We start from the raw sequence: 250254 nt of genomic DNA on the forward strand, positions 1-250254 counted from the left end.
ATGGCGATTGGGGCTTTTTTGCGGAAAAGAGCATCTAGATTGGCCACGGACACTTGTAGCCAGAAAGGAACCCCCCCTGTAACATCCATTTTTGCTTGCCTGGAGCATACAGGCCACACAGAGCAGAAGGCCCAGGCTGTGTGACTGTGAATGGCTGTAAACAGAGATACACCAATTGCTGACCAAGAGGCTGCCAAGGAGTGCCCTTGACTTAACCCATATTGATACGAACACACATCCATCCGCGGGGGGAGGAATCTCTCGCCCAGTAAAAAAAAGTCTAGTACTCACAATTTAGTTATCTCTCTTGCAAGTGTAAATTAACTTGAAACTTGCTTGTAAGAACTGGCGCCACAAAACAGACCAGTACAATTTGGCCTCTTAGATAAGAAAGAGGATATGGGCCCCCAGGGGTATAAAGATGGGTCCAGCAGCACATTTACTTTGAGTGTCAATCTACCATCTATCTGCTGGTCAGGTTAGGTGTTTGATCTCCCGAGGTTCCTCGGGGACGCCCACCTCGTATTCATCTTTCCTAGGAATTGAGAGATGGGCCCTGGCCTGACACGCTGGAGTCGAGAGGCACAGAAAGGGGTAAAAATTGTACCTGGATGTGGTCCTTTGTTTAAGTATATATATATACATAGTGTTAGAGCTCTTTAAAGATTAAGCTGTCACTTGGTACAATTATTTCTATTTTCTGTCTTTATTTTCTTTGTAACCATTTTAAAAATCTGTATTTGTTAACAGTTAAGAAAGAGAGCAATAGCCATTGTAACCATATGCTTTTATAAGTCTTTTAATAAACCTGTAACTGTTTAAGCTTTAACCTGACTCCTTCAGTTGCTGTAATAGAACCAAGCACAATTTAAAAGAACTTCAGCTGGTCATAAAGGGACAGGCATAGGAAGAGCTTGGGCGTTTGGATCTGTGTCACTCCCAGGTGACAGATTCGTTGGGGTACCTTTCAGCCTTTCCCAGGCTGCCCGCTGCGAAGGAACCCTGTGTTCTAGCAGCTAAAATCTAAGGTGTAATAAGCTCTTCCTATATAAAGGGGCATCTGTTGGCCTGCTGGCCACCCTCTGCGATGGGACCCCAGTCCTAGTAGTAAAGACACGGATGTTAAACCTTTTCTCAGAAACACACACACACACACACACACACACACACTGCCCTGACCGTTGGCTGTCAACGCTTTTCTGCAAAAAGTGCTTTTGCGGAAAAGCATCTGTGCCAATCTAGATGCTCTGCTCCAAAAATGCTTTTATCGGAAAACTTTTCTGTTAAAAGCATTTCCAGAAAATCATGCCAGTCTAGACGTAGCCCTTGAAGCATGACCCTTGCCACTCTACTGCCTATAAAGTACCTAGCATGCTGCTGGTGCTACACACATAAAAAATACATTTTTTTAATGGGCACTCATAAAAGAGCTTTGAGGATTTTTCTCACTATATACTGGATCCAGACGTGTAGGCATTTAAGCCTAATACAGTGTTAGAATCCGATTCTTCAATACTCCAGGGACTAAGCAGTGTCAGTGATTTAAACGGCACTGCTGGTAGCATTGAACACCATTAATTTGTAAGCACAGAGAAGCTCTGCTAGCATTTTTTGATCAAACTATTATACTGGCTCTGCATGAGCAGAGATGCACTAAACTTTTACAAGCCCTCAACAATGAACTCTTGTTAAGCTAGTTCTACTCCAGAAGCCGTGACATTTCTAAGAGCATATAAAAAAACCTTTGAGAATGTCCATTAGCAATGAACCAGCAAAATGAGTGCATAATCTCAAGCAATATTATGTACACCAATAGGAAAGTAGATTAATGACTTGTTTCAGCCCAGAAATTCAAAATGGGGGTATGAAACTTCCATGGGGCTGGCAGAAATGCAGTTCTTTTCTCCATTATCCTAAACAACAGGTAGGTGTTATCCATCAGCACTTTGGTGACAAAGGTCAGAATAATGTTCCAAAATCACTGGTTTGTATCCCTATTGCATTCCAGTCAGTACAGAGCCTATATGAAAACAAGTTTCATTTTACATTTATTTTTCCAAATTTTATTTTGCTCAGGAGAAAATTATAGCAATAAACAAGGCCATATTTTCAAATATACATATTGAGTCCTGGTTGTAAAGGCCAATATGATAAGAATTTAGGTATTTTTAATAACTTCAATTGGATCACTTTTCTATCTCTTCCAGATAAAGCAAAGATCTTAGAATATTTTTTTTAAATTAGAGACTAACAGCCTAACATTGCATTATTTCAACATGATTGCATTGGGATGTGTGAAGACATGGCTATACAGTTCCAAGGTCGTGGTTGCCCCTGCTATTTAGCTTAAGAACAAGGTCTCAGATAGAAAAGTATGAAAACAAAGTTAAAACAACAAACTAGCTATCAGCCTGTCTGGCAAGGACCCACTTGTCAATACTTGGGAGTTGTGAAATCCACATTTCTTTAATGTTTTGTCATTATGGCTCCCACTTTTTATTACTTATCTGTATGGTCTCTGTCTGGTGCATTGATTGTTTCTGATTGTTTTGAGGACCCTTATGTTCACAAGGCTTGGATTCTGAAACATGGAACTTTCTCCCTCAGCGTGCCTCCTCTGATGACTGATCCCTTCTGTTCCCTTCTCCTGTCAAAACTTCCAGTGCGTCTCCCAGAACCTTCCTCAGTGAGTCCTCTTATAACTTTCTAGTCCCTTAGGGTGTGTCTACACAGTAGGGCTTAACTCAAAAGCTAAGCAAATTGAGATATGTCAATTGCGTAGCTTATTTCAAAATAGGGAGCATCTACATAGCACTTATTTTGAAATAGCACAATCTTCCTGTGACATGCCTTACTCCTCCTACAATGAGGGTTACAGGAGTTAGAGAAAGAAGTCCTCTGGCTTGACCATATTTCAATATTATTTTGAAATAACTGCTTGCTTTGTAGACATGGACTAAATTATTTTGAAATAACACCAGTTATTTAGAAATAATGTTGCTGTGTAGACGTACCCTTAGTCACGAGGCTCCCAGCTCAGCCTTAGCAGGTGATTACAGAGTTCTACCATTTGACACTGTCATCAGCTGTCCTCTTCCATGACAAACCAGTTCTCCTGGGTGGGAGTCAACCTATTATGCAGGGTCTTTAATTTTGGATGGTCTATTGTACAAAATCAGTGCCCCTCTATATTCAGTCCTCTGTGCTGCTACCAGGGGGAATTTCAGTGTGACATGGAGGTAAAATGACAATAGAGTGGACAAAGGGCAGCACACTCAAAATGGAGTTTGCAGAATGACACATGCAGAACATTCAGAATCTTTCACATCATTCTTAAATTATACAAATAGACTTCCCAAATGATCACAAGGTCAAATGGCCTTTGGTGTACCCAGGGTAGCACTCTTATCAAGACAATCCACAGTGTTGTTTTCCCTCAGCCTTGAGTTTGGAGTGGTCCATATGGTCCATGGAAGTGCTCCCACTCAGTAAACACACCAGTTAACACCTTTAGCAGAACATACAAGATTGTATTGCTCTTGAGGAGTATGTGATGCTAGAAGGGACTGCTGAAAGATTATGGAGAGTGGGGGCGAGAGGGGCAATGCATTAGAAGGTGGCAAAGGGGAAGGTAGAGACCATGCTGGGGGACCATCCCATCTCTAGCCTATCCTCCATCTCTCGGTCACAGAAATATTTAATGGAACTACTGCTGGAAAAGTTCATGTTTGAATGGAAATAGTAATAGAGAGGTAGCCGTGTTAGTCTGATCTTGGTAGAACAAAAGGAAAAAATACAAAGCACTTTAAAGACTAACAAGATAGTTTATGCTATCATGTGCCGAAAGTGTCCGTCTGCTTTGTACATTGGACAAACGTCTCAGACACTTCGCCAAAGAATCAGTGCCCACAAAACAGATATTAGACAGGATCACAAAGAAAAAACAGTTTCTTGCCATTTCAACCAGAAAGGACACCATCTCAACAACTTAATTACCTGCTTCCTGCTTCAGAAGCCTTTTAAATCTGCACTTGAAAGGGAATCCTCTGAACTGTTATTCATGCTAAAATTCGACACTCTACGCGTGGATCTCAACAAGGACTCTAGCTATCTTACCCATTACAAAGATAGCTTCCCCAATTATCACCTCTAATACCATTAGCTCACAGACATTTACCTTCACCCCGCACCCCCCTTCTGTTCTGAAATTTGATTTGTCATTTTCATATGTGTTCATTTTTTTAATTGTATCCTTTGGTATATATGGTTGTGACTATTTTCTTCCACTATTTGAGCTGAGGAAGTGGATCTGGCCCACGAAAGCTCATCATCTAATAAACCATCTTGTTAGTCTTTAAAGTGCTACATAGTCCTGTATTTTGTTACTTCAAAGAGACTTTAACACCAGATTAGAGAGAGAAACTTCAGAAGTTTCATTCATGCTTAAATTCCACACGTTATGAATGGGCCTTAATAAAGATGCTAATTACCTTACACATTACAAAGACAGCCTTCCCACCTATTGCTAGTCCTAGTAACTCCACATTAGCCACTCATTGACTTACAATAAGCTATTTCCTCCTTCCCTCTCCCTCGCACAACCTTCTGTTCTAAAATCTGATTTGTTAGTTTATAATGTGTTCACTTCATTGTATTCCTTTGTTATATATGGTCATGCCAATTATCTTTCAGAATATGATCTGAACAAGTGGGTCTGGCCCATGAAAGCTCATCACCTAATAAACTGTCTTGTTAGTCTTTAAAGTGCTACATATGTTTGAATGGAGTTTGTTGACAATAAGTTTTAGACAGGCAGCCAAAGGTAGGTAGATAGATACATACATACTGGTTTGGAAGCCTGGTTTCAGGCATCTAACAAACAGCAGGAGCAGAGACTACGTACATTCAATTGTACGCCAGGAAGCAAGCAAGATTCAGGTACAGAGCAATCTCAGACCATAGAAAAAGTCTATTTGAGAGCTGCTTTGTGCAAGAGACACAATTCTATGGATATAGAAATGCAGAACAAACCTGATTAGACAGGATACATGAGAGGCAGGCATCAAACAATTTGAGTCCTCAACTTGGGATGCTCTCCTTCACCTTCTTGTGGCATTCTGCTAAGTGGACATTTCTTCTTTTACCAGAAGCTGGGAATGGGCAACAGGATGTGTCACTTCATGATTGTCCGTTCTGTTCATTCTGTTCTGCCCTCTCGGGTACCCGGCATTGGCCACTGTCGGCAGACAGGATACTGGGCTAGGTGGACCTTTGGTCTGATCCAGTGTGGCCATTCTTATATTCTCCATGGCTACGTCTAGACTGCAAGCCCCTTTCGAAAGAGGCTTTTTCGAAAGATACTTTCAAAAAAGCCTCTTTCGAAAAAGAGCGTCTAGACTGCAAGTAGTTCTTTCGAAAAAGCAAGCCACTTTTTCGAAAGAGAGCACCCAGGCAGTCTGGATGCTCTCTTTCGAAGAAGAGCACTTTCGAAAAAAGGCGTTCTTCCTTGTGAAATGAGGTTTTCTGCCATCGAAAGAAAAGCCGCGTTCTTTTGATTTAATTTTGAAAGAACGCGGCTGTAGTCTAGACGCAGGGGAAGTTTTTTCAAAAAAAGTCTACTTTTTTCGAAAAAAAACCTCGAGTCTGGACACAGCCCATTTGATTTGTTAATTGACAAGACTGTGGCAGAGGATGCTGCAGTTTTTAATCACAAACTCTACTCACACATGATTTGTTTTATCTGTTGTGCTCTTTCTAAAAGATGTGATAGCTCAAACATAAATGATCAGCAGGGTGCGGTAATTACCTGGGGAGGGGTTTCTTTTTGGCATGTGTTATGCAGGAGGGGCTCTGCTGGCCTTAAAAATCTAAGAACCCCTCTTTCCTTTCTTTTTCCTAATGATTTCTCTTTGGAATTATGAGCTTTCTTCTAGAAGCAGTACACAGCCAGCTGGGGACGGAACCTTTCCTCTTCCAAAAGCAGGTCCTCTCTAGGCAGGGCAGACAGACTCAGAGAATCCCTAGCTTATTTGTGAGCCAGAGTGCGCTGGGTGGGGAGAAGGTAGTAGTGGCATAGCCAGGCTGTATGTGATGTATCATAAAGGGTTGGAGTCTGTCACCTTTGCTCTCACTGGTTTCATTGAGACTGCTCACTTTCTGAATGAACAAAACCAAACCACCTTGCTCTCCCCCCTTCTCCAAAGCCCCATCCCGCTCACTCCATTCCCCTTCCCTCTGTCGGTCGCTCTCTTCCATCCTCCCTGACCCCGCTCATTTTCCCCAGGCTGGGGAGGGCCTAATTTTCATTGGGTGTTCAGTTGAAAACTGGACCCCTGGAAATCCTCACAACAGAGAATACTCACTGCAGTAAAATGACCTTACTACACTCATTGTGAGCATGGGAGACTGAACTGGACCCCAACATACAGAGGGAAAGATCCCAGTAGCAGTCACAAATATTGGCTCTAGCAGAACTGGAATGTGAACCAATGACTGGAAACCACAAGACTAAGACGATACGTGAATCCAACCTAGGTTAAGTAAGGCCCAGCTCCAGTAACTTGGAAAAGAACAGGGAGGCATAATGTACTGAAACAGGGTTATTTTATTTCAGTGCAATACAAAGAAATAGTAGCTATTTTGCTTTGAATGGAAACATTTGATTCTAAAAAAAGCAGGTGAAATACATTCCATGTAATATGAGGAATCCTTGGATATCAAAGCAGTGAAAAATTGCTGGATATGATACCCCTGCGTTAAAAATTAATATTTACAATTATTTAAAGCAATGTGGATTTCTATTTGATTTAGTGTTATATCATTGGCAACTTAGTTTGCAGCATGGCCCGCTTTCAAACAATACCGTGGCCTGCTCAGTCACTTAGTAATGTCTTCGGGCTCCAAATGTACGCTGCAGCAGCAGAGTTCTTCTGTAAAAAAAAATCCTTTTTTTTCTTCCAAGTTAGCACATCAGCTCAAGTCAACCAGGTGTGCTGAACGTTGGTGACATTCAGTAATGATGTAAACAATGGGCCAAGTTCACAATTAGATAACACCAATTCATTGTATTAAGACTACAAACAAAATTGTAAAAAAAATAAAAAAAATGCTGCACTACCCTTCAGCCTGCTGAATCAAACATAACACTCCTCAGTTTTGGACTCTAAATAATAATGTTCTACTTTATGTTGTTCTGCTAAAACTGGGTTAGGATAGGTCTTGTCTACTACAGTAGAAATAATATCATTTTCTTAAACAAAACCAGTACTGACTGACATAGTGGTTTTCCACGAGTTGTTTTGCCCCATTGACAGATTCAATTGTGTTACAAATACAAACACTAATAACACAGGTATTGCTGTGAACCAAGCCCATTGTTTGAAGGAAGCACATTTCTTGCCAGGTTTAAAAATGTATACAATAATTGCTTAGATTCATTAAGAACATGTTCTTATGTATAATAAGTTATTAAAATCATGTGTTTTCTTGACTACACTTTATACAAACACAAAAATAACAATGGTTAAACCATGCAATAAGATGTAGCATTCTTAAAAAAACATTATGTTTTATTTTCTAAGTATTCTCATGTTAAAGCATTTACACTGCATAGGCATTTGTATAAGGGTATAGAATAATAAAACTTATTAAATATACAAGCATGCAGCAATTGCCGTGTGTTCATAGTTTCTAGAAATGACTACACATTAGTTTCCTCAAATATAAATTGGTAATCCAAAATAGACTTTGCAACTACTCTCTTTTGCAGTGGCAAAATTTTATATTCTCACGTGTATGTTGTAGATATTGACCTATACAACAGGCCTAAGCTATGCCACTATCTATATGTTATGTGTGTCTGTAAATATGTGCAATGGATATTAATTTTCGAGTAAGAGAGACAATGAGAAGTTATTCCTTCTCACAAGTAGAGCTTGGAGACTACAAAATGCTTCAATTAAGTAAATAAAATATTTAAGCATATTTACTGTATTCTCCTTAGAGATTAACATTGCAGCCTTGTCACATATCTAGCTACTGCATAAGCTAGCCATGCAGTTTTCAAAATAAGTTTAGACAAATTTACTATATGATATACTAGTCCATGGTAGCAGGTGGAGTAATAGGTTTATTTATACAGTACATATCATTATTGCCCAGTAAAATTCACAACGGATGCCTATTATTTTGAAGCTATATGTGTAGCAAAAGTAACACACATTGTCATTTAGCTGGGAGAATGCTGAGGAGGTACAACAGACACTGGTTGCTGTTCTCTCTCCAGTAAAAGAAATGTCAAATAGTATGTCTTCTATCAGCAATGTTTAGTTTATAGGGAGAATCACTGACCTTTGGCTTGAAAAACGTGAGATTTTGAGTGCTGGGGGGTAGATATGGCCTCGATCCCTGGCATCACTCTAGCGCCCAACAAATTTTTGTCTGGGCATGTTGAATATTTTTCCCATTGACTGGCTGATTTAATGACAAGGCAATTAGGCTGTAAGTCATTACTGATTGGTGGCATCCACATGTTAACCAATGGACAGGGATGTCCCTATTTTTCACACTTCCAGCATGCGCGTGTCTGCGCACGCACCACATTTGGAATCTCAGATAGGCACTTGGGCACATAAAACTTTCAGTACCATGACCAGCTTTGTACAACATACAGCAGCTTGCAGTTCACTCCCTGCCTCCTGCACCTCAATGACCTTACCAAGAAGCAGTTCATAGAATTTACGGTCAGAAAGAGTGACCAAGTCATCTAGTGTGTCCTTCTATGGGCCATCAGCACCACCTAGAACCCACACACTAAACCCAGCAACCAAAATTAAACCAAAGAATGACACCTCACAGGAGGCTAGACTGCTATTTGCCACAAGGAGAGACTACGAGGGACTGAAGTGCACCAGTGCTCGAGGCCCCTGCGGTGGCAGGGATATGATGAACACATAGTAAGAGGCTCTTGACAAGAAAATTGCACCCACACACTGAAAAGGAAGGTTAAAAACTCCCAGGTCATGGCCAACCTACCTGGGAGAAAGTCCTTTCCTGACTTCATATATGGCAATCAGACCTGAGCATATGAGCAAGAACAAGGCCCTGAGAGAGAACTTGCTGCCACTTCAGAGCCCTACCCTGTCCTGTCCAACGTCCCATCACCAGCTGAGATCATCTCTGATTGTTCAGAGGAAGGAGACCAAAAGAACCCCCTGACCACATTGTGTATAAGTGTGTGTGGAGGAGGGGGGAGGAGAGAAATCCCTTTCTGACCCCTACAACTGACTATTTTATGCCTTAAATTACTAAAGCTCGTGCTTCAAGACATAATCCAGAAGGAATTTCCAGGACTGCTGTGCCCTACCCTTACACTTTAAGTGGTTCATCATACCACCCCTCTCATAAATTTGTCCTGCTTGCTCTTAAAACTAGTTAGGTTGTTTTCCAAACACAATTGCTATTAGAAGACAGTTCCAGAATCTCACCCCTCTAATAGTTACAAACCTTCTTTAGGGTCAGACATCTTCCCCTATAGCTTTACAGATAAATGTTATAGCTGCCATTTCTACCTGAAAAATTAACATTTCGTTCACCTGCAAAAGTTAGCTGGTCTTCCCTCCCAAAACTCATTGTTTTAAATGATGATGCAAATGAGCACACAGATAGTCCTGAGCTTGATTTAAAATATATATTAATGTTAAATGATCTGGGAGCCCAGACTGCCCTCTGCATTACCTTCTTTTGGTCAGTAAAGGTAAACCTCATCTACTCTGGGAATTTCTTAAACCCAAAGAACCTAGGGCATCCTCGCAGACAAAGGAGACAACCATCTAGGGTGGGAAGGGGGGAAAAGAAGATCTGCAGAAGCTCTGCAGTTTAGCTTTGAGAATCTGGACTTCAGTGCTTAGGACCAGCTTCTTTTTAAGGTATTTATGCACCCACTGAAATCAACAGGAGTTAAGCCCAAATCCTCAAAGGTGTTTGGTGCCTGAGTTCTTTGCTCTCCTGCCCTCCTTCCCCCAGCAGAGATTCTGATCCATTTCCACCACTTCCTGCAGCACTTTGAGCCACCACTGGGAACCAAAAGGGAGTGCAGGGTCTGTGCACCTCCCATCTTGCTCTGTTCCTCACTAACCACCATCACCCTATTTCATACTGGAAAAAGGAATTATGGTGGCACCATACCTCTCAAAAACCCCTCCTTTTGTCCCAGAATTAACTACTCTTCACACATTTGGTGTGCTAATTTCTGATGTAAATCATTTTCTACAGTACAAGAAGAATCACAAGAGTCAGGTCCCAGGAAGACAAGAGATTTATACGAAAGGATGGGACATCACATGATTCCAATTCTTTGAATAATAAGTTGTCACCCCTCCCCACCAGTTTGGATCTCTGTCACGTGTTGGTGCCTTGGCAGGTAGAGAGGGTTGGGATGTCATGTGCTTTCTCTTCTCTTCTGACAGTAGATTATTAACTATGACATCAGGAGCCGGGAAGTGAGTTACAGAACCCTGAAGATCTCTAGGAGCTGAAGGGATGAGAGAGAATTTTGGTGGCAAGAAGTGGGAAGCACCCACTGGAAAAAAAAATGATATCTCTATGGGCACATTGATTTTCTGTCACATTTCTTAAAATCTGCAAAAGATCTTCAAGTACAATTGCATTTAAAAACAAAAGCTAGGTTATTTCCCACTTACAAAACTGATACCTAAGCATAGAAATGCATATTAAACTGTTTTATGATTTGTTAGTCAGTCACTGAAAGCAAGCCCCACAAAGTCAGCTGAGAAGTTGCCTCACATTCTGAATGCCTCAGAAAATGCCATCTTCAAAGTGAGCTTCATATTTTTTAATTTTTAGGATAAATACCAATTTCCCCTAACACCGGTTGGGGTAAAACTTACCTTCTGACAGCTTTTGACAGTCACTTAGGCCAACAATTAATTTTCAAATTGCACTTAACAGAACTGAATTCCATGGAGTATAATGAAGTTGCATTTGCTTAATCACAATCAAAAGTGTTTTGAACCAGATTCAAGATGGCATTGAAAAATAAACAACATTAAACTTTCCCTGCTATTTTTATTTTGAACGTTAGGCTAAATGTAACCCAAGTGTTTCAATGCATCTGTAGTCCATGTACCTGCAGGACAGAATGCATCTTACATCAAAATCTGAGCTAAGGGGTGGACTGAAATCCATTTTAGGGAACAACTGGCAGCCTCCCCCTGCATGTAGTCTTTAGATTGATCCAAAGATCATTTCAGTCAATGATAAAACTCCCACTGACTTTCATGGTCTTTGGATCACGCTCTAAATGATCTTGGAAGAAAATTTTTCTAAATTTTCTCTAAAACTCTGGGATACCGAATGTGGGCATTTAAGATAGGGGTTCATCTGCTGCAATTGACCATGGCACAAGTTTCATTGTATAGCATAATAGCATGTTGCCATTAGTTTGAAAAACATCAAACTTCCATGCAGCATAATTAAATACTATGAGATTTTTCTATACTTGTCTAAACTCTGTTTTGAAAAGTTTTTTTTTCTCATGCTAGTCTGGCAAGCTTGTAAGGCATATGTGCAAGGTGATGATGCAAAAGCAACCAGATCTGAGAGTGTAAAATCTGTATGTACTACACAGCAATAATTAACATACAACATAAAGTCAAATGTTAGAAACCACTGTACAATATCAGTGTAGGTACTGTAACAAAAACCATTCTAGGATGAAAAGTTGAATAAGGGTACTGAGGTACTCAGGAGGCCAGGCTCTGAATTTCAATTGTATCCAAGATTTGTTCAACTTTTACATAAATTCAAATGAACAGAGCAATAATGATTAAATAAATCAAAGTTATAGGCAAAGGTAAGGAAAGGAAGAAACAAAATACAGTGATAAAAATTAGCATCTGAAAATATATGTTTTTTATCAGTACATCTTAGGCTATAATGAAATAGCTGTATTAATTATAAAGTCCATGGGATTTAAGATAAATTATTCCCTACATAAGGCTATTGCAAGTCAGGAGCAGATAAAAGTAAATTAAACATTGCTCAAGAGGACATTTATCATGGACTTCAGTTTGAAGAACTAGAATAGCCAGCTGATGTCTTCCTACTGTATTGAGAAAGGCAGCTCTATTTGAGGAAGTATGCACTACAGTCACAAAAAAGTAGAAGTCTTAAGTCTGGATTCCTTCTTTAATTAGGGCTAAATGGCAAGAAAATTCCAATTAGTGCCAATTCCTGCAGTTTTTATGTATGCAAAAATCCCATTGACATTAACAGAGGTTATATGTACGTTAGGAATGCAGAAAATGGTTAGATTTCAAAATGAGGATTTTAAAATTTCCAACTTGTTTCTCAGACTCATACTTTGGGCCTGTCATACAGAAGGACTTTAATTGGAATGTGATTTTGGGAACGTGATTTTGGACCCTGTATTATTGATGATACTGGGCCCAAAAATGACCCTCTTTGAGGATAATATGGTCAAACATGCACTTCTTGTAAAACATTTCAGACAAACTTTGGGCCTGATCTTGGTAGGAAACAAGCAAGGATACCCATTGTAGCAGCATGGGACTTGTATAGAAGCAGGCACGAAGAGTAGCCATGGAAACTTCCTCATGTTCCACTGGATTCTTAAGATTTATGTGCACCCTGTCTCCCTCCTACATAATCCCATTTGCTTTAAGTAAAAAAACAGAAAACAGTGTGTACTGGAGACAGAAAAGGGCTGTGACCAGCCAGATCATTAAGTTCCAATGCAGGATGTTATAGAGACAAGATGGGTGAGGTATTATCTTTTATTGGACCAATTTCTATTGGTGAGAGAGAAGCTTTTGAGCCACAGAGCTCTTCCTCAGGTTTGGGAAAGGCACTCACAGCTAAATACCAGGGGGAACAGATCCTTTCACAGTTAACCCAAGTAACAAGAGATCATTCATGGAGGGATTCAGGGAAGACACTGGATTTATGGTTTATTACAACTATCTGTAATCCACTAACCTTTCTTTGTCCTATGATGGTAGAGGTATTAACTGCCCATTTCTTCTTTAATGGTCTCTTTCATCAATAGAAGTTGGTCTTTATCCACCATTTGTTTCTCTAATATCCTGGGACCAACATGGCTACACCACTGCAAACTAATGTGCAAAGTAGCTGTCTATGTGTGTGGATTTGCTTCTCCCACAAGCTTGAAGAAATTGTCCTGGTATTGTGGCTTCTGATTGGAGTCTAGTATTGGAGGAATACCCTAAAAGTCAGGAATATTTTGATTTGAGATTTGCATCATCATCTCATAACAAAGATGGGGCAATTTGTGAAATTTACATTCAAAGCTGAGTTGCCATTTCAAACACCCCAAAGTTGAAGTGTGTTAATATACAAGACTTTGATTTGGGTCCAGCTCTTGACGACAGTTTTGTCTTTTTGTGACTCTAGCACTATGTACTGAATTATAAACATTGACAATACATAGATCTTTCATCTTTTTTAGCAAGCTGTTTTTATGCTTCAGTATTAAGCACACAATTTTAGCAGGGCTTCACAAAAGAAACAATTAAATAAAACCTTGTCTATGAATAAGGCACTAGTAAATGTTTGCAGCAAACAACAATTACAGTCTATATTCTTTAAGAATAAAACTGTTCTCTTTAGAAAAGCCTTTGTAATATGACAGAGTTCAAGTGAGTTAGAGAAAGTGCATCTTTTGGACCGTGCTTATGAGGTCTGTGAGAAACTACTACCTGCAAATTCCTAAAACATGCTATGCAGTGATGGTGCTCTACAGAGCTAAAGCAAAAGGAAACAGTGGTCCTGATCTCGAATGAACCAGTGTAAATTAATATGGAGTTACTTCATATTTACTCTGGTGTAACTGATATCAGAACCCTGAACTATAATAATATTGACCCAGAAAGAATAATTAGTTATTATCCCCTTTGATGTGTTCTAAAACTATTAACATTTCTTTTAAACTCCTTGTTTCTTCTATTTAAAATCCAAGGATGCACTTTATCTTTTGGCTCACATACCATACTAAAGCTTTCTGCATTTCTTTGGAGAGGCTGTCATTTGAAACAGCTATATATTAAAATCATTAGTAGATGTTTTATACCAAATGAAATTTGTGCTTGCCAGTCCCATGGTAGAATGGCTGACCATTATTTACTGATTCAAATCATTTAAAAATAAACCCTTCTGTTCATAAATCAGACAGTTCATAAAAAATCCAGTGTATTTTTTTTAAAAAACAAAAACTTGTACTTTAATGTATTCATTCTACTCTGGATGACTGAAGCACACAAATTTGTTCTTCAAGCCCACAAGAATCGACTTATATCATAATGGGCCAGTATGTAACTGTGATTACTGCTCAAAAAAATCTATCAGATAAAATTACTGCTTCTCTGTCATTCATTTGGTATCAGAATTACAAGGTCAGTGGCAGTCTCCCCTCCCCCACTGTCATGAAATCATTCCCTCCTGCTTTGAAAACAAATGTCTTGGCTTTCTCATTTGACAAAGTTTTGCTCCATTGACATTTCCCATTATTTGAATAAAATGTCATACCAAAAGTTCAATATATTCCTAATGCAAGGGTGGAAATATATCAACAGTTAATGATTTTCATCTTTTTATGTGCTATTGCCAGCAGAAGCTATAAGTGCAAACTCTGGAATTTTCAGCTCTTCTGACCTTATGCAAGGACTTAATATGACATTTATTCCAAGATATATGATTGTCTGTAAGATATGCCTGCTCTTGGTCCCTCATTGAAATTCTGCAAATACACTGATTTGACTGTAAAAATGATCTTCAACTTTGAATATTCTGGATGAAATTAATTGCTGGTGTAATTTCTGAAGTCAGTGAGACATGGAGATACACCCAACCTTTTTTTTTTATAGTTAGTGTCTTAAAAAGTAAATGAAAATGAAGCGCTTGAGGAATTCTCCCACAAACTTTATACAGATATAAAGAAGAAAAGAAATACAGAAATTCTGTTCCACAAATGCCTCTCCTTCACAGCATTTTGGATTATTTCTCTTTGAAAGATTTTTTTCCCCCTACGCATCTTCTATAAAAGTCTGAATATGCAGTGTGCTGTAGCTTTAAGGCTTTGGGGAGCAAAATGCTGGTTCCTGAACTGCATGGCTTGATTTACTGTGTTGACCATGAGTGATTTGTTGTTCACTTTTAGGGCTGTGCAACATATTTTTCATGAGGCATAACCAGACAGATATTTGAAATGTTGGTATTTCATTACAACTTGCATAATACCTAAAAAATTGCCTCTCAAAAACACAGCCATTTCTGAGTAAAAATGAGACATGTTCCCTCAGAAATAGTTCTGTTTTTAAAGTGTGGCTTGACTCTGAAAGTGACTGCAAAAATGGTATAACTGGGTACTGCCTGTATTGTCTTCCATATCAAATGCGCTCACGTAAAATTCTGGGTTTTTTTCTGTCAACTCGCACATTCAAATTCAGATGCGAGTCAAGCTTGGCTTTTCATATAGCTTCTGCAAGGCATATTTAAAACCACCACCACCCACCCCTCCTCACAGTTATTTCTTTCAAAATATGTTCTCAGTGACACACAGGCACGTGAAATCAGATTGGATTTTAGGAAAGAATTCTGTTGATGCACAAGAATTGGATCACTTTCATAGTTCAATTTCATGTGAACTAGCTAAAAGACAATTTTTGGTCAATAATCAAAGCACATGCAATCTCTTGACTAAGAATGTACCATTTTTGCAGTCATTTTTTAGGACAGAATAATACATTAAAGCGTAGTTCCTCAGCTGGTGTAACTCAGTGTCACTTTCTTGAAGTCAACAGACCTATGCTGATTTGCACCTTCTGAAGATCTGCCCCCAAGTGACAGCATCGAATTTCATTTGAACAGAATTCAGTTAACCAATAAAAAAAAAAATCAAGAAATTGAATGACTTGTTATGACACAAAAACAGTTTCACAACAGGATAGTATTCTTGTTTGTTTGTTCACCTTGTTTCTAAATTAACAAAGCAAAATTTGTCAGGTGTGAAATCTAATACAGGTTGAACCTATCTACTCTGGCAATATTCGTGGTCCAGCATGATTTTAGTTAGTTGGTTGTCCATGTATCGTGAGTGTGGCCAAGTTTACAGTCATCTCATAAAGTTTGTTTACAGCCACCAGTGCTGGTCTCAGTGTTCTGTGCTGTTATTTAGCTCTAATTTACCCCTAATTGTCTTTTAAAAGCCCAGTAAGTAGTGGAAGTGTGGATAATGCTGCTAGGCAATACTGACCTCCCATGGTCCAGTAAACTCTCTTGTCCCAAGGGTGTCCAAACAAGAGAGGTTCAACCTGTAGAACAAAATTTTCACTAAACGATTGTATGGCTTTGCACAGCCCCTTTACCTTTTTCAGAAAGTAGCATTTATGGGTTTGGGAGGGGGAACTGCCTCACTCTTGAGAAATACTTCACTGGGAAAAATATTGTATAGCTGACAAGAAAAGACAGCCCTTGACCTTTATAATAAAACATCCTTAGAATCTAGGGATTTCATCATTAGAGACACATTGGTATAATAAGGAATAACCATGTGGGTAAATGGAATTATAATTAATACATTTCTTTAAATGTGTTAGGTAAGAGGTTTGGGTCAAGGGATTATAGTGAAAGTTTGTTTGGAGTAAAGAAAATTTATGGTATTATTAAGAGATGACAAGGAAGCAAATAGCTAGCTTCAATACATTTTGAGAATGGTGTGAAAATGTAATTTGATATTGATATCCAATTACCTGTTCAAAACTATCCAGATCGGCTTCGATGGCCATATACTTGGAAGGAATGATTTACATGAGAGAATACTTGCTTAAACTTGTGTCTTTTGGGTTATGGGGGATGTCTGTGCTCCATTATGTATCAATAGCAGCTGGTTTTAGAATGACATTTCTTAGCTCAACTTTCAGTTCTGCCTCAAGGTTCACACTAACCAGGACGGGAGGTAGGAAAAGTTCTAAAACTGAAGGAGAGGAATCAAAGTATGCTTTGAAATTCAAATGTGGAAAATCAATGCCGAAGCGTAAATGACATTCAATGTCAGAAGTAACAAGTTTAAAAGTTGTAAATAATTCAATATAGAGAATATAGTTTAGAGAACATTTTATATAAGTGTGCTTTTTTCTAAAAAAATTTTTTTGCTCCTTTTTTAGTCTCTTATCTGTAAATGTGAAACAGGGTTACAACCCCAATGTATTTCTTCATTCATCAGACAATAAAATAGTCTTTTTAATTCATGGCAGTCTTATTTGCCACTGCTTTGTTAAGTTTGTGGTTTAAGCAGGTTGGAATTTTTGTTGGTTGCAAACTTTTGGCATAATGTGAATACCAGTCCCTTTCAAACACGGCTTTAAGTTGCTTAATGATGCTTGTGTTGTTCCCCACCTCCGCTTGGTTGATAACAAGGCCAGCGCCAGCATTCTGAGTAAAATCATTTCCCACCCAGTCAAAATTACCTATAAATAAATGAAAAGAATACATAATGAGACTGTAACATAAAAAAAGCCAATTTCTCAAGGGCAATCCAACAAAACGCAGTATATCCTCCCACTTCCACCCCTCATTCTCCAATACATTTACAGGAATATGTATTTTCTATGATAGCTTAGGAAAAAGTTACTTATCTGAAGTATGCTGCAATTCACTTCTGTATTTTTGTCACCTTTGCTCAGTCTGAAACCAAAGCAGATATTTGGCGCTCCTCAAAACTGAAGTTCCTCTCTCCTGTTCCTAAATATCATATTATCTGCCTCCATTTCCCCACCATCACCGCCAAGGTTTGAAACGTTACAAGTTGAATAATCAGTTTATAGCAGACTGATGTAAACTGTGGCAGCTGCATAATTCTCAGATGAACTATGTGATCTTTTATGGATTCCCAGATGAGAGACATTATTTTAGGAAAAGAGCAACTCTACCCTCTCCGGGCAAATGGTATTGGGATAATCTGCTGCATGAATTTGAAAATAATAAATGTTTTAAACCTCGGTAATAACAAGGGCAACTGGATTAATGGGAAATAGATACAAGATATACAAAGAGACTGAAACTTTTGTATATTTTTATTCATGATTCACTGGAATTGCAATAATTCCGTACGTCTAAATTCATAAATTATATCCAGTATTTCGGAAAATACACTATTACCGCTGGTGGTCGTCTTTCAGTGCTGAATTCTCAAACATTCATAAAGAAGTTAGATATTCAATAGCAGACATCAGACAACACTGATCTCTGAGAAGATTAACATATGTATCCAACTCTACATGACCTGAGACACCTCTGTATGGAATACAACAGCAATCTCTGTAAGAGGATTGGGTTGAAAACATTTCTGTGTGCTCATAAATTTGTACAGATTACTTTAAAGTTTGTAAAACTTTAAAACAGGAAGCTAAGCCTTTTCCTCCTCCAAAATAATAAACATTTTCACACTATGCTCTGAATCAAATGTATCACTGAGCCTTTGACCTGCAGAAAATGGAAGAAAAGAATTATTGATTTAAATCCTGCTTTTGCATAAGAGTCCACTAGAGTGGATCCCTGAATCCTAATGGATTGCGTGGAGCCTGTGAGACTCTGTAAGGACTCAGAGATCCATGGCACTGAAGGTCAATTCAGGACTGGGGCCATAGCACTTCCCAGCAGAGTTCTCTGTAAGCTGAGCACTTGTGCAGCTACTTGGGGAGAGATTCCAATGTCGCCGAGCTGATTAGCAGAGCACCCACAGATAGGTTTTGTTTCAACTGGCGGTGCAGAGTCACACATGCCTTGGTGCACATACAAAATGTATTCCACAGATGGATGGGAAAAATCCCCCCATGGATGAAAAAGATTAGAGGGAACATCGCTTCCCAGCACTTCATAATTCCTTACACAAAGATACTCATTACCAAGCGTAGGGAAACAATTTGCATTTTTATTGAAACTGCTTTCCCACTTAGTGCTGGCCCTGGTCTCTGCTATGAACTTATGCCGGTAAAATGATGTCACTCAGAGGTGTGGAAAATTCACACCCCTGGGTGACGCAGATATACCAACAGTTTTCGTGGTGTAGAGATCTCTCTGTTGATAGGAGGGCTTCTCCCATTGACACAGTTATTGCCTCATGGGGAGGTGGAGAAAAAAAGCTCTCCTGCCAATTACCTATGCAGTGTTACTGCAGCGTTGTAAGGCGAGGCAAGTGCTTGCTTTCTTATTTAGACATATGCAATAGGTTATACCTGCTTACAAGTCAGCAGTCACAATCTTTTTCAAATGCTGTTAATGAAAGTACACTTGAACTATAATTCAAATCCCAAGTGGCTCCTCTAACAAACTATGCTGAGAATGAACAGGAAATTTATCCGAGGTTAAATGCGCAGCATTCGGCCTTTTGTGCACAGTCTCTAGTTTCATAGATGTTGTTTATGTTCCTCTTTATTAATAATTGCCCCTTTGATAGCTAAGATTCTCCCATTTAAACTTTTTCAAGTTGCAAATAGCTAGCCATACTCATAATAGCTTAAGAGTCTGATCCTGCAACACGTATGGGAGTTTTCCCATTGACTTCAACAGAAAAAGGATCAAGCTGTAAAATAGAAGTCCAGAGCAGACAGCAGTTTAAAGTAGCATGAGCTGCTCTGTGGTGTAAGGGTCCCAGTGAGGCAGCTGTGGGCTGGATCTGGCAGCTTGGAGGGCCAGATCTGACCTGCTGGCCACATCTTGCCCATGTCTGATCTAAACCCATGACTCACCATCAGATTGCATGATTGCCCCTTACAGAACCAACACGGGTGGGTCACGCAGAATTTATAGCTGAGGAGAGATTTCATTATGTCTCAATATATCATTACTGTTTTGTCCTCTTTATCGGAGTAGGTTTTTTAATTTGTAGGTGCCAGGTCTGAACACAACAACAGTACAATGGAAAGCTATTTCACTCCAAAGCACAAAGTAAACTTTCAGCTGCAGAGATTTTGTAACACAGCTCGTCTCAATTTTTTCATTTCTTTTTCCATTTGCCAGCAATCTACTTATACACTCTTTCTGTTCCCTGAAATCTTGATTGTTAGTAGCAGAGGCTTTGTAAAATGTTGTCAAATTGCATAGAAATGAGACAAAATTTCACAGAAGGGCCTTCGAATGGAACAAGTGTCCACCTCGCCCAATATCCTATCTTCTGACAAACAATAAGAAGTCCTATGGCACTGACAAAGTGGGTCTTTGCCCATGAAAGCTTATGCTCCAATAAATCTATTATTCTATAAGTTGCCACAGGACTTCTTGTTGTTTATGCAGATTCAGACTAACATGGCTACCCCTCTGATACTTGTCTTCTGACAGTGGCCAGTGCCAGCTGTATCACAGGGAATGAATAGGGCAATTTTCAGGTGATCCATCCTCTGTCTCCAGTCCTAGCATCTGACAGTCACAGGCCTTAGAGATATCCATTAGATAGGGTTGCATCCCTTACCATCTTAGATAACAGCCATCGATGGACCTATCATCCATGAACTTATCTAATTATTTATTTAATCCAATTATAATTTTGGCCTTCACAACATGTTCAGGCAATGAGTACCATAAGTTGACTGTGCTGTGTGTGAAGAAGTATTTCCCCCTCCCCCCGCCGCCTCATTTTGTTTGTTTTAAACCTGCCTATTAATTTCATTGGGTGACTCTTGGCTCTCATATTATGGCAAGGGGTAAATCATAGAGTCAAATAAATGTAGGACTGGAAGATTATTTAGTCCTGTCCAGCCATTTAGTCCCATCTACTACCCCACATCAGAGCACTGTTATCAAGAAGCAGCCCCGTGGGGCTGCTGGCTCCCAGGCTTTGAGGGCTGGAAGTTGACAGCATCACATGGGGCCAAAAGTGGCAGTGGGAGGGTGGGAAGGTTGCCAGCTCCCGGTCCACATGGACTCATGGGCTAGGAGTCGGCAGCCTCACATGGGGCTGGAACCCCTCCCCCTTCCAGCCCCATGTGAGGCTGCCGACTCCTAGCCCATGAGTCCACGTGGACCGGGAGCTGGCAGCCTCCTACTGCCACTTTTGGCCCCATGTGATGCTGTCAACTTCCAGCCCTCAAAGCCTGGGAGCCAGCAGCCCCACGGGGCTGCTTCTTGATAACAGTGCTCTGAGTGCTCTGTTAGCAACTTGATTATCCAGAGGTCCCACTGATTGGTTGGCAGGCTTTCTGCTACTGATGTGCTTAAAAAATCCTTTCATTGCACAGAAGAGTTAGTGATTAGAGCATTTATCTTTACTGTGTGTAAGTGCACATATGCTATGCCTGAATTTGGAGTAAATTAATATCCCACGATGCCAATATATCTAATCCTTAACTGCACAATCAACCTTCATTTGTTTAAAGTCAACATTAGAACAAAAGCAGCATGATCATCTCTGTGATTACGTGCTAATTGGTTCAAGTAAGATTTGATTTTATCACCATGGCTGACAATCCATGCTGTATTATTCATTCCAGGTGTAGAACAAAGTACAGACTAGGTTCTTTACAGATGGCTAGGAAGAAACAGTGTCCATACTTTACTAGCTTAAAATCTAAGAGGACAACAGGCACAAGTGGAGGATGAGGGGAAGGCAAACTCTTGAAAAGTAATGTAAGGATGTTAAAAAGTTTTGTTTTGTTTATCCTTTTCTATATGTTCTGTGAGGAGCGTGTGCATAAAGAGAAGAAGTGTGTTTTCAGGAGAGATGAAGGAATTTTGGATTGGGTCTGGGAGGAAGTTCCAGGTGTATGGAACAGCAGAGGAGGTCCAGAGAAGAAATACAATGATTCAGGAGCTGCTGTAGTGGATTATATCAGTGGTCTAGCTAGAATCCAGAGAAGTATCTTTTCCTCTGATAGTGGCCAGTCTGAGACACTTCAGAAGAAGATGCAAGAACGTAGAAGTGGGCAATTACGGAGTAACTTGCCCATAAAGGAAGATTTTTCCTTTTGGTTAGAGGATGGCTTGTGCCCTGAAGCATGAAGGTTTATATCCCTTCCACACTTCTGAATCCCCGGTCAGTTGTAACTGCAAATGGAGGCAATGGTGTAGTTAGTTGGCGGTGGGTGGGGGGACTGAGCAGAGCAGGGGTGGCGTATGGGTGGGGCCACATGCTGGGGATCTTGTTTTCCCAAGTAACAGCTTCACTCACCGCTCATGCATGACCCTAAGGCTTTTGTACAACAAGGTAGTGGCAACTGGCAATGACACTCACCCAAATGGAAGGGACTGAGGCAATGAGCTCCGGAAAGAAGAATAGTCTTAGTCACCCTTATTTACAATACAAGAACAAGGGGACAGCCAATGAAAGTGCAAGTCAGGTAACTGAAAACTTCTAAAAGGATACGCTTTATTCACAAAACACATGCATAGCCTATGGTAATCATTTTCACAAGATGCTACTGAGGTGAAAAGCTTAGCAGGGTTCAAAAAGCAGTAGATGCTTATATGAATAGAATAGCTTGAATTACAAGAGTAATGATATTAAAAATGAAAGTAAATAAACTTGTGTTTTATTAAGGGTATAAAACATCAAACAGAATGGGTATTAGGAAGAAACTTTCCTGAAAGGGCAGACTGTTTCATGAACATCTGTTGCAGAGTTTTCTGCTCCTTCCTCTTAAGCATGAACATCTGGTATTGGACGCTGCCAGAGTCTCTAGGATACTGGAGGAGACAGACTGCTGCTTGGTTTGGATCTGGCAATTTGAATGTTCTTATGACTCAGAGAGGCGTGTCCTTATGGAAGACCATGGCAAGACTCTGCATCAAGTTTGGCTCAGGCAAGATTTTGGATTTCAGGCTACACCAAATCAGTTGACATTGAGCTTCAAGAGGTAAGTCAACCACTAACTGAACGTGAAAGGAACTTCAGTGATCTACCGCTTTCTTAAGTCAGTTACTTGAGATGTGCCCTTCATTTTTAGGGAGAGGGGAAACTGCCTATGAATTAAAAAGTAACAGATTTTCACTCATGGGAGGTTAATAAATCCAAGAATGTAAATTTCCATCCTAAATAACTTATAGCACTTGCTTTTTCTTCAAGGATTATTTTACTAGTACATTTCACAAATATTTTGTTCAAAATAAATGTTTACACTTCGCTACATACATACATTGTTCAAATATTCACTTACCCTCTGGACAACTGTCCTGGATTGAAGTGTCATTAGAGGAGGTTTTGGAACAAATAGAAAAACTTAACGTGAACAAATCACCGGGACCAGATGGCATTCTCCCAAGGGTTCTAAAAGAACTCAAATGGGAAATTGCAGAACTGTTAACTGTGGTTTGTAATCTATCCCTTAAATTGGCTTCCGTACCTACTGACTGGAAGATAGCTAACATGACACCAATATTTAAAAAGGACTCTAGAGGTGATCCCGGCAATTACAGACCGGTAAGTCTAACATCGGTACCGGGCAAATTAGTCGAAACAATAGTTAAAAATAAAATTGTTAGGCACGTAGAAGAATTTGTTGGGCAAAAGTCAACATGGTTTCTGTAAAGGGAAATCATGTCTTACTAATCTATTAGAGTACTTTGAAGGGGTTAACAAACATGTGGACAAAAGGGATCCAGTAGATATAGTGTACTTAGATTTTCAGAAAGCCTTTGACAAAGTCCCTCCCCAAAGGCTCTTGTGTAAATTACATTGTCATGGGATAAGAGGGAAGGTCCTTTCATGGATTGAGAACTAGTTAAAAGACAGGAAACAAAGTGTAGGAATACATGGTAAATTTTCAGAATGGAGAGGGGTAACTAGTGGTGTCCCCCAAGGGTCAGTTTTGGGACCAATCCTATTCAACGTATTCATAAATGATCTAGAGAAAGGGGCAAGCAGTGAGGTAGTAAAGTTTGCGGATGATACTAAACTGTTTAAGATAGTCAAGACAGAAGCAGACTGTGAAGAACTTCAAAAAGATCTCATAAAACTGAGTGATTGGGCAACAAAATGGCAAATTAAATTTAATGTGGATAAGTGTAAAGTAATGCACGCTGGAAAAAGAAACCCCAACTATACATATAATATGATGGGGGCTAATTTGGCTACAACAAATCAGGAAAGAGATCTTGGAGTTATCATGTATAGTTCTCTGAAAATGTCCACACAGTGTGTTGCGGCGGTCAAAAAGGCAAATAGAATGTTAGGAATTATTAAGAAAGGGATAGAAAATAAGACCCAGAATATCTTACTGCCCCTGTATAAAATGATGGTATGCCCACATCTTGAGTACTGTGTACAGATGTGGTCTCATCACCTCAAAAAAAGATATCTTGGCCTTGGAAAGGGCTCAGAAAAGGGCAACTAAAATGATCAGGGGTTTGGAACAGGTCCCATATGAGGAGAGGCTAAAGCGACTGGGACTTTTCAGTTTGGAAAAGAGGAGACTGAGGGGGGATATAATAGAGGTCTATAAAATCATGAGTGGTAAGGAGAGGGTGAATAAAGAAAAGTTATTCATTAGTTCCCATAATGTAAGGACTAGAGGACACCAAATGAAATTACTGCGTAGGAGGTTTAAAACTAATAAGGAAAAGTTCTTCTTCACACAGCGCATAGTCAACCTGTAGAAATCCTTGCCAGAGGAGGCTGAGAAGGCTAGAACTATAACAGAGTTTAAAGAGAAGCTAGATAAATTCATGGAGGATAGGTCCATAAAAGGCTATTAGCCAGGGGGTAGGTATGGTGTCTCTGGCCTCTGTTTGTCAGAGGCTGGAGATGGATGGCACGAGACAAATCGCTTGATCATTGTCTTCGGTCCACCCCCTCCAGGGCACCTGGTGCTGGCCACTGTCAGCAGACAGGCTACTGGGTTAGATGGAGCTTTGGTCTGACCTAGTACGGCCATTCTTATATTATGTACAACAATTTCAGGTTATGAACAAAAACCATGCACAATACAATGCAAGAACTCTGAAATCAAGTATTACTGTATGCAGTATGTGTCCCTGGGGTAAATTACAATGGATGAGTAGAGAAACAGCTTGTCCTACACTTATGAAGATACCCCAAACACATTGATGATGAGGCAAATTGTGAGGTTAGTCTTTATAGAAACTAGAGAATGGATGACTTAATAGATCTTGTCAATTATTCCCATACCAAAGCAGGACTGTCCCATAAAATACATTTATAGTTGCTTTTTTAGTCTACATTTAATCATTCAAAATACTACCATGTCTCTTGGGAAACAATCAATTGGAAGGAAAGAATTCAATTCCCCTACCCCAGCATTCAGAAACAGCTTCTTACTGAAAATAGAATTTTTTCATTTTATGTCTGGTCTTCAAAGACTGATACTTTACCTGAATGGGGCTTTTAATTACTTAATACCTTGTTTACAATTAATGGTTAAATCAGACGTTGGGCCCCAAATCTATAATGTACTAATCAGAACTAACCAAGATGTGGGTTTGCTTACCAATATAAGCAGCTCCATCAGTCACCATATATTTGTTCCGATTTAATTTGGGAAGGGAAGTATTTTTTTGTTCTTTGAGAAAGCAAACATTCTCCTCTTCAAGATCAAAGAATTTCTGCAGTCAGGAAAACAATAACCAGGTTAATGAAAACTCCTCTCAGCAATTTTGCAAAAGGAAAAACAGAAAAATTACAACCCACCCCATATTTGAAACTGAGAATAAGTTAATACTACACAATTAATAACATAACTTTGGTATGTTTCATTCTTGTAAAACTCTACACTTCATTTTATACCCAAACTACTATTGTTCTCAATACCATATATGCCTGGATTGCCAATAAAATACTTATTGTATACAAAGTGTGTCAATATGGTATAATAGCAGCAATGCAATGTCATGTAAAAAGGCACTATGATGAACACAAAATCCATCCTTTTCTACGGGAGCTAGAAATTTGTTTAACTCTCATTTCCTCATTCACCCAGGGACAATGCAAGTTGAAGTCAGCCTCAGGATTCAGGTCGTCAAGCATGCCCAATGAACTGTATTAACATTCTTATCTTCTATGTTTTATAGTTTATAACAGGCAATGTGCCCATCTCAGTAACTTTTTGAGATTAAGTCTATAATCTGCAGAGTCAAACTTCCATACAAGGAGGAAAAAAACACACCATTAATTTTATAAAAAGGTGGAATGTCTGAAAAGGGTTAGTTTTATGGAAGTATCACAAATCTTTCTATTTTAATCTAGCTGAGATGAAATCTGCAATACTAAATTAGATGCATTATTTATGTTTCATAAAGTACATTGATAGCTGGCCCCAAACTCCAAAAGCAGCACAAGGGAAAAGGATCATTATACACAGGAAATACCTCCTGTTTTGGCTAGAAAGATTCAGTTCACACAGAGATAACTGCAGCTTTTACTATAAATGCTGACTCCTGGCATGCAGAGCTAGCTAAATTTGGTTATGGCCAAGACATTAGCGTTACTAGCCTTATATTGGCAAACGTGCTATGGCATTTTTATTGACTGCCTATAGTCAGGACCTTAGTTTTATGTTTCAGCCACCAGCAAAATATCAGTGATGGGTGCTTTAGAAATGCTTGTAAACAGACAGCAGGAAAGCGGAGCTGTTGCCACCAATGGAACAATCAGCATCTCATCTGGTAGTTTTCTGGGTTTTCCTTGAAGGTCTCTCATTCAGCTGTTGAATAAATTCATTCATGCTTAGTGTGTAAAAGCACAACTGAAGGGGATATGGTTGGGCATGTGTGTGAGAGTCCAGAGCATGTTGTGAGTTATTTATCTATGTTTTTATACAGTGTTGATGATTGTAGTAAATGTCATTCTTCCTTTTTTAAATTAAAAGTGAATGTAATGTTCACAAAAAGTGTTGGCCTTGAAGTCATTAATTTATCCACAGAAAAGTAACAGCACAGATAATGGCAGTGCAAGTTTTCCAGTACCATTCATCAAATAAGCCTTAACCTTTCTGTGCAGGTACTTTCTCTAGGGGTTGGGAGGTTAGTTAAGTCTCCATGAATATTCAGTCTATGCTCTATCACCCAACAAGCATTGCAGTATTGAAAGTGGTTTTTGTGAAGTAGACTCTTCATTCCTAGGTATTGAGTAAGGATCATCAACTCCACAGAGAACCTATCCTTCCCTGCACAAATAGATTATCATCAAGCTCACTCTCTTGCTTTTTTCACTAAATGCTTTAATACCTGCCTCTGAAAAGAAACCATGCTGTCAACTTCTAACCACTTTCACCGCTATATACCGCTCTGAGCTTTACAGACTCTTCAGTAATCCGTGCAACATTTTACAATTGGCCTTATGTTGCCATCACAACTATCCTGAAAGTGATCACTATCTCCTGTGACTTACTTACATGCAGGGCTCACTCATGGGTCCTGAGATAAGTCTATGCTCTGCTCATGTATATTTATTCAGTACAGTTTTATGATCCATACGGGTAAAAAAAGAAAAGATTTCCCTTTGCAGTCACATTTGATTTTCACATGTAAATGCATGTTCACTTACACTGTACATGTTACCTCTGACTTCCATGAAAACTCATTTTTTATGTTTAGTTCAAACATTGGCAAACTTCCTTTTGAAATGTTTGTATTACAAATCAAACAAACTAACTAGAACTCTACAATTAATTAGGTATGCTATATAAGTAGCAGAATATATTGCATATATGAAATTATTTTATGTATTGCTTTGGATAAGATGCACACTGTAAGTCTTATTGTAAAAGCCTGCCCATAGAATTAAAAAAAGAAGTAACAACTTATCAAAAAATTATAGGTGGAAATTTTCTAGCCTCTCTCCTAAATGATTATAGCATTTTGATTTTTTTTGAAATTAAACAAAATGTATCTTTTTATATCTATAAAGGACAACAACAAACCGTAGGGGCTAATTTTTAAAAAACCATGAGCTCTGAACTTGCTGTTCAGACTGTTGTGCTAGAGCAGCCCCTCAGCTGAGTGTATCAATTAGGTAAAAGCATCAGTTAATGCCTTGATGACTAGTCACTTGATTTGCATGCCTATTTACCTGATTTTCATGCACTGCCGCAGTAACTGCACTCATTTGCAGGAGTATTTTTGCATCAATATTTTTAACGTGCATGGAGGCTACAACCACTTGAAAATCAGGTCCTAATTGTCTGTTACCATGCCAGGGTACATCTAGACTACGCTCTTTTTTTGAAAGATATGCAAATTTGGTGCTAATTTGTATATCTTCTTCTGATTGTTTTTTCAAAAACATTTTTTCAAAAAAGAAAGCAGTTTAGATGCAGTTTTTTCGAAAAAACCCTTTTCTGAAAGAAACTTTCTTCCTCAAAAAATGAGGTGTGTGGGTTCTTTCAAAAAAGGGTTTTTTTTCCGAAAGAACCATGTCCAAACTGCTTTCTTTTTTGAAAAAAACGCTTTCAAAAAAGTGACTGGAAGAAGATATGCAAAATAGCACAGGATTTGCATATCTTCTTTTGAAAAAAGAACGTAGTCTAGATGTTCCCCAATGTGCCACAGAACCAATTACTCATGTGAACTAGCAACAATTCAGTCCTTAGGAGTTGGTTAATGGAGTGAAAGGCCTAAACAATTAATAGTCTTCATTACTTCAGAAAAAGGACAGGACCTCATAGCATGGTATCTAGAAGACCTCCCTGTAGACATATACTAAAACATTAATTTGAGACTCATATTACCAAATGTTATTACTCATAGTAGCAAGATTGCATCAACATGCTAAGTGTTTTAGAGACAGCTTGAAGACAAAGGTAACTATCTTAAATAATTTATATGTGGGTGGGATTTTTCAAAAGCGCTTAATACTGGCTTGAAATTAAGGTTATAACATCTAATGATTTTAAATGCCACCAGAGGAATGTTGCACTTATGCTAAGAAGCAGCAGTTAGCAGTTAAGTTAATGCTGAGTAATTTTGAAAATCCCAGGCTTAACGTGGCCACCATTAATTGCTAGTAAAAAGCATTTCTTTAAAAATGTGATGTCACTCTACCATAAAGTATCTGGGCAAATTTTATATTGATGTATATATGTAAATCAAGATAGATTTCTAATAAAACCAACATTATTAATGCAATATGTTAAAAGACAGAAAGATGAGGATAGGAAATAGAAAAAAAGTGAAAGGGGACAAGTGACAGGTTATATCACACTGTTTAGGCCCTCCAGACAGCCCTGTGGTCCTACCTGTCCTACAGACAAGAGAAGAGAAGTCCTCCTAACAGCCTAGAGTGGTTGCAGGCAAGCAATCAATGATCAGCCAATCAGGGCCCTGCAGCCTCACATAAAAGGAGCAGCAGTGCCAATGTCAGTTAAGGTCTTGCTAGATCTGGAAGAGGGTATGTGGTGTGCCTGGCTGGCTGGGGGAGCTACAAGACCTTGGACAGAGCAATGCTGACAAACAATGAGAAGACAGAGAAGAATGTATGGGCTAGGATGCTGAGACTCAACCAGAACAAAGCCCTTAGGAATGTGTGAAGAATGTGCTGAGGCAGCAATGCAGTGGAGTTAAAGTGATGTGGCAGATGGCTGCAATCTACAGGGTCCCTGGGTGGGATCTGGACCAATGAACAGGCTCGAGTCCTCCTCTTTTCTCTATTTGGTAATGGGGAAGCGATTTGAACCTTGATGCACATTAGAAGGGGGAATGAATTCTTTCAGCGGCCCAGCAGGAAAGCTGCAGCTCAACAGGCCCAGAGAGTCAAGGACACTATCTCAGGGGGAAAGGCCTGGAGTATGACTTGATACCAGGGCCAAGCCCATTTATACATGGTGGAACTAACAATAGAAAGATGCACTCTGTCAAAGGGTCACTTGTGAGAGGTGAGTGCCACTCTCAGAAAATGCATTTTAACATTATGAATAATAATTGTTTATCAGTGTGTTGGCATTGAAGTTGGTCTTCTTAGAATGTGTTTAATATCAGAAAAATAACACTGCAAAAAACTGTACTTTCATAATCCCTGTACATATTATTGTACATGCAGAAATATGAAATTTGTTCCAAGAGCTTCATGGTGGGGATGCTGTATCCCCAGTCTGCCTGGGAACTGCACTGAATTCATAGGAAGGCATGGTCTTCCCCCTAAAGAGTTTATATCTAAGAAAAGATGCAACAAGTGACCAGAAGTAACAACATTAGAAACACACAGTCATGGAGAGTTGGCATGTCCTCAGGTTTTTTTTTTAATTGTAGTAAATAAATGAAACTAGTATCAATGATACCTAGTTACCATTTCCTTAACCATGGTGGTGATTTTTATCTATCCAGTTTCATAGATGGCTCTCATCAGTATACAGGCAGTCCCCAGGTTACGTACAAGATAGGGACGGTAGGTTTGTTCTTAAGTTGAATTTGTATGTCAGTTGGAACTGGCGTCCAGATTCAGCCACTGCTGAAACTGACCAGCGGCTTACTACAGGAAGCCCAAGGCAGAGTTGCTCTGCCCTGGGCTTCCTGGAATCAGCCGCTGATCAGTTTCAACAGCAGCTGAATCTGGATGCCTGGGACAGAGCAGCTGGGGCGCTGCCGGGTAGGTCCCCGCGACGCCGCACCTCAGCGCTGCGGGGACCAACCCGGCAGCACCCCAGCAGCTCTACCCCAGGTGTCCCCAAGTCAGCCGCTGATGAAACTGATCAGCGGCTGATTCCAGGAAGCCCGGGGCAGAGCAACTCTGCCTTGGGCTTCCTGTAGTCAGCCGCTGATCAGTTTCAGCAGCGGCTGACTTGGGGACGCCTGGGGCAGAGCAGCTGGGGTGCAGCCGGATTGGTCCAGTAGCGCCGAGGAGCAGCGCTACTGGACCAACCCAGCAGCACCCCAGCTGCTCTGCCCCAGGCATTGGCGAGAAAAGCCTGGTCTGCTGGGGGGGGGGGCGCACTAGCAGCGTCCCCCCCCCCCCCCAGCAGACCAGGGAGACATGGGCGGCGGGACTGCCGAGACACGCCACGGTCCCGCCCGCATCCTCCCCGGCTTTGCAGCAGACCAGGGAGACGCGGAGCAGCTTTTCTTGCCCCGGAGGATGCGGGCGGCGGGACCACGGCGCGTCTGAGCGGTCCCACCGCCCGCATCCTCCGGGGCGAGAAAAGCCCCATTCGTAACTGCGGATCCGACATAAGTCAGATCCACGTAAGTCGGGGACTGCCTGTAATGTCTACACACCCCACTAGCATTAATGCAGTTTATGCTCTCAATACCTATGCAAAGTATCATCATCCCTAGTTTACAGATAGTGAATTGAGGCTTGGGACAGATTAAGCAATTTATACAAGTTCTGGTGTGTATGTAGCCAAATTGAGCCTCAAATTTGCATTTCCCAAGGCCCAGACCACTGCTTCATGAACTATACTATATTTCTTACTATTTCCTGTATGCCTGCCTTATGGTAGGAAACAGGCTTTCCAGAAGTCTCTGAAAGAGGTCAGGAAATTAACTCCATGGAATATTTAAGTCATATTTATTCAATTTTGGTAACTAAAATAACATTTTACTTTTATATACAATATTACAGAGGCAGCACCAAAGTGTGAAAATGAACTGGATTGTTTTTTGGCTAGCATACCAATAAAATAATTTTTAATTGTATGGTCCTGTTCTCATTTGCATGGTCTTGCTCTCATTTGCACCTGTTCAATACTATCATCAATGACCATGCAGAGGTACATATAATGCAGGAGAGGAATCAGCCTGCAGAATCTTTATTCCTTATGTTGGCCCTAAGAAGGGAACAGCCCAGTTTTTGACTCTCAAAATTTAGGTCTTAAACCTAGAAAAAGAACCCTTCTTACTTGTAAACTAGCAAAATATATGAGCCCAATGAGGAGTTTATAGAATCAGAGCCAAAGTCCACTGAAATCAACAGGTGTCTTTCCACTGATTAATGAATTTTGGATCAGGCCCATAGAGAGGGGATCTCATTTTACATTGATCTAGATGTAAAATATTGTATCTAGAACAGTTAAAGCCACTTTCATGGAAATCTTTTTCTTTAGGGTAACAAATACTGCAGAGTTTATTATGCAAACTGTAATGTAAACATCTCTTATAGATTAAAAACTGCAAGAACACATGCTGAAAAAGATAGACTTGGCTTAAATAAATATGCAGCCTTGGAGAGAGGCACATAGCTATTATTAGCATATGCAGCCATACAAAGTATTTTTCTATTCCCCCCTGCACACATGCACACACAGCTGCAAAATGTTGATTACATCTGTATGTCTTTCTTTGTGTTTCATAAAAATATGAAGGGTTTTTTTGTACTAAATGTAAAAAATGTGAAGGGTTTTTATATACTGTATTTGTTTACTGTGACTTACATCAAAATTACCCATTTAGCTAATGTGCACTCGCTGTTGAACATACAGTATCAGGTACACCTGGATGTACCGCCAGTAATGAATGAATGACCATGAGTTCTTTCATGGAAAAAAAAAGAGAATCAAGGCAGCAAAACAGTTCATTTGATGTACCATGTTGCTGTTCTGTAGTGTTTGTGTGTATGCTGAATTTATACAAAGAACCATCCCTCCATAAGGTTACAAATGGAATCAGTCTGTGTAGAATTATCATGGCAGGGTTCAAGCACAGAAGGGGTCGCCAGCACCACCAGACTCCCACATACTAAACTCACTAACCAAAATTAGATCAAAGTATTACAGCCTTCAGGAAATTAAACTATTATGTGCTACAGGGGGAGAAAATAGGAGGGGCCGTGGTACACAAACGCTTACAGTTCCTACAGCGACAAGGAAATAATGAGATATAATCAGAAAATCCTGGCAAATTATCATAAAGCCCTCTGCATTTTAAAGAATGTTGCAATTAGCTGCCAGACGAACCTTTAAAAATAACACCTGAAGCCTGGATCTGACCAGCTATAGCAGATAATTCAGCAATATTTGTACTGAACCAAGATCCTAGAAATTCATCTGCCATACTTCATTATAGCATGAAGTGTCATTTGTAGACATGTCAGTCCTAAGATATTAGAGAGCCAAAGAGGGTGAAGTAAAATCTTTAATTGAACCAACTTCATTTGGTGGGAGATAAGCTTTTAAGCCACAAAGGTCTGAGAAAGAAGTTGGTCCAATAAAAGATATTATCTCACCTGCTGTCTTTCTCTCATTCTTCAATATGACAATACTAGGGGATAATGAAGTAGTATCCAATATCTTTCAGTTCTGTCAAGGAGTCTTTTAGGTAGACAGCTTTGGGGACAAATCCAGGACACACTCTGTTACACTGGCCATGGCCTGATCTAGATCAAAACCTTAGTTTCTTCAAACCAAGAAAGGGGTCAGCTAACAGTAACTTTGGAGGTACACAGGCAGCAAAAGGGTTGAGGGGCAGAATTAGAATGACACACTCGCTGGGCCAAGTCCTACTCTGGCTGGAAGACCATGATATGATTCTGAACTGTTCTAAGATACTCTGAAGAGGAATCCACTAGAGAATGCCTTCTTACCCTCTAATGGAAAGGCTGCAGAGGTGATGCTTAGAAAATTTCATCCATCTTTGAGGGGCAGGCAAGGTCAATTTGGGATGAGATCACTTGGTATTCCCAAACCAAGAGAATAAAGGAGGGTTTGACGCTGAGACAGTCTGTCCTGGTGGAAATAGAGTTAATACTGAGCAGCCTGTGTCTGTACCGTGTGTTGCTACTTTATTACCTTCAAGAGAGGGGAATCCGCATCCTTGGAGTCCACAGGCTGATGGAACTGCTTTCAGCTTTTCAGGTACAAAGCAACCTCTCCCGCACCCCCCAAACAGGCTTGAGTTTTTCTTTGCACAACAAAGGAGGAACTGAGTGGGAAAGTAGACAGAGTGACTCTTTAGGACTACTCTAGACCAGGCAGGCTGGCTTAAGATACACCATCCAGCTACACAAAATGTGTAGCTGGATTCACCTTACCTTAAGCTGAGCCATTGCAGCGTCTATACTGTGGGAGGCAGACGGGAGCACATGCTCCCGTCAGCTTTCCTTACTCCCTGAAGATCAAGGAGTACTGGTCACTGGTGGGGGCTGCCCTCAGCTTTCAACTTGGGGTTCTACACTACACCCACTAAATCGAACACTAGAAGATTGACCTCCAGAGGGTTAATCTTTTCTGTAGTGTAGACGTGCCCTAATTGATACAACCTGTGTGAGTGTAAGTATGATTTCATAAAGAAGAGCAAATGGATATTTTATGACAAGGTATGACTGGAAACTGTGAACCAAATGACAAGGTATGAATGGAAACTGTGAACACATCAGGACTAATACAGTTGGCTTGAAAACGTAACTTGTATTTCAAGTAAAGCAGATAACTCATTAGCTCTTTGACATCCTGGCTTTTGTGCACACAATCTTCACAAAAGCAATAATGCAACTGGAACTTTGTTATTCAAACTAGTCAGTTATCCTAAATCATTTAGTACCAGACACTAAATCCTCCAATGTACACCTTCAGTTAAAGTACCGCATTAGTAATGCTCTATTTGTGGCTGAGAAGGCATTTCTCTTTTAAAGGCCTATTGCAAGAATGTGAAGCTTTAAAAACAGAAATGTTGGCACATAAGATTAAATCTTGTTGCTGCTCATCCAAAAGGTGAATTTTGTCTAAATTTTGGAAAATTATATTTGGCCATTTTTGAGTTTTTTGGAGATTAGGAAAAGGTTTTTATTATGCTTCACTTTGTTAGAACAATTGCCCTGGGCTAGCTGCATTAAAGGAGTTGGATGTGACAAGACATTTTTAGTCATCTTTCAGTGGAATTTAGAGAGATCTACATGGATATAAAATTTGTATTTTCATCCACAACTGTCCCTTTTGTTCCCCCTCCTCAATTGGCAATCCTATATGTGGGATTTAGTTTAAATTCCTTTATTTATTTAAATAGAATATATACCTCCGGGTAACGGACAGATGGGAAAACCATCAAAATAAAACCACCATTAAACTTAACCTTTACTTTACCCAAACTAACATTTGAGTGGAAACCAAATTTTTCCAGAGGTTCAAGTTTAATTGTTCTTCCCGTTTTTTATTTAATTTTTTTTCTACCGTGCTACCCTTTCTGATTCTGGCTAGAACCAAACATGTACAAAGAAAATAAGCTAGCTAGCAAGTAACCATTATTTAAGGAAGAATAAGCTCAAATAACTTTGGCTGACCTTTAGGATGTTAATCCCAGCAAAATAATCTCTGGAGGTTAGTCTGTCATTGGTTAAAATTCAGTAAGTAACGCAGCCCAATATGCAAAATTCTTTTTGATTGACAGCTTAAAGCTAATTGGAAATTCTTATCCCATCTCAGTAAATGGATATAAATCTGAGGGTTATAGTTACTTTGCTGAAAGTTACATACATGCGTTTCAGATTGAAAATTGTTTGTATGCAACACGTTTCGGGTAATGTTATCTCCAGGAACCAGGAACCAACAACATACAAAGAGCATATAACAGAAAATCACCTCTGCTTGTTGTATTTATAATTTTATATCTTACCATACGGGTATCATTCAGTATGTGAAACAAAAGACGTGCAATGTTGCTTAGTTTTCCTTTGGCTGTTACAGCAAATCCTCATTAGGCAAAGAGTGTAAGACTACATTAGCCTAAGAAAGAGAGGAAATATGCCAGCCCAGAAACCATACTAATTAAACACTATACATTATTCGGTACTCTGTTTAGAAAAAAAGTAATTATCCACATCTTGCCTCAAGTACTTACTCAATGGCTGAGTGCTGGAAGAGATAACATTTAAAAGAACAGTTTTAATAAGGTTCCATAACATTGGCTGATACTAATTGCATGTGTAATGGTCTGATAGACCTGTAGGCTGTTAATTAATATTAGCTCCTAGGAACTTACACTCTCCCAAAGGTTCAGCCTTTTTCTTAACTTTGCTGCTACAGTCAGGAGTGTTGCTATGACAGCAGGGAGTGGCTCAATAATGGAATTATTATGCGATTTAGTTTTAACACACTTTTTGAGGAGAGGATTGGCAATTGTACGTCCTGGGGAAGAAACATGTTTCAGGTGGGACCTGAAAGAAGAGGATGCATTAGAGATAGGAATAGGAATTGCAGCCATTGATAACTGAAGCCTGAACCAATCTAGGATAATTTTATTTACTTTTTTAAAAAACTGTTTTCTTTAGTTCTTATTTCATTTAAATTATTTGAGATCTTTACCCGAGGAACAGAAGGAAAGGATAGAACTAGAGCAAGGAGTGGAGAAAACTTAAGTTGTGGAAAGGTAAAGATGGGCAATAAAAAAGAGAAAGGAGAAAGATATAAGCAGAAAGATCCACCTCAACTGCCTGAGGCAGAGTCTATGCAAGTCGCTCAGAATCCATATGAACCCCATGCCAAATCCATCACAGAACTGAATACAGTCCTTGTGCCAAACTGCCAGAGCTGTCATTTGCTCCGGTCTCCTCCTTCCTGCTTAAAACTCCATGGTAACTTGTCCCTGTGGTCTAAGGGGAATTCAAACCCCCCTCACTCCCATGCTTTATGAAATTGACTTATGGACACAAATATGCATAACTAAAAGATGCAGTGGTTGGTCTGAGGAAGTTACATGTCAACCCTAACTGGTAGGAGCTGATCAAGCAATGGAAGGATGGAATGTAGAAAAAGAATTCCCGCCCGAAGTGGAATCTATAAAACAATAAGAAACTAACAAGTCTTTGTCTTTGTCTGATTGGTTCATTCTCTTTGGTGTGCTACGCCAAAGACCCCAGGGAGAGGGAGACTTTGGTTTGAAAGGATTAACTGGAAAAGGAACAGTTTTAGGGTGATACCTAGAGGAGCAACCGATGTGTACATTCTCCCTTTTCATTGTGAAAGGGGGCTGCCTAAATAATTCATTTGGGGTTCTGATCCCATCTGGGGAGGGGTATCCTAGGAAATTGGGCCCTAAACTCCATTTTCCTTGGACCTGAAGAGATTCAGTGTCTGTACTGCTTCTTGCAGGATGGGAGCGGGGAGGAAGGAGAAGTGATCTCAGCTCTGTGCCTTGGCTCGGGGGAGATCAGGGAGCTGGCCCAGCAGAACAGAGCAGTGAGAAGCCCCAGAGAGCAGGAAGGAGAGTGGCATTGGCTTTGTCAGCACCTGAGGAAGCACCCCCAAAGAGTCTTCTGTGACCACACTCTGCCACAGTACATTCAGACTTCACAGGGAAAATGGATCTAGCATTGGAAGGCTCTATTTACTGAGTGGAAAAGTACATACATTCAGTGATGGTTATAATCATGCTTTCATAGTACATGTTGAACCTCTAAAATCCAGGACTCTCTGGTCCAGCAACATCTGTGGTCCAGCAAGACCACAAATATTGTTGGACCAGAGATCCCCAGCTGGCCAGGTTCAGAAGCACAGCCTGGGCTGGGGGTGGAGAGTCTAGCTCCAGCAGGGCCAGTGCAGTGGAGAGCACAGCCTGGCCACGGCTGACAAGGAGTGCAGCCCCAGCCAGGGCTGTTGGTAGAGAGGTCAGCGGTGAGAAGCACAGCCCTGGCCAGGGCTGGCACAAAGGGGAGCACAGCCTCAGGCAGGGATCGCATGGTAGGAAGCAGAGCCTCACTCCTGGCAGGCACATTGCAGGGACACAGACCCCAACGGGGCTAGCGGCTAGGTGGGATTGGAGTCAACTAGGCACGCACCCCAAACCGGCGCCATGGCAGGGGCAGCCTCTGGTAGGCCTGAAGGCAGTGGACCAGCCCCTGTCTGGGGTAGGCGCAGTGGGGGACACAGCCCTGGCCTGGCTTGGCACGGTGGGGGACTGGAGGGAGTAGCAGGTAGCGCAGCCCCACCCAGAAGCAGAGCCTACAGCCAGGTAGAGAGTCTTGACAACCTCTCGTTCAGCAAACTCTGTTGTTTGGGACAGCTCAGGTCCTGAGGGTGCCGGACATAGGAGGTCTGACCTGTAGTTATTAATCTTATTAACAATAACCATCTTCGTGTATTACTGAAAAAAAAGTAACACTTCAGAAGATGATTTCTCTCAAAAGGAATGGGTGCTTCAGAGAGGACTATTTTTACTTCCAGTGTCTGTCACAGAATTTATAAATATCTTAATTAATGAACAACAGTCATATTAAATGCAACATCAATCTACCCACTATTGTGAAGTGCAGCACATGCAGCCCTAGTCTACCCTAGAGAGTTATTTTGAAATAACCCTCCTTATTTTGAAATAACAAGTGGAGAGTCCATACTACCAAGCCTGTTATTTTGAAATAAGGTGCTGGTTATTTCAAAACAATGATAATGTGGATGCTCCACTGCTCCTATTTCAAAATAACTACTGCTCAGAGTCACTCAAAGGCTGTGTCTATACTACATCCCTTTTCTCGAAAAAGGGATGTAAATTAGACACTTCGAAATTGCAAATGAAGCCGGGATTTAAATTTTCCATGCTTTATTTGCATAAGGGCAGCCGCAGGGTTTTTTTTTTCCAAATGGGGATTTTCAATAGAAAAATGGCAGTTTAGATGGGGATCTTTCAAAAATAAAATCCTTTTTCGAAGGATCCTGTAATCTTCATTTTTGTACAAACAAGTAGCAAATAGAGTCCTTCCTCCCAAGAACTTGCATGATAGTTATCATAGCCATTTCAGAACACAACTCTACATAATTGTTACCAAAACTGAATAGTACTCAGGGGTTAATACAGTAAAATGAAAAGAACTGTCACAAAAGAGGACCAAATTCAAACCTGAAAGGGTGAACCACCACTGAAATCTATCTAGTAACTTGCCCACATTGATCATAAATTAAAGTGAACACCGTACAGGAGAATACAAAATACTTCTCTTACAAAATAGGACTAAGTTGGGATTAATGATGCAGTTTCCTTTGCTACTAAGTCATTAAATTGTATTGTAATAGGAAAAAAGTTACGCTTACACCATGCCTAAATTTGCACAACACTGCAGATTTCAGGTAGTTTTCAATTAAATATTAAGATTTCATCAGTAATGCAGATAACATATTTATCATTAGTATTTTTTTGTGCACTGAAAACATCTTTGATTCATTCTGAACCAATATATGGTGAATACTTACAACTTTTAAACTACAGCTGGGGACCTCAGTGCAAATAGCTTTAAGAGATGAAACAAAGTTAAATGTAAGGGGATCTGTGTCTTTCGAAAAACTTATGAGGAGCCGGACTTTAATGTTTCGTAACACGAGTGCTTCTCTTATCTTCCCATCTAAATATGGCCAGTACCTGTGGAGAAAGTATGCAATACAGTCAGGTAAAAAGCAATCAATTTGATTTTAGCAAGGCATACATAGCCTCACCAGGAAAAACTAAACAAAACGTGGAAGCATTTGGCTGCAGTTTAGAGAACCAAACTGATGTAGCAGGAAGAGAGTAAGGAGTAGACTTTGACTACTGTGTCACTCTGCTTTGCACAAAATCAAAAAATCCTGGGGGCAGTGAGGCCCCATCGGCCTGTGAGTAAGTATGCACCACCTCTCCTGGGTGGGTACTTGAAGAGCTACTCCCGGGAATTCAAAGACTCGTGTAAAATGATCTTCTCTTTGTCCCACACCCAGCGGAGTAATGTACATGGAACCAACAGTGTTAAAATGGACTGGAAAAGGAAGGGCAGCTATCGTGGCTTCAAAGAAGAGGTGGAACTTTCAGCAAGTATTACTTACCCAAGCCAGGGAGAGGGTGAGACACTCCTCTCAATTATAAGCAGGAGATGCCAACTCCCTACTTTTTAAGCCTTGATTCTCAGCCTCTCTCTTTCCCCCTTTCTGGGACTGCAGGCTTAGGACTATAATAATGTCAAGAAGTTCTTGGTTCTGTTGTGGGTAGGCAGAGAGATACCCAGGATAGGGTCCCTACATTCCTTGGCCACGTGGAAGGGGAGTTTGCTGACATGATGGCTCTGTCTCTTCCCTACCACCACTCCATCACTGTCCAATTACTGGGCAATAGCAATGCAATACAAGATCTGTCTCTGTGGCACTATCTCTATTGCCCTTGGCTCAGAGCACTCAGCTCACGGGAATGACAAAAGTTTTGTTGGGCAAGTGCAAGTGTAGACACAGCCTTGGTAGTTCTCAATGTAACCACTTATTCAGTTCCAACTTGAAGTGGGGGTGGGGTAAGGAGCTGAATAATTTTAAGATTTGGCTCCAGGTATAGATCCTGAGCACTTTTGAAAATCTAGGCCCATAAATACATTGCACATAAACTTTTTTGACTTTTTGTTTGTTTGTTTTGCTATGAGCTACCTATAATGAAATATGGCTGAATGTGCAATCTGTGCTCAGTTCAAAAAGACCTATTTTAAAATAAAATGATGATAACTTCCATACTGTGTATTAGAACCTTCAATATGTTCCCTGTCTCTCTCTCTATCTATCTGGTATTCACAGAGTGCACCTAGCCATTGTATCTAGGTGTTGAATACAGTAACACAAGAAACAAAAGTGAGCTCTACTGATGTTTCCCTGGGTCTCACTCACTTGTAGATGGTCAACCGAGACACACTTTAATCTCCGTCAATAGGATCATCTACAATTTAGAACCTAGAACTTAGAAATTTCGTCTTAGGTCCCAATTCTGCTCGCAGTTAAGTCAATAGTAGAATTCAAACTGATGTGAATGAGAGCAGAAATGGGCCCTAAGAAATTGATCTATAACAATTAACTAAATGCCTACTGATTTATTTTGATCACCATGAGCTATCTTTCATTGCAGCAATGTGCTCATACACTGTGGACACTCACTAACCTTTTAGCATTTGCATCATTGACAATAGGGAGGTAATCCATGACAGCAATATAAACAAACTGCTTGGCGCCATCTATAACATTGTAGATAGCTTCAATATCCAAGACTCTGTCCTTTGGGCAAAAGAGTTTGGGAGAATTCTGTGAAGACAAAGCCAAATGTTATACTTCATATAAAAGGAGGGATGCTTCTTTGTCATCTTGAGGTGAGATTTTCAAATAAAATTACAAAACTTAGTGGGAAATATTAACCACTGGTATGTTAAATTATACAGCTGTGATTTCAAAGATACAAAGGTACTTAATTGCCGTTTGACCATTACACAGGATTATAGACGTACAGGAAGATTTTCAAAGAGGTCAATCATGAAAATAGCCTTTAACTTGCAAGGAAGGTGTCACACCATACATCAGAGGAATTTATTTTAAAGATTCACAGTACTGGTTATATTACATAGAAGCAGTGTTGTGGCAAGGATGCATCTAACAGAGCACTTCATTCATAAATATTATGAATTATTGTTCATTACCTTAACCTTAATTGCTGCTCCATGCACAGGAACACATTGCTAAGTAAATCACTGTTGTTACCTCATCTTCCTACCATCCTCCACTCTGTCTGTCTGCTTTGTCCACATGTTGCATCCTGACACCTAACCTATTGTGGGCTCTCTGGTACAGAGGCTTTCTTTTTTATTTGTCAGTACCAAGGACAATGGGACCCTGGTCTGTGATAGGTGATCTTAAGTGTTATTTAATAATACAATACATAACAGAGTAATTAAAGTCATGGGCAGTTCAGAGTATCCATGCTCTCCCAGGACTGAGCTCTGTATTACCAAAAAAAAGCAACTGCATTTTCTTTTGTCTCTCTCAGCCACTCAGGAAGGTCTGTAATGTTGCTAAGCAACTGTATCATAAGGATTCCTGAATGGAGAATCATTGATTTACTGTGATGTTCACATCTCACACATCAAGAAAGACTAGAAGAGAAGAATATTTTAAGATAATGAATTTAGATTCAGGAAACAAGGTACAAAATAAAAGATATAACTGAGGTAATTTATTTCTATTATCTGAATCTGTTTTCTCAGGATATTGTATACCAATTGATTTATTTCAAAGATAATACACTATTTCCTCAGTAGAAATGCTCAGGGTACAAGTTACGAGCAAAAAGACAAACTAGCTATAAAATCCAGAGCTGACCCAATCTTTCATGGAAGCATGTTGATAACTATCCATGCATTAGCTGTGCGACGGGCTGTCCCTTTAAAACACTACCTCAGCGCAATTCAAAGGAGCAGCCGTGGAGCTAGGGGTCAGCTGGGAACTCTGCAGCTGATCCCGGGCTCCCCACGGCATTTCCCCAGAACCCAGGATCAGCTGGGGAGTCCCCAGCTGATCCTGGGCTATGGGAAAATGCCATGTGGAGCTGGGGTCATCTGGGAATTCCCAGCTGACGCTGGGCTCTATGGCAGCTGCCCCTTTAAAACTCCACCTCTGTGCATTTCAAAAGGGGCAGCTGCCGTGGAGCTCGGGGTCAGCTGGTAGTCCCTAGCTGACCCCGGGCTCCTAGTGGCATGCAGCATAGCATGGAGCCAGGGGTCAGCAGGACTTCCCACTGGCCCCAGGCTGTATGTGGAGTTCCACATTCCTCCTTTGAAAGGCAGAAGAGCCCTAGAAGGGGCTCTTGTACATTTCAAAGGAGGAATGAGGAAGCACCTATTGACTAGTCAATGGAAATTCCATCGACTAGTCAATTAACCACATTTTAACATCCTTAGGCCCTACGCATGCTGTCTGTACCCAGGAGGAATGCTTGTTTGTTACAGCAGCTGGACACATTGAAGCTGATCTACCCCTGGGAGAGGGGAGACTCACTAGTAGGTTAAGGGCTATGGCACGAGGATGTTCTCTCTTCTCTTTCATGCATTAATTTATCATAAGAACTTGTTTGGAGATAGTTGGTGTCATTTTCATTTGTGATCATGGTAAATGTGGTAGAAAAGTATCGTTCCCTACACACAGTTTGCTCAGGCTGTACCATTATTTGCCCTATGAAAACCTAGTAATAACAACACTCCTTTGTGATTACTGGCTCATCACTGAATTTGCCTCCAAGAAAGAATTTCATCAGTACTCACCATTTGTTCAGAATAGGGCAGCAGGTTTGCAAATTGGTCTGAACAACTGAAATCATATTACACTCACACTGCTTATAAAGTCTTAGCCCTACTAACTTGGTGAGAACCTTTTAAAAAAAGTTTTTAATGGGGTAGGCCCTGGCTCTGTTTGAGATATTCCTTGAGCATCTTTTCAGTAGGTAGATGCACTCACACATCAGCTACCTTTCAGGAATTCAACCATGGTACATTTGGTAGACAGGTTTGGTTTGGCTTTGGTTTGCCATCTCAGTCCATTTCTCCCTATTAAAAAAAGGTTTTTTTGTATGCAGGGCCCTTTTACCTTCTCCTATGTCTACTCACCCTATTAGTACTGGACATTCTCAAGCAGTTTTAGTTGCTTCAGTTGTGGAAATGTCTAAATGATCTATAAATAAAAGCTTCTGGTTTTATATAGCTCTCTGGCTGCTTTGACGGGGTGGGTGGGGAAATGCTTAACAAGATGGTTATGATAATTAAGCAACCAAAGCCATATTGCAAAAAAACTGAGATTGAGCTCAAATTTTAGTAAAATGGTAACAAGATTTGGACTAGCGATAATTAAAATGTTAGATACACAATTAGTCCAGTCAACTAAATTCTTCACTAAGGCAAAATTTGCAGGTAATAAGTTAGCCACATGAGGGCTCTCCTGTTGTTCCTGACTATAAGAAAAATATTGCAAATTACAGTCCAAGGCAAGTGTAATAATGCAAACATTAATTTTCAACATGTTACATTTATAACAGTTCTCTAGATACAGTTACAATGTCAAGAAAATCAGACTGAACTTATTATTCTTTCCATCAATGCAATATGAAAAGTGAAAGGGGTAGGGGGGACTATGAATTTCACTGTATTTGGTTACAGATTTTCCCCACAAAAGTACACCTATTGAAATGGTTATTTTTCCTCCCATGAGAAAGTGATCCAATCTGTCAGCAACCACAGATTTCCCTTGTACTTCTGTCTTGTACAGCTTGTAACTGTTGAACTTTCTCACTTTGTCATGAATCTCATGCCATGAATCTCAATTTCAACAGCTTCTTTTGGTTAAGGAAAAGTAATGGTGCCTATATTCTTTTGTTCAGCCACATTTCAGAGGAGTACCCAAGCATGTCCTTAAGTTCCGTTATTTATCAAGGACTAAAGTGCTTTCCTGAACAAGAATGATTTCTGGGTGTTAAAAATCTAAAAGTGGAAAGGTTTTACACAGAGAATATTGGGTATACAAGAATGCTGGAACACACGTAGCAACCATTCTCTTGCTAGTGAGCTTTTGTCAGAGAGCAAGTTATTCATGTGCTTTGTTAACATGTGCGTCTGTGTCTGTGTGTGTAGAGATATGTTATTTTACATGAATAGTATTAAAACCTCAGACTGACCCAGTATCTCTATCTGCAGTAAATACTATGTTGTAACAGGAGGTTCAACTGAAGGTAAATTTCTGGCTCCCAATAAAATTCAGGTGTTAAATGATATTCCCCATCTTTTTAAACAGGCAAAAAGACATTCTCTTAAGAACTCACCGACACAAAGAGCTCTGATTTTGTCTCATTCAGCTGAAGCATCAGTTTATGTTGTGTATCATACACCCCATACAGTCTCTTAGACCAGCTTGGAGGCACTTTATTCTTGTATTTTAATGAGCTATACAAGGCAAATATCCTTTGTAAATCTAGGACGAGGCAGCTACAGTTGTACACGATGACACCGAGTTCTTTCATCTGTAAAATTAAAGTTCGTACCATTAACAGGGTATCTGGCTAGCACATTTTTTTTTAAATATACAGAATGCATACAAAAAACATTTCCACGTGTATATCCTGGCCATTCATTTTTAGGTGTTGTTTTAGATCTGCTCCTCTTTCAGGTGTTTTTGGTTTTGTTTGTTTTTTGTTAGTTTATAAGATTAGCATTCATTCTCGGTGGAGTGGCATGTTAGCGGGCTGTGGCACAAGCATCAGTGTTCACCTCCAGGAGCAGTTTTGGTTTTCTAGGCTACAGGTAAATGAGTTAATTCTTCATGGCAGAAAGGATAAGATGTTCATGTTTCATATATGGCAGACATGATGAGAACTTTGGTCACTATCAGTAGTCACATTTGCTGTGGCTTTGGGTAACAGAATGTTTCAGTGACTAGGACACTGCAGTTGGAGGCAGAAAAACTGGAATCTATCTGATTCTGCCATTGACAAGGTGTGAGACCTTAATTAAGTCACTTCACTGCGTAATGCTTTAGTTTCTCCATCTGAAAAATGAGGACAATTCTTTCTGTTCTCTTGAAAAGTATTTGAGATCTATGCACAAAAAGATCCATAGAAGGTGAAGTACTATTGTTATTTCTTGTTCTAAGTTAAAGAATATATAAAAAAAGGTAAATATTACACTGCAATAAATGTCTTTTTTTTCTTTGACTAGCATTAGCATCACACTAGTCAATGCATTTAACTGAAAGCAATTCTCCCAGTTATCTTCTGGTTTGACTTAGATTTTACTAAATATATCCAGGCCCAGCCATAGGGAGCTCACCAGACAGGTGTTAGAGGCATTCATGGAATGCAAGTACTTTCCTTTCACTCCCTGATAGTCCAGGCTGGGAGCTACCCAGCTGTGCGGCACAGCCAACCACAGCGTGCCACCTTGGACCCCATATACTCTTTGGCCAGGCCTGAATACTCCTCTCTAGTATTTAATATGTTCATATAAATTTCCTCTATCAATGGGTGACGCATATCCCTTCTGCAGTCACATCGTGTCAGTACACATAGTTTCTTTCTACTGAGTACAAAGAAGTTCCTCAGTACACATAGTTTCTTTGCCCTCTTTTGTTTTATAATGGCTCAAGAAACATTTTCACTGCTGTGGGTCATAGATACTGTCGACCTCCCGTTATCTGCATTCCACCCTCATTTAAACAGCTCCAAAAATACAGATGGATGCCATTCACATACCTAGCTGTGTCTTGGAAAACAGTATGTGCTTATTCCAGATTAATGCTTAATGGTTGCTTGCTGCCCTCTGACAAGTACAGGGTAGCATAACGCAGACAATGTGACATCGGGGTGGACGGAGCGCCAATTCTGCAGTATGCTTCATTTCCCCTGACATCAGAGAAGCCCCTTTGCCCTTTGTAGTGTCCTTGGGAGCAAGCCAGTTCTAACAGGTATTGATCTGGTTACAACATCTTTCCAATGGATCTGATCCTGCACCATGGAAGCCAGTGGGAACTTTGTCACTGAAAACAAGGTGCAGGATCCAGCCCTAAGGTTTTATGGCCCTCCCCAAAACCACAAAGCAAACTGCTCAAGTTAATGCTGACAGAATTAGCAATAGCCTCCTCTCCACACTGCAAGATCCCTGAGGAGAGAAGTAACTTGACAGAAACTTTTAGCAACGGGGTCTAGAGAAATGAGCCTGCTCATGGATGATATGTACATCAGGGCTGTGTGACTCAATCATCTCCTCATGGCTAATTCTTGCTTTGGTCTCTGTTATATGGTTACAATTTTCCTTTCTCTGTATTCTTGGTATTCATGTTCTTGGCTCTTAATGTTACCAAGACTCTCTTTACTATTCCATTCTGTGCCCTCTTCCCATTAATGGAAGGACATTGTTATATCCGAAGAGGCCACCTCAGTTTGCCACACTTGCATCCATTGTAATGATTTATCTGGCTGGGAAATAGCAGAGAGAAGTTCTGTTCCTTTCAATCCACCAGCAGAAGAACTACCACAGTGCGGGCTGACAGATTGTACATTATGCCTTGCCACAGTGACCAATTTTCTATACCTAGTTCTTCAAGATCCTCTTACATTGTGTAAGATTGAAAAAAAGGAATCCTAGTATATGCTAAGGGTATGTCTACATTGCAGAGTAAAGCTGTGACTGCAACAGTGGTGCACAGGTAACAATAGCAATGTCGATATGGCAGCATGGGCCACAGAGGGGGCTAGAAACCAGAGCCCATTTGGAGGCACCCCAGCAGAGTTGCCAGACCTTGGTAAACCCCATGTTGCCATGTCTATCATGCTAATGTTACCTAAACTTGCCAACTTCACTTGCAGTCTGGACATACTCTTGCTGACAAGAAAAAGCTGCTTTGTGATAAAGGGTATCTGCTAATTGCTCATCTGTTTTCAGATTGGTGGTGAACCATTTCAAAAGTGCATACTCATCACCTACCTTTATTGTTTGCTTTTTAACATTATTTAAGACACTTTGATTTGAAGACAAGTATCCCTGTTTGTATTCAATCAAGCAGTGAATCCTTTCCCATGACAGACCCATCTTCCTCTATGCTCTGTTGCTTTTTACAGCTATGTGCAGAATATTCGGTGGTGAGGAAAGGCTGCCCTTTCCCTAGTTAATTACAAAGCCCATGATACTGCAGGCATTTCAGGGCCTGGGCAGTGATGATATCTCTTTCAAGGATGGATTTTGCCTGAAGGAGTATGTTGCCCAGTTAAGATGAAAAGATTCCCTTGTTATAATGTGAGGACTCCTATTGTTATAGATATGACTTCTTGAAAATAGCTTCAGAGGAGAAATAGAAAGAGATGGCTTTAAACTAAGAGAATCAATATCTGAGGATTATCTGGCTGAAACATGCAACTAAGAATCATCTTAGAGATCTTATTACCCTGGTAAAATCCTCCAGGGTAAGAGCTAATAGGGTAAGCTGTGTTTCTTCACCCAGTGTTTTGGAAGTTACTTATACCCTAATGAAAACCCCACTAAAGAACAGACTAGAGAGAACTCACAGCCTGGAAAAAAAGTCTGGAGGAAGGAAATCTACGGAAGTGAAAACAAGAATAACCAGTGGTGGGTGTAGCAGGAATCTCTAGGGTTGTCCTTAAGTAATCACTTTAATAAAGAGCATTTAGATGCCAGCTTGCCCAAATACACAAATGGCCCAGGGTCCTGAAAGTGAAGCAAAGTGCACATTACTATTAGCTCCAAGCATCCTGGGCAGCTTCCAGGATAACACCTACAGCATCCATTTATTGCACTGAAGAAAACCTTTTAGCAAATTCATGTGACCTTTTAGACCCTGGCCTTTTAGACAACTGACCTTTTCAATACATTGCTGTGCATAATTTTCACTATGTTTGAAAACAGATCCCATTGCAAATGGATGACTGAAGCAGAAACAGTACTACACAGCAAGTTAATGCAAAAACAAAATACATGCTACACTGAGAGTAACACCAGCCATTAGAGCATGATAAATCAATTACTAGGGTCTATAACGACCTAAGCTCCTTGGCATCTTATAAATAAGAAATTACATAATTATAAAAATGTTTAAATGCCACTGTAGACTTGGCCATAGTTATATACAGCAGCAACTTTGCAGTCAATTAATAAGATGTGCCATCATTATTCACTTTGCTTATGTACCAAAACATCCCTTTCTATCACTTATCAGTATTCCTTGCCACTGACTGCTCACTTATAATATTATGTAGCACTTTTAATGTTGCATGAGTCTTCTCAAATCATACATCATCATCGACTTCTATGGGCATTTTCATCCAGTATTTAAAGGGACCTAGTATTTGCTTCAGCTTGAGCTAGTCAACATCCGGAGTTTAAACTGAACTAAATGGCTCCCTAGCCCCAGACTCATAATTCCACCCTTTTCTGACACACTGCGTAGGCATGAGTTCACTGCGCTGTTTCTGGGATTGGAATCTCAACCCGATGGGTGTGTCTAGACTACCTGGATCCGTCGATGGAGCCATGTAGATGAGGCAGAACGACAAAGGGAAATGAAGCGGCAATTTAAATAGTTGCCACTTCATTTAAATCAAAATGGCCACCGCGCTGTGCTGATCAGCTGTTTGTTGGCACAGCGCGGCAGTCTAGATGGGGATCTGCTGACCCCAGAACCCTTTGTTTCACGAGGCTTACAGGATATGCCGACAAAGGGGTTCTGGGGTCGGCAGATCCATGTCTAGACTGCCGTGCTGTGTGGACAAACAGCTGATCGTCACAGCGCGGCGGCCATTTTGATTTAAATGAAGCAGTGATTATTTAAATTGCTGCTTCATTTCCCTTTGTTGAGTAAACTAATCTACATGGCTCCGTCGATGGAGGCCCCCTCTACAATGCACCCAGTCCCCTTCTGGTCTTCTACAGACCCACCGTCAAGAGCCTTGAAAGAGCCCAGGATTCACGCCAGTCCCAGTTAGGGTGCTTTCACCTGTGGCAATGCTTGGCCTTGGTGTCACTGGTGTCATGGTCCCTAAGCATTCCCAGTACTGCCTCAGTAGTGTCCCCCACCACGGCCATGCCACACCCTATGAGGTGCTGCTTGCCCCACCTCAGTAACAATCCTTTACAAAGCTCCACCTCCTGTTACAGCTCACGAGTCCTCCCACCCCACCTCGACCTGCCATAAAATGTCTATGCCCAGATGTGGCCTTCAGACAAAAAAAGTTTGCTTACTCCTGGCTATTGCACACAATGCTGCTGCAAACTACTTTCTGAATCCTTCAACTGCTACCCCCACACTGCTTTGTGGGTGACCATTGCTTACCTGTCTGTTTACCTGTGTGACCTTCCTTGTTCTGGAGTTATGTCCCCGCCCCCCCAGTTTATAAACCTGCTATTGGCCAGTTTTTCTCTATTTGCTCCTGGATTTCAATTTTCCACAATATCTGTGACAGTGCTTCAGTTTCCCTACAAAATGCCTCCAGCAGGGAACATGTAACCTGTCCAGTTTTTGAGGAGCTCAACAGGATTTTAACAAACCATCTGAACCAGGCATCTTGTGAAAATTGGAGGCTGCTTTCTGCCTATTCCTCCCAACGGTGAGAAGAAAGACTCATCAAAGGATGAGCACGAGGAGAGAAAGTGATGTGATCTCCCCAGAAAGCCAGGATCTCTTTGGGGTTCAGGGTACTGAGGCTGACCAACTGAAATGTGAGCCTGATTCTGAGGCAGCAACCCAGCCCAGAGCTATAAAGGCTGATTCAACAGAGAGAAGCTTGGCATGTAAATTTTTAAATATATTTTTGGACTTATTTAATAATTATGTTTCATTGTATTATGATGACATTATGTTGCCATACTAGCTTCTGTTCCAAGTGCTCCATCGCTGCAGCTATTGTACTTGGATCTGAGCTAGAAACCTTCCTGAGTCTGAGTTCCCACCTCCCTCCATTTTTTCATACTGTACATTTGTGCACTTTTCCAATGTATACCTTTCCATAATGGCAGCTACTCTGGCCAAGCAATCAGCTTCATTTCAAGCTAAAACCACAACTACTAATTATTTTCAGGTTCATGCCATCGAGGGAACATGCGCGTCTATTTATTTTACTTTTTGCTTCCCTCAACATATGGGGCTCCCCCCAAAAAAGCCCTATGTGTCATCTCAGAATTGCTGTCAGCAGCACTACACAGCTGCAACCTCTATCCCACCAACTACCATGGCAAAATAAAATAAGGAAAACATTGTTCATGCAAAATGCAAAAGGAGTATCAAGACACTTGCTACAGAAAAATACATTTGCTTAGTGTTCTCATTTTACATGGGAGGGTAGACATAGGTTTACATACCCTTAAAGCTATAAAGAGCACAGCTCTTCTGTGAATGCGCTGTAACACACATGCTTACAGACTAATAAGAGCAAGTGCTTCAGGCAGAGGTGAAAGTAAGTGGGTGTGCCCTGGTGTGTAGCTCTGTCAAGAGCTGGCTGAGCAGTGGCAAAAGCCAGCAGGGAGCTATTTAAAGAGCTGGCAGGGACCTGGGTTGCAATAGGATGGTACCTGTAAAAAATTTTAAGTTACTTTCAGCCCTGGCTTCAGATTATCATTACACTCTCCTGTCTGGATTTTTATGCACTTTTAAAATATCTGCAGGGGAGATTAAATAATCTAAATCTGAAATTGCTCAATTTTAGTTCTGAGATTATGAGAAATAGCTGCACAGCTGTTCCCCCCTACCACAGCATAGCTTGTGACTCCCTTCCACTCCTGGAAGACTTCTAGAGAGAAGTTATTCTTAGGAATAACTTCACAAGGTATCTTGTTGATCTGTCCTTTGTCTTTTTCAAAACAAGGTCATTCTTTGTCTGCTAATCCCCTGCCCCAGAGTAACAACAGGGAGAGCCTAAAGGGGATATAGGAAGGATTAATAACCAGTTTATCCCCAGATTCACCCTGCTAATCCTGCTGACGCCAAATAAGCACCTCCAAGGCTCAAAAAAAGGGTGCAAAGCCAAACAGGGAACATAATTCCCATCCCCAGTCTGGGAACATAGTTAGAATTATAGAATTACAGGGCTGAGAGAGACCTCAGGAGGTCATCAAGCCTAGCCCCCTGCCCAAAGCAGGACCAATCCCAACTAGTTCCCAGTCTCTCACCTCTCTGCCTTTAGGATACAACTGCAGAGCCAAACAGCTTATACTGCACAGAGAGAAATCCCAGTTCCTCATGCACATGCCACTTACCATTTCCAAAGTTCTCATAAGACTCTGGGAAGAACCTCAGAGAGGTAAGGCTAGAAATGCATTTTTTAAAAAAATCCTAGCACAGGCTCTCTAGAAATTGAACAATAACTGCTCCTTATTTCTTTAATACCTCCACAGCTATGGAACCTACATTGGCCAGACCCTCAAGGAGAATCTGGCAAATTGGAAAGGGGTAAAATGGAAAACTCAGGGGCTGTGTCTACACTGGGCCACTTATTCCAGAAAAGCAGCTGCTTTTCCGGAATAAGCTGCGAGCTGTCTACACTTGCCCCTTGAATTTCCAGAAAAGCACTGACGATCTACTGTAAGAAATCAGCTGCTTTTCCGGAAAAACTATGCTGCTCCCGCTCAGGCAAAAGTCCTTTTTCCGGAAAACTGATCCGGAAAAGGGTCCGTGTAGACAGCCCAGTAGTGTTTTCTGGAAAAAAACCCCAATCGCGAAAATGATGATCGGGGCTTTTTTTCGGAAAAGCGCGTCTACATTGACCACGGACGCTTTTCCAGAAAAAGGGCTTTTCCGGAAAAGCCTCCTGCCAATGTAGACGCTCTTTTTCCGGAAATACTTATAACAGAAAACTGTTCTGTTTTAAGCATTTCCGGAAAAGGGTGCCGGTGTAGACGTAGCCAGGATGAAATATTGCCGACATCAGTACAGAGTCTAGAACACCCTCAAAAAATGCAAAGAGTCGGAGGCTGTCTCTGAGAGTGGAGGGGCAACCTGATCAGGAGATTCCTGGTGAGATTGTTCCATTGGCAAAGGAATGCCTGAGAGTTGCAAAGGAAAGCATTGCCATGGTCAAGAACAGTGATATACTGAGGCATACAAAAGCATATACCTGGAGGGCATACAAAGCCACAATGCCCTATTGCAATGCACATTACTATGAAGGCAGCAGACAATGTAGTACTGTAAACTAACACCTAGCCACATTCTGCAGCCCCTGCATAGTACAGTTACTGGCATAATGATCCACAGGTCTAGAAACTGGGGGGAAGGGTCCCTGGGCAACCAACACCTCCATTTTGAGCCAGAGGAAGCACTACCCATCCATTCCTGGAGGATTAGATATCACAGAAAGTCCTGCTCAGAGAGGCCACGGTGACAAAACCCTGCAGCAGCATGACTGGTTCACATCAACTATTTAAACCGGGAAGCTAGCCAACAGTGCTGGTCAATACGCTTGGGGTCTTCCTCTTTTTTTTCCACGTGTATTCTGGGTGGTTCCACCACTGCTGAAGACCCTGGTATTGCTCGACGAGCTGCTGCTACCGCCATATCATCTGTCCAGGGGTGTGGTAGGCAAAGTACCCAAGCTGAATTCATACACCTTTGAGTGCTGAAATACTGCACAGCAGCCACTGTGTATTTGAGATTGCCAGAATCATGGCATAGATGGTGCTGGGTATACACTGACCAACAGCAATTAGAAAATGCTGTTAGGAACCATAGGCCAGAGATGAACCATTGGATTTTTTAAAATCAGAACTATTCTCCCACAACACACAGTGAGGGAAAAAAACCCCAGAATGCACACTGCTCAGAAATGAAGCAAAGGAGCACAAAATAATGCTTCAAGACTGCTATGCTGACAGTTTGCAGCAAACCACCACTATGTGTATGCAATGATGTGTCTCATCAGAGTATGCTGTGCCATGTGCACTCTTTTACCGTGGTGGCGTGTGCGCTGCATGTTACCTATCACATAGCAAACACTTGAAGATTAACCCCCTTTCCCCCACACAATATAGACTAGGCATGTGTTTTTAACTATGGCTATTCAGAAGGGCTCCTACACAACAATTCGTTACAAAACATACTGAACACATAAGAAGCTAGTCCTTCCCACTGTGGGCTTGAATGCTATGCTAATAGGGGCCTGAAGCAATAATAAATAATAATGTGGGAGGAAAGGGAAGTTTGCATTAATAGGAATTACAGAACCTTCTTCACTCACCAACATATTGATAAGAGGATCGATTCCATAAAGCCAAATTTGTTTTCTTGAAAAATATTATTCTTAATAAGATTACTGTGGCAGTCTCTCCTATAACAGGATTACAGCAAAGAGTGGTTCTTATCACAAATCCAACTTGCCTAATATGTCTCACTCACAGAACCATCATTTTGAGGTAAAATACAAAAAGGTGTCAAGATTGTGATGAGGCAAAAAGAGCTCCAGCATAGCCTTTTCTTAGGTTTTACCTCAGATAATCTCTACGGATTTTAGTTTCCTGCAAACTATTAAAAATTATCTTAGCTAACACTTAGCTGGCATTTGAAAGCTCTGTCATTTTCGTGAGTTTAAAAAACAAACAAACAAACAAACAAACAAACAAACAAACATATATTCAACAACTGTCCCCAATGTGTGTGTGAGTATGCATGGGTGCAGAAAAGATCACCAATTTTTTTAGCTTAAATAAAGCAATGTATTTTTTCACTATTCTTGTTTTCTGAAATAGCAGATCCCCAACATGGTATTTGATTTAGTCCTGGTTTGATTGCAAGGAATCTAATCACTATGAACTCTAATTTCCCAGTGAAATTCAGTCTAAAGCAGACACCCACCACAAAAAATTTTAACTTGAACAGTTGAAGTTTAGCATGTTGATAAGCAGCTGAAATCAAGGCTTGATAATGGGAAGTGTCTGGCAACCTTAATAATAGGCAGTGCTACAAATCCCAGTTATAATAACCTGTTTCTTTAGAGAGCCCATGTACATTAAAGGACAAGAGTCTAGTGGCAGCACTTACAAGTGGGGAATGGCAATGGATCAGAAAATGTTCCCAGCTGGCTAGTTGTTTAGTTGCAGCTGTAAATTATGCTCTACCCCTTATAGTTATAACCATTTGCAAGCCAGTCTTCTAACGTATCACTCCTTATAAATTGCAATACTAAGATTTGTGATCCTGTTAGATTTCCACCATTTAAGTTGGAAGTTCTATAAAAACAGCTGACAAGATTTAGCTTCTGCTGGACTAGAACAGGAAAACAATTCCTTTGCAGTTTTGGATGATATCAAAATACATTTTGAGTCTGAGATTTGGACCAGGTCCCAGTGGTGTTGAATTTTGAAGATTATCGTTCAAGCCATTGAGCCGAAATTAAACCATGAGCACATGACTAGCGTGAGGTAGTACTTCCATACTCAATGCTCACAACATTAAAACAGAATGGGACATAACATTAAAGGGGTAATTAGTATAAAACCCATGACAGGTGGCAAGTGAAAGTCAGAGAATACAGGGGGCATATGATGCCACTGTAGAACTGGTCCATTACATGTGGAATGCCAACCAGAGTCAGCCCAGTGTTTTCAAGTCCTCATCTTCTGTATGTACATTAGACTCAGGCTGCATTACTGTAACCCCTGCACAGTTAAAGTCCTACAATAATCACAACTTAGTACTTTTACTTCCACTGTTTATTGAAGAAGAGCTGCCTCAACACAGTATGGTAGGACCTGAACTGAATGGCCCATTATACAACTTGTTTTCCTTACATTCAACACCTACTTGACATCAAAAGCTAAGTATAGAACACTTCCAGCCCCCTCAATTAGCCTCATTAGCACCAGTATGACAATTAACAGATACTCCCCCCTCCCTCCTTTTTCTGTTATAAATTGTGAGAGTCCCCCCTTTTCACTCCACTCTGTTCACCTAAGGAAGTGGGTTTTGCCCACGAAAGCTCGTGATACTATATATATGTATATATATATTTGTTAGTCCCTAAGGTGCTGCAGGACTACTAGTTGTTTAACAACATGGTAAGGTGGATGCTCTAGGGTGCTGACAATTCATTATATCCTGGAAGCTACTGCCTACATTTCTTTTCCTGGTGGTGCTATGGGGCAAGGGTAACAAACTGAAGAGTAGTGTGCTACCACTACCAATTCACAGCACACTATATAACAGATCAGATGGTTACTAGAAACCACCATATTTCACACAGCTAAAAGAAAAATACACTGAAAAAGAACATGATTCTGCACATCATCTGTACCCAAAGATACCTCAACACAGAGAGAATGGAAGTCAAACACAAGTAAAAAGGGAAAATTTTGTTTTAAAAGCTCATAAAATAATAATGAACAAAAATTAGGAGGAGGAGAAGTATTTGAGAGGAATGAACTAATCATGCATCTTTGATGTAGAAGAAATCATTTAAGTACTTAATACATTAGGATAAGTCCATCTTCCCTTCTCTCTCTGAACTACAGTATAGATTATTTCTTCAACAACCTGCCCTAGTAATATGAAAAAAATACTTCAATCAAACATCTTAAATCACTGGCATAGGAAAGCTGCACCACTGATATTCCTACACATTTCCATGCAATGAGGAGATAGAACATCCAAGTCCAGTTGCGGTTGCTGATAGTGCGGAATAATGAACAGAAGTGTGGTGCTGAGGGTGGAATTGATTCCGCTATATTCATTGCTATATACCTTAATTAATATCACTTAACACAAACACAGCTCACTTTTTCATAGACAAATGAGTCTTCAGTTTACATTTTCATCTGTCCCTAAAAGTGGGAACAATTGTTACTTCAATTTTCTTGACTAGGAAAAAAAATACTCACAACTATAAGAAAATCTTCCAAGATGGCTTTGGATTTAGTTCGTGTTTGACTGCAGGAAATGCAATCAGTATGAACACTAATTTGATTTTGTTTCCGTTTTCAAATTTGGTTTTTGTTACATATGTCAAAGACGACACTGTTCTGAAGAGTCAAACATTATACTGGCATCCATTTCATTGCTTGTGAGTATCTTCATCTTTCAAATTTCATTGTCACTCACAGGGCATTAAACAGTTTGCTACATCAGCAGATTCCTAGAAGAATAAATGTAGCTTCAAAATCCTATCAGCTTCCTTAAAAACCTGGAATCTCACACCCTCTCCTCCTCCCTACCCCATTCCACCCAGATACATGCTTTGTTCCTCTATTTCACTGTATAAAGTGTAATTCTATTTCACTGGCCTGTCAGAACACCTCACATCTTCCTTATTCAGTTGGAACTCACAGCATGAGCACTTAAATGCTTTTATTTTTTCCCCTTGGCATAAATAATGCCTGCAGTCCAAACTGTCCCAGCTGTACAACATAAAAACCACATCAGAATAAAGAAAATATTTTATGTACCCATTCTTTGTCAAAGAGGAAGGGCTGTTTTCTTTGTGCCTATAAACTGGAGATGTAACAGCATGTGATTGGCTAGTATGATGCATTATTAACAACACTACTGCCACACAACATGGTGGCATTTTCTTTTACATAATTGATTATGGATGAATAGCCAAGTGGTACTTCCCTAATGTTGATGAATCATAGAAAATAGGAAAATAACTAAATTTTCTTCTATACTGTCATTAGCTGGGTACTTCACAGTGTTCCTGAGACATAACATATGTTTTTTTTACATATTAAAAGAATGCTCTGCCTAGTTATAGTATTGTATAGGCCAAAAAAGGGACATACTGCAGGCTAAAGATGCCAGAGATTCGGCAAGTTAATGAAAAGTGGCCAAAACACATTTTATAGCTTTTACATGAATTCAACATTAAACACAAACAATTGGAAGGAACCAATTTAATTTTTTATCTCAGATATTGATAGGCTAAAATGGAGAATATCTCCTACCTTAATATCAGAATAAGTACAAACTAAAACTAAAATTTGAGTTGGAAAACTTCTGCTCAAATGGTTGAAGTTTGATACACTTTAAACAAATGAATTTTATAATGAGAATTGTCAGACAATCTTAAATATAGACGGTGCTCTTAGCTCCAAGAATAATACTAGATGATGAAATAAGGAGGGGATGGTCTAGAACCAGCAGAGGCAATCAGGAGCTGTTCAACGCCTGGGGTTAATTAGGGAAACCAGTTGAGACTGGCTATAAAAGGAGCTTCCCTGCAGTTGGTGGTGGGCCTGTGTAGCTGAGAGGACAGAGGAAAGCACTGCTAGGAGACAGAGAAAAACAGACAGCAAATGGACACTAGAAAGATGAACCGGAGAAAAGGAAGGTGCTGGGGAAAGTGTGGAGAAGTAGCCTAGGAGTCTTGAAGCTGTCTTGTAGCAGGGGTTGGGGGCTCAAATAGATGCCTAATATTGAAGGCTGCTGTGAGCCTCTGAGGCAAGAAAATTTGCCTGGAAGAGCAGGACCTGTGAGTTTAAGTAGGAGCTGTGTCACAATATGTAATTTTAAGATACTTGGGAAATGTTTCATTCAGTTTAGCATTCTACAGGTATACTCCAAATCTTAAGAACAGAGGAAAAAGCTTATTTCTCATAAGACCTCTGTTTCAGCTATGCTTGTTCTACTACAATATCAGAGTTGCAGACAAAGATGAAATGTTGAAAAGATTGCTAGATAGCTAAATTACCTCAGTACATAGTCACTATAAAATATAATTGGAACTAATTGCCAGAGGATGCTATAAAGGCCAAAAGTGTAACTGAATTTAATAAAGAGTTAGAGAAATTCACAGAGAATAAGTTCATCAATGGCTATTAGCCAAAATAGTCAGGGATACAACTCCATGCTCTGGATGTCCCTAAACCTCTGACTGCCAGAAGCTGAGACTGGATGACAGGAGATAGCTCACACAATAATTGTTCTGTTCATTTCATTCCTTCTGAATCATCCGGCAACAGCCACTGACTGTTGCAAGACAGGATACTGGCTTAGTCCGACCAACTATGCAAACTCTTATGCTAAGAGTACCACAGCATACTTTTGATAATCCTAGTGTATTCTATGATTATAAAAGAAACAAATTAAAGGAAGACTGACATTACATCTGTGTAATATCCACTGAGCTATTTGGTTTTTAAAAATATTGCTAATCATTTAGGAATGCTCCCAAAAGTAACAGCCTGATTCTCTAAACTCTTGCTCACGGGAATAATCTCTAAGGGTATGTCTACACTACAAAGTTAATTCAAACTAACGGACATTAGTTCCAATTAACTTTGATAGGCGCTACACTAGCGCTCCGCTAGTTCGAACTTAATTCGAACTAGCGGAGCGCTTAGTTGAACTAGGCAAACCTCATTCCACGAGGACTAAGCCTAGTTCGAACTTACTAGTTCGAATTAAGGGCTGTGTAGCCCCTTAATTCGAACTAGTGGGAGGCTAGCCCTCCCCAACTTTCCCTAGTGGCCACTCTGGGCACCACCAGGAAAACTCATATGCCCCCCTCCCGGCCCCAGAGCCCTTAAAGGGGCAAGCAGACCCTACACCTGGCACAGCTCGAGCCAGCCACCCGATGCCCCCCAGCCCTCCCCCTCTTCCCGGGACCAGGCTGGCGGCTCCCGGGAGCTTCCCCGGGACCGCAAGAGGCGGGCACCCGCCTGGGCTAGTGTGGACATCGTGGACCTTGTCCACGATCTCCGCACTAGGCACAGGAAAGTGGCCGGCTTGGGCAGGATAGCTGCCAGCCTGGCCACCCAGGAGCAGGTGTGCATGAAAATCAAGGGGGTCCACTGAGACCACCGACCCTGAGCCCTGAGCTTACAATGGCCATCCTGGGTCAGACCAAAGGTCCATCTAGCCCAGTAGCCTGTCTGCTGACAGCGGCCAACCCTAGGGATCCTGGAGGGGATGGACCGAAGACAGTGACCAAGGCATTTGTCTCATGCCATCCCTCTCCAGCCTTCCACAAACCTTGGGCAGGGACACCACTCCTACCCCCTGGCTAATACCACTCCATGGACCCAACCTCCATGAATTGATCTAATTTATCTTTAAACTCTGTTCTAGTTCTAGCCTTCACAGCCTCCTGAAGCAAGGAATTCCACAGGTTGACTATTTGCTTTGTGAAGATTAACTTTCTGTTACTAGTTTGAAGCCTGCTACCCATTCCTTTCCTTTGGTGTCCTCTAGTCCTTCTATTATGGGAACTAATGGAGAACTTTTCTTTATGCACCCTCTCCACACCACTCATACTTTTAGAGACCTCTATCATATCCCCCCTCTGTCTCCTCTTTTCTAAGCTGAGAAGTCCCAGTCTCTTTAGCCTCTCTTCATATGGGACCTGTTCCAAACCCCTGATCATTTTAGTTGCCCTCCCCTCTCCCAGCCTCTCTCTTCCCCTCTCCCACCTCCTTTTCCCAGTCTCCCCCAGTTTTGTTCAATAAAGAGAGATTCAATTTTTGAACACACGTGTCCTTTATTTTGTACATCAGGAAGGGGGGCAAGGGAGGGGTAAGTGGAAGGAGGTGAGGGAGGAATGGGGTATGAGCCCCCGATGGGGAGGACTGGGCTGGCTCTGCGGGCTGCTCAGGGTGGAAGTTCTCCTGCAGCCCCCCGATTGTCCCCTCTCCCCAGATGGCAGCCTGCGGCAAGTGCAGCCGGGCTGATGGCCGAGTGCTGTGATGTTCCGAGTGTGGGCACTCAGGGCACTCCAAGCCAGGACTGCTTTGCAGGTGGGGCACCCCTGAGAACTGTCTGTCCGGGGTGGGGGTCGGGTCCCTTTAAGCACAGCCCTCGGCTAGCCTGAGACAGCAGCTCCACACTCTAAGTCCTACTGTGATGACCTGCCGGCACTGCTTCCGGCCATCCTTAACCTCTGTTCAGGGTCCACTCAGTGTGGACATGCTAGTTCAAATTAGCAAAACGCTAATTCAAACTAGTTTTTAGGTCTAGCTGCGCTAATTCAAATTATCTTAGTTCGAATTAACTAAGTTAGTTCGAATTAGCGCTGTAGTGTAGACATACCCTAAGTGTGTGAAACCAATGGAATAACTGACATGAGTAACTTTTTAAAGGAGATAAGCAGATAACTGTGGGGTTTTTTGGACTTTTTAGATGTGGAATATTGCTGCAATATAAAAGCAATGTTGTTCTAATATAGATATATAAACATAACATGGGCTATGGGAATTACTATTAAGAGCACCCATTGCCCGTGGTAGCGCATTGCATCTGAATGATAATATTGACCTCTCTTGTTCTTGCTGAACCTAGCAGCAGAGTCAAGGTCAGCACTATTTTGTCCAGCTATGCAGGACACTTGAATGCTGCATTCATCTTCACTTTACCAAGAGTTCTAAATTACAAGGCTGCTCTGGGATAGGAAAAGAATTAAGGGTATAATTATTAGGACATGGCAAAGATTTGCAACTGTTTAAACAGAACATCGGGGACATAATTGTCACTCATTCTAGAACAACATTACACCCAGAAGAAATGTGAGAGAATGAATACTCTCAATCTAACTTTTGCTTGATGGAAAGAGAAAGAATTTAATTCCACTAAATGCCAGAGAGAAGTCTTATCATAAAAGGGCCAGATGCGCCATTTCATATCTTCAAAAGACTCATTTAGATATGAGAAGTCTCAGAAAACTGAGAGACTGATTACAGTGTTCTTTCATTCCGTTCTGTTCTGTAAAGATCAGATGCAACTGTCAGTAACAGAAAATGAACAGATCCTGTCTCAACTATCAATACCATTCTAGCTTCATCATAACAAAGTTATTAGAAAATTGGAAAGAAATATGATCATCACAATATATTTTCAATACTGCACACAAATGCACTATTTATATTACACTATGGGTGAGCATAATTTTAATTATGCAAATAAGTAGAAGGTTAATATTAAATGTCATATTAAGAAGGCATTTTTTACAAGAATATTTTTAGGAGTAAATGACTTGGTGCTACTGGGAATGGCATACATCTGCTCCTGCTAATGTGACCCCACCCCCACTGGTATGATCTTGCATGCACTGTGCATGTGAGGTCTCACAAGAGGGTACCATTTTAAGATCATGCCTCCCCAACTCTCCTGGTACAACGTCACACCGATAGAGACAAAGTGTTCTTCAAAAGGGCAACTACATACTTGTCAGTAGTCAGAAAGATAAACCAGCAAATTATTTAGCAATTTGCAAATACCTAGAAAATAATAAAGTGATAAATAATAAACAGCATGGATTTGTCAAGAACAACTCATGTCAAACCACACTAACAGCATTCTGTAGAAGGGGGCTTAAGCGTTATAGTGGACCACAGGCTAAATAGGAGTCATCAGTATAACACCGTTGCAAAACATACATTCTGGGCTGTATTAGCAGGAGCATTGTAAGCAAGACCTGAAAAGTTATTCTTCCATCCTACGCTGCACTGATTAGACCTCAGCTTTGTCTAGTTCTGGGCTCCTCGTTTCAGGAAAAAATCTAGAGAAGAGCAACAAAAACGATGAAAGGTTTGGAAAATATGACCTATATGGAAAGATTGAAAAAAAATGGGGTTGTTTAGGGTGGAGAAGAGAATATTGAGAGGGAACATGATAATAGTTTTCAAGTACATAAAAGATTGTTACAAGGAGGAGGGAGAAAAATTGTTCATGCTAATCTCTGAGGATAGGGCAAGAAGTAATGGGTTTACATGGCAGCAAGGGCCGTTTAGGTAGGACATTAGGAAAAACTTCCTAATTGTCAGGATAGTTAAATACGGGAATAAATTGCCTAGGGGTTGTGGAATCTCCATCTTTTGAGATTTTAAAGAGGAGGTTAGACAAATACCTGTCAGAGATGATCTAGATAATATTTAGTCCTGTCATGAGTGCAGGGGAATGGACTAGATGGCTTCTCAAGCAATGTTCCTCCTAATTTCCACCAATGTGCAGACTAAATGTTATGTGCACAAAGGCATGTGAGGATGTGCAGCATCAGTAGAAACAAATGCTGCCAGCTGTGGGCACTGTGGCCACACTGCTCATCAGCTGGGTGGCATTTGAATTTCTCCTGGGTGGCTACCCAAATGCTCAGCTTACAGGAAACACTGTTCTTGAGGTTCCTTCCAGTCCTATGATTTTATTATTTAGAAACAATTCAAGACAACCAGAAGAGAAACCATCTTAATTGAGATCAAATTGATACCGGTGGTCAAGAGCGACTTCAATTCAGTATAAAAACAAGGTTCAGAGAATGGAGAGCATTAGCTATCAAGAAAGCAAATTTTTAGGTGCTTTGTCTACATGGATGTTTTCTCCATTGTAACAATATCAGCTTAGAAACATGAATTTACCAAGCTGGGTAACAAAGATTTAGCTCTACCAATTCCTAAACCAATATAATTAAACTGCTACAAAAGCTGGATGTACAATGATCCTATGAAACCAAAAAAAGAAATGTGCAATAGAAAGTAGTATTACGATCTACTAATGTGAAAAGGCCCAGAAAACTCTGAAAGACACCATAATTAGAGTGTAAGAGGCTACAATTCCTCTCAAAAATAATAGAAGGAATTGCTTAAAGCAGTGAAGTCAAAAGAAAGAACACTTAACTGGAAATAGAAAAATGGGGGAGGCAACCAAACAAGAATTCATGGTCAATTAAGGTTTTTAAAAGAATAGATAATGGCACAAAGAACTGCAGAACGGGTTCTTTCCACCCAAAGCGGGTAACAGGAATAAGAAGGGACTTTACAAAAATAGCAGATGAAAAGAAATACTTGAGAAAAAGTAATAATAGAAGATCATTACAAAGGCCCTGCTTCAGCAAGGCTCTCAAGAAGTTTAAAGTTAAGCATGCCTTTAATTGTTTTATTTCAGACCCTGATTCAACAAAGAGGGGGGAGATGAAATAATTGATGATTCTCACATGGTTATAATTGCATACTTGTTTTTTTAAAATGTTTGACACCAAAAAATATATAGAGAAAAGTGAGGTACAGAAATACTATGATGTTTTACAATAATATGCACATCACTGCATCCAGATGACAAACATAAGAACATAAGAACATGAGAACGGCCATACTGGGTCAGACCAAAGGTCCATCTAGCCCAGTATCCTGTCTGCCAACAGTGGCCAGCACCAGGTGCCCCAGAGAGGGTGGACCGAAGACACTATCAAGCGATTTGTCCTCTGCCATCTCTCTCTAGCCTCTGACAAACAGAGGCCAAGGACACCATTTTATCCCTTGGCTAATAGCCTTTTATGGACCTAACCTCCATGAAATTATCTAGCTTCTCTTTAAACTCTGTTATAGTCCTAGCCTTCACAGCCTCCTCTGGCAAGGAGTTCCACAGGTTGACTACACGCTGTGTAAAGAAGAACTTTCTTTTATTAGTTTTAAATCTGCTACCCATTAATTTCATTTGGTTTCCTCTATTCTTCTATTTAGGGAACTAATAAATAACTTTTCTTTATCTGCCCTCTCCACACCACTCATGATTTTATATACCTCTATCATATCCCCCCTCAGTCTCCTCTTCTCTAAACTGAAAAGCCCCAGTCGCTTTAGCCTCTCCTCATATGGGACTCATTCCAAACCACTAATCATTTTAGTTGCCCTTTTCTGAACCCTTTCTAAGGCCAAAATATCTTTTTTGAGATGAGGAGACCACATCTGTACACAGTATTAAAGATGTGGGCGTACCATAGTTTTATACAGGGGCAGTAAAATATTCTGTGTCTTATTTTCCTAATAATTCCTAGCATCCTATTTGCCTTTTTGACTGCCGCTGCACACTGTGTGGAAGTTTTCAGAGAACTGTCCACGATAACTCCAAGATCTCTTTCCTGATTTGTCGTAGCCAAATTTGCCCCCATCATACTGTACGTACAGTTGGGGTTATTTTTCCCGATGTGCAGTACTTTACACTTATCCACATTAAATTTCATTTGCCATTTTGTTGCCCAATCACTCAGTTTGGTGAGATCTTCTTGGAGTCCCTCACAGTCTGCTACTGTCTTGACTATCCTAAACAGTTTGGTATCATCCGCAAACTTTACCACCTCACTGTTTACCCCTTTCTCCAGATCATTTATGAATAAGTTGAAAAGGATTGGTCCCAGGACTGACCCTTGGGGGACACCACTAGTTACCCCTCTCCAATCTGAAAATTTACCATTTATTCCTACCCTTTGTTTCCTGTCTTTTAACCAGTTCTCAATCCAAGAAAGGACCTTCCCTCTTATCCCATGGCCATGTAATTTACACAAGAGCCTTTGGTGAGGAACCTTGTCAAAGGCTTTCTGAAAATCTAAGTATACTATATCTACTGGATCCCCCTTATCTGCATGTTTGTTAACCCCTTCAAAGAACTCTAATAGATTAGTAAGACAGGATTTCCCTTTACAGAAACCATGTAAACATCTGAAGAAATTAAGAGAAACATCTTTAGGTATTAAGAGATTTAGCAAATCAATTTATCATAATACTGGCAATCATCTTTGAAATGTCGAGAGCAGGAAAAGGGGGGGGAGCTAACATACTAGCAGTTTTCAAATCAGGAAAGAAAAATGATCCTGACAATTACTACCCAGTAAATCTGAACTTACTCCCTATAAAAGTAATGGAGCAAATTAGAGAAAATATCTATTGCTAGATAAGAACAGACTCTTTAGCAATACGCAGAATGGATTTGTTTAAGAAGTTCACATTGTGGCAAACACCAATTGTTTATTCTGACAGAAAGGCAAAATTAGTATAATGTAACAGATATAATGTGTCTCTATTTGAGCAATGAATTTAATAGTTACTTATAAAATAAAAAATAAAATAAAATTGTATATAAATGATCTCAAATGACCTGAAAATTGTCACAGGACTACATGCAAAGGGTAACAAGAAATATACATAGAGTTGGAGAAAAGAATGGTGTGATGTCATGAGAACTGGTGATTGACCTGGATTTACAAAGACAGCCTCATGTATTGTTCAGGGAGTACACGGAGGCCTTGAAGTAGATAAGAGAACTTGTTCTGCATCTTGTTCTGTTGGGCTTTGGCCAGGCTTGTCGAACAATGGACGCCCCTCCTGCAAGTCTCTCACACACTCCACCAGACCATATCTGCTGCCAGATTCTTGGATGCACAGCCGGACTCCCCCTGCCACCAAGCTCCTGGCCTTGCCACTGGACCCTCCTGCCCTGAGGCTCTCTGATCCAGGCACTTTTTGTTGGACCAGAGAGTCCCAGTTTAGGGGGTTACAACCTGTAGTGCAGTGGTCTCCAACCTTTTTAAGCATGAGATCACTTTTTCAAATTAAGTGCAAGCTAGATGTACCTCAAACCCAAACACCCTTGCCCTGCTTCTTTCCTGACCCTTCTCCGAGGTCCCGCCCCTGCTCATTCCATCCTCCTTCCCTCCTCCATTCTCACTCACTTTTATCAGGCTCCAGCTGGGCACCGCTTACCACAGGTGGCTTCTGGGTGGTAGTGTAGGGGGCTATGGCAGGCTCACTTCTATCCTGGCCTTGCACCACTCCCAAAAGCAGCCAGTAAACTCTCTCCATCCTTGCTCCCCCTGCTCTGTGGAGATGGCGGAGGGTAGGAAGGAGGATCCTGAGATCAGCACTCCCTTCCTCTTTTTCCTGAATAGCAAGCAAGGGGGGGGGGGGCAGCTCCAAGGCAGAGGGCAGGAGCAGCAGGGCAGTGGGGGAGGGGCAGATGAAGTGCTGGCACTTGACAGCCTCCCAGCCAAGCCTGTCAGGATCACCTGTCAAAGGCTCCAAGATCTACCAGTAGATCCTGATCTACTGGTTGGTGATCACTGCTATAGTATATCATAATACATAAGCACAAGGACCATAATTTTGGCCTTAAATTATGTTCTTTTAACGTACTGTGTATGTAACATCCTGTTTCTAAAAAAACAAACGGACCCCCACCCACACAAATTTCATCATGCGGCACTATACTGACCCTTACACTACTCATCGGGAGGATTGGAATCTTTAAATCCATCACATAGACTTCTGACCCTGGAACTAGTAGAGTAGCTGACAGCAGCAGTAGGCAGTCATCCTCTATGTGGAGAGGGACTAGAAAGAGATGGGACACCTTGCCAGGGGATTTCACAGATATTTGCTGACAATAGAGAAATGCTGCAACTAGGGAATCCTGGGTTTTGTTCCAGGCTCTGGAGTGGTGTGTGCTCTGGTGGTCATTCTCCCCAAACATCATAGTCTGCCCTCCAAATTGTTTCTGTCCTAATCCAGTCTCTTTCCCACCACAGGTTCCTTCCTCATCACAGTTCTATTATCCTCATCTAGTCATTCACAGTCTCTACTCTGCAGGCTTCTCACGCCAGTCCTAATCTCCTTCCCCATCAATTACTGTCCTCTTTCTTCCAATTTTTCAGATGGTTATAACCTGGCCATATTTAGAATCAGGTTATATAGAAGATATATCCCTGATACAAAGTTGCAAGTACGTGACCAAAGGAAGACAGTACTGGATAAGTTCAAAGAAAAGGTCATCAGATTTTTTTAACATAGGAAAAACAATTTATTTACTCATATCTTCATTCTCAGAAATGGCTGAATCATTTTTTTCTATATTTAAAAAAATCTATTTGGTCTAAGGCAGGTACCTGACAGGGAAAATTTCAACCAATGAAGTACAAGCATTGTAAAGTTATGAGCAACTGAAAACTAAGCCATATAATGGGAGGTCCAGGCAACTTTAATATATGTGCCCTTCCCCAATTTCAGTTTATCAGGCAAATTTACCATTGTCATGAGTTTTAGAGAAAGTATAATTTAGTTTTAGGATAAGGGTTAAAAAATGAAGCTGAACCTGTGATTCAGACAAGAACATTTTCAAATTATGGCCCTGATGATAATAGAAGGCAGATTTCTGCTCAACAGCAGGAGACTAGGAAATGAAAGGATGTTCTTGTGGCCTCTGGGTAGTAACTGAATAAACAAGATGCATTTATTTGCTCAGGCTGCTATGGAGGGTAGTGTTAGTTTGGCGCTTCTCTATAAAAATATATATATTTGCCATTTGTGTCTGGGTGCCTATCCCTGTAGACAGCTGTCCTTTGTTATTATTGTAGAATTCGTAAACAACATAATTTTTTCTGAGTTTCAATTCCACACCTATAAAATAGGAGTAAACAACACTCTCACCCCTCACAAGAGTGATGTGAGGATAAATTAACAAATATTGATGGGGTGCTCAGATACTACAGTAATTAAGTAGGGTAGGCAGAGAAATAATTATTCCAACTTGGGAAGGCAGGCACAAGACTTCAAAAGAGTTCTTTTAACTTAGAAATAGAAATAAAACATATGAAGATATAACCATAGTAAATAACATTTTAATGGAATAACTACATTAAATACTCTAAATAGTCACAACAATTCTTGTATTCGTTACCATATTTCAGTCTTATTGATTTGTACTGTGCACAGTATTGAGGTGGAATAAGAATTAAATCCTCTTGGGCCTACCCTCAATTAAATTTAAAAAAATCCATATTCTGCAATCCACATCTTGCAAGGAAAATCCATGTCTGTAAGCAGAAGACTATAGGTCTCAGATCTACCACCTTCTAGATTGTTATGAAAGCTAATGTTTATCATTAATTGCTGCGTCATTAGAAACACATGACAGTTTTTCAGTGAAGATTTGTCCTCCGAACCAATTTCTTGTCCTAAGAGTGCAGGAGAATTCATTTTTAAGTCACTAACAGATATAACTCTGACTCTTTCCCAAAGCAGTTAAATCAGAAATTTACTACCAAATCTGTAGCAGATTAGAGACACAAAGTGGGATGAACTTCTGCTGGTGACAGAGACACACTTTCCAATTTTATATTCTGGATATTCTCTCTAGTATCTTGACACCAACAAAGCTACAACAACACTGCAAATAACATTTACAATGTAAACCAATGTCTGAGGACCAAAGTTCATTCTCATTTGCATTGCTGTTAATGTAAAGTAATGCTACTGTGTTCTATTGCGATGATCCAATTTTATACTTTATGTAGCTATGAGCACAATTTGTAATTTAATCTGTAGTGTCCATTAGGCAGAGGTAAGGAGAGCAAGCCTGACAGCCCCTAAAATGCACATGAAGTAACCTGCATATTCTCTCTGTGAAAGCACAGTGTAGTTCTACAGTATCTGTAACTACACTGCCAGATCAGTAAAATCAGCTGCTCCATCTATGCATTCTGCAGCATATGTGCCTGGGATAGGTAAAAATTTCAATGTGCAGAAGCTCTGTACAATCATCACATACACGGAATGGAATGGCAAGATGTGTTAATCAAGGGCAATTTGAGCCTTATGATTTTGTTGCTCGTTAGTTTTTATTTGACAATGAGATTTTCATACACACAAATAATTTATCTTGTACAGGAGACATTCAGTTGGATGGAAAAACATCACCTACCAAGGAAGCTCCTGACCCAGGCTGAATCTTTTATTTGGGCATGGAGGCAATTGCTCTGCTTTATGGATCATATGTACCTCATGCCCAAGAACCACAGACACCTTTCACTTGGCCCTTTGATTTGTTGGAAGGAGTGAAAGAGGCTAATTAAATTAGACAGCCTAAATACCTGCAGTAACCATATAGATGCTGCACAAAATTATGCTTGGATTTTTTAACTGTACAATTCCGATCTCATCCACTCTGCATAGTCAGGTCTCAACCTGCAGGTCTGTGAGAATATCCCAATATGGGGGGGGGGGAGGAGAAAGCAGCTGCTTTCGGCAGTCCTCTCCTTTCTACCATGAACAGATTTCCCAGTTAAACTTAATGCAGGAGGTAATACTAGTTAACATAAGTAACATAAGCATTATCTCATCTACGTATCCATGAGATAAGATGCAGGGGAAGGGGATTGACTCCCTGACCGGCAACTGCCCTGGGATCCATGTAGGATGCCAGATACCCTATAAAGGCCTCTGGCTCCTCCATAAATCTCCAAAGCCTTCTCCTTAAGGGAAACATGCAGAGAAATAGTTTTGCTCCTTTTCGACAATCATTGTTGTGACTGTTATTCATAAGGTTCATATTTGGATGGTCCTTCATCAGTAAAATAATGTAATTTACTATGTAACAATTTTACAGGATAATAGATGAGCTGTGAACAGAGCTGAATGATTTTCCTTGCGACAGAGGAATAACTTGTCCTATTACTTTATACCATGCTACAGTGCAGAAATGATAAAGATGAACAATTCAGAAAATATTCAGCTTCCTTACCTCATTTAGAACAGCTCAACAAAGTTACCCTTTCTTACGCAATTCACATAATCTCTCCTATCAACATTAGTCAAAAAACTAATCCTTTTTGATTCCAAAGAAGATTCCAGAAAAGATGATGGTCTTTGTTTGCTCCTAAATTCTTACTTTGTGTTTTTTAGAATACACAACAGGTGTGATCCAAAAGGATAGAGGGCCTGATTCTTGACCCAGACACAGCTTCTTTTTCACATTCCACATCTCATAGGCTATCCCTTTGTCTAGGCTCCCATTTGTATTTAGGCATGCTGGTAGCCTGGCCAACACATGACACACTTCAGTAATCTCAAGAAGTATGATAGCCCTTAGGAGCTGTTCCCAACTGGCATAATTTAAAACTGCCCCAAGGCCGGAATTTTTACTGGGTCACCAAAAGACAGATCTGCAATTTAGAAATTAAGTCTCTGGCAAGGTTTCTATCACAAACATGTGATGCACTATAATTGTTAAAAAAAGGGGGGGTTACAAACTTTTTTATAATGTCAAAAGTATATTTAAACTTCACTCTCTTGTGACTCAAGTGGCTGAGCTATTTTTGTTCAAACATTCAGCCCCTTAGATCAAAACAAGCCTGGAAAATTTCAGCATGAACTGTTTAGTCAATCTTACATACAAATATTGTCCCACATTATGCCCATAATTAGTAACATATTTCCAAAGCTCTCATATATTTAGAAAGCAAGTTATTTCATTGTAACTCATCTATGGCCATCTAGGACTTTGTGGTTTAGACCATGCTGTGCATCATGGTTATCTGTGGCTCCAGGATGACAGTGGGAATAAACTCAGACTGCATAGCTCCAAAAGAACAATCCCCTTTTTCTCGAGCTAAAGGAAAATCTCTATTAGCTTTCAAAGAAAGACAGATCCCTGTTTCCACAATTTCTGTTCTTCAAGATGTGTTGCTCATGTCTGTTCCATATTAGCTGGGTGTGGTTGCCACATACGAGTGCTGGAAGTTTTTCCCTTAGCAGTGTGCATAGGGGACCGGTTCTGGAGCAGTGTTTTAAGGGGCACCAGCCGCTCCCTCCACTCTTAATTCTTTCTTGCTGGAAACTCTGATAGTACGGCAGGTCATGGAATCAACATGAGCAACACATCTTGAAGAGCCCCAGTTACAGACAAGAGTCAGTGTATTTTCTTTTTTAAATGCTTGCTTATGTCCATTTCATATTAGGGGGAGCCCCAAGCAATACCAACAGAGGTGGGTAGGAGTTCATGGATGTGTAGATTGCAAGACAGCTCTGATGAAGGCAGCATTGTCTCTGACCTATTGAGTGATGCGAACAGAAGACCATGTCGTGGCTCTACAGATGTCCTGGATAGGGAGGTGTACCAGGAAGGCAGCAAAGAGCACCTGAGCTCTAGCCGAGTAGGCTCTGACAAACAGCAGCAGCAGGACCCTCCACTAGCTTGTAACAGGTCCTTATGAAAGAGGTGATCGATATGTGCCCTTCACCCAAGCACCTAAGACAGTTATTATGGGGATCACTGATGGGCAAGGGTCATTGACAATGATTACAGAGCTTAAAGCTTGGGGACCAAGGCATGCCGCCATCCCCAAGGCGGAGCCTCATTAGGGGACTAATGAAGACTTTAAAACTATACTAAGGATAACTAATTCAACTACTAACTAGAAATAACTAAATTATAGGTTCTGTAAAGTTCACGAGAATGAAGAACAAATATATTTTCCCCTTAGCAGTCTCCACAGAGGACTTAGCTGAAGCAGCAGACATTCCAGGACCATCACTGGCAGCAGGAAGGAACTGAGGGTGTGGGAAGCTGGCTTCACCCCTTATACCAGTATTTCTTAAACTTGTTTTTTCTTAAAAAAAAAAAAAAAAAAGTCAAGGGGAAGATCACCTGACCCTTTAAGGGTGGCCATTTTGAATTCTGTTGTTCTCCACGGCACACCAGTATGCCACGGAACACAGTTTAAGAAATACTGCCTTATAACATGACATATGGGCGTCACTCCAGAAGGCACCAGAGTTGGTCCCCTAAGGATACTGTTGAGGGGAAAACGTCTGGGACTGTTGCCTAGGGCAAGCACCCACACATAATATGAGCAAACACTTGAACTAGACATGAGCAAACACTTGAACTAGAACAAAACTAATGACACAGCTGATCAATTCGGGTTCCACCAATTGAAGGCAAATGTACACAATCAATATTGGCATTTTTGCTATTCTCAACACACAGGAATTTGCAAGCAAAACTCCCATTAACTATCTTTTTTATGATTTTAGCAGACAATTGCTGAAAAAAAGATGAACAGCTGGACTGTAAAAATAGTTTACTACAGATAACTTCAAGAAAACACATTGGCTATGCAACTAAAATGTTGCTCCTTCAAAATAATTTTGAAAAAGAGTCTCTCAAATTTAGGGAATTCACAACACTGATGTGCTGGAGTAGAGCTGCTTTTGTATAAGCTTTGTATTGTTCAACTCTAACAAACACAACTCTGGGTCTCATGCTACAAGTCCTCTATGCATGTAACTTCCACTGAAATCTTCAGCAACTCCACATACTGAATTCTTTCAGCTTTGGCCCACTACACTGAATTTTCAGCATCTAAGAAGTTCTCAGTTTCAGTTCTACACTAGCTAATTGGAAGAATGGAGACACGAACAAAACTGGTCATACTCCAGATGTTACAGAGGCACATCGGTTATGGATCAGCCCTAAAAGGAGATCCTAATGGGTGATCTTCCTATTTTTTATGAATAGGCCTGTATTTGCACTCTTTCCTGAGTCTAATTCAGCACTGAAATCAGTAGTTTTATCTGAGTAAGTACTGCCGGCTCAATATAATTGTAACTCCAAGATTTTAATTTACATCTGATTTGATTCCTCCTCTTCTAGAATGAACTGTTGCCTTTAAGTGACATTTAATGTTAGGTTTTACCATGCAAAGAAGTATGATTTACAGCAATAAAGACTCTCCTCCATATAGATAAAATAGCCATAATATTTCTTCTTATGGCAAAGAAGGTTATATATTTAAAATTACAGCAAGGCCTTCAGCAAGTTACATTTCTCTACTCTGTTTTTCTTTGATTTAGATTTACATTAAAAAAATGATTTTTCATTTATCAGTAGTTACCTGTCCCAATGACCTCCAGTCTAAGCTGGCACTTCCAATGTACACATGCTGTTTATCAACAATCCAGAATGATGACTGAAGGCGACCTTCATTATAAGCAGTCATATTCATATACAGCACTTCTGCACCTAGGAGTTGAATAAGATACAAGAATTAATCATTGTCCAAGAATGGAAGGCACCGGCAACAAGCAACAAAGAGGAAAATGCAACAGTTAAGCATTCCAAGTAACCAAATATTAGCTGATCTCAGTGAGACATATCATAGATTTAAAAACAATCTGCAAATGTTGTTATAAACAATATGACTAACCTACTATTTTAGACCTGCACCTGTACCTGTCAATAAGCATAGGTTCAACTTACCAAATGTTCCCAACAAACAAAAGCAAGTGACACCTCAACTAGGAATGTGAACGGGTAACTGGTTAACCATTACGCGGTAAGTATAACCCAGTAAGGATGAGCTGCTCTAGCCCGGGCAACCAGCCCCGTGTAGCTGCCAACCGGGATTAGGGGCCGGCAGCCAGCCCTAAACCAAGCACAGGGGCAGGGAGCTGGAGGCATCTCCAACCCCAGCATGTGAGCCAGGAGCTGGCAGCCAGCCCTAGCCCCAGTATGACGGAGTGGGAGCCCAGTGGGCTGGGAGCTGCTACAGTCAGGCTGGAACAGTCTCCCTCCTGGGATCCTGCTTAGTTATAACTAACTAAGCAGGATCCCAGGAGGGAGACTGTTCCAGCCTGACTGTGTTAAATGTTAGATTAACCTAGTATTTAACTAGTTAACTGATTAATTATGTGTTTACATCTCTGACTCCCATTATTATTGTTTACTTATTGTCTCCTGTTATAGATCCATAAATTTCCAACAATTGCTAGCACCCACTATGTGCGGCACACAGGCATTCATTCACTCTTAAAGATTGTGTTGGAGGTTGGGGGATGGAGACTAATTACTGGGCTTCTTTATATTATATTGTTTTTTCCAATACTGCTCTTGCAAAAACAGTTTGGGTTTTAATGTTTCATATAATACAGGTTAATATTAACATTTTTAAGCATCCAACAAAACCCACTTTATATTGTATCCCCTACCTCAACCCCTTCCCCTCCCCCCCCCCCCCCCCAGTTATTATTTTGTTTATGTACCTGCTTAGAAGTATGTGGAGCTTTGTAAAATACAAAGTGTTAGTGGAAAAAACTTGTCACCATGGATGAAAAATGCATTTCTAAAAAACAAAAGCTAAAAAGCCCTCAAGCAACACTTTTAAAAAAGCAACTTAAAAACTTATAACTAAAATCTGAATAAAACAAAAGGATCTATATACTTTTGACAAACTGCCAGCTAAACATCACGCAAAATTCAGGAAACTGAAGAAGACTCTTGGGTGTATAGTCTTATGTTCTGTTGGGGGAAGGACAATCCTATTCCTAACTTCAGCATACATATATACACTCCCAAACACATGGAAGGCCACTGGACACTGAAAGAGCTGGACACTAAAGGAGCTGTGTGTGTACATGTAGAATGAAAGGCGGGATCCCTGTATAGATGTGAAGGATTCATTTAATTAGACATTAAATTTAGATTTAGGTTCATTGGCCATTCCTCATACAGTAGTAGCCACAGAGATCTGCAGTGGAAGAAGTGCAGGTTTCCTTACCTTCACCCTAAGTCCTAGTAGAGAATTCCTGTCCTGGGCCATGTTCTTGGATTTTCAAGTATTACTAACCCCCAGACAATCAAAAATCATGTGTCAGGCCTCCCAAAGATTATTTTCAAAGAGAATGACTAGAGAGCAAGTATAAAACATTGGGACCATTGTGATGGTGGTATAATAAGGTCCTTTAAGACAAAACCCCTAATACTAGGGCATCTGGTCACTCCTTTCAAATCATGAGTTATTTTTAAATTAATAAATATTGGATTCATTCACTTAACTTCTGGTTTCTGACCTTTCAAGTGAACTTGTGTCATATTTCTAAACTTCTGTGCATTGGGGTTAGAAACTTACTTTTTAAAACAAGAGTTGAATTTTTTGTCTAATTAAATGGCCAAAGGAGCTGAAGGATCAAGAAAAACACAAAATATGACAAAACTCATGATGAAGTCACAAGAGCAAGCCACACTGGGCAATTTACAGGAATTGGCCCTCTAACCAGAAGTGCACTTTCTATAACCTTGGACGTCATCTGCAAAACTTCCAGGTAAGTTACCTTTCATCCTCGTCTATGCTTGGAATCAGTTATTTTGTGAGCACTTTATATATTGGAATGAGAGCTGCAACATGCTGCTGACTTTCAGTATGTGTGTTAAAAAGTAGAATTAATTCTGTGTATAAACCAGAGACCAAACAGCAAGCAATAGGGCAGATGTTTAATTGTTTCTGTCAAAACCAAACCAAACAAAACCACTGTCTTATATCTGGAATAGAGATTTACAATCAGCTAGCTAACAAGAAACACACTACTGCAAAATGCTAAAATGTAGGGAATTCTTCATTATAAATGGAGTTTTCATCTAATCAATTTTAACATAAGAAGTTTACAGTGAATCAGATTTTCTTCACATCTATCCAATTCCCTGCATTAAGCGGCAGTATAAACAGCTTAACACCCACACCACGGAGGTTATAAATGAAGTGTTGTTTGAGCTGGAGGAGGAAACACTGGTCTGGAGCAGCTACCTACTTATTCACAATTGATTTTTTCTTTCAAACTTGAAAAAATATTCTATCTTGAGCAGAAACTTTCCATGCCAAGTTTACAATAGGAAATTAAACCCCAGAAAATATTAGAAATCTGTAATGGTCTGAGCCAAACACCTGGATTTGAATCCCTTTGCATTTTGGAAGAAGATTAGATGGCATAGGCCCATCTCTTTAAAATATCATTTTTAATTGCAGCCACTGACTCATCAGTGATATAAGATGGGCTGTAATAAAACATCCTATTAAAAAATTGTAACCCACATTTTGCCAATGAGTCTTTCAGCTGAAAACAGCCAACTTATAATCAGAGCAGACAGTATCTCCAAGTACATTAAAAAAAAAGTAATCTCTTGAGAGCATTTATCATCAGTTGCTACACGGACTACTAATGAGACTTTAATTTTTGATGAAAAGAAACATTCATCAGTATTGATAATTGCCTGCTCTCTACAAGCCCTTGAGATGTTCTCTCAAAGTAGGCTGATCAGCTCTTCATGAAAATCCATCATTTCTAGCATGGTCTGCTTCCTCTGAGGAAATTAAATTGGACTGATCGATATGGGGATCCATAATAAATGTCAGGATTGCACCTCAGTCTCAATTATCAAAATCAGTGGGTCTACAAAGTTCAACCAGAAATCAGAATTTGTAAGTTTGATTGCCCACAGAGAATACTAGATTCTACTAAGCCTCAATCATAAAAGCCTTGGTTCACTGAACATACAGTATCCCTTTCAATCTAGAGTTACAACTACTTACAAAGCAGCACACGTGCCTAGCGCAGAGATGGACAAACCAAAGCTAACAGATGGGTCACATCAGTTGGTCACAAGTTTGAAATTAGGAATGTGAATGATTAACCGTTTAACCTTGCTAGGTGAGGCTTACAGGTTACAGTCAACTAGCAGGGGCTGGAGCAGCCACCCCCTCACCTGCCATGGGTATGGGGCTGCTCCAGCCCAGTGGGGCCCACTGCAAGCAGGCAGGGAGCCCTCCAGCTCAGCTCCAGTTCCTTCATCCATCCCCATTCAATTGGCTAACCAGTTAAACATAATGTTTAACCAATTAACTAATAAAATGGTATTTTTCATCCCTAATTGAAATTTGGCAAGTGCACTAAGCATGACCCCAAGAATACAATTAAATACACTGCTCTTGATTTTCCATCTTTATCATGTCTTTTCAACACAAAGTGTTCCATTATTAGGGGCAAATTAAATTGCCAGCAAAAGTAACATAAAGAAGCAGAGGATGCACACAGCTCTCATGTTGTGTGCAATCATCGTGTACCTCTCACATGTCCTTGCTTTAAATGTGTGCCACTTCTCATTTTTACTGGGGATTTTTGACCCGCCCTACCCCTCCTGCCCTCACACCACCCATTCCCTCAAACCACCATCCAGCCTCTTTTCTACATCCTCTCCCAAGCATGCCCCATCCCTGCTCCTCCTCCTCCCTCCCATATCTTGAACACCATGAATCAGATTATTCACAGAATTTAAGCTCTGGGGAGGGGGAGTAGTGGGGATAGGGTGCAAATCAGGTGATTCAAAGGGCTCCGGAAGTTTCCGGGGGGCGGGGGGGAGGGGAAGGGAATATATAAGTGCTGGGCCCCCAGTGCACAAAAGGCTCGGAGGAAGGGAGCAAAGGACTGGTTGCACAGGCCACACATAGAATCTCAATGATCTGTATACAGCCTACACCCTTCCCTCAAGAGGGAGAGGTTTTAGACCATGTAAAGGGGGGAAATGGTACAGGCTGGTAGCCCGGCAGTGCACACAGGGGAATTACGCTCCATCTCTGGAGACCCTGGATTTCTCTGCCTCATGGCAACACTGGACCTGGACTCAAGCCTCTCAGCTCTGGGTTTGTTAGAAGGGGTGGCACATACTATGGTTGCCACTCAAATTTTGCCCTTTTTTGCTGTCATGTGAGAGAGGGGAGCAATGGGTCAGTTCATAGTGGCCTCAGCAGGTGATGATGGACACTAATCCAGTCTCAAACACACACACACACACACACACACACACACACACACAAGTTCTGTGGTAACTTTTGCCAGACCTGATGCTGTGAGGGAGAATATTTCCACAATATCTGTTGCTATTTCATCACTTTATCTAGGCCAGCTGCCAGCTAAATTGTTTAAGTTAGCTATAAACCATAAGTTCACGATGGAATTCCAACCATTCATCCTGATCTGGGTCAATTGAGCAAATGAAAGCTCTGCATCACAGCTCAGTCGAGCAGACCAGAGAGGCTCTTACTGCAAGACTCATAGGAGTTCTAGAATCCCACCATGTTCATGAGAATACCACTCAGTGATATCACAACTTCTTTGAGCCACATCTTCCTGGTAGTAGATATAGCGCAGTCTTCCATGTCCAGAGGTGCTGGAGCAATAGTGGGGGTACTGAGAGCCATTGAATCAAACTGTAAACCCTGTATATGATGGAAACCACTTCAAGCCAGGAGGTGCACAAGCACCCCGCAGCAACCAGAGTTCCAGCACCTATGTCTATGTCTTGTTTGCAAGGAAGGTCCAGAAAGAGTTTCTTCCAAGGCTGCTGTTATCCTAGCTGCTTTGAGGATAAGTCTTTAAACTCAGCTTCAGATGCTTTCTGATACCAGCTAAAAGTGAAACTCAGCCCTGGCATAAGCAAAGGTAAACCGTATTGATTCAAATGAACGTTGCATTGGCTCATTCCACAGCTGAATTTGTTTCTCCATTTTTGCAGCAATGCTGTTGCCTTGCTTTAGGTGAGTGCAACCATAGTGTCTTGAGGGGCAACACTGAGAATGCTTATTCAGGGCAAACTGCAAGGAATAGGGAAGACAATCCCCCAAACTGGTTGCTTTTTTCTATAATTTGAATAATAAGCAAGTAGCCAAACAGCCTCTGTAATATCATACTGGGTACCAAGAAGCCAAAACAGAGTCCTCATTAAGCATTCCAGCCTTTGGCTCCCATTCAGACAACAAACTAATATCATGAGAGATTACTGGAAACCATATTTAGCATACTTAAAGTTTTACCAATCCCAAAAGACTAGATACACCAGATCAATGACTATTTCAGATTTCACCCAAATAAATCCTTACAGGAATCCTTATTAACTAAATCTAAGATTTAGTAATACAAGAAAAAAACAAATTATATATAGGTAAAAGAAATATATACCAATGTGTATAAAAGCTTAGTCTAGATTCATAGCAGAAGTAGTGAGCTATGGAAGCAATTTAAAAGCTTATAGTCCACTAGGCACTCCAGGGCAGAGTTTGTTAAAATCCTTCCAGAGAACTCCAAGATGGAGACCTCCATCTTGTAGGTTAGACTTTCTCTGTCAAAGCTCAGGCATAGCTGAGAGAAAAAAAGGATCAGGCACGATGCTTTCTTTATAGAGATCTAACAAGCTGATAGCTTCTTGACAGCAATTGCCCAAGAGGGCCTTCCTCAGATGGTAGAATTACAACTGGAAGGGACCTCAAGAGATCAAGTCCAGTCCCCTGCCCTCATGGCTGGACCAAGCATGGTCTAGATCTTCCCATCTAACCTGCTCTTAAATATCTCCAGAGATGGAGATTCCACCACCTCCCTAGGCAATTTATTGCCGTGTTTAACCACCCTGACCGTTAGGAAGTTTTTCCTAATGTCCAACCTCAATCTCCCTTGCTGCAGTTTAAGCCCATTACTTCTTGTTCTACCATCAGAGGCCAAGGAGAACAATTTCCCCCCCCCCCCTCCTCCATGTGACACCCTTTTAGATACCTGAAAACCGCTATCATGTCCCTTCTCAGTTTTCTCTTTTCAAAACTAAACAAGCCCAACTCCTTCAGCCTTGCCTCATAGCTCATATATTCTAGACCTTTAATCATTTTTGTTGCTCTTCCCTGGACCATCTCCAATTTCTCCACATCTTTGTTGAAATGTGGTGCTCAGAACTGGACACAATGCTCCAACTGAGGCCAATCAGTGTAGAGTAGAGCAGAAGCATGACTTCTTGTGTCTTGCTCACAACACTCTTTTAATGCATCCCAGAATCATGTTCGCTTTTTTTGCAACAGAGTCACACTTTGACTCATATTTAGTTCACTATGAACCCTAGATCCCTTTCTGCAGTACTCTTTCCTAGACAGTCACTTCCCATTTTGTGTGTGTGAAACAGATTGTTCCTTCGTAAGGGGAGTACTTTGCATTTGTCCTTGTTAAGCTTTGTCCTATTTACCTCAGAACATTTTTCTAGTTTGTCCAGATCATTTTGAATTATGACCCTATCCTCGAAAGCAGTTGCAACCCCACCCCGCTTGGTATCGTCTCCAAATCTAATAAGCGTACTCTATACCAATATTTAAATCATTAATGAAGATATTGAACAGAACCAGTCCAAAAACAGACCCCTGAAGAACCCCACTACTTATGCCTTTCCAGCATGACTGTGAACAATTAATAACTACTCTCTGAGAATGGCTTTCCAGACAGTTATGCACCCACCTTATAGTAGCCCATCTAAGTTGTATTTGCCTAGTTTATTGATAAGGTCATGCGAGACTGTATCAAATGTCTTACTAAAATCTAGGTATACTACGTCCACGACTTCTCCCTTGTCTACAAAACTTGTTATCCTATCAAAGAAATCTATCAGATTGGTTTGACATGATTTGTTCTTTACAAATCCATGCTGGCTATTACCTATTGCCTTGTTTTCTTCTAGATGTTTGCAGATGAATTCCTTAATTACCTTCTTCTCCATTCTCTTTCCTGGCACAGAAGGTAAACTGAGTGGTCTGTAGTTGCCTGGGTTGTTCTTATTTCCCTTTTTATAGATGGGCACTTTATTTGCCCTTCTCCAGTCTTCTGGAATCTCTCTTGACTTCCATGATTTGAAGAATAGGTAAAGTATATTATTGCTTTGAAGCTAAACTTCTATTTCCCACAGTAACATGAGGCAATTAACCAGTCAAATAATCAAGGCAGTTCAATAAAGGCTCAGCTGAAGACAATGTAAATAATATTGTTAGTCCCTGTGATATTTTACATCTTTGAGTTAATAGACTGCAGTAATGAGTCATTAAAAGAAAGGAACAGGATTTTTGCGTCTACATGTTAATTATATCACATTATTAAACTTCTAATATGATATAGGTCAGTGTTTCTCAAACTGTGCTCCGTGGAGCCCCAGGGCTCTGCAAGACATCTCCAGGAGCTCCACGAGGTTTACAAACTGGAAACATCAATAGGTACAACACATACAATCAGTGGACTGCTGGGGCTCCGTATAAATTTTTACGCATGTAAAGGGCTCCAGAGTCCAAAAAGTTTGAGAACTGCTGATATAGGTAAACACAGACAAATACAACTATCCTCTACTGTTGATTCTTTAATAATACAAGCAAACACATTCAGTATTCAAGTCTAGTATACTTCTTTGAAATTGTCATACAAGTAGATTGTCTTCATTGATTTCAATGCCTCCAGTTAAGTTATTATGGGTCACACTGACCTGTCTGTCAGTGTCACAATGAGACATTCTGCGCCATTGTAGGTTTAGATTAAAGAATTTCAACATTCCATCCCCAGTGCACCCCCACTGCCAGGGTTCCCTCTGAGAGCACACTAAGCATTATGAGGGCATGCTGTCTCATCCCCACTCCAGATTGGTTGGTGGCATTGTCCAGTAGCTAACTTCTCCCCACCCCACAAAAATGCCAACTTCTCCTTTTGGGTTTTCAGTAAATTATTGGCCAACCTTGCAAGGCCTTATTCAACTTGATGGGCTTTCTGTGTTTGGATGGAAGAACCAAGTGAGGGGGTACACACAAAGCTCCTGACCCGCAAGAGAATGGGGAGTCATATAGAGTCCCTAGCAAGGCAGATATTGGGCAATCCTGCCATGGAGTGGTAGGGGAAATGAGGGGATGCCTGCTGCCCCTGGAATGGAGGCAGAATGGGAGGAACAGTGATGCAAGACAGAGAGGCTGACACACAGGGCACTTGTGAGTGATAATAGAGGACTACAAGGCGCTCCTGGTACGTGTAATAAACTTGTCCACCAGTAACAAAGTGTGAAACACTTTAGTTCCATTTTCAGTTTCTTCTTAACTACTCCTGCTATGCATCCCACAACCACCCTTCTGTCATCTCTGACATGGTCATAATTTTTAAAGCATAGTTCTCCTCTGTGCTGCCTCTGGTTTTGCTCTTGTTCCCTCACTCTGCGGAACATTACTGTGTGTATTTGTATATCCCCTTGTTATTTCTAGAGTTGCTTCTCCCTCCCTCCCCATCTAGATGTTCACAATTTTCAAGTAATGTGACTTTTAGTCCCCTGAATCTTAGTAGCAGCCAGTTTGTCCATCCCTACCAATAACAGACATTGGTGCACAGCTATGCCAATGTATGCTAACTTGGGCAGAAGAACAAAGGATCTTCCAGAATGACCAAATGCATGACAACTTTTAATATAAACTGATCAAGAATTCTACCAGAACAATGTTACCTGAGAGAGAAAAGAAAATGAGTCTCCCGTGCACTGATTCACTTTAGGCAGAGTAGCCATCTCATATTGGACACAATTCAGTGACTCAGGCATGGGTTTATATTCTTAGTAATTTTCAAGTTTCCTTCTTATCTGTTTGTTAAAAATCTGGTCCTATTCCAGAACTTCCATTAGTATGACCTGCCACCAGCCAAAGCAGAAGTGCAAAAGCAGAGGAATGCATAACTGGAAAACACAAAGTTCTTTTAACTACAGTTCTGAGTGATAAAATGACAAACTTTAAACTACACTATTTACTATTTTATGGCCTCTTGCAGGAGTATTAGATTTGGAATGCAAATTCTTCAATGTCTTGTCTGGTGCCAAGCAGATTAGAAATTCAGACTTAGTTCAAACACAAAACAGTAAAGGACTTACAGGGAATCATCTGACTACACCACTTAAGAATTAGTTGCCATTTTCCTTTTTAACCCCGTTCCCTTTTAAAAACTATCTGGTCTAAAACTTGCTAGTCTGGAACCATATAGCCTTTATCAATTTGTTTGTAGCAAAAGAATGACAACAGACAAACAAAACTCGAAGTACATTTGCATTAGCAGTTTCTTACACAGTTGCCACGCAAAAATGTGTTCAGAGTTGAAGTTGAATAAATCGATTTCTTTTCATCACCAATACTGGCAATGTAGGAAGACGCTGGTTAAAACATTAACCTCCAGACCAGCTTCAACTGACATGTCTTACCATTTAAAAATCATTGCATCAAAATACGCTATGCCAGCTCCAAATCTGGAATTCTCTAGTCCGGCAATATCCGTGGTCTGGAAGGACCATGGATATTCCTGGCTCAGAGAATCCTGGTAGCCTGGTGGCAGGAGGACAATCCAGGAGAGGCCGAGCTGAAGCAGCGAGATAAGGTAGAGGCTGGGAAGAGCAGCAGCACCCAGAAGGCCACAGCAATGGGACTGGAGCTGACAGCAGTCCCTAATAGCTGCCCAACACCCTGTGGCACTGGGACCGGGGTTGGAGCAATGCCCAGCAGCGCAGGCTGAGGTCAGAGCCTCAGGTAGCCCACAAAAGTGGGGACAAAGACTACGGGCTGCCATGGGGCAGAAACTTGAGCTCTCAGCAGCCCATGGCCATGGGACTGGAGCCAGTGTTAGCCCCAATAGCCTACAATAGCATTGGGCCAGACCCTGGGACAGCCTGCGGAAGTGGGGTCAGAGCCTGTGGGCTGCAACAGGGTTGGGTCAAAGCCCAAACCCTTGGCAGCCCAACCAGGGCCAGAGCCAGCTTCTGGTAGCCCGTGGCAGTGTGGGGTCGGAGCCTGTGACAGCCTATGGAAGTACGTGCAGCTGAAGCATGGCAGGCAGTCCAGCCAGGGAAGCAGCGGCAGTGGGGTCAACAACCCAGCAGGTAGCCTGACAGAGGTTGGAGGTGGTCTTCCAGCTTCCCCACCACCACCTGGAGCTGGCAGAGTCGGTGCTGGGGACTGCGGCAGGGAATCTTCTCTAGTCTGGCAAATTCCCTGGTTCAGGACCAGTCAGATGTCGAGGGTGCAGGATAAGAGATGTCCAACCTCTACACAAACTTTGTGGTTCTGGAACCAATTTTATTTTGCTTCCAGTGTGCCCATCCACAATACCCACATCCAGTTCTTCAAAATTGCTCAGTTGCACAACCTTAACTCCGACTTCAGCAAGATCAGCAAGTTACTGATCCACACAGACATGCTTAGAAAATCTGTATTGCTATTTTATTTTAAAACTTCTGCAGTCAAAGATATGTTTGTACCTTTGAGTGTGATTTTTGAGGAATTTGATATATTGAAGGAATTCATGGCCATGGTGTGTTAGAATCTCCTAGGAGAGTCCCCTAGTTTGCCTGAGTGGGGACTCTAAGGCCAAAAAGAGTGAAGTCACAATGGAGTCTTCAGTTATTTGAGGCTGGATGAGGTGAAGATTCTGGTGCATATGAAGAAACAGGGTCTTAAAAGTAACTTATGCAGCACAGTTCCAGTCTCCATTGTCAGGCCACATTTCCCAGTTTCACTTACCAGAAAGTTAAGTTATAGTTTGAAAGCAGATACGAAGAAACCAGGCAAGGCCTAGTGTTTAAAAGTGTAAAAGCAGTATGATTTTATGTGTTATGAGTTGGCTGGCCTGCCCCTCCTCTGCTCTGCAGGCACTGAACTTGCTTCTTTCACTGGACTAGTTTCCCCAACCAGTCACTCCTTTCTAGCAGGTAATTGCAGAAGCAAACATTTGTTTAGTGGATGATGCATTTTCACCTATTTAGCCACTTCTTGAGGTAAATGAACAGGTTGGTTTGAATCTCTATCACCTTGAATGTTAAATTTGCCATCCACATTCCTGATTAATCTATAGAAACAAGTACCTCCAAATCAGTTACACCAAACCAGGGGATATGCCCTGTTTGCTTTAGATATTTAAACTACAAAACACCAGAGGACAGACTGTATGAAATAATCCTGCATGGGTACAGACATGTAATGGATAAGTTAAATGGGCTTTTCGATTGTAACTTAGAAATGCTGGCTATTGCTAGTTTTCACAGGCTCATAGAGAAAAGGTCTAAAGAAAGGGACAAAATGTGGCAATGGTCCTTTTTGTCTGGGAATCTATGATCTACAGTAGCAAATTTTGTAAAAAGATTTTCATATTTCAGAGTAACAAAGGGATGAAATTTTTGCAAAAATGTGGATCCATTTTTCCACCTGCTTTATACATTAGAAAAAACTTAAACTGAAACACCATTAACCCCACACATACTTTGGAGAAACTTGAAGTTGGATTTGATGTTTAAGACACAGGTTCACCTTTATGGCTAGATTGTGTAACACAGATATATATTTATACAAAGGGGAAGCCAACTGAAGTCAAAGAGACTACTCTTGTCAGTTAAGTAAATACCAACAGACGTAACAGTCACACAATCAAGACCTTAAAATACACATACCATGTATTTGTGCATTTGTCTTGAAAAGTGACTTGCCGATTGAGACTTCACTAACTCTGAAATCACTATGGGCCCAACTTTTTGAACATAGATGCCTGAAGTTAGATGCAGACATCAGTGTTTATATGCCTGATTATTGACACAGGTACTGAACTTTAGAGGTCATACATGACAACTTCCTCTGCTCCCTTACTAAATTCTGTAATTATAATGTCATCTCAAGACTACCTGCCAAATAAACACGTAGAGGTAATGGTGTCTCTTTTCCATTTCAGAAACAATCAATAGTTTTGGCTTCTTCATCCAGGTTAAGACAATTTGGCTGTTAAGCTACAAAACTCTTAAGATTCCAAAAGAATGTCCACAACATTGAAATCAGTCTCATTTATGTTATACAACATATTTACATGCAGTATTAGACACCAGGTCTCCTGTATCTCAGTCAAATGCAGGGTGGATAAATGTATTGATTTAAAAACCATTTTCATGTATATCATGATTTTTTACTCTGCTAATTCTTTACTTCACATTTTATTGTCTTAAATTAATAAAGCAGATGTTTTATACTTAAAAAATAATTTCCTAATTGTTAGCAGCATTTCAGTTTTTTTTCCCCTACCAAGAAGTTTCACATATAAACATTCATCTATTCTGCAAGAAACATGCCCATTTACTGATTGCTGTGAGAACATCACAAATTCAAATAAAAAATTGCTCAATAAATAGTCCAAACTCAATCTGCAGCCAAAACCAGCTTTTGACATATTGCACAAGTCAAGAATGCTGAAATGATTCTGTTATATTTTGCCGTTGGGATTTGCTGCTTAAATTCAGTAGCATTTCTATTCTCAAATTACTCATATACTTTTAAAAATCCTGTCTTTAGGCACTTACTCATGGAGTTTAGGAGCCTAATTTTAGGTTACTATTTTTGCAAATATTGGCCTGTTTGTATAAGAGTTCACAATGATTTAGTTAATGTACTGAAAATTTAGACTTTTTTTTGCTAATGTAGTACTATTGCTTTGAAATGACAAAATGATTTTATGCCTCTAAATTTTAATAAAACATATTGGCCCCGTGATTCAAACACATAAGCATAAGTAGGTACACTGAAATCAATGGGATTTATTCATGTGAATTAAGTTTATGCTTGATCAAATGTTTGTGATTGGATTTTAATTTTCAATACTTTGTTTTGTGTACAGCAGTTTTGTAAAATTCAGAAAATATATCCTATCCAGGAGTAGCATTTTTTTAATAAAACAATGGAACTTATAATTTAGTTCGTTATATGTTTTCATTTAAAATTCCAATAGCCCAAATTTTCATATTAGTTTTACAGTCTCATCCTGATTTAAATCAAACATTTTATTTTTTTTTAAATCAAGGGATTGAAAATTACTTCACCTTGCTCCAGTGCCTAATCTACTAAATCAGACTGACTGGCGCACAAGCAACTGAGTCTTCCTGTGTCTCATTTTTCCTACCTGTAAAATAGGGATAAAAATGCTAGCTTACCGACTGTGGTATATGTAGCTATATTATATAGCTGGCAGGTTATACCAAACTGTTTTGTGTACTTGATCTTAACTTATTCCAGAAGGTGAGAAGGAATGTTTGAAGTGACAATGCCTATGCTTTTCCATACTTTATTTTTAAGGTTAAGGATAAGGCTAATATTAAATTTTATGACTTGTTAATGATTGTTTCAGTTTCTTCTTAAAATTACAAAGTTATGAGGCATTTTCCTCCTTAAGTAACTGACATTATTTTCAAACTTAAAACAATTTTTCAGCAGATATGGATATAGGTATGACATCAGTGGCAAGTCATCAGAAATTTGAAATTGTGCTTAACGTTCTACAACTATTTTATAATAATGAAACCTGATGGGAACAAACTGTTTTCAAATGCAATTTTATGCAATGGAGTGCACTATTTGAAAATCTAATTTTATTTCTATCATACAACTTAGTAGCCTCTTACCACCAGTCATCATCTAAAGAAAGTTTCCTGAGTATAAAGCTATGCATTGTTGACTCCAATGAGACTGTAAATAATTACTGAACAACAGAAATCAGTGGAAAGACTTTTGTTTAATTTTTGCATTTTTTCTTGGTTATTATTTGAGGGAAGGCCTAACAGCAAATGCTACAAAAAGGTTGTACAGGTTGGAAAAATAATTTTTATCTTTAGATCATTTACAGGATAGGCATATTACTTCCTAAGGAAAGATTTGTTACACTGTCAGTAAAAACATGGCTACAGTAAGATTGTGTCTTATTGTCAGAAAAGAGAAATGTCCTCTTTGCTCCACTCTGTCACCCCACCAAAAAGGGGGTTCTGAAATTTTTGTTTTGGAAATATTGTAATTTTTTACTGAGACATCCCTGGAGTGATATGGCATGTTTTGATATTCTTGGATTAAAATGCTTCCTTTCAGTTCAACATTAACCTGTGTCCCCTTAGTTGCAGTGATGCTTCATGGAAGCTTGTATGTCATTAATTTGATCTTCTCTATGGGGTGGAGTTCCTGTCCGGATTGTATATCCCATGATGTACTGCAGGAGCTCAGGCATATACAGATGATCATCAAGATAATCTGAATTAAAAGTTTCCATTTGAATTGACAACTAAAAATACTTTTACCCAAGGAACCTGAAATTAAAAAAAATAAAAATTTCACTGGTCTATCAAAAAAATTGCAAATTTTTGGCAAAAATCAAAGTTTTCCAGTGAAACATATTCCATCAAAAATAATTTCAATGGAAATTCCAAAGCACCTCTAGGAAATATCTACAACAATCCTTTATTTCACATATTGCATAGCTATTTTTCTATTTGTATATTATATTTTAGCTTTTCACACTCTGTAAACTAAAATAACACTCTGAGCATCAGGCACAGAAAAGCTGATGATCAGTAGGCTACTGATTCCCTGAGAAGCATATTACATTCTGTAAGCCTGTGTCAAGGGGATTATGGAAGGGTTAAAGCTGGAGGAAAATTTGTGCCAAAAAACAATCACTGATTTTAGATGTCCAATTTGGTTCTGATTTTCACAAGTTCTCAGCACTCCAGTAGACGTTAATGGATAATATGGGTTCTTGCCATCTCTGAAAATTAGGGCTTAGATGTCTAACTCTGGGCATACAAAATCACTGGCCGCTATTGTAAATTGGAAGTGTCTCTTGTTCTCTCAGCCTGAACACTAACTGAAGATCAGCTTTTATTTCTTACCATGAGCCTCTGGATCTTAAAAGAACATGACGTTTTTATAGTAATTTCTATTTTAAAGTAACTGATGGAAGACAGACATCTGAACTTGGCAGTAGCAGAAAGAGTCTCATGCTTGATCTATCACTGCACAGATCAGTCTGTCACCTATTTTATGGGGCTTCAACATTTTGTTTTGACTCCATGGCTACAACACAGATTAAAATGGGAACTATAAAGAAGCACATAGACTCGTATGTTACAAGCAGGAAAACACATACAATACAGGGAAGAGATAAAGCACACAATTTTTTTAAACTCTGCTGTTTATATCCTTGAAAAAATACACAGGAGACACAAATCAACATAAGGCAATATATTGTCAATTACACGCTTTCTTAACGTAGCTTGACTTCCATCCCAACAATTTAACACAACATCAACAGCAAGAGGAAAGAAAACGAGTGATTTAAGATCTCTCTGTTTTTAAGCAGGCAAGGGCAACATGCAGAGAACAGTCAGTAGAAACAAAACCACCCCAAAACCACAGGTTAAATCCTACGGTTTGAGCCACGTAGTAACAAACAGAATGAAAGCACTGTATGGTAAGAACTCTATTTAAAAAAAAAGCTATACAAGGTCAAAGATACAGGCAGTCAGACCCTTGAGACAGAATCTGTACTGTTTGTCAGAAAATCTGTCACTTCAAAGAACTCTACACGATCCTAGTGCCCCAAATGGAACAGAGCCCAGTGATCACCTCACTCTGCCACAAAGTACAGACATCTTAGCTCAGAGCACCAGCAGCTGCATTAGGGGGCTGGTGAAGAAGGACCCAGTCAGGTTCCTCCCCAAAAAGACCATGGTCAGGCAGGGAAATGGCAGCATTTGGCCTTCAGCACCATTCCTATTTCTCCAACAGGATGTGATATGGAACCCTAGTAGCTACCTCTCCCAAGGGAGGAGTCAGATGCTTCCCAGTTCAGAGAATTAGTAGCTTCCCCATGGGTAATACCAGGGTCCCTTATGTTTGGACACAAAAGGCATGGAACTTCTGGGGCCCTAGGTTCTCATGAGGCACCATATCTCAGTGCCCATTTCCTGTGGATGGACCTTTATCCTCTAGAAACACTAGCTCTCTATCTACATGCCTTAGCAGCTGCATGAAAAAGCACTGTCACTTGATGTTAGCAGCATTCACCAGGCTATTTGCACAGGAAAGGAGACTTGCCTGTTGGGAGAGGAAGAGGAGACAGAGAGGGCCTGCAGTATCAGCATAGACAGGAGAAAAGGGAAGATTACATAGGGTATGTCTACACTACCACCCTAGTTCGAACGTCCACGAGGCGTACAGATAGTTCGGATTAGGCTTCCTATTCCGAACTATCTAGTTTGTGCCGCGTGTAGCCGCGGGCACGGAGCGACATTTAAAAATGGTGGCACCCAGCAACATGCAAATGAAGTCCGGGAAATTCAAATCCCGGGCTTCATTTGCAAGTTCGTATGACTACATTAACCACCCTAGTTCGAACTACGGTGGTAGTGTAGACATACCCCTAGGGCTTGGGGGACTACTAAGCTACATAGCAGGATGAGGTGGATGCTTAAATAGTACACACAGGTGAGAGATGACAAAAGGCACAGAAAGTTATGGGCAAGAGTACGGGAAAATACAGGTAGAAAAAAACAAAGGGAAATCAGACTGAAAATACTTATCGGTGAGCCTGGAAACACCACTTTTTTTTTTTAATTAAGGCTGCCCAACACATCCTAATCTGAAATTTTGTTTTTGGTTGCTTTCTTAACTTTTCCAAATTTTGTTTGGGCTGAGATTCCTTTATGACACGTTTTCTGCCTCAAGATGAATTCTGTTGGAAAATTTCAGCCAAAAGGGTTCAGCTATTTTTGAGAATGGGGCGAGACTAATATGCAATGGCAAAAGAACTTTTTGGCCAGTCTGAGTCTGCACTAAAGCTTTTGTTGGCATAACTACCTCAGTTGGGGATATAATTTTTTCACACTCCAAGTCCCAACTGACACAGCTTTGTCACCAAAACATTGCAGGGACCGCACCATTGAAAGACAGCATTACGTAGGCCCTAAAATATTTTTTGAAAATTGTACCCTGCCCCTCCAACAGCACAGTATTCCCTCACCACCATCATGCTGATGTTTTGGTGAATGGAAAATGTGAAGGAGTCATTCAGTTTCAAATAGCTTGCCACAGACTGAAAATCCTACCTTGAGACACCAGTAAAGAAAATATGTACAAAAACAATAACCCCCACCAGAAACTAATAAAAATAAATGGACAGTGCACATCTATTTTACTGTGGAATATGAAATATACTCAAACAGGCTCAATCCTGTGTTACAGTAAATCAAAATGGTGCATTCAAACTGACTGTCAAAAGCTTAGCAGCTTGTTTTCCCTTAGCCACTTTTTGGTAAACCCCAAAATGTCAACATTCAAAATATGGAAGCTTCATGGAGAAACTGGAGGGTTTTATTTTTCTTCTTTTATTTCTTTTTACAGTTTTCTGCAGCCCTGTGAAATAGCTCTTTATTTCATGCCCACATTTTTTCCTCTTTGCAGGATGACTTACCCCCAATTCTGTTGGCCACCTCAGCACAGGATCCTGTTTCACTCTTCCCTGTAAAGTGAATGAGAAAATGAGCCTGTTTTTGTGGCTGCTGCTGAATTTCAAAAGGGGAGAGGAGTGTGTCTTCAGAACATTGCACCCTCAACCACCCTTAAAGACCCTGCCATCTGATCCTGGGTTAGAGTGGAGAGGACGGACCAAGGTAAAGCACTGGAATTAAACTGGCCTCACAACAAGTGGACTCAGCTGTCAAAAACACTCATATTCCCACGGAGCATCCATAATTCTGAATGTTGACATTGTAATGGTTCTGCCCACTGCTCAAAGCTTCCCTTATTGAACGGGGGATGCATCATGCCCATGCAGCACATGCAAAGCCATGCATGATAATGAGATAAAAGGAAGGTAAATTAACTGAAAAAAACCCCAGCTCAATGATCAAACGGAAATACAGTTCCAAATAAATCAAACATGATCCTTGTCTTTTTTCTCTCACCTTCAAGATGGAGATACACCTTGTCTTCTCACTGGCCACCCCCTTTCATTGGAAAGTACAGATTGTGCTATTACAAACCAAAGCAACATAGTGTGGAAATGAAAATGCTATGCCATGCATTCCACTGATCCTTTTTATTCCTCTTTTATATCAAATGCCACACAGAAGCAATGGCTAGGGAAGAAAAATGCTGACTTTTCTGTTCTCAACATTTCTCCAGGCTGCGATAACTAAGAGGAAAGCTGGTCTTCTGTGACAATTCTCCTCTTCCCCACCATTTGCCCTTCCCCCACAAGCTAATGTAATCAACTCCTGTTCTTTATTCTTTATCACACCACCAGACAGAGGACACGCCTAAATTTAACTTACAGAGTGTGTGTGTGTGTGTGTGTGTGTGTGTGTGTGTGTGTGTGTGTGTGTGTGTGTGTGTCAGAGAGAGAAAATGTCTTTAGAACCTTCACTATAATTTCTTCCCTCAGGAGTCCCACTTATTGTTCCTTTCACGCTTGGAAGTAGGCTTACATGAGTTTTCCAGGCTCTTGGTACAAGCAGAGGAGTTGGAGGGTTACTTTAAAAAAAAACAAAAACAAATGAACAAACTGGAATTATCTTGTAATTTCTAATTCCCCCCAATGGAAGGGTTTATAGCCTTAGGTTTGGCACCACATAAGGGCCATCTCTTAGGAAAACCTTAAATCAAATCATATCCCCATGTACAGTGAGTTTAAAAGAAGGAACTGAAGTCCTTCTCCTCATCCCCCCTGCACAGATGTTTTCAACCTTTTCTATACCATGACTCTATGTTCACGATAGAAAGCCCACAGGTAAAGGTGAATAATGGAAGAGGGTGCATGTTCCCTCCCCATGCTCCTGCCAAAACTATCCCAATCCCAGTGCAAGCAGCCGTAGGTTTATGCTTGTTGCAGAGCTTCCTTCTTGTGCTGGGCCTGGAGCTGCTGTTGTAACTTCACCAGCTGGGGGCCGTGGGGAGAGATCAATGAGCATCGGATGCACCCACTACAGCCGAGTCCCCTCAGTGTGCAGTCGCTGGTTCTCTCTCCTAGCTGGACACTCCACTGTTACTTCCCCCACATTCCCAAGCACCACTTGGAGCACAGCCAGGCAAAACCCTTGAGGGGGGAGGGGCTGGATGTGCAAAGGTACGCAAAACTTCCTCAGGCATGTGACCATCAGCAAAGTACAATGACTACAGTGGACTCATGATGAGGACCTTCCCCTTCTATAATTACTGCCTAGCTGATTAGGGAAAGGAGCTATTAATAATAGACAACTCTGGCCCTGGATGCAAGTCCCTTCCCCCCATCTCCAAAGCTTTTCTGCTCTTGTTAATTCGGAGTACAGTTGAATCTCAACATACATATACACAGTATAACATTTTTTATCATTAACAATTTACCACCTCTGTGAACATTATCCTTCTTCTTGCAGTAAATACAGATTTCTTCTTGCAGAAAATTGCCTGTGCTCCCAAGTTTGGGAGGAACTTCATGCAAAGAAAGAAAGACAGATGTATAAATGAAGCGTGCACACAACCTACTAAAGCATAGCTGGAGTTGGGCAAGAAAAAAAAACTGAACAGAAAAGTGATACTCCAGCAAAAGCTGCATATAAAAGGTACTGATTAAACACTGAATTTTCTGTTAAGCACTACCTGTTTCATACAGCACACCACACAGCATGATATTTTTATGCAAAACAATAATCATAGCTCAGAAAAATGAAATCACCTGAGTGAGAATTGAACATCCCTAGCTCTATTTATTCCTGCCTTTGTTGGTCTCTCATCGTATATGTGCGAGAAGCACCTCAAACTTCATTCTCTGTCCCATGATTTTTTATATTTGTATTTCAGTAGCACTTAGCAGCTCACAGAAATTGGAGCCTCATTCTGTGCGGGCACTGTACAAAACTACACCACATCAAAGTCCTTGCTCCAAAAACCAACAAACAGGACAGATAAAGTATACATCACTACAGAGAGGTGAAACTGAGGGCATGGGCAGATGACCATTTTCACAGAATCATAGAATAATAGGACTGGAAGGGACCACAAGAGGTCATCGAGTCCAGCCCCCCGTCCTCAAGGCAGGACCAAGCTCCGTCTACACCATCCCTGACAGATGTCTATCTCACCTGTTCTTAAATATCTCCAGAGAGGGAGATTCCACCACCTCCCTTGGCAATTTATTCCAATATTTGACCACCCTGACAGTTAGGAATGTTTTGCGGGGCCCTGGGCAGCATAATTCCGCGGGGCCCCCTCTTTGCCACAGCACATGCACAGTGACGCCATGCGCATGCGCAGCGGCGCCACGGCGCATGCACGGGGCTTTCTGAAGCGCGGGGCCCGGGGCGGCCACCCCGTTCGCCCTGCCTTGTATCCGCCCCTGGCTGAGGGAGACTGAGTGACTCACTCAGGTTTACACAACTCTGTGATAGAGCTAGCAACTGAGCCTAGCTTTACTGTGTCCCAGGTGAGAGCATTGCGCATAAGACTGTTCTTTGTCTCATGGGAAAGGGCCTGTAGGTGTGTACATATGACAATCTTTTCACTGAGACAAGGAAGATGAGGTAATATCTTCTATTGAATCAACTTCTGTTCATAGAAAATAAACTTTTGAGCTACACAGAGCCTGTCTTCTTCAGATCTGGGAAAGGTATTTTTTCTAGGTACCTTTCTCAGACCTGCAGAAGAGTTCTGTATAAGTTGTGTAAGCTCTCATTCACCAATAGAAGTTGGCCCAAACAAAGATATTACCTCACCCACCTTTTCTCTCTAATAGTCTAGTACCAACATGGCTAGAACAACACTGCAAACAGCCTTTTCATGTGAGCAATAGTAAAGTTATTCTAGCAACAGTATATTTCAAGTAGAAATATCACTGATTACTTCAATGGCCATGACAGATATCAAGATGCCAGAGACATGAGTAAGTTTAGCTTTTCCTCATTCTTAATAACACGGTCATAGACAAATTCATACTGTGGATTTTGATTCTCATTCTTAGCATTCATGATCATTTCATATTCATGTTTGAGTTTCACATTCATTGCAGATTCCTAAGAAAAACAAGAACTAAACATACCTATCACCACACTTCTACTTTTACAGTACTTTTTAGTTTGTAGGCATTACCTGAATCATCTGTTTCAGAGGGAAATTATATTCAGGCTTTTGACTTTTATTTTAAACGTTCTTGCTTTACCTCACACTGTGATGGTACAAAAACCACCACTGCTAATATCAGGGGGCCCTAATCCTGCACCACTAAAATCAGTGTTGTCAAAGGGAGCTTTGCCATTGACTTCATTAGGCACCAGGTGTCAAACATGGAATTCCCTCTTTGCTATTGACCCTTGTTAGTGTTGAAACAGTGATGTCTAAAAAGGCAAATTCCGCAGTGTAAACAGAACCGTAGACAGGGTATTATTGATGTAGTCAACACTACAGCATAACAGTTGTAAACTATTCAGATACTAATGAAGTTGTAATTCAAGCATAGAACCAAGTCACATCATTCTCTTGTGCTCAACTCCAGCCTGGGGAATGATAGGAAATGGAGCATGCAGAAAGAAAGGCAAAAACAGTTGCACTCCTGTAGTATTGTCAATTAATTCCTCAGCTCAGATGTTCACAACCTCAATGTAAGGCAGTGGTCAGACCATGCACTTCCTGGAGAAGTCCTGCCATAGCTTCTTTATTAAGATCATTGAATGTGACTAGATATCTACAGCAGGATTTGCAAAGTGCTCACTACTAAACATTAATGACACCAGAGGTAAGCCAATGCTGAATACTTTTGCCCATTGACTTGAAAAGAGCAAAGCCAGTCCAATGCTGAAGAGAGTAAAGCTGATCAAGGTTTTACCAAAGAAATATTTGTGGGAAAATAACAATTCACCAAAACTACAACTTTTTGCAGGAGAGAGTCAGTTGCATTCAGGTGATTGCATTTTTCAAAATTGTTGAAATATCCTGTTTGATATTTTCAAAATGAAGGGTTTTCGGTTCAAAATGATTTTTTGTTTCTAAATGAAAGTTAATTTATAGTTAAAAATTATTAAAAAAAAGAGAAGAAAATGGTTGACATCTAAATAAAGATTTCTGACGTGATCAAAATGGACCATTGCAATTGGCCCAAAGTGAATTTTTTTTCCAGATATTTGGTTTACAGGGTATGTTTGGTTTTTGTTTTGCAGAAATTTTAGATTTTTGGCCTGATTTGGGATGAGGAAGTTGTTTCCTTCCCAGTTCTAGTGCTCAATACTATTGAAAATTCCATCCTTATTATTACATGTCATATCTTTTGACAACAACCATTCATTTACATATTTCAATAATATCTTAAATATTTGGGAGCCTTCACAAGCCTACAACACACATGGTCATTCGATGTCTGGCCAAACTATTCCTACAGATCTGGAAATATCTGTTTGTCAGAATATCTAGTGAATGTGTAGAGACCTATATATTTCTATATTAAGACAATGTTTATGTATCTTTCAGAGTAGAGACATGATTCATAGTCTCATGAAAGGGCTTGATTCTGCTTAGTGACAGCTGATAAACATGTCCAATAATTAAAACAAAAATGAAGAGTGATTAATAATAAATGTAAATGTTATTTGTGACTTCAAGTTCAATATAATTTAAGTACTATTAACAGTAGGTAAATTAAAAATAAGAGCTATACTTATTAAGCCCCTGGTTCCTACAAATGCAGAGGTCAAACTTCAACTATGCCTACAGGTATGATATCTGTAACCTAATGCAGCACTCCAGAAGTGTGCTAAGAAGTAGAAACAGATACTAACCTCATTTCCTTTGATCTGTAAGGGTATGTCTACACTACCCCGCTAGTTCGAACTAGCGGGGTAATGTATGCATACCGCACTTGCTAATGAAGCCCGGGATTTGAATTTCCCGGGCTTCATTAGCATAAGCGGGGAGCCGCCATTTTTAAATCCCCGCTGCTTCGAACCCCGTGTAGCGCGGCTACACGGGGCTCGAACTAGGTAGTTCGGACTAGGGTCCTATTCCGAACTACCGGTACTCCTCGTGAAACGAGGTGTACCGGTAGTTCGGAATAGGCACCCTAGTCCGAACTACCTAGTTCGAGCCCCGTGTAGCCGCGCTACACGGGGTTCGAAGCAGCGGGGATTTAAAAATGGCGGCTCCCCGCTTATGCTAATGAAGCCCGGGAAATTCAAATCCCGGGCTTCATTAGCAAGTGCGGTATGCATACATTACCCTCCTAGTTCGAACTAGGAGGGTAGTGTAGACATACCCAGAGACATTAAAGAATTCTTTATTGTCATTCTTGAGGTAACAGTTTTGGTTTGGTTTGGGTTTTTTTTTTTTTTTTTTTTTTTTTTGAAAGCCACAAACCTTATGGCAGCTTGAAATACCTGGATCTCTAACTGCACAAACAAGAAGCACAAACATCTCTTCCTACTGATCTAGACCTCTTCCATTTCTCCTCCTTCTTCCCCACCATTTCCTACAAAGGCATGAATCTGCTCCCTATGGCTATGTCTAGACTGCAGGCTTCTTTCGAAAGAGGCTCTTTCGAAAGATCGCGTCTAGACTGCAGGCGGATCATTCGAAAGAGCAATCCGCTTTTTCGAAAGAGAGCACCCAGCGAGTCTGGATGCTCTCTTTCGAGGAAGCCCTATTTACATGGAAGAACGCCTTCTTTTGAAAGAGGAACTTTCGAAAGAAGGCGTTCTTCCTCGTGAAACGAGGTTTACCGCCATCGAAAGAAAAGTCGCGTTCTTTCGAAATTATTTCGAAAGAACGCGGCTTGAGTCTGGACGCAGGGGAAGTTTTTTCGGGAAAAGGCTACTTTTCCCAAAAAAACCCCTGAGTCTGGACACAGCCTATGTGTTCCATTAGCGTGAGTTCAACATAGAGTGCACTCTTCCTTAATAGTTTAGTTCCCCATATCACATTGGGGTTATTCAGGTGAGCAGGGGGTACGGGACCTAACCTTATCTTGTAAGTTTCTTCGAACAGGGACTTTATCTTATTCCCAATTCTCAATAGTGTCATATGATACCTCACATACTATCTGTACTGGCTGTTGTAAGAAGTCAGCTGCTATTTACTTATTTTGGTTTTGTAATTCCTGTCAGTGCTGCCTATCCCTTTTTGTCCCTGCATCAGTCAAAATAAATAAGTACAATAAAATGAATATGTAAATAATAATAAACGAAAATGATATAGTAAGAAAGGGGGGGAATGGCAAATAAAATAGGGGGAAAATCAAGTAAGATTAATTAAGCAAGAAAATCCACTACTGTCCTCAAAAGAGTATTAACAGTCACTATCAGCTAAAATAAAATCATAATTAAAAAGGATTCAGATTCCATATACAAAGTAATTGACAAAACAAACTGCTAATTGGGAAACAATAAACCTGCACTGCTGAGAGACAAAGACTGGTACGGAATTACACATACAAGGAGTGGAAAATTTACAGGAAGAGAAATGTTTCAGTCAAGTCGACTGAAACCATAACATACTAGCCAAAAAAAGGCTAAAACCAAAACCTTGAAAATGAGCTGTAATAAGCTACTGACAGAAAGGAAAAAAGAAACAATAAGGAAGTATCTGTACAAACGGTGCACTAAACTCTGGCCCTGATACAGACGGGACCCAGAATAGCAGAGAAGAAATGCATATGCTGGGTGTATATGTACAAGGATATGAGAAACAAGGGGGTGAAATTCTGATTCCAATGAAGTAAATGATCCTGGATTTCAACCCAGGACTTTGTATTATGTAAAGTTTTGAAGTAACCTTACATAATATTTGCATAACCTTACAGGCAATAGTAATGGAGATATAGCCGTGTTAGTCTGGTCTAGCTGAAACAAAAGACAGGACTATGCAGCACTTTAAAGACTAACAAGATGGTTTATTAGGTGATGAGCTTTTGTGGGCCAGACCCACTTCCTCAGATCAAATTGTGGAAGAAAATTGCCATGACCATATATACCAAAGGGATACAAACAAACAAAAAGTGAACACATATAAAATAGACACATCAGATTTTAGAACAGAGGAAGGATGAAGAGGGGAGGTTAATGTCTATATCATTACCTCATAGACATTAACTTTCCTTCCCCACTCTCCCTCTGTTCTTAAATCTGATTTGTCTATTTTATGTGTGTTCACTTTTTGTTTGTTTGTATCCCTTTGGTATATATGGTTGTGCCAATTTTCCTCCACAATTTGATCTGAGGAAGTGGGTCTGGCCCACAAAAGCTCATCACCTAATAAACCATCTTGTTAGTCTTTAAAGTGCTGCATAGTCCTGTCTTTTGTTTCTTACAGGCAATATTTGCTATAGATATGTTTAGGATTATTTATTTTTTATTTGATGAATGAACATTTGTAATTAAGGCCCCTGGATCTGGCTTTCAGTTAACTGCTGAATTTGGATCTATCAATGATAATTTTCCTGTATCTTCTGACTTCAAAGGAGGTAGAACATGGAGGGAAGAAAATGGAGCATTAAATCAAAGCCATGGGAATTGAATAATCTTCTCCCTCAAAACTGGCATAATCTTCTATGGACAGAAGGACAGCCCACGGATGGGAAGACATATTTAAAGAGATTGCTGTCCAAACCCCTCTCCAGTATAACCCTACTGAAATCAACTGAATTACACCAGGATGATCTGGCCAAAGAAAGAACTTGTTCTCTCCCCATGATGCTCCCCCCACATATTAAGAACATGGCTGCTGCACACTTGGGTCTCTCCAGGAATGGAGAGCCAATGGTAGGCACTCTGCACCACTTTTGCCTTGCATCGAAGTTTTACAGGAGGATGACTGGCAGTGCAACTAAACAGGGGAACCTACAGCCTTCCTTCCCTTTATGCCTCCACTTCATCCCCTAAGTGCAGAAGAAATGTTCTCCAGGCTGACTTATGTGAGGATGGCACAAAAGGTCACTTGTGTGAGGAAAGAAGATTGTGGAGGACTGGGAATAGGTCACAGACCTACTTTTATGTGCATCTGGAAGCTCTGGTATCCAACACAATCAGCCTGAAAGGGCTTTCATTGCTCCAGTTACCCAACACTCTACTTACACACATGCTGAATGCTCAGGGTTTATGCTCACAGACTGAATTTGGCCCACAGTCCTCATTTCTCACTTTTTTTTGGCAGTGGGACAAAATCCATCTGACAGATAAAAGGAGTCTGTGATGCCAGGCACTTTCATAAACATCAGAGCCAACTGTCAGCTCATTTCACGTCACGGCCCAGCACTTCTCCAAGCCACACCACACTTGGGTTCTCTAGGTCTCTAGACAACCACAATAGAAGATTGAGTCCAAATGATGTTCATTCTTTCTATTGGCACTTCCTCAGTCATGGATTTTTCTCCACTCTCTCAATGATATTTGCTGCATCAGCAGTTGAACTAATAAGGGCTAACACCTTTGCTTAGGAGCTAATTTATAGAAATGCTGAGCACTCAGCTGCATCTGAAGTCAATGTGAGTTATGCTTTGAACATATAAAGTGCTATAAAAATGCTGTACTATGAAAAATCAGCATCTCAAGCCCAGCACCATCACTTTTGTCCTGAATTTTTTATGCTTCCATTCCCCACCTGCACAGTGTGGATAATAATCCTTTCCTACCTCACAGAGACATTATGAAGATGAATTCATTAACATTTGTGAAGCACTCTGAATCACAAATGATGAGCACCATAAAAATGCCCAGGAGAAAAATAATTCTGTTTTGGGTCGTATTTGATGATGATTGGTAAATAAAGTCGAGGGCCACACATTAAATGATTAAGATAAAAGGAAATATTAACCATTTCCTAAAGGGAAAAGTGGCTATTGAGAGAGCATTGTCCATTCTGTGCCCAGAGGGCTTAATCCTACTCTCACTCAAGTCAATAGAAAACTCTCATGCAAGGAGTGGTGCAGGATCAAGCCCTGAATGAAAAAGGTCTTCTGTAGAAAAGATAAAACTTGTTATTAAAGGCTGTATCATAATGCATATGCACAAAGAGGCTGAATGAAGGTTGCATGAAGAACTTTTAATGCAACATTTTCTAACTTTTGAGAACTTAACTTTGCAACCTATACCACGTTCTTTTAAAACATATTAATTAATGTAATTTATATTGCTATGGCATCCACAGACCCTACTCAGTATCAAAAAGCAAGAAGGCATAGACCCTCTCCTAAGGAAGGCATAGTCTAGGACGACACACAAAGGGTTGGGGGAGAGAAATGCAAACATTTTATTCTGTCTTCCTGACAATCAGTTCAATTCTGCTCTCCCATTCATGCATTCTCTATTTCTTATTGCCCAACCAATTCAATACTGTCCCCTGATTCCATCTCTTCCTCCCCTTCAGAACGTCATATGCTTACTTCCAAAGCCCAGGCAGCACATTCCCAAAATTCTCCTTAGCTGGCAGGGACTCAAGTAGATATGAGGGAAGGCTCTTAGGCACCATGGGCAGAGGTCAGTGCTGGCTCTCCTGCTTGCTTTGGGGTAAAGCTGCTGCTGGGTTGGGAGAGGGCTCAGAAAAGCCACTCTGACAGGCCTCATGAACTGAAAGCTGCCTGCTGTTCAACAGCTCTCTCTGTTTCTCATGGGTCTTTGCTGTGACAACAGCACTACTGGAGATGATGGGAGGCCCGAGCTGCAGCTTCTCCAACTGCTTCCAGTCAGCATATCAGCATGTGGTGCTGGGACAGGAGACAGTGTCCTCTACTGACCCCAGGCATCAGCCAGCATGGCATGACAGAATGGGGTAGCACCAGAAGAGAAAGGACAGCTCTCCCCCTTATTTTCTCTTGTACATCTGTTGTTTCCTATATTTGCCAACATGCCTAAACCTGCATGTTCCATGTCTCAGACCAGAAATATCAACCTGAATCTAGCTCATTATCTATTTGTAAAGAGACTTGACCCCTATTCTCTTATAATTCCCTTTGAACTTTTTTTCTATCACTTTCAGATATGAGCTATTGACAGACAATGTTTATCTGTTATGGTTCTGTCAGAAACTCATAATCTGGGCTGTCTGGACAACTTTGATAAACACAAAAACCTTTTAGTTGTGACCTACATATACACCATCATAAACAAACCATTTAATCTATATTATTAAAAAAAGTTTTTCCTTCAGGATGACAGAGTGACATTGCAGGGCAGTAGGGGTGGCAAAGAGGCCTGATGTAGTGAGGGTCTAAAAAAGCTCCAGTGGCAGGGCAGCGGTGAGGCCCATGGTGGGGGGTAGGGGACCCTCCCAAAGAGGCCCAATGCCTCTTGGGGTCACTCCAGCCCCTGAACTGGGTCTGGGAGGCACCCCAGGCCCTGAGCCAGGGTTGGATGTCCCTCCAGCAGCTGCCCACCCATTGTATGTTTTGTTTTTTTCAGTTATGGTATGTCTACCCTACAGAGAAGATCGACGCTGCCACTGTCAATCATCCAGGGTTCGAATTAGTGGGTCTAGTGAAGACATGTTAATTTGAACTGAGAGGGGCACTCTGGTTGATGGCAGTAGTCCTGCTTCAATGAGGAGTAAGGGAAGTTGAAGGAAGAGTGGTCTCCCTTAGACTTCCTGCAGTAGAGACAGCGCCAAAGTTGAGTTAAGGTACTTTGACTTCAGCCACGCGATTAAGAGACTCAACTTCAGCTACATTAATTTGATATTATCCCATAGTGTCAACATAACCTAAGGCATTGGGCAACATTAGAATTTAACATCAAAACTGGGACAATATGCTTTAAACAAGCAATTAAAAACTTCAGGAAGGAGGGGAATCACAATTTGCAATAAGGATTTCATCAAACGGTGTTAGAATCCTATCTGGCTTTTTCAAAGTGTAAGGATTTTGTAACTTTGCTAGTTTTAGTTTCCTGTGTCTTGCTCAGGTTTCTGGGACAGGAAATTTTAAAGTATTCAAATGAGTTCATGGATATGTCAGTTGAAACTGTTCTAAATTACAAAGATTCACATAAAATCTAAGTCTGTGGATGTTTCCCCAAATATGCTAATTGGCCATATAGATCTCTCTCTTGTGCCTGGGCTAAATTTTCTCTCCAGGAAGCAAGGGAAATCACTTCTCCCTAATTACTAGTACTGCTGTCTCCCCGGCTGTGTCCAGACTCAGGGGTTTTTTCGAAAAAAGTAGCCTTTTTTCGAAAAAACTTCCCCTGCGTCCAGACTCAAGCCGCGTTCTTTCGAAATTAATTAGAAAGAACGCGGCTTTTCTTTCGATGGCGGTAAACCTCAATTTACGAGGAAAAACGCCTTCTTTCGAAAGTTCCTCTTTCAAAAGAAGGCGTTCTTCAATGTAAATAGGGCTTCTTCGAAAGAGAGCATCCAGACTCACTGGATGCTTTCTTTTGAAAAAGCAAGCCGCTTTTTCGAAATTTCTCCGTGCAGTCTAGACGCTCTCTTTCGAAAGAGGCTCTTTCAAAAGATGCTTTCGAAAGAGCCTCTTTCGAAAGAGGCTTGCAATCTAGACATAGCCCCCAAGAAGCAGGTTCATTTCTAGTGTGCCATTGTTAGTTAAAATTGTCAGTTATGACAATTTTTATTGTCTTCATGAAATTAAAGGATCTCATTAGAACAGGAGATTCATTGTCCATATAATTCTACATATTACTTGCTTCTGTCAACTAGAAGCTAATTGCAACAGGAGCAGAAAGGGATATTTCCCCATGCTCTAATGCTATTAACAAAAGTGAAGGGAAAATATTTATTATATATTTCAGAGAGTTTGTAAGTGTGTCCGTCTGTGAGTCTGTCTGTTCAAGAACTTCCCCGAAATGTCTCAGAGGGGTAACCATGTTAATTTGTAAAGGTATGTCTACTCTACGGCACAAGGTCGCATTAAGTAATGTAGCTAAAGTTGCATATATCGCGTAGCTGAAGTCAAAGTAGCTTAACTCAACTTTTGGCATGGTCCACATTGCAGGAAGTCGAAGGGAGACCACTCTGCCTTCGACTTCCTTTACTCCTCATGGAAACAGGACTACTGGCATTGACCCTCTCAGTTCGAACTAGCTGTCTGTCTTAGACCCGCTAATTCGCACCCTCGATTATCGACAGCGGCAGTTTCAGTCTTCTCTGTAGTGTAGAGGTACCCTCAGAGAATAAACCAGCAGAACAATGTTTTCACTGTAGATTCCATTTAATTCCTTCAGAATGGATCAAAGGTGATCTCTTTCGCAGAGCAAGAATTTCATTAATATTTCTCTTGTTCCATATCTAATCATCAGAATAAAAGAAACTTCATGAGATACAAATTCAGTTTTCATTTAGAAAAAGAGTCTTCACTTCTTTTCTTCAGCAAGTATGCATTATTGGTGTTCTATCAGACACAGGGCTAGTCCATGCTTAAGTTAAGCATATGTTTAAGCACTTTACTGAACTAGTGCCTTGAACAACTGTTGATTTATGCATTTCAGGGATGGATCACAGGATTCATAGAGAGCTTGTTTGTCCATTTTAAACTATACCTACAAATTTTAAAAACACCACTTCTAGCAGATGTTTATATCACTTCTACTCTTACTTCAGGTAACACCTACAATTACTAAAACTGAAAGAGATTCTCTATTTTTCAGTTTATTTGTACATTTGACATTTTCTGTATAGTCAATTTCATTATTTTGCATGAATAGTCAGCAAGTTGCCCCTGCCTGGTTACATTTTTGAAAAATACAAAATGATGACTGTGAAAGCTCAAAGGTCAGCAGGGCCTCAGAAACAGGTGCAGCACTTGAAGCGACATTTAACTACCCTATTTTTTTTTTGAATGGTAGATTTCTGAAAGGACAATGTACTTTTCAGTTTCTCAAGTGCTTTAGAATGGATCTCAATGAAATGCATGATGCATATGTGAGAAATCATTGTAATAAACATTGCAGTTAACAAAATATCAAGTAACAAAACAGTCACTCATTACAGAATAGGTTTGCACCCTGCAATCAATTTCTTGGGGAACACCACTGAGGTCACTAGGGTTTTGCATCGAAATTGATCGCAGGATTTGGTAAAAGTTACGTCAATACCATTGACATGTTATTTTGTTTGACTCTTCCTCAAAAGAGAAGAATCTCTCATCCTGGGGTGCAATAATTCTTTCAGGTTGCATTGCCTACCTTTAGCAAGGTTATGTTGACTTTAAATTGTAATCACATGGCCATCTTTTTACCACTTACAAACTGCCAATATCTGCTCCATCTAAGGTGTTAAAAGATGACTGAAAACTGAGCCAAGGTAAGCAGAAGAATTATAAGATATCACTATTAAACAAATAGATTTCGTTTTATATATAGTTCATTTGTGCCTATGAAGTAACAACATTTTAAGTGGAAAAAAAAGGTGAGTTATACTACTATAGCAGTCAATGGTATAATAACGTAAAGACCTCGGTCTTACCCTTTGTTTTCAAGTCGTTTAATACCTTTGATTCGGTGGGGAGTATATCACTCACGAGTTTTATCTCAATATTTTGAGACGCCAGTTCTAGCAATTTTTCAAAAAGACGCTGGCCCTGGAAAGAATAGTAAAGGAAAGCAAGGTACATAAAGCAAAGAACTGTTCAAATCACACAGCACTAAACAAAAGACACATAAAAGCAAAATAATATTGGTCAGCAACTGGAGTACAGAGGAATTTGTACACAACTACGCAGAAACCTGTCTAAAGACTGCCTCAACCCCTTTCTTGAAATTTTTTTTTTTTAAAGATCAAATTTGCTTCTCATTTATTCCATATTGTGGTCAGTGATGTTGTACAGGTATAACTGAGAAAATTTGGCGTCTGTTCATAATACTGCATTAATAGTTTAGTATGTAATGCCATGGGCTTAAACAAAACAGAAGAAAGGATTAATTTTGTACTGAATAATTAGGAAGGTAGTCCACGTGTAGTATAAAGAGAGTCAATTTGAACATTGTCTTTTCTTTCTGCTGCTTTTGAATATACACAGTTAAACGCGTAATGAAAATGACAAGTTGTGCATGCTTAATGTGTCTTGCTTAAATATTAATAACTATTCCATGCCACATTTTTAAAATTTAGCAAAAAGAGTGAATCTTATCACTGAAGAAAAGATACAAGGTAACTCTGAAGCTATTTTGGAATTCTCTCTTTTTTAAAAATGCATTTTTATAAATATATATTTGAATAAGCTAAAGGATTCTGGCTAAACTTTTTAAAAAAGGAATCTTTGGACTGAGCACAAGGATAAAAAATGTAAATCCAAACAAAATATGCTGCTAAATTATAGATATATAAAATGAAAAGTCTGAAATACAATGCCTGGCTCACTATTAATTATGGTATGCTACCACAATGTAATAAGGATGTGTGTCTATTTGCTGCTATTTTAGCTCATTAAATACAGATTCTGTAAGTGATCTGCATAATTTTTATGTTCTTCCGAAGTCATGTTTTTTACTCAACTGACTTAGCCAAGCTCTTCCCCAAGTTACACCTACACATTTCCCATGAAAGCTAGTGGGAGCTGCGCATGCACATCTCAGAATAAAATCTACTACAAAAATTCAAAAGGAAAAAAAAAGCAAATAAGTTTTGAAGAATCATATCCTATTAACCTGTAATCATCAACCAAAACTGATACAAAAGTAACCATTCCATAAAACACCAGCAGGAGAGAAAAACATTTACAGGACCAAATCAAGTCTCTGCACAAAATGTGCACCGTTCCCAAGAACATCGAATACACTATGAACTTAATGGGGTCCATGCCAGGAAAATGATCCATGAAAAAAATAGTACGTGATCATGTAATTGAGTATCATAATGTGTATACACAAAGGGGTGGAATTAAAGGTATACAAGCAACCTTAATTCTGGAATTTCCTAACTTTGCTTGACTCTGCAACCTAAATAATGTTGTTTCAACATAGCTAAGGCTCCATTCAAGACCCTTCCTGTTCCTTTCCACCAGCTCAGGATTGAGTAGCAACCTCTGGCAGATGCTCTCCCTCTGACACAGAGAACAGTGGTGTAAGTAAACTGCACAAGGAAGTAAGGATCATTGTTACATTCCTTTATTCTACTGTTTGCACATGAATAGCAGCTCACTATTCATTCCCATGTCCCCATATATAAGTGAAGCACAGGAGGTCTTTTAACCTGTCTTTTAACCTGTGCGAACTCTGTGCTGCGCGGCTACACACGGCACGGACTAGGTAGCTCAGACTAGGCTTCCTAGTCCGAACTACCGTTACTTCTCGTTTCACGAGGAGTTTCACGTGAAACGAGGAGTAACGGTAGTTCGGACTAGGAAGCGTAGTCCAAACTACCTAGTCCGTGCCGCGTGTAGCCGCGCGGAACGGAGTCCGCACTAGCGGACATTTAAAAATGGCGGCGCCCGGCTTTATGCAAATGAAGCCCGGGAAATTCACATCCTGGGCTTCATTTGCAACTCCGGTTGCCTACATTACCACCCTAGTTCGAACTAGGGTGGTAGTGTAGACATACCCAGAGTAATTATTTTAAAATAGCATATCCACAATACAGGGAACACTCAAAATTAGTCCAAGGCAGGCTGCCTTAATGTGGATGCGCTTCCTTGGCTTAGAGCCCCAAGAAGCACTGGGAAGTAATTACTCTGAATGACTCTGGGGAGTAGTTATTTTGAAATAGCAGCAGTGGAGCGTCCACAATACTGTTATTCCAAAATAACTATTTCAAAATAAACGTTATTCCTCATGGAAAGCAGGAGTTATTATTTTGAAATAACCAGACCCTTATTTTGAAATGACAGGCTTGGTAGTGTGGACACTCCGCTTGTTATTTCAAAATAAGGGAAGTTATTTCGAAATAACTCCCTAGTGTAGACAAGGTAACTTCTAATGTTTATCTTCTTTCCAGAGCAGAAGTCACTGACCTGCTAGATGTAAAACGAGAATCAGAAAATTTTTTCATTCTAATTATAATCGCTCACTATAATCCTGCCCAGTCTTTCCTAAGATCACTTGATGGCTCTACACAATATCCTCCTCTCTTTATTCCTTATGGACTAAAAGCATGATCCCGCTCTGTCTTTCTGCTGTCTTCAGTGGGGAGTGGATCAGTACCTTCACCCTCGAGGGTTCAAAGATGTTTAAGAGATTGCATTTCTGTATTATGACTGATGACTGCTGATGTACAGTGAAAGCTGGTATCTACACTGAAAAGCCTGAGCAATATTTTTGCTATCAAAAAACACTCAGGCTACGTCTAGACTGGCATGATTTTCCACAAATGCCTTTAATGGAAAAGTTTTCCAAGCACTTTTTGCGGAAAAGCGTCCGTGCCAATCTAGACGCACTTTTCCGCAAAAAAGCCCCAATCGCCATTTTCACGATCGGGGCTTTTTTGCGGAAAACAAATCTGAGCTGTCTACACTGGCCCTTCTGCACAAAAGCTTTGCGCAAAAGGACTTTTGCCTGAATTGGAGCAGCATAGCATTTCCGCAAGAAGCACTGATTTCAGACAGTAGGAAGTCAGTGTTCTTGCGGAAATTCAAGCGGCCAGTGTAGACAGCTGGCAAGTTTTTCCACAAAAGCACCTGCTTTTGCAGAAAAACTTGCCAGTCTAGACACAGCCCCTATGTTATAACCCTAGAAAACCCATTTTTTTTTTTTTTGCCAAATATGGTATTTGTCTTTAGATTTTAAAACACTGAAAACCTCGATACATAAAACGCTAATAAATAAAAACAACCAAGGTCATGATGCTAAAGGCGGCTATATAGTGGCTAGAGAGAGCGGTAATATGTGCTCATTATGAGTAAGAGATCCGAGAATTGTTGGAGATACACAGATGAAAAGATTTGCCTTTTTTCTGTTTGTCACTGCATGGTCTACGCTCTTGGCAGCTGCTCAAACCCACACAATGCTGAATTTAGACTCTCAAAACAACTGTGGAAAAAAATGAACTTTTTGTATTTAAAGCCTCTTACATCCCTGTACGAGTAACTAGGGGAAATATTACAAATATTTCTTTATACAACTCAGGATTGAATCTCTTTAATGATGTACTGTACTGCTAACATTCTATTTCATATTTGGGAGCCAGCAGGTAATATTTTCTTGATATGTTTATTTGTAAATTTACTGTTATTGTTCTCTGCAAAAGAATGAGAAAATCCCAAGAGTTTTGTTGCTGCTGTCAGCACTCTTGAAATGTTTCTTTTAAGTAAGTGCCCTCATGCTGTAACTCTGGGATTTGTGAGATGATAGCAGACTGCTGCATGACTATACAACAGTCTACAAAATAATTTTTTTCATAGTCAGTATATGAGACATGAGAAAAAAAATCAGGTATCAGACTAAGTACCATGAAATTGCAGCACGCTATTATATAACCCTTATCAAACCATACCTTTTAGGAAGCAAGCTATATTCTCCTGCATTTCTCACAACCTAGTGAAAAAGGCAAAGTACAATATAATAAAGGTATCTCTCACATGAAGAAACTGTTACTCTCTAAATTTTTTGAATTCTCTAAATTTTGGATCTAAATTACCAGCAATCCACAATGTCAACCTCAGTTACAGATGCCACAGCAGATGGGTCTCACTGAATTAAAAGATAAAAGTCAAGGAACAAAACCAATTTCTTCACTCTCACCAGATAACCTGATGATAGACTGGCTGATTCCTCTAGCTGCTGTTATCTTTATAAGCACGCATGCCTCATTCAAAATAAAACAGGGCAACAACAAGCACAGAACACTGCATTTATTACGGAAGTACTGCAAACTGAATTATCTCTCCCTTCAATAACTTGGGCACCTAAATTTTTTGAAAATGTTTTTTCCAGTTTTATTTCTGCGAAAAAGAAGAGCATAATTCATGCTATTTTTATTCATTTATTGTGTTAGGCAATTATTAAAAATACTAATGGCTAACTCTCAGAGTACATTTACAGCTATCAAGCATCATAAAATATCATAACACACTGGTAGCAGCATATAGAAAAAAATCCTAAATTCAGCAACCAACTCTTATTATAAAACAGAGAAACTCTTTCAATCTTCCAGCCTACCTTCTAAAGAAAAAGGTGTGAATATCACTTCTTGTACATTCAGCTGGAGATTGGAAATATCTCCCCCAGCCTGACAGTTGTTGAGCTGGGGAAAGAACCCCTAAGAGAAAGAGGTAAGGAAGGAGCAAGTTTGGATACTCTGGGTTTTGAGCCTGGCCTGGCTGGGAAAGAGAGCTGGGAAGAGAACAAGATCTCTCCTGCCCCAAAAGCCGGTGGGCATGCATTAGCCAGTCTGCTGGGGTTTCTACCCTTCTCTTTAATTGAGGCATAGGTTGACTGTGTGTCCAAGAAGCTATAGGTCTCTCTAGAACTTGGGATCTCACTTTCTCCTGACGATCGATCGATAGATAGAAAGAAAAGAAGCCACCTGATATTGCCCTCTATGGGCATGGATGTTGAAGACACCAAGGACAATCACCTTCAAAGGCTTCAGAACAAGGCTACACAAACAGCTGTGGTAGGAAAGGTGATGTGCAATGGGGGAGTTCACACACCAAAATAATCGCATCCTGGGACTTGCACGTCAGCATGATAAATAGATCTAAATGGGGCCCTGGTCATTTCTTTCACTTGAGGATGGTTGCAAAAGAGATTTCCCTCCTTTCCTGGTTATTGTTATCTTTTCCTGGTTATTGTTAAACCAAGCATCAATCTAGGGAAAGAAATGGCTACACAGAGCCAGTTGATCATAATGCAACATTAGATGTTGCTAAATTAGCCTGGTATTGACCAGCATGATTACTTACTGGAATTTCAGAGTATCATTGGGGTGCAGATTTCTCGAGAACATGAGCTTTGTATAGTCACAAGTGTCATTTTACATCTAACTTGATTGTTGTGGTCTAGAACAATGGTCCCCAATTTAAGAATAAGTCCTCCTTGATGACACAAGATTAGTCCAAGGGGCAAGCAGGAGTGAGCAGCTGTGGGTGCTCTGCTAGTCAGGTGGGTGGCACCTGAATCTCTCCAGAGTGGCAGCCCAAACGCCCAGCTTACAGGGAGTGTTGATCAGAGGTACAAAAACATGCACAGCATTTTATCATGCTTGTTCACTTGAATTCCTACTCTGCAGAAATCTGTACCAGAGCCAAACATTGCAGAATCATATTTTGCAGCTGAACAGCTCCATCCTATCAGCATTATACTATTAGACCTCAGTGTGCAACTGGCTGTGACCTGAGGACTCAGTAGGAAATTATTATTTATCTAGATTTATAAAGGACAAAACAAAAAAGGTGCTTATCAGAGACACTAGGTGAATCACCACACATCAAAATAAAAGACATTCAACAGCAAACTCTACACTATGCATATTAAAGTAATAAATACTAACTGAACCTTGCAGCAGCAAAATGAGAAAAAGTACTCTACCTCCTCATATATTCTCCTCCAGGAAACAGAACCTTCTCAAAAAGTCCCTATAGCAAGATTTGCATTGCAACATGTTCTGAAGATCAACTAATATGGGCTATTTCAGAGCAGGGTGTCAGTAAGTTCTAACGCACAAGAGCCTTCATGGAGAAGGCTCATCTTCCCTTGGTTTCTAACAAAACAACTACCCATACAAGGAAGCATTAGTAATAATCAGAGCTGACATATGAAGCATATCTACTTGACAATATCTGATCTAATTGTTTTCTCCTAATTCTTCCTCATTACGGGCAAGTTTCAGTTTACCCAAACTTGCAAAGACTTGAAGATACCTCACTTTTACTTTTGTCATTATTAGTGTGACTGGTTCATTCACAGAGATCCCCTTGAGACTGTCACCTGATGTGCTGAAATACCAATGAGCATGCTTTCTGGGGCACCCCACCTACCCTGTCTAGCTGAGCCAGACCTTTTAGTCTCTTCTACAGATGGCACAGAGTTGAGGTCACAGCCCACAGCAAGGTAACACAGACACTGAGATCAGCTCCGTTCTGGGGAGGCTTAATCAAGGGATTTTACAAAGCACTGAGGTGCACAGTCCCAGAAGGACCAGAACCCAAGATGGATTTATCTTACTCCGAATAAAGTTTTATACAAAAGAAGCTCAAACTGCTTCCTCCATTCATCAATGAAAGAGAGATCGTCACAACTGCCGTTCTTCTAGATAACAATTATTTACACTGGTGTTATTAATAAACAAAAATTATTTGATTAAATATAAAAGGTAGGATTTAAGCGATTGCAAGTAATAGCAGACAACAAAAAGAAGTTACTAAGCAAAATAAAACAAAAACACATCAGCTAAGCCTAATACTCAGTCTCAAAGAAACTTGTTACATGCTATTTCTTACCCTAACAATAGCTCTAATAATCTTTTCTCACAAGCTGGGAAGACTTCCAACTTCGGCCTGATCCTTCCCCTCATTCAGTCTTAGATGTTTCCAGCACTCATTTTGGCTAGTAGGCATCTGGTGGTCGCCCCATTGTTTGGTTTCCCACCTTTATATTTCTTTTTGCCAAAAGCGGGAATCCTTTCTGTTCAGTATAAACTTTCCATACTTTCAGTGGAAAAGTATAGTTTCCAAAATGGATTCCAGCATCAGGAGTCCTAGCCACATGTCTTGGCAAGACCAACCATAGTTCAGACTTACAGAAAAAACAAGACTATTCACAGATCATTGTCTTGAGTACTGAGCAATTAAGTTCCTTGAATACTACTAGTAGCCCTCACTTAGCACAACTAGCTTATTAAACAGGTTTACACTTCATATTTCTAACTTCAAGTAAAGTAATGATATATGCACAAAAATAGAATACTGTATATCCATTCAGTAGAGTACAACTTTTTCTAATGATGGAAACACAAGATATATTTTGCAAAAAGCATCTTCAGGGTATGCATATTCATAACCACATTTATGTACAATATCGGGGTGCAACATCACAATTAGATTGCAATTATAAAAAATTCCCATCTCCTCTGTGATTAGTCTCCCATTTGACAAGGAACTTTGATTTTCCCAGATAAGAAAATGCAGAAGAACTCTTATTTAGCTAAGTAATTTTTTTTTCTTTTCTGCAATAACCTGGATGCATGTTTCGGGTGGAAGATACATTGTCATCATGCTTGGAATCCATCTCCAAAGATTTCTTCAGCACATAGACTAACATGGGTTTGTGAAGAACAAGTCATGCCAAACTAATCTGATAGCTTTCTTTGATAGGATAACGAGCCTTGTGGATAAGGGAGAAGCGGTGGATGTCATATACTTAGACTTTAGTAAGTCATTTGATACGATCTCGCATGATATTCTTATTGATAAACTAGGCAAATATAACTTGGATAGGGCCACAATAAGGTGGGTGCATAATTGGCTGGATAACCATAGTCAGAGAGTTGTTGTTAACTGTGCTAAATCCTACTGGAAAGGGATAACAAGTGGAGTTCCGCAAGGGTCTGTTTTGGGACCCGTACTGTTCAATATCTTCATCAATGACGTAGATATTGGGATAGAGAGTACACTTATTAAGTTTGCAGATGATACCAAACTGGGTGGGGTTGCAACTTCTTTGGAGGATAGGGACATAATTCAAAATGACCTTAGCAAGTTAGAGAAATGGTCAGAGGTAAACAGGATGAGGTTTAATAAAGAGAAATGCAAAGTGCTCCACTTAGGGTACGTCTAAACTACATGCCTCCATCGACGGAGGCATGTAGATTAGCCAGATCGGCAGAGGGAAATGAAGCTGCGATTAAAATAATCGCGGCTTCATTTAAATTTAAATGGCTGCCCTGCTCTGCCGATCAGCTGTTTGTCGGCAGATCGGGGCAGTCTGGACGCGCCGCGCCGACAAAGAAGCCTTTCTTGATCGGCACAGGTAAACCTGGTTTCACAAGGCATACCTGTGCCGATCAAGAAAGGCTTCTTTGTCGGCGCGGCGCGTCCAGACTGCCCCGATCTGCCGACAAACAGCTGATTGGCAGAGTGGGGCAGCCATTTAAATTTAAATGAAGCCGCGATTACTTTAATCGCGGCTTCATTTCCCTCTGCCGATCTGGCTAATCTACATGCCTCCGTCGACGGAGGCATGTAGTCTAGACACACCCTTTGGAAGGAACAATTTGTTCCATACATACAAGATGGGAAGCGACTGTCTAGGAAGGAGCATGGCGGAAAGGGATCTAAGGGTCATAGTGGACCACAAGTTGAATATGAGTCAACAGTGTGATGCTGTTGCAAAAAAAGCAAATATGATTCTAGGTTGTATCAACAGGTATGTTGTAAGCAAAACTCGTGAAGTCATTCTGCCGCTCTACTCTGCACTAGTTAGGCCTCAGCTGGAGTACTGTGTCCAGTTCTGGGCGCCACATTTCAAGAAAGATGTGGAGAAATTGGAAAGGGTACAGAGAAGAGCGACAAGAATGATTAAAGGTCTAGAGAACATGACCTATGAAGCCAGGCTTCATGAACTGGGCTTGTTTAGTTTGGAAAAAAGAAGATTAAGGGGGGAAATGATAGCAGTTTTCAAATATCTAAAAGGGTGTCACAAGGAGGAAGGAGAAAATTTGTTCCTTTTGGTTTCTGAGGACAGGACAAGGAGTAATGGGCTTAAAGTGCAGCAAGGGAGGTTTAGACTGGACATTAGGAAAAAATTCCTAACTGTCAGGGTGGTCAAATATTGGAATAAATTGCCAAGGGAGGTGGTGGAATCTCCCTCTCTGGAGATATTTAAGAACAGGTTAGATCCGTGGTCCCCAACACGGTGCCCGCGGGCGCCATGGCGCCCGCGGGGGCATTTGAATGCGCCAGCCAGGTGCTCGGGGCTGGCCTGGCCCCGGGCACATGGCGCACGGGCGCTTGCGGGGGGGAGGACGCGCTCGGTGGGGAGGGGCGCCGGCCCCGGGCGCGCGGCGCTCGGCGGGGGGGGCGCCGGCCCCGGGCGTGCGGAGCTTACGGGGGGAGTGCCAGCCCCGGGCGCGCGGCGCTTACGGGGGAGAGCGCCGGCCCTGGGCGCGTGGCGCTTGGTGGGGGGGAGCGCCGGCCCCGGGCACGTGGCGCTCGGCGAGGGGGGCGCTGGCCCCGGGCGCGCGGAGCTTACGGGGGGAGCACCGGCCCCGGGCGCGCAGTGCTTGAGGGTGGGGGCCCCGCCCCCGGGCGCGCACGTGTCCCCACCCCCAGGCGCCCGGCGGGCAAACGGCCACACCCCCTGGCACCTGACAACCTGAAAAGGTTGGGGACCACTGGGTTAGATAGACATCTGTCAGGGATGGTGTAGACAGAGCTTGGTCCTGCCTTGAGGGCGGGGGGCTGGACTCAATGACCTCTCGAGGTCCCTTCCAGTCCTATGATTCTATGATTTTAAGGGCAGTTATTAGCCTTTTGGGATGAACAAAATTGTTCTGATAAAAAAGACCTATCAACCACTATAGTATATTTTGCTGTTCAAGCGAAGGTAGGTTTACAGTTCTAGTTAAGCCAATCTAAGTTATGTCACTCAAGGATGTGAAAAAGCACCTCTACACAAGAGCATAAGAATATAACGTAAGAACATAAGAACGGCCGTATTGGGTCAGACCAAAGGTCCATCTAGCCCAGTATCCTGTCTGCAAACAGTGGCCAGCACCAGGTGCCCCAGAGAGGGTAGACCGAAGACAATGATCATGCGATTTGTCTCCTGCCATCCCTCTCCAGCCTCTGACAAACAGAGGCCAAGGACACCATTTTATCCCCTGGCTAATAGCCTTTTATGGACCTAACCTCCATGAAATTATCTAGCTTCTCTTTAAACTCTATTAAAGTCCTAGCCTTCACAGCCTCCTCTGGCAAGGAGTTCCACAGGTTGACTACATGCTGTGTGAAGAAGAGCTTTCTTTTATTAGTTTTAAACCTGCTACCCATTAATTTCATTTGGTGTCCTCTAGTTCTATTTAGGGAACTAAGAAATAACTTTTCTTTATCGGCCCTCTCCACACCACTCATGATTTTATATATCTCTATCATATCCCCCCTCAGTCTTCTCTTTTCTAAACTGAAAAGTCCCAGTCGCTTTAACATCTCCTCATATGGGACCTGTTCCAAACCCCTAATCTCAGAGATGCATGTTTTGCACTGTTCGCACCAGTGCTATGTCTGCATGAGATACTCTCCCACTGACAAAGCTGATGCTTCTGGCAGAGATGAAGTAATTATGTCAATGGGAGAATGCTCTCTTGACGGCACCGTGCATTTTCAACAGATATGCCACACCAGCCTAGCTGCATTGGTGTAGTTGTGTTCACGTAGCGCTGTAGTGTAAACTTCCCCCGAGAAAGCTGAAGTAGTCACTGTTATAAATCTATCAGCAGTCAGAAATAAACAGAGTTGCACATTATGAAAAATACATTTACTTTCGCTTATTTAAACTTTGCATTGAGCGAGAGGGAACAAATTCGCACACTTTCAATCTCACACCTTACCTAGTCTGCTAATGACACCCATAGTTATAATTTTTGTTTTACATCTGACTGCACCACAATGAATGAATTTGATGCTCAACTCCCAATTTTTCAGTTTGCTATTTCTGTTCTCTGTTTGGATTTGTTAGGCTCTGTTGGCTCAGAAGTAAGAGACATATTGAACTTTTTCTTTTTTTTTAAATTCATGCATATTCTAATACATATGAACATCTAAGACATTTTTTCTTCCAATTAACCTGCTTGAATGACAGTGCCTGGGTTTTAAATATCTTTAAAAGAATTTTAAATAAAGGTAGAAAAATAATTACATTGTAGAATGTCTCGCTGTTTTGACCTGTACTGAGTTTACTCTTAAAAGACCAGGATGGGATCAAGTGTCCCTTTGGCTGCCCACTTCAGTTTTTCACTCATTTAAATCAACATATAAATGCACATTTTAGGGTAGCATGTGTTCTATATGTTTGCAGGAAGGAATCGAATTATACACAAGTATATTGAGGTTATAAACCTCCTGTTTAAGAAGAAAGAGTTAATGACTAAAAAAATTGGCCATCCAAAACACCATATTTAGTTTAGAATACGGATCCTTGTTTGTCATACAGTAAATGGAATACTGACTATGTACTGTGAACAAGACTAGAAAGAAAAAGAATAGCAATTGACTCCTTTTTGTGCATGTAATTCTGTTCATCTATTTTTACTGGAAAAATAATCTAAATTATAGTTAAATCTGTGTTATCCAGCATGCCTGGGGATTAGGATGTGCTGGTAACCTAAAAATTCTGGTTATCGGGGGGAGAGGAGCCACCATGTGGGGCCCATGGGGGGCGCTATATGTTAAGCCCCTGGATAATCATGTGGCCCCAAGTTGGCCAAGATGCCTGCTGCTTGCTTCTGGCTGCCATTCGCCCCTCCCCCAGGTACATGCTGCACGCTCATCTGTGAGGCGGCCTGGCATTTAAAGAGTCAGTTTCCTTTTTTTTTTTTTGCTTTTTCCAGAAATTTGCCGGTTTCTACAGTTTTCTGGTTGCTTAAATTCTGGATAGTGCAAGTTTTACTGTACTTGCTCCTCTATTTGATTGCTAGGTAATAAAATCAAAAGGCCTAGCTTTGATATTGTTCTTTTTTATCATTAGGTATCAAAGAGCTTTACATCATTAACCCATTTTACATATGGGGTAACTGAGGCACAGAGCAAGGACGTGACTTAGTAAATGTCATCCAGAGGGCCACAAGCAGATCAAGAAATGGTCCTGGTATTTCCCCTCAGTCACAAAGTTGCTGTGTGATTCTTAAGTGTTCCTCCTCACTCTGTGTGATGGGCTGGTGCTCACTTCATGTAAGCGCCCCCCCCCCCCCCCTTGGTCAAGTGTATGTGCCTGCACTCGGTACTATCACAGCCCTCCTGTGATTCAGCCCTCCAGCTGAGTCTGCACCTCTTGAGCTCCAAAGAGGAACAGCCTCACTCTGGACCAGCAGATTCCTTTTCACGGTCTTGCTGACCGGCTGCTTCCTCTGCGGCCACTCTAGCTCCTTTGGAGGACCTTTCTACTGCCTTTTCTGGGCAGGGTGTGGCAGGGCCCTAAGGGGTCCTAGTCCACCCCTTCACACTTCTCTCCTTCTTAATGTAAGTGAGGTAGTAATTCTATAGAAGGCACTCCCCCATTGTACTCCATTTTTGCCTCACATCAGCAGTCTTCACTCTCCCAGACTCTTCTGTCTAGAAGGCCATTACTTATACTCTTTCAGTGCCCCCATCTACCAGAGTCTTTTTCTCTCAGGCTCCTGGATACAGAACCTGTAACTGTGTCTCACTGTATGAAGCAAACAGCCCTTTTCCTGCTTGGTGACCTGGAGTTCTTTACTCAACTGCTCATTGCTTTGTTCCTCTCTTGCTGCCTGTAGTTGTTTTATCGAGTCATTTTTTCCCAGGAGGGAGCTCATAAAGCTCTACCCTCTTCCCTATGCTAGAGTCCTGCTTTTTATTCTAGCCCGTTTTCTTCACTTCCCACAACTGAGGTGAATCTATCTGGGCCTTCCAACCCCTCTCATTCACCTCTCCTATCTGGAGTGAATCTGTCTGGAATTCTTTGCTAATCAGCCCACTGTGTATTTTAACCTACGCCCCCACAGCATTTTTCTGGATTTTTACTTTGATCTGGACTTCTTTGGTATCCTGCTGAGCCCTCTGACCCTTCTCCCTCCAGGCCTGCGCCAATGCTGCCTGCAGAGCCTAGTTTTGTCCCTTCTGCCCTCGACGTCCATCTGCACCCTGGCCAATTTCTGTTATACACAGATCAGCTGACCAATAACTCTTGTGTCTGGAGAGGTTAGTCTATTCCAGTTCCTATTGGCATTTTCTCAGCAGATCCCTCATATTGGGCCCCTTCTTGTCCTGTGTCTGAACTTTTTTTTGAGGTTTCCTCACTACAGCTCTCAGCTCCTCTGTTTTCTTTCCCAGATAGATCTGGACCCTTTCTGCCGTGGGTCATTATCCTGGGCCTTTCCACATGAGGGTTGAGTAGCCCACCCAGTCTCCTCCCAAGATTACAGGTCATGTCAGCTCCCTGACCACTCCGACCTGCAGTTAAGCTCTCTGGTCTTATACCTCTATTCCCACCCAATGCATACAAGAAACATGTACTCGGATGTGTCAGTCTAGGCCAGTTGTATAACCTGGTCTTCCTGAACGAGGGTGCATTCACATTCTGAGTCTACAAGTAGAATCTCACTGTCTAATCCCACTATAACAACAATTCAGGTAGTCACATTCCAGGACAGGATTGGCTGAAGTGCCTCAGCTTCCCACAGCAAAAGCACATCAACAAACCTGGTGTAGGGCCTAAATTACCCCCTTCTTCTTGGGGTTTCTGGAGTGCAATTCAGGGATGATGGGGAGTGGGAGCAGGCCCCTTTGGGGTACAGTACTCCAGCACCAAATCTAAAGGGACTTCCCGTTTGGTCAGTCTGGGTCTCTGGGGCATCCTTTCTTGGGCCCGGGGTGGATCTTCTGAGCCCTGGGCCTGCCAGGTGTTGGGCCATGGAAGGGTAGATTTGCTAGGCCTGGCAGCGAGTAGGAAATCCTTAGTAGTCTGTACTGCATTAATAAGTAAATTTGAATTGGTACTGGTAGTATCTCTAAATACTGGACTAGGACTATGGAATCAATAATCTCTGGGGTTGTACAGACCTCAGGGCATAGCCAACGGACATTCTAATCTTTAAAACACTGGGCTACCACTGGATCACCATATTTGGGGTGGGGAAGGAATTTTCCTCCAGGGTAGATTGGCAGAGGCCCTGGAGGTTTTTTGCCTTCCTCTGAAGCATGGGGAACGGGTCACTTGTGGGAGGATTTTCTGCATCTTGGGGTCTTTAAACCATCGTTTGAGGACTTCAGAATCTGAGATATAGGTGAGAGGAATATTCTAGCAGTGGGTGGGTGAGATTCTGTGGCCTGCATTGTGCAGGGGGTCAGACTAGATGATCATAATGGTCCCTTCTGACCTTAAAGTCTATGAGTCTAGGTAGAGCCACTGCAGGAAAACGTTCTGAGCAGAACCTGTGTCAATAGATCTCTGGGGATATTCCCAGGCAGTCAAGTATGGCAGCTTCCCCAGACAGGAACAGCATCAGGTAAGCGGCCCAGGTGATTTGTTCCCAACCAGCAGTCGTGGCTACCTGCTCAAAAGTATCTGAATAAGCCCCTGGATAATCATGTGGCCCCAAGTTGGACAGGGATATCCCCAACCCTGAGTTCAATGGTTAAGGGGCACTGAAACTGTTAACTGCTGCCCAAGTGCCTCCTGAAACTGCTGCTCCTGCTTTTGCCATTGCTGCTGCAGCTGAAGCAGCTCCAGGAGTACATCCTGCTGTTTTGGGGCAGCCTGCTGAGCCTCTTGCTGGACTTCAATCAGTGCTCTCTGGGTCTCAGCCATGCCAGACTGCTGCTGGGGCAGCAGCCCTACCAATTCTCCCAAAACCCATTTTCCCCCAGGGGTTGGTCCTATGTCCCACTCTGGTATCAGTGTGATGTGGTGGCAGCACAGCACTGTTAACAGTAGTGCAGACAGAGTAACTAATCATAGAATGCTAGAACTGGGATCTCGAGAGCTCATCAAGTCCAGTCCCCTAGCCTCACAGCAGCCTAAGCACTGGCTAAATCATCCCTGATAGAGGTCTGTCCAACCTGCTCTTAAATACCTCCAGAGATGGAGATTCCAACAACCTCCCTGGGCAATTTATTCCAGTGTTTAACCACCCTGACAGTTACGAAGTTTTTCCTAATGTCTAACTTAAACCTCCCTTCCTGTAGTTTAAGCCCATTGCTTCTTGTCTTATCATCAGAGGCAAAGGGGAACAATTTTTCTCCCTCGTCCTTGTAACACTCTTTTAGATACTTGAAACCTGCTATCATGTCCCCTCTCAGTCTTCTCTTTTCTAAACTAAACTAGCCCAGTTCTTTCAGTCTTCCTTCATAGGTCATGTTTTCTAGATCTTTAGTCATTTTTGTTGCTTTTCTCTGGACTTTTTCCAATTTATCCACATCTTTCTCGAAATGTGGTGCCCAGAATTGTACACAATACTCCAACTGCGGTCTAATCAGTGCAGAGTAGGGCGGAAGAATGACTTCTCGTGTCTTGTTCACAACACTCCTGTTAATGCATCCCAGAATCATGTTTGCTTTTTTTGCAATAGTGTCACACTGTTGACTGATATTTAGCTTGTGGGCCACTATGACCCTAAATCCCTTTCTGTGGTACAGTACTCTTTCCTAGACAGTCACTTCCCATTCTGTATGTGTCTCAGGGGTATATTTTTCCACATCCAAGTGACTTATATTATACTGACAAAAGAGCTAGTATAAATATAGCCTAAAGTACCTTTTACATTTTCATCAACCTTGCTCAAAAAGACGCAAAACCTTATAAATCATTGCTATATTACTAAAATACTACATTAAACATCCCCAAATGCAAATAGTGTTAATTAGCTTATAGTATACATTATCTATATTTAAAAATAAAGATTTTTAATGTAGATTTATAGGCAACCAATTTAATTTTAAGCCAAATTTATGTTAAAAGCAATTTGCTTTGTCTGTTTTTCTTTTTCCATACAGACTGCTAGGAAAGTTACTTCCCCTTTAGTATACAGCAATATATTGGCTTTTAGCCAAAGACTTTTAATTACTTTTTATTGGTTTCTATCAGTGTTTTTTAAAAAATGACGATTACCTAGGAATTATAAATTAAGACCACAGAATTAATATCTTTGATGTTATAATTCCTTGATAAATTATTGAGATGTATGCATGGATACTTAATGGAATCTTATAAAAAGTAATTTATTTCATATATACACTTTACATAATTTTTCTGCCTTTATTGCAGCTGGCAGTCATCCCCCATTAGATTACAAAATACTGTACATAGTTTTGAGGTCTGTAAGACCTGAGAGTAACTAAGCTTCCATTATTTTCTGATAAACAGATTTTATTCTTTTTGGTTTTTGAGACTCCAACTCACTGACCATTCTTTCACATAATTTTTATGTGTAGGGATTCCAACTAGTACTATAAGGATGTCCCTACTCAATAAAAATAATAATACCAGCACTTTAATGAAAAGAAGCTAACTAAAGTTATTATAGAGTCCAGCTCCAGGGCTTTTTGATATTCTCAGAAAGATGTCTCTTTCATATCCTTATTTGCTCTCTTAGTCAAGTGATTATTTTTAAGTGAAATCTCTTTAAAATACTCCACAATTCATTTCAGGGACTATCTACCATTTCCCCCCTTTCTCTACCCACAGCTAGGAAGAACTTGCAATGCCTTCTTTCTCTTCACCTACTAATGGCCAGAAATTCTTCCATTCAAGGTGGGCTGGTAATGTTTAACCACCACTTGGAGTGTTGTGACCAATGTGTCCCACAGAGCTTCCCTTAATCCTCTGTCAAGGCACAGCCCAGAGAAATCTCACATCTCAGGGACTCTCTGGTTTGTAAATAGCTGTGGGACCCCAACATTACTGCTTATTTGCTTAATATCTGGCACTGCTATTCATAAATCACAATATCTACCCATTAACATCTGCACATATAAAACAAAATAATTTCCTTCTGAAGACATCGTGAAATGACTAATTACAATTCACTTCTTGTTCACAGAAGACCCTCCCCACAACCATTTCTTAAGGAATTCCAACCTGTGTTTATCTTCTTGAGAAACAAGAGGATGCTCACACCCATTCCCTTAATTCTTATCTTTCACTTCTCTACTTTTTTTTTATTATGCTTTATTTTCTTTATTGGTTCATAATTTCACAATGACAACAGAAAAAGAGATAGAACTGCACAAGAACAAAACAGGAACTGAAAAGAAGTGCCATTCCAGTGTGATTACACAGCCACGTCAGTTTGCTCTGCTCTAAATCAGATTATGACAAGGATTTTATCCGTAAACTAACGCCAGTGATGATCTCCTTGACCTAGCCTTACTGAACTGCAAGGTGGTGGCTCTTTATGGTCCCATCTGGGGTAACAAATCTGTAACCTAACTGATGGATTTGTAAACTGATTACTCTCTTAGGGTATATCTACACAGCAGTGTTATTTTGGAATAACTTATGTTATTCCGAAATAACGTAGTGCATGTCTACACTACAAGCATGTCTACACTATATTTATTTTGAAATAGTGTCAAGCTGAAGGGCTTCCTACTCCTCCTCATGGTAACCCTCATTTCACGAGGAGTAAGGGAAGTCAAAGGAAGTATGTTCTTCCTTTGACTTCCTGCTGTGTAGACAGTGCCAAAAGCTGAATTAAGCTATTTCAATTTAAACAATGTAATTGACATAGCTGAAGTTGCGTAGCTTAATTCAACTTTTGCCCAGCTGTGTAGACTGCAGCGGTCAATAAGGATTCTGTCTCCAGAGTGTCTTCAGCATCCGGAAAATTATCATCTTACATGATTATCTTCCAAAATTTCCAGATCATTAGAATGAAAGGTCTGAGGAACACACAAAAAACAACTACAATTTTTCACAAGTTCCTTTATTTTCAGATACATTAAACAAATAAACAAATCACAGAACACTGAGGTTCAACAGCAGATAGAAAAACAGTGAAAAGTGGTTATCCCTATGACCATGGCTCACCGAACTGCGGTGAGCCCTGCTCGCCAGCCGTGCTGTCTGGTGATCTGCGCATGCGCAGATCGCCAGAACCAGGTTCTTCTGGGTTGCAATCTACTCGCCACGGGTGAGTAGACTGTATTATTTGTCGAGCCCTGCCTATGACTATCCTCACTCATATCTCTTACTGGGGAATCCTGGACTGTCAGTCATTATCTTCCTCCTCCTCCTCCGCCTCCTCCTCAGGAGAGAGTGTCAATCTGGTGTCTTCCAAGGCACACAGGCCCGGATACAGCCTTTATAATGTGTTGTTCTGACACCCACTTCAGTTTGTACATATTTATTGAAGGTTTTTAACTCCCTTTCTTTATCTATACTTCCACTGCCCACTCAGTATCAAGTGGCCACTTTTATAGACTAACTTGTTAGTTCTTGTACTTATTAATATTTATGTCACTCAGTCACCATAACAACTTGCTGTTAGCACATTGCTGACACCTTATGTTTGCAAAAATCCCAATAATATTCTATTGGGCTTTAGTTGGCACTTGCTATATATATTTCCTAAATAACAGCACTTAGCACAGCTAAATTTCATCTCATAACATAAACTTTAGTTTTCAGAATGGAGAGAGGTAACTAGTGGTATCCTCAAGTGGTCTGTACTGGGACCAATTCTATTCAGCATATTCATAAATGTTCTGGAGAAAGGGGCAAACAATGAGGTAGCAACATTTTCAGATGAAACAAAACTGCTTGGGATAGTTAAGTCCAAAGCAAACTGAGAAGAGCTTCAAAAGGATCTCATAAAAGTAGGTGACTGAGCAACAAAAATGACAGATGAAACTCAATGTTGATAAATTGAAAGTAATGCATACTGGCAAGCATAACCGTAACTATACATATAAAATGATAGGAACTAAATTAACTATTACGACTCCAGAATGAGATCTTGGAATCATTATGAATAGTTCTCTGAAAATATCCACTCAATGTGCAGCAACAGTTTTTTTTTAAAAAAGCAAACAATGTTAGGAATAATTAAGAAAGTGATAGAGAATAAGACACAGAAGATTTTATTGCCTCTGTTTAAATCCATGATACTCCCACATCTTGAATACCATACGCAGATGATGTTGTCCCCTCTAAAAAAAAGTTATTTTGGCATTGAAAAAAGTTCAGAAAGGAGAAACAAAAATGATGAGTGGTATGGAACAGCTGCCATATAAAGAGAGATTAATGAAACTGGGACTTTTTAGCTTGGAAAAGAGACAACTAACAGGGCATGATAGGGGACTATCAAATCATGACTGGTGAGGAGAAAGTGAATAAAGAAAAGTTATTTACTCCTTCCCATAACAAAAAACCTAGGGGTTACCAAAAGATATTAATCAGTACCAGGATTAAAAATTTAAAAAAAAAGGAAGTTCTTCACACAACACAACACAGTTGATCTGTGGAAATACTTGTAAGAGGGTGTTGTGAAGACCAAGACTATAACAAGGTTAAAAAAAAGACCTAGACAAATTTGTGGTCTATCAATGGCTATGAACCAATATGGGCAGGGATGGTTGTAGCCAGACAGGAACCCCCTTGTAACATCCATTTTTGCTTGCCTGGAGCATACAGGGCACACAGAGCAGAAGGCCCAGGCTGTGTGACCGTGAATGGCTGTAAACAGAGATACGCCAATTGCTGACCAAGAGGCTGCCAAGGAGTGCCCTTGACTGAAACCCATATTGATACGAACACACATCCATCCGCGGGGGGAGGAATCTCTCGCCCAGTAAAAAAAATGTCTAGTATTCACAATTTAGTTATCTCTCTTGCAAGTGTAAATTAACTTGAAACTTGCTTGTAAGAACTGGCGCCACAAAATGGACCAGTAGAATTCGGCATCTTAGATAAGAAAGAGGATACGGGCCCCCAGGGGTATATAGATGGGTCCAGCAGCATATTTTCTCTGAGTGTCAATCTACCATCTATCTGCTGGTCGGGTTAGGTGTTTGATCTCCCGAGGTTCCAAGGGGACGCCCACCTCGTATTCGTCTTTCCTAGGAATTGAGAGACCGGCCCTGGCCTGACACGCTGGAGTCGAGAGGCACAGAAAGGGGTAAAAATTGTACCTGGATGTGGTCCTTTGTTTAAGTATATATATACATAGACTTAGAGCTCTTTAAAGATTAAGCTGTCACTTGGTACCATTATTTCTATTTTCTATCTTTATTTTCTTTGTAACCATTTTTAAAATCTGTATTTGTTAGCATTTAAGAAATAGAGCAATAGCCATTGTAACCATATGCTTTTATAAGTCTTTTAATAAACCTGTAACTGTTTAAGCTTTAACCTGACTCCTTCAGTTGCTGTAACAGAACCAAGCACAATTTAAAAGAACTTCAGCCGGTCATAAAGGGACAGACATAGGGAGAGCTTGGGCGTTTGGATCTGTGTCGCTCCCAGGTGACAAGATCCATTGGGGCACCTTTCCAGCCTTTCCCAGGCTGCCCGCTGCAAAGGAACTTTGTGTTCTAGCAGTTAAAATCTAAGGTGTAATAAGCTCTTCCTATATAACGGGGCGTCTGTTGGCCTGCTGGCCACCCTCTACGATGGGACCCCGGTCCTAGCAGTAAAGACACAGACGTTAAACCTTTTCTCGGAAGCATATACACACACACTGCTCTGACCGTCGGCTGACAATGGTGTCCTTATTTACAGTTTGTCAGAAGCTGGGAATGGGCAACAGGGGATGGATCAATTGATGATTACTAGTTCTGTTCATTTCCTCTGGGGTACTTGGCATTGGCCACTGTCAGAAGACAGAACACTGGGCTAGATAGACCTTTGGTCTGACCTTGTATAGCCATTCTTATATTCTTAGGCTAGCATGAGTAACTAAATGATAAGTCATCTTATCATTAGATCTGAAGTTTTCACTGGCTAAGCTAAATGTTTTACAGGCTCGAGGCCTGCAGGTCCTGAATAACAACATTACTTAACATTTAAATTAATTAATATTTCTATATCCTAAACATACAGGATATATTTTATTATTGGATGCAACCCTCCTATAACACCCATATTACTCTGCTACTACACACATTCTCCAATATTGCCCATCATGTTCCTCCCACTCCCCTAATTGTTATCCCTTCCTACCTACCTGAGCCCTCCAGCTCCTCTTTGCTACCTTACCACCCATTCCATTCATCCCCTCTCATAATATCTCTAACCCTCAATAGACACAAATCTTTCTCCCTCATTCCCAGCTCAACACGCCTCCCCTCCCCAGTGAACATCTGCATATGTAATTAGCTTTTCAAGAATTTCAGCACCTTCTGAATATTCCATTGTGCTCAGATTTCTTTAAAAAAAAAACAGAAACACACACCACACAACTTGACAGTGACAGATTTTTCCTAAATGTTTACAGTTCATTCTCGGATGTCTCTCCAGATGGGTTACAAAGTTGCTAGAATCTATGAACTTGGTAAGATTTTTTTTCTAGGTGGCAGTAACTCAGGGGCCCCTTGTTCAAATGACCCCATGTTTGTATAACTAACCCGACCCTAGACTCCCATAAGGTGTAGCAAAGATGGGTATTCCTGCCCCCTCAGATCCTGGCACACAATATTCAACCTGCAGCTTTGTTAAACCAAGTAGCTCAAGAAAGAAAGGACATGAGCAGTTAAGACATAAAACTAGATTCTGAACAGAGGTGTGACAGTTTAGACTGAAACATACCTGGCATGCAGATGGATGATTGTGATGGAGGTCCCATTGGGAAGATACTATGTCAACAGACTTTTCTGCTATATTCAGCAAATTCATCCAGCCTTGAAAAAGAGACAAGTGGGATGGTGCACTGTCAGAATAGTTTACACCTTCGGGAATGTTTTCCACAAGAGCAACCCTAGGAAGAGAAGGGGGGGGGGGGGGAAGACATTTAATAAACCACTTAAAAAAATCTCTCATTCCATAAAAGTATTTTTAGTTTGGTGGACTGTTTATCACACTTGTGATTTTGAGTCATCACATGCGCTCCAAAAAACAAGTCTCAGGGTATGTCTACACAGCGGGGCTTAACTCAAAATAAGCTATGCAATTTGAGCTGCGTCAATTGCATAGGTTTTTTTGAAATAGCTTATTTTGTAGTTGGGAGCATCTACACAGAATTGATTTTGAAATAAAGCACTCTTCCTCCGACTTCCCTTATTCTTTGTACAATGAGGGTTACAGGAGTCGGAGTAAGAAGTCCTCCAGCTTGACAGTATTTGGACATTATTTTGAAATAACACTAATGTTGCTGTGTAGACATATCCTCAGTCAACTCACTAAAGGTTGGTCTAAACTACAGCTGGGAAAATGCTTCCCAGCACTAGTAGACTGACTTACAGCAGCTTTACTTGAGTTAGCACAGTAAAAATAGCTGTGTAGCCAGGGATTGCTCAGATGTCAACTTGGGCTAGTTGCCTGAGAGTGTACCCAGAGAATCTGGACATGTTTGTACTCAGGTGGCTAGCTCATGGCTCCCTGGCTACACTATAATATGTAGTGCACCACCTCAAGCAAAGTCAGCACATGTTTGTCTACCGACACAGGTGGGCAGTATGGACACACCCTAAGAATTGCTAGTGGTCAGTACTTCTCAAGATCAGTAAACATGGATGTGAACAGTATTTAATCCAATATAGTTAATGAGATTTCTGAAGTTGTTATTGTAAGCTTCAGAGGGGTACCTGAGTTAGTCTACAACAGGAAAAACTTAAAAAACAATAAACAGTCTAGTAGGATTTCAAAGACTAACAAAACATGTAGATGGTATCATGAGCTTTCGTGGTCACAACCCACTTCTTCAGATGACCAGAGTTTTGGAAGTTTCTTGGATCTGGACTTTCAACACTGAGGTCATCTGAAGAAGTGGGTTGTGCCCACGAAAGCTCATGATACCATCTACATATTTTGTTAGTCTTTGAAGTAATGTAATCCTACATACACAACTGGCTAATTAACTCTTAACACAGTAGGAATGAGTACATTCATCTTAAGGATATTAATCAATTAAACTCATCTCCCATCTCCATTTTACCCCACCACCAGTACCATCTCCCACCCTCTTACTTGAGCACTGCTTCTCTTATATGCTCCCCTGCTCCATTTGGAAGACACATACTCCCCAGCACCCTTACCTGCCCTTACAACTGTTCTTTTTTTCAGGTGCTAGGCTCAGATTAGTAAGTCTCCATTACTAGTTTCTGCTCTCAGCCACCCACCCTGCTTGTTTATCTACAGGATGCAGTGATCAGGATCCAGCAGCAAAGAAAGGCAAGTCAATACTTGTATCTCATCTTGTGTCTTTTCCTCTTTTTGCACCTACTTCTTTTGGGAAACTCCCTTGAAATTGTTTTCTATAGTCTGCCTGCCACTTGCAAATTACATGTCTCTGCATATCCAAAAGTGTGGCAATCACTGCTCTAAACAATTGTTCAAGACAGATCACTCTCTGTCAGGCAATTAATTCAGCGTACAGCTTCACTTTTTGATTTCCTCAGATTGAAAACTTTAGCAAATTATAAAGCCCTTCTTTTGAAAAAAATAGTTTATTTGAAACAGATCCAATTATGTTCTTTGATAAACAGCTGAGTTTTTTTAATTGGGACACAGAGGATATGAAAGTAGCTGAACAAGCCCTCTTGAGGGAAATCCCCAAAATAATTAATTCTTGGCAATTATGACTCTTTCCAATAAAAAACATAGAGCCTCAATCTTTGTTTCTGTTCCAAATCGTGATCCAACAGCATTCCAATGCAAGAGGACAAGGAACTCTTTGGTATCTGATTGTTTTAGATTCTTGACCAGTTCAAGGTACCCAACTCACTTATGTCATAACTGTATCTAAAAAGTGTCATGTAAGAGATCAATTGAAAGTGAACATATTAATTGTTAACATTATTTCAGGATATAATGTACAAAGGACAAATTCAAAATTACAAACATAATGGAAATCACGTTAGTAAAGCATGCCTGCCAGATGGGACTAAAAGTTACCCTTCCCTACACAAAGGAACAGGGTTCTGCCACCTCGAAGACATTTTCCAAGGTATTTAATTATATAGAAGGTAAACAAAACCATCAAGCCAAAAAAGAGAGAGGAAACAATCACTCAGCATCATTGCAAGGGAAAGAGATTGTAGTAAAAGAGCCATTTGCATTTTAGCAAATATCAGTTGGGGGGGGGGGTGGAGAAAACCTTCTATACCAGGAGACCCCATGTCACATTCCACATAGCTTGAATGAGCTTTATCTTGTGGGGAAGCAGCTAATCTTAAGCGAACTTTTGAAATGGATTTTTCTGGACTATAAAAGAAAGGGGGAAACCGCCAAGTGAACTTCCATCTAAGGCAACAAAGGAAGTGAACTTTGTCAGAGCTCCTCATCACAGGTGTGATCAGCCACCTTGCTGGAATGTAGTGTGATAAGACTCTTACCTTGAACTGTCACTGCAGTTTTGTTAAGCGTTAGTCTCTGGAAAGCATTTTCACTTTGAATTGCTCGTAAACCATTTCTAACTCTATCCATTTCTAACACTATTCTTTATATCTGAACTCATAAAATCCTATTAATGAACTTCTTTTACCTTTAATCTAAATTGACACAGTGCTGTGTTTGATTGTAAGTGTAGGTGAACTTCAGTCAATGTGATAAGCTTCTGGGTATTCTATCTTTAAAGGAACAAGCAAACCCAGATCGCTCTCTGAATGGTTCAAGAGAGGAATAGACATGGTTTTGGGAAACTTGGGATTGGCAGATTCAGCTGTCATCAACTAACTGAGATGCAAAAGAATGCTTCTGGACTCATGTAAGCCAGAACAAATGAACGAACGAACGCACTCACTCACTCACACTGCATGATATTGCTTGGAAGCACGCAGCACAGCAGAGCATTAAAAGCACCCAGAGTTGTAGAGCAGGCAGTGACGCAACCCCTTACTGATCTGAACCTCCCCTAAGAACATGACACAAAGAATGATGGGTTAATTCATGTAAAATTATGATCAGTTCATGTACCTTTTAAGGCAACTATTCAGGATTGGATTGGAAATAGGAACCATCACTATTTGAAAATTAATATTTAGTGTTTGGAAACACTACACCAACAGCCTAATCTACTTTTTCCCCCTAGGGGTTTTTTCTTTATAAGAATGATTTAGATTATGTGATTAATTTTTTTCAACGGGTTTGGTGGAATTTTAAATGGCTGAGTACTAAGGCCTGGATACTGCTCTCTGACCCTGATGATCATGTGGATCATATAGATGTCAAGGTAAAAGGAGATCTTTATGATCAGTTAGTCAAATATCTTGCATAGTACAGGACATAGAAACTTGCCTAATAATTAATTCATCAAGGCCATAACTTCTGTTTGAGTTATAGTATACAATTTAGAAAGACATCTCATTTAAGCTCTCATTTATGGGAACGGCAGATCGGTCATGATGAAACAATCAATCTTTCAATAACAGCATATTAAAAACAAAGCAAAGCAGAGCAGAGCACATCTAATCTTTTTGCTAAAATGAACCATTTCATGATCACAAAGTCACTAATAGGAGATGACAACATCTTGAAGGGACCACTTTTTCTATGTTTTGATACTCTCTAAGTTCTTGATCTGATTACCTTTCATAACATCTTTGTGAGAGATGTAGGACATTTTATAGAGATGAAGAACATGAACAGAAGATGTAAATGACTTTTCAAAAGTTGCAGAGGGAGTCAGTGCCAGAGTAAGGAGTCAAACTCCTGTTATATAGCAAAAATACAATAATCAATGCAGCCATATTTAAAACCCGATGAAAGAACAGAGCTAGATCTTGTTAATGAAATCTGTGAACTCTGCCATATGACTCATGCTAAATTAATTCCCAGGAACTTCTGCCCCAGTCTTCGGGCCATTCCTTTATCTTGGACATAATCATCTGGAAAGAAATCTCAAATGGCTGATTCTGATCTCACTTACCCCAATTTTATACTATGCATAAACAATGCAGATACTGTACTCCTAATTTACAATGGTGTTGTTGATGTCAAAATCAGCACTTGGATACTGCCTATGCTCCCAGATCATGTGTGTGTCCCTGCAAAGCTTTTTTTATTGGCTATTTATTTGTAATAAATACAGGAGTATGAAAGGCAAGCTTTCTTGGTATTCCAGTCTTCACTGTATTTGAAATTATCTGAAGAAGTGTGTAGTCCAGTTTATCGGAAGTCTTTTCTCAATTCAGACATCATCATCATCCTGGAGAACATCCAGTCCTGATGCACTTGAGGGTTGCTATGACATCTGAGTTCATTGATGGTTAAAATCCACAAACATGATATTAAACATCTTTCACTTCGGTATCTTGTTTTTGATATTGTATAAGAGAATAAAGAAAGGAAACATAACGAATGGGTCTCTTGTTTTTTATTTCTATTGAATTGCAAAGGTTTCTGTGATTATTCATGGTAGTTACCACTATGCAGTCTAACTTGATCATTTCTTGCATGAGTAAAATATATTTTCATATTTTTAATAACTGTATTATATCACGGATTGATTTTGAAGTGAATTTGGGATTTAAACCATATGTGGACTCTCAGTAAAAATAAAAAGGAAGCTATTTAATTACCATCAATTGGACACCAGCACAAGCTGTATTGCAGACCTGTATGTATAATCTCAGCCTTGGAATTCTCTACATCTCCTCCTCCTTTCTTCATTTCCCTTCTTTCTTACTTCCGGAAGTCACTTGATTTTCTGATCTCTGTATTTTGGGCCTGATGCCTTTGATCCACAGACAAAAATATATGAATGTGAACGGATTGTTTCAGCTAGTATTTTTAATTAGACCTTCAGTGACTGCAGGCAGGTATCTTCAGATTTCTGTAGCTAAATAGAGATCTTTCTGCTCAAACTTAGAATTGGGACCTGGGGATTCCTATTTGTACCTCTGGTTGTTTTTGAAGATTTGGATTATAGGTGGAATAGGACAATGCTATCTTTAAGCCATGAAGCTGCTTTTATTTTATTTTTTTTCAAATTTTGCTAAACAAGAGGTCATCCTAGAAAGTATTCTCAGGCCTTGTTATCGCTGACCCCAGTTTATAGTCTGAGGTCCCTATGCAAAGAAATACCTAATGATTAGCCCTCATTTTATATCTACCTAACTCTTTAGCCTTTATTTATATTAGTTATTTACACTAGTTATTATTTTATGTATTATTTGGACTCCCTTTTAGCTCCTGTCCACTCACTCCATGCTTGTTAACTTTTTCTACGGTCAAATTCAGTCGGTTTCTCATTGCCATTCCCACATAACTTGCAGCTCTGTCCATTCATCCAAGCAGCCACACTTAAAAGCTTACCACAATGTCTAGGCACCACATATAATGCTTAAGCTTGATAGAGTCTAAAGGTCTCAGAGCAGGTTCCCAGATGGTTTAAAAATGTTAATAATTTATTGTATTTATTGTAATGCACAGGCTCCACCCAGTACAGAAGGCGGCTGCCCACGTTATCAGTGACTTGGGCCACTATGGGCATGTGAGGCCCATGCTCAAGTCCCTACATAGGCTCTATCAACTTTCAATGCTAGCTAAAGGCTGTAGGCCTAATTTTCAAAGAAATCCATGAAAGACTGAATCTGTGAATCACCATACTGCACTCCTCTAGGAAAACACACATCATAAAGCCCAGATTAGTTCTATGCATAAAACATTCTTGGTCAGAGGGATTTGGCTAGAGAACAAACTTCTAAAGGCTATCAGGTGAGTGCACAGAATGAAAACCGCTAGGAAACATAGCCACCTCTTTGAACATGCTTTAAGAATGACAGTCACAATAGTGAAACAACCACCAATAAAAATGATTGAAAAAGTCAAAATTAAAAAACTTGTCCTGAGCAAACTTTTATTTCCCAATCAGGAAAAACAGTTCCCTATTACTATTGATTTTATGTGGAAGTTGCTCAGCTACCACACTGATGGGCTGTGGTATTAAAACCTGAAACATATTAGACAGATAGGAACACACAACGCCTAGTATTACTGTCCCATACATTCTAACTCAAGAGGAATATATGAAGTAGAATCCTCTGTATCTGAAGTATTTCACTGTATTTATTATTGCATGTTATTTACTTTATTATCCTTTCACATTTATAATTGTTTTAAATTAACATTAATTGATTGATACTGAACTATTTTTCATATATGAAATCACTTGCTCAGCATCAAACAAACAAATTAATATTGTACAAAGAGTAGCATTTTTTTTCTTTATTACTTTAGGGCCAAACTGTGCTCACCTTACTCACTTTGAATAACACCTTACTCCACAGATAGACTCCAACATGAACAGGACCCTTTTCATACTAAGGTGCCATTGTGGGTGAAAAGGAATGAAAGACTCTGACTGTTTTTTTATTATTATTTTTAAAGGTTTTAAAATGGAATAGATGGAGGGAAAACCAGATTGGAGAGCCAAACTGGAACCTAAAAAACTACCTTCAATTCACCATTTCTAAAGCTCCATATTCAATCTATGTAAATTAAGGCAAAATTTGGCCCCAGAAGACAAAGGACCTGAATCATGGTGTCAAAGAAGATTAGGGTTGGAAGAGACCTCAGGAGGTCTAGTCCAACTCCCTGTTCAAAGCAGGACCAACCCCCACTGACATCAATGGATGTTTTACTAGTGGATTCAATGGGAGCAGAGCTGGGCACAAATCCAATAAACTAGTCCCTACTAAAATTTATATTCCATGGCTGCACAAAACTGGAGCTATTCAACAGGACTCAGGGCAGTTGTAACTGTATTGGGAGTTATCATGAAATCCAAGTTTTACCTCCAGTAAAACCCAACTGCTTTTTGTTTAATCATTTATATTTAAGAGGAATCTTATAGAAAACATAACATGTAGAAGTGACAATGGCTTAATCTAGATTGTATTCAGGTCAATTCACTCATGTAGCTCAAAGTAATGGTTTGATGTGTGAGTGTGTGTTCAGATGAAGTCTGATGAAATTGGTTGCCAGTGTTATATTTAGTGTAAGATATGGAGTAATTATGGATCTGGGGTAGGTGGATGGTCTCTTATGACTTGGAGCAGACTGAGATGTAGTGATTTTAGGCTTGAATAATCTCGTATCACAAAGTCTAATTTGTTTGGGTGGCAATATAGACTGGAGAGTCTGACTCTATGGCAAGACTGGGACAGTGATCCAGGAGTTCACATTTGTTACTGAATTAGTGAAATCAAATTATAGACAATGCCACAAGTTTGGGTGTCCGTCCTTATTTTCTAACAATCTGCCTTGAGATAGGTGCTCTCAGTTGTGATTTATTCCATAGAGTAAATATGAAACAACCAGATTTCCGGCTTAGCGAACTAGGACGGAAAATAATTGCTGACACCTTCTGTAACTCCTATGTATCTGTTAAACTCATTCAAAGTTGTAATGCACTAAAGCTCTCAAACTGACCTAGGTTCAATGCCTAAATAAATTCATTCAGAACTCAACATAAAATGGAAGTATGCCTGGACTGACTGATAAGCCCCCTGGAGGTGTTAGCCAGGCAAAATGTGAACTAAATTCATAGATCACCATGCGATCTCTCCTAATGTGTTGATGGACAGCGACATTTCAAGATTACTAATCAATTAAAAGCCCATCATAATCTGAACACATGGGGCCTACTATTCCTTATCAAGCATCAAACCTTTGATTTTCAAAGGGTTTTGCTGAAGGATAGATATATTGTTACCTGAAACAAGTATTTGAAGGTTTAAAAATAACCTTGTCTCACTGAAAATCTTCCTGAAACACTCAAACTTTTTTCATACAAAGAGTAGAAGCACCACTATTGTAAAGAAAAGGGGTTATACTCAAGGATACGAAATCATCATTCATTGCAGAGTGGGTTAGAACATAAAGTCTCAAATATTAAAGACATAAGAATATAAAGGTCAAATGTTGCTCATGATGTTTTATGCTCACTGTTATCTTTGGGTACGTCTAGGCTACAAAGCCTCTGTCAACAAAGAGCGTCTAGACTACAGCCAGTTCTGTCGACAAAGCAAGCTGATTTTTCGACAGAGTCTAGATGCTCTCTTTTGAAAAAGCACAGTGTGAATGCAATAGCACCTTTTGTCGACAGAATTCTGTCGACAAAAGGCGTTATGCCTCGTAGAACATACCACCATCGACAAAACTGCCACGTTCTGTCAACTTATTGTCGACAGAACTCGGTGGTAGTGTAGATGCAGGTATAGTTTTGTCAACAAAAGTCCACTTTTGTTGACAAAACCCTTTAGTCTAGACATACCCTTAGTGTGTTACAGACAAAAGCCTGGGGGATATGCACAAAATCCATTCAATGGACAAAATATGAAAAAGAAAATGACCATCTGTTCCTGCCAAGCATTTTGGCTTTCTTTAAACATTTCCATGAGCCTCTTGGTATGGCACGGTCTGGGTATGATACAGAAGTGACAAAGCTGGTGTGTGAACATAGCTAGTACTTCTCTGTCATGCGTAAAACATCTGACTAAGTGCCACAGCTTACTGTCACAACTCAGAAGAACAATGCCATTTTAGACTGTCTTTTCTCATATACAGTATTAAAAAATAATATGGCAGAAGAAGCTATGCTTGAATACCGCAAAGACAAAGGATGTCGTCATATTAATTGTCACAGATATTGGTGTCTATCTGTGATCACAGCTCTTATAATTAAGAGCACATAACCACTGTGACAAATCATAGGTAGTTCAACACAGCACAGCCTGCCAGTCCAAGTTTTCTTTTTCCTTAGAGCATTCCCCATGCAAGTCCTTGCTTCTCTTCCCTTGCATTCATCCCCAATTCCCCCCTATTTTGTTGCTGGGTACTCACTCCTCCTCCCCCAAGTGCCCAATAGAGCTCCTGCACGAGTGGTGTCAGGGTCCCGGCTCTGGCTCCCGCCGCCTGCACGAAACTGCAGGCAGGGGCTGCTCCCAGGCACCAGTTAACCATTACCCGTTAAGGGTGATTCTTACTAGATAGCCAGTTATCTGCTCACATCCCTATTCCTGCCACCCTTCTTCCAGCCTCACTCCACCTGCTCTCCATGAGCCCTCATCGCTTTCTGATCCCTCCTTCCTCTTGCACCCCCCACCCATCTAGCTAATCACCCTCTCATTCTAAATCCATCCAAAGCACTCAAATAGCAAACATGCATACATCCTGGCACTAGCATAATATTTTCAAATCATCACTCTTCTTGTAGGTTCTTATCTCATCCTCTTCCCATATGTCTGTCTTCTGTGTTTAGACCGCAAGCTCTTCCAGGCAGGAACTGTCTGCTACTCTGTGTTTGGACAATGCTAGCATGGGGTCAGGTCACCAACGGGGGGAGGGGTGGAAGGGGGAGTGACAGTTGCCCTGCAGCCCAGTAATTTAAAAGGGCCCAGGACTCATGTCCCATTTAAATCACTGTCAGAGCCCCACACAGAGTGGCCCAGGCAGATCTGAGGGCTGGCTGGGGAAACAATGGGCAGTGCAGGTGGCACTGAGAGTTGGCTGTCCTTAGCCCCATCCCTTCCGCCTAAGGGATGCTCCTTTCGGGAGCCTGGAGCCAAGTCCCCCCCACACACATTGCCTAGGGCCCAGCAAAACCTGTTGCCTGTTTGGGGTCCATTCTCATCTGGACTCATTAACTACTGTAAAACAGAAGAGATGTGGATTCTATGCGATTCCAAGTTAGAGTATGGAAATATTCAAGAGACTGAAAAATAGAGTAATGCTTGCCCAGAGATGTGTGAAGAAAGTCTAATTTAGCTTTTTTTTTTTAAAATGAAAGTTTACAAATATGCTTGCTGCTTCCATATAATGAGCTCAAAACTAAGATGTACTACAAACGATCCACTACAAATCTCTGAAAGTTTGGCTCCAAACACAAGTACATGTTTGCAGGAGTTAGATCTTGGTGTCAACCTGTTCTCCTCTCACAGATGACCAGCATATCAGAAGACAGGACAAAAATGCAAACATAGAGGTCATGTTCTGGCAAGTCAGGAGAGCTAGTTTCAGTCCCCAGTTAAGCTGCTGACTTAGGCTACCTCTAGACTTCATCCCTCTGTCAACAGAGGGATACAAATCAAAGCACATCGAAATTGCTAATGAAGCTGGAATTTAAATATCACATGCCTCATTAGCATAAACATGGCCACCACTTTTTTTGAAATGGAGGTTTTTTGAAAAAACGGCAGTTTAGACATGGATCTGTCAAAAATAAAGCCTTTTGACAGATCCTGTAAACCTCATTTTTTGAGGAATACAGGATCTGTCGAAAAAGGCTTTATTTTCGACAGATCCACATCTAGACTGCCTTATTTTTTTCAAAAAAACTCAGTTTCGAAAAAAGCGGCGGCCATGTTTATACAATGAGGCGCGGGATATTTAAATCCCGGCTTCATTAGCAATTTCGATGGGCCTAATCTACATCTGTCTGCCGACAGAGAGGTGTAGTTTAGACACACCCTTACTGTGTAACCTTGAGCAAGGTGTTTCACCATTGTGAAGAACTATAGCTGCACAACTTTGTTGCTTGTTGCACCAAGCTGGAAGGGAAGACACACAAATCTGTAAGGTATTTGTACCATTTACATCTCAGCCAAAGTGGCAAAATAGCAGGACACTGGTACAAAAGCTACCTCTATATAATCCTATTGTTCCAGCTACTCCAACATATGCCCCATCTATCAAATACATAATCAATATCTATGATAATTGTCTACCATAATTATAGTCTTTACCTGTACTACATCCATAAAACCTCCACACAATTACTAAGACTACATATATTTCTCCATGCAAAACTACAGGCACAAACCACCCTTATATTTGAAGAGCATTTTTCAGCGAATACAAACTTATCCCAGCTTCCATTGTCCCAGTCTAAAGGAGGTTCATTTTTGGCTCACCTGGCTAAGTTGCTGTCTTCAGCTCACATGTATCCTGGTTCAAGACCCAGCTTTGGTAATGTCCAGGACACACAAGTCCAATCACAACTGTACCAATAACTAATAGTACTGTCATTGTAACTTCACAACTTAATCTCTTTTTGTCTTTGCTGCAGATATGTCATACACTACCTCACACTTTGTCAAGTGAATTTCAACAAACAGTTACACCTACAGTCATTACAACACACAGATTACGTCCTAGAGGGAGTTTATGCTCAACTGCATTATACATTATAAACTTGCCATTTATATAAAATAAAATTAGGGGCCAACTCTGCTTTCATTGAAAAGAATGATAGAATTCCCACTTTAACTAAAGAATTTAGCTGTAATTTTTTTATTTCAAATAAGCCTTCAAAAGCAAAACATAAAAGTTTCTACAGATGCCCTCTTCTATCATCTTATTAATGCTTGACGTATTCTTGTAGACTTTATGCTTGTTCTCATGTCCTATGAGAAATAAAATACACATGACATGGAAATCTCATGAATATTTTAACTTGTAAGACATTAAGATTACAAAGTGAGAATTTTCTATATCAATAATCATTTAATGGTTGACTAATCAAATTATGTGTAGGTGTCAATTTTAAGCAGCACCAAATACCTAACTATTATGTTCCTGGAGACAATATTTCCAAGTGCAAAGTCCATTTCTATACAAAACTATACCAATGTAAAAGGATCACACAATCTTCAAAAATAAATCTAAAGTTTAAAAAATGGTTAAAAACAATGCTGAACAGATAAATTAAATAAATAAATGTCAGGGTTAGCCATATTGGAAGAGGTCAATCTGCCATCTTGTCTACTAAGCCACCACCATTTTGTCTACTTCAGGGCTTAATCCTTCAGAAAAAAGTATAATGCAGTAGGTTAATATAGTTAATAATGCAATGATTAATTTCCTGACATCAGATGGTGATCTTATGTGCAGAATCAGGAGGATTATATTGCCTGATCTATCTGCTAAATTTTAGAATATTAATGGAGAATCAATTAGTGGAGTAATCAATGAATACACAAATCAATACATCAAGCAACAACTATTATCTCAAGCTCAAGCAGCTGCAGATTTTTTCCTATAGATGACTGGACTTGTTCCTGTGGCCATGGAAGTCAGTAGCAACACTAATTCTACAAATTTCAGGCCAACTTTCAGAAAAGCCTTTTCCGAAAAAACTATCAGAAAAATGTACGCAAATTGCGGGGCACAATTTGCATACCTTTTTCTAATAAATCCCTGTAGTGTAGACATAGCCGAAGAGCAGGGTCTGGATTTTAGTAAGTTTCTATTTTCAATAGCAAAATGGCCCATTGTTTTGATTCTCAAAACCAAAAAACTAACAAGCACAGTCAAAAAAATCCTAGGTAATCTCAGATTCACCAAATGTCACTTCACACAGGAGTTCACAGACACAAGATGATATCACCATATTGAACATCTGAATACATGATTATTATTGCATTGTTTTGCACAACTGGCATCAGAATTCTCTTCAGTTATGAAGCTAGAGTAAGTATGCTTGCATCTCATCAGAGATGGTTTTCCCCTTGAAAACATCTTCCACTGGTACTAACTACACTGATTACAATCTTCTGTAGCCAGAACTCCTTTGCCTTCCAAGACTTAGCTGCTGGTCCTATTCTGTGTAAGTAATACTGAAAGCAAAAATAAAAGAACCCCTGTATACACGTGAAATAAAATAAATATTTTTGTGAATATTGTACCATTGTAAAAACAATTAAGTATTTAACTGGAAAGAAAGAACCATAAATCAATATTAAATTCAGTAAGTTTTAACAAGTAACAAATCATTTCTAAGGCATAAGTGGAAAGAAAACTGCAAAATATTTAATACAAAAAAAGGGAGGAATGGATAAGATCATGGACAAAATAAGAATAGGCGAGTGTGTACAAACACAGTGCATTGCTACAAATTCCTTCAATATACACACAAATGTTCAAACATGGAACAGAGCTATTAACCACTGACAAGTGGAAGTGGATCCAATGTATCTACATCTTGCCAGTGGAAACAAGCACTGACAAATAAAATGAAAACAAAGGAATAGGAGATAGAGAGTGGAGCTGAGGAGCTGCAAGATAGTGCTTGCTTTATTTTAAAATTTAACTCTGTAGACATATTATATGTTAGTAGAGGAAACTATGTTCAATAATAGCAAATAAAAAAGAAAAATTCTTGCATCGCTTAACATAGCTTTAAAACTCACACAGCCCATACAGATGATTAGCTGGCAACCAAAAATCAAAAAGGAGTGTGGGAGAATGATTCTAGTTTATAGCAAGCTTAGTAGGGTGATTCTACCTAAAAGGCATCTCAGAAAACACACAGTTAACAATACCTTCATACAGAAGGATCTGAATAGATCATATATGTCTCAAGGGAAAAACAGGCTAAAACACAATTTAAGTTTGCTTTGTCATAAGTAAACCATAAACTGATTTGAATTTTATCCAGAGGACAGATTCACTTTGCTTAATACCCATGCCCAGAAAATCTACTAGTAGTTTGCCAATAAAATAAAGGAAAAACTAGGTAATTATATCCTACTAAACAAACCAAAATGTTGCAAGCATAGCTGGCAGTATTGCAGTCATGTTTCATGTGCCAAGTTAAAGCAGCACTTCTACATGACTCACTCAGATTAATTGTAAATATATTTAAAATGCTCAAAGGCCTTTATATCTCTCACTTATAATGATAGCCCAAAAGACAAACAAAGTAGTGGAAGAAAGGCGTTGAGTGAATGGCATGTCAAAATTAGATTAATAAACATATAAGCTTATCTTTTATTTACTCTTCCATAAAAATTGTTCCAATACAAAACAGTACCTTGCCATATGGGTAGGAATTTAGCCATGGTACTTTTCATGTATAGCATTTAAGTAATGATAATTGCTAAGTTCCTTGTAAACATTAAGTTTCTACACTTTTAGAGATGGGGCACAATGGAGGAATATTTTCCCTATATTACATTTGGGAGAAACGAAAGCTCAGAGAGGTTAGGCAACTTTTCCAACATCACACAAGACAGTGGTGCACCTAAGATTAGAATCTAGTAGCTATAAGAGGCATATCCTTGGGGTTTTCTTTTTACTAGTTCTGCTGCTTTGATCATTAAACTACAATAAAAATGAATATTATCCGTAATAAGTTATTGTATTTTAGTTATTGAGACCTTTGGTAGAAGGCATTTTACAAGCCACATTTGCATTATTTTAAATATAAAATACATTTATCTTGTATTTGTTACGATTTGGGAAGGAGACTTAACCAAATCACTATTTGAAGTACTTTAAAACTAGAGATAGAATAGATTTGGCAGTTTGAACCCATCTCTCTTAAAACTTGAAATGTTCCCCTGTTCATTAATCCAGTTCCCACTGAAGAAATAGAAGTGCCGTTTACATCACTGATCCAGAATTATATGGGTTCATGAAGCTGAAATTACTTCTGCTTTAAGGACCTTGCATGTTTAAAAAAAAAAAAAAAAAAAAAAGTCAGATCACTGCCTTCCTCTTAACCCCCAAAGGGCACATGAACTAAAGGTGTAATAAGTGCAAGACAAGCATTCTGCATGGCTTCACATTTTGTATCATTAATCTGATAATACAGAGAGGGCCTCAACACCTGAAATTAAGTTTAAAGAATTACAACTCAGCCACTTGAGGCTAACAACAAACCTGTAATGTCCCCAAACTGTTTTTCATGTTACAAGACAAATCACCTCTTTAAAAGCATCATTTAATTTATATTAATATAATGTTTCTCATCTACTGATCATAAACTTTAGTAAAGCCTCCATGCTGGTCTTAGCAGAGAAATATTTTTTCCATATTATATTTGCGGGAAAACGGAAACACACAGAGCTTAAGTGACTTCTCCAATGTCACACAAGACAGAACTTTTTTCTTCATTAGACTTCATCCTGACAGATGAAGAGGAACTGATCACACTAAAAATGAATGATGCTTAGGTACAAGCAATCATGACTTCATCACATTTATAATATGCAAGCACAATAAAGTCCAGAGCAGTCATATATATGCTTGGTGGCTTAAAAGGGCCAGCTTCACAAAGCTGAAAGAATTTAGGAGCCAAATCGGTTAGAAAGAATTTAATCAGTAAAATCTGAATGATTGGGAGTAATTTAAGAACACTTTACTATATGCGTAAAACCCCACAATCAAAGAAAGGTGTGCTGGTTAAAAAAAATTGACCTGGTTTGGGGGGGGGGAGGGAGTGAAGGTAATTCTAAAATAAAATAATATATATATATATATATATAAACAAATGGAAGAAGGGAGATTGGAAAGTACTGAACATAAAAACTGACTAAAAGACAATAAAAAGAGTATTTAATATTGGGGGGGGGGGAGCGCCAATAGTGTATCAATCAATTACTAGACAGAAATGATAGAATCATTAACAACATGCAGAAAAGAAAGCAGCATTCAATAAATATTTCTTTTCTGTATTTGAGGGAAAAAAGTCTTATCATATGGTGATGATTAACTTTCTTCAAACTCCGCAGGGTTTTAAATAGAAGCAATTAAAATCTGACATTTTAAAATCACCAAGTACAGATCATTTGCATCCAAGAGTTTTAGAAAAGGTAGCTGTGGAGTTCACTGGACCGTTAATTTTCAAAAAGCCTTATAGCTCTGAGGAAATTACATAAGTCTGGAAGAAAACTGATGTTGTGCCAAGTGTTAAAATTGGTAAATGAGATGACCTGAGTACTTATTATCAGCCTGTGAGCCTATTATTGGCCTTAGGCAAGACAATGGAGTATCTGATAAAGGACTTGACAAGAATTAAAGGAAAGTAAAATAATGCAAATCAACCTGGCTTTATGGAAAATAGATCATGTCAAACCAACTTGAGATCTATTTGATGAGACTGCAAGTTTAGTCAATATAGGTAAGTCCAATGGAAGCCTATGTTAGTGCCTTCTCAATCCTCCATCTCTGCTAGCACTGCTCTGTCTGAGCTCCTGTAGCTCCTTCAGCCAGCCTCAGGATATGTCTACATTGCATTCCTCTTTCAATTCCTTCTCCCACCCTAACCCTAACCCGGTTCGGCAGACTCAATGGGGCTACGTCTACACTGGCCCCTTTTCCGAAAGGGGCATGCTAATTTTAAACTTCAGAATAGGGAAATCCGTGGGGGATTTAAATATCCCCCGTGGGATTTAAATAAAGATGTCCGCCGCTTTTTTCCGGCTTGTAGATAAGCCGGAAAAAAGCGCCTAGACTGACCCGATCCTATGGAATAAAGCCCTATTCCAGAGGATCTCTTATTCCTATTTTGAAGAGATCCTCCAGAATAGGGCTTTATTCCGGAGGATCGGGCCAGTCTAGACGCTTTTTTCCGGCTTATCTACAAGCCGGAAAAAAGCGGCGGACATCTTTATTTAAATCCCGCAGGGGATATTTAAATCCCCCGTGGATTTCCCTATTCTGAAGTTTAAAATTAGCATGCCCCTTTCGGAAAAGGGGCCAGTGTAGACGTAGCCTGGGAGTTTAAAGTAACTCAGAATTTATTCTGTTAGCAGCTCTACTCTGCCCAAACACAAAAGGTAGGTTAGCTAAGATGGAGCTATTGTAAAAGCCAGTTTTAGAGCAGAACTCCACACTTCTGCTTTTAATGAAAATATCGGTGTCTTCTACTGCTATTATGTAACTCAGTACCTGTCCAGACGAAGACAAAAGATATGTCTACACTGCAATTAGACACCTGAGGCTGGCCCTCCCAGCTGAGGTGTGCTCACATCGCTCAGGCTAAGAGGCTGTTTAACTATGGTGTAAAATGTTTGGGTTCAGGCTGCAAACTAAGGAACCTTCCTGCCTCTGCAGAGTCCTACATCCTGCCTGGGCTGCAGCCTGAGCCCTAATATGTACACCTAAATTAAACAGTCCCGCAGCCCGAGCCCTGCAAGCCGGAGTCATTTGGCACAGAACACTCACGGGTTTTGAATTGCAATGTAACCATCCTTAGTGCACAGCAAAATGGAGTTTAAATCTACAAGATATTAGCATGCTGCACAGTAAGTGGCTAATTGGACCTTATTTCTGGACACTAAAAGTTCTGTAGTGCACTTTGACCTACAAACCACAATAGGCCAAAAGCACTCTCTGTAATTTACCATGCACGGCAACAGGGTCTAAACAGTGACTGAGCGCACAGCAGGCTACTGTGCTGTAGATTTACACCCCACATTGCTATGCACTGCATCTCCATGTGAACAACCCCGGAATTGTGCCTTTATTTTTATTTTTATTTTTTTGCCTTTTTTTTTTTTGCTTCTGTAAGTGAAAGGTTCAGAGATATATGGAAGGAGCAAAATAATGGAAGAGACATAGACTCTGTGGAGTAGGTGGAATAGAATGAGCAAGGAGAGATAAGGAGAAGACAGGGAATGATAGAGGATCAAAGGCCCAGGGAAGGGTAAATAAGGAAGAGAGAGAAAACTAGAGAAGGGGAATGGAGGAAGGAGAGTTTCAGGAAGCTATGAGAGGACTGATGGAAACTGATGGAATGGTTGTCGGCTGAGTTACTATTATTCAGTTGTATTTGGTCAAATGTAAGCTTGTTTTGAGTATTAAGTATTCAGTATTACCAGCCTCAAGAGATCTGAAATCATTAGTTGGACCCTTAAAGGTCACGAGACTGGCAATCATTTTGCCTGTAACAATGCCTTCAATCTCACTGAAAACAGTGAAAAAGTGCAGTCAACTTTATTAAGGGTAATCTCACTTCCATATAGAGTGCAGAGAAATGGCAGCCATCTTGCTGGCTTCCACTCCATTGACAGTAGTACCTCATTTGGAATTTGAATAAGGGAAAATTAGTGAGTTTGTGCCTTTCATCACATTTTCATGTGCTGATTTGAAAACTGTGATAAAATTGCAAGATGTGAAAGCTATGGGTACTTGTTTCCTATTCTGATGATTCATTTCAGGATTATGCAAATAAAGCTAACCATCCTCCCAACTACTGAGAAAAAATTCATGGCCTGTATCATTCATTGAACCATAGGAAACTGCGGAAAAAATTTCCACAAAATTTTATTTAGCTACTTTGCTTCTTTGTATTAGGCAATTTCTCACCACCCAGATTTTGATCTGCAAAAACCCACAAGAGACTTTTCTTTCAAATTTCCAATATGAAAAATTTCAAAGTTCACGTTGTAGAGACGTATTTCATTTCAAAGATACTTATTGTTACTTGTAAATGGATTCATTTTCATTGGCAGTTGACATTTAACAAAACTTGGTAAATCTTATTATGAAATAAGATGATTTTTGAGTTTGTGACTGAATGCCAAGTAACTCAGATTGCAAGAAGTCCATCATTTGTTGGGAATATTTCTCATATCAAACACCATATTAAAGTAAAGTGACCTTTCTTGTTTGAGAAACAAACAATGATTCAATGAAAACAGACATTTTACTGCTGCCCAGTTAGTCACCACTCTCAATCCCTATCATTTGCAGGGCAATCAAGCAGCACAATTCAAATGAAGCAGATTTGAAAAAAAAAAATCTGTGACATCTTAAATGTTTTGTTTGACACCCCCTTGTTAAGAGGGCACTACTTTGAAAAACTACCTTCAGATCAGCATGAAATAATGGGAGTCTTGATAGGTGTGACTCAATCTATACTCCAACATAGTACTTCATTAGTGATCTCTGAAGGCCATGATCTCTCAAGATTATACAGGTCTGGGCTTATAAACTTTTAATGCTAATTCTCTTCTGTGCTTCCACTCAACTGGCAACTTTCTGTCAATATTATATATTTATATTACGGTAGGGCCTGATACCCAGTTGGGTACACCATTGTGCTAAGCACTGTGCAAACATGATAATCTGTGCCCCAAAAAAATCTTACTCATCTAAAACAGAAATGAAAAACTGGTGAATCAAATAACCAAGCAGCTTGGGGTGCAGTGTGGAAATAGGGTAATAAAAATGATAGGCTGTGTGACCAACTCTTGGCTAGTTAGTGCAGCAACCACAGCTTAGCACCTACCTAGCCATTACAAGGCATCCCCACTATAAGTCGCCCTGGTATACATCTGTTCCACACTAAAGTCATTGACATTTGTAGGAACTGATGCATTATAAGTGCTCCCATTTCGCCAGTTTTTTTGAACGAATCTTGAACTTATAGCAAGGACGGCCTGTACCAGGCTCCCTTTACTGTATGAGAAAGGTATATTTTGGGAAGAGACTCACAGGTGGAGATGGTCGCTTTACTGATAGAATATAAAGGCTTGATTGAATTTAAAAGGTCCACAGTTGATGTAAAAAATTATCTCTGATCATGAATAATTATAAATTCCATTTTAGGTCAGCTCTAATTCTGTTCAGTCAGAGCTTATGCCAGGATTGTATTAGTATCACAGAACCCCAAAATAGAATGGGTATTGCTGTGCCTAAAACAATTTTACACTCTGCTCATTAAAGAGAAAAGGGCTCATAGTCCTAATTTCATATGTTTTGTGAAAGAAAGTGTTGAGAGTTGCATTTTAACTTGCAACAGAAATACAATCCAGCCTCATGAACAACACTAAAGAGCTTTGCTTTGTCGCTTCCTGTCTCTGACATAGAGATACAGTACTTTTGTTACAACTGCATTAAACCCCATTACATTTAAACAAACTCAAAGCTAAGCATAATGCTGACAAACAATGAATATGATATTATTTCATGCAAGATTCTCTAGAACTCAACAAACAATGGGATAACATCCCTAATGTGCAATTATAATGGGGGGGAGGTACAATGGACAAGAGGATTCAACATTTTATTATATTTATCTTAACAGAAAAAATGATGGACACGGCATTTCCTAGGGATTAATGAGTCATAACCAACCAGAGTTGCCTTTAGCTATGCCTCAGACCTGCATCTTCTCCTAACCTCTATCTAATGCCAAAAAGCATCCATGTTACAGCATGTACATCTCATCTGGATCATATCAGAGGACAGCAAGCTAGATATTAAGACAATCTGAAACAAATCAAACAATTGTCCATCTTCATTACTAGAGTATTAGCAAATTAATTCAATGGACTTAACTTTATTTAAAGACCAATACATTTACACATACCTTCACCACTGCAAATTGCTTGGGAGTCAAAGAACTGATAGTGAAATAAATGTTTAAGCAAAGAGCAGAGTGCATAAAATAGTTGGTTATTCCTAGACAAGAACAAAGCAAGATGTGAAGACATCTAACAGGCTTTGGATCTGACCCAAGATGTCCATAAAAAGTCCTCATTGTCTTCGGTGGGGTTTTGAATCAAACCCTTAAAAAAACTACATTACAAACACTTCAATACATTAAAAAAAAGGTTCCAAAGTTTGGAAATTATGAGTTAAAGATCTGTTCCTATTTACAGATGAGACACTGAGAATAAAACAATACTTTTAAAGTATGGAAATTCACAGTAAAGTTTCCACAAATAACTTTAACTCTGACTCCATATTTCTGTAATGTCACACTTATCTTGTTGCCATACAAGATAAATATCTAGAGCTGGTGAAAAAGCAGAGATTACACTGATCAACAAACATACAGCAAAAGTTTAGCTGGACAAACACTGTGAAAAACAATTCAATATATACGTTTTTAAAAATCTACAACACATTAATCATCTACTCTGTACCAGCCTTAATAACAACCATCTACCCACACAGTTCTGTGTTTCTATTATGGTTCAAGAATGAATAAGGGTAGTGTAATGGGCTACAACTAGATGTATACTTTGTTGTGTAGATGAGATTAAGTGGACTCTCTGATTTACAGCCAGACTGTGGACAATTGACTGGCTTCTGGAAATAAGAGGAGAGATGTTAGAGATTTTCACTATACATAAGTAGTTTCAGGCGTAGGCAATCTGATTTCTATTTGGTAGGAGTATGTGATGGGTGGGAGGTTTCTCCTAGATCTATCTTTATAGTAAGTGAGGCAGATGTAAATTGAGCGATTACAAAAATAGAACCATAGACTGGAAGGGACCTTCAGAAATCATCAAATCCAGTCCCCTGCACTCCGGAAAGGACCAGGTACCATATAATGAAGGGCTACTCAACATGTGGCCCACGGCCCATTTGTTTGTGACCCATGGTGCAGTTTGGGTTTACGCGGGGCTCAACACACAGCCTGCAAGTGGAATCCTTTGAACACAGACTCCACTGAGAACATGCTCCACAACGGCGAGTCAATATAATGGTCTTCTGTTGATATGCATTTTAGTAGTTAAATTCTTGGACTGTCATTGCTCATTAAAAATGATGTCATGTGGGTGGAAATAGGGTAAATACTGCTTTTAATATCAGCAGAACAGACTTAAATGGGGCCTGCATGTTGTGTAGTCTTGCCTTAGTCTTTGTATTCATGCCCATCAGTGAGAAAGAATCCATTTGTATATATTTGCATGTATATGCAACCACACTTAAGTTGTGGCCCTCGGCATGTGCTATGAGTATCATTGTAGCCCCCAGGGCTTCCAAAGTTGAGTAGTCATGATATAATGGAACACTTCTAAGCCCTGTCTACAAAGCAAATTCTGCTTATTTGAGATTACAAAACGAGAAGGCACTCACAGTAGCTTCTGCATATATTCAGAATACGCTCATGCATGCTGTGCATAACTCCTCAGGCTTAGCTGCCTCTCTGTGGTTATCAGATGTCCCAATAGACTCTAATCTTGTTTCACCGAATTGGGGCTTGGATGGACTTAGCTGGACTTCTCTGCACTCTAGGTTTACCTTCTATTGGTATTTACTCATATATTTCATTAACTTCTGGATACTCTGTCTTCTCTCTGGTATGGCTCACATGTTACTCAAGTATATTGTGCAGCTCTTCAGAATATGAGTGTGTCTCTCCTTTTTGTGTGCAGTGCCTGGAAGTGAAATAATTAATGTTGATATTAATTTATTCATTTATGTATTACTTTCATAATAACATATCTGATATCAATAGAAGCAGTTCACACTTCTCTGAGCTATTGTTTCAGTGTGTCTGTAGTCTCAGACATAAGGAGTAGCCACTTTATTTTTCAAACAGCTTTTATTTTGGATACCAGGATGACAGCTACCTGAAAAAGTAACATCTTGCTGAGCTGACAAAAGCCCAAGTGATCTGTTAAATGAGGTTTAATATATATACTGGAAGTAGAGAAGAAATATGTTATTTTAACTGTACCTGATGTAAAAGACAGCTTTTCTGAGAACGTGTCATCTTCACTTTGTATCTGAGCAGTATGTCTCATTTTAGGGGACTGGGAACTGGGGATATAAAACCCTGTTTAATTAGTTTATCAGTTAAACGGGGAGGGACACTCTAACCGAGCTGGGCTGGAGGGGCAGAATGCGTGTTTTGTACTATCATTATTTTCTGTACATTTTAATTCCTGATTTTGGGGAGTGTGAAACATCCTTTGAAATACTTCTGGTTATCAACTAATAAACAGGCACTGTGCTATTTCAAACCATGAAACTGAGAGATAAAAAAGAAAATCAGTATGACTATTTCATCGTGTGTTATTTTCTGATCAAAGTTGGCTGGCTATGCCAAACTGGATCAGCATGCTAATTTTATATTCCCTTTGAAATAAAACCCTCACATCATTTCGCTTATTGCATCTACCTTTTAGAGAAAAAACCCCACAAGAACTTCATTATGACAGTACTCTACTGGCAAAGCCAAAAGTATTAAGCTCTTCTTGGAATCCTGGAAATGTACGGCTGGAAGGGATCTTGAGAATTTATCTACTCCAGTGCCCTGCACTGAGGCAGAACAAGATAAATCAAGACCGTTTCTGACAGGTGTGTGTGTCTAATCTGTCCTTAAAAACCTCCAAAGATGGGGATTCTACAACCTCTCTTGCAAGCTTATTCCAGAATTTAACTAGCATTGTAATTAGAAAATTTATCTTAATATCTAACAAATCTCCCTTTCTGCAAATTAAGCCCATTATTCTTGTGCTGCCTTCAGTGGATAAAGAAACACAGAGCTCAACAGTGCTCGGTCCTCACTGCAGGACTAAGTAATAACTAGGTAATAACACTAGGTAAGTAATAACCTGACAAGTGTTTGTCTAACTTGTTCTTCAAAACCTCCAATGACAGATTCAACACTCTCCCATTGCTACAATTTGTTCTAGTGTTTATTTGCCTGGACAATTATTATGTTTTTCTAACGTCAAACAAACATCTCTTGTTACAATTTAAGCCCATTGCTTCTTGTCCTACTTTCAGAAGTTAATGAGAACAACTGTTCACTCTCCTTGTGTCAATCCTGTTATGTACCCCCTCAGTCTTCCCTACTCCAGACTAAACAAACCTATTTTTCAGTCTTTTTTTCGTGGGTCAAATTTTCTACACCTTTAATCATTTTTGTTGCTCTCTTCTGGACTCTTCCCAGATTGTCTACATCTTTCCAAAACTAGACACAATTCTCCCACTGAGGCATCCCCAGCTTTGAATACACTTACAAAAGCTGTAAGAACAAAATACTTACCTGCCTGGGTCGTACCTATGAAACACCTCACTCCAGAATGGTATCTGTCTTTTTCACAATAGCAACACACAGCTAGGTCATAATCAATTTCAGATCCACTACAACCCCTATATCCTTTCCAGCAGAACTACACAGTTCTCCCCATTTTGCATGTGATTTTTTTCTTTCAGAGTGAAGTACTTTGCATTTGTATTTTTTATTAAATATCATCTTAAAGACTCAAACTTTTGATTGCAGACCTGTTTTCCAATGTATTCAGCTTTTTAAAAATTCTAATGCTGTCCTCCAAAGTGCTAGCAACCTCTCCCAGAATGGTGTTATCTGAGCTACACTTTGCTGATCCTCTCAAAAGAACCAATGGGTGCCACCAGTGAACAGGTCCTGCTGCAAGGGGCTTACATTGTGTGCAATTGGTTTCCTGTTTCAAGATCTTTTTCTTTTACTATTACTGTGGTATCTAAGCTATAACAACCCCTCCTGATATGGTGTTATCGGAGCTGCACTTTGTTGATCCTCTGGGAAGATCCAATGGGTGCCACCAATGAACAGGTCCTGCTGCAAAGGGCTTACATTGTATGCAATCAGTTTCCAGTTTTAGGGTCTTTTACTGTTACTATGACTGGTATCTAAGCTGTAGTTGGGAGCCATCCAAGTGCTTTCTTGAGCACTGGGGAGTTTTTGTTCTTCAGCAGAATAGGAAAGATATAGAAAATGAGTATTCTGCACCCAAGTATTGATATACAGAGAATCAAAATACTAGTGATCTTACAAAAGGCAGAAATGCTCAGAACTCTGATTTCTAGCTGTAAAAACTCTCCAAAGCTCTCATGCAGCAGGAAAATATTTTTAAAAGCATTAGTCTTCTTGACTTTCAGCAGAAGAAAAATTGTATTTTTACAGAATTTCTGCCTGTCAGCACTAAAACATTGTAATGGGCTTTTTAGCTGAGCAGAGAGTTTTTAGTGATGGCCAATGGACTACAGTACTATAGATGATTACTGGTGGGGATGGGGAATGAATAAAGGTTGATGAGTCAAGAAAAGCCAGTTGACCTGACTAGACTTTGTATTCCAGGGAATATTCTGTGGATGAATTTTCTCTTCATTAAAAGATAATCACCACATATGATTTCATGACCAATAGGCTCTGTTCAGAAAGGAGATTAAAATACCTATCATTGCTTGATCTTAATACTGGGAAGCAAGTTTGCCAGAAGTGTATAAAGGAGAAAGCATTACAGATTTCAACTTTGATTTGCATATACTAAATACTTATGCACATTCTTTTTTTACAATATAGAAATATTAGGTCCAATAAACTCCAATAAGCTAGGAGGACTCTGGCACTTGCAGAAAGCCAACTTTGGAGGAGGCTGTAAAAGTACAAGCTGCCTGCAACTGCTATTCCACCCTGGGACAGGAGATAGTGGTTAACCTACAAAGTTAAGCAGGGCTAGCAACCCAGGGATGAGGGGATATCTGGAAGCCTAGGAAATGTTCTGCACATCTCCCAGAAAGAGTCCCTCACAAAGTTCCTATGGAGCCCCAGCCAGAGCAGAAAGCTACCCTTCCTTGGTGGAGTTCTCACTAACTATTCTTCCTCAAAGGAATAATCTGTTCTTGACCATCCTGCCTCTAGCGATGAATTAAGTCCCAGAGTTGAAGCAAGAGGCTTAGACCAGAGGGACAGCTACCCCTCCTCACCTTGGATTGGTAAAATAAAGCTACTCCACATTCCCCCTCTCCTTTCCCCCCTCCCCTCCTGCACACACACTCCTGGGCTGGGACAGGGAGAACTCCACTTGAACTTGAACTATTGATCAATCCACTAACTGCAGTCAGGCAAAGAACCATTATTAGATGGGTGACAGCATAAGTTCTATGACCCCCAAGTCCAAGTCGAAAGTGACATCCCATAGGCAGAGTTACCTAATAACCCATCATAAGATGCATTCTTCTCTCAGTAATACCTGTACACACACACAGGCTATGTCTAGACTACACCTCTCTGTCAACAGAGAGATGTAGATTAGGCACGTCGAAATTGCTAATGAAGCAGAGATTTATATACCCCATGCTTCATTAGCATAAAACATGGCCACCGCTTTTTTCCGAAATGGAGTTTTTTCGTAAAAAAAGGCAGTCTAGACGCGGATCTGTCGAAAATAAATCCTTTTTCGACAGATCCTGTATTCCTCAAAAAATGAGGTTTACAGGCTCTGTTGAAAAAGGGTTTATTTTCAAGAAATCCACATCTAGACTGCTGGGGTTTGTTTGTTTGTGAAAAACCTCCGTTTAAAAAAAAAAAGCGGTGGCCATGTTTATGCTAATGAAGTGCAGGATATTTAAATCCCTGCTTCATTAGCAATTTCGACGTGCCTAATCTACATCTCTGTTGACAGACAGGTGTAGTCTAGACATAGCCACAGTGAAATGAGCCAATTCAATTTACATCAGTATAACTGAAAACAGATTTCAGCTATGCTATTCCAGATTTGCACCACTGCCAATAGTGGCATTGGCATTGGCATTACCCTCTAAGTGTAAGAGCTGTTCATTCATCCTGGGAATTCTTTTAAAAAGCCATATTTTATACCCCTAACAGAGCCACTGATTAAACATGACCCAGAAAAGCCCTCATGGAAAATCCTAAGTGAAATACACGTATGCTGCTGGAGCTAAGAAATCCATAAACAGAAGGAATATGGGGAGGGAGAAAGAGAAGCAGGGCAGATAAATCTATCAAGGAAGGAAGAAAATAAATGAAAAGGGAAAGGAGACCTATCAAAAGACTCCTTCACCTCCTTCCAACATTTCATTAGAACATCCAGGCCAAGTTATAATTAAGGTCAATAAGCAGAAATACTTCTAAAAACACCCAGGCCTAGTCTACACTAAAGATACACAGCTCCAGCTACATTAATTATGAAGCTGAAGTCAAAGTATCTAAAATCACATTTTGGCACCATCTGCATAGTGGTAGGTCAATGGGATCACACTCTCCCATCGACTTCCCTTACTCCTCATAGGAGCAGGACTACCAGTACCAACAGGCGCAGCGCGCCCTCTCAGTTCAAATTAGCGTGTCTTGACTAGATCTGCTATTTCGAACCTTGGAATATCGACTGCTGCAGCTTCAATTTTCTCTGTAGTGTAGACAAGCCCCAAGGGACGTGTTTGCCTCATTTAGCAAATAATTCTTTGTACAACTTATCCAAGCATGATTCCATCTTTCTGAGAAATCTTGGGCTTATTTGCAAAAAGAAAACTGGCACAGAGTAAGAGCCAAATCTGCCTCAGGTGCTGGGAGTGTGAGTTAGAGAGGGTTGTTAAACCTTGCATCCCTGCTGCAATTCCCCAAAACAGGTGAAGGGCTGAAATTAATGAGTTAGGGCATGTACACAGGGTTCTATATAAATCTGAGCAGGGTTCAGAGGTTGGGTTTTTTGTTTTTTTGTTTTTTTGGCATTGGTGGTTAAATTTGGAAGGGGTGGATGAAAGGATGAAACAAGGAGTTGGATAGATTCAAGGAAATAATGATTCCCAAAGGTTAGATGTCTGCCTATAACAAATTACAGCTAATATAATATCTCTCAGAAATCCCTCAAATTTACACAAAGTCCCGCTGGTTACAGACTTAGGTGTACAGCTGTACTGAACCAGCATCAATACAGACACATCACATCTCCAGCTTTGTATTCCCATTATAAATATTTCTAACCCTTACATTCTTTTCAGAGTTACTGCTTTCCAGAATGTCCCCCATCATGTAAATGTGACATACTTTCCTTGTTCCTAGATGTATGAGCATGCTTTTGTTTGGACCAGGGAACATAGAAAATAGGAGGCTGAAGAGGGGAAGGAAGTTTTCATAGCAAAAAAACCCACTGGATTAATGTAGTCAGCAGAGTTTGATCTTTGCTATTTAAGAGAAGTATTATTATTTTTTCCTTTTGTTGTTGTTGTTGTTGTTGTAATCCTCATGCCATATCATGGGACTGGAATCAGTAAATAAAGATTTATTGTTTCTTGGCTCTCCTGTAATGGTAATGACACACATGGTTCCAGAAAATAAACAAACACAAAAATCAAGAAAACCATACTGCAAAAAAGAAGCCACTTGCATCCCTGTTCTAAAGGGGACCTCTGTATTTGGTGGTGAAAAGGCTGTTTCCATGCCTGATTTTAGAGACAATGATCTAATAATTCATCTTCCACAGATGCCACACTCCCTTGCAATGATAGGTGCTCAGATATTATACTGAAAGGTGAGTATAAAAACCACAATGGCAGGATTAGAATGGACACTGAGAAATCTGAGTATATTCTGGCAAAGTCCCAAATGGCTACTTAGAGTGAAATCTCCGTGGGACATATTTTTATGCTCAATTCTCCTGATTATACTATGGGATTTAATGAAACCAAGAAAGAGGAGGCAACAAGGATTAAAAAGGCGTCATCTGGAAAAGATACAAAATGGAGAAATTTTGTTCATTACATTTAATCTATGAGTTACTTATTAAATCAAATGCAAACAAAGTGCTAACAATAAAACACTTATTTCATTCTCTTGTTAGCCTTGATATTGTCATTTAAGTTCCTTGGGATATGTTTATTAACCACTGAATATTTGACTTGTTTGTCTGCTTAAAGCATCCACACTCTAGGTACACTATCAGGGTACAGAAATATATGTTTATATTATTAAAGGTATTTTTTTTTAGTTTTTGTCATTTCCCGTTTCACTTTTAGTCAGTCACTTTTTGGTCATCTTTGATCCTCTGGGCCATTAACATAGAGTTCGAGCTTGTTTGTTTCTGTCTATCTAGAGCAGGGAGGGGAACCTTTTTTGGGTGGGGGGCTACTGACCCACAGAAAAATCAGTCAAAGGACAAGAACTGCGGGGAGATGATGGGGGAACTGGAGTGTCAGCATGGGCTCCCCAATACTATGGAGGCCCTAAGCCTCTGGGGTCAGATCCAGGTAACCCAGGGCCTTAGGTCCCCACCCCGATTTAGAGGCACATAATGCATCTAACAGTGATGTCTGAGCATTGTTTCAATTGGGATTTTTTACAAAGTCCGTGTCTATTGATCTTAGTTTTCTTTTTGGAAATTCTGTATTTTGAGCCAAATTAAAATTTAAGTTTTAAAAAAATTCACTGACTTATTTATAAATAGGGCTGTCAGGTGATTACAAATTATAATTATTTGTGATTAATTGCATGATTAATTGTACTGTTAAACAATAATACAACACTAAATATTTTTGAATGTTTTCTACATTTTCAAATATATTGGTTTTAATTACAACACACGCTACAAAGTATACAGCGCTCACTTTATTTTAATTAAAAATATTTGCATTGTGCAAATAAAAGAAAAAGTGCTTTTCAATTCACCTAATACAAGTACTTTACAAATGTAGAATTATGTTTAAAAACTTGCATTCAAAAATAAAGCAATGTAAAACTTTAGAGCCTACAAGTCCATGTAGTCTTACTTCTTGTTCAGCCAACCACTCAGACAAACAAGTTTGTTTACATTTGCAGGAGATAATACTGTCTGTTTCTGAAAGTGAGAACCAGTATTCACATGGCACGATTGTAGCCAATGTCTCAAGATACTTACATGCTAATGATGCACTAAAGAATCAGATGTCCCTCCATATTCAACCATCATTCTAGAAGAGGAGGGGTTCTGCTCAATAACAATCCAAAGCAGAGCAGACTGAGACATGTTCATTTTCATCATCTGAGTTCGATGCCACCAGCAAAAGGTTAAATTTATTTTTTGGTGGTTTAAATTCTATAATTTCCGGATTGGAGTATTGCTCTTTTCATACTTCTAGAAGCATGCTCTACATCTCTTCCCTCTCATATTTTGGAAGGCACTACAGATTAAACCTTGGGTTGGGTGTCGTAACTTCTTTGCATTTTTTTCAAATCTGCAGTTCTTAAAATGAACAAATATTTGCTGGGTCATTATCCTAGACTGCTGTAACATGAAATATATGGCAGAATGCAGGTAAAATGGAGCAGAAGACACAAAATTTTGACATGAGCAGTTGAGTCTCAAATTAAATTAAATTATTTTTTTTAAAGTGTCATTAGCATGGAAGCATGTCCTCTGGAATGGTAGCAGAAGTGTGAAGGGAAATACGAATGTTTACCAATTATTCCGAGAGAAGGGTTCTCTCTTGAAATAAACGCATCTTAACAGCATCTGTTATTTCGAAATAGTGCTATAACGTCAATATGCAAATGAAGCATGGGATATTTAAAGCCCGGCTTCATTCGCAATTTTGAATGTCTTCATTTGCATACCTCTCTCAAAAGAGGCTGCGAGTGTAGACATATCCTAACAGAGGAACTTTGCAATAAGAAATTCCCACCCCATCTCAGATCAAAGGGACCACTATACTCTGCTAACATTTATATACTCCAGCAGTTCCTTAAATATAACATCCTTCGTGCAGAGACCAAACAAGATATATTGTAAAACAATCAGGGAAAAAATATCAAATGTAGAAAGCTCTGACAGCAGGTATTTGGAAGCAGCACTGCTGATTCAGCAGATGTACTGTAGCTAAAGATGGCAATAAAAATCCACAAATGAAAGGAATAATGTACTCTCCGTGCATCTATTCCCAAAAGATATATGCCACACTCAAGTTACAGAAACACAATATTATAGAAATTCTCCAACATGCCCTAAGAGTGCTAACATAGAGGCCCCTGAGAAGGCTGATCGCTACAGAAGCCAACATCTATAACGAGGCTTTTAATACAATTAGGGGTTAAATAAAACAAGTCTATGTTGATTTAGATGCCATTAATAATTTAGAGGAAGGGAGAATCAATGAGTCAAACTCAGGCCATTGCAGGGAGAGTGATATAACTGTTGCTTCCCACATACTGGCAGCTGAAGGAGAGAACATGTGACCTCCCCATGCAACCACTGCATGGGTCTCCACCCCACCCCCAGCTCCAGGGCCTCATGCTCTCCTTATCCCCTCCCCATCCCAGATTATCTGGGGAAGGTCTGTCCTTCCACTCTCCCAGCTCCTCCCCCAAGACTTTCAGCTGTTCTCCCAGATAGCCACAGCTGGGCAGGGAGCAGAACAGAGCCACTCCTGTACTTTGTCTGATGTGCCACAGCAACTGCCTGAGAGTGTGCCGGGCTTGGCTTCCAAAATAATGGCTGTGCAAGTCAGAGCCCCTCCATTCCCCCGCACCTTGGCAAGCTCAAAGTGGGCTCCTACCCCCAAATGCTGAGCCTGGGGAGGGAGCAGGCAGCTACCACTCCCCACCCAGGCTGTAGGCTCTCTCGCAGCCAGCATTCCCTAAGTAAATGGACAGCAACACTTTTTCAGAGTCTATAATTCTTGTTTGAACTAGACTATATCCTAAAGGGAAAAAATAAATCTAACAGTGATAGAAAGATTTCCAGCGATGAAGAACTGACCACATTGTGATGGTACACCCCTCATGCTTTATGAAATGGACTTGTAGACACAGCTATGCCCAACTTAAAGGTGCTTTGGACAAACTCTCTCATGTAACATATCAATCTCATCGTAATCTGCGGGTTCCCTTTATCTTATTATGATGTATGTATCATTCTTATGTGTAGTATTAGATATATAGAGTATGGAATGGTTTATGGTTTTAAATGTGCAAAGGAAAGCCATCAAGAGTGTTTCCAATGCTGGGATGCTTCAGTGTCTGGGCAATCATATATAAATAGCCTTTTGTCCTTAAGTCTTAGCAGTAGTTGGTCTTAGGAAGTCACATGACCTTCCTAACTGGTAGGGACTGGCCAGGTAACTTCTCATCCAAAAGTGGGAATCTTTAAAACAATGGGAAACTAACAGGTCTTTGTCTTTGGCTGGCATGGCACACCTAAGGGAATGAACCAGAGACCCCAAGGAAAAGGAGACTTCCCTGGTTTGAATGCTTAGCTGGGAAAGGAACAGTTTTAGGGTGAGTTTGTACTGAGGTTTTACTGTTGGAATTAACTAAGCGTTTTCCATTATTTTAAGTTTGTAATCTACTTTGTTCTGCCTGTTCTCACTTATTACCACTTAAATCCTAGTCTTTGTACTTAATAAAACCACTTTCATTTACTATCAAGCCCAGTGTAAATAATTGTTACCTGGGGGAGCAACCAGTGTGTACATTCCCCCTTCCATTGTTAAAGGAGGCTTACCTAAATCATTTATTTGGGGTTCTGATCCCATCTGGGGGGTGGTATCCCAGGAAGTCTGGTCCAAAATTGCATTTTCGTTGGACCTCAAGGGTTTCAGTGTCTGTACTGATTCTCAGGTGAGGAGGAGGTAGCGATCTCAGCATGGTGTCTTGGTTGGGGGAGACCAGCAAGCTGGCTCAGCGGAGAGAAGCCCCAGAGAGCAGGAAGGAGAGTGGTAGTGGCCTTATCAGCACTCCAGGAAGCCCCCCCATGAGGTCTTCTGAGACCACACCCCACCACACACATCTCCTGGTAAACTGTTCCACTGCTTAATTATCCTCCTTGTTAAAAATCCATGCCTCATTTCTAGTCTGAATTTGTCTAGCTTCAAACTCTAGCCACGTTATCAGGATACAGCTTTGTCTGCGAGAATGAAGAGCCCATTATCAAGTTTTCACTCCCCATGCAGGTACCTAATAGACTGTAATTAAGTTACCCCTTAACTTTCTCCTAGTTAAAGTTAACCAGATAGACTCAAAGAGCTTAGATAATGCTAGACACATTTTTCTACTCCTTTAACCCTTCTTGTAGCTCTTCTCTAAACCCTTTTGCAGTAGATCAATATTTATCTTGACTTGTCGATGCAAGGACTGGATACTTTATTCCAATGTCACACAGAGAATCTGTGGCCAAGCAGGGACTTGAATCTGAGTCTTCCAAGTCTCAAGCTAGCATCCTAAGTGTTAGCTTCTTGTCTTCACTGATTTTTTTCATTTGTTTGAGGGATCACATAAAAGGCAGAGTTTACTGTATATACACACAATACTGATGATTTTGGAAGAAAAACATTTATATAAGAAGAGTCTTCAAAATTTTTAAAAGTGTTCATACTCATAGATAATGCATTCTGATTAAGGTATTATTACATTTAAAGTTTTGGCAAGTATTTGTGCATGCTTTGTATCTCTTAGCTATTATTTTTCCACATATTTTTCTCCAGTACTCAAACAGTAAAAACAAACCTATCATTTTAGACACTGTCTCAACTCAAATAGCAAGAGATATGCACCCAGTGACTAATACTGAAGAGTAGTTCCAAGCAGTGAGTATAAAGAATGATGCAGAGTGATCAGTCAAGATAGATGAGCTACATGATAAATGACCTTATCTACATTCTTGTCAGAGTCTACTCAAACTGACAAGAGGAGATCCATAAATCATCTGTGCCTCTGCATGAATAGAGCATATTCATCCTGAAAGTTGTAAAGGTTAAAGAAATCTTGCTCTTTTCCCTAGAAGTCCAAGCTAGTGCCCTTTAACATCCATCACATTGCCAGCCTCAGAGGCCTGGTAAGTTCTCTCCTTCTTCTTGGAGGCCAGGTAAATCACTAATGGCCCTGTGAAGGACCATTTCAGTACTATGCGCAGAACGAAATCTACTTTTACACTAATCAAATGTGATGTCATAAAGACAAGTTCTGCCACTCCAAGCTTCTCAGAAAAGCACATATCATAAGGCAGGGAAAAAAAGGCACTTGTCAGACAGAGAATTCTAGCTAGCAAACACCAATATATTTTTGAAGTTAGGAAAACAAGAAATTTCATTTGGGTCAAAAAATGGCTCCAAGTGAAATGGGAAAAACAACAATTTTGGTAATGAAGTGGACCAAAACCTCTAAATTTTTCTCCACAGACAAGCTGGGATCAATAGTGGTAGGGCATGGTTAAATGTTGGAACTAAATTTATCTTTAACTGATTAAAGTATTAGTTTAAAATGCTCATCGGGTCCTCCTTCAGTTTTCTTTTCTCAAGATGAAACATACTCAGTTTATTTAACTTTCCCTCAACATTCAGGTTCTCTAAACTTTTTATCATTTTTGTTGCTCCCCTCTAGTCTCTCTCCAGTTTGTACCTATCTTTCTTAAAATGGACACAGTACTCTAGCTGAGGCCCCACCAGGAAGCAGCAGGGTAGGATAATTGCATCTCATGTCATACATACCCCCACTTTCATTAATACTCCCCAGAGCATTCGCTTTTTTTTGCAGTTGCATCACATTATTGACGCATTTAATTTATGATCCTCTATAATCCCCAGGTCGTTTGCAGAAGCATTACTGCCTAGACAATTATTCCCTAGCTTGCACTTGATTTTTCTTTCCCAAGTACTTTCTGCTTGTCTTTAATGCTTACGACCCTGGCACCTGGTGTCAGGCAATTACATCAGAATCCACACTTTAATTTAAAAAGAGAAAAGAAATTTCCTAGTGCTCATAGCTGCAAAGAAAAGCTTGAAAATGTGACTTGGAGGTAACTGAAGGAGAAATACCTGCAGATAGCCTGAACTAACACCTCTGAGAGGGGCTAACTGCCTCATGCATCTCAACGTAGTGTCATCTCTGAGACTCTGAGTCCATGTCCCAATGCAGTGGATCCAGCTCACCCAATCAAGCAGATGTCTCTTCCAGGGTTCATCCCATCAGCCACAGAAGTCCTCCTGCCACCATTCCTGCTCTCCAGTGGAGAGAGGAATTCTGCTGCTGATCATGGGGTAGATTTGTATTCTTGCATTTGTAGTGCTTGCCAAGTCACCCAACAGCAGATTCATCAGCAGACTGAAGGGCCCTAAGCCCCCATGAAGTCTGGTTAATTGACATTCATGGACAACATGTGCCGCTGACTGACAGATACCGCATTGACAAAGTGGGTCATCACACAGATTCCCCGTGTAGAAGTTGTCTAGTTCAGAACTGGTTCAGCAAAGTCCAGAGATAACATGACAGGTCAAACCCTTAGGGCTGCTGATTCCGATCTGGTATTTGAGACCAAGAAGATGCCTCAAAAGTAAGTCATGCTCTGGAGTGACTTAAAGGGTGTGTCTAAACTACATGCCTCCGTCGACGGAGGCATGTAGATTAGCCAGATCGGCAGAGGGAAATGAAGCCGCGATTAAAATAATCGCGGCTTCATTTAAATTTAAATGGCTGCCCCGCTCTGCCGATCAGCTGTTTGTCGGCAGATCGGGGCAGTCTGGACGCGCCGCGCCGACAAAGAAGCCTTTCTTGATCGGCACAGGTATGCCTCGTGAAACCAGGTTTACCTGTGCCGATCAAGAAAGGCTTCTTTGTCGGCGCGGCGCGTCCAGACTGCCCCGATCTGCCGACAAACAGCTGATCGGCAGAGCGGGGCAGCCATTTAAATTTAAATGAAGCCGCGATTATTTTAATCGCGGCTTCATTTCCCTCTGCCGATCTGGCTAATCTACATGCCTCCATTGACGGAGGCATGTAGTTTAGACGTACCCAAAGTGTCTGTGTCCAGTGGGAAACTTGGATTGGCATGTTGCTTTCCCACCAGTCTGGGAAACTCCCTGCGACAAATGTGTTGCTCAGAATTGGTAGCTATGGAATAGGAGTGGAGTGGAGGATGCCTGCAGTGATGAACATGGTTGAGCTTTATTCAACTCTGACCAATTTGTGATGCAAACAACACCTCTGCGTATGCCATTAAATAGCACTGCAGCAGAGCCAATGTGCAAGATGTCTGTGCACATTACTGATCAGAGGATTGCTAATCCTGACTTTGGCAACGGTATTGTTTGGTGCTACATAAGTGTACTCCATAACACTGTTTCGACTCCTTCGGAAGGCAGCCCTCTAGCACTGCCCTCCAAGTGATGAATGAGCCAGAGACACAGGAGGCACTGTGTTATCATGGTGCTAGGGTCTGTGATTACTTTCATCCAGCTCTGTTTAGTACACTAGCACACTGCCCAAGGGGGACTGTAAGAAAGCATTATGTGATTCGACAGAGCCTAGCCCTACATTTAATTCAGAGCTCATTACATGAGCAATAAACAAGGCTAAATCTAAATGATTATATGTACCTCTTTGATTCATTGCTCTGAGGGTGGAGAAGTGATTAAAAATAAATGGTGTCATTGGCACAGATGGTGCCTAGAATCATAGGTTAAGAATATGCCTTGGTTGAATAGTCAAAAAAAAAAAAAGGAGCAGAGCAAAAATTCAAAGATTCTCATGGAAATTTTAACAGCAACTAATGCCATTTCCTTAGAGAACAATACTGAAGATTGATCTAGAAAGTTTAATCTAGACAAGTGGGTCACTGGCCACAAAACAAGGATGAAAAGAATCACATACAATGAAAAGGTTGCTCTACAAAGAGATAGGGACCTGCTTTCTCAAGGTGAGTCTAACAATATAACACACAACTGACTCAAGCCCCCACCTGTAATCTGGATAAATTAAACTTCACCGTTGGGTGCCTCCATGGAGCAGTGCTTCCCAACTCTCACACACAGAGTCTGTGCATAGCAGAGAAAAACTTAATAAACAAAGGGAAAGTAGCTTTGCATTAATTTGGGAACACACCACAACTATGTCCTGAGCATATCTGACCATGAGCAAATCTCCCATCTCAGAGTACACTGGGCAATGTCCTTTCCTTCTGTTTCTCCCCTTACGGTGTTAAAGTCCAAGAAACAAATGGCCTTTTAACACTCCACTCACAGCTGCTGTCCTTGGTCAGTGAAGACACAGAGCTCACAGGTGCGTTCACGTGAGTTCATCTGCCATCCAGGGTGGGGAGAGCAAAGGAACATTGAACAATGCCTTTGCTGCTGCGACTGGCTCACGCTTGCCCCGGTTCACTCTGTGCCACTTCATGCTGCCTCCGCTGTACCAGCATTCACTCAGCTGCCATCATTTGTCATGCCACCATTCATTGCTTGCTCCATTTATCATGCCATTGCCTGCTGCACTGTCAGTGGCCCTGTGCCATCATTTACTGCTGCCACCTGCCTAGACGAGTCAGACTCTTGATGTTCCACCCCGCTGTCAGCGATTTCAGCAGCAAGTGGGGAACCTCACTCCTAGTGCAGGCTAGGCTGTCTCTTCCACAGAAACACTGTCTCAACAGCAAGGCTAAGGCTCAACAGTTGTATCTGATTATCAGTGATTTTGGCTCTAGAGATCACTTACCAAAACGAAAGTCTATCAAATAAACCTAATCAGTGCAGCCTTTGAACAGTGGAAAGGGATGGGTCAAATGGTGCCTGTGACCCTTCCCCAGAGCCCGCACCACCAGACAAACATCTGCCCCCACTCTCTGTCTGTCTTCACTGGACTCCGGTTCGAAAACCCCTGCTTCACGAGATCAGGACAGGCTAAGTATAGCTGTTTCCCTTTACTCACAAAATAAAGGAAACAACATTTAATTATCTCCACATTCAATAGTCATCTGTAACCCCAGACCAGCTAAAACTGATCACTTGGGCAACACAGTTCTGTCTACTGGATACCTGGAAAAACTTAAACAACAAATAATCTTGCAGCACCTTAAAGACTAACAAAATACGTAGATGGTATCATGAGCTTTTGTGGGCACAACCCACTTTTTCAGATGAATGGAGTTATTAAAGGTCCAGTTTCTAAATAAATAGGGGATGAGGGGGATACCTAGTCAAACTTTGTGTCTTCTAAATCACCTCCATTGAGGTGCTAAACATCCTCAACTCCCTTTAACTACAATGGGGGCTCAGGATAATGACCAGGTTGCTGGAGGTACCCTGCAAGGCCACAGGATTCTCTTTCTGTTACTGCTGAAAAATAAAGATGATGACAGGCCACGAGGGTAATCTTAAAAACAAGGATTTCTACAACTCATCCCCCAAAATGAGAGAAGGCATTTTTATGCTGCTTGGCTTAAGTGTATTGTAAACAGAAATCTTGAGCTGCTCTTTAACAGGCATATTTTCAAAATCATGAACATCCTGCTCTGTTTAGTCTGTGATTATGCCTGTCACATTTTGTGTGTTAAAATTAAAACCAATTAATAAAAAAAAATCCACAAAATTGGTAGAATTCATGTAGTGTTAGAGAAGATCTCCCTCCCTTCCCTGCATCATCACAACCCATCAGAGATAGACCAGTTCTAAGAGAAAGCCATGCAAGCCAGCACTGCAGTCTGTTCATTTAGGGTGTGTCTAGACTACATGCCTCCTTCGACAGAGGCATGTAGATTAGCCAGATCGGAAGAGGGAAATGAAGCCGCGATTAAAATAATCGCGGCTTCATTTAAATTTAAATGGCTGCCCCGATCTGCCGATCAGCTGTTTGTCGGCAGATCGGGGGAGTCTGGACGTGATGCCCCGACAAAGAAGCCTTTCTTCATCGACACAGGTAAGCCTGGTTTCACGAGGCTTACCTGTGTCGATGAAGAAAGGCTTCTTTGTCGGGGCATCGCGTCCAGACTCCCCCGATCTGCCGACAAACAGCTGATCGGCAGATCGGGGCAGCCATTTAAATTTAAATGAAGCCGCGATTATTTTAATCGCGGCTTCATTTCCCTCTTCCGATCTGGCTAATCTACATGCCTCCGTCGAAGGAGGCATGTAGTCTAGACACACCCTTAATGTCATAAAACCTTGCTATAGTTTATATTAGAGAAAACATACATTGAAACGTTTATAAAAACAGTAGAAGAAATAAGTCATGACTTCTATTTATCTTCTCAGAATACAAGAACAAGGGAACAATAAATTGAAACTATAACTACAACTATAACTCTGAATGTGTACACACACACACACACACACACACGAACGAGAGAGAGAGAGAATTTTAGCTGTGAAACTCTTTGCCTCAGAATATAACTGAAGCCTAGAGTCTAGTAGCATCCCAACAAAAACTCCATGCATCCACAGACACATGTGCAAGGACACATTCCAAAGGGTATCTAAATCCTCATATAGTGATGGTCCCATTACATTTCAGAGTGAGAAATGCCAGGAGGCTACCTCCTCCTTTTTAGGCTCTGTCTACACTGCCCTGCAGTTTGTACTACATGGCTGTAAATAGCAGTGTACACCAGAATGCTGTGCTGTAACTTCCCCCTCTGGATGCTGCAGTTGTGAACTAAAAGGTTACTACATGAATGCAAACTAGGAACCTTAAAACACCATAGCAGGGTAGCTGTAGCAGCATGGCTGGTAGTTCACATTTAATTCTAGGTTCATACTTGGTTGTCTGGCCTGAACCACTACCCATGACATGGCAGCCAGACTGCTATTTTAGTGCAGAAACTCAAGCAAAGGTAACGTGTCTGTGTTATAGCCACTCTGGGCAACATCTTTCCAGGGGCTCCATAGACATACCCTAAAAAGCATCAGGCCTATGCACAACCACAGAAGCAAATTCCCTTCAAAACACACACATACAGGAAAACCCCTAAAAAGCCCACAGGTCTCCACCCATCTCACACACAGGCAAGATCTCAATACATACACTTTAAAAATGTCACCACAACATCAGCCAAGTGTGCCCTTAGACACACAGGCAAAGGCTCCATATAGCTTATTATCCTCTCCATTCCTCTTCCATGCTGCTCGATTTCCAGCTTCCAAAGGTGCCTGGAAGGAGCACTCAGCCAACTGTTCTTGCCACTATAGATAAACCACTGGAAATCTGGAGACAAAGATGCCACAGGCTCTGCAGAAGCTTCAGCAACCTCTGTCACCAGGAGGAGGAGATGAGTCAGATTTAACCTATGATGCTATAGGGAACGGATTGAGATTTCCTGTGACACCTCAATTTAGACAGCTGAGACACAAAGAACACATTTTGCTATTATGATTTGCCTTTGTTCTTCACCAGGATAATTTTACTGTAGAATTACCAGCCAGTTTCAGTAAAGGCAATAATGTCTTGGCTAATAGCACATCACAAACTATCCAAGATTTATTAATAATGGTTCTGACATTAAAGAGTACTATCATCAAATTACAATAATCTAATCTTATAGATGCACTGCGTAATGGATCCACAGCAAGTTAGGCAGAGTTCCCAGACTGCTAAGCATCTCCTCTTAACTAACCTCATCTATCAATGCCTCTCAACAATATTCCTATATATGTCCCTGGAGAAAAACTTGTAACCAAAACCAGGCAGACTACACCAACTTTCTAATGTGATATGACCGATTTTGTTAATGGACTTTATATTTCACTTCCAAAGTGCAAATGTGGGTTATTAGTTTCCATGCAAATTATTTAAAATGACAGCAATATCTGTGTTTCTAAGCAAGGCATCCTGAAAGTGCTCAAGTATTGCTCATTGGGCCAGTCAAATCCTAGAGGTTCTGAAATCTTACCCTGAAGTCAACAGACACTGCAGGCATTCAGCACCTCTCAGGATCCTGTCCAAACAAACTGAAAATAATCAGTTTAGTTATAAAGAGTGGATCTGTGCCAGTGTGGGAATCCATGGAAGAGATTGGAAAAGAATATCTTACACCTGCTTTAATAGAGTTTTATCCATCAATTGAGTTCAGCTGCCACCCTTCTGTTAACAATTCACTTTATTGCTCCTCTGAGCATGGTGTGGGAACTATGCGTTCATTGGGCCTTTGCCTAAAAATGACTTTCCATGCTGGTTTCTACTGACTTCAGTGGAAGGTAAAGCTCTCAGCATCTCTAGGATTGGCCCAACAAGTAAATGAGTAACAATAAGTAAGTAAGAAGTGCTTATTCTCTTACAGCCCTCAGAATGCTGCACTTAGCAAAACATAGGCTTGCTTTCATAATTAACAGTGCCATGTGGATGAAAAGGGCTATTTTGGAGTTGGTTGGAGATGGCATTTTCCATTTTATTTCTTTATGATCCTGGTTCATAATTAATTTAGCCAAGCGTCTGTTTTCTCTTAATTGTTACTTGGGATATTTGTATTTTTTAATTAACTGGGGGGTTTCACAATACATCCAGAGGCTTGAGAAATGGGCCATGGGCCATTTTAGAGGAATGGAAATTAAGGAACAAATAAATTAAGTATTTTAAAATTAAATATATTATTTAAATATCACACAATAAGCCTTTTCCAATTGCTAAACCATTAGAATGAAAAATGGCTTACAGTCCCTAACAATTTGACCCTAGTTAGGATAACAAATGACATCACTTTCAGCCATGCATAGATGACCGCTGAAAGAATGCAAATAATATTATTCTCGTATATATATTTCACAATTTGTTCAAAAAAGGTTATTTTATCACCTTTTATTATGCGGAGCAAAATCTGTTCTGTATTCCTTTAAAAATACCAAATAACAGCATGAAGCAAAATGCAGGACTATGTAGCACTTTAGTCCTACATAGTCCTGCATTTTGCTTCAGCTACACCAGACTAACACAGCTACATTTCTATTACTAAATAACAGCATCACTCTCTTGACATATTCTTGTTACACAGACTCCAAGAAGCAGTGAAGGCTAAGATGATTTGTATGAGATACTCAATCAAATGTCTTTGCACAATAAAAATGAAATGATTAATGAAAGACGCGACTGATATTGAAGGAAGCATCCTATATAGAGGATCTGTATTCACAAATAGCAATGTTATTTAGGATACAGTGAAATGCTTTTTGCAGAAGAGAGCTGAGGCTCAGAGATGAGTCTTATTTATAAGTGGTATATAACATTTGTAAGTGGGGCTGTTAATATTCTGCTCCCTCTCAGTGTCTATAAAAGGGGGATGAACATCAAGAAAAACTGGGAAAAATCTTTGTTTTCACTCTGCTAATTTTTGGCATATGTAGTGGGTTATGTTTTTGTTTTTTTGAGAGAGGGAGGGAGAGAGAGAGAGAGAGCGAGAAGAAAAAAAAATTAGGCTAAAAATCTCAGAGTTGAAGATGACTTTCAAGAGATTTGAGCCTTTTAAACAAAAACATTGAGATTTTTTTTCTGAGCAGGAGCAGCACATCCCATACACAATATCAATTTAAATGGTCCAAGAAGCCTAAAGAAACTTGCGTCAAAGAACATACACAATCCTACATTACACAGTAATTCCTTTTAGAAAAGGGAACTTTGGATTTTTCACCCATCTGCATCAGTACATCCTGCATATATAAACTGCAGCTCCGGAATGTCAGCAAAAGTACTCAGAACTGAAATATAAGAATTCTATCATTCTCGCCTTGCTTATTTATAGGGCTTAATCCAACATATTAATGATCTACCACAGACCAGCAATTGATCTTGCGCCATATTAGTTAAATCTACAATATGTTAAATACATAAGAGAGCCTAATTTCATCACACCTAAGAGGAGTGGATCACATTCCATGTTAGCAAGTGGTCAGCACTTATATACTATCATGACAGATCCTATTAGAAATACCTTGGGTAAATTATGCAGACCGTATTGGTGTGTTTTCTGGACCAAATGTTAGCAGTTAGAACATGCAGTTAGATCATACAGTAATAAGTCTAATTTCAGTTCCATCACTGTAATTGCAGTGAAATCCCATTCACTTTAAACATAACAGGAGTCAATGGGTTTAAACTTGATTTATTTCAGAAAAGATTAGATTTTGGCCCTCTGAACAGAAACTAACACAATAGTACAGGCAGTCCCCGAGTTACATACAAGATAGGGACTGTAGGTTTGTTCTTAAGTTGAATCTGTATGTAAGTCGGAACTGGCGTCCAGATTCAGACACTGCTGAAACTGACCGCCAGTTCTGACTTACATACAGAATCAACTTAAGAACCCCAGGCGTCCCCAAGTCAGCTGCTGCTGAAACTGATCAGCAGCTGATTCCAGGAAGCCCGGGGCAGAGCAACTCTGCCTGGGGCTTCCTGTAGTCAGCGCTGGTCAGTTTCAGCAGAAGCTGACTTGGGAACGCCAGGGGCAGAGCAGCTGGGGTGCTGATGGGTTGCTCCAGTAGCGCCGCTCCTGCGTGCTACTGGACCAACCTAGCAGCACCCCATCTGCTCTGCCCCAGGCGTCCTGATTCAGCCGCTGCTGAAACTGACCAGCAGCGGCTGAATCAGGACCTGGGGCAGAGCAGCTGGGGTGCTGCCGGGTTGGTCCAGTAGTGCCCAGAGCTGGCGCTGCAGGACCAATCGGCAGCGCCCCATCTGCTCTGCCCCAGAGTCCAAAACAAAAGCCTGGTCTGCTGGGGGGGGGAGCACACTAGCTGCCCCCCCCCCCTCCCCAGCAGACCAGGGACACGGGGAGCAGAGCCTCTGAGGCTTTGCTCTGGCAAAGCCTCAGAGGCGAGGGACCCCGCCGTGGCTGCGGCTTCAGTCCGGGAGCCTGTGGTCTGCTGGGGACGGTCCCCAGCAGACCACAGGCACCCAGATTGAAGCGGCAGCAGCGGCGGTTCCCCGCGCCTCTGAGGCTTTGCTTTGGCAAAGCCTCAGAAGCGCGGGAACCCGCCCGGTGCCCCTGGTCTGCTGGAGATGGTCTCCAGCAGACCAGGGGCACCGGAGCAGCTTACCAACGGGGCTTTCTCGCCCCGACTTCCGGGGCGAGAAAGCCCCGTTCGTAAGTGCGGATCCGACGTAAGTCGGATCCGCGTAAGTCGGGGACTGCCTGTACACAGATGTTTAATGTTCTCAAAATGAGATAAGTGCCACCACCAAAAGTACATTTTAGCTCTCATTGTTTGCAGTGAAAAACTGTGAAAACAGAATCTAAGTAATAATTCAGTTATTATTTATATTATGGTAGCTACTAGTCTGTGGCAGGTGTGTCCAGTAAGGCTTTGACTCATTGATCTCACCACCAAGACAGCAAAGAAAGGCAGATCTAGCTATAAAGGATAAAATACGTTTTCTTTACCTATTTTCAAAATACATATATTAATTATCCCTGCCTGGCTCTGTAGCTAGCCATTGTCAGTCTAACTTCTGCAGACATCATGTTACAAGTGGTTCTTTGAGGAGAGGAAAGTAATGTTTTTAGGAACCACAAGGGCATTCCACATGTAAAATGAGCTGTGGAAGGAGGACTGGAGACAGCTGCGGATGACTATGACTTGAAAATAGTGGCATCAAGGGCAACAGTTGTGAAGGGCCTTGATGGTGAGAACAAGAAGCATGAAATGGATGGGCTGGAAAATAGGGAGCCAGTGGAAGGATTCAAGAGTTATCTACTCTAATTACTGGGATTGAAAGGAATCTGCAGCTGGGCTGCACTTTTTTTAGCAGAAGCCTGAGTTAGATCTGAAGATATCACAGCCACCACCCCCTAAACCACACTTGCTCTAGTTACATGAGTCAGTTGTGCTCAGAGTACGACAAAAAACCCTCTCATTTGCCCTCCCCCAAATCCTATGCACGTGGTGTGGGTGTAATGAACAGCAATGGGTTACACTGAAGATAACAGTGCTGCAAAATCTTTGTCATGCTTGCTCAAAAGTGTCTAGAGTAGGCGGGATAAGCAGATCTACCAGATGTGTGAACCATCTCACTTCATGTTCTCTGAACTTTATGGCCAATGCACTAACTTTCAAAAGCCAAGAGTCATATCTTCACGGCATAAAATTTAATTTTCAGAACAGTCTCCAAGAGAATCAACTTTAAAATAATTACATCCAAAATAATGCACACTGGTGCACTAGAGAATTATGAGAAACTGACAATAATGCCAACGGCCAACTGCAAAGTGCCAGTGATGACCAAAGGGAATAATCTATTTCAGAACAGCCCTGTGGTTTTTTAATGTTCATTCTGCGTGTACACGAGAGGGAAAGAGTAAGCTGCAAGAGTTCTTATTGTGCTTTATTTTGTCAGAGTTAACAAACCAAACTTAATGCTACAGAGAAAAGAGTATTTTCTCCACCCCTGTTGTACTTTTGTCTTTTTTATTAAGCATCATTACAGAAACACATCATTCAATATTCTCACCCACCCCAAAAGAGAAGTTTTGTTTGTTACCTCTTACCGACAGTTATTTTGACAATTCTTTTCTGTAAGTCCATCCTCATCTTCTCCCATTATATCCACTGCCGAAAATATCAGTGCAACAAGAATTGCAAAGCAGCACACCAGAGCAAAGATCACAATGCATTTTTGCTGGGACTGAAAGAGATTGAGAAGATTAAAAATACATATTGTTTGCATGGAGTGGGCATCTTTTTGTCAATGAACTGAGATACTGCACTTTTCAATGGGATCTAAACCATTTTGAATATATTCCTGACACAACTGTCAACATGAAACATGCTTAAGGATGGTTTTGAAAGAATATTTCCATCCTACAGTATCATCTTGAAGTTTACATTAAATGTAGCAGTCATTGTTGAATAATTCATGTCACAAACAACATAAGGATATTTGAACTAATTGTCATCTGAACCATGGGCAAAGTACTATTGAATAAAATAGCCATTCCTCCATTAAGTATATCTTTCTGATTATGGACCATAGATAGGACATATATGAGAGTTTGGACTTGCATAAGTCTTGAGAGCTTTTTTTGTTTACTTGAAACAAACAAAAAAAAGCCAAACTTAAAGGCCAAAGAGCAAAAGAAAATTTCCTATTTCTGTATGTGGTACTTGACATTAACATTAGGCCTGTTAATTCATTACAGTTAACAATTAAAAACAAATTACATCGATTAAAATAATCACAATTCATCATAGTGTTAAACAATAATAGAATACCAACTGAAATATATTGTAAATATTTTGGGATTTTTTCCTACATTTTCACGTGTTGATTTCAAATTATAAGATAGAATATGAAGTGTACAGTGCTCATTTTATATTACTTTGTCACATATATTTGCACTGTAAACAAGATAAAAGAGATAGTATTTTCCAATTTACCTCTTACAAGTACTGTAGTGCAATCTCTTTATCGTGAAAGTTTAGATTTTTTTTGTTACATAACTGCACTTAAAAACAAAATAATATTAAACTTTATAGCTTACAAGTTCACTCTGTCCTACTTCATGTTCAGGCAATTGCTAAGACAAACAAGTTTGTTTACATTTATGGGAGGGAATGCTGCTTACATATCATTCACAATGTCACCTGAAAGTGAAAACAGGTATTTACATGTCATTTTTTAAGATGGCATTGAAAGGTGTTTACATGCCAAATATGCTAAACATTAGTATGTCCAATCATGATTTGGCCACCATTCCATGTTTCTGTGTAGAGACTATTTGTTAAATATTTGAGGAAGAATTGTATGTCTCTTTCTCCATGCTTTTGCCCACCTTCTGCTATATATTTCGTGTCATGGCAGTCTCAGATGGCAACCCAGTGTATATTGTTTGATTTAAAAATATTTTCATTTCATTTTTTACAGAACACAAAGAACATAACAATGTGAGATTTCTAAAGATAGCTACAGCTATCTTTCAATTCGAGGTTTAAGAACCTGAAATGCCTTTCAAAATCCGAGAGGGATGAGGTGTGAAACATGCTGTCAGGAAACTTAACAGCATTCAGATGCAGAAACTACAGAACCTGAACCATCAAAAAAGAGGCATCTGACTCAGATGAAAATTAACATGTGTCGGTCCTCACTGCTTTCGATCATTATTAAGCAAAATCCCTTATTAGCATAGAATCGTGTCCTCGGGAATGGTGGTTGAAGCACAAAGGGCTATATAAATGTTTAGCATATGTAGCATGTAAATACCTTGCAACATTGACTACAACAGTGCCATACAAATACCTGTTCTTCAGGTGACACTGTAAATATGGAGCAGGCAGCACTCCTTCTTATAAATGTAAACAAATTTGTCTTAGCGATTGGCCGAACAAGAAGTAGGATTGAGTGGACTTGTAGCCTCTAAAGTTTTACGGGATTTTTTTTAGTACAGTTATGTACAAAAAAAATCCACATTTATATTTTGTGAGATGAACTGAAAAAAAATTATTTTGTCTTTTTACAGTGCAAATATTTGTAATCAATACTATAAAGTGAGCACTTTAATTGTTTGACAGCCCTAATTAAAATGTTGAAGAGCATTTTCTTAAGCTTAGAGTAAGAAATATTGTGGTGGTAACTCTCATATAATGTTCAGTAACTATAGATACATATGAACTTTTTAAAGTGACCGCTGGACATGTGCCTTACCCATGTGCCTTACCCAATCTTATTTGGCACAAATGGATAGTTCAGGTAATGAATGACATGTGTATAGCACTACCCTTACAGCTTCTCCATGCATTCCTAGTGGTGAAAAAAAATTACACAACGTACAGAGGAAAACAAAACTAAATTGCTGCCACCAGTTACAGATTTAATACATTTTCAATTATTACCTTGTATCTAAAATTTCTTGCCTAGAAAATACCCGAACCACATTTATTAAACCAAGCAATCTTAGTGTATTCATCTCCTATTTGCAACTGAACAAGCAGTGACACGAGTCTAGAGGTAGTACATACTCTTTCTGTAGTCGGCCTGACGGTCATCTTGGAAGTGCTCCTGGGCCACAAGTTCCTTAACCTTCTTCTGAAACTTCAATGCTTACTTTTAAGTTACAAATCCATATCTGGATAGGGCCTGTTTTCAAATGTGAAAACAAAGCCCATACTCCAGGCCAAAAGTCAATAAACTGCTGTAATTAAAAAATACAAAAAAAAAACCCACATTACTGTTGGGAATCTGTTGCCTCACATCTCCCGTCTTCTGTGCATTTTTTAAAATAAACTCTTAAAAAAATGACAACAGACTTCCCATGAGGAGTGAATTCTAAAATTGTGGCCAAGGCCAATATTTGCTGGGATATCAGGGATCTCATACTGAGGGATTCCATGGGAGCTGCGGCTTAGCCATAGGTTATAGTGATACCTTACATGGACCCGATAAGCTCAGTCCACCCTTTTCATCACATCCGTTTGCTATATTTTTGATGTGGCGGGGTTCAGCCTAAGGGCATAATGCTTTTTTTTGTTTACAAGGCCGTTCTGCCTGTAGTGCTGCTAAAGAAAATGCCAACAAATACACTAGTTGTGTGACATGAACACATCACCGCAAGCTGCGTGGCACTGAGGGCTGGATGCTCCAGCCCTGCCCCTTCCAGATTAGGGTCCACTCCTTCCAGGAGCACAGAGTCAATCCCCACCATACTTTTTCGAGGGGCCAATAACTGTCAGCCCCCTCGCCAACACAAGCACGTGTAGGACCCTTCACACCCAAGGTTACGTTTTTGTGTTGTTTGGTAAGAGTGGGAAATCAAACCTACAAGAGCCAGCCCATTCCAAAAGTTTTCTAATGGACCAACAGCTTTACCATATTGGACAGAGGAAAGTTTTCAACTGACATTTTGCTTTGTTAAATGTCAACATTTATCTTGCTTTGTATAAGCTTCACCCTGGATGTTTTGAGCACTATAAGGCCTAATCCCGCCAGATGTTCAATTCCTTGAATTCCTAGTGAAGTCAGTGGTAGCAAAGGATGTCCACTTCTTTGTGGGATCAGCTTCAAAACCTCCCATGACATTTAAGGAAGTTAAAGACAATTAACAATGGTACAATGCTGTGCTTTCTGAAGCTAATCAAAGTTATTAAGAGTAAAACACAAATCTGTGATTACCACAGGGTAGTATGTATCAGTCATCTTAAAGCATAGGGAGAAATTCTTCATATCTCAGATACAACCACAAGATGATTATCACCATTAAAAAAGTTTATATTTATGCACAAGCATAGAGAATTACATTAATTTTATACTCTTGAACTTCACTTGACATACAGCAAAGCCATTGGTCTGTTTTTTAAAAAGATTATTGTAATTTTTTGCCATCTTTACATTGGAAAATACTCCTTAAATTAAGGAGCTTCAGGGGATAGCCGAGTTAGTCTGTTATAGAAAAAAACAGCAAGCAAATGGTCTGGTAGCACATTATAGACTACCATCTACATGTTTTGTTAGTCTATAAGGTGCTACCAGACCATTTGCTTGCTATTTTTTTCCTTCAATTAAGGTGACAGACAAACTAACATTCAATTAGTGAACCCTGCTAACAGAACACCAACAACATAAAACACAACCACCACATACACAAATTCCTACCTAGAAGTATGTTCCCTAATATAGTTAGTTTTAGTAATTTTAGAGTAGGTCCACATGATGAGAGAAGGGCGTCTTACAGTACGGAATTCCAGCTACATAAATAATGTAGCTGGAGTCAACGTACCTTAAGCCAAGCTAGGACACCGTCTTCCAGATGCTCCCGTCAGCTTTCCTTACTCCTTGCAACAGCAAGGAGTACCAGCATGGACGGGGGCACCCTCAGCGTTCGTAGCATGTCCCCACTAGACCCACTAAATTGAATGCTGGATGATCAACTGTTGCACTGTCAATCTTCCCAGTAATGTAGACATGCCCTTATAACTAAATGAAATTTGGGAAAATGATACTTTGACATTATTTTTTGTTTGCCCAGAATGTATGTAGAGTCAGTGAAAGTTTTTCAAGGCCAGTCAATTTTCATTTGTTGATTATCTGAATCTTTCAAAGCAACACGAAAAACATTTTTAAAAGAGTGCTTGGAAGTCCATAAAATTGGCAAGAACACTCAGAAGCAAGTGCAGAATTGTACTTACAACTACTTTTAACTCAGTGTTTAGATAGACTACATTATAAATTGCTAGCCTCCCTTTGATAATGGAGTGTAATGAGTTTAAGGGCCCAAAGAGTTTTCAAATTATTCAAAAAACTATTTGCTTTCACCTGATGTCACAGAGCACAATTAGAGGGGAAAGCAATCATATTAGCCTGCTTATAAACTGATACAAATTCATGAAATGAAAACAGTCTAATATCTGGGTTGCTTATTTTTTCTCTCTCTGAATTTTAACTATATTGTGAGTTCTTATTGAAATAATAGCTTGCTTGGCTAAGTGGCAAATCTAAATCCATTGTTACAGAGAACATAACCAATGTCACATTCACAGTACAAATTACATCTACTTTAAAGAGAGATAAAGGAAATAAGAAGCCTGATGTTCCAAAGCTAACCAGGGAGATAAAGGTAAACTAGATAATTATAGTGATTATGTATATCTGATCTGTGCTTTTATTTCACTTGACAAAATTGAGAGGTAATTTAGTAACCATGTATTTTATCTTATGAAATTTTGTATTTAAAATTAAATGAGTATTATCGGTAATTTTATATCTAAAAGTTATTCAATTTGTTACATAATACACTGACTGGCTGAAAAATATGACACAGTGAGCACGGATGGCCATTTCTGCTTTGTTTTTTATGGGTAGGCAGTTGCCAGGCTTTGACCATGCCTCATTAAACCTATCATATTATCTCACGGTTATCTTGTGTTTCCCCATATACTTGCATTACAGTAACTACTCATTTAACACATGCCCGCTTAACACGTTTTCACAATAGCACGATTTTTTTTAGGGAATGTTTTTCGAATAACACGACCGTCCCCAAAATAACATGAAAATATTCAAGTGGCAGACTACTTCGTGCAGCGATATAAGTTGGTGAAAACAGTAGTAATATGCATGAGTGGATGAATACACGCGGTCACAGTACTCCTCCACTCACTCACGTGTTTATCTTTGTGTTTTAACAAACTGCAGCGACTTGTGTTGCTAGATATCTTGTGTTGCTAGATATCTAATGTTGATGTTGATGACTCAGCACCAACAAAAAATTGACTTTGCCACCACCACTTGACACACAACCCCCACCTTTTCCATTATTTTTAATGGGAAAATTGACCTCACTTAGCACGTTTTCGTTTAGTGTTAAATGAGGAATTACTGTATTCCTTTATGGCAAGAACTATCTATTTATTATGTATGTGCACAGAATGTGGCACAAAAGGACCTTCGAGGCCTCTCTCTCCTGGCAGTACAAATAAAGTCAGATCCATGGTGCTTTGGGTCAGAAGAAATGAGGTACCACTCCCCATAGCATACAAATAGAGGCAGAACGTAAAGCAACTCCCTGTAGCCATACCACAAATGCTACTTCTCATGGGGAAACCTCAAGAATGACTGTTCATTTCAGTCCTCCATTGTGGTCCCTTTGGATTTGATTTATGACTGTTTATAGAAAAGGAGAAAGAACCTAAACCTGCTGAAGATTCTATGTTTTATCCTCAAGCTTCTAGTAGCCGTGACTGTCTGAATCTAGTTTCTGAATAACATGATGTACTGATCTTGCTTATTTCTGAAATATGGGGCAGCAAGATACCCAGAACTCTGGGCACAGATTGCACTGACTTCAACATCTCAAGTAGTTCTAATTAATTAACGCAAACAAAAAGTCAAACAAGGCTCAACAGCAAAAATTGGTTCTTCAACTGGACAGATTGCCTCCATTTACTACAGGTCTTTCCTCTACAACAGCCTTCAAAAGTTGCCTTAGAGGGAGCTCCCATTATGAATCACACTTAAAAGGGCATTCAATCCTCTCCACCTACACGATGGAATTCACCCACATTGTCAATATGAAGTAGAAAGAACATATGAAGTAGAAAGAACATAACTGAAGCAATTTGGCAATTATTTTTGGATGCCCTTATCTTTCACCTGCCCATAATCTGACCTGCTGATGCTGTGTTTGCCTAATTCCTCATTCTCTACACCAGAAGTCTTGGTATTCCTATTCCCAACACTGTCAGGTCTCAGCTTACACTCTACCATTGTTACACACTGTGTCTGCCATCTCCTCCCTTTCCATAGCGCGGTATGTAACAAGAGGGCATAGTCTTGCTCCCTGATGTATGGGGACAGAGCCACTACTGCCCTTTGGTGGGCAGAGCCAGGACATCAGCAACTTCCCTGCCAGAAGCAGAGGGGTTGGACAGCAATGGGAACTATAAAAGGCAGGCTCTCTAGCTCAGTTGAAGGTCAGAAGCCAGAGGTGTAAGATGTCTCTCCTTTCACCTACCCCGCTGCTGGACTTCGCAGAAGCCACTTCGGCTTCAGAGACCTAGAGGAACTGCTGGAGCTGCCAGGCACCGGAAACACCAAAGAGGTGTTTACCCCAGTGCAATGAACAATGACACTGGAACCAAGGTGCTTCCTGAATGAGAGTGTAGAAAGGAACCCAGGGAAGCCAAAAAAGGTTCAGCTGTGTTCAAACTGCAAGCCAGCCAGCATGTTGCAGCCAGATTTCCCTGATGACCTGACCCACTGATGGATCACTCCAGCATTATTAGGGCTTTGGGCTGGGATACAGTGGAGTCAGGTGGACCGGACACCTGATCCCCGGGGATGGCAGCCTCCCTACCTTTAGGCCAAGAGGCCTGCACTGGTCTGTCACCTTCCCAATGCCAGATGGTTTTGCTGTCTGTCTCACCAGAGAACTGAGCCCTCTACACTGCTGTGTTGCTCTGCCTGACTGCTAGAGTCATTAACTCTTTGCTGACCCCAGGCATCCAGATGCACTGCTGTGCTGCCTGACTGCAGGTCAGGGCCATTCACTGGCTTGCTCTGCCCTGACCAAGTGCCAGGGCTCCCAGACCAACATGCTGCCTGGTGCAGGCTTTGACCTATTAACTGTTGGCTTATTTCCCTCTGAATTGAGTCTCTCCAGAAGCAGTGTAGCAAGGGAGCTATTCTCCCTCTCTGATGGAAAGGAAGAGAGCCATAACCACCTTCACATGCAATTACGCACAAAACTTATGGTTGAACACACTTCAGTTTTGCCCACACATGCACAGTTGTTACAGTACAGTGTTTAATTATATAGTTGTGTACTTCTCAAATAATATACTAGACTGTATTTGTCTTGCCCGAGCATCAATTTGGAGTAAAAGTCTGACAGACTTCTCACAAATAAAACTATGTTTTCCTTTGTAAGAAATCTCTATCAGTAGCCTGCTCAGCAAAACTTTTGCAAGGAAAAGCCTTTTATTTTCTTCTGTGTTCTTTTGTCAGACTCTCAAACTCCAGTTTCCTAGATCATTTGAAAGTTAAAACTGGAGATGGGTCCAAGCCAAGGCCCAGATGTGAATCAATGCTCTGAGCTCAGATTCAGAGTGTACCAATGAATCAAACCCCTGGACAGGAGCGTACTGGCAATCAAAACTGGCCCAGGATATAGGTTGAGAACGGCCCTCTCCATGACGTTACCCCTGAGTGCCCCTCAAGCCCCACCCCGAGTCATGTCCAGCACGCGGGTGGTGGGTCGGGCTCTGCTTGCCACATACAGAGCACATGCGGAGCCGCTCGCAGTGAGGGGCAACGGCGCACGGACACGACAGCCCACCGGGCCAGTCCACCCCTGCCACTGGATCTAAATACCCTATTGTTTTTGGGGGTGTTCAGAATACATATCCTGGTGATATCTTTCCAGTTCAGGCCCATCACTAGTTTAACATGAACATGGGATGAACCTTGTTAGCAAATAAGGTGATTTCTATGAGTCAGTTATGGCGTTAGACAGTAATCAGTCTGAATTTTTTTTTAATAAATGCCTTGATCAAAGTCTTACAGACACAAGGTGGATAAGGTAAAAAATTTTATTGAGGCAACTTCTGTTGGGAAGAGAGACAAGCTTTCACATCACACAGAGCTCTTTTTCTGTGCAGCTCAAAACCTTGCCTCCTTCCCCAATTGAAGTTGCTCCAGTAAAGATATTATCCACCTTGTTTCTCTCATACCCTGGGACTGACATGGCTACAGTTATGCCACACTGATCAAAAATCTAACAGATAATTCAAAGCATCTGAAGCCTTTTAAGTATCCACATATTACCAGGAAGAGATGGCGTTTCAGTTTTGCTTTGTTTTCAAACATTTTTAGAAAATTATGTCTCTCTTTAGCTCATTTGCCTTGCCATCCTTTATAACAAATGCCTCCTGCTATAGCCAGATTTTCCATTATTCCAGACTTTATTCTTTTGCATGACTTTTAAAGTACTTTTAAAAGGGCATGAAAGAGTAAGACTCCACACTTTGTCTACTTTGAATAGAAGGTTGGTTTGGGAATTTTAAAGCCTTAATTGATTTTGTTATTTGTTTCTAACGCTTAATTGCTTAATCCCACTCTTAAGAAAAGCTAATAGCAAACTAGAAAGAACCAGCATTGCTCCCACAAGAGACTGATAACATCTTTGCTTCTCTGTGTGCTTGGGACCAAATTCTACTTGTACAAATCCATCTAAATCTGGAAAAATCCCACTGAATTAACTGAACTACTTCAGATTTACATCAATTTAAATCCATTAGTTTCTGCACAAAGTGACAGGTCCAATGTTCCAGTCCATTAGAGTAACTTTGTACCAGTATACCTGAGTTGAACTGCCCTAAACTAATGGAACTAGCCAATCAAGGATTCCAACTGTGTAGGAGAACCCTTATGTAGCATAGAGGTGCTATATTATTTATTAGATCCTCTCAGACCTTGTGACACGAGGTAACCAGGTCTTTCCACATTCATATACCTAATGCCACATTTCAACCTGTTTCTATGACAGCAGCATCTTTCTCAATGTTTTTTTTATCCCCTTCTTTTCATCTTTCACCAGGTGGTATCCAATCAAGGGTTTGTCTAGCAATAAACATTCATACAATGTGTCCAAACTATGTCAGCCTTTTATTACAAATCACTGCCTCTCCAGCCCAATGGCCATTTTTTGTAACACATCAGCATTGGATACTTTATCCCACCAATGGGTGCCAAGTATTCTTAGTGAGCATTTCTGACAGAATGGGTTACATTTTCTGTTGTGGGTTTCTAGCATTTGCCACATTTCAGAAGCAGATGATAATGTGGACATTATAATCTTATTTCTTGCATCAACTGTCTCATTTTTTTATTTCATTGCCACAGTCAAAAAGGCTCCGCTTGCCTTCCCAGTTCTTGCTTTTGCACTTCATGAAGTTGCCCAAGGGCACTGATGATGCTTTCAAAATATACAAACTGCTTACCCATGCCACATTCTTCACTACTGATCACATATGCATCAACTCTGCTGACTTCTCTTTCAACAGTCATGAGTTGCTGTAGCATACTGGTGTGAGAGCATGGCAAGCGAATAGAAAACCTGGTTTGCTCTGCCCTTTGCCCCTGATTCACCAGGAACTGTCCCAATTCCCCTAGGGGCAGTCGGCAATCACCACAGTTTGTGGCAGCCACCAAACTGCTCTAATTCATACTGCAAAAATGGTGCTGAACTGGTCAAGGATAAAGAGATTGCAAAGGTGCTTGCCCAAGTGGGCAAGTTTGGATCCTGCAGGGCTAACAGCAACACTATGATCTTCACCTTTCTCAAAGCTACTACCTCTGGACTACAGTATGAGCTGTAGAACTTATGTTCATTCTACATTAGGTTAAGAAGGGTTATGGATAGAACACCAGGTATCAAAATGAGTCTGAAATTCATGTCTGAGACACGACAATGCAGGTCTCTTTCCAGTCCTTTTTCTTGTTCAATTTATTTTTCATCATAGAAGCCAGAATGTCTGCTACATCAAGGAAAAAATAAACAATATTTCTATATTTCATTGACACTGTATTTCTCATTTCTTCTTCCTCTGCAGCCTTGATATTTTGTTACCATTGACTGATCTCTCTCTTTTGGCAAGTTTCCTGCATTCATCCTTCGGGGTGAAAAAAAACACTTTTTCCACTGAAAAAGATTGTTTTACACTCTCTGAGCAGAGATGTTCAATGTGCCACAAGGCCTCAGTGTATCCTGCAAAAGCTTTTGTCTGCCTTCCCATTTCTTGCTTTTTCACCTCATGAAGTTGCCCTGGGGCACTGATGATGCTTTCAAAATAGTAGTATCAGACAACATAAAAGTTTCTGCAAAATAATGGGATAGTGCTGAAAATAAAAAGCAACTTATATTTTTCTGTGCTTCTGCAGATAGTATGTTCTGTTAAGGACACTCAACACTCATACTTCACTCACATCTCAGTCCTATGTACGTTTGAATCTTATCCCCACTAGCTTCTCTGTACCATTGCTTCCAACAATTAAGGAATGACTTACTACTAATCCATCATGATGCTAACTCAGAAAATTGAGCAAAATATCTTAACTAACCTCACCCATATTGGCAGAGTCTTTATTCAGATTGTTCTAGGGTTAAAGTAGCACAGTGAGGGATGGAGTGCAAATCTCCCTCTTCTGCTGAAAGCAAAGTGCGAGCCCTTTTGGGACCTCCCCTTCTCTTCATGGTTCTGTTCAGTGAGCACAAGGAGACCTTCCCCTGCTTGGCTAGTGCAGGGATGGCACCCCGTATTGTATTTGAGCTCTGTGAGTTAGACCACTGGAGAAACATGCCTGTGGCTCTTATTTTCAAATGCAAAATGGATACACTTTGTCACATCATGTTAGGGAAGCATTGGGTGCCCGAACTTCCTTTCTAACATCCACTTTTTTCCCATTAGCTCCTAACTCTCTATTTGGGGTTGAAACTGTCCATCTTTGGTCTCAATAAAAAGAAGACGTGCCTGAGTAGCAGTGTTCCCTATAAACTGTGCACTTGTGTGGCCATTCAGGAGAGATTCAAATGCTGCCCAGTTGATTACCAGAGAGCTCACAGTTAGGTTATGTGGTTCTATGGGTCATGCACATTTGCACCTGCCTTAGTGAACATAACAAAATTTATTCCACACATGGATGGAAAAAAAATCTACACACAGATGGAAAAGATTAGAGGGAACATTGGTGTGTGGTTGGTTGCTTTCTAAGGGCATGTCTACACTGCAGGGCAAAAGTTGAATAAAGATACGCAACTTCAGCTATGTCAATTGTGTAGCTGAAGTCAAAATAGCTTAATTCTGCTTTTGGCGCTGTCTACACAGCAGGAAGTTGAAGGACAAAAGACTCTTCCTTTGACCTCCCTTACTCCTCATGAAATGAGGGTTATAGGAGTCAAAGAAATCCGCCATCTCAAAATTATTTCAAAATAACAGCTCTCTGTGTAGGCACACAGTGTGTTATTTCGAAATAACATCAGTTATTCTGAAATAATCCTGCGGTGTAGATGTACCCTAACAGACAAAAACTGGATCAGCCATTTTTAGGATACAAGGAATTGTAAAAACTGTTCAGACAGATAATTGCTGATTATGGAGATGTCAAACGTGGCTGGTTTTCTGGCCAAGGGAGGAGAAAAACAATCAGTTGAGATTTTATGCCTCAGACCACACAGTATATAACTCATTGCCTGGGGAAAGGAAGGCAAAGGTGGCTTTAAACTGAGGAAGTGAACAGGTAACCAAGTTAACCGGTAAGCATCACCGTTACCAAGTGTTGCTTACCAGTGTGGTCCTGCCTCCACACCAGATACCATTTAGCTGATAGTAGGGAGAGGTCTGCCGCAAGCGGAGGACATTGGAAGACACCCCACAGGGGTTGGGTTGTGAGGTGGGTAAGCAGGGGACTGGGAGCAGGAACTTGCAATCTTGCACATGGGAGAGCTGGGAGCAGAACCAGCCCCCTGCTATCCCTACGCGCTGGGCTGCCAGCTTCTGCTGACAGTGTCCCCTCATCCCGCACAGGAGTGGGATCCCACTTAATCGGTTAACCGAGATTTTACATCCCTATTTTAAACCTTCAGATCCTGGAGAGCTCTGACATCTGGAGCCGCCCCCAATATAATTAAGCTTTCTGAATTAGAACAGCCTTCCCGGGATGCCATCTGGGCAACAGCACGCTGTTCAGAATCTCTGTGGTGCTGTGTGCTGCAGCTCCACCCGAAAGCCCCTCTTGCCCCCATACCCTGCCTCCAACATGCCTTCTAGTCTAGAGGATGTTTAGAAGGGACCTTCTAGCTGTCTTCCTCAGTTCCTGTGCTGAGGGACTTTTTCACTGGTTGAAACCAAGACTTTTAGAGCCCTTTGCATCATTCTTGCCCTTCTTTCAAGGGTGAAGGAGCAGGAGGGGGCATGACATCTGAAGCAAATTCATAATGCACATGTAAAGCCATGGCATTTAACACTGGCTTCTTATGCATATACATTAGAATTATTTCTGAAGAGATCATTTAAATTAGGGTGTTCTGAATATTGTGAATGGATAAGTAAACTCCTGAAAATCCACAGATTTCTGCTTTAAATCCATAGGTATCCCCATCCATGTACATGGATGCAGATATCCATGGCTCAGTCTTGAGAATAAAAATATGGATGTGGATACGCATTTTGTACCTAGAACTCTGCAAATTTGCAGATGCGGAGATCTGCAAATTATTTATACTGATACATAAACAGTTGAATCTCTCTGGTCTGTGACTCTCTGGTCCAGCAGGACTATGGATGTTGCCGAACCAGAGTCCTAGAAGCCGGGAGCAGGGCTGGCTGGAAGTCCAGCGGCAGAGGGTCAGTGGCTGGGGGCATAGCCAGCAGCCAGTGGTAGGACCAGGCTGGCAGCCTGGCTGGGGCCAAAAGCAGAGCCCACTGGCTGGGACTGACAGCAGGGTCTATGACTAGGAGGGGAACCTGGGAGTCTGGGCCAGCCTCCAGGAAGGGGTCCTATGCAGAGGCTGGCAGCCCCCCAGGGGAGCCCAGAGGCTGGCTGCAGAGGGGCCAGAATTGACCTCCCTTAGTCTGGCAAACTCCCTCATTCAGAAACGGTCAGCTCCCAAGGGTGCCAGACCAGAGAGATCCAATTATCTATTTTGAGTCCATTAAGGGCTCTACAGATCAGCAAATCTCTGACAAGGCAGCATTTTCAAAATTATAGATTAATTAAGGCCACCTGTGTATTAACTTAGTCTTTATATTTTACCCTTAAAATGCAAAGAAAATAACTGAATAAAGTAATTTTAAAACAATATTAAGCTAAAAGAAGTCAAACACTCGGGTAAAATATTTCCCTTTGTAGGATGGTAAGCTCCTCTTGCAAGATGCTGAATCCTCTAACCTTCCATTGATGTCAATGAAAATAGTGGAGTCGTATTTTCTAACTGAATTAGGCCCTTCATTGGAACATACATTCCAAAGGATGTTCCAGGCTTCTCATTAGTGTGCGGTGCAGGAAAGAACAAGCATGAATATTTCTCTGTACTTTTTATGTGGAAGCCATTATAAAGGAGGTATATCAGTGAAGAGAATCTCATCTCCCTGGTTGTTTAGTAATAATTGCTTTTTTCCCTTATGAATGGTGCAAAAAAAAAAAAAATTAACCTAACACTCCATCAGAAAAAACTATAAATATTTAGGGCCACTGATATATTGATTTATGGTAATATTAAAATGTTCACACTGTTATGGTTTACTCAAATTAATGACCACAATGTAAACAGCAACCGCAATATATACAACTAGAAAACCTACCTGGCATTGCTCGAGTCCTTCAGGGCAAGGGGCTGTCACTGTGGGAGGTGCTGGAGTCAGGGCAGGGCCTTGGGGATGTGGGGGAGGGCAGAACAGGAGGCTGGGGACAGGGCCATAACAAGGGCAGGGCAAACAGGGTGCTCACCCGGGTTGCATCATAATCAGGGGTGCAAAGATGCAATAAGTAAAAATAATAAGCTGCAAAAGTAAAGAGAACAACGCATGCTAACCTAAGGACAGGGGACACAATATTTTGCCTTGCGCATAAATACACCTAGTTATGTTGCTGGCTGGGGCTGTGGGGGGCACGAGAGTGAGGCTTGGGGATGAGAAGGGGCTTAAGGCAGGAGGTCCCATTAAAGTGGGGCCTTCTGTGTCCGCCAGCCTCCTTCCTCCAGCCTCCAGGGGCCGCCTCTCTCCCCTCAGCCTTCAGCTACCTTCCCTGCCCCTCTCCTTCCCCCCACGACTGCCTGAGGCCTTCTGTCTCCTCCGAGGCACCAGGGACCTTTTCTCTCCCCTCTCTCCCCCTTCCCCGGTACTGCAGCCAAGGGACAGGGGAGGGAGGGAGGGAGGTTTGGGGCAAGAGCTACTTACCAGGCAAGATGGCAAGCCCCAGTCCTGCAGTCTGCAGTCTAGTGGTATGGCTGCCCCCTGTGGTCTCGCTGCAGTATAGCTCTCCCCTGCACTTGCTGACCTAGTGGCCACTCTTAGCATTGCATCCCTCCTTCTGTTCTCCTCCCTTTCCATGTTATGGAATACAGTCCCGGTATTGGCACTTCCAAACCCTTACTTTGCTTTAAGTTAGGATAAAAGGAATCTACATACCAAATTTGGTGTTCCTAGCTGTTACCATTTAGGAAGAGTTCTTGAACAGATTCACAGACCAACAGACAGACGCACATTTTTAAAATACACAGATAAGTCTGTGCTCAGAGAAATTTAGAAAACTGACTGTAGTGCAACAATGTTAGCATCAACACCACCTACAATAAAACAAGCAGCATTCCAATTCAACATTCAATCTGCCATAAAATTAACCCATCAATCTAAGCCCACCAAGAAATATATCGATCTCAGTCTTCAAGGATGGATGGGGTTTATTTCCATTACATTAAAAGACCTTGGAGCTCCCCCGTTCCTTGTGTGTTAAGGCAAATCTTAGAGGCATTCAGGAAACAACATGCATGAGGATAAATTCTAACTTGTTTACTTGATTTTCCCTTTTTGACTGATGTGTATAAAGAAAAATCAATATACACAGTGTAAGAAAAATCAGTACATATAAAATAATGTACATTACTTGGACATGCAGAATACACAAAAGGCCACTGTGTTATAAGAAGTTAGTCTGTTTATTTTCACAGTTAATATTGGATCAGGGTATATTTTGGGGTATATTTTGATCTCCCTGGGCCTCATGAAAGCATCAACGTTTCACATATGTCTCAGCAACACAAAGTGCCTGTTTGTCACATTTATGCAGCCAAGTCCCTCTGAATCTAATGGGGCTACTCTCATGAAACACCATGAATGTCTATGGAAAGAGTCCCAAAGAACCACTGGGAGCTGGATCGGATTCAAGGTGATCAGAATTTGTCCTCTAAAGTACCGATGTTTACTGGTCTACACTGGTAATGATCAGAAATTCTTATCTTCTGATGACTAAAAGATCTGCTCATGGATGGAAAATATCCATACATGGATGAAAAAGATTAGAGAGAACATTGCTCATGGCTGAGGCACATTGGCAGCAGTTTTGGGAGGCTGGCAATGTGAGTGCTGTATCATTTCTGTGGATAAATGAGCTCCACTCTTCACAGGAAAGTCAATGATATTCCAGGAACATTACCACTCCCATAGTTTTAATAAGTGAAATAAACAAACTAATCAATTAAAAACAATGTAGTCACTAAAATTATATTTAAAGCGATGTTTAAGAGACTCTTACACTTAGAAACTGCTAAGTGCTGAAGCTAAGGGCTTCTCCGATAATTTATAAATACTGGAATCTCTTCTGTTTAACTTTTTTCCCTTTAAAACAACCGTGTCATTTGGCACCGATGGGGAAGAAGCAGGTGATGACCAGTTAAAATGGGCAGAGTAAGATATGGAGAACTGGACTTACAAAAGACTAAAGCATGAAGGAAAATTAACGTTGGGAGATATCCCTCATATTCCCTATGCTCTGGAGACAATGAATTTGATGATGTAAGCTCCCTTCCAACTTTTTGCTTACTTTTCTGTGTGTGCTAACCAGTGATCAATTAAGGCACTTGATCCTACAAGAAAATACTGCAGAGATGTCACTCAAGCTGGCATAAAGAGGTGTCAATCATACAACACCAAGTCAGTACAGCACCTGGATACCCTCAGGAGGGATTCGCTCCAAGGACAGGCAGACAAGGTTTACATTTCCACCCTCCATAAATCTAGTTCACCCTAAGTTATGTCTTTCTCCCAAGCACGTGCCACTCACTTCTGAGCTGAAACTGGCCCTGGGTAATCCCACAGCACAAGAGATGTTGTAGCTCCTTTATATCACAACACTGCATCCACCTCAGTGGCCTTCTGTCAGGATGTATTTTGACTTCTCCCTGTGTAGACCCAGCAGCACACTGTTAAATTTTGTATGGACGCCGAGACCAATTAATTGCATCTGTCTCACATTAAAATCCTAGAGCAGATTTAAAGCATTTATATGATGCAAGAGGGAGCCAGCAATCATGCTATGATGACAGATTTGGGTGAAATTAAGTAAGCATTGTTTTGGTTTTGCTAGGACAAGAGATTTTGGCCATCAGAATTCTTTAAGACAGTTACACATCAGTGTATGTATACAAATACTTCCATATATATATATATATATAAAACAAATATCAGTCATATTGACTCCATTGTTGACATCAACAACATTAACATCAAATTAATGTCATAGCACTGCAACCTACATTGAAATGATTTGCTTTGGGAGCAGACCTAGCAATTAGTACAGTAAGAGCAAACTTGAGGTAACATCAACTCGCAAAGTTTGTTCTGTGTTCTTGACAGCTTTCATTGTCATTTTTAGTCATTTTCTCATGTTGGACAAATCTGTTGACTGCAATATGATGATGCTTGCAAGAGATTGTGATACCTCATTATCATGTTGCGACACCACTGACATCTGGGAGGAGCTTCCCATAAACTTCCACAAAAACCTCCTTGTTCTCCTTCAAATCCCTCCTTTGCCCTGATTCCTACACAAAAATGGATACTGGTTAGGCTGCTGCTCTGCTGATACCACAGCTTATTATGTTGACAAATAGTGTCACAATGTTTCCTTGGACTCCCTTATCAGTCTATCTGTATCCATCTGTTGTGTCCTATTTTACATTTAGATTGGAAGCTCTATAAGGCAGGGACTGTCTTTTTGTCATGCGTGTTTCTACAACACTAAACACAATCTGGTGCCAGTGCAAAGACAGGACTCCTAGATACTATAACACAAGCAAACAAACAAACATACAGGAAATCTTCAGAGGATTTAACAAAATTTCTGACTATCCAAACCTATCATTTGTAGTGAGGATTTATTGGTGACACACAGGGATAAATATGGGATTCAGAACTGAGACAGTGGGTGGCAACTCTATTTTCAGTTTTAAAATTTAAGAGCACTGGAATCACTGGGAGCTTTTCCTGAGTATGGACTGTGGGATCAGTCTTAAAGAGAACACATCAGTCCAAACAAGAACTTGGTTTTTCAAGGTCTCTCAAAACTCCTAAAGAGGAAAAAAAAACAACCCTTATAAGCTATTGAGTGATTTTTTAAATTGTTGGGACAAGGATTGTGTGTTCATATATTTAGACAGGCAGCACCAAGAGCACTGGAATATAAATAACAAAACAGCAGGTGAACCTGCAGGCTCCAACACTGTTTGTCAATCTCATGTAAACCCTAATGAGAATCTTTACAAAGCACTTAGATAAATCCATAGTGAGACCCAGTAATGATCAGCAGACTCTGAGAGTCAATCCACTGACATTGGCACCTACTTAAATTTGGAATTAGGCTTGTAATTATAGCCACGTTTGGAAATTTTGCTCTGTATCTTTACCAAATACAACCCCATTAAAAATTACTTTTCCAAATACAACACTTCTAATTTTTGAAGCATTAAACCAAAATGTAAGGATGTTTGTCTTCCAAGATTACTGATTCAGAGGACTGGAAGGATAAATTTCAGAGTGGATCATGAATTAAGTATATACACTTCCCCTGCTTCTCTTCAATTAAAGGGGGCAAGCCACCTATGTAGCGGTGATGTTAGCAGTGCAATTACAATTACATGAATGCATGATGAATTGTTTAGAGGCTTGATAAAAGCTAAGATGTAACTTGGTGTTGAGAAGTTTTATAGCTTGTGGCACTAATAAATAAAATCTCTTCAATTGTACAGATTGAAACTCCGTAATCTGGACTTCGTTGTCCAGCAACACCCCTGGTCCAACATCGTTGGGGTGACACTGACAGAGCACTTATAGGGATAAGCCAGCAGACTAGGGCCAGGAGTGTTGCCAGACTAGGGGGCTGAGAGAGTGGAGCCCTAGATAGCAGCAAGAGCCACCAGGCAGAGCACAGAACCCCTGGTCACTGGGGGTAGGATGGTAGCGATCAGAAAAGCCTGGGGGAGCACAGAGCACTGGGTGCAACTCCCCAGGCAGTAGCAGAACCAACAGGTAGACCGGGGAGCCCCGGGCAGCAGTGGAGACCCCTGCTGCAGTGAGGACAGCAGAGCCCCGGATGGCAGCGGGGTGGCCAGGAGGAAAAGCGGAGCCACTGGCACATTGACCTCACCTGGTCCAGAAAATTCCCTGGTTTGGGATCAGTCAGATCCTGAGCCTGCCAGACCAGGCAGGTCCAACCTATATTTACAACTTTTTCTTGAAATCTGAGGAGAATTTCTAAGCAAACCCTGATAGAACAAACTATGAAAAATGATTCAGTGACCTAAAAATAGCACTCAAAGAATGGCCTGCCTCCTCAGCTATCTGAGCTAGCGCCAGAGGATAGACTGTAAATAACAACTTCAATTGCTTCTCCCACAATCATAATGCTGTCATTGTAATTTATGCTAAGTAAATATTCTTGCCTTTTGCAGGCCAAATCAGTGATTCCTTGCCAAGCCAGAGTAAACAAACATGGCAGGAGGAGGGGACACAACCTTTGTCCTCCAGCTACAAAGCATCTCCTGAATCATTCTCCATTGGGAAAGGTGAAGGGAATAGGCCACTACATCTGTAAAGTTGCACATTTCATAGTTACACACTCTTACAACTACACGTAGGGTGGAGTTTGCTCAGCCATGGAGCACATAAACACAGTGTGGACTGATTGCCCCGTACCCCAGGAAAGCACACCATTTCTGAGGCTAGTTAGGCAATGTGCACACTGAGAGGGAATAGGGCACCCTCTGCAATCAGTGAACCATCTAAGAACAGTGGAATGAGCAACAATATAAAACTGCAAACAATGCATTTGTTTTCTTTTGCAAAGTAACATACAAAAATATCTACTTCCTAAGTAGCAAATCTGTTAGATTCTGGCTGTGGAAGCAAAGCAGGTGAAAATGGAAAGCAGGGCTGGAGCATTATAGTTCCAAAATATAACAAGGAATGATTTCTTCTACAAATCCAGTGATACCTTTAAAGTAGGCATGTATTTTCAGAGACAGATTTTTGAATGCAAATTTGTATCATTAGCTAGACCTCTTAGTAACACCCATGGAAAGCCTCATGATCCCAGATGAGAAGCCTGTCTGTCTGTCTGTCTGAAAAAGTGCAGTTGAGAGATGTTGCATACATTTCCAAATATTCTGCAAGCCTGAAACAAATATTTAGGAGCCTGAGGGTGTGTCTACACAGCATCCTTGGCTAGAATAAGCTATGCAATTTGACCTATGCAAATTGCACAGCTTAAAACTGCTATTCTGAAATGTCCCTTAACCCTCGTGGAATGAGGGTTACAGGGACGTCGGAATAGTGCACCCATTATGTCAAAATAACAGGTGCATTCAAAAGACGCAGAATAGCTTTTTCGGGATACTGAAGGTATCCCAAAATAGCACCACAGTGTAGACATAACCTAAGTGTGAATTTAAGACTGTAACTGTAAGCACCCAGGTTTGAAAGAACACCGTGGAATTTGGATTCCTAGGAGCCAATTAATTACAGTGTTCACAGTTTCTGGCAGATGATGCCTGCCTGTCTATAGAAAAGATACAGCATGAAAGGTTCGAGATTCCTCGTGCTGGTATGTCAACGTGCTACAATCCTGAAGGGGGCACAGAATGATTTGTGCCCATTCAATCTTCACCTAGTGAATGAGAAAACATTGTGTCATGACCAGGTATTTAGGTGCCTAGAGTTAGGCAGAAGCCATTCAGAATTCTGACTTGGGTACAGTAAGGCATTAATTTCAGAGGGATTGGGATTGGTCCTGCTTGGGCAGGAGGCTGGACTTGATGACGTCCTGAGGTCTCTTCCAGCTCTATGATTCTATGGTAGAGCTAGACATATTTTTTCCATAGAGTTTATTCAATGAAAAATGCAATTTCAGCCAACTCAAAACTATTCACAAATTTGATAGGAGTAGTTTCAGCCACTCACAAAACTGTCATGGAACCATAGACCTGGAAGGGACTTAAAGAGGTCATTGAGTCCAGTATCCTGGCCCCATGGCAGGACCGAGCACCTTCTAGACCATCCCTGGTAGATGTCTGTCCAGCCTGCTCTTGAATATTTCCAGTGATGGAGATTCCACAACCTCCCTAGGCAATTTATTTCAGTATTTAACTACTCTGACAGTTAGGAAGTTTTTCCTAATGTCCAACCTAAACCTCTCTTGCTGCAGTTTAAGCCCATTGCTTCTTGTCGTATCATCAGAGGCCAAGAAGAACAATTTTTCTCCCTCTTCCTTGTAACATCCTTTTAAGTACTTGAAAACTGCTATCGCGTCCCCTCTCAGTCTTCTCTTTTCTAAACTAAACAAACTCAGTCCCTTCAGCCTTTCCTTATAAGTCATGAGATGGAATAGGAGGTGGTCATAGTGCTGCTCCTCTTTACAACCATTAACCCAGTTTCTATGGAACTCACTTGAGATTAGGAGACTCAGGTGAATCTCTGCTTTGGAACAGACCCAAAATGGACTTTTCTGATTCACCAAAAATTTAAAAAACAAAAACAGTTTTGATTCAACCCATGCTGAATTTTCCCCCCCAATATTTCAGAACTCCTACTGAACCAAAACAATCAGTTATTTGCCCTCCTTTAATACTGAACACTTACAAATCACTGCACTCATTAGGAGCTGTGGTTGTTCATATCCTCTGAAAGTCAAGCCCCTAAAATCAGGAAGGCAGTAAGATTAGACATACTTGTCTAGACAAAGGTAAACTTGGATCGAAAACCAGTGTCCAGCATGCTAGCCACGAGCTACATGTGGCTATTTGGCCAATTGAGTATGGCTAGTTCACTATGGGTACGTCTATTTTGGGATACCAAAGGTATACCAGAGGTATCCCAAAATAGCTACCCCGCATTTACACAAGTCACACATTTTTTTGAAATAACGGGTGTGCTATTTCAGCATCTCAGTAACTGTCCGTATTCCCGTGTAGACACTCCAAATTTCAAAATAAGCTATTTCTAAATAGATTTGAAATAAGATATGCAATTTGCATAGCGCAAATTGCGTATCTTATTTCAAGTTTAGGGTGCCATGTAGATGTACCCTATAGTAATAGCCACTATAGTGGCTACTTCTTCAGAACTGGTTGGACTCCACAGATCTAAAAGGATCCTAATATGCCATATTTGGAGACAGCCCATGGAAGACCAGTTTAAAAGCTGTACATCAGAAGCACAGGGAGAAACAGTGGCAGCAACCCCACACAGAAGGACTCTGAATCTTCTCTTATCCCTCCTTTCAGGCTTCAGAGATGATCTCCATACATTCCTACAGTGATGAGGAATTATGCAAGCCAAGTGAATTGAATCCAGTGAATATTCCTCACAATTAAAATGAATATACTGCCTTGCCTTCTTTTTAACTTCCAGTTGTCAGTCTTTGTAGCAAGGATGAGAATCTTTGCAGCAAACCATCTTGCAGTAATTAAAAGAATTACTTTGAAATCTTACTTACCATGTGAAAAGTGAAATGCACACCACAGCAGATGGGCATCATGAAAGAGTTTTTGTTCTGAATAATTTTGATTTCAGTAGTACATAAGCTCGTGCTGTTTTCTAAAGCCAGGATTCAGACATCTGGAGTACTAATTAGTACAGCTTTAAGCTTACTTATTTTTATACTGGTCCTTGCATTTGTGTGTGAGAGAGAGAGAGGGAGAGGTAGATAATGACTGGCTAAATGATGATTTTACTTTGCTGATAAAACAACAACAAAAACCTGTGTTATCTGTGCTTTCAAATGGCCTTTGACATTAATGGCCGATTCCTATTGTTGTGACTGGAGTTGCACTGAAGATGCACTCTGTCACCGTGGGTTAAAATGCTATCATGTAAGAAGTGTGCATGCAGCTCCCATATTGTAGAGTTCAATAAATAATGTCCTGGCGAAATAAGGAAACAGCTCTCTTACATATTCAGTCATATTTTTTATTTATAAAGCAGCAGAAAACACTCACTGTAAAAATGGAAAAATGTGCAGGTGGTAGAAACGCATCTGAATTAAGTCTCAGCTCTTTCAGGGATAGAGCTATGGGAATTTTATCTTTCAAAATAATTTGAAATCTTCAAAACATTATTCTCTATGGTTTTCCTAGAAAATATTCTCTACTAATTTAAGCAAGAACAAATAACACTGAATTTTAATTAACCGTCAGGTACAGCAGCATATATTCCAACCCTCCTCCAGGAAATATCTATTTTAGAATTTATGATTTAAGATGCAACAAAATAAATAAAATGCTCCTCACTGTATTCCAGTGAGTGGCAGGAAATAAGCTAGTAAGAATCTACCATGGCAGTAGTAGTAGCCGGAGCTCCAGGCATTGTACTCTGGATGGTACAGAGCAGGGAGCCGCAGTCCAGGAGGCACTGAAGTCTGTCCCATCTCTTCCCCTTCAGAAGCACAGAGCCGAACCCTGCCCTCCCCCCCCCACACACACACACTTTGCCCATGAGCCTGGTGAGTCTGTTGGCTCACCTGACTGTTAAATACTAAAATTATAAAGGGAAATTTTACAAGGTAAGGAAACTCTATCTGTGCTTGTTTCATTTAAAGTAAGATTGTTAAAAGCAGCATTTTTCTTCTCAATAGTTAAGCTTCAAATCTGTATTAAGTCAATGTTCAGCTGTGAACTTCTGAAAGAACAATCAATGTCTTCTACAAAATTATGAACATGTTAAAGTTATGAGTAACCTCCAGTCCAAATCTGTTCATAATTCTGAGGTTCTACTGTACTCTATAACAAACAATTATAAGAAATGAAAAAATACATTAAAGGAGCATTAAGGCTATCAAAACAAATTAAGAAAAGTAAGAAAATTAGAAAGTTAGAATGATTCTAGCAGAAGGAGGTGGACTTTTACACCCTAGAACGGTGTAAATTATAACCAAGTGCAGCATCTTAATTCCCAACAGATTGACTTCTTGTGTGTATTCATTGTTACATATGCTCATTTTCATGGTAAGAAAATGTTTACACTCCTTTTACTCCTGTTTGCATTGCATTGCCAATGCAGCTATAAGAGAGTGAGCTAGATTCATTTGCAGCTCATACGTAAGAGTTATCTAAATTCTATTTGCTGAACACAATTCTGTCTTGTCAGCTGTGTGACATTACTGAGAGGGTAACAGATGTAATTTCAGGGAAGCCTATAAAGACATTAGGATTACACTGGTGCAATGTGGCCAATGAAATCTTTACTGCTGACGATGAATGGGAAGGAAAGATCATAACTTGGCTTTTAGAGCTGGCAGTTACTAACATCCTTTAGTTGGAAGGGTAGTCTTAAGGTGAGCACCTGTCCTGAGCCTATAAGTGAACAGCTCTAAACTCGCTACCCAAGCTTAATCCAACTGTGTATCCTCCTTATCCTGGGCTGCTCTGGCCTCTCTGTGAATTATTCAGGTCTGGGAGCATAAGTAACATCAGCCTCCCGAGGCTCTTATATGGGTACACGGCTGCTCAGAATTTTTACCATGCTGTGTGCTGCAGGTTGACATCTACACACTACATTAGCTCCTCCAGTCCTGCTCTCAGCACACCTACCATGTCACGGCTTGTCAGGGATCATTCAGAGACACCCTTATGATTGTCTCCTGACACACCTGTAATGGGGGAAATCCTCTACTAGATGGATATAGGACCTTTAGCATACATTTATGCCCCTTTGGGTTTATTTTATGAATTGTAAAGGAGCCAGCATGGGGCAGAGAATCTCACCCTTGGATTTCTGTGGAATCATTGATTAAAACACATTGCACTATATGTGCAAGGGTAAGTTCATCTTTCTATGGTAACCATAAGTTACGTGAGAGAGACAATAGAATTTCGACCCAACTCTTTTAAGAGCTAGTACACAGACCCCAAAACAAATATTAACCAGATACTACATATAAGGACTCCTTTTTGTATCAATAGCTTCCATTGCAAAACCTGTTTCCTCTCTCGCTCATCATCTGAAGTGGGTTTTACCCACAAAAGTTCATGATGCTATATATATTTTTGTTAGTCTACAAGGTGACACAGGATTACTTGTTGTTTTTAAATTACAGACTAATACAACTACTCCTCCAAGTCTAATTAACCAGACATGTGAAAATCCAGCCACCAGCCTGGTAACTCCACCATTTGAAAGAGTTGCTGCCATAAATTATTTTACCTAAAGACATGAATAATTTTCTCACGTCAACCAACCTTCACTGTGTTTCTTTGAAACAGAAACTAATCTAATTTACTGGTGTGAATTGGTGCTAAAAATGTTCACCATGCACCAGGGAAGAGGGGGCTTCCATGGAATAAAATGCTTTTTGGAGCATGGATGTAGCAGGCAAGCTAATACATTATGTACCCCACAACAAGTAATCTATATTTTCCTAGGAGCAACATATTTTATCATAGACTGCCAGGCTTCTGGCATTGAGTTCAAGAGGGTTATATGGGTACGAGTGAAAGAAGAGTTTGACTCCGTGTGTGTTAAGGGTGCTTTGTGGATTAAATTAATTCCATACAAATATTTTGCTAGTTTGGAAAAGGCATAAACCCTGCTCTTTTGTCATGCTTTTCTACGTGAAACTACGCAGGCACAACAAATGAGGCTGCTGACATTTAAAAAAATAAGCATTTTTTAGTATGAATAAACTTAGAAATATGTAGAAAGAAATGCCACATTTTGACATATGTTGCTTTGGGGAAGAACAAAACTGGCGCTGTATTTTTTTCACTTGTTTTAATGTCCTGTATGACGTAAAAAGAATTGGGGTACGTCTACTCAGCAGCATTATTTCAGAATAACTGACGTTATTCCAAAACTAGCCAATAGCCCGTCATAAAATCGGTCTCTCTCTCTCTCTCTGCGAAGCTCAAATGGCTTCTTGTGCCGCTTGCTCCCCTGCGGCAGCCCGGCTGAGTGGCACAGAAGTCAGCCGAGTGCTACGGGGGGAGGCAACAGCACCCCCCCAGAGGCAAGACTGTAATCTACAGTGTTACAGAGTCACAGACACTGGGCTACTATATATATATATATAACAACACTGTGCATATCTACAGAGCAAGCCGTTGTTTCAAAATAATGTCAAGATGGAGGACTTCTTACTCTGACTCATGTTAACCATCGTTTCAAAAAGGAGTAAGGAAAGTTGAAGGTAAAGTGTTCTTCCATCAACTTCCTACTGTGTAAGCAGTACCTATAAATGAGTTAAACTATTTTGACTTATGCTACACAATTGACATAACTGAAGTTGTGTAGCTTAATTTGACTTCAGCCCTGCTGTGTAGGCATACCGTTGATGTACAGGGTTGCAGTACTTTATGGTGCATGATACAGCATGTCACACGCCAGCTTTTCAGCAGTAGCATATCACTTAGGCTACACCATGCCAAAGCTAGTCAAGATATGTAATGTCACAGCTGAAAAACATGTGCCTCAAACTGTTACCCAATCCAGTCATATGTTGAATAATGTACAATACATTATGTTCTTTCATAACGTGTTGAAAATCTAGGGCTGTGTCTACATTGGCACCCCTTTCCGAAAAAGGGATGCTAATGAGACCAGTCGGAATTGCAAATGCCACAGGGGATTTAAATACCCCCCGCGGCATTTGCATGAACATGGCTGCCGCTTTTTTCCAGCTCGGGGTTTTGCCGGAGAAAAGCGCCAGTCTAGGTGGGATCTTGCGGAAAATAAGCCCTTTTCCGCAAGATCCCTTATTCCTACTTTCAAGTAGGAATTCCTTGAAAGTAGGAATAAGGGATCTTGCGGAAAAGGGCTTATTTTCCGCAAGATCCCGTCTAGACTGGCGCTTTTCTCCGGCAAAACCCCGAGCCAGAAAAAAGCGGCAGCCATGTTCATGAAAATGCCGCGGGGGATATTTAAATCCCCTGCAGCATTTGCAATTCTGAAGTGTCTCATTAGCATCCCTTTTATGGAAAAGGGTGCCAGTGTAGACACAGCCTAGGTGAATATGGGCCACATCCTTCAGTCCTTGTTCATGAGTAATACCATTACAGCCAATTTGACCACTCACTGGGAAAGGGCTCCAGGACTGAACCCTATAATTGTAACAGGGTATTATTCAAGTCTTAACACACATTAATTAAAGTTATACCTCATACAGGGCTACATTCTTCTCATCTCCTTCCCCAACTATTTCTAAATTTACTGTGTATCTTTAAATGCACATTTGTCCTGAGCTATAACATGAATTTATTTTAATCCAATTATAGAATCAATTTTATTTACTTTTATCAGCATGCAAAACACTTAAAATGAATTTTAATACACCCAAGGTCTTTAATTACAAACTTAATGTGAAGTGGTCACATTTGTATTGTCCCAACTTTGATACTAAGTAAGGTAACTACATTATTTTGAATATTCCCCAAGTATCCCTAAACATACTGCAGGGAATACTGGAAATAACTAACTTTTAGTTAACTCAGGCACCTGGTGAGTTTTTAATAGTGACCACTGTAACACATTTCTTAAGGAACTGAATAACCGGAATATTAAATACCAAAATTCATCTAGTTTATTACCAAACATTACTACTTTAATCATATCAAATCCATCGAACTAATAAAAGAAATGTCTGTCGAGTGAAATGCTCACATCTAATTTGTGTAACTTCACTCAAAGCAAGTTTATTTTGGCTTAAACTTTTATTATACTAGACATGCTGTTACAGTGCAGACATCTACAGAAGGCAATATTCTGTTAGTGTTTCCATAAGGCAATATTCTTCTTAATTTGCAATAACAGAAATATAACTACATTGAAATTACAGAGGAATGAGGGAACATCATACAATTGCAGATATATTTATCATTTATTATTTGTTATGTTCAGTGGTGTGCAATACAAAGAAGAAAACAAAGGTCCTTGCCCCAATCCCCAATGAGTTTGCTTTCTGACCAGGAAGCAATAATAAACTGAAATCTCCCCAATATTTATATGATAATCAGCACACCCATCATTCTTCCCCAAAGGTAAACCCTGAAAATATCATGGTGCCTAGATTTAACTAAAACTATATTCAAAAACACTAAAAGCCCTGTTTCTTTATAGCTATTGATTTCTCTACATAGGCTGCATATTGAAGAGAAAAGTCTAAATCTTTAATGTATCACTCTGTGTTCATAATGATATCTTGGCACATGTCAGCTGAAATAACATAATTTACTTCATTATCATACTAGTTTTCAGTATCATATTTCTTATCCTTAAATGAAGCCAGTTAAGATGGGGAAAAAAAGTTAAAAAAAAACCACATAGTTTATGTTTACATCCTTGTTTTTCTTCTACTGATCAACAATAAAAATTCAAATTAGATTAAAAAACCAAAACAGACCTAGTTTGTAATTTATGGGGTTTCTGTGTAACACTTTTGAAAGTTCTCACAGATATGTTTTCAAATTCCCCCCTCTGATTTGAGTAAGAAAAAGAATAATTTCCCACATTACAGCTAGGGGTCAAATAAGCATATTTTAGTACATTCCTCTTAAGTTTTATGTAGATATTTGTTTTCTTTTCTCAGTTTATTCCTTTACTCTGATACGCACTTAAATGAATGCCTGAGTTCCCACACAGGAGATTGGGTTGGTGTATATTTCAACACGAAAGTCTTATCTTGACACTGATTATTGTCTACAATGAATGCAGTAAATGCCTGCAAGACATTCCTTCTTCTCCTACTTCCTACCTCTTAATTGTTTAGTATCTAGTAATTTGCAAATAAAAACATTATAATGAAATTTCCAAAGATTTTCAAAGTATTAAATGGCAATGTTATTGGTCTGTAATAATTACAGATGTTTACATTTAAGCATTTTATAGTCAACTTTGTTTTTTATTAATGTAGAATATTTAATTCTTAGAGGATTAAAAACTAACCAAAAGTTTTGCACAATTATTTTTGTCAATCTAACAACTACAGAAGCACACTGAGCACAACTGGGCTACACAAATTCAAAAATAAGAAAAAAAAATGTATATACATGATTTTGGATTTTTAGATGTCCATTACATGAATAAGAGCATCTCTTTTTTCCCCCCCTTATCACTGAGTGAAAACATAGATTCACGTGTTGTATATATGGTAAGCATACATTGTTTACATTTGTATATTTAAAACCAAAATTATATTTAAAAATCACACACCTACCCATTTGTATTGAAAGCAGCAGCAGCAGGCATTCTATATCTAATTTTAGTTAGTGCTGTTCCCAATTTAAGAGATTTTATTTGAGCTGCATAGTATATTCAGTGCCAAAGATATTTGTCTCCAAGTTGCTTTGTTGATCTCCTCCAGCAAAATATTGATAGTGCCACTATATCCTAGTCACTTGCTGTTAGGTTTTTAACACCACTCACTGCTATTTTCACCATCAGGTTCTAAACATTCTTTTCAAAAGTAATAATCTAGATCTGGTGAAAACTAAAGAGCTTCTTACCATTCTGATACAATTTGTTTCCCTCTGGAGTCCAGCAGCAAGGAGCTGTTGCTGATGCACTGCTTACTAAAGACACCCGAGGCTTTGGAGGCAGAGAATATTTTATGTGGTAAAAATGTATCGCCACCGATTATATTTCAGTCTCTCAGTTGCTAGCCTTGATGCTTTGGAAATCAGCCAATCCAAGTAAAAAAAGGGAGCTTTGCAACTAGAAGTCTCCGAATTTTCACATGGCATGGTTCAAAAACTATTCGTGTCTCTACTACATTGTTTTTAGATCTGCTAAATTATAATTAAATCTTGGGCTCCCTCTTTCTTCCTTTTCTTTTGCAAAATGGATTTATGTCTTATTCACAAAAGGAACTTTAGCGCTAGCTAGAGTTAGGCATTATACAGACAGGCACTATGCCAGATTACATACACAACTCTGCCATGGTACCTGAATCCTGACTTGCAACACCCTGTTATTCCAAACATGGACCTCTCCTAACTGTGCCAAACAGCATGTGGGTTTTTTTTTAAATCTAAACAAATACCCACTTAAGAGAAGTATGAGATCAACATTTTTTACTTACAGTATTAATTAAAATTATACATTTTTCTTAGTGCAGAGGTCAGCTGCAGGAAGATAAAGTGCCATAAAAATTTTAGGTAGCAATAAATTATTGGCAAAAAGGAAAATACTACAGTTTCCAAATAATTTTAGCCCTAAGCTTCCACTACTGCCTGAGGAATGCTATGAGGAGGACAGAACTGAAAGACTCAAACCTTCTAAACCAAGTTACCTAAAATTCATGGGCTTAAAACTTGTTTTTTTCCATCCATTTCTGGGCTCTCTTGTTTTCCTCTGAGGCAGGTATGGAAACTCAGAGAAACCTTGCACAGTTTTCCCAAGTCCTCTTATCTCAGCTAGTGATGACAGCAAGGCCCTTTACATGTTATTACATCTCTCTATATCAAGGAATTTATTCATGACATCTGAACACTTTAGAGCTCATATGCTCTTCTTTCTTACAGATTCAGCACAAAAGCTAAATACAGGTTGAACCTCTCTAGTTCGGCGGCACTCTCTGGTCTGGCAACATCTGAAGTCCAGCATGATTTTAGTTAGCTGAATGTCTATTTATCATGGGTATGGCCAAGTTTCCTGTGGTCCCATAAAGTTTGTTTACAGACATCAGCCCTGGTTCTCTTTATCTACTTATTTCCTTGTGCCAACACATGTAAAACTGTGTAACAACTCACCATGTTACGAAGAGAGTTGATAAGCCTTTTTTAGGCATACGCTTCTGTAGGATGTCAGTGGTGTCATACATTATTAAGCAGTGAAATGATTGTTCCTTTTATTTGCCTTGGCAAAATAAACATAAAAAGAGATCCACTCACGACAAAATTCACCTCCTGTGGTTCAGCAAATTGTCTGGTTCAGCACCGGTCAGGTCTCAAGAATGCCAGGCGAAAGAGGTTCAACTTATAGTAAGCTGCACCATATCATCCCTTTCAACCATCAGACAGTTCCCAGTGCAAGATGGAGTGGACAAAAACATGGCTTTATTAGCAGGGTGGGGGATCAGATTTGCTTTTTCCACCGGAAATTTTACTGAGTTGTGGATCAAACACACATTTAAGCTTTTGCTTTTTGGGTACGTACGTATAAGAAATGTGCACTCTTTGGGGCAGATATTGTATTTTCCTCTGTGTTTACAAACAGCCTAACACAGTGCCTCTCAACCTTTCTAGACTGTTTTACTTCTTCAAGATTCTGATTTGTCTTGTGAACCCGCAAGTTTCACCTTGCTTAGAAGCTTACAAAAAAAATCAGACATACATTTCAAAAAAGTGTCCTAGCACACCACTACTATAAAATTGTTGACTCACTTTTTCCCATATAATTATAAAATAAATCAATTAGAATACAAAGATTGTACTTACATTTCAGTAAATAGTAAACAGAGCAGTATAAACAAATTGTTGTTTATGAAATTTTTGTTTGTAATTACTTAGCTAGGACTTTTTATAGTGCCTTGGTGTAAAAACTAGACAACTATCTGGAGGAGTTGATGTACCCCCTGGAAGACCTCAGAGTAATCCCAGGGATACACATAGCCCTCACTGAGAGCCATTGGCCTAACACATTTCTTTTAACACTAAATATATAATGAAGAATAAAAGAAAAAAAGAAAATTACAACTTCTTGCTAAAAGGTAACCAACCACATCCAGACTTAGTGTATGTAGGTTCAATTGGAATGAAATCATTAGCTGCTTGTGTTTACATCAGTGTCTGTCACCCAGTAACTATAGTGATAGAAATGTAGCCGTGTAGCTGAAACAAAATACAGGACTATGTAGCACTTTAAAGACTAACATGATGGTTTATTAGATGATGAGCTTTCGTGGGCCAGACCCACTTCCTCAGATCAAATAGTGGAAGAAAATAGTCACAGCCATATATACCAAAGGATACAATTAAAAAAAATGAACACATATGAAAAGGACAAATCACATTTCAGAACAGAAGGGGGATGCGGGGGAGGGGGAGGGGAAGGAAGGTGAATGCCTGTGAGTTAATGATATTAGAGGTGGGGAAGGGTAGATGTCTGTGAGTTAATAGTATTAGAGATGATAATTGGGGAAGCTATCTTTGTAATGGGTAAGATAGCTGGGGTCTTTGTTCAGCCCCCCGCGAGAGTGTCGAATTTTAGCATGAATGCCAGTTCAGAGGATTCCCTTTGAAAGACCCCAGTTTATCCTTCCCCCACCCCCTGCATCCTCCTTCTGTTCTGAAATGTGATTTGTCCTTTTCATGTGTGTTCATTTTTTTAAATTGTATCCTTTGGTATATATGGCTGTGACTATTTTCTTCCACTATTTGATCTGAGGAAATGGGTCTGGCCCACAAAAGCTCATCATCTAATAAACCATCATGTTAGTCTTTAAAGTGCTACATAGTCCTGTATTTTGTTCCAGTAACTATAGTGAGTGATATCCTGGCTACTCCGAAGTTAATCATTGGTTTTGCCATTGACTTCTGTCGAGTCAGGATTTCACCAACTGCATTTTTTAAATAGATGTATGTTGCACCTTTTTAGGAATGAGTTAAGGTGAAAATGAGGCAAATGGAAGAAAGGGCCAGATTTTTAAAGGTACTCGGGTCCCTACAGGCGCAGAGGCATCTCAAGGGACTTCCAAAAAATTCCAAAGTGTTAGGTGCTTTTGAAAATCCCACTAGGCATCTATCTGCATCTGTAGATGTCCTAGCACCTTTTAAAATGTGGCCCTACATACTTACAGAGATGGACTTGTGGCTGAGTGCAATCAGTGGCTGTGCCTACAGATTTCAAGGGTCAGTTGTTAGGCAATGGTCCTGTGAACACCCAAAATGGTGTTCAATCAAACAAAGCAGGGAGATTTTTGTTGAATGCCCTCCTTCCTGAAGGAAAGCCTCTCTGAGGTTTCAGAACTGGACCCAATGAACTATATACATTACATAATTCTCTCTTTTGTTTTGCTGTGATATCCTGCTGGCATAATAAATGTCAAGATTCCTTTTGAACTGCATTTTTTTCCTTTGCTTTAAATGTATCACCACATCCATTTGTTCAGTCAAGCTATCCCACCCATCGAGGCTGCTTGCACTATTCATTTGATCAGCATGATATAATCAGATGCTGTAGAATCTAGACTTTCATTTTAAAAAAAATAAGTATCTGTTCCTTATGGTTGTGAGGAATTTTTTCCAAATGTGATCTAAGTGTAAATCTGAACAGTGCTATTTTCTTCAGTGCACAGGCAGCATGAAACAAGGACTCCTAATCCCCCCATAATCTTAGTGGTGTGTTGATTCTAACACCTACCAACACCACTTTAAATGTCAACATTACTATTTCATTGCTCATCAGTTTAGCAGATAAGATGGAGAGAGAACAAAGAATACAGAGGAAACTGGCAGGAGAGATGGAAGTGCAGATGGCAGGAGCAGGAAGAGGCATAAAGAAAGAGAAAGGCAAAGTAAAGGAAAATGAGAAAGGAAGAGAAAGAGGTCAATGATCCAAATTTGTAACTAGTTTTCCCACTAATACAGTATTTAGTAACTAATAAATCATGATAGTAATTAAAGACCAGATTCCACCATATTTACTAACCAGCATCTTACTTTGTAAATACTGTAGTCCCAGATAGTGCACAGCCCCACTAAAACATTGGAACCCAAAATTGTGAAAGGTATTTAAGAAAATTTACATTTTATAGGGTGCAGAAAAATGGCTAGAGGGTTTCCATTCTGCCCATTTTTTAAAATTAGAAAAAAGAAGAGTACGTGCTCTAAAATGTGAACAATTACTTAGACTGCTATGAAATATGGTATGCGTCATGCAGGGTCCCTCAAAAGGCTCAAGGACTCCTCAAAAGACCGTTTCCTTCTGCTGCCTTTCAGTGTTAGATTGATAGGTCCTAATGACTGCATGAATCATCTCATTGACATGGATTTCTGTGAATTCACTCTTCAATGAATATGGGTTTAGAATAAATTTATCAAAAACCCCCACCTAAGACAAAATAATTTTAGCCTGAGCGGTGAGAAGTTGCTACATTTTCAGAGTCGTGGGTGGAAATTTTATTCTGGAGGGGAAGTAATCAAAGTCTTCTGAGGGGGGAGTATTAGACCAGTGAGGGCAGGGAGTGGTATTCAGGAGAGGAGCAGTGGGGCAGAGGTGTTTGCAGATACAGTAAGGGGTGAGAGTTATAGGAAGGGAAGAGAGACTGGAGACTCAGGTGAGGGAGGCACAGGAGTTCAGTAGAGGGGAACTGTGGAAGAATTCTGACAGCCCTGCTTTCTCCAGCTCTAGGGGGTTCTTATCCTCCAGGAGGATCTGAGTGTCTCTTCCCTCCCTCCTCATATGAGCTAGGTTATGTAAGAGCCACTCTTATGCTACCTGGGTGTGTCAGGATCTGGTGGGTCCATGTCCAGCCACAAGAGCTGGACCCTCCACACACACCTTTCCTCATGTAAGCTGGGTTGTGGCGTGGAGGGATTTGTGTTTTATGGAGAATCTGAAGACCTCACTCTGCTGTGAGCCAGGATCTGGGAAAGTCATAGAGTAGGGAGCTGAGAGTGGGCATACTCATGCATATCACAGGGTCAGAGCACTCAGGAAGGGGATGGGGACACCCACTCAGATGAATGGAGCAGTTCACGTCTCAGATTGTATTCATGTCCATGTAGGTTCTCATTCAGCAGAGAGCTTGGCATTGGGAATGGACCACTTCACACTTTGCTGTGCTGTAGCTGGATGGGTAAAGGATCCCTTTCCTGCCTTTATCCCTTCATTGTTTCTAAAAGGACAACATTTCTAAGTGTTCTCTGAAAACTCCACCCTGAGTGGATTTTCTATGAAGTTTGCTATGCCTACCAGAGCATGCAGTAAGTTTAATGAGCCAAATTTGAGTTAATTTGAGCCACAGGTTATGAGCCTTAGTGGAAGCATTCAACTTTTTAAAAGTTTCTAAATAACTGTGTTTCTTGTGCACAGAGCTAGAGATAAAACTAAAGATTGATATGATGCAGAGCAAAATAATCTAAATCCAGCAAATTTTATCAAAAACAGTGCATGGCACTCATTTAGTATTTTTGGGGACTCAGATTACTGTAAGTTTTTTAAGAAAGTGCTAATTTCTTCACTTGTGTAGATGTACCGTTTGAAAGGTTTATAGTGCACTTATACCAGTAAAGAAAAAAAATCACAAGAGCATTTAAATGCACCCAATTTATACTTGGGTGTGTGAGGTAATGTTCCAATTCCACTGCCTCTGGTGATCAACCCACCACTGATGTTTCAAGTCTGAACCTTTATACACCTGTGCAATAAAGGAGTTTTGCTCAACTCAGCACTCTGCAGAAGGAAAACATATCAACTAACCATAACCCTATGTTAAATATTTCAATGGGGGGGGGGACCACCCTTGCATTATTTTCTACCCCACTGAGCTCTGCAGCAAGGAAAGAGCTTTAAAAACATAGGAGTCTTCTCTTCAGGGGCTGGTAGAACAACTAAACCGCACACTTAAATCAGTATTGACACTGGCAAGAAGAACTTACACACAGGCAGAATCTCTCCAGCACCATGTGCATAGAGATCCTTAAACACTCCAGGCAGTCCCAAATATCACAGCCAGCTGACCACTCCAAAATGGAGACAGGATGAAACCCTTCTCTTCAGTGTAGATAGTGTCTATGCTGAAATGTTACACCAGTACGGTTGTCCCGCTGTAGCATCTCGAGTGTAAACAAGCCCTGAGAGAAGCCACTCTGATCCCTCTTCACTTTTGCTCCAGCCAGTTGGGGCTGAGGAATGGTCATGCCAGAGCAGAGCTCCCCTATCTGAGTACAGAGCCTGCATGCCCCTTATTGCTATGTACAAGGGCAGGATCTGGCTCTTAAAATGTCAATTACAATGTTCAAAACAGCACACGTAAGTACTTCTCCATTATAAAGTTATTCAACATAAGCCTGTAAATAAGAAACACAAAGAGACTGATCCTGCACATAACAAAATAAATAGGCATACTGCCACTGAAGTCAGTGGGTGCAAGATTAGGAGCAAAATATACTTCAGTGTAATCAAAGTATTACTGAACCTGCTAGGAAGTTTTGTTTCACTACAAAGAGACATGGATAGCAGAATTGTACTTCCTCCAGTAACTATTAGTTCTAAAGGCTGTCACAGTTTATCTACATTCAAAACAGCGAAGTGAGGGACACGAATCAATATCATCTAGCACAATCTTTCTTGCATTCTCTTTCCCCCATGCTTCTTATAGGTTGTTTTTGCCAGATTCAAAAACAAAAACAAATGAAAGCTATTTTTCACCACTAGGGAGAGCTATATCATTGCAAGGTCCCAATTCTTAACTTGAACAGCACTATAAATATAAAAAAGCAGTAGTATACGATTAACTCTAACAAATACTTGAAATGAATTTATTCAGCAAATAACTACAATACATGCTATTCTCTGCATGTTTTCCAAAGCAGTATTTGGTATAACAACAACCTGTTTTTGTTTTATAAAAACTTCTTTATTAAAAAATGTCTTCAGCATTGATATTGTGGGAAGGCACCTTCTTCTCTTGACTGAGCTCAGCATTTCCTCCTCTGGCAGCGGAGGGGCTTTTTATTCTCCCCTTGTGTTTTATTTTTTACTTTTTCATAAGGTAAGCCTCCGGATAGGCACCAGGGGCACTCTTCAGCCAAACTAAATCCACAAAAAGCACAACAGAACAAGGCATATCTTTCCCTGTCCCATCTGTGGGGTGTTGCCTTGTTATGGGGGCTCTGGGGTTCCAATCCTTCCATTAACAGGCAGCTGGCTTGGTTGCTTCCCCTGTAGGAATGAGAGCAGCTTTCCATCCAGGCAAAATATTTTCTCCCTGCTGCCACTAGCCTACTCGTCAGGAGAGCTTGTCTGTCTTCCCTCTCTCACCAAAAGGGAGTGTGAAAGGTCACAAGTAATTCTTAATGCATTCAGGTGTCTGTTGTAGATCTGAGGTAGCCACTTTTCACCTCATGGGGAAAAGGGCCTTTACCATTGTAGGGCTGACATACTTGAACCCAACCCGACTGCTCTCTTAGCTGTGTGGTCTAGCGAACCACATATGTACAAACACAGTAACATGGCTTTTTTTTTTAACAAGTAGCTATTAACTACAACATTATTTGGTCCCCCGTCTAATAATATCAGCCTTGTGGAACTGAGTTTTGTCTTCATGTGCAGTATGTCTGGTATAATTTCAATGAACTGCTATAATCATTTACCATACTAGATTAATAGCCATATTCATTGCAGAGTTGCTGAAAGCTATTGTTCAGATGTTTAATATTGGATAGCTTAGCTTAATGCAGTAGCCTAATGAACTAACCACTGAGAATATAATTCGAGTTCATGAGTGATTTAATCATCCAGTGATTGTGAAGAGTCTGAAACTAGTCCCAGAAGGTGCACTGAACCTTAGGTATCTTTTGTGATCTCAATTCCCTACTAGTGAAAATGGGAGCAGCTCCCTTGGCTTCAATGGAGTTTCAGTCATTTACATATCAGACAATTTGGCCGTTGGCCTACAGAGAAGCATGGGCCTGACTAGGTAGATGGATTCACTTTATAAATAAGATTAAATTATGAAAAAAGAATGAAAGGAGACTCAAATTCAGCACCCAACTGTGGCGGAGGGAAGTGTTATGCCCGTGCAACCCACAATGTCTCTTAGGCACTAGAGGAACGACTTTAGATAATGGCGCTTTTTACATCTCTAAGCAGTGTTCCCCATGTTAGTGAGGCCCTTTGGTGTACACCAAGCATCAAGGTCACAGCAGCTATGGCTTCAGAGGGGTAGCCGAGTTAGTCTAACAGGAAAAACTTAAACAACAAATAGTCTAGTAGCACCTTAAAGACTAACAAAACATGTAGATGGTGGCATGAGCTTTTGTGGGCAAAACCCACTTCTTCAGATGACTGGAGTATAATAAGTCCAGATCTAAGAATGAATAAGGGAAGTGGGGGGGGGGGGGGAGGGAAGGGAGGGGAGAAAAAGAAAGACAGACAGTGAGTAGATAGTTCAAATTGTTACAAGGGGCTGTTAAGAACCATTAGCACCTCTACTGGTTGGTTAAATCATTAAAAGGTGGATGATAGAGTGCAAGCCATCCTCTATCCCAGTTCAGACTGTTAACTTCATTCACAAGTTTAATTCTTATGCTAAGTTCCAATCCTTCTCTGTATATTTGGCTTGTGGAATTGGTCTGAAACAAAATGTCAACTTGGAGAGCCATTAATGAGTGTCCAGAAAGATTAACGTGTTCTCCAACAGGTTTTTGTATATTGCCTTTTCGAATATCTGATTTGTATCCATTAATTCTTTCCCGTAGAGAATGTCCAGTTTGGCCAATATACATGGCATTGGGGCATTGCTGGCATAGATCTCATTAATGGATGTGCAGTTAAATGAGCCTTTGATTTGGTGGCTGATGTCATTGGGTCCAGTGATGAAATCACTTGTGTAGATGTGTGGACAGAGTTGGCACCGGGGCTGATTGCAAGGGTGGGTTCCTGGATCATTATGATGGAAGTGTGTTGCATGGCTACTGGAAAGAATTTGTTTGAGACTAGGGGGTTGTCTATAAGTGAGAACTGGCCTTTCCCCCAAGGCCTCAGAGTGAAGGATCATTTTCCAGGATAGGTTGTAAATTGTTGATAATGCATTGGAGGGGCTTAAGTTAAAGACTGTAGGTGGTAAGTGGAATTCGGTTGTTTTCTCTTCTGGGACTCTCGAAGTAGCTCATGTCTAGGTACTTTTTTGGCTCTGTCAATCTGTTTTTTCACTTCTCCGGGTGGGTATTTTAGTTTTAAGAATGCTCTATATAGATTCTGTAGGTGTTTCGTCTCTGTCTGTGGGATTGGAGCCAATATGGTTGTATCTTAGGGCTGTACACAACAGATTGGGAAATGTGTCTGGGATGGAAGCTAGAGGCATGAAAGTAAGTGTAGCGGTCAGTAGGTTTCTGGTATAGGGTGGTGGAAATGTGTCCATCATTTAATTGTACTGTAGTGTCAAGAAAGTGGATTTCTCATGTGGACTGATCCAGACTGAGGTTGATGGTGGGGTGAAAGTTGTTAAAATCCCTCTGAAATTCTTCAAGGATTTCTTTCCTGTGGGTCCATATGATGAAGATGTCATCGATGTAGCTTAAGTAGAGTAGAAGTCTTAGGGGGCGAGAGCTGAGGAAATGTTGTTCAAGGTCAACCATGAAGATGTTGGCATATTGTGGTGCCATTTGGATGCCCATGGCTGTGCTGCTAACTGGAAGATACAAATTGTCTCCGAACTGGAAGTAGTTGTGAGTGAGCTGTGGTGATGTATGCAGCTCTGCCAGTAGAGGCCCTGACTTGGATACAGCAGCAGGCTCAAAAACAGCTAGAATTGGTTTAATCGCAAATAGGAGACAGACCAATATTGGTGTTAACTCTGTAGTGTAGACCAGATTTACGTCAATGCAAGGCAGCTCACATCAACCTAACTATGGAAGTTTCTACGCTTATATTTTGTTCCCCTCAATGAAACTGCCCAGCTATGCTAAGTTAATAACTCCATCTCTATGAGTGACATAGAATCAATCCTGATGTACTTCAGTTGACAGACACAATGTCAGTGTAGACACTGCATTACCTGCATCAATCATTACTGTCTTTCATGAGACATCTCGCAATGCCCCACTCTAACAGTACAATCGATACAAGCATTCCTGGTGAGGATGTGCACCACCAACACAAGGAGAAAGTATAAATGTGCACAAATGATGTAATTACTGCAGTGGCTATATGCTGATGTAATTAGGTCAACTTAATTTTGGAGTGTAGACATTGCTTTAGGTGGAATTATACAAACCTACAGTTTCCCTACTTTTCGCCATACTCATGTAACTCTGCACTTTGGGCACCTGTCATTATAAGCCAAAATATATAAGCATGAGAGAGAGTCTACTGTGTTTGGATGGCAAACACACTGTCCAAAATAAAGAGCTTGCAATTCTGAGTAGAATGCAGGAACATTGTAATCGAGTCCCCAATGTGCTAATTAATTAGACCTACCATTCTTTTATATCTGCCCTTAGGTAAAAATGGATTTTTACCTCCTAGTGGCTTTTTCAACACACACAGCTTATTGGAAAATTTTGATCAAACTACTCCAAGTGTGCTAACAACACGCTCAATTGATACATTTATTACAGTAGTGCCTAAGGGCCAATCAAGAACAGGGCCTCATGGTGCTAAGTGCTGTACAGAGTCACAGACAATCCTGGTCCCTAAGTGTTTACAATTAATGCCTGTGATGTCCAGAAACCTCCTGTTAGGACCATGTTTATTTGGGGAGAGGAGAGATTAGTTCAAAGGGGAATCAACTAAATGGAGAAAAAGGAGGGAAAGGGACAAAGAGGAAAGGATAGGGAAGAAGAGGGGAAGATAAAAGAGGCAAGTGTGGAATGAAGTTAAAGTGAAGAGATTGGGAACAGGGGTTCAAGGAAATTGCCAATCAGTACAGGATAGAAACAGTCCAGTCAGAACTGCAGCCAGTTTCGAATGCCCAGAGGTCTCTGCTGGTTGCTCCTGTCCCTACAGGCTGGAGTCTCAGCCTGGCTCTTCTTTGAAGTTTTTCCCTCAAGGCTACATTGGCAGGGGGAGGCACCATCTGGCTTCTACAGCTCGTGGGTGGTGGTAGGGTTCTCCCCTGAGCAGTGCTGGTTCCTGGGCTGTTAGGGAAAGTAGTGGCCCCATTTTACATTCCCGGTGCTGCAATCCCTTCTTTACCTGCTTCTGCAATTGCTCCTTGTGACAGGGTTGGGGAAAATTCTGACCAGTGCGAGCCAAGTGCACCCCATTACAATCCTAACCCCAGTCTACATGCTTTCTCTTCTTTGAAGGGGTGCATGGTCCTGAGTAAGGCTTGATGGCCAGAGTCTATAGAGTCACCCTTCTCATCAGGACAGTGATGCCTAATGGCTAGAGTCAATGTACTCACTCCTGCTAGCTAGGCAATGTGGCCCAATGCCCGAAGTCAATCAGTTTACCTCTCTTAGCAGGGATGGCCTAGGTCAGCTTTAATCAGTACCTTCACCCCAGGAAGACAGGGTGGTCTGAGTCCATAAATTTGCCTTTCTTGACAGGGCAATGAGGCCTAATGGCCAAAGTCAGTAAATTCACCCTGAGTTGCCAACTTTAACCATTTGCCCCTGTTTGGCTGCTGGGCTTTACCGCACCGCTTTCTCAGCAGGGCAGTGTGGCCTAATGGCTAGAATCCTTGTATCCAGGACAGTGCAGCCCAGTGGTCAAAGTCAGTTGGAAGAAAGGGCTACCAAACAAAAGGAGGGGGATATGATAACAGGGTCCAGGCCCTCTGTGAAGGACCGGGCCGTGTCTGGGCACAGCTGAGGGCGTCCGCTCAGGGCGAATTGCTCAAATCCGGGGCTCCTTACAGTCCCCCTGACTGGCGACCTCTCCAAACAGGCCACAAACCAGTCTCACAGAGCGCTTCAGCAGCCTGCCTGAAGCCTCCCGAGCAAAACCCCTCCGACACCCCACCAAGACATCCGCGGGAATCAAGTCCCGGACAGCCACCAACACCTGCCCCCTGAAGTCCCCCCACTCGAGATGGACTCCAGCTACAGGCAGGCTCACCGAGTACTCCGAGAAGGCCACTATGGTTATACTGTCCCCGGGCACCATGTCCTCCGGTCTCACCAGGTGCCCCTTGACTATTGTGATGTCCGAGCCAGTGTCTCGCCAGCCACTGCATCCAACTCCATTGACCTTCGCCTCCCCCATAAACTTCTCACTGCCCTTCCACGCCTCCGTCCTGACATACCAGGTGAGCTCACTGCCCCCCCTCACTCCTCCGTAGGTTACATTGTTAACATTAGCTACTGCATCGCTCACATCTGGACCCAGGGTGGTGTCAGGGGCCTCGCCGGGGTCCAAGAGCCCAGCCTGCGTGCACACTGTAATTGAATTGGTGCTTATAGAACGGCTGGGAGCCCTCAGCCTGGGGCCGCTCCTTAGGTCTGGACAGTCAGGCCTTATATGGCCAGATCGGCCACAGTGATAGCACTTGGCTTGCCTATCCCTGAGGAGGGCACCCCTGCTCTCGGGGCTCCTCTGCATCCCCTCGATGGATTCTGGGCCGGGTCTGCTCCTGAACCCCTCCCTCTGTTTAGACTGGGGGGATAGGAGCCGAGTCTTCCCCCCGGATCTGTGCCCATCCCGCGCCCTGTTCTGGGTGTGGGCATCTGCAATCTCTGCGCACACATCTTCTCTTTCTTTCAAGTATTGACTTATTAACTCAGTTGCAGATAAACCAGTACAATCAAAAGCAAAATGTTACTTGTTAGAAATACATAGGAACTTATAAGTACATACAATACTTGTTTCTTGAACAGTATTAATATTGACCTGTAACAATGCAAACCTAGATTAAGCAGATTCAATAGGAAGAGGAAGATTAGATAATCTAACTATCTAAGGGTATGTCTACACTACAGCACTAGTTCGAACTAACTTAGTTCGAATTAGTTAATTCGAACTAAGCAAATTCGAACTAACGCGTCTAGAACTAAAAACTAGTTCGAATTAGCGTTTTGCTAATTCGAACTAGCGCGTCCACACTGATTGGACGCAGGGGGCATTTAAGGGCAGCTGAAACCGGTTCTGGCAGGGTGTAGACATACCCTATCTTACCTAAGTACTTTAAACACCAATGTATATTTATCTTCTACTTTTTGTCTAACACGCTATATATAATTTGTTTCATAGTTAAATATTGCTTTTTTAATGAGAGCTAAATATTTTGTTTGCCTGATTTCAGTGACCCAGTTATTAAATATAGCTTTTTGTAAGTACTACCAAGAAAAGTATGTATTTCCAAGTTACATTTTTTATAAACCCTATCTGTTTCTTAACAGACAATGCTTTAAATCCTGAAGAAAAAAACAGCTAACATTTCTCACTGTTGTGCACATTTCTTGTTCAGCGTAAGTACATCTTATGACACTACTGTAAAGTTTGGTATTTCTGCATATAATCTGCTGAAAATATTTTTAAAAGCTATGGAAAATGTGCTATGGGATTGTAAGTAACCATATTTGCCAACGACTATTGCTTGTTTCAAATATTTTTCTTAATTTATCTTGAGCTACTGGTATCATCAGATGGGATTTTTTTAATGTTTTAGTCAGCTATTTGCACTGGTTTGGAAATTGCTATTTTTAATGTCCTATAACAATGTTCAGTATTTTCACTGAATATATGATTTAATATGCCATCATTGCAACTTATGCTGAAATTGCATCCAAAGTCCAGCAGGTGGCAAAAGTGACTGACTCATACTAGAGCTGAGTAGTTATAGTTTCTTGTATTTCTTATTTCTAATGACTCAGAAAACATCCTTTTGAAAATGTGGACCTATTGCTCCCCTCTTCTGTATACTGAATACAGCAGAGGGACCCCGAAGAGCAGAGTACCAGCTCTGGGATTCACAGGAACCTCTGATCTTGTGGGAAGGGACATGGAACTGTAAGATTCCCAAAATAAATTAACATCAAGATGTTAACATGACCTTTGGAAGATTTTGCCACTGCAGAGTAAATGCTTCATTGGGTAGTAGGTAGTTCCAGGGCAAAAGTGTTTTAGAGGCATTGGTAGTATGCCTCCTGTAAAAGTGGATCTTGTGACACTACCCTACCAAACGTACAAATTTTGGGAAGATTTCAGAGCTCCGACTGTGGGCTGGAAGGTAGTAGTTTAGGAGAGGCAGAACTCAAACCAGGGTTCAGGGAGTGAAAGTACAGCAGTCAATTTAATCTTCTAGATCAGTTGTCGGCAACCTTTTCAAACCAAAGAGTCAACTACATCAAAAATCAGAACAAGTGGTCAACAAAGAGCCAGAATAAAAATTTCCATTTGCATGACTGAAAATTATGCAACTTAATATTACTAATAATTGACAAGATGATTAATAATAGCATAAATGAAACATTGTATTCAAGGACTTTATTTAATGGGACTTCTGCTTCTGAATCTTTTCACATATTTCTTTGAAGTTAACATAACTGGTGAAATTCAGCTTCATGCATGCATTCAGGCTGTCTTCTGTCAATCTTGAGCACAAATTACCTTTGATAGGATTCAAGTGAGAGAAAGCCTGCTCATATATATAAGAGGAGTCAAACACTGAAAGTAAGGCCAAGCATTCTGCATGGTGTTGTATGTGACAGGAAGTTCTTTCCAAGTTGACAGAATCAGATTATCATTGTGCTCCAATTTCTTCATGTCAACCCATTTGTGCAATTTTGCCAATTCTTCACATTGTTAAGCAAGATGCTTTTAATCAGAATTCATCTTGACAAATTTTTCCACCCAGATATCCGACTCCTTGAAATCTGCTATTTTCATTTCCAAATCACTGACTGAGCTGCCTGGAATGATTGTCAAATCCAGTTCTCCAACAGACACTTTATGTGGACGAATCATAAACTTAAACAGAGCACTGTATTTGCAAAAGTCAACAAAACAAGACTCGAATACCATCAAGAGCTCAAAAACAAACCCAGAAAGCTGCTGAAAATCAAGGCTATTATCTGGATTCTCTCTCTGATACGAACCATAAAACAGTCATAATCTTTTAAAATGTGCCAGTCTGCCCGCTTCGATATCTTTGATGAAGACAGTGAATTTTTAGTCACATCCAAATACTGCCTGCTGCAGAGTCAGGACTGTATTTCATTGCCCTTGTAGCTTTAGATTCAACTCATTCAAATGACCTTTGTCATGAGATAACCAGTAAACATTGTGCATTAGTAGATAGGGGTATTCCGAGTCTACTTCCTCGATCAGTGACTGAAATTGATGGTGATTAAGGACTCAGGCAAGAATCCATAGACAATACGAACGACCAAGCCCATTGCATTTCTGAGTTTGGTTCCACGAGATGGCACACAAAGTGCCTCCTGATACACAATGTTCAAAAGCAGGTGGTTCAGCTGTCCTGACAAGAGTAAGGAATCCCCCCCTATTTGCCAACAGTGCTAAATGTACCATCTGTATGCACAGACACAAGATTATCCAACTGTATTTCTCATTGACAAAGTTCAGCACAGTTTTAAGCATGTCTTTGCTCCTTGTTTGATTTTACATTGGCCATATCTCAATCATTTCTTCATGCATAGCATTTCCACAAATATATTTTTCCAGAACACACAACTGATTAATGTCACATATGTCGGTTGTCTTGTCCAAAGCAAACGAAAAATAAGTAGCTGTACTCAAATTTTGCATTTCTTCCTTGTCAGTTTGATGGGTCATTTTCACAGCTCTGTTATGAACTGGTTTTGCCAATAATGGCATGTCTTGAATTTTCTGTAAGATTTTGTCCTTGTGAAACTCATCAAAATAGTTCATGACCAATTTTTAGCATGCATCCGTCCATGTAATCTCAGTCAGTGAAAGGCTTCCCTCTTGAATAATGCTATATGAGCTTGCAAAACTTGCCGAGTTTAAGTTCCCACCTTTTTTTTTGACCATGCCAGCAGGCTATTTTGTCCAATGTTTATTTTTGTGTTGCTTTTTTTCCCCACCCATGCATCGTCCTTGGGTTATTTTGTAGTAATGCTGCATGCTTTGTTATGAAATTTGGGGAGCGAAGATGGGAGTTGTTTGAGAACACAGTCTCTCTCTGCAAATGAGACAGTGTGGAGATCTAGACCTATCCACAAATGCATACAAGCCTGTCCATTGTTTTTGAAAATGCTGGTACTCTTCATGTCTCTTTCTCTTCGCCATTTTTACTTTTGGGGGTTACAGAGTTCATAATCACATATGATGATGGAAAGACTTCTTAACCAATCAAATAAAGAGAGAATATGCATGACTTCCAATGAATGGAGAGGATGGATGCTTGTTAATTTAAAAAGTTGTACGTATTTTGGGAATGACCAAAGAGCCACTGCTTTTTTTGTTTCCGTGCGGCTTTTTTTTTTTCTCTCAACTAGATAGTTCCATTTCAGAGCATGGTCATTTTCCTTTTTCTCCTCATCAGTAAACTTCTTCAGAAATGTCTATCCAGGGGACACCTTACAATAAACCTGATTGGTTTTGAACTTTATACTACCCAGAGCTTCACTGGAAACAGGATCAATTCAGTCCATATTTTCCTCTCTTAATTACCTGCAGAACTCAAATTAGGAAAAAAAAGTAAGCATTGTCATCTAGTTTAATACTATATTTATTTTAAATAGGATGCATGTGGGAGTCTCTCCATTCCCAGGAGTCAATAAAGATGAAAATTGCGGTACGTCCAGCAGCACAGTTACAGGTTTTAGTTCTTAAGAATTCAGTTATCAGTATTATTTACATATACATAAGAGAGAATATAATGATTATTTTCTTTTGCAGTGTTGTAGCCACATTAGTCTCAGGACAGGAGAGACACAAGGTGAGTGAGGTAGTATTTTTTATTGGACAAACTTACAAGCTTTGGAACTACATAGAGTTTCTCTTCAAAAGTCTGATAAAGATAATCAGAGGCTCAGAGCAGGATAGCTCAATACAAGGCAGAACAGATTGTTAAGCATAAAAGAGTTAGCAGAAGTTGCCAGGGATCATTCAAAATAAAATGGTCCATGAACACTTCTGCAGTCACAGGACAAAGAAGGGTTAGTGAGGTAAGAGATTGTTGAGAAGAGAAATGAAACCACTAGCTTTCTTCAGTCCATTGTTTTTATCGCCTGGACTAGACACTAAAAATCAGGGACTCAGAAGGGATACTGGTTTTATGTCTCTTTGTTCTGATTGCAGAGGTGTTAAAGAACCATTCAAAATTAAGTGGGCCATTTGCAACATGCATTAACTCCTATGCTTAATAATCTGTTCTACCTCATATTTAGCAGTGACACTCCACTTACCTTTTCCAGAATTGAAGAAGAGCTCTGTATAGCTGAAAATCTTGTGTCTGGCCATAAATACAATGCAAACTTAGGTCAACACAAGTTACATCAGTATAAAACCGCTACAGATAGTATATTGTGTGTGTACATGTGTACTTAGCTCCTAGCAGGAATGCTTGTGTTGATACACAGTGCAGTCCACCATGGGTTGGTATTCTAGTATGCTGCTCGCCATTCTCTAGTGCATAGTGTTTTGGAAATTTTGGAAACGCGTTGCGGGGCAAAAATAAGTCCCACAGAGGTAACTGGAAACTGTCAACTCCCCAGTATGCAATTGTTTCCATCCCATATCACCTATACCCAAAAATTGTCATGCCTTTTTAAAGAATCCTAGAAATCTGCAAGGCCCTTCTTAATGTCTGCCACTAATGACAGAAACACAGAGCAGTCATAAGCATTGCAAGCATGGAATGCAGAACCTTGTAGTATTTTCAGACTGTAAGAACCACCCAATCAGCAGGAAATATAATTATTTATTGGATTGCTGTGAGAACCAATTCAAGATTGTTAATGTCATTCATGGAGCAGCTGCAGATGGTGAAGCACATCTTCCAGGTAGAAGAAACAAGTACTGACATGTGGGATCGCATTCTAAGATAGGCTTGGGCTAATGAGCAGTTGCAGAAATTTTGAATGAGAAAGGCCACATTTCTAGATCTGTGTGATGAGTGCACCCCAACACTCCAGTGCAGGGACACCAGAATAAGAACTGCGATGATTGCTGAGAGTTGAGTGGCAATAGTGCTGTGGAAACTTTCAACGCTGGATTGCTAACTGTCAGCGGAAAAACATTTTGGAACTGGAAAATCTACTTTGGGAGCCACTGTCGCGGAAAAATGCAGGTCCATTAATCACTTCTGCTATGCACAACTGTGACTCCTAGCAATCTGCAGTTTGTCATTACAACACCTTGCCACAAAACACATCAGCAAAAGTGCTTACTTACTATGGTTATGCAATAGTTGGTGGATCACAGGGGTTGCATCACTTATATCAATGTTAGCTGGTTAATTATATCAATGTTTGCATCTTTAAGATTAGTGCTCAGAAAGCTTCAAGCATGGACTTTCTTTCCTGATCAGCAGATTACCATTGGGAACGTTGAAATGCCAGTAGTGATCCTGGAGGAGTCGGCCTAGAACTTGCTCCCCAATTTCATAAAAACTTGACAGTGGCCACCTTGACATCACTAAGAAGAGATTCAACTATTGGCTCCGGAGGTGCAAAATGGCAATTGAATGCATTTTTGGTAGACTGAAAAGATGCTGGTGTTGTCTACTCACAAAATTGGACCTCCATGAGGAGGGAAAAAACCCATCCCACCAGCTGCTATAACTGCTTGTAGTGCGCTGCACAATATCTATAAAGCAAAGAGGTGAGAGTTGCTGCTGGAGTGGAGAAGAGAGTTGGTGCCAGTGGGCAGCACACTGGGATATGGCATATTGTTCTAATCAGTGCACTGCTGCCCATAATTCCTATGACTCATACAGAGTGCCTCACAGGCAGCTGCGCACTGGGTAAAACTATCACTTCAAGGTCAAAGCAGCACATAAAAGTTCTCCATAAAGACGGGCTTTCGTTCTTGATAAGACTTCTTTTCGATCCCTTTTTACAGCGCTGTGGAGAGCTTACCAGAGAAGCATGGGTGACTGATCAGAAAAGGAGAGAGGGGAAGAGAAAGGGGCAGAGATAGAGAAAAGAGGATGCTTGGCTGCAGTGATTTAGGCAGAGGCTTGCTTGAAAGGGGGAAATAGAAAAGAAAAAGAATGAGAAGTAATGAAGAAAAGATGGGGGGAACAAAGGCGTTCGGTGAAAAGGTGGAAATCAAATGGGTATATGTAGAAAAAGTAAGACGATAGGAAAAAGAGAGAGAAAAGAAAACCAAATGGCATGGAAGGGAAGTCAGGATTTTGAACCTTCTGTGCGCCATTAAATTCTCTCATGAAGCTCTCTCCCTGTACAATAGTATTATTTGGTTGAGGGGATGTTCTGCTTGCAGCCTTTATTGCAGTGTCGACAACACTTTTCATTGCAAGTCTTGCTGTGTTTTTTTTTCCCCTTAAAGTTCCATCTCCTGGAGGTGCATCAATAGGTGAGAATCTCAGCATTTGTTTAAAGAGGAGAAATATATTTCCAGTCCTCAGGATTTCATTGAAAGGCTTGAAAATGTGACCTAACTATACCCTAGAGACTCAAAAACCAGAAGGCAGATAAACAGAACATCAAGTTTATTACTGTTATTTTTAAATCTCATTATTTTCATGGTAAGGTCTTGGCTTTTGAATGCCTGAGGTGGGAAATACTTGGTAAGCATATCAAGAGTTTCCCCCAAAGGATGCCAGTGCAATGGGGGGGGGGGGGGGGGCACAGAACAACTTAATTTCACTCCTTGAAAATGGCTATATTCTCACATTGGAGCAACTCAGTATTATTTTTCAACCAAGAGTATGCCTCCTCCAACAAGTGCAAATACTCCACACTGCTGGGAAGTTCCAGTTAAGAATACATATTTCACCTATCTGATATAGGTAAGATATTATGCAGTACCTTAAGGTGTATCACAGCAGGGATGAAAATAATGTCTTACCTTAGGCTGCCCAATAATAACTCAGTTTAATAAACATGCCAGGACTATTTTTGTTGGTTTGAATTTCTGAACACTGTTCTTAGAAAGATTTGCTTCCTGAAAAGAAGATTAGAGAAACATTACATTGATCAAGGCAGAGGAAAAATTAACTTTAAGAAGGAGCTCTTTCCAGCAACCAGTGCAGCCAGCCAAAAACCAGAGCAGCTACAGCATGGAGGCCCAGACCCCACAAAGTGGACATCTTCACAGAAGACAAATAGGGTGCATGAAAGAGACAGAAGCAGAAAGGGTGGGAAGTAGCACCAAATGTCTGAAAAGGAACATTAATTATTTTTCAAGACCAATTAACTGACTATTCCCTTCAATCCATCCAAAACCCTCTAACTTTGCTGATAAATCAGAGTGGCCAAAATGAATAAAACACTTGAAGTGGCTTCTCATTACATTTGGATTCATCAAGAAGATCAGTGCATACCAAGTAAGTTTTGTCTATACAGGGAGAGATGAGGCAGTTGTCACCAGGCCTAAATCCAGATCATAATTCATATGAAATGATGAAGAAACTAGTTCCCTTACATTTCATTAGGAAAGCTGAGCAATCCAGTTACAGAACAGCTGATGGAAATACAAGAATGCAAGTTCAACTGTAATAAGGTTTAGTAGGAGAGCTAAAATACAAATCATGAGCAGCTTCAAGACAAGGCTTTGGAGACAGGTACTAAAAAAGGGAAACTTCATGTAGATGTGGCAAAACATATCAACTGTTCCTGGAAAATGTGCCCAGCCTGAGAAGCTACATACCCTAAATAGCAGGGGAGGAAAAGGCCACTATGTCACATGTGTCAAAACAAGTAGAGATGAAATAGAACTAAGGAAGAAGAGATGGCCTCAAAAGGCTTTGTTAAAGAACTGTCAGTGGCAGACTGACAAGTAGGAGAATGTCAGGAAAGCACCAGAGAGTGGAATACTGGAGTTTTATAGAACACCCACAGTAGACAGAGTTTCAGTGCTCCCAATGCCTGAGAAAGGAATGCTGAAATTCCTCTTTTTACACTGTGGTTTAATTCCAATGAGACCCAGGCTTTACATTCCAAAACACAAAAGCTATGATTAAAGCTGTACAGCTCCCAATGACAAATCTGAAGGACTGGCTCAAATAGTTAGCCTGGTCAGGAAATTCTGAGTGCTAAATCAAACTATCCAGGTGAATCCTAGGCTATGTAGGGAATAAGTCAAAGAGTCATAAACAAATTACAAGATAAACAGGACACAGGGTTTGTTTGAAAACGAAGGGAAGAGAAAAGTCCTAGTTTAAGTTAAAAAGAAAAGAAAAAAGTCAAGTCTAAAGACTAAGAAAAAGCAAGAGGCCAATCTAGTGAAAGGGAAGGAAAATGTGATGCCTAAATTCAAGGAGAAGGGGCAAGGCAAGCCTCAAGTCAGAGAAAATTTTAAAAAATAAACATGCCGAGAAGAAAGCAGCATTCTACATTAATAGGAGCCAGCTGAATAACCTTTTCAGCAAATCCTGGACTCAGAAATTCTTCCTGGTCCTCCACTTAAAGTTCATAGTTAATAAGGAAGAACACAACACGGACTAATATTGTATACCAGAAGATTTACTCAGCATTGCTCGGGTCTGTAACTAAATTATTTTTTTTAATAAATTGAAAACGTACATGCTTAATTTTTCAATCATTGATCCAGGGTGGGGCTGGAGATGAGGAATCCAGTGTGCACCTCCAACCCTCTCTCACCTCAGCAGCTTGGTGCCAGATGAGAAGCACCTTTCCATGGCCACCAGAACTCCAGTGGGCACAGCAGGGGGAAAGCATGTCCCCTGGCTGGAGCAGGTCCAGGTTCGTCTGCCCCCTATGCTCCCCAGCTTAGGGCTGTGGCAGTCCTGGACAAAGTGAGGAAGGCAGGCACCCAGCCAGCCCCCTTCATCTGCCCGATGATTCTGTCTCTTTTCTGTGTGTGGTTTTATGAAGAGCAGCCCCATTCCGAGCACATCCCGTTTTCCTGCAACACTTCACCTTGGTTTTAGTCAGCAGTGAAAGTTACTTAAAATTTCTCACAGGTACTGTCCTATTGCAGTCTGAGTCCCTCTCAGCTCTTTAAATAGCTCCCTGCTGGCTTTTGCCACAGCTCTGCCAGCTCTTGCTGGAGCTGCGCACAAGGGCGCCCCCGCTTACTTTCACACTTCTGATTTAAGTTATGAGAGGAGGATGCTGCATACCAAATGTGGTGGTCCCAACTCTTACCATTTAGGAGCAGTACTTGAACAAATGGACTCACAGACCGAGGGACAGACAGAAACATAGTTCTAAAATATATAGTAAGAAGATGATAAAGCACTTTCCCGTGGAAAGCATGAGGTGGTGGTGTTTTGGTTTTTTTGGGTTGGGGGGGGAGGGTAGGAGAAGAGAATCCGGCCAGAGAATGGGCTCCTATGTGAAATTTGTTACTTATTCAAATAACGAAAGCCTGGAAATTAGAAAAATACTTTCTGTTGCCACATATCTTTCAGTAGTGAAGATATGAAATGTCTGCAACAACTTGTATTCTTCACAGCAACTGAAAGGAATTCCTCACACCTTCTTCGGCATTGCAGAGAGTAAAAATGTATGCACCATGTGTAAGTATTCCAATTTAACACTTACCATCCTGAGGTGCAGTCTTTTGATCAATATTGTCAACTCATTTCTGTCCCACCATACGCTGCACAGAGAAGCAAGACGTCGAGTACCCATTAAGAAACTTTCTGCATCTCATAATACCACCCGTATTCCATAATGGTCATGCCTTTAAAAAAAAATTCTGCAAACCACATTGTGAAAGGAAGGTATTGAGGCCTCCCAGAATATGTCAAATGAGCACCAGTTTAATTGTAAGTGTAAAGGAAAGGCAGCATCGTGAGATACAGGAGATGTAAAATAAAAACAAAATTTGATTGGATGAACAGTAACCCCGCTTTTAGGGAAGTAACTCACTCAGACAGCAATATGCAACAAAGTGCTGATTACCCCAAAAGGAGCAGACGAAAGTTTTTGTAAGGGCAAAATGAGACAACAAAAATCTAACATCAGCAATTGTCAGAAGAGTGGAGGAATAGCAAAATAGGGTATATAATGTTGGATGGAACAGACCAAGAGCGGACGGGTTGCGAATCCAAAAAGCTAAGTCTGATCAACCAGGGCTCCCTCCCCAGTGCTGAATCTCGCTGCCACACATAAGCTCCGAAAGGGGAACACCACCAGTCGTAAGTTGCAACGAAAAATCCAAAAAAGGAGAAACATAAAGAAAAGAATATCTCCTGAATCTAAGCAATGCTTCTATCTTTCTTAAAGTGAGTATTATATATTTGTTAACTCCATAAATTGTTTAAAAGTAAATCAGGAGGGTATATCTGTAGGAGAAGTTATTATTTCTTGTTTTTTTTTAACTGTACTGTTTTTCTACTTTTTATTTGCATATTACACTGTCTTAAAAGAATCAAAGATAGTGAATTGATTTAAATAAAAAATTAATTATAAAGTAAATAGAAAAATAAAAATCTTTGTTTGACCCTAAAAAGAAGTATTCCCCGTCTGTGGTTTCAAATCCTTTAAAGAACCAAACCTGGTTACCGAAACACATGGAACTTTTTGCTCTCTCTCAGGAGCATGTAGTCTGCACAGCTCTTCACTATTGTCATAAGCATTGCATGCACAGGATAACAAAACCTCCAGTGTGTGCAGAGCTGCAGAAAGAACGGCCGCAACAGGGAACATGACGATTTCCTAGAAGACAACTTGCTGAAGGTTTATTACAGGAGTGAGGGGGCCAGGTTCTGTGTCCTACAATGTGCAAAAGGTGATACTACATGACCACAGTGGTTCCGTCTGGCCTTAAAGTCTATGAGACTTTTATGTTGTAATATACTAGCGGGTCATAGGTTGCTTATCTAAGTCAAGCTGATAGGTGGTGAGAGGGATAAGAAAACCGTATCTACCCCATGTACTTATTTTATAAGATACTGCTACTAAGCCTAAATTGTATTGTTAAATTATCTAAGCTGCTCCTCTTCACTTTGTTTTAGGAGTTTCATGTCAACAATTTTCCCTTGATTGCACCCATTTGGTGATACAGACAGAGGAGACTAAGGAGTAGCATTGCGTTATGTGAGGGAACTCAGCCAGTCATCCCTCCCTCCTCTTACCCTAACCTTAAAACCCAAACTTCACCCCTGCAGCCTGCTTTGGACATCTCTCTCTCTCTTTAACAGTGCTTCTTTAGTGCCGCAGGCAGAGGAGCCTCTCTGGCTTCAACCCCAAATGGGCACTGTTTAGATGAACTAAAAGAGTTTAGACTTGGCAAATGTAAATGTTCTTGCTTCAGACAGGCATTGTATGGAGGTAGCCACAATTCAAATATCCAGCCTCGTCTGCTCACTCAGTTAATATAGCTCCTGATCTAACGCAGCACTCTCAGTCCAGGCCTGGACCCCCATACATCCTCACTCACTCACTACATCACTCAATGGTGTGAAAAATCCACACCCAGGGTGGCATACTTAAGTTCAGCTAACCCCTGCTGTAGACACTGCCAAGCTGAGGGAAAAACTCTTCCCATCAAAGTAGTTACTGCCTCTTGGAGAGATGGATTACCTATGGTGACAGGAGATCCCTTTTCATCAACATACATAGCATCTACACTGAAGCACCACAGTAGTTGTAGTGTTTCAAGGGTAGGCAAACCCTGAATTGCCTTCACCAGTGCTTCTTTGTGTGCAACATCAAATGGGCACTGTTTGGGAAAAAGGCTTTCCCAGTGTTCTGTATTTTCCACTATCACCAAAACTGATAGGTTTCTTCCCAATGATACCTAGAAATTTTGGAATTGATTAGATATGTTCTTCAAAAAGTTATTGTGTTACAAACAGAGAAATGCCACTGAGCTGAGTGTTAAACCTCACTTTTTAAATATAAAGGTCAAAAATAAAATTAATGAAAATGATAAAGTCAAAACACTGCATTTTTACCTTACTTAAACAGCAGATTTTCAATATTACTAAGTCAATTTGATGTTATTGGAACTCGTTTCAGGGTTTCAAAACCAAGTTCTTCTGAATTGTCATTTTTACAGGAAATATCAAAACTCAGCTTTTGAGTCAATTCAGAACAACAAATCAGAGTTTCTTGAAGGAAAAACATTTGGTCCTAATTGTTAAGGTATCACGTTGCTGAAGAAACAAAGGAATTTAATTCTGTCTGAAGACCACATGCCACATAAATAGATAATCCATGATAGCATGGCATGATATAAAAGTTTTATCAGCATGACTGGCATGGCTGGATTATTCACTAGCAGCAAAATTAAGACTAAAACTGCAGTGTGTGATACAGTACAATTTCCAGGAAAATATTAAGGGCTCTTCATGAGTCACATGGTTCAGCAGGGGACTCAAGGAAACTGTGGAGCCTCTTTCCTGGGGACTGAGACAAGGGAAACATTCCTGGGGGCTACAGATTATATTGATCAGGGGAATTGCTTTGGTTTATGCTGCTCACAAGTTTGTGTTCAGACAATAAATTGTGCCCTGAGGCCATGGCTTGAAAAGACTTTGGCATGGCACTGGTTATTTCCCATACTGGTACAATAAACTAGTTTACAAAGTCATCCAAAAGAAGCACTAATAAAACCATACCTCACCACAGATTCTGTATATATTATACAGGGATATTACTTCAGAATTTTAACACTGGCAAAAGAGACTCTCCCTCCATCTATAAAGCGTGCTCCCTTAGTACCATCACGCCAACATAAATACATGTAGGTAAGATAAATATTGATTAATGCTGCAATGCAAATAAACAGGCCCATGGCCTGCAAGGTAATTTACTTCACATAACTAATCAAGGTCTAAGTAGCTTGACTTAAGAATAACATGGCAACAATGGCTAGATAATTATTGGATAAATTGTATTTAACTGATGCTTTAACCTTGGATAAAATAGGGAAATAATATCACATTGCTGATATTTTAGGATAAAGGAATAAGCCTGGTTAAAAAAAACCTTACACATTAACCACATAAATACCATGGCAACTAATTGACATACATGGAAGTGAGGTAAATAGCAAGTAACCTATTAAAAGTCTATAACCCCAAAAGAGAGAGTGCAGAAACATAAGTAAGGAAGATGGGCAGAGACACATAGTAGGAATATGCATAAGATTTAGGAAGCATCTAGGAAGCATTCGCTGGAACACGAAGGACTGCCGATTCACCCTACATATTTCAGGATCCAGTGTGGGGCATTTGGTAATATATTTATTTTCCTTGTCATTGCAGTACTCATGAGTTCAGAAGATTATTAAAGCAAATACGATTAGTCTAAACAGGTTCTCATGTGCTCATCAGTCCTCTTATCCTGAGAACACTCATAATGTAATAACTAATCTGGAGACTGAACCCCCCCAGTCTTTTGAGTGCTTGACTATTAAATTATAATTCCCAAAACTACAGATATGGGCTACAAAGTGCACCAGACAGGATAGTCAGGAACATCACATTTAAGGGACATGCATTATCTAGTCTCCATAAATTGAATCCTGTAGCGAAACAACACCAGACACACTGACCCAGATATCAGCAAAAATCACACACAGAATGAAACACCCTGGTTCAGATGATTTTCTACCAGAGATAAAAGATGGTGGAGTTTAAAGAAATGCTATCCTGTGACACTTCTACAATTGTCCTTTATTTCTACAAAAATGTATGTAGTTGGTCTAAACCTAGGTAGAGAAAGGAAAAAATAATACATTTTAGAACCCACTGAAACTTTTGGGGCAACATTTTACAGAGTTGTGAATATTAGCCTCATAAACTCAGAATTTCCAGATCTATAAGCAAGCACTGTGTTTCCCCTGGGAAAGACTTTCCATAGAATTTTTAGCACCATATGGGTCACATAAAGCTGCCTGGCATCTAGTTTTAAACCAGAATGCCGGGTTGATAAAGGCACCCCAGTGTTCCAGTCAGCACCACCAACAGGGCCATAAAAATCCAATCGGCAGTGCTGCGGGGACCCAGGGTGAAGGCAGGCTTCCTACCTGCCCATCTTTATGTGGCTCCTGGAAGCAACCACCAGATTGCTACAGCTCCAGTGTGCAGAGGGGACTCCATGCACTGTGCTTGCCCTACGTGCCAGCTCTGCATTTCCCATTGGCCAAAAGCCACTACCTTGCCTGCGGGCACAAGAGCAGCATGTGGAGCCTCCTTACATGTAGGGATTGCAAGGTCCCGGTGGCCACCTCCTGGAAGCCCTAGTAAAGCAACGCCAGAATGCTGAACCCCCTCCCTCAGCCAAACTCTACTGTCGTCCCCACCTCATACACCCCCCATGCCACCACCCTTTGCCCCAACCATGACCCCTTTCCTGCATCTCAAACCCTTCATCCCTGGCTCCCAGGAGGGCCGGCAGCCATCCTGGGACTGGGGGCAAGGTGAGAGGGGGCTGGCTCCCCACCACGGAAGGGGAATGGCCTCAGGAAGAAGGTGAGGGGCCTTGGGCAATCAGCCCTTAGCGCTACCCGCAGTATGGTGTTGGCTCACACCAGCCCTCAAAGCCGCATGGAGTACTTGGCATAGCACTCTAGCAGCAATTCCAAGGGACCCAGGGCTCTGGCCACTGTTACCATGGCAGCGGCAGCCAGAAGTCTGGGGCCCCCTTGAAACACCAGGTCCTGGGGTAACCGCTGACTTTCTCTCTGCCCCTCCCCGCCCCCCATTGATGGATCTGTTGGTCCTACTCCAGAGCCTGCACCTGCCAGCGCATTTCTGTCCTAGCCCAGAGCCCTCTCCTGCACTCTGAACCCCTCATTTCTGGTCCCAGCCAAAGCCTCCACTTCACTCCCATAACTCAAAACTCTGTCCCAGCCAAGAGCCCTCTCCTGCACCCTATAGCACTCATTCCTGGCCCCAGCCCAGAGCCTGCATTCCCAGCCAAAGCCCTCACAATCCTGCCACCCCTCTCCCCGGCACCCCAACCTTCTGCACCTCAAATTTAAGGCTACAAATTTAATTACCAGTGATAGCTAATTGCAATGGCACCTGAAAGAAATGAAAATGTACCTATCTGAAAATTAAGCAATTTTCTCCCTGCCACCTTCCTTTCTGTACCCCATCCTGACATTTGAATCCCTGTCCTCTGTCTGAATTTTTCTGGAAGATTCCCATCAGATTTTCTACGTTGCCCTTTCCCTGCCAGCTTTACACCTGCTGCTCCTCATACCTGAGTGTTTCGTATCTCTTGCAATAATGTGCTGGAGAGGCAGTGGAGTAGGGTGTAGAAGGTGTCAAGCCACTGACTCTAGCTGTTGGCTTGATGGTCCAGAAAGCTAGAGGTGAACAGAGACAGAGATGAGGACTTTTGTCAGCTGGAATCTCCTTCATCACTCTTACACTGGTGCAAGGCAGCTGGATTCTCCCATTTCAGTAGTGGTTGAACTACTGAGACCCTCCCTAAGCACACAGGTCAACAATTGGCCAGAGTGTTAACTGGAGGCAATGTCGAAAGATATGGCTCAGGAGAAACCCCAAAGAGACATTCTCCCCCAGCAAAATAATCCTGCTTGGAGAGAAGCAGATTTATGGGAGCCATTAAAAAGCTGCAGGATTCCTGTGACTGTGCAATGAATTTAAAGATATGCTGTGTTTACCATAATTAGAAGAGTTGATGACCGTGATGTACATAATTCATTCCCTATAGGTCTGTCACATATTGAAAACAGAAATGAACATTAGTTCATTATTATTATTTGCTTGTATTATAGAACTTCTGGACCCAAACCAAGATCAGGACCCCACTGCCTCATTACCATTTAAGGATACATAAAATATGTCAGAAATCAAATCAGAGCAGGAAACGAGTGACTGATCACCTTATTATCAGCTAATGTTGCAATCCTCTTCCAAGTACTATATATTAATATTTCCATTCTAAATAGGGTTTAAAGCCCCTTTGAGAAATTCAAGATGTCCAATTTGTCAGAATGGCAGGAAGTTATTGAATTGTCATCACTTTATTAGAAGCAAGTCTTTGTTTTTTATTATTCTATTACATGCTTTATTATTGCAAATAAAAAAAATAGCAAAATGCATAAAGCAACAGAAACTAACACACCCATTTACGTTCTATAATAACTACACAAATAAGGAAATACACTGTTGATTACATTGCCTTAGTTCAATCAGAAACAAGGCCTTCTGTAACATATTTGCAACTCATGCTTCTTAGCAAAGAAATTGCACAACAGATTTAAGTATCCATTTATATTCCACTTCACTAACATAATAATTATCAGACACACAAAGTAGGTGAGGTAGTTCTATTGTCTGTTGGTGAAACAGAGAAGCTTTTGAGCTTTACACTAAGTTCTTTTTCAGGTCTGGGAAAAATACTCAGGCCACGTCTATACTTGCCACACCAGAGATCGATCTTCTGGCATTCGATTTAGGGTTAGTAAGGAACCACTAAATTGAATACTGAGGGCACCCTCAGTAGGTGCTGGTAGTCCTCAATTTGCGATGAGCAAGGGAAGCTAATGGGAGTGTTTGCTCCCATCAATCTCCCACTGTGGGGACAACGCCAAGTTTGGCTTAAGGTATGTCAACTCCAGTTACATTATTTACATAACTGGAGTCGCATACCTTCAGCTGACCTTCCAGGTCTAGTGTAGACCTGGCCTTAGTGTCACAGCTAAACACAAGGTTGAAGAGATTATTTAGCATTAGCAGTTAACATTCAAACATTCACCATTCAAGGTAAAGTGGGCAGTTAACACTTCTGCAATCATAGGACTGTTTTTATGGATCCAGGATTTTTGGCATTTTATCAGAATTATTAAATTAAGATCTCGGGCTATTGTTTAGCTGTTTTTGTGGATGAAGACCGAAAGAAGTCAGATATGGAGTGACTGTTTTGTGAAAAGCGTTCACCTATGTTCTTGTTTTGTGTGATTTTTCTGTGTGAATTCATTTGAGGATGCAGTGATTGTTTCATCTCGCCCACTTAGTTCTTCGAACATTTAATGCACTTGACTGTACATGGTGTGACAGACATGTATAGGATCTGCAGATCTGTGAAATCAAGTGTGTTGATCCATGGGTTTCTTGGTATTGTTGTCTGTAGGTTTCCACTTCCAAAGGTGATAGTGGTGGTACAGGAAGTAAGGATGTTAAAAGATGGGTAACTGACTAATCATAAAGTCAATACAATTTGTATTGACTACACGATTAGTCGATAAGGGAAGATGCTCTGTCCCAGCTCGTAACGGTATAAGAGCTACTCCTGCTGCAGCTCTGCAGTGTAAATGCAGTAGGAACCAGGTATACAGGCAGCCCGGCTCCTACTACATGTAAACTGCAGAGCCACAGTGGTCCTGGACCGGCACAAGCCAGAAGTGCTCAGTTCTGGCTTGTACCAGGTCTGAGAACTAACCCCCAGGTCCAGGTCCACTGTGGATCTGCATTTTAAATGTAATAAGAGCCGGGTGCCTCTTACTACATTTAAAATACGGAGCCGAGCATTCCCAACTTGCGCCAGGTCCTGCAGCCCCTGTTCACGGTGGCCCAGTCTGGCTGTCGGTAGGGGCTGCTGCCAGAGCATTTCCCTTCCCCCTACTGCTGTCTCTGTTAGAGGCAGCAGCACGGGGTGGGCAGGCAGCACTTGGCAGACAATGTTGGAGGGAACTGGCTTTGAAGCCAGCTCCCCCAGCATTGGCTCCTGTCCCCCTCCCCTTGCTGCCCCTCATACAGAGGCAGCAAGGGGTGGAGGGAGGCAAGTAGTTGAGTACTCGACTCAATTACCTGATAAGCTTAAGCTTATTGGGTAGTCAAGTACTCGACTACTCACTTACATCCCTAACAGGAAGTTGATGCTAGCATGGGAGTGTTCTAAAGAATGTATGATGGATGGGTGGTGATGCTTGAAGTTGTAGTGTAAGTTTATAAAGTTTAGGTTGTCGGTCCAGAGCATGAAACTTAGCGAGTGTTTCCCAAGTATATCACTGGTGGTGTGATGCACTTGTCCAGAAATTCTTCCTCAAGATGGTCCATAAAGAGATTGGCATATAGGAGAACCATCCTAAAGCCCACTGTAACATTGTTTTGGGTGGGGATGAAATGGCAGAGTTTGATAATGTGTTGGGGGAGGATATCTGAGTATTGTCAGGTAACTACCCCAAACACACCAAGAAATCAGTTACCTACAGCCAATGTTTTTTTTTTTTTTTTTTTTCTGGTAATGGTACAGCCCAGTACTATTTTCCCAGCACACAGCGAAGGAATAGCATTTCCCCCCACGCGTACCAGCACCTGTTTTCCTGGTGCTACTCGTCTCCTGACAGAAGCCTGCTTGGGATGTGAGGTGGTTTTTTTCCCCATCTCCCAGTGCAATGTTTTTGCTCATAAAGAGGCTGTGACCTTTTTTCTCTCTCACACACACACACACACACACACACACACACACACACACACACACACACACACACACACACACACACACACCCCTACAGCCAGGCATTCAGATACCACAAACTATGTTCAGAGGAGAAAAATCTTGAATACACACCTTAGCACACATAAAACTGCCTTCACCAAACCAGGCCACCCCACCAAAAAAGTAGATTGCATCCTGGAACAGCCACCTAAAGATCCTGAGAAAACTTGTTTCAATTCAGGGGGAAAAACCTCCAACTATACACCCCTCGTCATCTACTTCCCCACATTAGAACCTATAGGGGATACCATTAAACAGTTACAATCCTTGCCCAATAGGGATCACATACTAAAGAAAAACTTTCCCAAACACTATCTCCTGGCCTTCAAACAACCCTCTAAGCCAGAGGTGGGCAACATTTTTGGCCTAAGGGCCACATCAGGTAGGGCAATTATTTGGAGGGCTGGGTAGGGAATACTAGGGGGGGGCACCTCCTATCCAACTGCCTGTGCTCCCCACCCCCTTACTAGCCCTGGGACCTCGAGCCCCATTCCAACTCTCTGTTTTCCTCACCCCCAACTACCATCCTGGGATCATCCACCCTTTATCCAACTCCCCCTACTCCCTGCCCCCAACTACACCTTCCAGAACACTGAGGCTGGCAGCACTGCAGCCCTGCCCCCTGGTTGGAGCTGCAGCCATACCTCCATGAGCACTGGGGCTCACGACATAGCAAACATGACACCCACAAGCTGTAGGAGCTGAAGCTCCAGGGAACATGTAACAGAAAGTGAGGAGCTGTGAGCTACTCGCCCATGCTTTCTGAGCTGCCCAGGAGTTGGACTGGGTCTTCCTTCCTGGTGGGAACTCAGGGGCTGGACTGAAGGCCATAGTTTGGCCCCCTTTTCCCTAACCTCCCCAGGTTCATCTTCAAAAATTAGCTCCCCATTTGGGTAGCCACTCCTCCAGGAATTAAACATTCTATCATGCGATGAAACTTTCAGTAACACAGACAACCAAAATTGGGAACTCTACTCCACACAGACCAGAACACACCTACTCAAAGTGACACCAAAACAATAGGTGCAAAACTTGCAGACATATCTCCATTGCTACCTACCCTTTAGCCATGTCAGTGCCAAGGTATTAAAGACAACAGTGTTGCAAATAATATCATTACACTTTCATGTGTGTTGAAATTGCAGAACACTTCTGGAACAACCATATTGTAGCAGCTGCTCTGAAAAAAGTGGGAGTAACTCAACTAACTCTCCCACAAGACATGCATTGCAGTGAACTGTTTTGAGCACTCTATCGAGAAATGGCCTAATCTGATGACCGTTTGTGAACAAAATCGCAAAAAAAAAAAAATTAATAATAGATGGCACTGTCACAGCCAAAGTTCTCAAAATTGGATTTAAGAGCAATGTGGAACACATGCTGAGTTCCCTGAAGCCTATTTCTGTAGCCTTGAACAAAATGTAGGGAAATAGCTGTTTTCTTGCTGATGCTGCGGAAATTTGGAAGGAACTGAGTGAGAAATAGCTGTAAAACTGATCTCAAAAGTTTTCAAAATAAATCACTCTTAAAAAACGTATAATGTGTACTTTCTAAAAATGAAACCTAGATCTCTCTGAGTTGTGAAGAATATGTATTAAAATTTTAATAACCCACAAGAATGCACTTTTATGTAGAAAACCATGATTAAATTGAGTCCTCCTGACTAGTTAAACTAAATTATCTCTAGAGTTAAAGTAAATTGCTATTCTGTAGCAAAAGATGAAAATTCCATGGCATTATGAACACAAAAAATGTTTTATACTGTGTTATGTAAATATTTTAGCATGCCTGCAGTGATTCCACCTTGTATATGATCCTATCAGCCCAACATAGACAGGGTTTAGCCTGCATCTGTACTTTGATGTAGTCTTGCTTCATAAATTCTCTTGGTGCCCTTGTCTGTGCCTGTCTGATTATTAAAAGAGATTTGTAGCTGTACACAATGATGAATAGTTACGGGAATAGAATTTTCATGCAGAACTTCTGACCCTAAGACATTGTGAAAACATTAGTATTATGCTCATTATTTACCTGAACTTTAATGGGATTACTTATTCATAAAATCATAGGTAAGCTCATGCTGAAGTCCCTTGGGCTACGTCTACACTGGCCCCTTTTCCGAAAGGGGCATGCTAATTTTCAACTTCAGAATAGGGAAATCCGCGGGGGATTTAAATATCCCCCGCAGGATTTAAATAAAGATGACCGCCGCTTTTTTCTGGCTTGGGGAAAAGCCGGAAAAAAGCGTCTAGACTGGCCCGATCCTCCGGAATAAAGCCCTATTCCGGAGGATCTCTTATTCCTACTTTGAATAGGACGCTTTTTTCCAGCTATTCCCCAAGCCGGAAAAAAGCGGCGGACATCTTTATTTAAATCCCGCGGGGGATATTTAAATCCCCCGTGGATTTCCCTATTCTGAAGTTGAAAATTAGCATGCCCCTTTCGGAAAAGGGGCCAGTGTAGACGTACCCTTGTAGTATAAGTGCCTTAATGTCCATTGTACCAGAGATGATAGTACTCATCTCAGTTTACTACTTGAGTACATGTTTCTTCCTTGGAATTAATACCTGGTGTGCTGACTGAAGATGAAAACAGGAGGGAGCAGAAGCAAAAAGGCAAAACTCCATCACCTGCGGAGTTTGTAAACTCTATTATAGGATCAAGATTGCAGTCAGAACTGCTTAGTGGAACTTCTATGGGCAGACGTACACGGGGGGTGGGGCGGAGGGGGAGAAGGTCAGCTTAATGTATGCAACTCCAGCTATGCAAACAACATAGCTGGATTTGACGTACCTTAAACCATGTTTCGGCACCATCCCCACTGCAGGAGGTAGATGGGAGACACTCTCCCGGCGAATTACCTCTCTCTTCACAGTTACAAGGAGTACTGCAGTTGATGGGAACACCCTCAACATTCAATTTAGTGGGTGTTTATTAGATAAATATAGTAAGTATAGCTGTGGCCTTGCAACCATGACATGTTTTTCATATACTCCCCTGCAGATCATCTTTACTCTAGTGTTTGGGCTCCAGTTTGCTACAGTCATGTGTATTCACATGCAAGCCTATTCTACTTAAATTCTTATTGGCTACTGAACACAGCTGATTGGCTAAACTGGGGATTAATTGAGAGAGACTGTAGTTTATTTCTGTTTTAATCAGCATATTTCAAAACAGTGGCATACAAGATCCCACAGTTTCTCTTCTTATTTAATACTAGAAGATTTACCAGTGATGCTCATGTCCTTCATAGCAGGGGGCTGCGGGTGTTGTGGGGTGTGCTGTGCAGCAGTCAGGGCAGGGGCTGGGAGCATGGGGGTGCAAGAGTCAGGGTTGGGGGAAGGGATGTAAACTCCCAGTTAAACATTATTTTAACTGCTTAACAGATTATAAAAGAGGGCAGGTGGATGGGCCCTCCAGCCTCCGGCATAGCTGGGCTAGAATAAGCTGCACCTTCCATAGCAGTTGGGCTGGAGCAGCCTCCCCACCACTCCTGCTTGTGGAGCGCCGGGCTAGGGCCACCCCAGATGGGGGCTGCTCCCTACCACAGTGGGTAGGGGCTGCTCCAGCACACCAGATAACCAATAAGCATCACCAGTTATGGTTAACTGTTCACATCCCTAGTTGGGGGTGAAGAAGGGCTCAGGACAAGGAACTTGGTGTGAGGTGGGAGCAGGACTTAGGGCTGAGGGTTGTGTGGTGTGCAGGAGTTGGGGGACGGAGTGCAGAAGGCGCTCTGAACAGGGGGCTGGGAGAGCAGGAGTCAGCATTGGAGGGTGTGGGGGAGCAGGTGTCAGGGTTGGGAGATGAGGAGAGACTCAGGGCAAAGGGTTGGGGGTGCAGAAGGTGGGGGACTCAGGGCAGAGATAATGGAGTCTAGGTACTGGGAAGTGTGGGGTGACTCAGGGCAGAGGAGGGTGCAGGAGTCATGGCAGGAGGCTCAGGAGAGAGAGTACCGGCCACTGCACAGGGCCGGTGGGGGCCATGTGGCACAGCCGCTAGCTGCAGCACAAAGGCAGCAGGGGCCATGTAGCCCAGTTGATGGCTGCTCCCTAGGGGCAGCCTGGGGTGGCAGGAGATGTACAGCCTGGCTGCTGGCTGCTCTACAGCTCAGTGGGGCTGATGGGGCAGGAGGGAGCTTGCTTGCTGTCCCCCTCTGGTCATTCTGCAGTATAATTATCCCTCCTATCACAGCCCTCCCTATAAGTTGGATGAGAAAGAATCACATTCCATGCACATGCCATTGTTCTGGCACAACTAAACCCTGATCTCGCTTCAAGTTATTAAAAGAGGAAGCTGCAAATCAAATTTGGTGGCCCTTGCTCTTACATTCTAGGAAGAGTTTTCAAACAGACACTCTGATAGATAGAGATACACAATCACAAACAGACAAATTGTCTAAAATATATAGTAGATAGGAAATAACCTCTCTGTGTCAGGTACTACTGCATGTTAATAGTAGTTAAATATCAACTGTTTAACGGCAACCATCACATATAAAGGTATTATGATTTTTCTTTAGATTGAAGACTTTTTCCAAGAAAACGGATAAGGAAAATTAGCTTTTAAAAATGTTAGAAACTTCACTATTAAAAAAAATAGAACCACCAACTTAGAAATTATAGTTTTCTTCTCTTAAAAACTAGGAAATTTTCAGTCAAAGAACTTTACTGTAACTGAGTTAAGGTTATGGATTGATATCTTTTTAAAACAACATCATAAAATTAAGGAATTTAAGTATGGCAACTGGTAGGGGTCTACCATTAGCACGTACAGGATAAGACACAAAAAGAGGAAAACTATAAAGACTCGTGTTGGAAACTGATGTGTAGGCTTCTTTAAATACAACAACAATCATGAGACTTTCAAACAATTTAACTTTAGATTTGAATTCTTTCTGTTTTACATCATCTGTCTTTACAACTACAGTATTTCAATAATGTTATTTTACATCTTAATATATTATCTTAATTCTATGTATTAGGCTTTTTACTGGGATTTCAAGATCACAGGATACTTTTTGTAAGACCAGGAGAATAACCCAAACCAAACTGCAGCCTCAAAAACTATATTCTGACTGACTACATGCATGAATAGCAATAACGCCAGTGAATAAGTTCCTCCTGCCCTCATCACCCTCCAGGGCGTTGCCCTAACTTCCCTCTGTAATTTTAACAGAAGAAAAAGAATGTTTCCATTTACCATCTTAAAAGGTTTTGGAATATGTCCTTACTGTTAAATAGCTACCATTTTTCTGTATTCTTTGGCTTTTCCCCTGCATCATTACTTTCTTTGGTTACCTCTGTTTTGTGGTCTTCAAACAGAGTGATATCTTGAGGCAAAATACCATTAAAAAAATAAATAAAAAAAAAACAGACTTTCTGTGACATGAAAACTGCACAAATGTGCTTTGCTTCAAGCAAAAGCATCAAGAGGTAGCATCGTGCTCTGGTAACACTACTATAGGGAGGGCTTCCCAATTACCCTTTTTCAAATCATTAGTCTCCTAGAGTAGATCTAAAACCCACTGAGGTCAATATAATTAAATTGAGTCCAATGGGTATTTGCTCAGGCTTCTATGCCAAATGGAAATTTGTTGTAAGGACTGCAGTTGTTTCATGAATAAGCTCCTGATACTGGAACCAAAACTATCTGCCAAATCAGTTTCCTGAATTCTCTTTCCTAGTTTAATTTAATAAATGATACTATAAAAAGTCAGTCAGTTCTTCCTTGGGACATGGTAATATTCCACCTAACTTTAAACAAGCATTAATAGCTCCTTTGTTGCAACGGTTTCAGACATCTATTATTTATTTCATTCCCACTTCAGGTGCTTGAAAAAGTGATTTATATTCTGATATAAACTCATGTTGTTCCATTTAACTCATATGCTAGTCATATTGTCGAGCACATCACAGCACAGACTCCTTTAGTCTGCTGATTCAGGAATTTTACCACTCTTACTTTTGTTATACCTTCCAGCCACTGTCACTTCCATACCTAGAATTCTTTTGGCATATTTTCAGTCTATTGTTGGGCACTAAATTGACTTTGTTCGAGTCCTAGTTATGATATATGTCTCTGGCAGTAGTTACTGTGGATTGGTGTAGTTATGAATTTCCTGCTTTGTGATGTGATATTTTTTTCAGAAATCAAAGTCAGCACCTTCATTCCCCTTATGTAATGTGTCATTGTTATGCATATGGTCTCTTACTACATGCAGAATATTCACTTAAATGTGTTTTAACAAATGTTGTTGATATCTTTATGGTCTCTAAAAGTAGTTTGCTTATGAATTGCCTAGTTTTTTATTGCATATACTTCGTTATGTAAGGACAGACGTTAGGCACAAACAGGTGCTAACAAGAAAATTTTAAATAGCTTTGCAATCATAAACATGTAATTTGTAACAGTCAAATTTCAACTAACAGAGAGGTGAAATGTAGGATAGGGTATTTAAATTTTGTTATGGCCATAAAACTCAAGACAATGTCTTAGCTCTCTATGTACATGTCAGTCACAGTATTGTAAAACATCTAAAGGCATAACATTAGTGCATTGGAACTCTGAGTCTATTACCTGACACACAATTCCTCCCTGCAGCCAATAAAACTGCAGCATGCTAATTAAATGAGTAGTGATGATTGGGTAAGTTACCTCTGATGTCACAACAGATCTAGCTCTGAATACAAATGTAGAAAGATGATAATGTCATTATTATTAACTTTGCTTAATTACAACCTAATATTTTGCTGTAGTTTTTTGTTTGGTTGTTCGGGTTTATTTGTTTTTTAAATATATTTTAATTGAGAACAGTAGTGTTAATGCATGTTATGTTTGTGCATAAGAGAGGATTTTTGACTACCAAGTCCCACAAAAAAGTTATAACCTAAAGGCAAATTGTTGAGGCCCATTTATAGTTACATTTTAACCCAAAATAATTAACAAGTTTCTTTCTAAAGCACTAGAAAATGCGGTCTTTGTTCACCATTACTTGTGTATATTTTTAAAAGGAAACAGTATATTTATCACACAAAACAAAGAGGCTGAATCTCTGTTTTAAGTGAAAATCTCAATGTACCCTTAATTAGGATGATTTCATAATAGTTCTCCACTGTAGAACTATGTTTCTAGTCTCAGTTTCTAACTTGTTACAGTTTAAAAAAAAATCAAAAAACATTTCCTTTGAATTTAAAAACTGATAATTTTAAACAGTTTATTCTCTGGTTTAAAAACTGATCATTTTATTATAACATATCTTACAATACCCATATGGAAGGTGCTGAATAAATGTATATTCTTTTGTTGTTACCACAGAGACCAAGTTGCTGAATGAGCATGAAGAACAGCGGACAACTTAATCCAATGCTGCAGATAGTTATCAGCAAAACTAAGGCCTTTCAAAGGTCACCCACAATATTTCTTAAACCTCCCTCCACCACATACACACTCACTCACTCCAGTTCAAATCTCACTGAAAAGATAAAATATGGGATAGAAGTAACGGAGACCCCTCCCTATTAAAAAGAATACTCACACAAAGGAGACCTAAAGATTTTCAGACATCTTCAATCAGTTGTCTCTCTTACCAGGCCAACAATCGCACAGGCAGCATTAGAAATGACTGAACCATATACACAGAATGTGAAATGATTTTCTTAGTACAAATTAAAGAGCGTCATTATATCCAAGAAGAGCTGCAAACTGAAGTTATACATATCCTCTAGAGAGGTCACTGGTTAACCAATAAGCATCACCCTTACCAGGGGATGTTTATCGGTTCCCCATTAACCAGTGGCCCAGTTAATCTTGTTAACTGATTACAAGAGATTCTACATCCCTAATATCCTCCATCCTCGTCACACAACATATATACCTAAAGTATCTTATCTCAGTCAGCAACATTACTACATGGGTTAACAGGATATTAAAAATGATGTGCATCAAAGTATTAACCTTTGTTAAAAAAAAAAGGCAGAAAGGCTAAGTAAGCACTACCAACCTTTTTAAAATAATGCATGGTATCAAGTATTTTATAAACATAATGTTGGGCTTAAATACTCATTAAGGGGAGCTATATAATAATTTGTGTCTGTAGTCCACCACTTCTGAGTCTTACATTTATCATAAATCATAAAAGTAAAGTATGTACTTCACATGTATAGACTTGGTACATACAGTATACTGCAATGTATTCATAGTAAACATAGTCACTAAATGCGTACTCAAATATTTCATTGTGTGCAAGGAATTATTTTTTCTAGTCATTGTTCAAATGCACTACAATATAGGAATGAAATAGCTGGACAAAAATGAGAATATATAGTCTCAAGTGGCATACAGACATATGAAACTGATTACAGGAAAGCATTTCAAAGTGATGTTGCAGCTATTAGACTTTTTCAAACTTTTTGATAAATAAGAACGGAAAAGGGGGCTATCCAGTCTTTGAACAAGTAAGGTCTATTTAGCCCATACTAGGCAATACTATGGGACAGGTTTTTTATTATGTTTCATATATATATATTTGGGCATGCTAATGTTCAGATATCAGAATGGTGTCTAATTATCTGTTGATCGATTATACATGGGGGAGTTGTGTTATGTCTTGGCAAATTATAATCGACATGTAGGTATTACAAGCAAATACCTGTTACAAACCCAATGGTTAGATTTCTGTGCTTTTTATGTATTAACGTTCAATCCTCCTGAGATAAAGTAATGACCTTTCTTCTTAATTCACTCTGCTTACTAGCTTACTACTGTGAAGCCTTGTTATTAGTGTGAAGAATTCAGGGAAATGTGAAATGTGTAGTAAGGTAGATAGAACATTTCAAATGTTTGAGAAGTATCTATTTCTATTTTCAGTAGATCATCAGTTATTGTGGTTTTATTAGAACAATAAACATAACCTATATTTCATAATGGGCAAATGCTTCAAAAGAAGTATTTTTATATTATATAGTTTGGTGCAGAAGAAATTTAACACCATATCCAGTTGTTTTTCAAGTTTCCTCTTAAACAGGTGCTAAAGTACTCTATAATTTTCTTGCAACAATAAGCGCGTTATGCTTTTCACAGGTGGATTTCTACCTAAAAAAGCCCTAACATGGCTTGCATGTAATGTAATAATTCTCTATGTCCTTTGGTCATTTTTAACAGTATGTCACCATCTCCCATCCTTTCCAACAGCAAATAATTTGCAGTCTGTTGCATCATGTAAACCCATCCAACCTCTTTTGCCTCCCTATCTATACTCATTTCTCTCCCTATTTTGGTTGTACTACAGACTGCAGGCTCTATCTAAAAATCTGCTCAGAAAACTAACACAGCGTGCATTTCATCTCAACTCAGTTCCTTTCTTTTAAAAGTTACACAAAACAAAGAAACACTGCTTTAAAACATATGAATCACAGAAATACTTACAAGCACCTCTGAACCTCATAAAATATTCACTCCAGCCATCCTCAGCATCAGTTATGCTGTGGCCCTAAGCCACCTACTGAAGTGCAGTACTGCTGCAGGAATTGATCCTTCAGGGAAATCTCCAGGACTCCACACAGAATTAACATTTTAAAGCCCCACATAGGAAGAGGGGGGAAATCTAGACTATTTTTAAGCCACCTCAGTCCAACATTAGATACATTACAAGCCAACAGCAGTCAGCCCCAGTGCCACCTTCCCAATACATCTACACTGTCCTCAGTGCTCAGTTTGTGGAAGGCTAGGAAGTGATGCGGGAATGTTCAGTAACTTCCCAGGCTGGGCATAACTTTTCCACACACATTTTGCACAGCGGTGTGGGGAATATATTCCCCCAGGCTGTTCACCAGGGTGGGTCTCTTCAGAACCTTGGACAAGTTTCTGTCCTCTGCCCTTTGGGTATTTCTCCACCAGATCACTGAAGCTCACCTAGGCTAGGCTGGAGGAGCCCAGCCCTGGAAGGAAAGAAGAGGACCGAGAAGCTGGCTTACCTGCTCCAGATGGTCTTTCCTCCTCAGCCAGACACTGGCACTGAAGTCCTGCTGCTTGACAGAGCTGTAGAAGTTGGCCCCTACTCTGGGGAGGCTCGGGGATGGCTCTTTGGGGCGGCTCTTCAGCCTCAGCTGCTCGAAGCCCTCGTGGGGGGAAGAGGCGAGCCAGTCATGCCTGACTTCCATCTTGACATGACAAGGCAGGGTCCAAGCACAGCCAAGGGAAAACAGGGAATGTGGGGACGGTGGGTGGGGGGGGAATAATTAAGAAGGAGGGAGAGGGAGGAGAACACCTGCAGGTGGGGGGGGGAGGCTGGATGGAAGAACAGCTGCAGGGGGGAGACTGAAAGGAAGAACACCTGCGGGGGGGGGGGAGAAGAGAACACCTGCAGGTGGGGGGGGAGAGGAGAAGGGGGGTTCAGGAGAGCAGATGCTGCGAGGTGCAGCTTGTTAGCCGCGGCCGCAGGCAGCCGCAGCCCAGAGGGTTCTCGCGGCGCTGGCTGGGACCCCGGGCTGGAGAGAGGCGGGGAGCGGCGGCGGCTGCTGCTAAAGAGGGAGGGGCCGGGCTCACTCGCCAGCCAGCCCGCAGGTTGGTGCAGTGGAGGGGCTGGAGCTGCTGCTGCCGCCTGCCTCGCTCCCTGCTGACAATAGTTCAGCTCCTCCCAGCAGCCCCCGGCGGGGAGCCCTTCACCAGCCCCCCGGGGGCTCGTCGGAGCGGAGCCGACCTGCCTCCTCCCGGGGCTGCAGGCTGCTTCCCACCGAGGTGATGGCTGCTGAGTCCAGGCGAGATTGTCTGACGGGGAGGACCCCGGCCCCCGCCCCTGCCTTCCCGGGGCTGGAAAAGTTCGGCGGCTCCCCAGGCAGGGAACGCGCGTCCCGCTTCCCCAGCCAGCCCCCGGGGAGCAATCGGCACGAGCCGCTCCTGAGCAGCCACCTGTGCGGGGGGGGGGGGGAAGGGGGATGAGCACTGAGCAAGAGCCGCTCCAGGCGCGCGTGGTATTGCGCGAGGAGCCTCCCCCCTTCCCCTCAGTGGGGTGGGCTCGTCTCGTCCGCCCATCCCGAACGCCCCTGTGCAGGGCTAGGTGCAGTCAGCTCACGTCGCAAGCTCTAATGTTGCCTTCTGCTTTCCTTGCAGCGTGCACAGGTTACAAGGCCCGCAGGACTCGAGTCCTGTTCACGACTTGCACGGACCGGAATCTGGACTAGGCTCAGCACCTAAACAGCTCTATTTGCACACAGGAAACAAGGCTTGGTGGGATCGACAGCATCCTAAGGTAGCCAAGAGGAGGATGACAAACGAGCCCCCAGGGGAATGATCTTTGTTAGACAATACCCCGAGGCAGCACTGATTCAAGACAAAACCAATCCTGTAAACACAAAGGCAGGTAAAGAATCACATGGGAGGAATCTTCTGCCTGTTCTGCATACTGTCTTTTTCAGAGATGTTTCAACAGCGCTAATCATATATTTGCATACAATAGAATAATGCATGGAAACAATTCACTAATGCATTTATGGAGCAACTTCCGAAGAGCTCTAAGCACTTTAAGGGTATTAATGGATTAAACCTCATAGTGGGCCTTGAGTGAAACCACTATTATCCTGTTTGACAAATGGAGAAACTGAGACAAAGAAATTAAGTGATGGTGTGCACAACCTTGCTTACCCAGTGGCAGGAAACCTAGGTTTTCAGACTCACAGCCTTCATCATAAAATCACTGTTTCTTTATAAGGTCCTGCACTGATTAAAAACATGACAGAATTCCACAATAATGGCTCAAACATGACAACAAAATTACTGAAGTGTTCTGGGCCATTGTGTGTAGAATATAATATTCGGTACTGTAGTACTTTTATGAGGAAATAAGCCATTTGTTTTGATGGTGATCTCTTTGCTGTAATCCACTGTCCTCTCTTTTAGCAGAGGCTGAAATATATCAGTATTTAACAAAAATAAACTCAGAGTAATTTCCTTCTCACAGCATGCAGAACTAGCGCACTAACTGCCCACACTCTGCAATGCTATATTAAGCACAGAGAAGAAATTCCAACTTTCTCATGCAGCACTAAGAAATAATTATTGTAGCTCAGAATTGCATGTCAGTTTCTCTGACAAATGATTGCAAGCACATCTTTATGAAGAGAATTAAAAAGTTGTTTTGCTAAAGAATTAAACTGGTGTCGTTTTATTAAAAAAAGTGGCATTAAACTAAAATACGAAAGTGTACAGTTAATTTAAGCTCCCCCTTTTAAATAGTAAAAGTAGTAAGATTAGATTCTGATAATTTTATATAAACTAAGTGCATATGGGCCCATCCTGCTCCTGTCAATAGATATATTCCATTGGTGGTACGATCAAGTCAATGGTGCATTTAAATCATTATGATACCCGTCTGAAAGAGAACTTTGAAAGAAAGACTTCAGAGTTAACCCAACTATGCAAGTAGATATGTGGCAATGAACCTTTTTTCTTAGTGTTTATGAAATACAGAGAGAAATAAAAATATACTCAACAGACTAACACAAAGCTCTGTATATACATATATATATATATATATATATATATATTTAGCAAGGGAGGTGGGTGAAAATCATTCAAGTCCAGTCCCCTGCCCTCATGGCAAGACCAAATAACTGTCTAGACCATCCCTGATAGACATTTATCTAACCTACTCTTAAATATCTTCAGAGATGGAGATTCCACAACCTCCCTGGGCAATTTATTCCAGTGTTTGACTACCCTGACAGTTAGGAACTTTTTCCTAATGTCCAACCTAAACTTCCCTTGCTGCAGTTTAAGCCCATTGCTTCTTGTTCTATCCCCAGAGGCCAAGTTGAACAAGTTTTCTCCTTCCTCCTTATGACACCCTTTTAGATATCTGAAAACTGCTATCATGTCCCCCCTCAATCTTCTTTTTTCTAAACTAAACAAACCCAATTCCTTCAGTCTTCCCTCATAGGTCATGTTCTCTAGACCTTTAATCATTCTCGTTGCTCTTCTCTGGACCCTCTCCAATTTCTCCACATCTTTCTTGAAATGTGGTGCCAGAACTGGACACAGTACTCCAACTAGAGGCCTAACCAGCACAGAGTAGAGCAGAAGAATGACTTCTCGTGTCTTGCTCACAACACACCTGTTAATGCATCCCAGAATCATGTTTGCTTTCTTTGCAACAGCATCACACTGTTGACTCATATTCAACTTGTGGTCCACTATAACCCCTAGATCCCTTTCTGCTGTACTCCTTCCCAGACAGTCGCTTCCCATTCTGTATGTATGAAACTGATTGTTCCTTCCTAAGTGGAGCACTTTGCATTTGTCTTTATTAAACTTCATCCTATTTACCTCAGACCATTTCTCCAATTTGTCCAGGTCATTTTGAATTATGACCCTATCCTCCAGATTAGTCGCAACCCCTCCCAGCTTGGTATCATCTGCAAACTTAATAAGCGTACTTTCTATACCAATATCTAAATCGTTGATGAAGATATTGAACAGAGCCGGTCCCAAAACAGACCCCTGTGGAACCCCACTTATTATGCCTTTCCAGCAGGATTGTGAACCATTAATAACTACTCTCTGAGTACTGTTATCCAGCCAGTTATGTGTACACCTTATAGTAGCCCCATCTAAGTTGTATTTACCTAGTTTATTGATAAGAATATCATGGGAGACCGTATCAAACGCCTTACTAAAGTCTAGGTATACCACATCCACCACTTCTCCCTTATCCACAAGACTCGTTATCCTATTAAAGAAAGCTATCAGATTGGTTTGACATGATTTGTTCTTTACAAATCCATGCTGGCTGTTCCCTATCACCTTGCCACTTTCCAAGTGTTTACAGATGCTTTCCTTAATTACTTGCTTCATTATCTTCCCTGGCACAGAAGTTAAACTAACTGGTCTGTAGTTTCCTGGGTTGTTCTTATTTCCCTTTTTATAGATAGGCACTATATTTGCCCTTTTCCAGTCCTCTGGAATCTCTCCTGTCTCCCCTAGTTTTCCAAAGATGATAGCTAGAGGCTCAGATACTTCCTCTATCAGCTCTGAGTATTCTAGGATGCATTTCATCAGGCCCTGGTGACTTGCAGGCATCTAACTTTTCTTGGTGATTTTTGACTTTTTTTTTAATTTTACCTTCTAAAACTATCGCCTTCCCACTAGCATTCACTATGTTAGGCATTCCTACAGACTTCTCGGTGAAGGCCAAAACAAAGAAGTCATTGAGCATCTCTGCCCTTTCCAAGTTTACTGTTACTGTTCTCCCTCCTCACTGACCATTGGGCTACCCTCTCCTTGGTCTTTCTCTTGCTTCTAATGTATTTATAAAAAGTCTTCTGCTGCATCTAGACTGGCAAGATTTTGCGCAAAATCTTGCCGCCTGTCTACACTGGCTACGAGTATTTGCGCAAGAACACTGACTTTGTACTGTACAAAGTCAGTGGTTCTTGCGCAAATACGCCAACGCTCCTGCTCAGAGAAGCCTTCTTGCAAAAGTATTCTTGCGCAAGAGGGCTGGTGTAGACAGCCAAGTTAATTTCTTGCCCAAGAGAGCATCTACACTGGCACTGATGCTTTTGCGCAATAGCAAATCTTTTGCGCAAAGGCACATGCCAGTATAGATGCTCTCTTGCACAAATACTTTTAACTGAAAAGTTTTTCCATTAAAAGCATTTGCGCAAAATCATGCCAGTCTAGACACAACCTTCTTGTTTCCCTTTATTCCCATAGCTAGTCTGAGCTCATTCTGTGCCTTTGCCTTTCTAATCTTGCCCCTGCATTCCTGTGCTGTTTCCTATATTCATCCTTTGTAATTTTTCCTATTCCAATTTTTATATGACTCCTTTTTTATTTTTAGATCATGCAAGATCTCATGGTTAAGCCAAGGTGGTCTTTTGCCATATTTTCTATCTTTCCGACACATCGGAATAGATTTTTTTTTGGTGTTTTGTTCTAAAAGTAACAAAAATACTGTTACATAATATGTACTGTTTGGTTGTATTTTGTGTTTTTGATGACTTGAACAACAAAAACATAGATGCTGAATGTGAAAATTTTTCACTCAGAAGTTGATAGGATTCCCACATTTCCCAATAGTTTGAATGTCTCTGTATCTTTGTCTGTTCTCTTGACAATACAGTAAGGCCTGGTCTACACTAGACCTGGCAGGTCGGCTTAAGGTACGCCATCCCACCATGCAAAATGTGTAGCTGGAATCAGCTTACCTTAAGCCAAGCAGCCGTGGCATATTGTCAAGGATCGTCCCCACTCTAGCATGAAGAATGCAGGGCTACGTCTAGACTGGCATGATTTTCCGCAAATGCTTTTAATGAAAATTTTTCCGTTAAAAGCATTTGCAGAAAAAAGCATCTAGATTGCCACAGACGCTTTTCCGCAAAAGCACTTTTTGCGGAAAAGCGTCCGTGCCAATCTAGACGCGGTTTTGCGCAAGAAAGCCCCGATCGCCATTTTCGTGATCGGGGCTTTTTTGCGCAAAACAATACCGCATTTTGCACAAAAGCATTTGCGCAAGAGGGCTTTTGCCCGAACGGGAGCAGCATAGTATTTCCGCAAGAACACTGACAATCTTACATGAGATCATCAGTGTTCTTGCGGAAATTCAAGCGGCCAGTGTAGATACCTGGCAAGTTTTTCCGGAAAAGCTTGCCAGTCTAGATGCAGCCAAGGAGTTGGGGGCCCATAAGAGCACTCCAAAATCTTGCCTCTATAGGCTCTGGTACAAAAACTCCTCCCTCCCCCAAATCCTATTATCCAGATTTTGGGGAATCCACTGCCATCCACAAACAGGGGAGGACACTTGAAACCAACCCCAGGGGTACTCCAAGCTCTTTTTCCCCAAAAGAGCTTGAAAAAAGAGAGGAAAAACAAGCTGCAGTCAGTGGTATTTGACCCCTCGGTCAGGCATGCAGATACACACAAACTGCCATTCCAGGACACAAATATCAACAATACCAGCTAATTTAGAAAAAAGAACAAACTTTTATTATCAAAACAAAGCTACAGTTCCAAGCATAGTGAATTGGCTAGATGGAAAAAGCCACCATTTGATACAGATACTCAGGGAAAATCCCTGGGCTTTTCCCAGGACTTAGTTACAAAAGGCAGAGGGGGGGGGCGGGGGAAAGAGAACCTCTTATCAAGCTCACACATTATTTCCACATCCCCAAACAAGGAAAACAACAAATCCTGATGGACTAGCTAAACTTTTCTCTACTTAAACACTGTAAGAAGTCCATTCTTGGAGAAAGAAGTGTCTCCCATCTCCCTCAGTACTTGGAAGAAATTCCTACCTACATTGTTATTGGCTGACCACCTGGTGCAGAGTTAACCCCTTAATCACCAGGTGCTGGTCAACACCTGGTTATGACATGTAACACTCCTGTCAGCTTCTGTTACTCCTCTCAGAATGAGGAGTGCCGGATGCCGGCGGGGTTTGCCTTCAGCATTTGATTTGGGAGTCTACACTAGACGTGCTAAATTGAACCGTAGAAGATCAACCTCTAGAGGATCCATCTTCTCTGGCATGTAGACATGCCCTAAATGTGGATGTTTTCAAGATGCAGCAGCAGCTGGTCATCCTGCTCTCTCATGTCACGTGGAATTGTAATGAGTGGAACATACTGGTTCATGACCAATTCCGTTGCATGGAAGGAAGCCCAGGAGCTGCAGAAATCCATGGAAAAAGTGTGTGTGTGTGTGTGTGTGTGTGTGTGTGTGTGTGTGTATATATATATATATATGTATATATATATATATATATATATATATATGGAGTATCAAGGGTATAACACAGCACACATGTGGCACAGCACAGTTGTCGTGATTAAGCTCAAACTTGCAGATAACATATTCTGAAAAGCAAAACAGGCCAGCGTGTGTGCCTGAGGTTGGAGAATGTAAATTTGAGAATGGAATTTGTTTCATGTAAATGCCACACTCGTACGTCAGGATCTGATAGAGGCAGGGCCGGATTAAGGGAGGGGCTAGCCAGGCAGCTGCCCGGGGCACCAACCTATGGGGGGTGCTTGATGGCAGCTGTAAGGGGCACCATGCACCCAGCCACGCGGCGCCCCTTAGAGCTGCCATCAGGCGCCACGCGCCCGGGGCTAGGGACCACATGGCGCCCCTTAGAGCGGCCATCAGGTGCCGTGCACCCATTTGCAGCTGTAAGGTGCGCAGTGTGCCAAGGGGTGGGGCCGCGAATGCGCCGTGCACCCAGGGGCGGAGCCATGTATACGTCGCACACCCGCTGCCCAGGAATGGCTCAAGCCGGTCCTGGATAGAGGTAATACAACATTGTCACTTTAAGCCCTTTAGTGGCATGCCAGAAATTGCTTGCTACTATACTTGAGTTAAATACCTCACTCAGACCTTCCTCTTTATAGAGACAACTTCCTTCCCTCTCCCACCAATAGCCTTCTCTCTCTACCCCTTTTTACCAAACAGCTGCAGTTCCTTCCTCCAGGCAGTTCAAATAGCTGCTAGATTGTTAGCATCTACTTCGGGACCTCAGACTACAGGATCTGTTCGTACCTATCTCTCCTGCTCCCTCCGTGCCTGGCAGTCTCATCTTCCTTGACCATGTCTTCCATTCCATGCTCCACCTTTCACATTCTTTTCCTTCAGATATCCCCAACCCCAGCCTCCGTGTGTTCTCCTTGGATAGCTGAAAGAAAGGATTGCGGGGGGAAAGGTAACACTAAGACTTTAGCTGCATTTGTAAGGTAGGTGTCTTTCTGCTTTCACCATCTTCACTGTAAGGCAAGAGAGACAGCTGGGCTATTTGCACTGACTGTCATTTGGATATAAATAATTTAGCTTTTTGTACATAACTTAGAATCTTCCTTAGGGGATTTTTTTAAAAGATCAAAAAT

The 250254-nt window shown here is 40.8% G+C and overlaps 1 protein-coding gene across 11 annotated transcripts; it reads right to left on the reverse strand.

Moving 5' to 3' along the window:
- Window positions 1–6586: 6586 nt before the first annotated feature.
- Window positions 6587–242564, reverse strand: PLD5 (phospholipase D family member 5). 11 transcript variants are annotated; one of them, XM_014579599.3, is made up of 11 exons: window positions 242356–242564; window positions 171230–171366; window positions 126420–126588; window positions 104533–104647; window positions 90581–90628; window positions 72574–72701; window positions 44485–44682; window positions 40792–40931; window positions 39102–39267; window positions 25491–25605; window positions 6587–17522 (listed from the first exon to the last, which is right to left on the reverse strand). In XM_014579599.3, the coding sequence occupies exons 1-11, from the start codon at window positions 242539–242541 to the stop codon at window positions 17296–17298; spliced, it is 1629 nt and encodes a 542-aa protein (XP_014435085.2). In that variant the 5' UTR covers window positions 242542–242564; the 3' UTR covers window positions 6587–17295. The 11 variants fall into 11 exon arrangements, with proteins under 11 accessions (XP_014435085.2, XP_014435088.2, XP_075780955.1 ...); XM_014579602.3 differs by lacking the exon at window positions 242356–242564 and adding an exon at window positions 200708–200971; XM_075924840.1 differs by lacking the exon at window positions 242356–242564 and adding an exon at window positions 200419–200574.
- Between the last annotated feature and the right edge of the window lie 7690 nt (window positions 242565–250254).

The sequence above is a fragment of the Pelodiscus sinensis genome, chromosome 3 (assembly GCF_049634645.1).
Source record: "Pelodiscus sinensis isolate JC-2024 chromosome 3, ASM4963464v1, whole genome shotgun sequence".
Lineage (NCBI taxonomy): Eukaryota > Metazoa > Chordata > Testudines > Trionychidae > Pelodiscus > Pelodiscus sinensis.

What these genes read in the sequence shown, in the direction of transcription:
- PLD5 (XM_014579599.3), bottom strand. Translation starts at nt 242,541, where the DNA reads ATGGAAGTCAGGCATGACTGGCTCGCCTCTTCCCCCCACGAGGGCTTC. An exon ending in AAACGACTTGAAAACAAAGG is followed by an intron (nt 90,629 to 104,532) that starts GTAAGACCGAGG and finishes TTCACTTTACAG; the next exon opens with GGAAGAGTGAAACAGGATCC. An exon ending in ACTGGAGGTCATTGGGACAG is followed by an intron (nt 44,683 to 72,573) that starts GTAACTACTGAT and finishes TTAATTTTACAG; the next exon opens with ATGAAAGAACTCGGTGTCAT.